The sequence below is a fragment of the Harpia harpyja genome, chromosome Z (genome assembly GCF_026419915.1).
Source record: "Harpia harpyja isolate bHarHar1 chromosome Z, bHarHar1 primary haplotype, whole genome shotgun sequence".
NCBI classification, from domain to species: Eukaryota; Metazoa; Chordata; class Aves; order Accipitriformes; family Accipitridae; genus Harpia; species Harpia harpyja.
In genome coordinates, this window is record NC_068969.1 from 26,772,688 (window position 1) to 27,051,298 (window position 278,611).

Sequence of the window (278,611 nt, forward strand, 5' to 3'; positions counted from 1 at the left end):
CTACCCAGTAACTCTCTGGATATGAAAATTCTAGTGGGATTTGTAATGATGGGCTAAATTGGGACTAAACTGGGCTTCTGGAAGAGAAAATGAAGATCAAAATCCTCCGCTGGTACCTTTGGCCGCTTGCTGCTCCAGGATTTTCTTTGTCCTCGGCGTGGTGCCCTTGGGCATGTTAATGATGTATTTCCCTTCCATTTCTGCCGTCACCCGGCGGCGTTTTACTGGGATCGTTGGATTTTCATCTGCCGCATCACATAAACCTGGTGGGACGAAAGAAGAGCGAATCAAGAGCCCTTGTTACAACAAGACTTAGGGGGTAGAAGGGTTTTATGAGTGCTTGGGCACAATCCCAGGCTCGAGTGAGCTCTGAAACTGGCTGCTTCAGCACTAACAGATCTCCTGCAGCACTGGGGCTCTGCGAACACGCTCCCCCACTGTGTCTAGCTACTCCCAACCACAAAATCACAGAATTGTTTGGGCTGGAAGGGACTTGAAAGACCATCCACCCCTTGCTGTGGGCAGGGACATCTCCCATTAGACCAAGATGCTTCCAGCTGGTCCCAGCTGGCCTTGAACACCCCCAGGGTGGGGGCATCCACAGCTTCTCTAGGCAGCCTGTTCCTGTGCCCCACCACCCCGACAGTCAAGAATTTCTAATGAAAATCTCCCCTCTTCCAGTTTAACACCATTCTCCCTTGTCCTGTCTCTACACCCTCTGATAAAGAGCCCCCCCGCTTTTCCTGTAGCCCCCTGCAAGCACTGCAAGGCTGCTTTAAGGTCTCCCTGGAGCCTTCTCCTCTCCAGGCTGAACCACCCTGACTCTCTCAGCCTGTCCTCGTATGGGAGGTGCTCCAGTCCCACCCCAATCACTGTTGTGGCCTCCTCTGGACTCGCTCATGTAGGACCTTGCACTTGGCCTTCACGAGGTTGGCATGTGCCCCCTCTCTCCAGTCTGTCATAGTTCCTCTGGATGGATCCCTTCCCTCTGGAGCATCAACCCCCTCCACTCAGCTTGGGGTCACCCCCAAACTGGCTGCAGGTGCATTCAATCCCACTGTTCGTGTCCCCAACAAAGATGCTAAATCATAATTGGTCCCAATACAGATCCCTGAGGGACCTTGCTCATCACCTGTCTTCACCCAGACGTCAAGCTGGAGTGAGACCATCTGTCCAATTCCTTACCCACTGAGGGGTTCCACCCCTCAAATCCACGTCTCTCCACTTCAGAGACAAGGATGTTATGTGATTAGCTCAAAAAACCCATAGCCGGATCCAAAGCAGCTGTTAAAATTTGGCTGGGGGGGTTTAACATGGAACAGAAAGGAAAAAGCAACTCGACATTGTTTCTGCTGGGATCTGTCGCCCTCCCTACCTGCCTTCGCAGAGGCCAGTTTGTTGGAGACGGTGACAGAGATTTTGGAGGTGTGGGGCCGTTGTCGAAGTGGGGTGGCGGGAGGTGAGTCTCTGCTCAGGCTGTTGGCAATCATCCGGCTGGCAGCTGGAAGGGGAGGACGGCACAGTGAGGGAGAGGTTTTAAACCCCGAGGGGCTTTGGTGAGTGTGACAAGCATCCGTCTTATCAGCTAAATTAGAGTGGTCCTTCCCCAGGATTGTGGGGAAGGCAGCCATTGTTTCAGCCCTTTATTTTCAAGACAATTAATGCACCTCATTAATCAGGTGAGGGTATTTAATCTCCCAGAAACCCCTTGCCTGCGCTCACCACTGCTGGCATTGCGGCGCAGCTCGGCTTGCATGTTGGGGGAGCTGGGGCAGAGCAATTCAGTGGCCGCCTTGCACATCTCCTGAAGGAAAAAAACACGGAGGATGGTTTTCCTTTGGGCTCTTCTGAGGCGAACAAGGATCCTTGAGGCAAAACTTTGCTGCTAAATGAGCTGGTGAGGCTTAACCTGTGCCAGCGAGGCTTTACCATACCTGCCTGTACACGATTTTGGCGTGTTTGAGAATGGCGATGATGTCTCCCACCACTGTGATGCCCAGCTCATTCATGATCTCCTTGTTCAGATCCATCAACATGTTCTTCTGGATCCTGCAGCAAGGGAAGACCTGGCTTAGTGAGGTCTCCCTTTGTCATAAGCTCTGATTAATTAAGCCTTGAGTAAGGTGCACCATGATATCCCCAACCTGGGTTCGGACACCACTGTCCTCATGGAAACAGCACTAATAATGAAAAAGAAGCTCAGCGCAGATGAATAACTAACATAACTAATTAAGGAGTGAGATAATCGGTTAATTCCTTCCTACCCCCTCACTGGGGGAACATTTCAGTGCTATTTTCCCCCTGTGATGTGATAAAAACGCACTGCCTCATTGGTGACCTCACCTGTTATCCACAAACATGACAGCGTAGTTGACGGCGGGGCCCGGGGGGATGCCAGCTTCCTTGAAAAATTGAATCCATTCAGATGTTGCTGAAAAAAAGCCGTGGAAAAGGAAAAACTAAGTGGATATGGAAAAGGAGGTGGGGTGGTTGCCTGGATGTCAGCAGGCGCCGGCCAAGAGGCTCATTCCAGGCATTCACAGCTGTTGTCATGCGATTAATGGGATCGGGAGGAAAACGACTCCTGGGATGGTAGTGGGGGTGAGCAGAGGAGACGGTCAGCCAAATGAAAATACACAATTTGCGGGGTTTTAGAGCAATTTAGGGTGATGTTGGATAGCGGAGGGGAGAGGGGGGCAGCGGGCACGCTCGCAGGGAGGGAAATGTCCCTTACCCATCGTGACGGACACCATGGTGGAGGAGCCGGAGAATGTGGGCGCGGGGCTAGGCAGCAGTGCCGGGAGCAGCCTGCCGGGTGAGACAGCATCTGTGTGGCCTCTCTGACGGCCAGCAGGCAGGCACCAGGCTGCTGCTGCCTCCCTGCCTGCCCCCCTGCCCCCTCCTCCTACCCCACACTGCCTACTCTTTCCTCCTGCCTCCTCCTCCTGCCCCACACCCCCTCCCTGCCCCCTCCTCCTGCCCCACACTGCCTACTCTTTCCTCCTGCCTCCTCCTCCTGCCCCACACCCCCTCCCTGCCCCCTCCTCCTGCCCCACACTGCCTACTCTTTCCTCCTGCCTCCTCCTCCTGCCCCACACCTCTTCCCTTTTCCTCCTGCCCCACACCTCCTCCCTGCTCCCCTTCTCCTGCCCCACACTGCCTCCTCTTTCCTCTTGTCTCTGCCTGCCCCCTCCTCTTGCCCCACTCTCCCTTCTGCCCCACACCTCCTCCTCTTCCCCCTGCCCCCTCCTCCTGCCCCACACCCCTGCCCTGCCCCTTCCTCCTGCCCCACACCTCCTCCTCTTCCCCCCTGCCCCTTCCTCCTGCCCCACACCTCCTCCTCTTCCCCCCTGCCCCTTCCTCCTGTCCCACACCTCCTCCTCTTCCCCCCTGCCCCTTCCTCCTGCCCCACACCTCCTCCTCTTCCCCCCTGCCCCTTCCTTCTGCCCCACACCTCCTCCTCTTCCCCCCTGCCCCCTCCTCCTGCCCCACACCCCTGCCCTGCCCCTCCCTCGTGCCCCACACCCCCTCCCTGTCCCCTCCTCCTGCCCCATACCCCCTTCTCTTCCCTTCCGCCCCCTCCCTCTCCGCCTCCCCTCACCTCACCTCTCCGCTCCCGTCGCGCCCCATCCTGCCGCCTCCGGCCGTCGGGCCGGGCCCTACCGGAAACACTGGTCACTGAGCGCCGGAAGTGACCTCGCCGGCCGGCCCAGCGCGTTACCCGTCGCGCACGCCGGGGCGGTGGCCGCTCTAGGCAGCCCCGGCGCGGCAAGGTTGGGGGGGGGGGGGAGGCGGAGAAGGAAGAGGCGACCATAGAGCGCTGGAGGACCGAGGGCGCCCCCCAGCGGGCGGCTCCGGGAACAGGCGCCCCCGCAGACGCCGGTGTCTTGGTACGGGGAGGGGGGGGCGGGGAGCACCGGGCACCCCCGGGACCCTCAGCCTTGAGCGGGACCCTGGCCCTAAACCCGGCCCTGAGCCCTTCCGTGGCCCTAAACCTGGCCCTAAATATGTCCCTGGCCAGTTAACTTGGCCCTAAATATGTGCCTGGCCCTAAAACCGGCACTAAGCTGGGCCTTGGCCTTAAACCGGTCCTAAATATGTCCCTGGCCCTAAACAACCCCTAAACATCACCCTGACCCTGACCGTAGCCCTAAACCCACCCCTAATCATCATCTTAACCCCAAAACACAGCCCTGCCCCCCCCCCAAATTCAGCTGAGCTGGAGGGTGACACCAGACTGAGCTTAACCTTCCCCCCAGACCCTAATCCCTCCCGAACCTAACCTCTCCCAACCCTAACCCCCTCCCCCAAAACAGGGCAGGGTTTGGGGGGGGGCTGATCCCTGGGGCCAAGCACCCCCTTTTTGTGGCGTCCCTGAGGCACAGGGGAGGGGTCCTGGGGAGTGGGTGGGGGGTCTGCACCCCAAAATTGGGGTGCCCCACCCTATGCCAAAGGGGGACCAGCCCCAATGGCGGGGCGGGGGAAGAACAGGCACTTCCCCTCCCCGCCCCAAATGGGTCAGGGCACGTGAGCTCCCTGATCCCGTGAGTCAGCCGGCAAAGCCTCTGCCCCGCCTGGGTTTTTGGGGGTCTTTGCCCTTATCTGTACCCTGAAAACCCCAGCTGTGCCGTACCCCGGGGGGGGTCTCACCTGTCTGGGCATGTCAGGAGAAATCCAGTTTGTTCTGTTCCAGCGTCCCGCTGTGATGAATCCCGACGGCACCTACAAGCAGGTATGGTGCTGGTGGCACCCCGAATCCCCAAACTGCGGGTCATGGAGCTCCCTGCCCTGTCCTGGCACCCTACAACCCCAAACTGGGGTGCCCCATAGCACCCTGCACAGCGCCCTACAACCCCAAACTGGGGTGCCCCATGACCCCCATTTCCACCCAGACCCTGAACCCCACGGGGACCCCTGGTAATGTGGGGGATGGAGGGGCACCTTTCCCTGGGGACCCCGGGCATTTTGAGGTGGATTTTACCCCCAAACCAGCCCCCACCCTGGTTTGGGGTCCTCCCTACCCCAATTCTTTTCCCCCATCACAGCTGGACGCACTGGAGGACCGTGGGGCTCAGCCCACCCGCCTCCTGCTGAAGGTAACTCCTGCGGTCTATGGGGGCTGGCTTCGGTGCTGTCTCGATCTGGTGCCATCCCTTGCCAGATCCCACTGGTATTGGGGGTGGCTTTAGACCCTGTAAATTAATTTATTCCTTAATTTCGGGGCACCGATACCCCCTCTCTATCCCAGTGCTCCCGCGGTGCGTTGCTCTCCACTGTCCTCCTCACCCTCTTCCTCCTCATCTTCCTCCTCTTCAACCTCTGGCTGAGCTCAGTCCTCCACAGTGATGCCAGAAGTGATGCTGGTGGTGATGCCAGATGCTGCGGTGACACATGCCGGTAAGACGAGCTTATGGGGGGTGACACTCCCCTGAGACCCTTGGCATCCTGGTGCTACAATCACCAGTGCCGGTGCTGCCGAATTTCCGCCATAGGATTGTCCTGGTGGAGAGCATCCCGGAGGGAATGACCTTCAGTGATGGTTCCGTGCCAAATCCGTCCACCTTCTCCACGTGGATGAACCTCTTGGGGACCGTCACACACAGCCTGGACATCGCCTCCTTCTACTGGACCATGACCAATGAGGACACACGGACACATGAACCCTCTGCCGCCCAGGTCTGCAGTGCTGGCATCTGGCACACATGGCACAGCTCTGATTTTGGTGCTTGAACCTGGTGCTGGCTGCCATTTTCTCTCCTTCCCATAATTTTTAATAATTTATGCTTTTTTTGGCCTCGAACCATGTGCTGATTCAGGGTGAACAAATCCTGGAAGAACTCCTCCAATTATCCAAGCGTGGCGTCACCGTCCGAATAGCTGTCAGCCGCCCGTCGGCAAGATCGCCCCTGAATGATCTCCAAGCACTGGAGCGAAGTGGTGAGTGGTGGAAAAAACCCCAAATGGTTTTTTTGGGGGGATTTTGAGTGGGAGATGACCAAGTTGTGGTTGCGCAGGTGCTGCGGTGCGCACTGTTGATATGCCACGGCTCACTGGCGGCGTGCTGCACACCAAGTTTTGGCTTGTTGATGGCACCCACCTCTACGTTGGGAGCGCCAACATGGACTGGAGGTCTTTGACCCAGGTGAGCAGCACAGCAGCACCATTATACCACCAGATGGTGCCGAACCTGTGCCGAACAGTACCAGGGCTATCCCAAAACTAACACCCCATCCCCATCAAGGGATGCTCAGTGCCATAAATTGGGACTTATGGCATTGGACAGGGATGATGGCACTGCCCGGTGATGTGACAGTGCCACCATGCTGCTCACTGCAGGTGAAGGAGCTTGGCGCTGCCGTCTACAACTGCAGCTGCTTGGCCAAAGATTTAGGCAAAATTTTTGAAGCTTATTGGGCTCTTGGTGTTCCCGGTGCTTTCATCCCGGTACCGTGGCCAGCAAATTATTCCACCACCTTCAACATGGAGACACCATTGGAACTGAAGCTCAATGACACCGATGCTGCCGTCTACTTCTCGGTACATCCCCAATTCACTGTGGCTGGTTTTCCTGGTGCTGAGGACTGGCTGTGTCGGTGCTTGATCCATCTCTGATGATTCCGGCAGAGCTCCCCGCCGGCTCTCTGCGCCACTGGTCGGACCCAGGATCTTGGTGCCCTCCTCAGTGTCATCGATGCCGCTGAGGACTTTGTGGACATCGCAGTGATGAGCTACCTACCCACCACCGAATTCTCCCACCCGCAAAGGTTCGTATGGTCCTATGCCAACCCTGGCTTGCCAGCACCAGTGATGCCTGACCACTTTCCCTCCCTAGATTTTGGCCAGCGATTGATAACCAGCTGCGGAAAGCCATCTTTGAACGCCACGTCAAGGTTCGGTTGTTGGCGGGTTGTTGGCGGCACAGCCAAGTGACCATGTTCCCCTTCCTCAAATCCCTTGCTGCCGTCGCTGATAATAGGACCCGCTACAGCGTGGAGGTGGTGGGTATCACAGCGCGACCGCAGCGTGCCAGTGGGTGATGTTTCAGTGGGTGACGGTCTCCTCACTCCCTGCAGCGGCTTTTCATGGTGCCGGCGAGTGCGGCGCAAGCCCAGATCCCCTACGCCCGGGTGAACCACAACAAGTACATGGTGACGGAGAAGGTGGCGTATATCGGTGAGTGCGGCGCAAGTGGCGGTGCCGCTGTGCGAGTCACTGCCAGCTGCTGGTGACGGTGGCTTGGGGGTGGTTTTTGGGGTCCCCCCCAAATCTTCTTGCAGGGACATCCAACTGGTCTGGTGACTACTTCGTGCGGACGGCGGGGTCGGCGCTGGTGGTGAACGAGACAGTGAGCCAAACCAGTGCTGGCACTGCTGCTGGCACCAGCACTATCCGGGAGCAGCTGCAGGCAGTTTTTGAGCGGGATTGGAGCTCCCAGTACAGTGCTGACATCAGCGATGCAGAGCAGTGGGAGACTGTCTGCGGCTCCCGTTAGGTGCCGGGGAACAGACCACCAGTGAACCACAGGTTCTGACTGTGCTGAATCTGGCTGCCCCGCTCCAATTTGGGGAAAAAAAACAGAAAAAAAAGAGTTTTTCTGGACTTTGCACTCCTGTTATTGAGGTGGGGGGTCCTCCACGCCGTGGTGGTGGAGCGCACTGGGCCTTTGCCAAATGCCGTGCCAGCACCGGGAAGGAAGCTGGGATGCCCCTCAAGTCTCGGCGGTACCAAACCTATTCTGGCAAAGAGTTAGATGAAATGCTGGGTTGTCAACAAACCATTTATTGGGGGATCATTGCAAAAACCAGAGCTGACAGCATCTGGCACAGCACATCCTGGTGCATCCCTGGCTACATTATCCTCTACCGGCATGGAGCTGGGTTCTACCAGTTGGGGTGACTGAAGATGAGGAAGAGGAAGGTCTCTGGTGAGCTCTTGGCTGCCAGGGTGTTTGCCAGGGTTGCTGCGGTGGCTCAGTGGTGCTGTGGGTGTTGCCAGTTCTGTGCTGGGAGGAGCATGCCGGGTACAGCAGGGGCATCCCAGGCCGGTCCCCAGAGCCCGTCCTCGGGGACAGGGATGGGATGTGGGGGCTTGGGTTCGTGCCGTGTCACTGGAGCTCTCTGTGGGGGGAAAGAAGCATGGGGAGGGGGTGAGTGGCACCCGTGGGTGGGGTCCCGACCCCTTTGTGGGAATCTGGGGCACCCAGGGACCCTAAGCACCCTTGACATGGGGCACCAGGGACCACAAGCACCCATGATGTGGGGTACTAGGGACCCCGAGCATCCAGGGACCCGAAGCACCTGGGGGACACAAAGCACCCCATGGGACCCCAAGCACCCAGTGTCCCAGAGCACCCATGCCCAGGAGCCCCTGGTCTCCGTGTGAGCCCCCCCACCCCGTGGCCATACCTTGGTGTGGAGCAAGGTGTACGGTCTTCTAGGCAGGTTCTGCTCCACAATGCCACCAAAGACCATGCTGCCATTGCAGTGGCTGTGCTGCTCCCGTCTGCCAGGGGACCCCAGCAAGATCAAGTTACTGGCAGTGGGCTCCGTCTTGGGACGCCGGTGATGCTGGTGGTGCCGGTTGCCGTAGCGGGTGGGGATGGGGGCTTGGCAGACATCCTGCTGGCTCTTGTCACTGGTGTCCCCAACCAGTTCAGCCAGGCTGAGCCCATCTATCTGGGCGATGACCTTCCGGATGCTGCACTGGTCGTCGGGGATGAAGGCACCTTCCTCCATGCCAGGGAAGATCTCAACCGTGCTGGCATCCTTGTGGCATGCCCTCAAGTCCTCTTGGCAGAGCTGGTAGTACCGGGTGGCCTTGAAGCTGGACTTCACCTGCTGCAAGGAGATGAAGGGATGCTTGAGGGCAGCGCTGGGCATGATCCTCTCATGTGAGTCCCAGGTGAGCATCCTCTTGACCAGCTCCACCATCCCACACAGGTCACAGCGCTCGGCCAGTGCCTCCTGGCCAGGATAAGACACGGGGCGGATGTTCACCACCGCCAGCTGATCCAGCGAGGAGAAGACATACTTCCTCCTCTCCATTGGCTTCGCCATCTCCTTGCCTGGTGGTTTGAGCTGCCAGGAACCAGTGGGATGTGGCACCCGTTGGAAGAAGGACCACGTCTTCCGGGCGGCACAGAGCAACTCACCCCGTGGTAGCCCCAAGGTGGAGCAGATGTATCGGACCTGGTCGTACTCGTTGACGCCGGGGTAGAGCGGCCAACCCAAGTGAAGCTCAGCCACCACGCAACCCAAAGACCAGATGTCCACCTTCTCACAGAAAGGCAACCCCAACAAGATCTCTGGTGCCCGGTAGAAGCGGGATTGGATGTAGGGTTCCTTGACATGGCAGACCTCAGTGACGATGCTCGCCGAGCCGAAGTCGATGAGCTTGACGCGGAAAGGATAGCGCGCATGGTCCACCAGCATGATGTTCTCTGGCTTGAGGTCGGCATGGATGATAGAGAGCTCCTTCAGCTTGACCAGTGCCGCCAACACCTGCGCTGTGATGGTACGGATGTGCCGGACAGGCAACGGCAAGAAGTTGTTCTGCTTTTGGAATTCAAAGAGGTTTTGCTCCAGCAGCTCAAACACCAGGTAGGTACAGGCACCATCTCCGAAGGACTCGAGGAAACGGACGACATGTGACTCTTCCGTGTTCACCTCCCGCAAGGCCTGCAGCAGCCTCAGCTCATTCTTCACCACCCTGCCATGGTGGCCTTCGTTATTCAGGATCTTGATGGCCACCATCTCCCCTGTGCTCCTCCGCCAGCCCTGGGTCACCTCCCCGAATGTTCCCTTCCCCACCGTGGCCACCAGATCATAGTACTCGGCACCAACCACCAGCGTCCCCATGGTGGGTCGGCTCCTTGTCAGGGGCTTAGGACTGTCCACTCAGCACCCAACAGGGGCTTGGGACACCCAACTGCTTCAACCTGGCCCCCAACAGCACTGCCCATTCCGGCATTGCCATGACAACACCTTCTGTTGCTGACATCGTCCCCGGCAGCAACCGCTCCCCTATGCAAGGGGCTGCAGCCTGGGTGGAGGAACCCCCTGAAACCCAGCCCTGGTCCCCCAAAACCCAGCCTTGGTCCCCCAAGACCTATCCCAGCCCCCCAAAACCCAGCCCTTGTCCCCCAAAATCCATCCCCAATCCCCCAAAACACATCCCTTGTCCCCCCAGGCCCCAGCCCCCCAAAACACATCCCTGATCCTCTGAAACCCATCCCCATCCCCTGAAACCCATCCCAACATAATCCATCCCAGCCCCCCAAAACCCATCTCAAGTCCCCTGAAACCCATTCCCTGGTCCACTAAAACCCATCCCAGCACCCCAAAACCCATCCCTGGTCCCCCAACCCCATCCCCATCCCCTGAAACCTATCCCTGGTCCCCCCAAACCAATCCCCAGACTCTGTAGACAAGCTCAGGGCTTTTTTGGGGGGTTAACATTTATTTATTCTGGCTGAGCTGAGAGCAAGGAGCTGCGGGTGAGTGATACTGCTGCCCATCCCCCCCACCCCCTGGTTAATATTAACACCTGGAAAATGGGCAAAAAAAAAGCTTCAAACACATTCCCCAAAAAAGCTGGATTAGGAATTTTTTTGGGGGGTAAAGGGGTTAAAGAGGGTCTGGGGGAACAAGTGATGCTCCACCACCCCATCACTTTTTCAGGGGTTCCCTGAAGACCCCCATGCTCGGGGACGGGGGGGTTCACTGCTCACCACAGGGTTGGGGGGTCAGTGCCAGCTTAGGTAGCTGAAATTTAGGGGTCCCCTCACCCCTGAAACCCCCCAAATTGAAGCATGGGGTGACTTCTGTCATCACTGGCCGCTGGCTGAATTCAGGGTCCCCAGGGGAGCGCTCCATGTTGGGTAACCGCATCTTCCCCACCTTGGGTTGGGTGATGGGGGGGTCTGGTGGGGAGCCCCCAGGGGAGAAACCCACCCTGGGCATCCACCGCCGTCGCCGGGCCTTGCCCTCCGCTTCCCCATTGACATGGGGGTGGGGGTCCACAACCCTGTTGTCTTCTCCTTTCTCCTTTGGCTTCACCAACACCAACACTGCCTTCTTCACACTGCCCATCCTCATCCTCCCCTCCCCTTCCAACCCGCTCCCAGCAAAACCTGCACTGAATTTTGGCAATTTGACCCTAGACTGGCGTCCCGGTGCTCCATCCTTCCCGGTGGTCTCCTCCACCCCATCCATCCCTGGCGGTGCCAACTCCAACATTGGCACCTTCAATGCCGGCACGCTTGTGGGTTTTGGTATCTTCCGGCTTACTGGCTCCTCTGGTTGTTTTACTGGCATGGTAAAACCCACAGCGGGGACGGAGAATCGGGGAGTCGATGGTTGCACCCCCCCATCAGCCATCGCCCCCCTGGTTTTCAGCTTCAACAGGATCGTGCCGGGAGACTCCGGCATCTTCCTTCCTGCCGTGCCAATACTCAAGCTCTCGGCACTTCCTCCTCGTCTCATCATTTTGGCGTCCCCCCCAATGCGGATGTCAGGGCTGGATCCCCCAAATTTAGGCAACTTCACCACCCCACCCAGCTCTGGCCCTGCAGGGAGTTTAGGCAATGACGGCACGCGCCGGCTGCCTGTTGCTGGCAGGGCGATGCCCACCCGTGGTACCCGAAGCCGGGGGGTCCCAGGGGACCCCAGTTCCGCTGACCTCCCGTCGTCCCCCCCGATTCCCAACTGTGGCAACTTCATCACTGCGCTGGCATCCTGGGGACCCTCCTCACCGCCAGCACCCTTGTCCCCATCCTTGACACCAAAAGGTGCTAGGGATAATTTGGGGACCTTCAGCTTGGCCCCGGCACCGGTGGCACCAGCTGTCCCCAAAGCCAGGTCTAAGGCCACCGTGGGACCGGCAACGGCGATGCTGGGCGGCGCTGGCACAGTTGTGCCGCGGGATGCCGGGGGATACCCGTTGCCATCGCTGCCCATTTTGAGCTTGGCAAGGGACAATCCGAACCGCGGCAGGGTGAATTTGGGGGGTTTGGGTTTGGCGCCGGTTGCTGGCATGTCCCCGGCGAGCTGTGCTGGGGTGGCGATTTCCACCGCCGGCAGTGGTGCTTTGGGCTCCAGCTCCAGGCTGAGCTTTTGGAGCCCTTTGGCAAACCTGGCTGCCATGTCCGGTATCACCGCAGCAACCCCCTCATCCGGCACCGCTGTGGTGTCAGCACCTGCTGGCAATGCCAAACCCACACCAACACGCGGCACAGCGATATCAATGGATGGCACCACCGCTGCCGGGAAAGCCAACCGAGCCGGTGCCTCTGGCGGCGACTCTGACCGCCGTGCTGGCAGCTTCACCTCCAACTGCGGTTGCTCAACAGAGATGGCTGGCTCTAGTTTGGGCATGCTGAGCTCAGGGACGAGCTCCACGGCGGCGCTGGGGATGGCGATGCCAATGGAGGGGACACGGATGCCGGTGAACCCCCCTCGCGTGCCGGCATCCCCCTCCTTATCCTCTACTCGGGCCATGCCGGAATCCGGCAGCTTGGTTTTCGGCACTGGGCTCCCCCCACCCTTATGGCTGCTTCTGGGGGTGTCTCCCTCCCCCAGCTTGATTTGGGGTTGAATTATGGTTGTGATGGGCTCCGGCATCACCGCCGGCAGCATCAGTGCTGGCACAGCCACCTCCAACTGCGGCAGCCGTAATGCCGGCTCCTTGGCTTGAAGGGTGGCCGGTGGTGCCGTGCCGGCGAGGCTCAGCCCCATGGAGACTTTGGGTGCTGCCACCTCCACAGCTGGTAACCGGGTGCCAGTACCCGCTGGCACCTCGGCGGCAATGCCAGGAAACTCTGGTTTCACCGGTTGCTCCTCCATCACTGGTGTTTTGCGGGCTGCCGCTTCCTTCACTGTTAACCGGGATGGCGTCGCACGTGGCTGCTTGGGCTCCGCTGCTGGCAGCGCTGCAGTGGATGTGGCAGTTGGTGCTGGTTCAGTTGTGCTCTGGCTCTTCACCAGCTTGGGGAGCTTGGGAAGGGCAAACTCCACGGCCACAGTGCCGGCAGCTGCTGTGCTCACTGTGCTGGGTGCCTGTGGCGGCTTCTTGGAGGGCGTCAGGATCGGGATGCTCTGGGTGAGGTGGGGGGAGATGGGACCTGGCACCCACCATGCTCAGGTGTGCGCCCATAGGGACCCCTGAGCATCTGGCATCCCCGGTGCTGCATCCATAGGGACCTCCCCAAGCATCCCACATTCATTGCCCTGCATCCATAGGGACCCCCTCGAGCACCCTACATCCCCAGTCCTGCATCCATAGGAACCCCCCCTGAGCTTCCGACCTCTGATGCTGTATCCATAGGGACCCAACCCCCAAGCATCCCACATCCCTGTTCTGCATCCATAGGGACCTCCCCAAGCATCCCACATTCATTGCCCTGCATCCATAGGGACCCCCTTGAGCACCCTACATCCCCAATCCTGCATCCATAGGGACCCTCTGAGTACCCTACAGCCCCAGTCCTCCATCCATAGGGACGCCTCAAGCATCCCGCATCCCAGTCCTGCATCCATAGGAACCCCCCCCGAGCATCCCACCTCTGATGCTGTATCCATGGGGACCCGACCCCCGAGCATCCTGCATCCCTGTTCTGCATCCATAGAGACCTCCCCAAGCATCCCACATTCATGATCCTGCATCCATAGGGACCCCCCCAAGCATCCTACATCCCCGGTGCCACATCCATATGGCACCCCTGCCCTGAGGATCCTGCATCCCAGTCCTGCATCCATAGGGACCCCCCAAGCATCCCGTATCCATGGTGCTGTGTCCATAGGGACGCCCCGAACATCCCGCATCCCAGTCCTGCATCCATAGGAACCCCCCCCCGAGCATCCCACCTCTGATGCTGTATCCATAGGGACCCGACCCCCGAGCATCCCCCATCCCTGTTCTGCATCCATAGGGACCTCCCCAAGCATCCCACATTCATGATCCTGCATCCATAGGGACCCCCCCCAAGCATCCTACATCCCTGGTGCCACATCCATATGGCACCCTTGCCCTGAGCATCCCGCATCCCCATCCTGCATCCATAGGGACCCCCCAAGCATCCCATTTCCATGGTGCTGTGTCCATAGGGACGCCCCGAACATCCCGCATCCCAGTCCTGCATCCATGGGAAATCCCCCTGAGCATCCCACCTCTGATGCTGTATCCATAGGGACCTGACCCCCAAGCATCCCGCATCCCTGTTCTGCATCCATAGGGACCCCCCAAGCATCCCGTATCCATGGTGCTGTGTCCATAGGGACACCCCCCCCCAGCATCCCACATCCCAGTCCTTCATCCATAGGGACCTACCAGCCTGGCCACCTTCCCCTGATGTCCCTCGCTGCCGGTGCTGGTGCTGCCAAGGGGGATGCGGGTGCTGGGTGTCCGATGTCGGAGGCAGAGTGAGACCTTGCAGGACGTGGCACTCTCCAGAACCCGTGCGACGTCCTCAGGGGGGGCCCCCTCGAAGAAAACCCTGGCGCTGAGGAGCTGGTCACCTATAGGGACCACAGGGGCTGTCACCCAGAGTGCCACCCCTCCCCTTAAATCCAGGTGGGTTTCGGGACACCCCCCCCCCCACCTTGGTGGACACGCAGGGATTTGGGCGCCTTGGCGATGTAGAGGCCGTGGCGGTCACGGGCCACGGTGACGCCTGTCACCCCGGCCTCTGGTGCCGTCTCCAGCTCCACCAGCTCCGCGTCCTCCTATGGGGCAGAGGAGGGGTGGGGGTGGGATCTGGCCCTTCCCCCCGCCCCACGCAGTGCCCCACCGCCCACCGCAGCCCTCACCTCCATGGGGGGATGGGGGGGGGGTCCCCTCCTCCAGGGGGTGTCAGTGGGGTCCCGCGAGAGACACAGGCGGTGGCAGGGGCTGGCGGTGCTCCGGCGGTGCTCAGGCTTCTGCAAATGGGGTGCACGCACCCCCAACCTCCTGTTGCAAACCCCCAACCCGCCCCATTGCAAACCCCGACATTTCCATTGCAGCCCCCTCACCAATCCCGCTGCAGCCCCCCACCACCCCAATGCCCCCTGCCCCACACCTGCAGGCAGATTGCAGGCAGCCCTAGAACAGAGGGGGCCCCCTTTTCCACCCTGCACCCCCAAACCTCTCTGCTGGGATCTGCTGAGACCCCCCCTTACCTCCCAGCTCCTTCCCACTCCAGTGCTCCGCTAGGAAGTAGTTGTGTCCCCCCCACATCCCCCAACCAGGATGGGGGGACCCAGGCGTCCGGGCCCCCCTAAAAGAGAACCCAGGCGTCCGGGCTCTCCATCCCACGCCTGCTCAGCAAAGGTCACTGGCTCCACGCCAGAGACCCCCCCTCCCTTGCCATCACACCCCTAATTTCCCACTGGCACCCACCCACACACCTGCAGGACAAGGGGGTCCCTTGTCCTGGGTCCCCCCCACTGCCACCTCAGGGGAATTCCGGGAATTCGGGAGGCTCAGCACAAAATCCCGTGGGACGGAGGATGGCATGAAGCTGGATTTGGCTGGCCAGGCCTGTGGCCGCAGTGATGGACTCCTGGCTCAGCAGCTGGGAATGAGCCAAGTGGGAGAGAAGCTGCAGGGAACGGGGACACATCCTGCAAACTGTGATCCCCCCTGCTCAGGTCTGCCCTTGCTCTGGGTGTCAGTGCCTGCATATGCAATCCACAGGGTGCATGGGTGCACGGGTGCACAGGTGCACAGAAGCATGGCGCATGGGTGCAGGAGTGCATGGATGCATGGGTGCACAGCTGCATGAGTGCACAGACGCAGAGGTGCATGGGTGCCAGGGTGCAGGAGTGCATGGGTGCAAAGGTACATGGGTACTGGGCTAGTGGGCTGCAGGATTTGGGGGCACCCCTGGGCTGTGGGGGGATAACACCTCTGGGACCCTCCCAAAATGCCCCTGGGATCCCCCTCATGGGAGCCTTAAAGCACCCCTGGGACCTCCACAGCACTCTTAGGAGCCCCATAGCACCTCTGGGACCACCATAGCACTCCCAGCACGCCTGTAGTACCTCTGGGACCCTCCATGAGACCCCTAAAGCACCCTGGGGACTCCCAAAGCACCCCCAAGACACCAAAGCACCCCTGGGACCCCCCCATAACACCCTTGGGACACCCATCACATCCCCAGGATCCCCATAGCAACCTTAGGACCCCCAAAGCACCTCTTAGACACCCATAGCGACCCTGAGACCCCCATAACACTCCTAGGACACCCATAACACCCCTGGGACCCCCATAGCACCCCGAGGACTCCCACAGCATGCCCAGGGGAGCCCAGACGCCTGGGTCCCCCCCGAGCAGCCGAGCAATGTGCTGACTCAGCAATCCCATCCAGCAGCACCCATGGGCGCGGGTGGACACATGAATGGAACGATTGATGGCAGGGTGGTGTGGGGGCCCCGGGGAATTCAGCAGCACCCGTTGCACCCACCCCAAGCCTTGGTGAGGTGGATGCTGGCACTCTGAGCTCTTTCTGGCACCCAGGGGTGCTGCAGGCCCCCTCAGCACCCAAGGGTGCTGCATAGCCCCCCCCCAACACTCAGGGGTGCTGCAAAGTCCCCTCAGCACCCAGGAATGCTGCAAGACCCTCCAGCAGGGGTGATCACCCAGGGGTCCTCATGCCCGCCCCAGCACCCATGGGTGCCCCACTGACACCCCTCCCCATTTAAACACCTGGTGCTGGTTGTTGCAGGATGGGGGCCGGATTCAGCAGCCAGGGATGGCATGTGTGTATTATCCAGGTTTCCAAGCACTGAAAGGCCTTGGGGAACCCCAAAACTTTCCTGGGGGCCCTGGACCACCCCAAACTCCCTTAGAGGTCCCAGAGTCCCCAAACCCCTTGTGGGATCCCCCAAAATTCCCTTAGGGGGCCCAGCTGAGCTCAGGAGCTCCAATGAACCCCCAAACTAATGCAGTGCAAGGCAAGAGCCCCAGTGCACTCTGGAAGGCAGCGGGGGCCCCTTGAGGATTTCGGCAAAGCCCGGCAAAAGCCTTGGGACCAAACCGTGTAGCGAAGCACGGTACAGAGCAAAGATGGAACCTCCGGCTGGGGTTAAACCATGACACTGCTAAACATAGCTGCCCCTCTCCCATAAAGCAGGTCTCAGTCTCTTCGCTACTGCTTTCAGGATGTCACCTGTGTCGCTTTATTGTTTTAAAATCTCTTGCCAGCAAGTGTTGCTGTCACTCCCACAACCCTGATGCCACTTGCAGACCAATACAGCAATCCCTGGGGCTTGCTCCTGGGGAAAAATCCTGTTCCACAGGTTGCCTGTGCTGCTTCTCCTCACTAGGTAATGGGTTGTGGGGCAGGGACAGAAGCAACCACCTGGAATTGCCTGTTCTTTGCATCTGACTGCTGTAAACGCTCCAGCCACTTGGATGTTTTTTGGTACGGAGGCAATGAAGATCACGGCCCGGGCTGCGGGTGGGAAAAGAGCAGGGAAATGTAAGCCCTGTACCCCCAGTAAGTAGTTACTGCCTTTGGCTGGTCTAAACTGGGCTGAGATGTCCGTCATCCCTCATCCAGCTGATGCTCAAAGACGATCGTTACGGGGACGCTGCTGCCCATGGGGAGCTGCGCATGCGCGGCGGGCGCGTTTTGCAGCGCCCTCGCTGCTGCCGCCAATTGACCAAAATTCGGTACTGCAGCCTTGAGACGGCGCATGCGCAGTGGCGCTTTTGGGCCAGCGCTCGCTGCTGCCACCTATCGACCAAGATTTGGCACTGCAGCTGGGGAGCCGCGCATGCGCAGTGGCGCGTTTCACACCGCTCTCGCTGCTGCCAGCTATTGACCGAGATTGGGCACTGAGCTCTTGAGATCGCGCATGCGCAGTGGCGCGTTTTGAAGCACGCTCGCTGCTGCCTCCTCTTGACTGAAATGCGGCACTGCAGACTGGAAACCGCGCATGCGCAGTGGCGAGCTTTGCAGCTCCCTCGCTGCTGCCACCTATTGACCAAGACTGCGTACTGCAGCCCAGAAACTGCGCATACGCACTGTCGCATTTACAGCGCGCTCGCTGTTGCCACCCGTTGACCAAAGTTAGGTACTGCAGTCTTGAAACTGCGCATGCGCAACGGCGAGGTTTGCAGCGCAGTCGCTCCTGCCACCTAGTGACCAAAGTTCGGTACTGCATCGCGGTGGCCGCGCATGCGCAGCGGCGCGTTCTGCCCAGCGCTCGCTGCTGTCTCTTATCGACCAAAATGAGGTACTGCAGGTCTGGGCCCACGCATGCGCAGTGGTGCGTTTTGCAGTGGGCTCGCTGTTGCCTCCTATTGACCAAAGTTCGGCACTGCAGCCTTAAAATCGCGCATGCGCGTTGGTGCACGTTGCAGCACGCTCGCTGCTTCCCCCTATTGACCAAAATACGGTACTGCAGCCCCGAAACCGCACATGCGCACTGGCGCCTTTGCAGCGCTCTCGCTGCTGCCACCTATTGTCAAAGATTGGTACTGCAGCTCGGATGCCGCGCATGCGCAGTGGCGCCGTCCTACAGCGGTCGCTGCTACCTATTGACCAAGATTCCGCACTGCAGCTCGGCGGCCGCGCATGCGCACTCCGCGGAAGCAGTATGGCGGCGCCCAGGGCGCGGGGTCGCGGCGGCAGCGGGTGGGCGCCGGTGGCGCGCGGATTAAACTTTACAACTCGGAGAGTGATTTATAAAGCAGGTGTGTTTATTTCGGCGCCGGGTGCAAGGGGATTTCTCCTCAAAGCTTGCACACCGTTTCAGCAGGCAGCCAGATATTTATTACACCAAAGCATACATATTCATAGGGTTACACAATACAAAATATACATATGTATAAGTTGGGGCGAGGTTAGTTCAAAAGCTTGTGTCAGCAGTTCTAAAATGTTTGTGTCATCTTGTGCAGGCTCAGATCTGTCTCTGGTGGTCCTTTGCTTCTTCAGGGGTCTTTTCTTCTTCTGTTCTCTAGATGAACTTTAGTCATTTGTTCATATTTCTCATTATCGTACTCTGATTTTGATTGACAATAAATTAATTTCCCTAAGTCGAGTCTGTTTTGCCTGTGACAGTAATTGGTGAGTGATCTCTTTGTCCTCATCTTGACCCACAAGCTTTTCTGTTGTATTTTCTACACTCCTGTCTTGTTGAGGAGGGGGAATGATAAAGTGGCTTGGTGGGCACCTGTCGGCCAGCCAAGGTCAACCCACCACAGTTTCCTTCTGTCAGGCTCCCTGTCCCTATTTTTTAAATCTTGCCTATGTTTCTTGTATGCCATTGCTTTTGAAACTTTCTTTCTACCTCTCCATCCCTATTTAAATTCTTGCATGTTTCTTAAACGCAGTTGCTTTTTAAATTTTCTTGCCACCTTTCCCTCTGTCTCCTTGACCTTATTTTAATTTCTTGCCTGTGTTTCTTGTACCCTGATGCTTTTCAAATTTCCTTCTTATGTCTCCCTCTATGCAGCTCCGTGTACCTACTTTTTGATTCTTGTATCCTGTTGCTTTAAAAATTTTCTGTCTCCCTCTATCCATCTCCCTGTCTCTAGTTCTTAACTCTTCCCTATCTGTCCTGTACCCTGTCACTTCTTACATTTTCTTTCTATATCTCCCTCTTTCTATCTCCCTGTGCCTGTTTGTTAGTTCTTGGCTATGTTTCTTGTATGCTGTTGCTTTTCGAAATTTTTCTATGTCTACCTGGCTCCCTGTTTCTATTTTCTAGTTCTTGCCGTTTCTTCTTTCCTATCACTTTAGAATTTTTCCCTGTCCCTTGTCCTGTCTCTCTCTTGTTGTCCTGCCAGTCCCTTCCCCTTCTCTCCTCTGCTTCCTGTTATTTATTCCTCCATCTCCCCATCCCTGTTGTTTTGCTCAGTCTCTCTGCTCTTCTCTCTCTACACCCTTTTCCTGCTCCTCATCCCTCTCTTGTTCCCAGCATCCCATTTTCTGGCTCCCTGTCTCGCACCTCTATGTCCCTCTGTCCTTCCTCCTGTTTTTCTCTTCCCTTTTATGCCCCCCGTCCTGCTGCCTCTGGGCACTGAGCCTTGTAGCCAACTCAGTGCCAGGATTTCTTATGTGCGTTAATGAATAAATTTTTCCTGCCTCCTCTGTGTCCCTGGATGTGGGTAGGTGCAGGGGTGGGGGTGATGTGCTGTGGGGCTTTGGCAATGGCCCCTGTTCCCGATGGGCTCCAGCTGGGGCTGGAGCTACGACAGCCCCAGCTGTGGCCAGTGAGGCTGAGGATGGGGCTGGTCCTGCTGTGTGACGGCTCCAGCTGTAAAGGGGGCTGCCTGGGCAAGCCTGCCTGAGGGAGCTGATGGAGGGGAACTGGCTGAGGAGGGAATCCAAGGGGGTCCTGCTGGCAGGTGCCTCCAGCAAGTAATGGCCAGTCACTGTGGCAAGGAAGGATCCCTCTGAGCTGTCCCCAGCCTCTCTGTTGCCCAGTACACTATTGCCTTTTAAATTTTTAGTATGTCTCTCTCTAACCAGCTGCTTCTCCCTGTTTTTCATTTTTTTCCGCACCACCTTGTACCCTGTTACTTTTTAAATTTAATTTCTATGTCTTCCCCTAACTCAGGGGGAAGTTGAGGAGGATTCAGAAATGCTGGTAGCACCTGGACTGAGAGCCCCAAGGTGGGAATTTGAGCTTTATAAGAAGGAATCTGAGGATGAGAGTGATGAAAGTACTGGTGAAGCTTCTGGTCACACTCTGGTAGCTGAACGGACTCGGAGTAGGCAGGCTGTTGGGAATGATGGACCGCTTGTGGTAAAAGTTCCATTTTCAATTTCAGATTTGAATAATTGGAAAGCTGCTGCAGGAAATTATCGGGTTGATCCAGAAAAGGTTGCAAATGCCTTTGAAATGATGGTTAAAACGCAAAATCCAGATTGGCAGGATGTTGAAGCTATTTTACAGGTGGTGTTTGATGGTACAGAAGAAGACATGGTTCATAGGGCTACGAGAACTCAGATTCAGGCACAGTTAGCCTCAGGGACGTTGCAAGGACAAGTAGAGAATCATTTCCCTTCCGCCGATCCTGGGTGGGATCCTAATGATCCTAGGGATAGATGGATGTTAGCACAACATCAGAAGTGGGTGTTGTTTGGAATACAAAATGCAATGCTGAAAGCTATAAATTGGTCTAAATTGTATGAGATTAAGCAGGATAGGAAAGAGTCACCGACTGATTTTTTTGAATAAACTAAAGGAGGCGGCTTGGAAATGTACTACTCTAGATATTGAATCAGAAAAAAGAAAAAGTCAGTTGGCAACTTTGTTGGGCAATCATCTGATGATACTCGGAAGAAGTTACAAAAGTTGTAAGGAGCAGAGGCTAGAGATATCAGAAAGATGTTGGACATTGCTTGGATAGTGTATAGGAATAGGGATCAACAGAAGGAAAGAGGGAATGCGAGATTAATGGATGCTCAAGAGTATGCAAGTGTCTCGGAGGGGAGTAAGGGGAGGATCAAGAGGTGGTTTTAGAGGAAGAGGCAGAGGATGAGGAGTACCAAACCTGACTGTGGGACAGAATCAGTGTGCATATTGTAAGAGGGAGGGTCATTAGAAAAATGAACGTCCTTCCTTGCTGGAATCAAAAGGAGTGGGGGCACCTGTGCTAGCAAAAGAGGATGAGGATTGAAGGGGACCGGAGGACTCTTCCCCAGCAGAGCCTCTGGTTATAATTAAGCTGGGGAATGAGGAGGTGGAGTGTTTGATAGATGCAGGGGCAATATATTCAGTTTTAAATACAATGCAACATGAATTAGGGACTGACTCAGTAAGAATTATTGGTGCGACAGGAATCTCAGAGCGGAGGCCATTTTTTAAACCTTTGAAGTTCAAAATTGGAAAACAATGGGTTACACACCAATTTCTTTATTTACCAGGTGCACCTAAACCATTGATAGGCCGAGATTTGTTAGAAAAACTTGAAGCAGAAATAAAATTTAAGGAGGGGGAAGTAGAAGTATTGATACCAGAATCAAAATATATCCAAGCATCAGTATTTTTGTTACAGGAAGATAAACCAGTGAGTGGAGAAATACCTACAGAAGTGGAAGAGGCAGTAATTCCCTTTGTCTGGGCTGGAGAAGTACCTGGAAGGTCGAAAAGAGCTGATCCTGTAAGAATAGATTTAAAGCCAGAATCGGCACTGGTAAGGTTGAAACAGTACCCTATGAAAATTGAAGCTAAATTGGGATTATTACCATTGATACAAAAGTTTTTAAAATATGGATTGTTAAAGGAGTGTGAGTCTAAGTATAACACCGCAATTCTGCCAGTGAAAAAGGTAGATGGAAAAACGTACAGATTAGTTCAAGATTTAAGGTCTATCAATCAAATAGTACAGGATATATATCCTGTGGTTGCAAATCCATACACCTTACTGACAACCCTGACAGAAAAGCAGGGTTGCTTTGCAGTATTGGATTTAAAAGATGCCTTTTTTCTGCATCCCGCTTGCCTTTGAAAGTCAGGAGATGTTTGATGTTTGGTTTTGAGTGGGAAAATCCAGAGATGGGAAGGCAAACTCAATATACCTGGACTGTACTGCCACAGGGGTTTAAAAATAGCCGCACTATTTTTGGAAATCAGCTTGCTAAAGAACTCAAAATTTGTCAAACTGAAAACAGAGAGGGTGTTATGTTACAATATGTAGATGATATTCTATTGGCAGGAGAAACTCCTGAAGAATGTTTGAAATTAACTATAAGTCTTTTGAACTTTCTCGGAATGAGTGGTTATCAAGTGTCAAAGGAGAAGGCCCAGATAGCTCAAGAAACCGTGATGTACCTGGGCTTTGAAGTCCTTAAAAGTCACCGACAACTATCTGCGGAAAGGAAAGAAGCTATTTGTCGACTTCCAGAGCCAAGCACGCTTCGAGAGCTGCAAACCTTCTTAGGAATGACAGGATGGTGTTGTCTGTGGATTGATGAGTATGGGCTATTGGTGAAACCATTATATGAGATACTGAAAACCTCCTCAAATAATTGTTTAAAATGGACTGAGGAAGGAAGAGCTGCTTTCAAAAATCTTAAACAAGCATTACTGAAAGCACCTGCGCTTGCTTTACCCAATTTGGTGAAACTTTTTATTTGTCCATGAACAAAGAGGAATAGCATTGGGAGTACTGACCCAACTTCTTGGACCTTTGCGTCGAGCAGTAGCATATTTCTCTAAGCAATTAGATATTGTAAGTCAAGGATGGCCTGGCTGCCTAAAAGCTGTTGCAGCTACTGTGATATTAATACAGGAAGCTCGGAAGTTTACCCTGGGTCAGGAGATTACTGTATATGTACCACATATGGTAATCACAGTATTAGAACAAAAAGGGGGACATTGGTTAGCTCCAAGCCAAATGATAAAATACAAGTGATTCTGCTAGAGCAAGATGATACACAGCTTAAGACAACAATGGTTGTGAATCCTGCTACTTTCCTAGCGACAGAACAGGTGGAAGAGAATCTGGAACATGACTGCTTACAAACCATAGAGGAAGTGTATGCCAGCAGGTCAGACTTAAAAGACACTCCCCTTGAAAATCCAGACTTAGAATTATATACTGATGGGAGAAGTTTTGTTCAAAATGGAAAGCAAGTGTCTGGATGTGCAGTAACAACAATATCTTAAGTAATGGAAGCACGAGGCCTATCATCAAAAGTATCCGCACAAAAAGCTGAAGTAATTGCTCTCACTAGAGCTTTGGACTTGGGTAAAGGGAAACGTGTAAATATATGGACAGACTCAAAATATGTATTTGGAGTGATACATGCCCATGGGGCCATATGGAAGGAGAGAGGCCTATTGACTACACAAGGAACAACAATAAAGCATGAAGAAGAGATCTTCAAACTTTTAGAAAGTATCCAAGCTCCTGCTGAAGTAGCTGTAACGTATTGCAAAGCCCACCAGTCTGCATCAACCACTCAAAATCAGGGAAATAAACTAGCCGATTGGGCTGCAAAAAGGGCTGCAGAAAAAGGCATACAAGTGGAAACTTTTGTCATAACTCCGGAATGGAAAATAGTGTTGCCAGATAAACCCCTATATGATAAACAAGACTTGAAATTAATTGAGACCTTAAAAGCAGAAAAACAAGCAGATGGATGGGCGGTCACACCATTGGGCCTAGTGGTAGTTCCCTACTCCCTCATGAATGAATCGATGAGAAAAGAACATTACTCTGTTCATTGGGGAACTGAGAATTTGTAAAAACATTTACAGAAATCGATTATTAGTAAGAACATGGTAGAAAGCGTATGAGCTGTAACTGAAAGATATGAAGTGTGCTGTAAAAATAATCCCAAAACACAGAATAGAATTCATTTCGCGAAAATAACTGAGGGAAGAGCACCTGGTGAATACTGGCAAATTGACTTTACTGAATTACCCAGGACAAGAGGATTGAAATATTTATTAGTCTTTGTAGACACATATACTGGGTAGCCTGAAGCCTTTCCATGTCGCACCAATAAAGCTCGAGAAGTTTTAAAAATTTTATTAAAAGAAATAATTCCTAGATTCAGAATACCTTTTGGGATGTCGTCAGATAGGGGTCCTCATTTCAGAGCAAAAATAATTATGGAATTGGCTAAAATGTTAAATATTGCTTGGGACCCACATACACCTTATAGACCTCAAGCTAGTGGGAAAGTTGAGAGAATGAATTATACTCTCAAAACGCAAAGGAGTAAACTGTGTCAGGGAACTTCAATGGATTGGGCACAAGTTTTACCCTTAGCTTTGTTAAGAATTAGAATACAACCTAGGGCAGACAACGTTTGAGCCCCTATGAATTGTTATATGGAAGGCCATATCAGACTCCTGGACTACCAGCAGAGATGAGAATACAAGGAGAAAGTGATGTAGCCAATTATTTAATTGCTTTGGGAAAAACTCTGCAAGAATTAAACATGTATGTGGAGTTGAATAAATCTCTGAATCTTGATTCACCAGTTCGTCCGTTTCAATCTGGAGATTGGGTTTATCTCAAGCCCCCAAGAAATAAAAATTAAAAAAGAAAAAAAACCCAAGAAGTCAAAACCAACCCTAAATTAAAAAAACAAACAAAAAAAGAAATCAAAATAACACCCCCCAAGAACTAAAACATATGCCAAAAAAAAAAGTCTTCCCAAGAAAAAAACACCCCAGGAAGAAAAAAGAAAAAAAGCAACCCCAAGAGATCAAAATAATCCAAGAACTTAAAAAAAAAAGGAAAAAAGAAAAAAGAAAAAAATTAATAAACACCCCAAGAAATCAAAACAACTCCCTGTCATGAATGGGCAATTTAGATCGCTTAATGAACCATTGTCAAAGGTATTAGCAAAAGTGGTTTTATTGAAATATGATGTTGTAAAACTGTGACTTAACAAAGTTCAATGGCAAGGTTTGCTGTATTACGGTACTGCACAATCATTTGAACAGTGATTCAAAACTACCAAGGCAGAGTCAAAGTTACCAAGAAAAAAATCAAAGTTAACAAGACAAAAATCAAAGTTAACACGACATAAATCATAGTTACCATAATACAAAGTTATGCACGATATCGGCCACTTACCAAAGATCTGCCGTTGGTGAAAGGTCTCTCTGCCTCAAGGAGCAACCCTGACAAGGCGTCCCACCTCAAGGGGAGATCACTACCATGCAGCCAGGCTGCTTCGCTGGGAGAGCTCAGAGAAGGCTCAGTTTAGGCTGTCATCTTTATGGAATAAAGTGTTTGGCTTGTAGTCAAATTACATGCAATGGGAAAGGTATGCATGAGATTCCTTGTACTCACAACTTTTGTTCTTTGGTAAATGAGTCTTGGAAAAGCCACCTCCTGTTCATGTGTTCATCGCATGATCGGCGTTCCATGCTCACTGCATCGCTCTGCTCCTTTGTTGGTTTTCAGAGAACAGAGTGGAACTAGGGAAGTTCTTTGCCCATTTATGGCTCAGGCCTTTACCTCCTTTGGAACCTGTAACAAACTACCACTAGTTTGGTTAAGGAATTGAGAGCATCTGTCACACTCCCCAAGAAATAAATTAAAAAACCAAAACCAAAACAAAAAACAAAACACCCCCAAGAAATCAAAATAAGCCTGATCCCGAAAAGCCGGCTGAAGAAACTCTCTAAGACTCGTTTTGGAGTTTTAGAAAGCAGGCATTCTTTATTGCAGCGCTGGATGCACGGGGGATAGATAATTACACCTAGCGTGCATGCCACAGCTTCAGCACAAAGAGGTTACATGGAGTAACAATTGCATATTAATCAGATTAGTATACATATACATAAAAATTATTGTAACTGATTATCATAGTACTGCCTACATCCGATCATGCGCAATGAAGAACCCATCTGAGTCGAAGGGCTGCTTTTATGACCACCGACCCATTTGAAGTTCTTGCTGGCTGTCCTTGAAGTCTTTATTCTTGTCCTTGTTCTTTGATCTTGAAGCTTAACGCAGTTTCAATCAATCACACGTGGTCAGTTTCAACATTGTTCTCATCTAGCATACAGGAACATCTAGTCATAAGCGCAAAGAACTGCAAAACTTATGCATAACTACCTCTAGTAGTTAATTGCTTGGCTATACTTTTGCCTATTGTTTCAATCATAGTGTTAGTATAAGATTTCTAGTAATTATTTACCAAATCTCACTTTTACAGTCACCTAGCAGCAAACCAGTTTCCATAGAAGGTACATAATATTAAAACCATCAAAATATTTAGACATACCATAGAGAATGTATGGAAATATGCTATCAAGCCCTGCAAGAAGCTAAAAAAAAAAAAACCAAAACCCAACACCAAGGGAGAACCAAAAACCACCCTGAAGCAGTCAAAAAAACACAGACCAAAGAAATAAATAATAAAAAAAAATCAAAATCACCCCCCCAAAAGATTTAAGAGTAAACCAAAGAGAAAATCAACCCCAAGAACTTATGAGGAAAGAAAACCCCCAAACCACCACAGGGATGCTGGGGGGGGGGGAGAAAAACCGGCTCCCGGCGGAACCCGCGTCCCTCCACCATAGTTCCGGGGTGGGAAACGTACCGAGGGGGCTGTGGGGGGTTGCTGCGAGGAAGGAGGCCGCTATGGGATTGCCGTGGGGCTTCTGTGGGGTTCCCTATGGGGCCGCTATGGGGTAGGCCGTTGCTATGGCGTTGCTATGGGGCAGGGAGCCCTGCGTGGGGCCCCAGGAGCACGGGCCCTCCTCACGTGACCGCCCCCTCACGTGACCGCCCCCTCACGTGACTGCCCTCCTTTTCCGCCTTCGGGCGCTCGCAAGATGGCGGCGGCGGCGGCGGCGGTGCGGGGACGGCGCTTCAAGTGGTCGCTGGAGTTGGCGGCGGCGCCGGGGGGGCGGTGAGGCCCTGGGGGGTGTGTGTGTTTTTGTGTGTGTGTGTGAGGGGATTTGGGGGGTCCAGGTGTCTCCCCAGCCTCACCCCCTCCCCTTTCTGTCTCCCCCAGGCCCCGCGGAGCCGCCGAGGGCCGCGGGCCGCTGGGGTTCGCCGAGCGACAGCTGGGGGAGGGCGGCGTCCACGAAAGCGACAAAATCCTCATGGAGAAGGTGGGCTGGGGGGAAGGGGGGGGAAGGAGGGACACCCCCCCCTCCCCGGACGCCTGGGTCCACCATGGGAGGGATGGTCGGTGTCCCAGATGCCTGGGTCCCGTACGAGGGTGGTGTCCGTCCGTCCGTCCCCCTTACATCCCGGAATCCTGGGTTCCCTCTTTCCGTGCAGCGCTGCTGGGACGTGGCCCTGGCACCACTGAAGCAGATCCCGATGAACCTGTTCATCATGTATATGGCCGGCAACACCATCTCCATCTTCCCTGCCATGATGGTCTGCATGATGGGCTGGCGCCCGCTGCAGGCCCTCATGTCCCTCTCTGCCAGTGAGTACAACCCCATGCTACAGCCCCCCATGGGTGACAGCTCTCTGGGTGTCCCCCCACGGCCATCCCGTGCTGTGCGACAGTTGCCCTCCATACCTGTGGTGGTCCCCAGCCCTGCATCTCCCCCTGCAACAGTTGTCCCCACGTGTCCCCCAACAGTCATCCCTACAACAGCCCCCGCCATGCATGTCCCCCTGCAACAGTTGCCCTCACGCATCCCCCAGCAGTTGTCCCTACAATGGTCACCCCCACATCAATTTCCCCACATGTCCCTGAACAGTTTCCCTCCATGTCAGTTGTTCCTGTGCGTCTGCCAGCAGACCCACGCGTCGCTCACCCCCATGCATACCCCTACCGTTGCCCCTGTGACAGTCGCCCCATGTCAGTCACTCCTGCATGTCCCCCAACAGCCACCCCCATGCCATCCACCCTGCGCTTCCCCCACCACTCTTTCCCATGATGCTCCCCTGCCACTCCCCACCCATCACTACCCCACAGTGCCAGGTGTGCAGCGTGTGGGTGACAGTGACAAGTCCCACCCTGTCCCCACCACAGCACTGAAGGCACTGGAGAGCTCGAGCCGGCGGGCACTGCAGGGGCTGGTGTTCCTGGTGGGCAATGGGCTGGGGCTGGCGCTGGCCCTCTACAAGTGCCAGGCCATGGGGCTGCTGCCCACCCGCCCCTCTGACTGGCTGGCCTTCGTCGCCCCCCCACAGGTGCGCCCTGAAGCCGGGGTTCCCCGTGCCCTGCCCCATCCCCGCTGCCCTGGACGCCAGGGTTCCCCCTGGCCTGGACACCAGGGTCCCCTCACTCACCGCCTTTCTCTCTTTTCCCTTGGCAGCGCATGGAGTTCACTGGGGGGGGCCTGATCCTGTGACCAGTGTGTCCACCCACCAATAAAGGCAATGGCAGGCTGGTGATGTTATTTTTGCAGGGAGTTCCGAGAGTTTGGGGGGGTCAGCCCAAGGAGGCACCGGGATGGGTCAGAGAGAAAACTGTTTATTGGTGGCTTATGCTGGGAGCACTGGGGCCCGTACTGGGAGTGCACTGGAGGAGCACTGAAGCGAGTACTGGGAGTGCCCTCGGAGCCTTGGGGGCCACTCATGGAGCACACTGGAGCTGCGCTCGGAGCCTTGGGGCCCATACTGGGAGCCTTAGGGCCTGTACTGGGAGCACTGGGAGTGTACTGGGAGCCTTGGGGCCTGTAGTGGGTGTGCACTGGAGCTGCATGCGGAGCCTCAGAGCCCATACTGGGAGCCTTAGGGCTTGTACTGGAAGACTTGGGGGCCACACTGGGAGTGCACTGGAGCTGCGCTCGGAGACTCAGGGCCCATACTGGGAGCCTTAGGGTGCGAACACTGGGAGTCCACTGGGAGCCTTGGGGCCCATACTGGGCTGGCACTCAGAGAGCTGCAGGCCAGGCTGGCACTGTACTGGGAACACTGGGTCCATACTGGGACCATACTGGGATCTTGGTTTAACTGTAGCTCAGGCAGGCATCATACTGAGAGCACTGGGCCCACACTGGGAGTGTTGGGGCCATACTGGGATCCTACTTGAAAAGCTGCGACCCAGACTGGCATTGTACTGATAACATTGGTGCTATACTGGAAGCACTGGGTCCATACCAGGAGTGTGGCAGCCCATTCTGGGATCATGCCTGAAGACCTGTGGCTTAGGCTGGCATCATACTGGGAGCACTGGTGCTATACTGGGATCATACTCAGAGCTGTGGCCCAGACTGGCATTGTACTGGGAGCACTGGGGCTGGTACTAGAAAGCTGGGCCCATACAGGGGTGGTGGTGGGTTAGCCAGGGCAGTGCGTGTGTGGTACTGGGATGTACTTGGCCATACTGGTGCGCTCAGGGGCCGGGGGGGTCCCTACCGCCTACGCCCCCAGCCCCTTCCCTCAGCACCCCCAGGAACTCCAGGTCTGACCCATGGCTGACCCCTAAGTACCCCCACTGCCCTGTAACTGCCCCCAGTTTCCCCCAGCTGCCCCACACCTGCCCCATAACTGCCCCCCAATTCTCCCATCTCCCAACTGTCCCAAAACTGCCCCACACCTGTCCAAATGCCCCCAAACTACCCCCGATTTCCCCCAAGTGCCCCATAAGCGTTCCCCCATTTGCCCCCCAGCTGCTCCATAGCTGCCCTCCCTGCCCCATAACCACCCCCAGATTCCACCCACTGCCTCATTTTTGCTTTTTTTGCCCCATTTTGCCTCAGTTTTCCCTGGGTTTGCCCCATTTTTGCCCTGTTTGCCCCAGTTTTGCTCTTCTGCCCCGTTTTGCCCATTTTCGCCCCTTTTCCTCCTATTTCTTTTTGGTGTTGGCCCACTTTTTCCTTGTTTTCCCCCATTTTTCCCTGCTTTTGTCCCATTTGCCCTGTTTTGGACTATTCCCCTCATTCTTGCCCCAACCCCCATACCTCGCTGGTTTTGCCCGTCACCTTATTTTTGCCTTTTTTTCCCTGGCTTTGACCCGTTTTGCCTCCTTTGTGCCCTGTGTCCTCCCTCCTGTTCCCTTATTTTTCCCCAGTTTTTCCCATTTCTTCTCTGTTTCCATGATTTCGCTTTTTCTCCCTCTTCCATTTTTTCCTCGTTTTGCTCCATTTCTACCATTTCTCCCCCTTCTCCCCATTCCCGACCCACTTCCCCACATTTTCCCCCATTTTCCTACAATTTCCCCTCAAGGTTTCTCCTCTCCTGTTTTCCCCTGGGTTTTGCCTGTTTCTGCCCCATATCCCTATTTTACCCTGTTTTTTCCCCCATTTCCCTGGTTTTCTCCCAACTTTTTGCTAATTTGTGCCCCGTTTTTCCCCATTTCATTTTTTCCCCATTTTTCCCTTTTCCTTTGTTTTTTTCCCCGTTTTCACTCATTTTTGCCCCCCCCCCCTCCCCCCCCGGGCTCCAGCCTGTGTCTCCCAGTGACTCCCAGTACAGCCTAGATCCCTCCCTTCCAATTTGGACCAGTGCCTCCTAGTGAGTCCCAGTACAGCCCAGTGCCCTCCCCAGGGCTCCCAGTATGATCCAGGGCCCCACAGTGATTCCCAGTATGGCCCAGACCCCCATCCCAGTATATCCCACTGCCCTTCCAGTGCTTCCCAGTACACCCCAATGCCTCCCAGTGCCCTCCCAGGGCACCCCAGTCCCCCCAGTGGCACTCACAGGCTGGGGCCCTGGTGGGGGGGTGCCCCCCCCCCCATGAAGGGGGCCTGTGATGGGGCAGGGCCTCCCTTTGACATCATCAGCGGGGTCACATATGATGTCATACCAGGGAAGTTCCTACTGACTGGAAAAGGGGAAACATAATCCATGCATAACCTGTATAAATTTCAGAGATCTAGACGGACTGTGGCCATTGCCCAGAGTAGTTGTGGATGCCCCATCATTGGAAGTGTTCAAGGTCAGGTTGCAAGGGTCTTTGAGCAACTTGACCTAGTGAAAGATGTCCCTGCCCATGGCAGGAGGGTTGGACTGGATGATCTTTAAAGGTCCCTTCCAACCCAAACCGTTCTGTGATTCTCTCTGTATATGTGTATGTCAAGTTACTACAAAACTACTACCAAGAAGCAAGTGTATAGATATTTCAAGTTATTACAAAAATTATCACTACTAAAGAAAGCAAGTGTATGTATATTTCATTATTAGCAGCACTACTAAAGTAGCAAGGATACATATTTCAATATTAGCAGCAAGTATACTTATGAGTAATTACTTACATGTGTGCCTCTAAATATATTCAAAGTAATTCCAGTACGGTGTTCATCAAACCGGTCCCAGGGGAGACGCCAGTCAACAACAAAGTTTCACTTCAGATGTCATCAGCCTCTCAGAGTCTGCAGTAAGCCAGGCATCCCTGGCCAGGGTCCAGTCTGTGGAGATCTTGTAGGAAAAGTTTGCACAGGGAGAGTGCCTGGGGAGAGGCTCCATTCTGGTTAGAAAGCAAGTAATTTTTATATCCCGGAGACGTAAGAGGGTATAGGACACCACCACCTGCAGCAGCCAATAGATGTTGCTAACTTCTGTTTTTCACATGGGACTGCCAATAGACAATGTTCTTTTTTATTGTCTCAGATGAGTTTCGACTTTTTGCAGACTGTTTTTCTGTTCTTCCATCTGAAACAGCCAACAGTTGTCACCAATTCCTCCTTTCCCAGACTGTTTTCCACCTTTTTGACTGTTTTTCACCTGTCTAGATGATAAGTAGTTTCTGGGTTTTGCCCTTATTGATGGGATGATAATGACATCTCAGGATGTCTCCAGTTTTGAGGTACCCAGCTGCACTTCAGAGATGTCAGCTGTGCTTCTCAGGGATGCTCCGGGTTCCCAGGCTGGCTGGCATTTTCTCTGTCAGTGTTTTAACAGATATCTTCTGTCAGTATTTTTCTTCATTACAACCAGGTCGCCTTTATGGCTGCTCCCATCACTACAGCCCTTGGCCTACGGCCGCTGACGGGTCACTGTGAGTGAGACTACACCATACCTGGTGCATCTCTCCTGCTTTCTAATGTGTGAGGTGGAGTAGACATCTATCTGCGTTAGGGACAGCAGTAGTGGTGTGACTTATGAGAGGGTTTGTCAGTTGAGATGCGAGGATACAGTACCAGTTTAGATAAAAATAATACACACAAGTGATTTGATGCAAGATACAACACAGAAGAGCACAAATCCAACAGCTGGGATGAGAGTAATGCCATTAAAATGTGCCATGACACATGCTCCAGGGTCTGGCAGCCAAGACCAGAGCGAAGACCAGTCTATCGGCAGAACTCTGAGCAGGGATTGTTCTTGGGCCACTTAGTGAAAGGTACAGACATGTTGCTGAATGATCTTGTTGAGGAATTTTTATGGCACCCCTTGAAGCGAATTAAACACGCTTCTGCTTAATTATGTATAAAAAAATGAAGAATGCATTAGGCAGAGTCCTACCACTGTAAGCTGTTCTACAAGGAATCTGGAAAGATGTGCCACAAGCCCATTCCCTATATCCACTTGGACCAGCACCAGTCCTGTGAGCGGCTGCATGGGGCACCTCAGCCCAGCCTCGGGTCCATTCTCCGGCCCAGCTCTGCTGCCCAAAGGTGGCCCCTGAGTGTTCCCATTCCAGGATGGCTACAAGACGATGCTGAGGCTGTTTCTTATCTCTTTCACCAAGGGAAACTTCACTCCTTTGCAGGAAGTTAATTCTATCCCTGGCATCCCTGCTGCAGGTAGGCTGCCTTGCCCTCCATGCCAGATCATTCCTCACGCAAAAATTAACCACTGCTGAGCAGTTACAATTTGAATTTCCCCTTCATTATTCACATCACATTCAATTTCTTTAGATTTGTTAGCATAAAAACAACAGGGAGTATTTATTAACAGAGAACCACCTCCCTAAGAGTCCATAAGGTAGTCTAAGGCCCAATGATTTGGATGGCCAATTGTGAGAGGAAATGAATCTCAGTCTGTAGATTCTTTAAAGGACCTGCGGTAGCTTTTTGGGTAATTTCAAGCGTAGTGGAAATATTAACGGTTGTTCTAACACAGCAAACCCCAAGTTTGGAAACAGTGCATGTACAAAGTTATGAAATTTAGTTTGTCCTGTCACTAAGGGTTTGAACACTCCATGGTTACTATGTACACGGTAATGGGTGCGTTGAAAGTTAAATGTTAAATATTTAGACCAAAATGCATAGGCATTAAGAAGTGCTATGGTACAAGTGCCTGCCTGCTGTGGTGGTAGACTTATAGGCATCAGTGCTGCAAAGACAGAACCACCCAGATGATAAAATACCCAGAGTCATTGTGATGTTGCAGAATGAAAACCATGGATTAGAGAAACACTGAATTTCATTAAGCACTCTTGGCTTAAACAGATTGTCCAAATGGGTTTACAGTCCCTACAGCCAGATATGTTTTCTGGGCCACCTGTGTCCCAATTATTGTTAGTACTCAGCCAACCATTAGTCAGCAGATTGCAGCCTGTAGAATTAGGTACAGTGAAATTACCATATCTTTGACAGTATTAACATTCTGTGTGAGATTCCAGAGTTCCAGACCATTAAAAACACCTTTGTTTGTAATTGCTGATTCATTATTACAGGTCCATGAGGTTTTTTGGTCAGAATCAATACAAGCTTGTTTCACTTCATGCCAAATTGTCAGTCAGTATGATGAACAAGATATAAGCAAAATCCAGGGAAGATAATCTGAGTTTCCAGTTGCTGATGTTGCAGTTAGGGTAACTTGAAAGAAAACACAAATCCACTTTATTCCTTTTGGAGAATAGATAGTTTGGATATCCATTGCTCAGAAGTGAGATATTTGTCACTCTGATGGTCGAGCACTTTCCACATGATGCTTCAGAGGGGTGTTTGTAATACACAACGAAAGCTTCCTTTTTGCAGATGATTAACTCGGACAGTTTGTCCAATAGATAGTTGATAATTATAATTTTCACCTTAATTTAAAGTTACACTGCAGCTTTCCAGATCAGACTACTGGTCATGGTCTGTTGGTTGTTTAAAGCAGTGACTGGGTCATTAAGATGACCGGTGACCAGGTGGAGTGCATGGAGCTCCACCTGGGGATGGATGAGGAGCTGACCAAGAGCTTATGGGTCAGGATTAAAGGGAGGGCAGGGACAGATGACATTATAGTGGGGGTCTGCTATGGGCCACTCAACCAGGAAAGCTGAGTGCATGAGAGGCCCTTTATAGACAGACAGGAGCAGCCTCACATACGCAGGCCCTGGTCCTCATGGGGGACTTCAACCACCCCAATAGCAGTTGGAGCGACAACACGGCATGGCTTTATTGCAGCACCGGGTGCACAGGGGATTGCTCCACCTATTGTGCACACCAATTCTTTCAGCAGTTGTGATTATATACAAAATGGATATACATATTCATTATTTTTTCCTGGAAGTAATTAACATATTCATCTGAATTCTGGGAACTCATTGATATATGTAAATGTCCTTGGCGCAGGCGCACTCGAGATCTTTGGTGGTCTTCAAGGTCCTCTGGTGGTCTTCGATAGTCTTCCTCACTTGTCTGGTAGTTCACCCTCTTCTAGTGATTCTGCACAGTGGGACACTTTACATGCTTGATACAACTTATCCTAAAGAACGTTCGTTAGTAACTCTACTATCTATCTTTTCTTGATTTACATTCTTTTGTCACAAACCATACTGACACACTAAGCTATCTGAAAAGGGCCTAAGGTTCTCATCTTCCCAGGGAACTGCAAGGTCGACCAAAAGCAATTTCGTCTGGTATCTTATACATTTTGCAACATACAGGTTTTCTTATCCACCACTAGTCAGCATAACAAGGCCACTCCATTATTCTCGCAACACAAGATGTAAAGCGTCTTCTATCAGGTGTGCTTTGTTCCAGTGACTGCACGGAGGCGTGGGGAGTGTGGGGCTCTGCTGTTCCCCATTCTACCCACGCATCACCCCTTAGTGCCTTGTGTCAGGTTTGGCATGGCCTCAAGCTTAGGCAGGTCTGGGCTTGGATGCCTGTGACTAGGTATGAAGCAGCTCTTCCACCCTTGTGTTCTCCATCCTGCTTCCTACTGGGCCTCCTGCAGAAGGGAGGCTGCTCGTCTGTGACAAAACATGCCCACTGCAGCTCTTCCAGCCGAGATTTGACAAAGGATCTGGTGGAAGTCTGGGGGAGCTGCCTTTTCAGCAGACTCAGAGCCTCCCTGATCATTTTCTTTGCCAAGTTTGTGCATCCCATATATTACAGTAGACCTGCACAGAAGGGAAACAGCCCAATGGGGACTGGTTGCCCAAGACTGTCATCCTACAGAGACTTGCGGAAATCTGCCAGCAGCTGGATATGCCAGGGACATCCCCCACCACCAGGGAAGGCAAAAAGAGCCAGCTCCATCCCCCAGGAGATCCCTCCACACCTCCCCATCTCTTTATCTGCCCTTTGAGGCTGAAGAAGGTGGCCTCTTCAAAGCAGGCTATCACATTTGCTTTCTTCTCCATGGAGTTCCTCAGGACCTCCACGTCGTTCAGTTTCAGAAGGGCCTTTGAGGAAGCATACAGAGAACAGATGAGCATGGGTGCAGAGCCCATGCCCAGCCCCATCCTTTCCCATTGCCTCCAGCATCCATCTTAGGAAGGGCTGTTTCTCCCCCCAGTAATGTCTGCCCTAACACAGTCACACTGGCTGTGAGCACAGGCAGCAGTGGTCCTTCAGGCCATCTCCCTGCTAGTGCCCCTTGGTCTAAGGGCCGTCTTCAGTGCCCCGTGTCTTTTGCTTTGGAAGAGGCAAACTGGGGGAAAAAGTCAGGGTTTGACCCCAGCATTTCCCTTCCACGGCCATGTGTAGGCAAAGCCCTGTTGTCGCGGGGAAGTTGTCCTGCCCAGAGCCGGGCGACTGAGAGGAGTCCATGTGCAGTGGGTGCTGGCAAGCAGGGTGACTCACTACATCGCTGTTGGAGACACGCAGGTAGGCAGCCGCAGACTCCAGAAGGCAGTAAAAGGCTGTCGTGGTTTAACCCCAGCCAGCAACTAAGCACCACGCAGCCGCTCACTCACCCCCCCCCCCCCAAGTGGGATGGGGGAGAAAATTGGGAAAAGAAGTAAAACTCGTGGGTTGAGATAAGAAGGGTTTAATAGAACAGAAAAGAAGAAACTAATAATGATAATGATAACACTAATAAAATGACAACAGTAATAATAAAAGGATTGGAATGTACAATGATGCACAGTGCAATTGCTCACCACCCGCCGACTGACACCCAGTTAGTCCCCGAGTGGCGATTCCCCCATCCCCACTCCCCCCAGTTTATATACTGGGCATGGCATCACATCGTCTGGAATACCCCGTTGGCCAGTTTGGATGAGCTGCCCTGGCTGTGTCCTGTGCCAACTTCTTCTGCCCCTTCAGCTTTCTCACTGGCTGGGCATGAGAAGCTGAAAAATCCCTGACTTTAGACTAAACACTACTGAGCAATAACTGAAAACATCAGCGTTATCGACATTCTTTGCATACTGAACTCAAAACATAGCACTGTACCAGCTACTAGGAAGACAATTAACTCTATCCCAGCTGAAACCAGGACAAAGGCTCAGGCAGCATCGCCCATTGCCATGTAGTGGCAAGCAAAGGCACAAGCACCGATTCCACAATGGCTTTGCATTCACTTGAACATGTGCCATCACACTTTCCATTGGTCTCACAGGGCAACTTTGCTGTCCATTCCCTCTTTGCCAGAAACTGTGCCACTGCTCCCATTAGAGGCCAGAACCCAGGAAAAAAGAGAGCAAAGAACACAGAAGCATTAATGTCACAACCTAAAGAGTTATCCAGCTGTGAGTATGTAAAGATCACAGCGGCCGGGTAATCCTTTAAGTCATGACAGTAATTGGTGTCAGAAGTGGGACTCTGTAAAATGCACAGGCCATGGATGCTTAGGATGAGGCCATGGAAGAACAGCAAAAATGGCAAGAGGATAAGGGATGGATAACACGTGGGTGGGACAGGAACTGGGTGGCTGAAAATTGTTTTGATTGGGAAACAGTGTGAGCAGAATTTCAGGAGTGCAGGAAATCCGTGTATATAAAGCAAAGGAAAGGAATGGACCCTTCACTGGGCTTTTTGCAGGGTATCGGCAGCTGCAGGCACTTTACTGAAGAATTCCAGGCAGGAAGCTCGAGATGCGTTACAAGATGCTTTGCAGCCAGCTGAGAATGCAGAAGCATGAGCAGCTGCCTTTGAATCTCATAGCCACGTTAACAGCCAATTACTGTGGCAGTTAGAAACAAACCTTAGACCTTGGCTTTAGGACAGCTAGAGCAAGAGCATACACACCCAGTCTCAGAGAGTGAGCTTGTTGAAAAGGTATGTACACTGAAAACTGATAATAAGGAGGATGATTTTGATTTTGGCAATGGGCCTTCTGCCCCCACCTTATTACCCGAGACTAATCCAGATAAGACAGACTCCTTGTACCCTACCATTAAAACTTAAAACTTAGACAACTTGCAACTCATAGGCAGGAGGATTTCCAACGCAAAAAAAAATTGTACATCTGAGAAGCAGCTGTACTACAATCTGTTTGACTCAGAGTTGCAAGGTAAAATGAAGATGACATATGGGGGAGACAACAGTGCAGAAGTTTAAAATGGGTAAGAGAGATTTAGTACCTGGCAGGGATAGCTGCTAACTACAAGGGCTATTGGGACACGGTACTTGACACAGAGATTGGAAATAGTGGAAAGGAGCAGAGAAGGGGAGAAAACACTCACACCTGCACATAATCCAGTAGGTGTGGGAGTGGGAGAAGGGCCTGTACATCACTGGAAGGATGTATGGCAGAACACAGATACTTTCCTCAGAAAAAAGGTGCAAGATACTTTTCTAAGAAAAAAGGTGCAAGAGGTGAAAAGAATGGATGGATAGCTGTGCAAGAATGCAGGTAACAATACTCGAGAGAGACAACAGGTGAATATAGAAGAATAAGAACAGGATAGAAAATAAGAACCAGCAAAATGCATTGAGCAAGCGAAGAGGTGGCAGCGGCAGGGCTTCAATCGCTTACAGAGCTATCACTTGTTTTGAAAATGAGCTATCACCAGCCATTGCTGCAAACAAGTGCCTATCACAACAGGTGTAGAAGCACTGACTTCTGTCACACTTTTCTGTTACTTACAAACCATTACCGAAACACACGTGTCAGCTGTCAAAATTGATTCCATTATGACCTTATTTGGTGTCATTTGCATTGAACCAGCCTAATGACCCTGACAGGGGGTCACAGGTCAGGCCTGGGGTCAAGCCAGGGTCATGCCTGGTGGTACAAGGGAGGGGTCAGGGGTGATGGGGGGGGCTGTCAGGGGTCACAGGGGAATCAGAGGTCACATCCCCCCCCTCCAGACTGTGCTGACCATCGTGTCCCTGAGCACCATCGCCACCAACAGCCTTGACCATGCTGAGTGCAGGGGGACCCCAGCAGTCAAGGGGATCCCCTGCCCCAACCCCTGCTGGGTGGGCATGGCAGGAGGCTGCCCCCCCACCCCGAGCTGCTGTCAGGGGCACTGGTCCCTGAGGCAGGAGGGTCCTGGGGGCTCTACACCGTCCTCAGTGCTACCTCTGCCACTGCCCCTTCCTTGGGGGCTGCTGAGATCCTGCTGATGGGTGCGGGCCCTTTAAGGGGTTGGGCTTGGCAGGGGCAGGGCCTCCCTGGGAGGGGGCAGGACTGAGCCCGGGGGGGCGGGGCTGTGGGAGCCTGCGGGGAGGCTGGGGAAGAGGCGTGGCCACAGGGGAGGGGGTGTGGCTACGGAGGGATGTAGCTAAGTGGTGGGTGTGGCTAAGAGGGGGTCACGGTTAAGCGGGCGGGGCCTTGGGAGGGAGCGTGTGGGGAGTGAGACCCCGAGGGGAGGGGCTGCTTGGGGCCTTGCAGTGCATGGGGAGTGGGCGGGGCCTACTGAGGGGGTGGGCGGGGCCTGGTGGGAGGGGGCGGGGCTTGCCGCAGCCACGGCAGCTGGGCAGGGATAGATGGTGTATGGGGAGGCGTGGCCGTCCTGAAGGGGCGGGGTTTGTGGTTGGGGGCGGGGCTTCCTCACTGAGGGCCATGGGGGATGGGGGCGGGACTTCCTCTGGGGACGGTGGGGAGGAGGGGGAGGCCGCCATCTTGGGGGTAGGTGCGGACGGGCGGGCAGAGGCAGGCAGGGAGGGGCAAGGCCTGGGGCTCTCACACCTCTCCTCACAGGTGTAGGTGGCTCCAGGCGGCTGTCCTGCTGGGGCCCGGCCCAGGCGATGGCTGAACAATGGGGCTGTTGGGCAGGGCCGGTGGAGGCTATCGCCTGCCAGAAAGTCTGCCCACCCAGGCCCAGGTCGTCGCGCTGGTCAGTGCACCCCCCACCGGGGGGTCCCCTCCCACAGCACGGCAGCGATGTCTCCGACGTACACCTACAAGCGTAAGCTGGTGATGGAGCAGGGCTCACAGATGCTACGCCAGATGCAGCTTGTGCCGGCAGCATCACGTTGACATCATCGCATGGTATCAGATGACGTCACATGGCATCACGTGACATCACACCTGGGAGAGGCAGGGACCCAGGGCTGCCGCGTGGCCCCGGGTCCAGGGACACACACACAGATGCATACAACGTGCAGTGACACGCGATGACATGCCATGGCAGGGGTGATGTCATGAGGCTTTACATCACATCACATGATACTTGGGGAGGGGGTAGGGACCTGGGGCTGCTGTGTGCCCCCACCTCAGGTGGGCAGGTGGGACACGTCCCGTGTACCATGGGGATGGTACTGACACACCATGACGTGCCACAGCAAGGGTGATGCAATCATAGAATGGTTTGGGTTGGAAGGGACCTTAAAGACCAACATTGTGGAGCTGTAATAATGAATCAGCAATTACAAACAAAGGTATTCTTAATGGTTTGGAACGTCACATGGAATGTTAATACTTCAGATGTATTACAGAGGGGATATATCATGTAATAATACAGATGTCATCTCAGATATGTACGTATCAGACGTATTACAGAGGGGATAGATGTATTATAGAGGGAATCTTTCACTAGATCAGGTTGCTCAAAGACCCTTGCAACCTGACGTTGAACACTTCCAATGATGGGGCATCCACCACTTCTCTGGACAACTGTCACGGTCCACTTGGATCTGTCAAACTTGCAGGACAACAAACTCTGCAAATTAAACTTTATTTTATGAGCTCATTAAGAAATACAACAAACAAACGTGACAAACAAGGGCTCAATTCCCTTTGCCCAGACTAGTCTATTATGTGAATTCACTCATTCACCACCCAAGTCATAAGGTTTCACAACTTACAACCTGTAACTCTTAATTTGTGCACCTATGAGCAAAAATTAGTTTTCTGGCTAACAGTGAGAGTGCGCATCCTTCCTCCTCCATCACAGTGCGGGCATTCTCTGAATCTCACTAGGAAGCATGAAATCCTCAGCAGTCCAGCTGCTGTTGGATCTGCTTCAAATGGTTTTTGGGTAAGCTGATGTCTTATACTTTCCATCTTGCATGTTTTGTCTATACCACTTCCGTACATTAGTAGACCACTTCCGTACATTAGCAGATTCTGACAAAACTGCCAGACAATCGATACGCGAAGATGATGGCTGCAGGAGACAGCCAGCTGTAGATGATAATGCATAATGGTCCTTTAGCTCTTTCTGGCCACCTGTCCTGTGTACATGATGCTCTCATTTTGACCTAATGGTGCTGCTCCCAGCATACATCAGGCCTTAGCCTGAGCCATGTTAGCCAAAATCTGAGCAGGAGTTGAGTGTACAAAGCAACCTGTTCCAGTGTCTCCCCACCCTCATTGTAAAACATTCTTCCTTATGTCCAATCTAAAGCTACCCTATTTCAGTTAAAAACAGTTGTCCTCTGTCCTGTCACCACAGACCCTGGTAAAAAGTCTTGCTCTGTCTTTCTTACAAGCCCCCCTTTACATTTTGAAAGGCTGCGATAAGGTCTTGCCAGAGCTTTCTCTTCTGCAGGCTGAACAACCCCGACTCTCTCAGCTTTTCCTCACAGGAGACGTGTTCCAGCCCTTGCATCATTTACGTGGCCTTCTCTGGACCTGCTCTAACAGGTCCACATCTTTCATTTGCTGGGGACCCTACAGCTGGATGCAGTACTCCAGGTGAAGCCTCACAAGAGCAGAGAGGGACAGGCACCTCCCTTGACTTGCTCTCCATGCTTCTTTTTATGCAGCCCAGGATATGGTTGGCTTTCTGGTGTGCAACCATGCATTGCTGGCTCATCCCCCAGTATCCCCAAGTCCTTCTCTGCAGGGCTGCTCTCAATCCATTCATCCCCCAGTCTGTATTGATACTGGGGATTGCTCCAACGCAGGTGCAGGACTTTGCACTTGGCCTTGTTGAACTTCATGAGATTCGCATGGGCCCACTGCTCAAGCCTGTCAATGATATAAGCCCAAATATGATACAAGATACAATACAGAGTAGAGTCCAAAAAATACTTAGAGCCTTCCTACAGTCTAGTCGAACATCCAGCTATAGTAAGTTATGGTTTCACAAAGCCCATTTGCAATGAGCAGTTAAAATACAGATGTGATATAAAGCCTCCCATTCTCTTTGCCCAATGTGTTTACCACACTGATAGGAACTTCTGTTCCATGGCCTCATGTTGCGCCAGGGGGGGTTTAGATTGGATATTAGGAAAAATTTCTTCACCAAAAGGGTTAACAAGCAATGGAACAGGCTGCCCAGGGAAGTGGTTGAGTCACCATCCTTGGAGGTATTTAAAAGATGTGTAGACATAGTGCTTAGGGACATGGCTTAGTGGTGGAGTTGGCAGTGTTAGGTTTACAGTTGGACTTGATGATCTTAAGGGTCTTTTCCAACTTAAATGACGCTATGATTCTATGATAATTACAATGAAAAAGAATAGAAGGAACATGACAGCATTGAAGGAAAAAGGCCACATCTCATCAGCCTTTAAGAAACAGATTTGGAGAGCTACAATAATAGCATTTGAAATCCACAGTGACTTGCAGAAAGAAAACAAGTAACATTAGCTCTTCCAGTGCAAAATCCCTGGAGCATCAAATGCAAGTAGTAGCTGGCATACTCCAAGCAAAGAAAAGACCACATTTCTTTTACAGGATTTTTTTTTTTAATATACTTACAGAATAGCCTACGGAACTTCTTGTTGCAGGACTGCTGTTGATGATGAAAATGCCCATAACGTCAAAACAACTACACAAAGTCATGGGGAAAAAAAAAAAAAATCCCTTGACGCCTACTTAATACAGATACAAGTCTGAGAAAATATAAGAGGAGTGTTGAAAATATTTGCTCTGCTCTTCCAGTCTTCCTTAGGCAATTTCTGTTTGCCACCACTATAGAAAAGATACTGGGCTTGATGGACATTTATTCTAAAGCAGTCAGAGCCATTCTTAGGCTCTTCAAAAAGTCAAAGCACTTCTTTAAAAATGAAAACACTTGGAAACATGCAACATACAGCTCTCTTCTTATCACTTTGGCACCTCATGAGAGCAGGTGTATACTCACGCAAAACCAGAACAATATGTTCCCAGTTTTAGGCTACATCTTGCATGTTCATGGTATACACAATAATTGGAAGTTTATGTAGATAACCTGGTGATTTTTTAGATGAGTACCTAGAGTATGTAAAATATATTCACTTTAGATATATGTATATACACACACACACTCTCACACATATATAAAAATTACTATTGAGACAGTATGTAAATGCTTGTCCTATCCCACTTGGTGGGCTCACGGGAGGTGATCTTTTCAATTGTCCATTGCCACACACCAGAGTCATGAGAATGACTCAGGAGGGACAGGGAAAATTTCAACACCTTGTTTCGCTCGGCGAATCCTAGGGCAGAAGTCACGACAATGGCTCCTAAATACTCAAAATATGTTTTATTTAATGTTAACTTATAACACAAGTGTGGCTAAATTTGGTGTAGCAGATATTTCAAATAAAAAACTTGACAGCTAACAGCTGTAGCAAAATATTCCTAACAAGGTAGGAAAAAGAGAAGGGATAAGAGAAAGAGAGAGAAGAAAGAGAAAAAAGGAGAGGTAAGTATCACCACCCTTGGATCCAGTGAAGAAAGAGCCTCGGTAGTAACTGTCTGGATTCCTCAGGGGGGGTTGGTCTCCCCATCCCCTCCTTTATACCCTCGTCCAAGAGCCCTTTGCGCATGCATTGTGGGTTAAGACCTGTATGTGGATGTAAATTAATCTGCAACTTATAATGCATATTCACTTTATATCCTAATTACACCTTGAAGAATTACATAAGGATTTGTATGCAAAAAAGGCTGGCATACTGAAGTATTCAGCGCATAACTGGCAAAAGAGCGCTTAGCAATGAACACAGTCAATATCGTGACTAGACAGGAGTCATCTTGCTTCATTCTGATGCCAGTATTGTGTAGGGAGGTATCATGTAGCAATGCTTATTGATTATGAAATTAATATAGTTTAAATATTAATTGATAATGAATATTAATTATTGCTTATGACATTGTCACAGTGGGGAAGCTTTTCTTTTTTGTGCAAGCAGCACATATTACATGCCATAAGAAAAAATTTCATCACATGTCAAAGATGTTGACTCTAAAGGCGAAATTCAGAATAACCAAGAGCGAGTAAATATGAAATGTCCTTAGAAATCTGTGACACAGCAACTGATATAATTTTGTCTTCCTGACATGTGAAGTGCAAGCAGAAGCAATGCGATGCTGTAGCCTCAGCTTCTCAGCAAACACCTTCCATTTGGAATGTCACGAATGACAAGAGCTGGGCTCTGCTAATGTTTCTTGTGTCCCAGGAAGTCTTGTTTTGCTTTATTGGGCTAATGGTATCTGCAGAGTGCTAGAAAAAGTCATGCCAGGCTTCGGGAGTGGAGGGGGACAGCCAAGTTATATATTACTAGGACTTGTTGAATGGTCTTTGTCCTGATGCATTCAGTCTCGGTTTAGGAGGGCTTTGTTTTCTGCCAGGAGGGATGCTGTTGGAAGCCCAAAGTGTGAAGTCGATGCCTGCCAGCTGGATGTGTGTGGAGGGGAGGCAATACTGACATAAGGATGTGTCAGCGAGGAGGAGAGAAGGGGTGGGCTGATGCACGCGAGACACGAGAGAGGACATGGCTCCACCACGTGTGGAGGAGAGTCTGCGTGAACCTGATAACAGCCAGAGCAGAAATGCTGTTTGCAGCCAAGCAAGCGTATGGGGGCAAGGTTGCAGAGAGTGCATGGGCGCGCAGGGGCAGGCGGTGACCCGGTGATGGCGTGTGCTTTGGGGGGTGATTGGCAGCGGTCATGGTGTGTGCCTCGGGGACTGGGCAGCCATGCCGAGGAGCAAGGTGTCCTCGGAGGAAGCCCACGGGTGTACGGGCATCGGGAAGGACTGGTGCCGGTGTGTCAGGGACAAACCTGTCTGGAGCGCGTGCGCAGGCAGAGGATTTCGTGCGGCCATGGCACGCCGGCAAGAAGGGTGCGCTGCAGGGAAGGTGCGTGCCGGCGGAGGGTGTGCGCACAAAGATTTATATTTGTTTGTGTGTGCGTGCCGGTGCGTGTGTCTGTGGGCGTGTGAGGGGTGCACGGATCCGGGGGGGGGAAGGCGCGTGGGTCCTTTCGTGTCTGTGTGCTGCGCGCTGCCAGCCTTGCGCGGATCCCTCGGGCACGTTGGGGTGGGCATGGGGTGCGGCGGGGTATGAACGATCAAAAGTGGAGGTGCCTGTGGCTGTCCACCCGCCGTCCCGCACTGCCCTGCCTGGTCCCCAGCCCGCACCATGCTGGCATCCACGGGGCCCCTGCTGCTGCCGGCACTGCCGCCGCTGGCCCCAGCCCCCTGACCCGGTTGTTGGCTGAGGCGGTGGTTGGGTATGGGCCCTGCGATGTGGTGCGGTGCCCGCCGGTGGCCTGCCCGGCACCTGAGAATCATAGAATCATTTAGGTTGGAAAAGACCTTCGAGATCATTGAGTCCAACCATCAACTGATGCAGGATGTTTTTCTGAGTACAATGGCCTTGCTGTTTCTTTGCCTGATTGTTTGCCGATCAGTGGTGGATGGGAGTTCTGTATGTTTCAAAATCCGTGAGAAATTGCTTTTGGATGGCCTTGCAGTTTCTGAAGAAGATAAGGACTTTAGCCCTCTTAGGTAACTTAGCTTAGAAGTATCCATATGAATTACGTCAAAATGTAAGCATAGATAATAGAAGCACTAACGAGCATTCTTTAGGATAAGATGTATCACACATGCAGAAGATCACGCTGCGCAGAATCATCGGAGAAGAGTCAAGTAGCGGACAAGTGGGGAAGACTATGGAAGACCACCAGAGGACTCCTGAAGATCACCAGAGACCTTCAATGTGCCTGCGTAAAGGACATTTGCATATGCTAATAGTTTCCCAGAAAATGAATGAATATGTATAACATTTCTTGGAAATCTAGTGAATATGTATGTAGAACATGTACTTAACCTGCACATTTAGGCCTGATGGTGTGCACGATAGGTGGAGCGATCCCCCGTGCACCCAGTGCTGCAATAAAGAATGCCTGCTTTCTAAAACTCCAAAATCGAGTCTCAGAGAGTTTCTTCGACCAGCTTTTTTGGTATCACAGCCATGCCCTCTAAACCATGTTCTGAAACGCCTTGTCTATGTGCTTTTTTCAGTACCTCCAAGGATGGTGACTCAACCACTTCCCTGGGCAGCCTGTTCCATTGCTTGTTAACCCTTTTGGTGAAGAAATTTTTCCTAATATCCAATCTAAACCTCCCCTGGTGCAATTTGAGGCTGTTTCCTCTTGTCCTGTCACTTGTTACTTGGGAGAAGAGACTGACCCCCACCTCACTACAACCCCCCTTCAGGTAGTTGTAGAGAGCGATAAGGTCTCCCCTCAGCCTCCCTTTCTTCAGGCTGAACAACCCCAGTTCCTTCACCTGCTCCTCATCAGACTTGTGCTCCAGACCCTTCACCAACTTGGTTGCCCTTCTCTGGACCCGCTCCAGCACCTCCATGTCTTTCCTGCAGTGAGGGGCCCAAAACTGAACACAGGACTCGAGGTGCGGCCTCACCAGTGCTGAGTACAGGGGGACTATCACCTCCCCGCTCCTGCTGGCCACACTATTTCTGATACAGGCCAGGATGCCATTGGCGTCCTTGGCCACCTGGGCACACTGCTGGCTCATATTCAGCCAACTGTCAGCCAGCACCCCCAGGTCCTTTTCCGCCGGGCAGCTTTCCAGCCACTCTTCCCCAAGCCTGTAGCGCTGCATGGGGTTGCTGTGACCCAAGTGCAGGACCCGGCACTCAGTGTTGTTGAACCTCATACAATTGGCCTCGGCGCATCGATCCAGCCTGTCCAGACCCCTCTGTAGAGGCTCCCTACCCTCGAGCAGATCAACCCTCCCTCCCAACTTGGTGTCATTGGCAAACTTGCTGAGGGTGAGCTGTGGGAGCGGGATGCCTTCACTCTGCCGGGGGTCCGAGGGCGAGACCTGCTAGCCGGCAATCGACGGCTCCCACGTGGGGCTCAGGGATCTGTGTCTGCAGGGAGGCTGGTGCGGTCTGCGGCTCCGATGGGTGCTCGTAGAGCAGTCCTTGCACCCTCCACCTTTGCCACTGGGCCTCCCTGCATGGTGACGGCCACCGCTTCCACAAGGCACATGGCGGCGAGTGGGCTGGGGCCGTCGGGGATCACTGGCTGTGGGAACGGGGCCGGCGGTGGGAGGTATCCAGACGGATTGTTACTATGGGCTCTTCTTTTTGAGAAGCGGCATTGCCAGACTGGCCGTCTCCTCCGAAATGATGCACCAGGTGCAGAGCGGGACACATTAAAAAAGTGTGTATTTCCCAGTGCTTCCCCAGTCACTCCCTGGATGGTACCATCTCCTCCATGGCTGCCTGTACTTTAGCATGCCCGGGTCCTTTGGAGGGCACGTACTACCTCAAGACCCAAAAGCATTACAGTTCCAAGTTAGACATACTTCTGTCCAGTTTTGGGAATGTGCAACGCTGCCAGTCTGATACCTTGTACTGTTTAAAGTGGTTAGTATTTTAAATAAATGCTGGTCCCAGAGATGGCACCCTACTAATTAATTAAATTGCAAAATAGAACCAAGCACCAAGATTCTTCTGAGCCCTAAAACAAAATCATCATCATTAGAAAAAAAAAAAAAAAAGACTGCAGTTTTCCATTCCCAAGTTGCACTGTTTACTTGTATCCTGCAGTTCTGTACACTTTTGTGCATATCCGAATAACCAGAAACTTTATTTCTGTAAGGAAATTCACTTAAAAAGCTTTAAACTCCTGTGGTATTTCAAGAAGTAGTTTGTATTGCCAGGAACTTCAGTTCTTAAACCCTAGCATACACCATCTTTTCCTAGCAGATTTTTAACGTACAGTTAGATAACCCATCTGCTCAACATGTTAAACATCTCATGGAATTAACTGGCTGCAATAATCCTGCCCTCAGTGGCACACTTACTCAGCCAAATCCGGCATGCTGTACAAAGCCCAGTGTCCAGAGGAAGTCTTCTGTTACCTTCTGGGTATTTAGTCATCAGCTATAGCCCGTTTTGCACCCAAAAGGTAGCGAGGGATACAGCTATGCTGCATGAAGGTGCATTTTTCGGGTGAGGACTTCAACAATGGAAGGAGCCCCAGGTGGGCACTGCAGGCTGCCGACATGGTCCCTATCGCACGGTAAAAGTAATCCATCGTAGTGTCATGTGCTCTCCACTAGCTCTCCTGGTACGGAGGAGTAGGGCTCAGCTCTGTCAGTCTGTGTGTGCGTGTGTCCCTTTTTGCAGGCTTTTCACTCACATCCTAGCTGCTAAGGCCAGGTTATGTTTTCCTGCATCTTTGTTCCAGTCATGGTACGAATGCACCCAAAGATGGGGGCATTTGTGAGTAAATACCTCATTACATCATAACCCAGAGGCAGTAATTTATTCAGCTGTAATCACGGGGGCAGGTTTTAGCAGTCCCCCCAGGACACTGCTGGAAGCTGGATAACAGCTGCTTCCTTTGCTATTTGTGATCATCCTTTCTGGCATGTTTATTTTTTAATGAGCTTCCCTGAGGCCCTTGATGGGAGTTGAGGGGAGATATTACCGAATGGTCGGTTTCTTATTGTCTAGCCTTCTTGTCACAGTTCTGATGCACTCATGAGAAGCTGTACACTGAGATTGGTTTAAATATTGGAGAAAAGTACCCTTTGCAATGGATTTCCAGTCCTGTGGCTCTTAGTAAGGGGCTGAAACCCTAGGCATGGACAAACACTGCTTGTTCAGCTCTGGTGCCAGCCTTTCCAACCAAATGCCTCTAAAAAGTCTTCATGGTATTTTCCAGATAAGCCAGCTGCTTCTGTGTTTCTGCATGTCTGTGCTTCTGAAGTGAGGCAGACTTCCACGTGATGGGGCATTTGAATAGCTCACAGGCTGCTTTGAGAAGCTGACACCAAGAGTGATTTTTACAATACCCTAAATGTATCAGAGAGTCAATATATGATCTCCTTTCACCTCCACAGAGTTTTTCTCACTCTCCCAAATCCTCTCACTGACTCAAACAGCAAAAAGATTAGGCAGAAGCTTTGCTAAATTAAGTGCCAATGGATGTACAATTCAACATTTATAAACTAGGCTTCTTTTGGTAAGTATCCATAGGCTAGTGCTTTCTAGTGCTCTGAAATTCTTTCTCATCTGTTTTATTGCTTGCATGTGCTATTAACAGTTGTTGAATGCACTCTGGGGAAAGGGATGTATCATTTTCTACCCACTCTGTTTCAAATACTGGTTACTTTACAGAGTAGAAGTCCTTTTTTGGGCAAATTTTTTGGATGCCAGCGTGAAAGTTAGTATTATCCGCAGGCTTGGTTCAGTAAAGTTTCAGAGAATACCTCTGTTGGCATCTGGATTACACACTGCAAAGCAGGGAAATTTTGCAAGAAATTTTGAAGAAGAGTGGTTATTTTCATCTCCCAAAAGCACAGCATAAAAGATGACAAGGAAGTTTGGGTTTTTCAACCTTCAGATGTATAGAATTACATGTTGCCACTTATATGAGGTTTCTTTCTTTACCTGGACCCTCTGCAGATTTGGTCAAATCTTAATACTTGGCTTGCTGTATCACTATAACAATCATAATCTAGACTCAAAACCACGTAAAAGAATAAAAGTCACTCACTCAGTCCTTGGAGGAAGCGGACGATGGTGGAGATGTCCCTGACCAGCGGGGGATCATGGGTTTTGCCATCTAGCAGCAGTTCCAGTCCAAGCCTGACTTAGGACTTGTAGCTACTAAGTTTTGTAGGCAAAAATTTGCTCTGTGTGCTGCTGTGCTTCCCTGTTCTGTGATGGGGTCATCACCACCTGGCTGGCAGGGTGCCTGGGACCTTCAAGGCGAGTAAAGAGGGAGGAATTCAGCCTGGCCCCCAGGAACCTTGAGGCCGATAGGGAGGGGGAGAAGAAGTCTGCCTGGTGCACAGGACCTTCAGGGCCTGATGAAGAGGGGGAAGGGGACTGATTCGTGACCAGCTTGGTCACAGGGAATGGCCATTTGACTTATCAAATGGCCTTAGCTATGCTAACCATATTACCAAGGATCAGGAGCAGGGGCTACTGGTCACACTCTTCTTTCTGTAGCAGCAGAGCAAGTATCTTGAGGAGTGGGCTGTGATATGTGCAAGCATTACATTTAGAAGACACTAGGAAAGTAGATCAGTCTACAGGGCTGGACACTTCTGTGCTATCCACCTGTAGCACAGACCAGCAGAGACCCAGATGTATGCAAACCACAGCAGCTAGAGTAAGAAAGAAAGTGCACAGAAAGATACAGAACAGAGTGGATGTACGCAAGCACTGATGTCAGGAGATAGTGGCTGCTGCTTGGAGCTCGGCCATAGTCAAGCTACAGTCCAAAGAGAATGGTCTGGGGGAGTGGGGCTAAACCCTGAGCTCTACAATGCGTTTAGTGTGCTGCTGGCTACCACCGTGCCCTCCTTACCTCTGTTAGGAAATCCACGCTGGAATCAAAGCTGCTCCATGCCTTGTATCTCACTTGGAAACAGGGAAAAGTGGAGGAGGCTCATTTGTACAGCTGAAATTCAAACAAGAGGGAGCCTTACTGTGGGTGAACAACCCAAGTTACAGAAGAAGCAGACTTCCCCAATTTGTCCTCTTGAATAGCATGAGAGTATTGTGACAGGGAAGAGCTGTCTCATGCATCCTCTCCTCTGTGAGGCCCTGCGTAGCTCCCACTGCCTGCAAAAGGGGAGTACTTTTGGGTGGCAGGCTTAGCAAGCTGGTAAACTTTCATGCAGGGTTCAGTCCAGGCTCTGTAATGAAACACATTTCCCAGTGCAAATCTTCCCTGTGCAAAAGGAGGACTGGGGCCTTCGGTTTCACTGGGAACTATCAGGGTGCATTGCTTCTGAAAATAAATCAAAATCCACCACCCCTCACTTCCTTCCATCCTCCCACTTCTCCAGAGGGTTTGAGGTGAAATGGACATGCTAGCACCCATGTTTGCGCAAATATGAAAGAAATAATGTCTCTCCTGAGTGTGTGATCATTGGCTTGTTGCACACTGGGAAATTAATCTGCTTTTTGGACAACAGTTTTGGAAACCCAGATGGGACAGCTGTGAAGCCTTGCTTGGATCAACTTGCCGGTTACTGATGGGGAGAAGCTGCTCTTTGGACTCCAGCACGCACCGACCTTTTGTTTCAGGGACTCCGCGAGTACTCTCCCTGTCCAGGGTGGGTAAGCAACACAAAAGTGCATCGCGCATATTAGAGACGTTGCAAGGGAGGTACTGCATATGGTAAAAGGATATAGAGGTATTTTATATAATTCATGCATGCTTGACAGTGACAACTGGAGTGCATGAAAGTGTGGATAAGAACGTTCTTTTGGGGTAACAGTATGGACGGGGCAGGACAGTCTGAACCTCCCCTCTGCTCTCCATTAGGATGCATCTGAAATACTGGAATAAGTTTGGTGGAGATCCCCTAACAAAGAAAAAATTAAAAGAATACTGCAGTCAGTGGCGGCTAATGTATAAACTGGATGATGGGGAAAAATGGCCAGGGATGGGGACTTTGAATAATAATACTATTTTGCAACTTATATCATTTTGTAGAAGACAGGATAAATGGGATGAGATCCCATATATGGATTTGTTTTTTTCTTTAAGAAATGATTGAGAAATAAGAAAAAAGTGTGAATTGTTGATATCTGATTCAAATGTTTTGATGATGATGGAAGATAGAAAAATTGCCTCGATGTTGTTCTGCTTGTAGTATTGGGAAAAGGTGTTTGAAAGTGGACAATCATAGAATCATAGAATCATTTAGGTTGGAAAAGACCTTCAAGATCATCGAGTCCAACCATTAACCATGCCCACTAAACCATGTCCTGAAGTGCCTTGTCTACGTGCTTTTTCAGTACCTCCAGGGATGGTGACTCAACCACTTCCCTGGGCAGCCTGTTCCAATGCCTGACAACCCTTTCAGTAAAGAAATTTTTCCTAATATCCAACCTAAACCTCCCCTGCCACAACTTGAGGCCATTTCCTCTCATCCTAATGAAGAAAAGGATGTGCAATTGATGGTTTGCCCTGGAAGAGACCAGGACAGTGTAATTGATAATAGGGAGAGAAGCAGTGAAGGAAGTGAAGGATTTAGTCCTATTGCAGGTAGAACTCAGGCACAGCAGAATCTGGTGATTTAGGCTCCATTATGCCAGGTGGTGGGGCCGGATAGAATGCCTGTGTATGTGAAAGTCCCTTTTTCAACCTCAGATTTAATGAATTGGAAGGAGTCTGCTGGGTCATATCGAGAAAATCCAGAAAAAGTGTATTGGGCATTTCAAATGATAATTGAGAATCGCAACCCAGATTGGAAGGATATACAGGTGTTACTTAATACTTTACTTCCCCCTGAGGAAAAGAGAATGGTGTTGGAAAAAGCCCAGGAAGAAAACATGAAATTGAATAAGAGAGACAGTCCAGAATGTTTAATGCCGACAGAAGAACCTGATTGGTATCCTAATTCGGGAGTGTGACAGTTAATGATTAAGTAGTATCAACAGTTGATTCTATATCAAGTGAAACATGGAGCCTCCCAGACCCAAAAATCTTGCAAAGCTGTATTGGGTAGTGCAGGGTAAAGATGAGGACCCATCTGCTTTTTATGAAAGATTGTGTGAAACGGCTTGGAAATGGACTGATTTAGATCCAGAGGATGAGGCTAACAAAGTAACATTTACCACCTTGCTCGTGGGGCAGTTGGCAGCAGACTTAAAAAGGAAGCTGCAAAAGGTAGATGGTATGTCAGGAATGACAATATCTCAGTTGATTGAGATTGCTTATAAGGTGTATAATAAGAGAGAAGAGCTAGAAAAAAAAGAAAAACGAAAGGAGAAGCTAAAAGATCAGAAGAAAAATGCTGCAATTTTGGCAGCCGCATTCACCCAAGCATAAACCTCCTTTCAGGGAAGAGGTTTTCCGAGAGGATGAGGGCATGACAGAGGACAGAGAGCAGGAAGCAATATAGGGAGTAGAATCCCTTTGCGGAAAGATCAGTGTGCAATTTGTAAGGAAAACGGTGTCACAACCTGGGCTGGACAGACCAGGGAGGGGTCGTGGTGAATTTGGAATTCCCTCAGGCTAAATTAAGGGGAAACAACACCAAACAAGCAGTTAAACATTTTATTCATGGCAGAAGCAAACTGAACTTGGAAGACGTTAACAATAGATGTCGGGGTTTCTCTCAACAAAAAAGGAAAAGAAAAGAGAAGGATTTCACCGGTCCTGGGTCCAGTGTTGGTTTGGTCAGCCGAGGGGTCCAGTTTGGGTGGGCATGTACACGTGGGGCTTCAATTCCCGACCTTTTATCATCTCCTTGCCCATCCTTCAGGTGGGCACTTGAACTCATTAGGCTAATTAGGTGTCATGCATGGTTTGTGCTTTCAGAACCTTTGGGAAATGGGTCGGTGGGCTTGGGGGTCATTTGGGGAGTAACATCCCTTTCCCTGCAGACATGACCATTGTTTGATCTTTGGCCATGCACGGTGAGCTGCCCTGCTCAGCGGATCAGAACATGGAGCTGCGCACCCACCGGCATGCCCTTCTGGAACAGCCAAATCAGTGGAACCGGTAAAAGTGGAATTGAAACTGGGAGCAAAGCCAGTAAGACAAAAGCAATATCCCTTGAAATTGGAAGCTCAGGTTGGACTAGAGCCTATAATTAATAATTTTTTAAAATACAGACTGTTGTGAGAGTGTCAGTCTGAATATAATACCCCAACCTTGCCTGTTAAAAATCCACATTCACAGGAGTATCAGTTAGTACAAGATCTGAGAACTATTAATCAAATAGTGATTGATGTACATCCAGTGTTGCCTAATCCTTACACTCTGTTGACAACGATAGTTGAATCAAATGTTTATTTTACAGTGTTGGACTTAAAAGATGCCTTCTTTTGCATTCCATTGGATGAACAAACTCGGAAGCTGTTTGCCTTTGAATGGGAGAGTCCTGTAACAGGATGCAAAATGCAGTTATGCTGGCCAGTGCTTCCGCAGGGATTCAAAAATAGTCCTACAATTTTTGGTAATGTATTGGCAAAAGAACTGGAACAATGGCAAGGTAAGAAGTCTACCACTACCTTGCTACAATATGTAGATGATATCTTGTTGGGGGCAGACACGGCTGAAGAATGTAAAGAGATAACTATTGACCTATTGAACTGTGTAGGGTTGGCAGGATACAGAATGTCACAAAAGAAAGCACAAATTATGCAGAAAAATGTAATTTATCTTGGATTTGAAGTATCTCAAGAAGAAAGGAAACTGGGAGTTGAGTGGAATTAAAATGAGTTAATGTGTATACTGGTTCAAAATATGCCTTTGGCGTAATACTTGCTCATGGTGCAATTTGGAAAAAAAGAGGATTGTTATCTTCACAAGGAAACACTGTAAAATACAGCAAAGAAATTATGAATCTTCTTGAAGCGGTTAATAAACCGAGAGAAATAGCAGTAATACGCTGCAAAGCACATCAATCCGGACAAACTGATGTAATTAAAGGAAATCAAAAAGCAGAGAAGGCTGTGAAAAGAATTGCTCTATCAGCAACAATGGCAACCTTAGTTCCAAAAAGAATCTTAAAAATTGACACTCCTAAATATACAGAAAAGGAAAACAAGCTGCCTGAATTGTTAAAGTGCATAAAGACTGCCGAAGGATGGCAGGTAACACCAATTGAACAACATGTTGTGACTCCACAGATAATGAAGGAACTAATGGAACGAACACATAAGGGTACACATATGGGAACTGAGGCTCTAATTGAAACAGTGAAGAGATACGCTGTAGGGATTAATATGGTGCTGATTGCTAGAAGTGTTACACAACCATGTGAGATTTGTGCTAACAACAACCCTAAGATCCAAAGGAGACCCCCTCCTGGAGAGGTAAAAAGAGGTTTTACACCTGGGGAATATTGGCAAATTGATTTTTCTGAATTACCTAATTGTAAAGGATGTAAGTATTTGCTGGTAATTGTTGATACTTTATCAGGATGGCCTGAAGCTTTCCCATGTCGCACCAATAAGGCAAGAGAAAGTGGTAAAAATCAAAGGAAATTATACCAAGATTTGGGGTACCAGCAGGGTTTTCTTCAGATCAAGGACCTCACTTTGTTGCAGAAATAGTTCCAAGAGGTGTCAAGATTTTTACAAATCAAGTGGGATTTACATACTCCATGGAGACCACAGTCCAGTGGAAAAGTAGAAAGGATGAATCAGACAATAGAGACAGATTGGAAAATTATGTCAGGAAACTCAGATGAAATGGATAGAAATTTTACCTCTAGCATTATTAAGAATTAGAATAAGTCCTAGAGTTAGAGAAGGTATTACTCCTTTTGAAATTTTGATGGGAAACATTACACTACAAATTTAACAGGAAAAGAAACCTAGATGCACCTTAAGAGTGATCAAATTTTTATTATCTCTTGCCTATGCCTCGCTTGTCTCCATAGGTATGTCCAACTGAGAGCACCTGTGCCTTTGGATTCACCTGTATATCCATTTAAGCTAGGAGATCAGGTGTGTCGATGGAACTGGAAAGAGGAGCTGTTGACAAAAAAGTGGAGGGGACCTTACCCAGTGCTACTGACTACAAACACTGCTGTGAAACTTCAAGGAGTTGATTCCTGGATTCATTACACCCGAATAAAGGTGGCCCCTCCAAAGATATGGAGAGTTGAACAAGTACAAGCTTTGAAGTTAAAAATACTCAGAGAAAAATGAACTGCACTTGGATTGATATTAGATCAGTTTTACATTCAGGGTGTATAGAAGGAGAAATTTTCTTAGGTTGTCTTTTAGGAGTAACAGTAATACTGTCCTTATGGTTTTTATACAGGTGCACTACTTTTTTAAAGCCTGGCAATGAAAGAAATATGGTGATCATTTTTAATCATCTTACTGAATCAGACAACTAAAGGGAACCAGGAGGGATGCTCTGAGTCTTGGAATCATAATCTTTGCTTGAAAATGATTGAAAAAGCTATGAGAGTAGCTAATCAAACAAGTTGCTGGGTGTGTACCCATTTTCCGGAACAAAGTGATAAGGGAGTACCCTTAGTGGGAATACCAATTCCTTTTAATACATCCTGCAATAATTTGTGGATAAAACCAAAAGTCATGAGAAAGAATGAAACTGACCTTCAAACTTGGGATGTATGGGATTCCAATCTTTCAGATGTTAAATGTGTGAAGATGAGTAAGACTAGGTCGTCTGGTAATGTTTCAGTAGGACATTACCCATACTGTGATTGGTCAATACAATTACAAAGAAAGAAACAGCAGGATGGATATTGGAATGTTCCAAAAAGTAGTGGGTGGTATTGGTTATGTGGGAATAAAGCACGAAAGGTCCTACCTCTCAATTGGTCAGGAACTTGCACTTTGGGTGCAATTGTTCCTAATGTAACAGTAATAAATGAGATCAAAGCAGGATTATGGGTACGAACATATCTGAGAAGATATCAAAGAAGCCACAACCCGTTAATCGATCATCCTTCCAGCTTCCATTCATTTGCAAGACAGTTCCTCCCTTGGTTAGGAGTTAATGAACTTGAGAAGGCAATACTGAACGTTTCTGCCCTTACTGAGAAAATAGGGAATGAGACTTCTGATTCCATTAAGACTCAGGGAGAAGAGATGTCCAAGGCTGCTAATACAGCCATTCAGAAGAGGATGGCATTGGATATGTTATTAGCTTCTCAAGGAGGTGTATGTACGGTAATTAACATCAGCTGCTGAATATATGTAGATCAGAGTGGAAGAATTGCTACTGATTTGAATGAAATTTGGCAACAAACTAAGATCTTACACGATATTCAAAAGGATGATATATCTTTAGGATTCAAAGAGACTTGGAGATGGTTAATTTCTTGATTGCCTGATTTGATTTGCCTGCTCATTGCACACCAGGAAACGAATCCACTTTTCAGGCAACAGTTTTTGGTGACCCAGATGGGACAACTGTGAAGCCTTGCCTGGATCAACTTGCCGGCTACCGAAGGGGAGAAGCTGCTCTTCAGACGCCAGCGTGCACCGACCTTTTGTTTTGGGGACTCCGCGAGTACTCTCCCCGTCCAGAGAGGGTAAGCAACACAAAGGTGTATCGTGCATTTTAGAGACATTGCAAGGAGGGTACTGTGTATGATAAAGGTATATAGAGGTATTTTATAAAGTCTGAGCACGCTTGACAGTGACAACTGGAGTGCATGAAAGTGTGGATAAGAACGTTCTTTTCGGGTAACAGTACGGACAGGGGCAGGACAGTCTGCAGAGCCTCCCCTTTGCTCTCCATTAGGATGCATCCTAAAACACTGGAACAAGTTTGGTGGGGATCCCCTAACAAGGAAGAAATTAAGAGAGTACTGTACTCAATGGTGGCTGGTGTATAAATTAGATGGTGAAGAAAAATGGCCTGAAATGGGAACTTTGAATTATAACACCATTTTACAGCTAATGTTTTGTAGAAGACAAAATAAGTGGAATGAAATTCCATATGTGGATATGTTCTTTGCTTTAAGAAATGATTATGAAACAAGAAAGAAATGCAAATTGTCAGTATCTGATTCAAATGTGTTAATGATACTGCAAAAGGCAGATGGTATGTCAGGAATGACAGTATCTTGATTGAGATTGCTTATAAGGTGTACAATAACAGAGACGTGTTAGGAAAAAAAAAAAAGAAAAACAAAAGGAGAAACTAAAAGATCAGAAGCAAATGGCTGCTATTTTATCAGCAGCATTCACTCAAGTGCAAACATCCTCCAGGGGAAGGGGTTTCCCAAGAGGATGGGGGCTTGGCAGGTAGCGGGGAGGAGGGGGAAACATTGAGAATAGAATCCCTTTGCAGTTTGACCAATGTGCCATTTCTAAAGAAAGGGGACATTGGAAAAATGAATGTCCAAAGAAAAGACCAACTTGGTCTCACCCTTCTGCCCCTGTCCCTGAGGCCGATTTACTAATGATTGGTACTGAGGATTCTGACTGACAGGGACCAGGGGCTGAGAAGTTTAATTCCCCAGCTAAGCCCCTGCTTCCAGTCAAGCTGGGGAATAAAATTGTTAGATTTTTGGTAGATACAGGGGCAACTTATTCTGTGTCAAATAGCTGCAAGGGACCTGTGAGTAAGTTCTCTATGTCAGTGGTTGGTGTCACGGGAGAGCAAGAGGTTAGGCCCTTTCTCCAACCTGTGATGTGTGAAATAATTGGAAATAAAACATTGACACATGAATTTTTGTATATGCCAAATGTCCATTACCTCTAATGGGACAGGACTTACTAAATAAATTGAGAGCACAGATAACTTTTGAAAATAAAAACCCCAAAACAAAATTCAAGTGCATATTCCTCAGAGTAATGCCTGGGGAGCACAAGTTTATATGTTACAGGACTCAGTGGGAATCAAGGACCTGAAGAATGAACAAGTTGTAATCCCCTCTGAAATTCTGGATGCAGTGGTCCCCTTTGTGTGGGCAACAGAGAGGCCTGGAAGAGCTAAATCAGCTGAAACAGTGAAAGTGCAATTAAAACAGGGAGTGAAGCCAGTAAGACATAAAGAGTATCCCATGAAATTAGAAGCTCGCGTGAGACTGGAACCTACAATAAATAACTTTTTGAAGCATGGTCTGCTATGAGAGTGACCCCTGTTCTTCCTGTTAAAAGCTGCATTCTCAGGAATATCACCTAGTACAAGATCTAGGGGCTATTAATCAAATAGTGACTGATGTCCGTCCAGTGGTACCAAACCCATACACTCTGCTGAATATGATAGTTGATTCTAATGTTTATTTTACAGTTCTGGACCTAATAGAAGCCTTTTTCTGTACTGGAAGAAAAGAGTAAAAAACTTTTTGCCTTTGAGTAGGAGCATCCTACAACGGGACACATGATGCAGCTATGCTGGACAGTACTTCCCCAAGGATTTAAGAATAGCCCCACCATCTTTGGTAATGTACTAGTGAAGGAATTCGAACAATGGCAAGATAAGAACTCATTAATTGCCTTGCTACAATTTGTGGATGACATCCTGTTGGGGGCAAATACCATTGAGGAGTGTAAAGAAGCAACTATTAGTTTATTGAACTTTTTAGGGTTGGCTGGATATTGAGTGCCTCAGAAAAAGGCACAGATTGCACAGAAAAGCGTGGCCTGTCTTGGTTTTGAAATTTCTCAAGGAGAAAGAAAACTGGGGATTGAGAGGAGGGAAGCAATTTGTCAGATTGCCCCAACCAAATCAAAAAGAGTTAAGAGGATTTCTTGGAATGGCCAGGTGGTGTCGCCTTTGGATACCTATCTTTGGATCGATGGCTAAACCTTTGTATGAGGCTATTAAGGGACTAGGAGAAATGTTGGAATGGACTCCGGAACGTCGAAAAGGGTTTGACGATATAAAGGTTGCTCTTATGAGGGTGCCTGCACTAGCCCTCCCCAATTTGGCAAAGCCTTTTGAGCTTTATGTGCATGAACGAGGACATTAAGCGATGGGAGTGCTTGTGCAAACTTTAGGGGACTGGAAAAGACCAGTAGCTTACTTTTCGAAATGACTGGATAGTGTAAATTCTGGTGGCTGGGATGCTTGAGGGTGGTAGCTGCAGCAGGGATATTAATACAGGAGGCACGGAAGTTAACAATGGGACAGAGAATCACTGTTTATGTGCCACATGCAGTTATAGCTGTTTTGGAACAAAAAAGTCATTGCTGGCTGTCTCCAAGCAGGATGGTACAGTACCAAGCAATATTGCTTGAACAAGAGGAATTGGTAATGAAAATATCTAACACTTTAAATCCAGAACACACGATTGTTTACAGACCATCGAGCAAGTATATTCTAGCCGTCCAGATCTAAAGGACTCCCCTTTACAACATCCTGATTGGGAGCTATTCACCGATGGAAGTAGATTTGTAAATAAAGGGGAACGGAAGGCCGGGTATGCTGTTGTGACTTTGGAGAAGGAAATAGAAATGGAACCATTGCCTGTAAATATGTCTGCCCAGAAAGCTGAACTTATTGCTCTAACTTGAGCCTTGGAATTATCAGAAGGAAAACGAGTTAATGTGTATACTGATTCAGAACATGCCTTTGGTGTGATACATGCTCATGGAGCAATTTGGAAAGAAAGAGGATTGTTATCCTCACAAGGGAATCCCATAAAATATGACAAAGAAATTATGGAACTGCTTGATGCAGTTAACAAGACTAAAGAAATAGCAGTTATACATTGCGAAGCCCATCAATCTGGATGTACTGATGTGATTAAAGGAAATAAAAAGGCCAGTGAGGCTGCAAAGAGGGCAGCTTTATCAATAAATGTGGCAGCATTAATCCTAGAAAGAGTTGTGAAAACGGAAGTACCTGTATACACTCAAAATAGACTTGCAGAATTACTGAAATGTAAGACTCTGGAAGGATGGTGGGTAATCTTGATGGATCAGTGTATAGTAACTTTGGCTATAGTGAAGGAGCTAATGGAAAGGACACATGAAAGTACACACATGGGAGTTGAAGTCTTGCTTGAGGCAACCAGACGATATGCTGTGGGAATTAATATGTTGTTAATAGCTAAAAGGGTTGTACAGAAATGTGAAATTTGTTTAGAGAATAATCCTAAAATTCAGAAAAGGCCCCCCATAGGAGAGGTAAGAAAAGGTTCTACACCTGGAGATTACTGGCAAATTGATTTTTCTGAGCTACCTAGTGGTAAGGGATATAAACATCTACTGGTGATTGTGGATACTTTTTCAGGATGGCCCGAAGCTTTCACATGTCACACCAACAAGGCAAGAGAAGTAGCAAAGGTTTTATTGAAAGCAATCATTCCAAGATTCAGAGTACCGGAAGGATTCTCCTCAGATTGAGGACCGCACTTTGTAGCAGAAATAGTCCAAGGGGTATCCAAATTTTTACAGATCAAATGGGACTTGCATACCCCATGGAGACCACAACTCAGCATGAAAGTAGAAAGGATGAATCAAACAATGAAGAGACAAATTAGTAAATTGTGTGAGGAAACACACATGAAATCGATTGAAGTTTTACCATTAGCATTATTAAGAATTAGAGTTACTCCAAGGGTCAGAAAAGGGGTTAGCCCTTTTGAGATCTTGTATGGAAAATCTTATATAACAAATTTAACTGGAAAAGGCAACCAAATGTGCCCAAAAGGTGACCAGATACTTAGTGATTACCTCTTGTCCTTGGCAAGAGTTCTTTCTTCCCTCCACACGTATATCTAAATAAGAACCCCTGTACCTTTGGATTTGCCTGTGCATTCATTTAAACCAGGAGATCAGGTTGTTGAAAATATTTTGATAAAGAAATTAAAATCCAATTATATAAGAGTTTGGTTTGATTAAGAAGTAGAAAATTGTGAAGCATAATGTATAGCAGTGTTAAGTTTGAAATGTAGTCATAGAAACTTTAGGAACTGTGTTATGTGTGACTATAGGAACCTTAGTATTGTTAAGTTTGAAATAAGCAAACCATGGAAACCTCACCAGGAAGATACTGGTCTTTCTATGTTTTGTTTCAAAAACTAAGGAAACCGTCATGGACACCAGTTTGCTGCTTGGAAACCCCCTTACCCTTCCCATCTCGATTTGAGGATTCTAATCAGTAGAGTTAAGTGAAATTGACCAATGATTGTTTTAACATAAGAATATTAATAAGGTGGTATGATTAAAAGACCAATCATTGAAAAGGAATTAACATTTTGCTTGGAAATCTAGTGAATATGTATAACAAGTGTGTATTTAACTGTATTGTTAGACAAGACAGGTGCACACGATAGGTGGAGCGATCCCCCGTGTGCCCAGCGCTGCAATAAAGGAGTGCCTGCTTCTTAACTTCTCATTGCTGTTAAGGAGTTTTATTCCGGATTTCGGCAACAGTTTTGGTGACCCAGATGGGACCTTGTGAGTGAGACTGGACGAGATCGAGTGGTGATCGAACTCCAGCCGGCACCGAGGGATTCTCGGGGGGAACCATCGCTCTCAACTCACAAAGCTCCTCGCAACGTTCCCTGGAGAAAGGGTAAGGCACTTCTTCTTTGGAATTTGTTTGGATAGCCTGCCCATAAGGCGCGGCGAAAGCTTCGCAGGGTTGGGGCTCAGAGGGTACCCGTTTGTGTAGAAGCCTAGGCGTCTGCCCGTAAGTCATAAGCGAAAGCTATTGCTGGGTTGGACATTTGTGTATTTGGGACAATTGTCATTTGCATTTGTTTGGTATTTGGTATTTGATACTCGATATTTGATATTTGGCATTTGATATTTGGTTATTAATATTTGGAACTTTGATATTTGATATTTGGTGCATTTGGTATTTGATATATAAGTATAATGGCATTAGCCAAATTATTTAAGAGTAAGAGTATGGGAAATATAACCACTGATGAAAAGATACCGAAAACATCACCATTGGGATGTTTATTGGCACATTGGAGTGAATTACATGATGATTTACGTAAAAGTCAAATGATTGAATATTATAATCATTGGTGGCCTTTGTATGTTTTGGAAGATCAGGAAAAGTGGCCAACAAATGGAACTTTAAGTTATAATACTATATTACAGTTAATGTTATTTTGTAGGAGAGAGGGTAAATGGAGTGAAGTGCCATATGTGGATCTGTTCTTTTATTTGAGGCAGAGAATGGATTGGCAAAAAGAATGCAAGTTAATTAGTCAAGACAATTTGGTGATGACATTAACTTCAGAAAATAAGAAAGCTGAGTTGTTGTTCGGCTTGTGGTATTGGAAGGAGGTGCATTAGATGTACAGTACCAAAAGAAGATGAAATGGAACTAGAATTAGAAATAGCCCCACCAAGGGAGGAGCAGGATCTCTCTCCCTCACATTCATGGGAAAGGAGTATTGAGTCAGGGAGAATAATTTATTGGATAGTACTGAAAAACAGATGGTATTAAAAACTGGAAAAGCACAAGCAGAGGCAGCACTTATGAATGAAATGCTCTCTGGAACTTTGGAACAGAGTTTTCCTTCGGGAGATCCCCAGTGGGATCCAAATGACCCTGTACACAGGAGAAGGTTAACTCGATATCAAAAATGGGTATTGTATGGAGTAAAGCATGCAATGCCGAAAGCTTTGAATTGGTCTAAATTATATGAGATAAAGCAAGATAAAAATGAATCTCCTTCTGTGTTTTTGGAAAAATTGAAAGAAACTGCTAGAAAATATACTGATTTGAAATTGGAAACAGAGGCAGAACAACAACAATTGGCTTCGATTTTTATGGGGCAGTCAGCGCCTGATATAAGGCGAAAACTCCAAAAATTGGAGGGAGAGGATTCAAGAAATTTAAATAAAATGTTAGAAACAGCATGGAAAGTCTATAATAATCGAGAGAAGGAAGAAAAGCAAAGAAAAGGAAAAAAAAAGATCAGAGACAGTAGATTAATAGCTGTCTTAACAGGGAATGCAGCAAGAGGAAGAGGACGAGCTCGGGGAAGAGGAGGTTTTAGAAACTTTGGTAACCGGGAACCTAATGCACCTCTAGGAATGAATCAGTGTGCATATTGTAAGGAGGATGGACATTGGAAAAAGGATTGCCCTAAATTGCAAACAAGTCAGCAAGAGGCTGCAAAAATGATGACTTTAAATGAATGAAGGGGACCGGAGGGGAACCCAGCTGAACCTCTGGTTACAATTAAGCTGGGAAATGATAAAGTTGAATTTTTAGTTGATATGGGAGCAGTATATTCTGTTTTGAATACTTATAAAGGGAAATTGGGAAATAAAACAGCTAACATAATTGGAGCGACTGGGAAACAGGAAAATAGACCATTCTTTCAACCCCTTGATTTAAAATTTGGAAATAAGGCAATTACACATGAATTTTTGTATGTGCCAGAATGTCTGATACCCTTTTTGGGTCGAGATTTGTTATCCAAATTAAATGCACAGATAGCTTTTGAGGGAGGGAAATTCTTTTAAAAATACCAGAATCAAAGACAGGAGAAATATTGATGATACAGGAGAAGGTTAAGATTCAGGAGATGCCGCAAGAAGTTGATGATGCTGTGATCCCTACAGTTTGGAACACAGAGATACCTGGAGAACTGAAAGAAAATGTGAAGCCAGTGAGATTAAAGCAGTATCCAGTTAAACCTGAGGCTAGATTGGGAAACAAGAAATTAATTGATGAATTTTTGGAATATGGAATTTGAGAGGAGTGTGAATCTGAATATAATACTCCAATTTTACCAGTGAAAAAGCCATCAGGAGAATATAGATTAGTACAGGATCTGAGGGCGATAAATCAGATAGTGAAAGATATACATCCTGTAGTGGCCAATCCATATACACTTTTAACAGCTCTAGGGGAGAATCACCAGTGGTTTACAGTGCTTGATTTGAAGGATGCTTTCTTTTGTATACCCCTGGAAGAAGGAAGTCGAAAATTATTTGCTTTCGAGTGGGAAAATCCAAAAACAGGACGAAAAACACAATTGACATGGACAAGATTGCCGCAGGGATTCAAGAACAGTCCAACAATTTTTGGGAGCCAATTAGCAAAAGAACTTGAGATGTGGAAACGAGATGGTCCCAAACCTGGACATTTGCTCCTACAGTATGTAGATGACATATTGATAGCGACAGAAGAGAGACCAGCGTGTATAAAGGTAACAATTGATCTTTTAAACTTTTTGGGGCTAAGCGGATACAAAGTCTCTACAACTAAGACCCAGACAGCAAAACAGACTGTGATATATCTGGGTTTTGAAATCTCACAAGGGCAAAGACAGTTGGGAACAGACCGCAAAGAAGCAATTTGCAGTATCCCGGAGCCGAGAAATACCCACCAATTGAGAACCTTTTTGGGAATGACTGGGTGGTGTCGGCTATGGATAATGAAGTATGGTCTGTTGGCTAAACCATTATATGAAGCTCTTAAAGGTCCACCATTTGAATGGGGTCCAGATCAGCAGAGAGCTTTCAAGAATCTAAAACAGGCCCTGATGACAGCACCAGCCCTGGGACTTCTGGATCTGACTAAAGACTTCCAGTTATTTGTACATGAGAAACAACACATTGCATTGGGAGTGCTGACTCAGAAGATGGGAAGTTGGAAGCGACCGGTTGGATATTTTTCCAAACAATTGGACTTTGTAAGTAAGGGCTGGCCTGCTTGTTTGAGAGCAGTAGCAGCCACTGTAATGATAATACAGGAGGCCCGAAAATTGACTTTGAGAAGAATGATGGTGGTATATGTGCCACATATGGTGATATCAGTGCTGGAGCAAAAGGGGGGCCATTGGCTCTGCCCAAGCAGAATGATGAAATATCAGGTAATTTTGGTGGAGCAAGATGATGTAATTTTGAAAACCACTAATTTAACTAATCCTGCAGTCTTTTTGAGTTCTATACAGGAAGAAGGACAACTGGAACATGATTGTCTGGCTACCATTGAGTATGTATATTCCAGTCGAGAGGATCTGAAGGATGTACCTATGGACAATCCGGACTGGGAATTGTATACAGATGGTAGCAGTTTCATTGAAAATGGAATCCGCTATGCAGGATATGCGGTAACCACTGAAAAATCAGTTATAGAAGCCAATGCTTTGCCAAGCACAACTTCATCTCAGAAGGCGGAATTAGTGGCTTTGATAAGGGCTTTAGAATTGAGTGAAGAAAAGAAAGTGAATATCTGGACTGATTCGAAATATGCATTTGGTGTGGTCCATGTCCATGGGATTTTATGGAAGGAGAGAGGATTATTATCCTCACAGGGGTCTAACATTAAATATAAAGAGGAGATTTTGCATTTATTACAAGCAGTTCGGAAACCAACTGCAGTAGCAATCATGCACTGTAAAGCACATCAATCAGGGAATACAAAAGAGATTGTAGGGAACAGATTAGCAGATAAATCAGCTAGGGAAGCAGCCAAAAGGAATGCCCTACAAATGGCATTAATTCCTACAAAAACTATTGCATTACCAAAGGAAAAACCTAAATATTCAGAGGAGGATGAGAAATTGGGGAGACTATTAAATGCAAGGAAAAATTTGGAAGGATGGTGGGTGACATCAAAAGGACAAGTAGTAATTCCACCATTTGTAATGAGGGAAATAGTACAGACAAAACATAAGGAATGTCATTGGGGAGCAGAAGCATTAGTAAGTCTTTTGAAAAGGCAAGTAGTATCAGTAAAAATGCTAGAAATAGCTAAAATGACAACTGCGAAATGTGAGATATGTTTAAGAAATAATCCAGTTGTAAAGAAGAAGGTTCAAATGGGAATATTGAAATCAGGAATGGAACCAGGGGATTATTGGCAAATAGATTTTTCGGAGTTACCTCGACAGAATGGGTATCGATACATTCTGGTGGGGGTTGATACGTTTACAGGATGGCCAGAAGCCTTTCCCTGTCGGACCAATCAAGCAAAGGAGGTCATTAAATGGTTATTACAAGAAATTATCCCGAGATTTGGAGTACCAATTGGAATCTCTTCTGATAGAGGTTCCCATTTTGTTGCAGAAGTGGTCCAGGGTGTTAGTAGAATTTTGGGAATTACATGGGACTTACACACACTTTGGAGACCACAATCTAGTGGGAAGGTGGAAAGAATGAATCAAACATTGAAAAGACAAATTAGTAAAATATGTCAGGAAACTAATTTGAAATGGCCTCAGGCACTCCCGCTTGCCCTTTTACGAATTTAGGTTCAGCCAAAGAGTGGGACATTAATCAGTCCCTATGAGCTACTATATGGTAAACCTCATGAATCTCCTGAACCAAATGTGAGCATACATTTAAAAGGAAAACAAGATGTATATAACTATCTGCTTTCTTTAGGAAAAACTTTAACTGCACTTTGGAGTGCGGTTGTTTGGAACAGACCTCTATCTTTGGAAAATCCAGTACCTGATTTCCAACCAGGTGATTATGTCTATATGAAGACATGGACTTCTGAACCTCTTCAGGAACGCTGGAAAGGACCCTTTCAAATATTGTTGACTACTTTCACCGCTGTCAAGATTGCTGAATCAGATGCATGGATCCATTATACTCGGGTGAAGAAAGCTCCATCATCTTGGAAAGTTGTATATAGAGACCCTAGAACCTTAAAACTGACTTTGAAGCATGTCTAATCTTCCATATCATTTTGGAATCTGGGAGAAATGGATTTTGATTTGGAAAATAATATTGGTGGGAGTCTGGTCTGAGATTGTGGCTAAACAACAAGTAACAGTGAACTATGGAGGTACTTTGGGATTGGGATGTAATTTTACTCAGAATCCAGAATTTAATCCTGACAAATTAGAAATTAGTTAGATGAGAGATAAGGGAAAAGGTGAGTATCTAACAGGACAAATTGAACTGAAGAAAAAGGCAAAAAATAAGAGACAAGCTGAACAATTAATTTACCTCCCAAAGAATACTCAGGAAGAAAATTTGATGGTAGGATTGATTAAGGGATTTGCTAATTTCCAGAATGTAACACAAATTACTGCCTGTTTACCAATACCAAGGGCAGTTGGTGAATCCGTTCCATGGGGAATTTTGACAATGAATTTGACTAATTTAGAACATAGAAATGTGACTACCCACTGTGAACAAAGGCCAGTAGTTGGATGGCAAGAACAAGTGACAATTATCAAGAAGCAATGGAAGTCTCCAGGGAGCAGGGCAGATTGTGAAAAATTATTAAATTCTGTTTTTATTAAAGTTGGGAGATTTCATAACGTAGGATATTGTACTTACTATGAACAAGTTAAGAAAAATACAACTCGAATGATCATGGAATGGAAATGTGACAAGGCTAATCAGACAATATTAGAAAGGACAATTAGTTGGGATTCAGTGTGGTCTATGACTATACTGTCTCAATTCCAATATATGGCTAAAGCTCCTTGGTGTTTTACTTGGGATGGAACCATTTTTACAACTTGGCCATCAGTAAATGACAAAGGGAGTATATTACGAGAAAAGGAAAATTCAGTACCTTGGTGGAAATGTGAGAAAATATACAATTGCAGTATTAAAGACATGGCAATTCAAAGAATTCCACCTTTAGCAGCAGCCGTGAAGTATGGCTGCTTGTGTAGAGGACTTAAAAATGATCTTCAATTGACTGAAACCTTTAAACCTAAAAGAGGAACAATATTTAGTTGCAGAAAAACTACTATTCAGAGTCCAGGACACTTAGTTTGGGCAATGAGTGATGGAACCTGGACAACCCACCTGCCTCTTGATGGGAAGGTAAAACAAATCACTTTGGGAATGCCAACATTATGCCTAATTTGGAAAAAGTCTCCTTTTAAAGGATTGTTAGAAAATTTGAAATTGGAACAGATGAAAAGGTCAGAAATAGATGATTAATAGAATGAACCCTCCACCGGAGTTAGAATTAGTTGGGCCCTAGAATCTCTACTAACCCCTTTGGCAATATATAGGAATCGAGACTGGCTGTACCAACTAACAGGACAGGTAGAGAAACTGGCCAATGTGACCAGAAAAGGATTTAGAGATCTAAATATACAATTACAGACCACTTCCAAAATGACTCTACAAAATAGAATGGCTTCAGATATGTTTTTACTCAAAGAACACGGAGTATGTGGATATTTAAAAGACAGAATGGACCATTGTTGTATACACATTCCAAATGTAACTCAGAATGTAGAACATGATTTGGAATTATTGGGAAAAATTGAGAAAGACACTCAAGAGTTGCAACAAGATATGCAAGAGAGTTGGATAGACAAGATTTTTAAGGGATTAGGTTGGAATCTGAGTTCTTGGATCAAATCATTGATTAGTACAATATTAACCTTGTTGATAATTTTTGTAATGATCATTTTGATTTATTATTTTTTGAAAAGGCAAATTACTCATAAAACTTCTTTTAATCGCATGATCATCCAAGCTGTTGCAAGACAGCAAGATGGACAAACAATCCCAGAGTTTCCTCCACCATATAGTGAGTGATTAGTAAAATGATAGTGAAAGTATTGAAATGATTTTCAAAACTTTCAAAGGGGGGAATGTTGAAAATATTTTGATAAAGAAATTAAAATCCAATTATATAAGAGTTTGGTTTGATTAAGAAGTAGAAAATTGTGAAGCATAATGTATAGCAGTGTTAAGTTTGAAATGTAGTCATAGAAACTTTAGGAACTGTGTTATGTGTGACTATAGGAACCTTAGTATTGTTAAGTTTGAAATAAGCAAACCATAGAAACCTCACCAGGAAGATACTGGTCTTTCTATGTTTTGTTTCAAAAACTAAGGAAACCGTCATGGACACCAGTTTGCTGCTTGGAAACCCCCTTACCCTTCCCATCTCGATTTGAGGATTCTAATCAGTAGAGTTAAGTGAAATTGACCAATGATTGTTTTAACATAAGAATATTAATAAGGTGGTATGATTAAAAGACCAATCATTGAAAAGGAATTAACATTTTGCTTGGAAATCTAGTGAATATGTATAACAAGTGTGTATTTAACTGTATTGTTAGACAAGACAGGTGCACACGATAGGTGGAGCGATCCCCCGTGTGCCCAGCGCTGCAATAAAGGAGTGCCTGCTTCTTAACTTCTCATTGCTGTTAAGGAGTTTTATTCCGGATTTCGGCAACAAGGTATATTTGTGAACTTGGAAAGAAGTGCCACTAGTAGAAAAATGGAAGGGACCTTATTTGGTATTGCTGAAAACTAATACTGCCGTGAAGCTGCAGGGAACTGACTCATGGATTCACTATACCCGAGTGAAAGCAGCGCCTCCTAAAATGTGGAGAGTTGAGGAAACTGGCTGAAAATACACAGAGGTACATGAATGGTACTTGGATTAATATAAAATGCATCCTGCATTTACAGTGTACACAAGGGGAAGTGTTTTTATATTGTTTTATGGGAATTATTTTAATATTATTTTTGTTTTATTTGTACTGACGTGCGGAAAACAGACTCCACAATCAGTGAGATTGTAAAGTAGGTATGTTCATTCAGCGCTGGGCAGCACGGGGGGTAGTCCCACCAAAGTCGTGTGCGCCTGATTTTGGCAGTTCACTTTAAATTTATACAGTCAAGTGTTACATATACATAGAGTTTCGCAATACGCCTATACATAGGCATTACCTATCCCCGCTTCATATTATAATTAGCTCTAGGAAGTCATTTCCATAGTTTCCTTTCAACTGCGCTTGCGCAGTGCCTCCTCATGGTGGTCGTCTGGTGGTCGTGAAGATGAAGGCTGTATGTCTTCTTCACAGTGAACTCTTAACCTTCTGTCCCTGCGCAGACTCAGTTGTCCCTTGGCATTTGTCCAAATCACAAGGTCGGTCTTGGCTGGTTCTTGGAGTCACTGCTGATTCTTATCAGGGACTATCTCCTGTCTCAGTCAGCCTCAACAATGGAAACGTTAAACCACTTCTCATCCCCTTGGGCCATGTCTACCTCTATTGAAACTTCTTTAATTTCATTATAAGCTAGATAATTATTAAACAATTCCTATCTACATTCATATATCTACTATATCTACTAAGGTTCCTTTGGTTCCCCGTCTCAGTCCCCCCTTTTCTAGAAAATAGTAAATTCTTTTACTATATCCAACTCTAGTATTTTAATGCATTATTTCCTTATTTAGCATTTTCTCAAAATATTTGTTGGACTCAAGTTTTCGTCGCAACTGATTCTTTTTTCATTCACTGTAAGAGTCCCCTGTATTCTTAGAGCACCAAACGCCACATTGAACCATTATGTAAAGGACTACAGATAAAAGAATGATGATTATTACAGTGACAAACAATTGTTTCAACCATGTGAAATTTGGTAACCAGGAGGCTAATTTTTCCCATATCTCAGTGAATCTCCATGAAGTGTCATCTTGTGACATTAAATGTAAAAGTTGGGTTTTTTTCCAAATTTGAGAGAGATCTGTTTCTATTCATTTCTTTTGGTTAACATAGGTGTAGCAGCGTTCATTAATTACAGTGCACAGGCTTCCTTGCTGAGCAAAGAGCATGTCTAGACCTAGTCAATTCTGGAGCACCATTTTTCCTAGGGAGGTGGTTTCTTCCTGGAGGGCCTTTATAGCATCGATTGTGACATTATTAATAATTTCCATAGTGGCAGAAAGATTTACCAGAGCTTTTTCTAATTCACTAACTCCCAATGATGGAATGAGCCATCATACAAAACTATGAAAGCTAGTTGGTCTTTCTACTAGAGGATTGCTGGTGTGTTTTTGCCTTACTACTGGTTTCATATAAGTTCGTAAAAAGTTTTGGGAATCGTGATCCGTTAAATTTTTAATCGTAATGGTATTAGGAGCTATGGTTCCTACGGCACATTGGTCAGTCCAACCTAGAGGTAGTACTTTATATCTTGTCTGTCCACAAATCTAATACCATCCTAATCCTACTGGGGTGGGCCATCCCCTGGGTGTAATAGAATTATGTCCCCGGGTTCTTGCAACCCGGGTTTGATTGGAGTTCCACATGTTTGCGCCACCATACTTAATATATTCAGTACAATTAGGGTAACTTCCAACAAATAACTTAACTGATCCACATTTAGGGTCTGTGTTATTACCTCCAGAAATCTTAGTTGTGTTTTTCAGATGGCACCTTTGAACACATGGAACCTTTTGGGTTTCATTCCACAATTCGCTCAAATCTGTTTGCCATTGAAGGTTCTCAGGGGGTATTTCAGTGTACCTTGTGAGGGACATGTTATTAAAAGCTGCTACTATCACAGAGATGTTAGAAAAGACTGTAGCAATTACAGGGTAGTTCCGTCCGAGACCCTTAGGAAAACGTGAACATATCCAGTAATCAGTTTGATTTACTATTTTTGCAATACTCTCGTGGAGTTGAACAAACGTGTTCCCATCCCATGTTACGCTCCTTGTTACCAAGGTTGCCCATGTTACCGCGTAAAAACTAAGTGTCCATCGGGTTTTGTGGTGACTTTCCATGGAGTTTTGGGTGACTTTTTCACTCTGGTGTGATGAATCCAAGCGTTCTGTTCCTTGATTCTGATTGCAGTAAAGGAGGTGAGTAGTACTTGGAATGGCCCTTCCCACTGTGGTTCCAGGGTTTTTTCTGTAAGAGACTTTACATATACGTAATCTCCAGGTTGTATATTATGTACAGGTCCATCTAAACCTCTCCCTCGGGTCCCAGCTACATGTTTCCTGATTTTATTGAGCTGTTTACTTAATGCTATCATGTAAGAGGTCACAATTTCATCCCCAGCTTGTACAGACACCCCTTTTTGTATTTCATAGGGTCTCCCATATAACATTTCAAAGGGACTCAGTCCTTCCCTTGTCCTTGGTCTTGTTCGTATACGCAAAAGGGCTAAAGGGAGAGACTGAGGCCATGTAAGATTTGCTTCTTGTCCCAATTTTACAATTTGTTGTTTGATTAAGTGGTTCATTTTTTCTACTTGACCACTTGACTGGGGGTGATATGGAGTATGAAGTTGCTAATCTATACCCAAATGGCGGCTAACTTGTTGTACTATTCTTGAGACAAAATGTGGTCCTCTGTCAGAGGACATGGTTGTTGGAACCCCGAAACGTGGTATTATTTCTTGCACTAATATTTTAGTTACCTCACGGGCTTTAGCCGTTCTTGTTGGGAATGCTTCTGGCCAACCTGAAAAGGTATCAGTTAATACTAGTAAATATCGATACCCCCCTTTTCTTGGAAGTTCTGTGAAGTCAATTTGCCATTGCTGTCCAGGTCCATTGCCTTTCCCAATATGACCCATTTCTAGTTTGGGGGTATTCTTAGGATTAGTCTGAAGGTAAAGTTCGCATTGTTGAGTCACTTGTCTCACTGTGGTATATAAATTTCTAGCCACAATTTCTCTTATTAAATGTTTATACAGAGCCTCTGTCCCCCAATGTCTTTTTCTATGCTCCTCCCGTATCAAATGCCACAGTAAGCAAGAGGGAATGATTAGTTTTCCCTGTGGGGTATGAGCCCACCCTTCTTCATTATATGACCCTTCTAAATCTGTAATAAGTTTCTGATCTTCCTTGGTATATTCTGGCTTACCTTTTAGGGAGATTTGTCTATCAGGAATTAAAGCCCCTTCTATTTTTACCTTTGTTCTGGCCACTTGTTTTGCCTCTCTGTCCGCCAGTTCATTTCCTTTTTCCAAATCTGAGCTCACTTTCTGGTGTGTCTTAATATGCATAATCGTTACTTTCTTAGGGAGCTGGACAGCTTCCAGTAACTTTAGAATTTCTTCTGCGTGTTTGATATTTTTCCCCTGGGAATTCAATAGTCCTCTCTCCTTCCAAATTGTTCCATGTGTGTGTACAACTCCAAAGGCATATTTTGAGTCTGTATAAATGTTCACAACTTTGCCCTGGGCCAATTCCAGGGCGCGGGTCAGAGCAATTATTTCTGCCTTCTGTGTAGAGGTGTTCATGGGTAAAGCCCCTGATTCTATTACCTCTTGACTGGTGGTGATGGCATATCCCGCATGTCGATTACCATTTAGGACATAACTGTTTCCGTCTGTGAACCAGGTTTCTCCGTTTTCCATGGGGCTGTCTTTCAGGTCTGGGTGACTTGCATATGTTGCTTCGATGGTTTCCAAACAGTCGTGATGTACTGGTTCTCCTGTGTTCCCGCTGAGAAAAGAAGCTGGGTTGACAATGTTAGTGACTACAATCTCCACGTCATCCTGTTCTACCAATATAGCTTGATACCTCAGGAATCTTTGGGGAGAGAGCTAGTGTCCACCTTTTGTTTCCAGTACTGTTGATACTGTATGAGACACTAAAACAGTCATTTTCTGGCTCAGAGTAAACTTTCGGGCTTCCTGTATGTTTAGTATCACAGCCGCAACTGCCCGCAGGCATCCAGGTCAACCTTTTGCAGTCGTGTCTAACTGCTTAGAGAGGTAGGCAACAGCCCGTCGATACGGACCCAGGTTTTGTGCTAATATTCCCAGGGCAATGCCCTGCTTCTCGTGTGAGTAAAGAAGAAACGGCTTACTTACATCTGGGAGTCCCAAGGCCGGGGCCGACATTAAAGCCTTTTTCAGTAGCTCAAAGGTTCGTTCGGTCTCCTTGTTCCACTCAAGGTGTTTCTGCTCAGTGGTTGTTAGCGCATACAGTGGTTTAACAAGCAATCCATAATTATAGATCCACAATCGGCACCACCCTGTCATTCCCAGAAAAGTTCGTAACTCTTTCACTGTCTGAGGTCTCTGAGTTTGGCATATTGCCTCTTTACGGGCTTGTCCCAAAGTCCTTTGTCCTGCACTAATTTCATAGCCCAAATAATTCACTTTGCGTTGTATTACCTGTGCCTTCTTCTTGGATACCCGGTACCCTTGAAGTCCCAGGAAATTCAACAGACTCACCGTCCACGTCATACAATCTCTCTCTGTCTTGGTGGCGATCAGGATATCATCCACATACTGTAACAGCTTTCCCTCTTCAGACGGGGTTTCCCAGGATTCTAAGTCTTTTGCAAGCTGATTGCCAAAAATGGTAGGACTATTCTTAAATCCTTGTGGCAACACCGTCTAAGTGAGTTGGGTCTTTCGACCACTCTTGGGGTTTTCCCATTCAAATGCAAATAATTTTTGGCTGGCTTCATGGAGAGGGAGGCAAAAGAAAGCATCCTTTAAATCTAAAACAGTAAACCAAGTTAATTCAGGTGTTAATACAGTTAACAGGGTATATGGGTTCGCCACTACCAGGTAAAGATCTTCAGTTATCTTATTCACTGCCCGTAAGTCCTGGACTACCCGATATGACCCATCGGGCTTCTGAACCGGTAGTATAGGGGTATTGAATTCAGACTCACACTCTTTTAGTAATCCCAACTGCAACAATTTTTCTATCACTGGTCGAATTCCTTCTCTGTCTTCCTTCTTTAGGGGATATTGTTTAATCCTTACCGGTTTTTGGCCTTCCTTGATCCTAACTTCAACAGGGGGAGCACTTTTCGCTCTTCCAGGTGCATCAGTAGCCCATACCCCCGCGTACACTTGGTTTAAGATGTCCTCGTTAATGTTTCCTTCTAGGGGGAGACTGGTTAAGGTTAGGCTCAGTATTTGAATATATTCTTGATCTTTTATCTCCAGAGTAATTTCCCCTTTTTCGAATACAATTTTTGTTTCCAATTCTTCCAACAAGTCCCTTCCCAAAAGTGCCTTTGGGGAGTTGGGCATATATAAAAATTTATGAATGCCCCACTGTTTTCCTAATTTATATTCTAAAGGTTTACAAAAATATGCCTTTTCACTTTGACCAGTTGCTCCTTTCACCATGACATAATCATTTCCCAGGGGCATCAAAGCTTGGTTCAGAACCGAGTATGTTGCCCCTGTATCTACCAAGAATTCTATTTCTTGTTGTGTTTTCCCTAGCTTAATTATAACCAGTGGATCCGCTAGGGTAGATTCCCCAGGTTCCCGTCAATTTCCCTTCACATGGGCTACTGTTCTTCCCGTTTGAGCCTCCTGATCCTCCTTCTTGTTCTTTGGGCATTCCTTTTTCCAATGACCAAATTTCTTACATAAAGTACATTGATTTTTGCCCAGTCGGGGCAAGCCTCGCCTAGGCCCTCTTCCTCTTTCTTCCTGGATAACAGCCATTAATTTTCTTTGTCCCTGCCTCTATCCTTCTTCTCTGTTACTAAATACTCTCCATGCCTCATCCAATAATATTTCTAAATTCCTACCCTCTGTAGGGCGCAATTTTTGAAGTTTGCGCCTTATATCCCCTGTAGATTGACCCAAAAATAGGGAGACCAATTGTTGTATTCCTACCTCTGACCCAGGATCCAGCGGTGTGTTGCGGCGCATTGCATCCCTCAATCGATCCAGGAATTCAGATGGAGACTCGGAAGGATTCTGTTTGACTGCATATAAAGCTGACCAATTTATAATTTTGGGGATTGCCCTCTCCATTCCTTTTGTAATCCAATCCTGATACCCCTGCAATCTTTCCATATGTGTAGATCTATTAACATCCCACTTTGGGTCATGGAGAGGGAAATATTCTTTAACGTCCCCTCCTGTGATCTTATAATGATCTTCAGCTAGGTTCCCTGCTGTTTTTAAAATTAGCTGTTTCTCTGTTTCGGTCATATATTCTAATAATAGCTGTATATCCTTCCAATCAGGGTTATGTTGTTTTACAATAAATTGGAAATGTTTAGTTACACTTACCGGATCACTCCTATAATCTTTAGCAACCTTTTTCCCCTAGGTCAGCAGTAGAAAACGGTACTTTGATTAACATCGTCTCACCATCCGGCCTCACCGCCTCTCGGAGAGGTGCTTGTAAAGCTGTTGAGGTAGTTTTCTTCCTAGTACGGGAAGATACAGGGCTGTCCGGGGGGGTTGGAGTTCTATCTGAGTCTGCATCCTGTTCCTGTGGTCGAGGGGGAGGCTTAAACAAATCAGTTAGATCTTGTTCTGGTACCAGATGAATTTTATTTGTCTTTGTACGTCTTTGTCCAATACTACATGCCGAACAACACCGTCTCAGTTTACCTCTAAGCTCCTTGTTGTTTTCTCGCTCAACTGCGAGCACCATGGGGTCCTGTGGGGGTACTATTCCACAGTCCCTTTGCCACTCCGGGTGGTTTCGGAGGGTGAAAAACATGTCTGCATATGAAACTTCATCCCATTTTCTTTCTCTCCTTAAAAACAGCATTAGTTGTAATAGAGTATTATAATCTGTTGACCCATTAAGTGGTCACTTAGCATCACTTTCTAACTTATATAACGGCCACCATTGATTGCAATACTTAATAAGGTTCTTTTTATTTTCTGTACTTCCGGCCCCAACAATATCTTTCCAGTGGGTAATAACACAACCCAGAGGACTCTTCCTCAATATTCCCCCTTGATTGTTTCCCATTTCATTACTTCTCCCCTTAATATGATTCCATGCAAATTGTTTCTTACACCTCTTTATAGAATTCTCCTGGTTTTTCTCTCACATGTCCTGAATTCCGAGATTAAATTTTCCTTTTCACACACCAATTTCACTATTTTGGTTATCTTTCCAACTACAAACAATCCCAACTGTGTATGTAGTTCGTTCCCTCTTATCCCAAGGAGTCCAAACCTCACACTCAGGGCATTCAATATCCCCGCCACAATCTATTTGCAACCTCTGTTTACACCACACACATTCCAGGACATATGAGGGCATACACTCATTTCCTGGATGTAAAAGACACCATTCTAACACCCACATTTATGCGATGCACCATACAGGGACTTTCTTATACCGACACCACAAAATGATTAAGATAATCAAACTCAAACTTACAATTACAACTTTAACATATAAATTCAAGTTTCAAATCATCAGTGAGTCACACTTCGTTTGTCTCCGGCCGTACCCCTTGTGAAGTTACGAAACTGTGGAGCAGAACTCCACACACGCTCTGCAGCTGAGCTGTGTCTCTTTTACTTAAACATTCAATCCACAGTTTTAGATATTTACACATTAACAAACATATATACACATATGAATCTCAACATAACATTTTCACATTCTCACACAAAATCTTTAACATTAAATTTCCAAACATTTATACCATACAATCATCGCTCCAGGTGATAACTTTTCAGCAGCTGCAAAAATGTATCAAGCGCAATTGCGAGGGGGTCCACTTACCCCATAAACCAAGCCCAATTGCGAGGGGGTGCGCCTACCCTTCTCCTGCCTCTTATATACCAGTCATCGACAGGTCCGTCCTGGTTCCCGATACTGGGATACAGCAGTCACCCCGGATTTGCTCGATCTACCCTCAAGATCGCTAGCGGCCGCTCTATCGGTCAGCAAATCCCCCTTTGTTACCGTCCAGGGTACCCTCCTCCCATACGGGGACTACGCTGCACGCCAGACGTCTCTGCGCGATTTACCAGCTGCCCCGGCCTGTACTTTTACAGGCTCCCCTTGTAGAACATACCGTTTGGACCGCGGCTTCAGGAGGTTGTTGTCTGCTCCCGCGGTGAGCGGCTGGCAGCGGAGGCTCCTCCGAGGAAAGTGCTCGGGGCGCGCCGCGGGGCGTCCGCTCCGCAGTCGGTCCCGCAGTCGAGCAGAGAGTCTCCTGGCTGGCTCGCCAAACTGACGTGCGGAAAACAGACTCCACAATCAGTGAGATTGTAAAGTAGGTATGTTCATTCAGCGCTGGGCAGCACGGGGGGTAGTCCCACCAAAGTCGTGTGCGCCTGATTTTGGCAGTTCACTTTAAATTTATACAGTCAAGTGTTACATATACATAGAGTTTCGCAATACGCCTATACATAGGCATTACCTATCCCCGCTTCATATTATAATTAGCTCTAGGAAGTCATTTCCATAGTTTCCTTTCAACTGCGCTTGCGCAGTGCCTCCTCATGGTGGTCGTCTGGTGGTCGTGAAGATGAAGGCTGTATGTCTTCTTCACAGTGAACTCTTAACCTTCTGTCCCTGCGCAGACTCAGTTGTCCCTTGGCATTTGTCCAAATCACAAGGTCGGTCTTGGCTGGTTCTTGGAGTCACTGCTGATTCTTATCAGGGACTATCTCCTGTCTCAGTCAGCCTCAACAATGGAAACGTTAAACATCACTTCTCATCCCCTTGGGCCATGTCTACCTCTATTGAAACTTCTTTAATTTCATTATAAGCTAGATAATTATTAAACAATTCCTATCTACATTCATATATCTACTATATCTACTAAGGTTCCTTTGGTTCCCCGTCTCAGTACAAGTTTACTACCTTTTTACAACCCAGTAATGAGAAGAATGTTGTGGGTAGTTTTTCTCACTTTCATGAATCAGGTGAGTCAAGGGAACCAGGAGGGAAATGATCGTCCCTGGGGCCACTGGAGTGGAAGAAGTATTTAGACGGTTGACTTCCTGGCTCCCTGAGTTAAGTGTATGGGTTAAGAAATTGATAATAATCTTAATAGTTGTAGCAGTGATATTTGTCTGTATCTATGTAATCATACAATGAATTTTTAAATATAGTTCTAAATTGCTACATTTAGAATGAGACTTATATGAAGAATATTCATACAAGTCTCAAAGGGGGGGACATGTATTCACTTGTTTGAGTTACAGCCTAACTGTGGTGATACTGCTCAATTTAGGGTTAAACACAATGCATTGTCCTTTAAGGAGGACCATCACTCAATAGTTTCACTCTATAGGCCTGCTTACTTTGTATAAACAATGCATGCTTTGCTAAGGACTATACTCTTGAAGAAGGAGCTAAAGACTGGTAAGAAGGAAACATCCTGCTCCAGAAGGTGCCAAAAGCCAGATGATTGCCAAAGAACCATGAACTGGGGGAAGGGTAAAGGTGGCACAGGGAGATCACAACTTCCAACTCAATTCCAGGCTGGAAGAACTTGCCCAAACACACCTGCAAGGAGCATGCATGCTCATCTACATAGCAAGTGAGGCTAATTTAAATATAACGGGCCAATAGTAGATGAGATGGTGACTACTACCCAATGAATGTAAATTTAGGTGGGTTTTTACTAATCATGTAACAGAATAAATACATTGTTTTTCTTTGGCGTGGCGTGCTTCCTTTATGGAATTACCACCTAGCACCATCTTTGTACAAATATGAAAAAAAACCCGTCTCTCCTGAGTGCGTGATTATTGGCTCATTGCACACTGGGTAACAAATCCACTTTTTGGACAACATCTGGAAAACAGTCTTAGTCATATGGTTTAGTTTTAGGTAGTCCTGTGATTCAAAGAAACTAACACAATAGTTTGATTAACTATTAAGTAGGTATTCTTTATTGGCAGCGCTGGATGCACGGGGGATTACTCCACCTATCATGCACACCGTTGGGTTTAATTGTGCAGGTTAAGTACATGTTCTACATACATATTCACTAGATTTCTGAGAAATGTTACACATATTCATTAGTTTTCCGGGAAACTATTAGCATATGTAACTGTCCTTTACGCAGGCGCATTGAAGGTCTCTAGTGGTCTTCAGGAGTCCTCTGGTGGTCTTCCATAGTCTTCCTCACTTGTCCACTATTTGACCCTCCTCAGGTGATTCTGCACAGTATGGTCCTTTACATGTTTTGATACATCAGTGCTTGTTAGTGTTCTTATTATCTAAGTTTTCATTAGTAGTATAGAACCATATGGTTAGTTTAAGCTAAATTATCTACAAGGATGAGAACAAAGGCAGGAGTTGTTATCTTTTCCGGCCCTATCTATTCAGGCAAGGCCTCTACTTGTGCCTTCTTAACGAGATCGTAAATTCATCAAACCTTTAATTAAGTTTTGTGATCGCTCATGGTTCCTTCTTGCTCATCACTCCCAAGTACCAGTCTCTGACAGGCTTAATCCTTGACAAACACCAGTCCTTGGTATGTAAAGTTACAGAGAGACAATCATTAAGCAATAAGCAGTTCGTTCTCTATATCACCTGCAAGGAACAGGGAGTTGGACTTGATGATCCTTATGGGTCCCTTCCAACTTGAGATATTCTGTGATTCTGTGATTCTTGGATTGGGTCCACAACACTGGCCATGGTGGAGAAGCCTGAGGTAGGGTTTGGTTAGTAAAAGGTAGGAATGCTGACAAGGATAGATGCTGGGACTCTGGGGCAAAGAGATCAAAGAGAAAGTGATGTGCAGAAACAGACTCCACAATTAGTGAGATTGTAAAGTAGGTATGTTCATTCAGCGCTGGGCAGCACAGGGGGTAGTCCCACCAAAGTCGTGCGCACCTGACTCAGCAGCTCGCTTTAAATTTATATAATCAAGTGTTACATATACATAGAGTTTCACAATACGCCTATACATAGGCATGACCTATCCCCGCTTCATATTAAAATTAGTTCCAAGAAGTCATTTCCCTAAGTTCTTCCCAGCCGTGCCTGCGCAGTGCCTCCTTGTGGTGGTCGTCGGGGGTCGTGAAGATGAAGGCTGTATGTCTTCTTTGCGGTGAACTCTTAACCTTCTGTCCCTGCGCAGACTCAGTCGCTCCATGGCATTTATCGAAATCACAAGGCCGTTCTTGGCTGGTTCTTGGGGTCGACTTCTTCTTCTTATCAGGGACTGTCTCTTGCCCCAGCCAGCCTCAACAATGCAAACGTTAAACATCACCTCTCATCCCCTTGGGCCATGTCTACCTCTACTGAAATTCCTTTAACTTCATTACAAGCTAGATAATTATTAAACAGTTCCTATCTACATCCATATATCTACTATATCTACTAAGGTTCCTTTGGCTCCCTGTCTCAAAAGTATTTAATTCTTCGTGATTCCAAATTTGGTAGAGGCTTTTGTACATCTGTGCAAGAGTTTTTTCAGCTTTGTTTTACGTGGCAGCCTTTTTAAGGCAGTAATAGTGTGGGCAATGGGAGACACACACCTTTTAAGAGGTTTAACACAGGGGTTCATGTCCTATGCAAGTACTCACAATTCCCACTAGCCCTCTGAAGCGACATATGAAGTGACCACTGAGTGGATCTGCAGGTGGGTCAGACTGCTGGGGTCCCCAGGCTGCCTGAGCAGGCAGGGAGTTCCAAGCACACGGCGTTGGCAGGAATTTAGGAGCAGAGAGTGTGAGTTTTGGAGACAGAATTGGGGTCTCTGAAGGGATGCTGGAAAGACTTAGCCATGGGAGTGGACAAGCAGCTGAACATGATTGTTCTGCAGAGGCAGAGCAAGAGGGAATGTAATTGCTAGCTGAATAAACAGATACATCCAAGGCACTAATTTGCATGACAGAGAGACAGGCATTGGAATAATAGTTCTGCTTTCCATATTATAATAGGTCTGTTGTTTTATTGGGGAGGATTTCAAATGCATAGAGTTTGGAAAAAATACTGTACAGCAGGACTTAGGACTTAATTTATTTAGCTGACCAAAGAAAAAAGATTATGTAGTACAGTTACTTCTGTAACAAAAAAACAGGAGTTAGTAACAGGTCTTAAATGCAGGAGAAGAGAAGAGTTAATTGGCTGGAAGATGAAGTAATTGCTTTCACAGTAGGGGATAACTGCAAATACCATTGTATATTGCATTGAGTGTATGTTACAATGATTAATGACTCTTGCTTTTAAACAGCACTTGGTTTCCACTGCAAGCAGTTCATGCTGCATACTATTACAACCATGTCAATCTTAGTATGATGTCAAGCCTGTGAACAAAAAGGCTGCATTGTATATAACACTGATCTAGACAAAAGTTGTACTGCTTTTCAGTGCTTACACTTCACAAGTTTTGCAGGTGCACTTTTATACACTTTCCAGTCCAGTATTTTTATCTAAAATTAGCTGCATGCTAAACACTCTTCTGTGCTAATTCTTAGTGCTAAGTGCTCTGGTTTCAGCTGGGAGAGAGTTAATTTTATTTCTAGTAGCTGGTATAGTGCTGTGGTTTGGGTTTAGGATGAGAAGAATGTTGATAACACATTGATGTTTTCAGTTGTTGCTAAGTAATGTTTAGTCTAAAGTCAGGGATTTTTCAGCTTCTCATGCCCAGCCAGCAAGAAGGCTGGAGGGGCACAAGAAGTTGGGGGGGGCCACAGCCAGGACCCAAACTGGCCAAAGGGGTCTTCCATACCGTGTGATGTCATGCCCAGTATATAGACTGGGGGCAGTTGGCGGGGGGGGCAGATCGCTGCTCGGGAACTGACTGGGCATCGGTTGGCAAGTGGTGAGCAATTGCATTGTGCATCACTTGTTTTGTATATTCCAATTCTTTTATTATTAATATAATTTTATTATTATCATTATTATTTTCTTCCTTTCTGTTCTATTAAACTGTTCTTATCTCAACCCACGAGTTTTATTTTTTTTCCCAATTCCCTCTCCCATCCCACTGGGTGGGGGGGAAGTGAGTGAGCGGCTGCTTGGTGCTTAGTTGCTGGCTGGGGTTAAACCACAAGAGTCCTTTTGGCACCCAACATGGGGCTCGAAGGGTTGAGATAATGACAGATCTGACCAGAGCATGTTAAAACGAATTTGTTACAAGCATTCATTATATTAGTTTAAGAGTTGCTGGTCACAATGTTGACTTATTGGCTCTTAGATTTGTGGCACCCATTTTTGGAGTTCTGTTATGTACCACCTCACTTGCTGTATATAGTCCCTGTGCTGCTGCTTATCGTCTGTGGGAGGTGGATTAAAGTTTTCAGTTTGATGCACTGTGCAAAACTGGCTTATGGTATGATAAAATTATCAGTTGTGGGACTAATCCAGTATTTGTACTCAGCATGGTCATCACCTCTATACTTCAGGAGCCATCTGTGGGAAACTATTAATAATTATACCCTTTACCTTTTCTCCTCAGAAAGCCAATCTATGGGCTAGACGCCTTTCTTCCCCTTCCCCTTCTCCTCCAGGCTAATTACAACAGCATTTGAGAATTTTGAAAATTTTGAATATCCTTGGAATGTTGAAACCAGCATGGTCCTATTGCTAGGAACTAGCGTGTTCCTGAATGTGGTTCACGTCTTGTTTAGGGTTAAACAACTATTTAAGAATATCACCAAGAAATCTGCCCCGAGGCTGGAAAATTATGAGTGGCAGAGTGTGTGGGGTAGTATGGGCAAATGCCTAAGACAGGGAGCACCTCCAGTGTTTTGGAACTTCACCCTTGAACAAGAGCAGAATCCTGAAAAACTAGTAGAACATTTGGAAAAAGTATGCTCTCACCCTGACAATTCCAGGGAGACACAAATCACTGCAATGTGCTGGGTCCTGGCCCATGCCTATCGAGCCCTATTCAACACTATTCAGTACGTTCAAGGGGAGGAGAAGGTTTCTGGATCTGACAACAAAATGACAGGCACTGTGACCACTCCAACCCCAGTGACAGGCCCTGCAGCTGAACCAGAGAACCAACCTGTGCCAGTATCAGTTGCCCCCACACAGAAGAAGAAATATACAAAAAAAATCAGTTCGCTTAGTGAGGGATGAAGATGAACAAGGATCATCACGAGAACAGGAGGAAGAGGCAGAACCAGAGGTAATCACCCGATCCCTATCCCTGAGTGAGCTGCGGGATATGTGAAAAGATTTCAGCTGTTGTCCAGGTGAGCACATCATCACCTGGCTGCTCTGATGTTGAGACAATGGGGCTAGTAGCCTGGAATTAGAGGGTAGGGAAGCCAAGCAGCTGGGATTGCTTTCTAGGGAAGGTGGCATTAACAAGGCAATTGGAAAAGGGACACAAGCCATCAGCCTCTGGAGGCGACTCCCGTCAAGCATGAAGGAAAGGTACCCCTTCAAGCAAGATATTGTATGTCAACCGGGCAAGTGGACCACCACAGAGAGAGGTATCCAGTACCTGAGGGAATTAGCCATGCTAGAGATGATTTATTATGACCCAGACAACACACAAGTACCCAGAGATCCAGATGAAGTTTAATGCACATGACCCATGTGGTGGAAGTTTGTATGGAGCGCGCCATCATCATATGCCAACCCATTGGCAGTGCTGACCTGGAAAGACGAAGAGGCACTGATGGTGGATGAAATGGCTCACCAACTCCGGCAATATGAAGAAAATCTCTCTTCCTCCCTACGAGCCTGCATCTCGGCTGTGGAAAAACTGTCTGAACAATTGATGGAACTGACGGAAAAGTCGTAATCCCCACCTGTATGGGCCAGTATCTCAGCTACTAGGAGTGAGCGTTCCTCTGCTGTCACGACCCACTCAGAAGAGGAGGGTGAGTGACTGAGATTTGCAGATCCCCAGTGGTATGGACTAAGGTGAGACAATTCTCAAGGTCCGTATACAAACATTTATTAGATTCCCACAGTTATTAATATATGTCTTAAACTAGGTTTCTCTAACAATTTATTAGGTATATAACAAATTATGGCAAGCGATAAGGTACATCTTGCATTACTTAACAACTCTAAGAGAAAAGAGAAAGTGGGGGGGAGAGAGAAGGGTGGAGGGAGAGATAGAAAGAGATCACCGGTCCTGGTTCCAGCATTGGTCCAGCCAGCAGGGGGTTTCTGGTTCGTAAGAGTGCTCTTCTGTGGAATTCCACACACGGTGGCACCTATTTTCCCCCTTTATGTTCACCGTATCAGTATGACCTGCCCTCCTGCTACAGTGGCAGTTTCAGGTTCTCCCCCTTCCCCAGGTGATGTGTAGCATGATTTAGGTTGAGAGACGACTGTTGTAGTCACATATGTTTAGCATGATCTCCATTATCATAACGAGCTTCACAAGTTGAACCAGAGCAGAACCATCTTGTCTCCATAGGGCTTCCTCCTCCAGCCACATCCTTCGCTATTCCTCCCGCATGGGTAGCCTTATCAGTCCATTGAGCACAAGGCTTGCATTATTCAGTTCAGGGTATTTGCGAGTGTTTGAGACATTTTCTGTTTGAGACATTTCTCAGGGAGGCTCAGAGGGCCTCTGCGCCACTCCCCCCTTATCTTTACCAGGTTTCGTCTCTTGCCGTTGTTCATGCTTCCCTCAGTCAGCTCCTCTCAATCTTTGTTTTGGGGAGTTACAAGTCATCTCCTATACCACCCCGTGGCTCAACCACTCCAAGTTCTTCTTAGACTGCTGTGATCCGTACATAGCAAAGAGGTACAGAGGAAAGAGAAAACAGAAGGTGGGAGATCATACATCTAACTGCTCCAAGGCCTAGCATTAAAAACAAGAATCCACACAATACCGTAAGACTGATATTTACAAGCCATCTTCCCCACCCCGTGAGTCCAAGAGACTTCAATATCAATGCAATCCATGATCTGGGGCTAAGCCCATCAAACCAATCTACTGGCTGCATTGCCTGAAATAGTTCTCCAGTCTTGTTGGTGACCTCCTTCATCTTTGCATGTGCTTCCTCTATAGTGGTGGAGGCATTGTAGATGGTGATACAGTATTCCCCTTTTGTCAAATTTCCTAAAATGTGTCTCCAAGACCAGGCCCAATTATGATAGCTGCAGTTTCAAGCACTTATATTGTCTTCTTAATTTGGGATTTGAATACACAGATTCACATCGCAACACACATTGTAGTAAAATTCAAAATGTTCACTTTCACTGAGTGAACCCTACCATGGTACAAAGATACCAGGTGTTCGAGTTATATTCAGTGTTAAAGTTCAATTTTTAGTGGTTTCATAGTCAAGGTATGCCAAATTGTGTCCTATTTCTGGGCTTGTTACACAAGTTGAATTTACCAAATTTTCCCAAGTAGAATTAGATGGGAGTTTATAAAGTTCCCCTGAATCGCTTTCCCAGGTATCATTGTTCTGTTTTGCTAGATCTAATTTTTGATTTAATGCTTTCACTAGATTTAGGCCAATCATAAAAAACTTAAATCCTTCTGTTGCTGAGCTAGGAAGAGCAACACATATCCCTTGGTCCATCTGATTCCAGATGTGTATAAACCTGTCCTGGTTATGTCCCCTCCCAAGATCTTGCCCTGCCCCAGCCTGCCATTGAGGGGGGGACAAAAATGTTGGAGAGACAGCCTTGATGCTGTGCCAGCACTGCTCAGCAGTAGCCAAAACACTGGTGTGTTATCAACACCTTTCTAGCTACTGATGCAGAGCACAGCGCTATGAGGGCTGCTATGGGGAGTATTAACTCCATGTCAGCCAAACCCAATACAAAACCCTTGTATCAATTCCCAGGCTAAATTGGGGGGGTTCATCCTGTGACTTAATTATCCCAATGGTGATAGCAACAGTGATGACCGAAAAAAAGATTTTCCAATCCTTCTTTAGTACAACATAAAAATATTCCTAATGAAAGCAGACAAACAACACAAATAATAATTGTCAACAATTGAAAACATAAGTCCCATGACGGTTGTTTACAATCTGTAAAACATACATAAACCAGAAAATAATTAAAGAGACAGGATGGTCCATCTAGTGTGGATTTGATGATGCCTTCCGCGGGCATCAGTAGCTGTCCATGCAAACACATTGACGGGGGCCTTCAAAGTCAGTGGCGCTGGTCCCACAGTGGGTAAATCCACCAGGACTGGCTGCCCTGGGTAGTGGAGGGGATTCACAGGGTCCCTGGTTTTCTTCTCCCCGGGACATATAGACATAGCCTTGGGACAGAAGGCTGTGAGCCGTGGGCAACCATTGATTCCCCACTGGCTGTTTACTCTTGTTACTGCGTCTGGCACCGGTTGTGGCCATCCCGGTTTGTGGGGTTTTAGGGCTCACTTTAGAAGCCTGTTGGTACACTCCGCAATCCCATTCGCTTGGGGGTAGTATGGGGTATGGAAAACCCGCTGCATTCCTTTGTCCCAAGCCCACTCCTGAGCCACCCCGGCAGTATAGTGGCTTCCATTGTCTGATTGGATTGATCTGGGTTTAGGCAAGCAGCTAAACCATCATTTTAACCCCTTCACCGTACTTTCCCCTGTTGCCTGAGATACAACTTCTGCTTGGGTTAGGCCCAATACTATTTCAACCCCCACCAATACATTGCATTTTCCCTCGGAAACCCAGAAAGGACCAATATAATCCACCTGCCATGCATCCCATAGTCCCTTATTGTCCCTTGGGTGTAAGGCTTGGTGCTTGAGAGGGTTGTGTTCTTCTAGCTGAGTACAGCACAGACCACACACTGAAATAATGGTATTGCACAATTTCCTGGTTCTGGACCATCCTCTACTTACTGCCTCTTTAAACAAATCTTTGCTTCCTGAGTGGCCTTGTTTTACATGCAACCATTCCAATAAGTGTTCCCATATTTCCTCTTCACCCTCTATAGTCAACCTTGCGAAGCAAATCCACCCGATTATTCAAAAGGTGAGCTGGATGGTCTCCTGTCTGGTGTGCAGCAACCCATCCTACTAAAAAGGATTTCTGTTTGGCGATGTTCAAGATTTCCTCCCATTTTTCTCGTTGCCACACACCGGTACCCAATCGCCCTTCCATTGATTTTGTTCCCAAAATGGGAGCCATTCGGTATATCCCTTAAACACAGTGTATGAATCTGTGTAAATAAACACTGGTTCTTTAGCTTCAGCCTCTTTAGTAATTACGCTCCATACAGCGTCCAATTCTCCTACCCGAGTGCTTCCCTCAACTGTCATAATTCGGTTCCCTGAATCAACATGCAGCAGGGCTATTGCTTGGCATTTCCATACCTGTCCCTCTCTTCTAGAGGATGCGTCAGTAAACCGTACGTTCTTCAGGTGGGGTTCAAACGGAGGAGCAGGTTTTATGCATGACCGAGGAGGTTCTGTGTCTGGGTGGTCAGAGGGCGGCTCTTCTATTTAGAGCGCTCTGGGTGTTCCCTCCTCTATCTGTCGTGTGTGGCAATAGCGATCGAATTGCGCGTACCACTTTCTCACTGTTTTTTTGCTGCGCAACTCCCACAGGTGGGGTGTTCCAGCCAGTACCGGTTTCAAGACCTTAAAAGGTCCTCATAGAATGATTGATTGTTGCTGTACTATTCTTTCAGCTTTCTGTAGAGCTAGGCTAACCACAAAGAGACCCTTCTCCCAAACTGAGTAACATTTTTCTGCATCTTTGAAACTGCACGAATAAAAACCCTATGGGGTAGGTCTGACCCTCCAGTTCGTGTTGCCACGTATGTATGGATAGTCTGTGAATTGCAAAACCCCACTCGATATGGAATGGATCTGTCAGGTGTATTGGCCCTAAGGCCTGATATACCCCAGCCTCAAAAATTAACAATTTTAAGGCTTCTTCGTGGATGGGAGTCCAGTCCCAAGTAGCCCTTTTGTGTGTCAAATCATAGAGGGGGCAGGCTATGATAGAAAAATTGGGAATGTGTTTCCTCCAAAACAGCAAGCCTAGGGCATGTTGCAGTTCCTTCTTATTTTCAGGCATTTTTACCTGTTTGAGAGTAGTTACAGTTCCAGGGGGAATGCACACCATTCCTCCCCTCCACCAGATACCCAGGAACTTCACCTCGGAAGATGGGAGTTAGTTATACTTTTCTGGCTGGAATTTGGAGCCCTAAATTTCCTATGTGGGTGATTATCTCTGCGTCTGTCCCACCATGGCAGCGGCAGGGCCACCAACCAGTACATTGTCGATATATTGATATACTTTCACCCCCTCTCTGTGAGTAATTTGGGCCAGTTCTTGTGCCAGCACGTAGTGAGCAATGGTTGGCGAGTGGCGATATCCCTGGGGGAGACATGTAAAAGTGAATTGCATGCCTTTCCATGTAAAGGCAAAATTATCTCTGTTTGCTTCCTGCAAGGGGACCATAAAAACCATATCTTTCACATGAACAGTTGCCAAAATTTGGTGGACTTGCTCCTGTATGGTCACAATCAATTCAGCTGTGTTAGGCACTGCAGCTGTCTAGGGGCCCGTGTTGGCATTTAGATGCCGGTAGTCAATTGTCAATCGCCACTTCCCTTTGGGTTTCTGGACTGGCTACACTGGGGAATTAAAAGGTGAGTGTGTGGGGACAATTATCCCTTGCTCTCATAGTTCAGCTATCACCGAGGTGATCCCTTCCCTTGTTCCCAGGGGCATGGTGCAGGGTTTTACACTAACAACTTTGGAGGGGGGAAGTGCAAGTGCTTGCTATAAAAGTCTCATAGAGGCAGTAGGGAGCCCAAATTTCCATTCCCTTCCTTTCAAATCCACCCAGGCTCATCCCTTTAACAGATGGAGTCCCAAGATATTCATGGGGAAGGTTCCCAAAATCATGCTAGCCTTTACTGCAGTTTTTTTTCCAGCTAACCAGCATTTAACCCAAGCCATTGGCTGTGGCTTAGTGTTTCCAAAAACATCTGTAACCCGAATCTGGTTTTTATCAGCGATTATGCCATTATGATCAGCAACATCTGCTGAGACCTGAGTGCCAGTGTCCACTGAAAATGTAACTGGGCTTTTAAAAGGGCCAAGGGGAAAGGTAATTAACAAGTCTCCCTTACTATTTTCAATAAGCCTTCTTAGGTGGACCCACTGGCCATCCCCCAGCTCACTTATTGGGGACAGCAGGTCCAGTTTCCCCACCCAAGATCAATCAAGTCCTTTTCAGGGGCAGTAGGTGCTTGAGGGACAGTTATCGCCATCTCGTTAGATTTCGATTCCGCCCCACCTTTCCCTTGGGAGGTGTCCTGGTTTCAGCTGGGATAGAGTTAACTGTCTTCCTAGTAGCTGGTACAGTGCTGTTTTGAGTTCAGAGCGAAGAATGTTGATAACACTGATGTTTTCAGTTGTTGCTCAGTAGTGTTTAGACTAATGTCAAGGATTTTTCAGCTTCTCATGCCCAGCCAGTGAGAAAGCTGGAGGGGCACAAGAAGTTGGCACAGGACACAGCCAGGGCACCTGACCCAAACTGGCCAACGGTGTATTCCATACCATGTGACGTCCCATCCAGTATAGGAACGGGGAAGTGGGGGGCAGGGATTGGCCGCTCGGGGACTGGCTGGGTGTCGGTCGGCGGGTGGTGAGCAATTGCACTGCGCATCATTTGTACATTCCAATCCTTTCATTATTGCTGTTGTCATTTTATTAGTGTTATCATTATCATTATTAGTTTCTTCTTTTCTGTTCTATTAAACCGTTCTTATCTCAACCCACGGGTTTTGCTTCTTTTCCTGATTTTCTCCCCCATCCCACTGGGTGGGGGGGGAGTGAGTGAGCAGCTGCGTGGTGTTTAGTTGCTGGCTGGGGTTAAACCACGACAGGAGGGTTGCTCTGTCCTGAGGAGTAATGTCCTCTGTTTTTTCCATGCTTGAATAAGCTTCTCTAGGGCTGAGGTGGGTAAGCCATCCATTACGCCCCGGGGAACCCCCTTCTCAAATACTTCAGCCCACAACAGATTTCTTTTTGCCCCTAGATTTCATGGCGGGGGGCGGTCCTCCCATTGTTCTATTCTATGCACAGCGGGTTTAGATTTAACTGTTCCCTCTGTGAGGCCCATCCTTCTGCCATAGTTAATCAACTCTTCTGCCAACTCTTGTGCCACTTCCCCCAGGTCATAGCTCCCCCCTGCTAGTTCAATCTTCCTCCCCTGGAGGCTAATGCATCCCACAAACGATCCTGGAGTTGGACGGCATATGGTTTTAAAGTCAGGCAAGCTTCAGATCAAGGGAGTCATCCCGTCGGGGTTGCCATTTAATAGCTTCGGGGATGGTTGCTGAGGTACTAAACGCCTATCATGCATCAACTGGAGACAAGCAGTCTTTTGCAGACTTTCGATTAAGTGGTTTATAGCTGGGGTCTCAGTACACACTGGGTCCCCTCGTTCCATAGGATCCAACCCCCCTGCCCAATATGGAACTTGCTGGGTTAAGGCCCAAGGTTCTCTCAGACTGTTGGTGGTCAAAATTACCCCAGGCCCCCAGTACCCCTGTGCCTTATCATCTGACAATAAAACCCGGTCTCCACCGGTCATTGAACCCTCCATACATATTTAGTCTTGGTTTCTTGAGCTAGACTAGTCTATTTTTCCTGGATTTTGATTGTTCAGTCACCGATTATGGTACCGTTCGATGGTAACTTGCAGGGCTCCTCCCATCTGACCATTACCAGTTGTCTCGGTCTTAACCAGAGGTCTCAATGTTGCTTCCTCATTTTTGGGGTAAAAAATTTCTCTACTCATCTCCAACTCCTTTGTCAGATACAAGGGTCTATCAGGCAATTTTGCCAATTTGTAAATCCTGGTTCACTATCTAGGGTAGAGTTAAGATCTGGTTGTTCACATATTTCTTGTTTATTCTCCTCTAGTTCTCCTTGGAGGAGAAATATGCAATTGCCTGGCCTATCAGAGACTGCAGAAAACCACAGTCACAAGAAAAAACCCAGCCATTTATTTTCTCCTATTTTAATAGGGAGATGGCTTCATCTCTCAATGTGCCTGCAAGCAACTTCCTAGAAGAGTCTTTAACAGTGCCCAACAGCCAGTTCGAACCCACTCTTGAGCAAGTACATTTCTTCAGGATCAGAGGTACGCAAAACTGTTGAAAGGTCAGCTGTGTTACACCTTAAAACGTGTTTACAAGTGGACAAAAATGGGTGCCATATATGTGATTTTAAGGATACAGTAAAGTGAAATTGGCTTGCTAGAAACCTTCACATCCCTATACTTCCTGAGGACTTGACCGCTCTACCTCTGACCCTGCACAAAGGCCCAAGACCGAAAGGGATACCAGTGTCCCATTCTCCATAGCTGGGCAGAGGATAGGTTGGCTGAGGATTCTGGCTGGCACAGGCAGAGCCAAACTCTTTAATGTATCTCATTACTCCCACCATCAACATTATAACTTCACTGCAGTTACCCGCTGCATTAATTTGTCAACTGGGTAGTATAATCCCACAATTTATTCAATTGCACTTGTTCCATTTTACAAAGGCAGCAGAGTAAATGAGTTCAGGAATATCCTTGCTTTCATTTCCCAGTAAAATCCAGAGAACTAAATAGGACTGGGTTATTTCATTTGACTGCAGTGGGCATCCAAGGCTCCAGGGTCACATGTCAGCTCTGGTAAGAAGTCTCCAAATTACTCAGTTATGCTTCCAAATTAATACCCAGTTTCCAAGCCTGCCATTCATGAACTGCACTTTCAAATCCTGCCTGTCTTGGGGATGGGTACTCAGGAGGCCTTTTTACAATAAATCAGGCCTGAAGCTAAGAGGCAATATATAGGCCTCAGTGTTTGTCCCCACTCCTCCTCTATCTGTCCCTCTTCCAGCTTCAAACCTACATATGCTTCAAGAACAGCTTTCTGCAGGCGAAGTCAAGCTCTGGCCAAAATGGAAGGGTGGAAATTTCCAAGGCTAAGTCTCTCCATTGTTTGTAATTCCTCTTTGCTGATGTGAGCCAGCAATAAAGTCTGCCCCTTCTGTCTGAACTGACATAACAATCTCTTCCCCCTTGCTTTTCATAGAAGACTTTGCGATCACAAGATTTGGCCAAGTACAACAAATATTCTACCGTGCTTCATACAGGTACTGTGCTTTCGGCCAAGGGCACAGTAAACTGGAGGAACAGATTGTTCATTCAGCTGAGCAAGCCAGCAATTGAAAAGAGCAAGCAGTGTCTTTGCTGCAAGTGGCTCTGCAGGCACTCCTGTAACACCACGTGAAAATTACTTCACGGAGTTAAGTACAAGTCTGAGAAACAAATATTTAAGTCTCTGGAGATCTGGTGTGCAGCTCATCTAAGGATATCAAGTCAAATCCTAAATCTATCTTTTAAGACTTAGGCAAACAGACAAGTAACCCATAATGGCTGAAAATCCAACTCCTGCTTTTGCAACTCAGTTCAGGGTCATCTGAAACTGATGCGTACTAGTAAGCATCAGCCCCAGAGCTTAAGAAATCCCTTTCAGAGAGGACAATCACAATCCTTTTCACAAAGCAAGCTGCTTCTCTAAGAAAATACCTCTATTTTGACATCAGTGTAAGCAGTACAAGGTAAGAATATCGTGGGCGGCCTCCGAGTAAAGCAACACTCCTGAACTACTAGAATACAGCAATTTGTCATGGTAAAAAGAGCTGTGCTGTGACCAAAATTCAGTTACTAGCTCAGAGAAGAAATACGGCATTGTTCCTGCTTTACTTTGCGTAAATTCAAGATCCAGGAGGTTCCAATTGAAGGGGAAAGTGGCACAGGCCTGCTGGATAAAGCTGAGCTGCCCTTCCCCCCTTCACTTCTCTGAGTCTTGACTACATGTTCATGTTTCACAGCTGACTTGCTATACATTTAGCAACCTGAAAAACACATCATTGCCTTGTCTTTTTCACTCTCCTTTGCTTTTCCTCAATACAAGATGACTTTAAAGGTGGAGGAGAGAGCAAGCTTAAGACAAGAGCCAGGAAAATACCAGATGACCTCTAGTTTAAGCGATGATTATTAAAAAATCACTACCAGAATTGATACAACTGCTCTTCCATTTATTTGAAATCAAACTGCTTGTGAACTGGATTCCTTAAAGATTTCATTTTTCATACAGACAGGTTCAGTAAGGTTGACAGCCATAGCGCGTGGCGGTTTAGAGGTAGCTGCATAACAAAGCAACTTGCTAGCACTTAACACTTCATACAAAATGGAGATGGACTTTTTTTTAAACAGTACAAGAAATATTCCACCACAAGTCATTGCTTGATGATACTAGAGAGTATTCTGTGACCAGAATTCACCCGCAGGAACAACAGACATCTTCCCCATAATCACAACTAGGCTATCATTCTCAGGTCAGATACGCTTAAGTGAAACATTTTAGAACCATTTAGTATTGGATGTCTGCCTCTGGCACAACGTTTACTTAACAAACAGAAGAAAGCAGCTACAGTCCATTTTATGTTTTCATATACTGAGCCTTCTTGAGTGTTCATATACTGTCCAACTTCTTCAGGATGAAAGGAGCTGAAAAGAAAATGAAGCAGCATGAACGTGACTGAAGACAACAAGAAGTCTGCAGTGAGTCTGTGATGAAACTGCAGCACATTTATGTGGCATCTAAAACATTCAGACTCTGGGTGAGATATCACCCTTCGCCTCCCACACGCTCCCTTCTCTCCCTGCATGTTTGCTTTAACAGGTGAGACAGCACGATTCAAGGGGGGAATCAGGTACGCCTGCTTGTGCTGCAGGTCAGAGGCTTGGGTGCGTTCTCGATACCACCGGGTGGTGGTGGTGGTGAGGGGGAAGAATCACCCAACAGAAGGGCATCCTGAAAGGAAAGCTGCAAGCCTCTGATGCAATGCACTAAAGCGCTGCCTAAGAGACAGACGGCACGGCCCTTTTTCTTTCATGCGCTAGAAAAGTACAGAAGCACTGTTGTTGCAAATATTCTGGTAAAGAAATCAGAATTTAATCACATAGAAGAGTTAGGTTTGATTAAGAAGTAAGATTGTGAAGCATAATGTATAGGATTGTTAAGTTTGAAATGTAGCCACAGAAACTTTAGGAACTGTGTTATGTGTGACTATAGGAACCTTAACATTGTTAAAGTTTGAAATAGCTAACCATAGAAACCTCACCAGGAAGTTACTGGTTTTTCTATGTTTTGTTTCAAGAAACTAAGGAAACCGTCATGGACACCAGTTTGCTGCTTGGAAACCCCCTTACCCTTCCCATCTCAATTTGAGTATCAAAGATTCCAATCAGTAGAGCTAAGTGTAACTGACCAATGATTGTTTTTTAAATAAGAATATTGATAAGGTTATATAATCAAAGGACCAATCATTATAAAGGTTAAGTTTAAGAGCGAGCATAGTATGCATTTTTATGTAAAGAGCTTATGTAACAATGACCTGACAGAAAAAATCTGTAAAAACTGATGGATTTTGATACTAAGTTGCACACGCTTTTGGACGAGCGATCCCCCGTGTCCCCAGCGCTGCAATAAACGAACTGCCTGCTTCTTAACTTCTCATTGCTGTTAAGCAGTTTTATTCCGGATTTCGGTAACACTGTTGCTCGCCAGAACCCAGCACTTCAGCCGCCTCAGGCCCCCGCCGGCGCTCTGGAAGCTCCGCTGGGATGCCGAACCTCACCCGCTCCCCCCGGGGACGCGTTCAGCCACCGGGGACTCGAAGCCCAGCGCCGATCAGACGAGACTCTCCCCCACAGCCCCACGGGCAGTCACCAGGCTGCCCGAGGCAAAGACATCCCTACGAAACGCCAACAGGCGACCCCCGGCCGGGCCTTCCCGGTGGGCGCAGGCCCCGGGCCAGCACCGGACGCCGCTTCGCTCCGCGCAGGCGGCCCGCTCCGCTCCGAACACTTACTGATCCGCAGCAGCGCGACGTAGATGAGGAAGTTGCGGACAGAGGTGAGGACGTCGCGGCGCATCTTCCGCTTCAGTTCCTCTGGGTCCATCTTCGGCCCTAGGCCCTCGATGCGGAACATGCCGCCGGCCCCCCGCGGAAAGGCCGCACCGGCGCTACTACGGCTACCGAGGAGGGACACACGTGGCGGCGGCAGGGGAGGCCGCGTCACGTGACGGGGGAGGCGGGCGGGGTCTACGGCGGCCGCGCATGAACAAGGCGGGGCGGCGAAGCCGCGGCCTTCAGTGGGGAGCTGGGGTCCGCCCCGGTCCCGGTCTGGAATGAGTTGGGGGGGCTGGAACTTGCTCCCGCCCCCGAGGGTGGGCTGGTCGAGGGGTCCTGGGAAGGGGAGTGCTCCATCGGCCTAGCAGGCGCAGGGAGGGTCGCTGCGGTGGGGCCTGCGGCGCCGGTGGGGCCTGCGGCGCCGGTGGGGCCTGCGGCGCCGGTGGGGCCTGCGGCGCCGGTGGGGCCTGCGGCGCCGGTGGGGCCTGCGGCGCCGGTGGGGCCTGCGGCGCCGGTGGGGCGAGGCAGCCTCTCAGAAACGTGGCCCGCGATTTGAACTGCGGTTTGCCCCGAGCCGCCTTCCCTCCGCCCGGAGGGGACGTGGCGGCGGCTTTACCCGCCGGCAGCAGGGCCGGCCTGGCCCCGGAGAGGGCAGAGCTGTGGCAAGGGGGCCTGGGGTTTGCAGCCTGCCTTTTCTGAGGGTTGCTGGCCGTGGTTGCACCGGCTTGTGCCAGGCGGAAAGCACGGACGGGTCTGACCGGGGAGTGGGGAGCTCAGGGCGGGGTCCCCGCAGACAGAGTTTCTCTGTGATACCGAAAAGCCAGTCAAAGAAACTCTCTAAGACTCGTTTTGGAGTTTTAGAAAGCAGGGATTCTTTACTGCAGCGCTGGGTGCACGGGGGATAATTCCACCTAGCGTGCATACCACAGCTTTAGCACTAACAGGTTATATAGAATAACTAATTGCATATTAATCAGATCAGTATACATAAAAATGATTGCAACTGATTATCATAGTACTGCCTACATCCAATCGTGCACAATAAAGGATCCATTTGAGTCAAAGGGCTGCTTTTGCGACCACCAACCCATTTGAAGTTCTTGCTGGCTGTCCTTGAAGTCTTTATTCTTGTCCTTGTTCTTTGATCTTGAAGCTTAACGCAGTTTCAATCACACGTGGTCAGTTTCAACATTTTTCTCATCTAGCGTACAGGAACATCTAGTCATAAGCGCAAAGAACTGCAAAACTTACGAATAATTACTAGTTAATCACTTGACTAGACTTTGTAATTATCTCCCTGGTTACCCTTTGTCTGTTGTTTCAACCGTAATGTTAATATATGATCATTTATCAAATCTCACTTTTACAGTCACCTAGCAGCAAACCAGTTTTCATAGAAGGTACAAAATATTAAAACATAAAAGTTTGAACAAACCACACGAAATGTATGGACATATGCTATCATCTGGTCCTGGCAACAGCAGTGTGTGCCTGTTTTGCTCCTGCCGGGTTGCAGACAGTAGTGTGCTGTTTCTCGTGGTGAAGAGGGCAGAGATGGGTCTGTGATGGGGAGCTGCGCCACCTGAGTCGCCACTGCTCCAGGGCTGGAAGGCAGCTCTCTTCACTCTGGGGTTAAGACTACAGCAAAGCAGCCTAGAAGCTGCCTGCTCCAGTTGCCCCGTGGGTCAGGGAGCCTTTTTGCAGGCAGCACACGGGCATCAGTGCATGGAACAGGAGTTCTGGTTAAGCATAGCTGTCGTGGAGGAGACTCATGCAGACTACCAGGAACCTCTCCTCAGCCCAGTGCCTTCCTTTAGAAGGTAGATAGTAGGGAGCAGATGTAGAACAGCCCTGCATAGTAAGGCACAGAGAAATGGTACAATGCCTGTCAACTTTGTTGCAAGTAATAGTGCTTGGAAGGTGTTACTGACAAGGTCTGTGACTAATGATGGTCCCGAGGAGCTGGAGTTACGTCTGAGCAATGGGTACTACATGCGCGTCTTGGGGATGGCAACACATCATATGGCTCTGTCTAGGGGAGGTGGACACAGATGAAGCAGAGCCTGCTTTTGCGGATTATGCCTCATGACACTTCAAAGCATGTAAGAGCACAACAGCCTCAAACTCAGCAGCTCTGGCCGTGCCGTCACATCCTCTGCTGCAAACCCTGCTGGCTTCCCAGTCTGTGTGGTACTACTGTGTGAGGTGTGCATGAGAATGTAGTCCTGAAGAGCAAGCTAGTCTCAGTGTGCTTGATCACTGGGGAGAGAGGGTTATAGCCGCACCGGACAGGAGCAGAGGTTGCCTTGCTGGACCCTCTGGACTCTTCCGAGTGCCTTCATTCTGGATAACCTATTCACAATGGGACTTAATAGATGCCTGTTTTTCTCTAATTGCAGTAAAGAATTGATGTGACTGTGAATCAATGTGCATCTGGCTCTGCTAGCTTTCCCGAATCATGCACTGTCTCCTAAACTACGCACCATTGCCTTTGGTACCACTGCTGATCTGCAGTTTGTTACTGACTTGTCTGTGCTGCTTTGTTTAGTACACAGGAGCCTTCACCCCAGCGCAGAACCCATTATGCAGGGCCTTGTACAAAGGCAACTTGTACTTGACTTGTTCCCAAACAAGTCCAGGGAGACCGTCAGAGGCCAGTAATATGTAACAGGTTCAAAGAGACTGAGAGGGCCAGTGATCCTGGCTTTGGAGAGGCCCCTTGCCAACCACAAAGCCCCCTCTTCAGGAGCTGGAGGTCACGGGCAGCTGAGCGGTGGATGAGTTTCAGTCAGGATAATGGATGACTATGAATGCTGACTTGAATTTTCCCCTTTTTTAGGGAGAGGAGCTGGTTCAGGCCTGAGACCAGGCTTACCCAGAGAACTGTGTACGCAGCCCTCAGTCCTCACCCTTGAGCTCCGTCTGCACCATACAGGCTTCAGCCAGCCAAGCCCTACGTTTCCTGCCCGTGGCAGGCAGCCAGCAGTGCTTTCAGACGTGCTCCTGAAATGCCAGGAATACTGGCAGAGATGGACACAGGTGCTAGTGATGCCTGGAGAGGACCAAGCAAGCAGGCAGTGTCTTGTGGCTCTCCCCACCACCCCCACAAGACATCTGGGTTCCGCAGCCCACCCTGCTCTGCCTATGCTCCTTGGGATCAGGCAATGCACAGTAGGCAGATAATTTAAAAAAACGGATTTCTCTCAGCTAAGCTGCCTATGACCTGAGGCAAAGCCAATTACAGAGCAGCTGCTTTCATCATGCCAGAGATTAATGGGGCTAATTGCATCTCCCACTGGCTGGAGGAGGTTTTCTTCTTTTCTGTGCTACCTCAAAGGCCCTCCCTAACTTTAGAAAGGATGGCCAAGGAGGAGTATTCCCAAACCACCCTGCTCCCAGCACATTTGCAGGACATTCGATCCCAATCCCCAGTGCAAATGCAGGGGCAACCTCTTCTGGTCACAGAAGTTGTAAGACTGCCTTCCTGACAGCAAGGACCTGCAGAAAAATACAATAGAGCTGCCCAGATCTGCAGCTGATATAAACTAGCTTTGTTCTGCTGGCTTCCACGAAATCTCATTGATTTAGTCGAGGTTTCATTCTGAATGGTGGGTTCCTCTGGTCTTTGGTAGCAGAAACAGACTGGCAGGTCCCAATCCCATCTTGGCAGAAAAGCAAGGAGTCTCATCCTGCATTTCAAGACTGTTGGTCTTCCCAGTCTTGGTTTGTATTTGAAAAGCAGAAGTGATGCTGTTTTCCCAAGTGTTGCTCTGGAGAAGATAAAGGAACTTGGGCAAAGCTGAATCAAACATGACACAACATTGAAAAGAGACTGGAGCAAGGAGAAGGCAAAAAAAATGCTGTTAAGGAGCAACGTGAGTGAGGACTCTGCCAGGACATTAACTGGCAAGTTGTTGCCACAAGTTGTTTCACTGGAGCCACCCCATTCTCCTTGTCATTTTGTGAGAGTGGGGATAAGAAACATTTCCTTTGGGAGACATCCACATTGGATAGGCAGGAGAGTTCAGGTGTGGAGTGACTGGCAAGGAACAGAAGGCATTGGCTTTGGGTTTTGATGGCAGCATCAACAACTTCCTGAGCTGTCCTTGAAATGTTTCTGGCAATTTTCCAAAATTCCCTCAAACCTCCAAATTGCGCAGTTTTTACAGCTCATACCATGTTCTTGGTTTTACTCAGTCCTGTAATTACATGAGAATTTTACTTTTCATTTCCTGGAGCTACAGGCAGAGATTACTAGCCATTGACTGGGCACTCGCTTGAGGTTAAGGTCTCTGAACAGAACGTGGACAACTGCACGACATGGTATGTGAAAGGGCTGCATATGGCAGGTAATGGTGTGAAAAGCTGACAAAAGTTGCAGGTAATGCCACAGGGGACAGCTGGATCTCCCAAGTGGTTATGGAGCAGTCATGTGAGGAAAGGCCAGACTTCAGAGATATCTGGAGAGAAGCACCGGGGTCCTTCTGGGGCAAGACCAGCAGTTCCTCAGTAACTGTGTCAGTAACAGCACATAATGCCAAGATTACCTAGGTAACAGCATCAGAAATACCAAACTGGACACAGATGTTAAACCCCCCCCCACTATACCAATGGGTAGAAAATAGTGGGCAGCCACTTGTTGCTTGGGAGGACACTGGGACAAACAAAAGAAGTACAAGGATTGCGAAAAGGAAGGTCAAGAAACAGGAAAAGGGAGTACCAAGGTGCACAAATGTTGTGACCAGTGCTGCATGGAGAGAGTAGGCAAGCAGCCCCATGTGTGATCACCTTTACTAGCACAGAATCTTAAACCAAACCTGTTGTTTTGGCCCATAGGATGCATATCAAACCTACTGTCCTGGTCAGGAGGATGAAGGGGAAGGCACGTTGTTCACCCTAACAGACTAGAGAACACCCAGGTGAATGGATTGAACTTCCTGGTATTACCACGTAGATGCATCTTCTAGGTGTGTTGGCTTTGGCAGCTACCTATCACTTCCCAATGTTGTTTAAAACCAGGTTCAGCTTTTTCTAGCCTTGCTGAGAAAAGATTGACAAGGTGACACAGAATATTAATTTGCCTTGGTTTACATACCAATCTGGCAAGGAAACCAGTTCACTCCACATGTCAACCAGCTAAGGTCCACGTAAGCCAAGGTGCATTTCATATAGCAGGGATAGCCATTGTCTGGCTGCCTCTTTACCCCAATGGCAAAATCACCAAGGAGCAGATCCAGGTCCAGGCATCCCCCTGCATGCACAATAAATAAGCAACATACCCTTGTGCCTGGGATTTGGATGACTTGTTTGTGCCTCAGAGAGGAGTTTTGGTTCTGGCTTCTTCTTGCCATTGCTGTGGGTGGGTGGGTGGAAGCTGTCAAGAAAACTGCAGGATCTGAGTGCACACAAGCTCTACAGGCCAAGGAACGGAGACTCCAGGTGAAAGTAGCAGGGCTGCATGCTGGGTGGGAATGCAGAGAAGATGGGCTGGCTGGGCAGGACTGCCTGGGGACCTGAGCTAGGACACGCTAGTGAAAACTCAGACTTCTTGCCCCAGGGATTCTCCCTCTCCTGTGAAGTGCTGGCACTGGCACTGGGGTAGGACACAGCTATTGCAGAGGGCAGGCAAGAAATAGTGCTCAGAAATTAAGTCTGCCCTGATTGCCCTTTTTGAGACCTCAGGCAGGTTTGTGGGGGAAAGGAACTCACCAAGATGGCTTGGTCCTCCTCGATGAACATGTTTTGTGAAGTGGCCCTCCATACACCGTTTTGGGGTGTTTCTCCAGGGCTGCTAACACATCATGGAGATGGCTTATCCATCTGATGATGATCTGGCCAGCTGAAAGCACAGCATGCCTTTCCTTTAGGCAAGGCAGCATTAGCCTGCCCTGGCCCCTTGAGCATCTACCAGTAAGATTCAGAGAAGTGCCAGAAACCTTCTCTTCTGGAACTGGATCAGGACGTTTATCACTGATGCATATCAAAGGCATTTTAGAGGCCCAGGGGAAGCCTTGCAGAAGCACTAGGGGGAGGCAACATAGACAGTGCTGGAGCCTTCGTGCTACCTACCACATTGACCCTTTCACCCCCTCAAAAGAATCAATATTGATATATACACTAATGGCAGCATTTGCCTTTGTGCAAAAAAAAGACTTTGTCTTTGTCTGGCCAGTAAATTTCAGCTTGCCATTCTGTAGTCTCTTTCTATGGGCTCCACACAGTTGGTCAGACTGTACAAAGATACATTTTCTGCGCTTCATCAAACCAGCCTGAAAAGAAAATTAAAGTGACTGCCAATTCAAGCTGAAGGGAGAGTTCCCACCCACCCCACTGATGCCTTCCAGCTTCTCAGGCATGGTGTAGAGGGTGATGCCATCTCTCCTAGTGCATGGGTGCACAAACAGTGTGCGTGGCCCTTGCTGCTGGAGTCTGATGCTCAGTGCATTGGTCCCCCAGTGCCTTGCAGCTGGAGCATTCATACTCACTGCTTTCAGTTCAGCTGGTCTAAAACCAGATGTGGCTAAAGACCAGAAGTATGTTGAGTCTAGGACTCACACATCTACTGCAGGCAGTGCTGCACAGGCACATGAGAAGATACAGGTATCTAACCCAGGCTTAACTGGGGCAAAGAGTGTCTGAGTTAGCCTGGCTTAGACTGGTTCATTTAATGAAAGGCAGGTCTCCCTCATAAAGGAGAATGCTCTGGCAGACCATCCCAAACAGGACTGCCCTGGCAGTATTGCTTGTGGAGCATGGTCTGCCATTTCAGTCCACAGGCTGTTTTCTTTTGGGACATTCACTAGTGAACAGCTTTCCTCTTTATTTCCTGTGTTTTCCAGCCTGAATCTGCAGCCTCTGGTGTGAAGGTCAGAAAAGAAGACAAGGGCTGTTATATAGGATTCTGCAGGTTTCCAGCAAGTTTGTCTACTCAGATGGTGCACAGCTAAATGCAGCTATTGTACATGGTGTCTGGGGCAGCTGTACAGCAAGATGAGTGCCCATTGCTCACTCATTAGTCATACTGTTCAGGGCTATGGTAACAGACACCCAGAGATGGTGTGGTCTTCTGTCCATTCATCCCCTCTCTTCAGTTCTGAGGCAGGTAATATCATCCCCATCTCACTGGAGAGAAAAAGTCTGCGAGATAGGCACCTGACTATAGAGTTAGAGCTCTGCCTCTGACTTCAGCAGGTCTGAAGTCTTTTCCTTTCAACTAATTCCAGACAGAAGCTCTGGCATGGATTGCAGCTAATGGCAGCTACTTAGGCCAGGAAAGTCAATAGTGCCAATCACACCTTTCCAGCAGGGCTCTTGGTGATTGTACAAGGGGGAAGACTCTCTGGCACAGATAACTTCATTGAATGACAGACTCCAAAATGGAAACGGCATCTACTCCTTCTAACACTGCTGTAGCAGAGCTGTCGGCTGGATGGCTAATCAAAAGGGGAAGCAAAGGGGCAAAACCACAGCAGAGCAGACACTCCAACCATGTAAAGCCACATAGCGCTGCTAAAACACAGCAGAACAACTCCAGGGCAGGAAGACTCATGCCCTTACATCACCTCTGCGTTGCTGTGGGCAGAGTGAAAAGGCACAGCGAAAAGGCACAGCGGGGCCCAGAGAGACGGACTGTGAAGAGTCAGTGCCAACCATACGAATGGCTGAGTTCTTAGAGCACTTTGGACTCAAAGTCTCCCACTTCATGGCAGTGTCGTGCTTCTACCCAGCTCCCTGATCCCCTTTGCTCTGGGTCATATCTCCCAGGAGCCTCACCAGCTACATCTTGCTTGGTGGGGACCTGGGACAGGAGGACGGTCCCTGATGTGTAGCAGGAAAAGAAGGAGCAGCAGGACAGTGCTTACTCAGGTCTGGCCTCTGCCCTGGGACCCATGCATGCTCACCACATGTCTGGACACCCGGGGCTCAGCCCCTCAGGGGCCAGACTGTGACACAGAAAAGCAGCCCTGTGGTTTTCTGTGATAGGATTTCCTCTACTGTCAGAGGTCACCATCCCACCATGCATTCCCAGGCCAGCAGCCTGCCAGCCCTGTCCAGGTGATGGCATCTCAGTGTACGACGATGTGGCTTTAGTCCATCCCTTTCCTCACTGCCTGCGTTGGCAGACAGTTTAGCGCTCAGGCAGCAGAGCTCAGTTTGCTCCTCCCAGAGGTAGCGCACCTGCGGCAAGGGGTTCTTCTGCTTCCTCTGTCACCTCCGTATGCAATATTCAGGCTCCCTCTGGCTCTTCTCTGAAAGCCTGAAGCTGTACCAGTGGTGGTTGCTCCCCAGGGCTGGAAGGAGACCGGCACAGCAGCCTCAAGCTGCAGCATGGAGGGGGCTAGTGGCAATGCTCCAGCCTCCCCTGTCTGCTTCTGCCAGACTGCTGGAACTGGCTCACCAGTGAAGAAATCATCTTTGCTCCCTGTCAGGGGAGGCTGGATCCAGTAGCCCAAGAGAGGTGAGGCTGCTGCACGCAGGAGCGAGGCTGAGCAGGTATTACCAGAAAGCGCATGCACACACATGCACACCCTTACAGTACACAGGTACACATATATACATGGCTGACCACATACGTCAACACAGACGGACACCCTAAGCACTCACTCAAATGCAGACAGAACAAGCAGCCTCAACCTGCTCCCCTTTCTGGCCTGAGACCACCATGAAAACACATTGTCATGCTTTAACCCCAGCCAGCAACTAAGCAGCCAGCAGCCGCTTGCTCACTCCACCCACCCGCCGCCCAGTGGGGTGGGGGAGAGAATCGGGAAAAAAAAGTAAAACTCGTGGGTTGAGATAAAGACAGTTTACTAGGACAAAAAAGGAAGGGAAAATAATACTACTAATAAGAAGAGAATATACAAAACAAGTGATGCACAATACAATTGCTCACCACATGCTGACCGGCGCCCAGCCAATCCCGGAGCCACGGTGCCCCCAGGCCAACTCCCTCCAGTTTATATACTGGGCATGATGTAATATGGTTTGGAATACCCCTTTGGCTTGTTTGGGTCAGCTGTCCTTGCTGTGTCCCCTCCCAGTTTCTTGTGCACTCCCAGCCTCTGCTGGCAGGGTAGTATGAAAAGCTGAAAAGTCCTTGACTCTAGTATAAACACTGCTTAGCAACAACTGAAAACATCAGCGTGTTATTAATATTATTCTCATTCTAAATCAAAACCACAGCATTATACCAGCTACTAAGAAGAAAATTAACTTTATTCCAGCCAAAACCAGGACACGCATGCACACTGTAGAGAGTACCTCAGAAAAACCACTAGAAGTGGAGTTGAGTAAGGTGGCAGGACAGACTGCACTGACCCAGCAGGGCACGGCCAGACAAACATCCTGATCGGAAAACCATTTATATGCTGCCAGCCCTTTTCATCCCCTTATCCCTCTGTTTTCCCATGTTTGTTCTCCCCAAACCATGGCAATGCCTGCATTTCCCCACATTTGGTTCCTCCCCTGGGCATCCTGTAATAAGCCACCCTGGAATGCTTAAATGCAATCCCGGAATGCTCTTCCCCTGCACCCTGTAGTATCTCCTGTACCCCTGGGTCTGTGAGGTGCTCGGGAGAGGGTGGGTGTCCACCAGCCCATGGGGCTGAGCTCCCCTGGCACTGGGAGGAACTGGGCAGGGGCTCATGGCTCTGAGGGTGTCACTGGGGATCTCCTGTGGCTCAGGGCTCTTCTTGTGTCTGCAGATGAGATTTTCATCACCAAAGTTACCATTCCCGAGCTGTGATCTTTCTTCTCTGAGAGAGACAATACTGAAAGCAGTGTTATTTGACCAGTCATACTGGAATCTGCCTCCGTCAGCTCATGTGAGGCCAGATAGTTTAAAATCACTCACCAGTTCTCAATTCAGGCATCCCAGGGATGTCCCCAACACTCCAGGTCTGTTTTATCACCTTTCAGCCAGTCCTGTTGTTCTGCTGTGGTCTGGGACTACAGCCCAAAGGGCTCAGGGTACCCTGGCACTCCTGGCGCTCCAGGGGAAAATTTCTTTTCCTGCTGTTTCCCCTTAACCTTGGGAGGAGCAGAATGTGGCCCTGCCAACAAATGGCCCTGCCACTCATGGAGCTGCACAAGCTGCTGCCTGAGCCCCTGTGCTGCTTTGTACACTCAGGTGGTGAAACCAGCCCTGAAAGCGAATTCAGAAGCAAAAAAAAAAATGGTAAAAAGCAACAGCAGAGGCAAATATTTCAGACTTGCCATCCACTTACTTGTGATCTGGGATAGGGAGAGACGGAGCTAACAGGAAATGTGATTCCCCCCAAAACTGTGACACATAACCACAGTGTGTTCTGCCCATGCACCAGGTGGTTGAACATGCGTTCTGATGTCTTCAAAAGGTTTAATGCACTGACCTTTATGATGAAGAGAACCAGAAAGGAGACATCATTTCTATAATTTGTCTGTATCACTTTAAGAAGCAATTGCTACTCTAAGTAGAATTAGAGCATGTAGCAGATTATTATGCTACCTGTCTGCACTATTTGAGTGAATTTGAACTGTCAGGAGAAACATTTTCTGGTCACTTACATAATTAACAGAAGTATTTCTCTTATCACACTGTCTCCTTTTTGCCTTCTAGCACAGACAAAAAAATCGTGGGTTCCTTTTTGAGGTCTTTGTTGTTGAAACAAAGATGTAAGAAGGAAAGACAGAAGTTTCAAGGGCTGTGTAGTTTGCCTCTCATGTATATGAGCTTTTCTGCTTCATGGGTTCATTTGTCTATTCCTTGCTAAGGGATCTGAAAGTGTTTCCTTAGGAACAGCTTGGTGAGTGGTGCCTGCGCAGCAGGCTTTAGAGCTTCTCAGCACTGTCTCTTGGCCTGGTTTGCTGTCCACACTTAAGAAGCCGGCTATTAGCAAGAGCATCAGGGTGAGTAGTAAACAGGCAGGACATGCGCTTCTTAAGCACACAGAGGCAGGCACTCTACATGAGAGATTTAGAGAGATGCCCTGCCTCAACCTACAGCCTGGCCTGCCAGACAGGTCTTCCCACTGGGGAAAGAAAGCTGGTGCACACGGGAAGGCTTGGACAGACACATGCCTTCCTCATGTGTGCCATTTCTCTGGATAGACTCCAGTACAACCACCTCTGCAACACATCTTTCTCACCTCTTTTGTCTTTCGAGCTGCTCTGTCTTCCTCTGGTCACACAAGCCATGTTGTGTTTTAAGAGAGTATCCTGGGCAGCAGAAAAAGAAGCGTGGCCAGCAGGTCGAGGGAGGTGATTCTGCCCCTCTACTCCACTCTGGTGAGACCCCACCTGCAGTACTGTGTCCAGCTCTGGGGTCCCCAGTACAGGAAAGGCATGGACCTGTTGGAGTGGGTCCAGAGGAGAGACACCAAAATGATCAGAGGGATGGAACACCTCTCCTGTGAGGAAAGCTGAGAGAGTTGTGGTTGTTCAGCCTGGAGAAGAGAAGGCTCCAGTGAGACCTTACTGCAGCATTTCAGAACTTAAAGGGGGCTGTCGTGGTTTAAGCCTAGCTAGCAACAAAGCACCATGAAACTGCTCACTCATTCCTCCCACCCCAGCCCCAGTGGGATGATGATGAGAAAATATAAGGAAATGCTCGTGGGTCACGACAAGGACAGGGAGGGATCACTCACCACTTACGGTCACGGCCAAAAGACAGACTCAACCTGGGGAAAAAACAAAATCAATTTAATTTGCTGCCAATAAAATCAAACCAAGGATAATAAGAAGTAAACCCAAATCTTAAAACACCTTCCCCCTACTCCTCCCTCCTTCCCCGCTCAACCCCACTCCCGATTTCTCCACCTCCACCCCCTCAGCAGCACAGGGGGACGGGGAATGGAGGTTGGGGTCAGTTCATCACATGTTGTCTCTGCCGCTCCTTCCTCCTCAGGGGGAGGACTCCTCACTCTTCCCCTGCTCCAGCGTGGGGTCTCTCCCATGGGAGGCAGTCCTTCACAGACTTCTCCGGCATGGGTCCTCCCCACGGGCTGCAGTCCTTCAGGAACAGACTGCTCCAGCGCAGGCTTTCCCATGGAGTCCCGGCCATCTTGGGGGGCATCCCCCTGCTCCGGCGTGGGGTCCTCCCTGGGCTGCAGATGGGCATCTGCTTCCCCGCTCCCCTCCATGGGCTGGGGGGCGGACAGCCTGCCGCCTCACCATGGGCTGCAGGGGCATCCCCTCCTCCAGTGGTCCTCCTCCCCCTCCTTCTTCACTGCCCTCGGTGTCTGCAGAGGGGTTCCTCTCACATCCCAATCTCCTCCTCCGCTGCAGGTTCCCCTTCTTAAATATGTTATCCCAGAAGCACTACCACTGTTGCTGATTGGGTTGCACTTGACCAGAGGTGGATCCAACTTGGAACCAGGGAAGCTTCTAGCAGCTTCTCACAGGAGCCACCCCTGCAACCCCCTCCCCCGCTACCAAAACCCCACCACACAAACCCAAAACAGGGTCTTATAAGAAAGATGGGGACAGACCTTTTAATAGGGCCTGTAGTGATAGGACAAGGGGTAACGGTTTTAAACTAAAGGAGAGTAGATTCAGACTAGAAATTTTTTACAATGAGGTGGTGAGGCACTGGAGCAGGTTGCCCAGAGAGGTTGTGGATGCCCCATCCCTGGAAACATTCAAGGCCAAGTTGGACAGGGCTCTGAGCAAACTGGTCTAGTGGAAGGTGTCCCTGCTCATTGCAGGAGTGTTGGACTAGATGACCTTTAAAGGTCCCTTCCAACCCAAACCATTCTATGATTCTATGATTCTAAGGTAGTTTGGGTCACTCACATAATGCTCAATGACCTTTGATGGGTGAAACATCGTCAGACAACTGGGCTGGGTGGCAGCAGCATAATGGCATGGCCAACCACACAGAGAGGGCTGATGGATAAAGGTGTGCCTTGTCTGTAGCTATATCCTGCAGAAGGGCAGGCAGAATGTCAGGAAACTCAGGCTGTTACTGCACAGCTCATGGAACCCAAAACTTGCAGCACACAGGTACTCAGACAGGGCTGGGAAGCCCTGCCACATCCGGACTAAGGAACTCTGAGAGCAGGGCTGACTAATCTGCTAAGTGCAATTTTTTCAGATATGTGAAATGGGCAGGTTTTTGCTCCTTCACGAAATCTTAGCCATTCTTCTTCAGCAGGCGCAGCTTTCTGGATCCTTAAGCTCAGCAATTCCTGAGCAATTATCTGGATCGTGGGGCATGGAGATGGGTTCACAGGTTCAGCTTATGGCTAGGATGAGCTCCCAGAAGTTTGATATTCTTCCATTCTTCATAGAAACAGCTTGGCAGGCAAGCAGCAACTTGTTTCCAAATAGTTTTGAAATGTTTCCCCAGACAAGAGGCTTTTATAGGTCAGCTGTGACATGATCAAAACATGAGCAGTGAAGAACGCTGTTTAGAAACAGAATGTCTTAGAACTTTCTGTAGAAATGTTCCCCAGGCTTCTGAAGCTTAGAATAATCAGAGAGAAGAAAAACACATCCTCAGTTCCACCATACACAGGTACAAATCTAATATATTTGGTAGCTTGGCATGAAGCTCTGATTTCTCTTGTTAGTGGATACCGCTTTTCATCTCCAGAAGAGAGAACTATGGCTTAATTTCTTTTTTAATTAAGCTTCTGCTTCCTGTGTGGATAGCTTTGAAAAGACCATCCGGGGCACTGGTAGGAAGGGAAATGTGATGTAGATTGTCCGGGAAAGCTGCATGAATCAGCAGTTGATGCAAAAGCTTTTCCTGGGCACTGTTTAATGTTATATTAATTACAGATGTCAGGCCCCAACCTCATTTTTGGTTAAGTTCAGTGACCACAGAGTAGTACTGATCATGAAAGGTGCCAGACAAACTCAGCTTTTACATCTGCAGAAAAGAAAATTAACCATAGTTTCTGTGGGTGATTTGATTTGGGAGAAGGGCAGTCCCTGAAAAAGGAGCAGAAAGAGCAGCAAAGGTAAAGGCAGAAGGACCCGCAGTGCAGAAATACTCTGGCTAATTGGGGAGTATGAAAGAGCAAAACCAGAAGGGCACAAAACAGAAAAAATCAATACCTTTCAGTAGGTGAGTCTTCATTTCCTGACCAGCCTTGTGCTAAATAAAGAGCTGCAGACAGTCGCAGAGGAGTTTAAACACAGAGCAGGGCATTTTTACAGCAAAGGCTGATGTCAGAGAAGGAAAGGAAGAGCTGACACAGTGGATGTGGGTTCCTGTGTCCCCATTTGCGCAGTGCCTAATGAAAGTCACACAGTGTCAGGCAATCTCCAAGCAGCCTTGCACGCACTTTCTTTGTCCTTAGCACCACCAAGACCTTTATGCCCAGACTACCTGGAGCGAAAGCATTGCACACTGTGTTTATGTGGTAAAAGTGGCTCTGCACACACACAGAGGAGCACAGAGAGGCAACAGCAGGGTGGGAAACCCAAATAATACCCTGCCCTGTCTACTCCCTGGCCCATACAGGAGTCATCAGCTCATCGGAAGCCCACCTCCACAAGCCCAGAGGAGCAAAGGGGCACAAAGGCAGTTGGGAACACAAATTAGGGACTCAGAGGAAGGCAAATTCTGTCCAGGGCCCTCCCAGGGCTGTCCCAGGAAAGGCTCAGCCCCACAGTCCAGGCACGAAACCTATCAAAAGGAATCAACATCTGAGCACACTTGGGACCAAGGGAGGTCCCTGCCATCAACATGGGATGCTTTATGGGGTGCAGGGGAAGAGCATTCTGGGATTGCACAAGGCTTATTACAGGATGCCCAGGGGAGGAACCAAATGTGGGGAAACCCAGATATTGACATGGCTTGGGGAGAACAAACGTGGGAAAACAGAGGGATAAGGGAATAAAAAGGGCTGGCAGGATATCAATGGTTTTCTGATCAGGATGCTTGTCTGGCTGTGCCCTGCTGGGTCAGCACAGTCTGTCCTGCCGCCTTATTCAACTCCACATTTAGTATTTTTTCTGAGTGAGGGACTCTCCATCTGGTGTGCATGTGTGTGTCAGAGCAGCCCATGTGTCAGTGGTGCAGCACCTGGAGCGGTGTGGGTGTGCAACCAAGTGTGCAAGTGCTGGTGACGTTCTAGCCAAACAAGCAGCGAGGAGGCGATATGGCCAGGGAGTCAGGGGTGTGGGTGTCTAGGGGCAAGACCACCAGAGGGGCTGGCTATTGGGGGGACCAGAGCAATCCTTGGCAGCTCTGTATGTCTGCGTGTCTGTGCTGGTGTGTGCAAGAGGGTCTGATCCAGCAGCTGGAGTGGGGCCATGGCCTCAGAGACTTGTATGTGCTTGTATGTGCCAGCACCTGGGGAGACTGGGGCCCAGGGGCAGCTACCAGGCTGACAGTATCTGTGCCTGGCTGCTGGAGGGACCCGTATTGTACACACACACATACACGTATATATATACATATTTCCCACTAAGGGAACTTCATGGTGGTCAACCAGTAGGAGAACACGTTGAGGGTGCTGGTGCTGTTTCTGTTCATGTGGTCACTGCGTGCATGTCAGTGTTGCTCTGTGTGGACGACCATGTGGGTGTGTGTTTTTATACGTGCCTTTGGAGAATACATTCTGAGTCTTGCTGCTGGTTGGACCTGGGGGCAAGGAGGTGCAGCAACTCCACCTCTTACCAGGCTGCTGGATTTGGCCTCTCCGAAACATCACAGAGGCTGGGAAAACCTGGGACTTCCTTGGAAATGTGAAGTCAGGAAAAGCTGCTCAAAGCCAGTGCAGGTGCAGCAGGTGGTGTCAGGTCGCCTGCGGGAAACCTGCGGTGCAAGAGACGGGCAGGCCGGCTGCAGCTGTAGGCATGGGCGGCATCGCTCGACTGCCCAATTTTCTGTTGAAACGGGACTGCCTTAATTGTCTTTATCGGCAGGATTTTGGTGGGTCCAAACGCGGGTTCTCTTTGGGGACATGCCGCTGGGGTTGTGGTGGGTCCAAACTCGTTGGGGACACGCCGCTGGGATTGTGGTGGGTCCAAACTCTTTGGGCACATGCCGCTGGGACTGTGGTGGGTCCAAACTCTTTGGGGACATGCCGCCAGGATTGTGGTGGATCCAAATGCGGGTTCTCTTTGGGGACATGCCACTGGGATTGTGGTGGGTCCAAATGTGAGCTGTCTTTGGGGACATGCCGCTGGGATTGTGGTGGGTCCAAATGTGAGCTGTCTTTGGGGACATGCCGCTGGGATTGTGGTGGGTCCAAACTCGTTGGGGACATGCCGCTGGGACTGTGGTGGGTCCAAACTCTTTGGGGACACGCCGCCGGGATTGTGGCGGGTCCAAACTCGTTGGGGACACGCCGCCGGGATTGTGGCGGGTCCAAACTCGTTGGGGACACGCCGCCGGGATTGTGGCGGGTCCAAACTCGTTGGGGACACGCCGCCGGGATTGTGGCGGGTCCAAACTCTTTGGGGACACGCCGCCGGGATTGTGGCGGGTCCAAACTCGTTGGGGACACGCCGCCGGGATTGTGGCGGGTCCAAACTCGTTGGGGACATGCCGCCGGGATTGTGGCGGGTCCAAAGTCGTTGGGGACATGCCGCCCGAAGCGACGGAGCCTCGAAACAGTGGCGCGCAGGAATGCAGACGTGAAAGCGGGCCGGAGGGGGGGTTCGCCCGGCTGGCGGGCGTGGCGTGGCTGGGCGGGGGCGTGGCCCGGGGGGAGGCGTGGCGCCACGCCCCACTGCCCCGGTCCCGCCTTCCCGGGCAGAGGCCGCACCTGCCGTAGCGTAGCCGGTTCAGCGCTCCGTTCTCGGCAGCAGGTAACAGGGGACTCTTTCTCCGCAGCGGCGGCGGGGTCGGGCGTGGATCCCTTCCCGTCCCAGGAATATCGGAGCTGCGGGACCCCCCCCCGGTCCGGGGTGAAGGCGGCCGAGGCAGCCCACGGAGGGGCCACGGGATGGGTGGAGGCGGCCGTGGAGCTTGCTGCGGGAACGGACGGGCTCGGTCCGGTCCTCGGTCCGCGGTGCTGCGATCCCTGAGCCTTGTCCGGTGCCGCCGCCGCTCTCCGTGCAGTCGTACCCCTGGGGAGGCGGCCGTGGACGGGGCTGGGCTGGGTCCCGCTGCCGGTGGTACCGGAGGAGATGCGGAGCAGCGCTTGTTAGCCGAGACGGTCAAAACTGGCGGTTTTGGCTGAAAAGTGGTGTTGCAGTAAGTAGTACTGCTGGATTCGCTCGGCATCGACTGTTTCTCAAAAGCCGGGTGGAAAATTGCTTTGCCGCTGGAGTTTATAGCCAGCTCCAGGGATGTCTGCCCCAAACCTGGCTGTCGTCAAAGAAGTGTTGGTGGACCAGCTTAGCTGGCGGTGGCCAGGCTGATACAGTGGGAGAGATTGTGCCATACTAACCCAGGGGTCTTATAGAAAGCTGGTGGCTCTGAGGTTTGGTCTAATGTCCTGCTGTTATCTTTTACCGAGAAATACCTGCCTCACTGGGTGGCAGCTGTTTCTGCTATGTCTGTGTGAATGTAATGTTCATGACCTTGAATTTTGTGTGCCTCTCTTTTCATTTAGGTGACTTGTTTAGTGGTTTCTGGCCTAATCTTGCACCAAACGCTGTAAGCTAATTTTCTTTTTCATGGGAGGAAGATATACGTGTGGCCCCACCCCCCAAACAACAAAACAAGCAAACAAAAAAACCCCAACACCTCTCTGTTGTGGAATTCACAGCCAATGATTTTGGATTTTTAACCACAGTGGAAAAATATTGAGAGAAATTTCACCTGAGCTGGAGGGGGCAGAAGTCAGAGTGGCTTTAACATGCAAGCATCAGGTGCAGCGCTCTGGAGAGCTGCTTCATCACCAAAGGCAGTGGTCTTGCTGGGCAAAGGCAGGATCTAGGATCTCTGCAGGGCAGCTGGAGCACAGAGATCAGAACTCTGTGAAGGACAGCAGATAAGGTCAGGGCGGCAGCGTGTGTTCATCTGGTAGGTGTTACAGATTCGTGTTGTTGGTCAAAGTGACTGGATTTTCTCCATTTGTATGTGCTCACGACGGCTATCTAACCACTGAAAACACACCTTCCAGCTTCCGCCTGGGTAACCTGTTCCGGATGTGCATGCTGATCTCTGCCTCTTGAGCATCGTACGTTTTTGCTAACACTCTGCAACAGCTTGTCTGTGGCTCCCTTGCTGAAGACATGTTTACTACAGTAGTGGGAAGCTATCTGAAGTTTGTACTTCCTGGCAGGTTTGGCTGAGACTTAACCCACCGGTGAGATGTGGCTGAATGGTCTAAAGGGGTTATAAGACAAGAAACGTTAGAAAGCCCATTAGTCATGGGGGTCTTGTCCTGGAGGAGCAGTCCTCCTGGCCTAGAAGAACCTGCAGAATTGGAGATGGAAATTATAGTCATGTTAGTTAGGAAGCCTTCAGTGAACCATTTCCTCCGCTTTATGTCTTTCTGTGGTGCTGTTCCCACTCCCATATGGGGTTCTCTGAAGCAAGGCAGAAAGAAATGTTCAGAGGGCTATCTGTTGTGGTTTAACCCCAGCCAGCAACTAAGCACCATGCAGCTGCTCTCTCACTCCTCCCTGCTCCCAGTGGGATGGGGAGGAGAATCAGGAAAAAAAAAAGTGAAATTCGTGGGTTGAGATAAGAACAGTTTAATAACTAAAATAAAATATAATAATAATAACAACAATAATAATAAAGTATAACAATAATAATAATTGTAATGAAAAGGAATATAACAAAGAGAGAAATTAGACCCAAGAAAAGACAAGTGATGCACAATGCAATTGCTCACCACCTGATCACTGATGCCCGGGCAGTGACCCACCCCTTTCGGCCAACTCCCCCCAGTTTATATACTGAGCGTGACGTTCTATGGTATGGAATATCCATCTGGTTAGTTCAGGTCATCTGTCCTGGGTATGCTCCCTCCCAGCTTCTTGTACAGCTGCTCGCTGGCAGGGCATGGGAAGTTCAAAAATCTCTACCTTAGGATACGCAGGACTTAGCAACAGCTAAAACATCAGTGTGTTATCAACTTTGTTTCCACAGTAAATCCAAAACACACTGTACCATCTACTAGGAAGAAAACTTAACTCTATCCCAGCTGAAGCCAGGGCACTATCATACAACCTGATAAAAGTCCAAGCTGGAGAAGAAAAAAAATTCTGGAAGTCTGCAAGGCAACATTTCATTCTCCCTGCATAAATTCCAGCTGATGTCAGCTAGAGAGGCATCTAACCCTTGCTCCATCCCTCTCTTTGTGAATCAGCGTGTGCAGCTCTGGCAAGACTGATGAGTAAGCTCTGGGACCAAACTGGGTGGGAAGGCCAAAAGCGAGGGTGCACTGGAATGATTGCAAGGACACAGCACAACTCAAAGGAAGAGGCTGGCCCTCTGTCCAGCCCCATGATACTAAAGAGGTAATAGAGACAGTGATGTGGAGACAGGTCTCGCTCAGACAACAGTAGAGGGGTAGGAGGGCTCTGGATGGGCAGGGGGCTTGAAAGAAGCCAGGGAAGCCTTCCTGGAAATGGCAGGTGAAGTTCTTTTCCACCAAAGCTTCTTGGTCATGTCCTGTACCAACTGCAACTGTCGTAGGAAAGAGTGGCTCAGCAGCAGAAATGGCAGTGTTTGAGTGCAGCTGGGCTTGCGGCCAAGTGTGGAACCTGCTGTGGTGGAGACTCCTTTGCTTCTCTAATTTAGCTCTTGGTAGCAGGCATATGGCACACATTTCCCAGTGTAGTGCTATCTAATTTATCCTGGGTTTCACTCCTCTATAAGTTTTAGTAAATTACCCTTTAAATTCTTGCTAAGCAAGCTGCTAGCAAATAGAGCAGTGAGTTTAATGCTATTTAGTTATCTGGGCTGTAATGCTTGCAAAGAGCCTGGCATTTTTAAAGCTGAAGAGAAGCTCTTAGGCTTTTGTGAAATGGCTCTGTGTGCAGCATGAAATTCCCAAATCAGTCTTTTTCAAGTGCATATATTTTCCCTTTCTTTATTCTTCCTTTCTTGGCATTTGCCAAAAGGCTATGCAGAAGTTGTTTCCCAGCATATAGTCTTAATGTTCAGTGAAATCTGAGGCACATGTAAAGATCATCTTTATCAACAGGTATGGAGGAACCTGTTGCATTGCCTGCCCTGAACTTGTGTATGCTGTGGTGAGTTTTCTTCTGCATGAACAATCCCAGGAAGACATGGGAAATACTCCAGAGTGCTGAACTTTACAGGCATGTTTGTTCAAGGTCTGCACCAGGACATGGAGATCAGTGCCAATATGTGGAGTTCTGCGCAGAATCTTCTTTTTTTTTTTCCCTGTTGTGCAAATTGCAGGTGGCATGAAAGTGTTGCTAATGGGGCGAGCTGCTTGATTTCACGGTATTGTGCATACAGGTGCTGGGGAAGAGGATCCAACTATACACTTAGAGGCAGTTCTTTTCATCACTGTGAAAAGAAGTTACTTTTGGAAAGCTAAGTTAGGAAATTAGAGGGGAACATTTCTTCTGTGCTGGCAGTTCTTGTCCAGAGAGATACAGCTGAAGGGATGAAAATCTTCGCACACTTCCAACAAGTCTGTTTTTGGAAGTGAGAGCTATTCAGGAGTGGAAGTATTGATTTTTCTCCTTTCCACCTTGAACATTCTGTTTATCATTTTGTTCAGTTTATGTGTAATGGACCATACGCAAAGCTATTCTTACTTGTCCCCTTCTGCTCTAAATATATGAGCCAGGCAAGGATGTAGGGCCTTTGCTAAAATGATTTTTATTTGGCGCCTGAAGTCTTTGCATGCTATATCCAGAACCTCATATTTTAAAACTAATTCAGATATGAAGCCTGTTATGTCTGCAGGAAGCCAGAGCACAGTGAGGGTGTAATGGTGCAGGCCAGACTTGCAAATGACTTCAGAAAGCAAGCTAACAGCTGGCACTGCCTTGCAGATTGGCTGGGGAGAGCAGCAGTGAATGGCTAACTTGTGCTCATGGTCACTAATGGCTTCTGGCCACCAGTAGTATGTCTGGTCAAGCTAAAAGAGACAAAGGGACCATCTTCATGAGTATCTGGCAGCAGTAAGCATAATCTGGCAACACCAGTCACCCTGCTGCTCTGCTGGTTTTATCTGTTCTCAGGCAAACTACAAGATGTGCTCCTGGCTCCCTGGGTCTGGCTAGGTGTTACTTGGCTTTTGCTTAAAAATGCCACATGACAGATTCCTCTGGGCTTCTTGGAAGATGGCTGTACTAGGTGATTGCTGTGCAGATGGTAGCTCATTTGGGGCTTCAGGTTCATCCTTCAGCTGGCGAGCAGCCACGGGTCTCTTCCTCTGTTGTTCTGCTGCAGCTGTCACCCCATCAGAAAGTAACACCCGAAATACACAAAGTATGTTTAGAGAGGAGACATTGCTTTATTCTGCTCAGGGCGCAAGGTCTAAGATTTCCACAAATCGAGCACGCCTGCTGAGGTTTTCAGTCCATACTTATACACTACAGTTGAAACACCATGCCTATCTAATACACATGTTCCACCTAACTATTGCATATTCATTATATTCATTATGTTGAGCAAGCATGACATGTTGTTCTCTTGAGCAATCATCCCAGAGTCTTCTATGCCTGCACGTCTCTGGTGGTCTTTGGTGGTCGTTTGGGGAAGAATACCCCTACTCCTTTTGTCCTTTTATGGTCACATGTCATCTGAGGACACCAGGGTCTTTGTTTCTCTTGCCAACCCGAAGGAGGATGTATGTCCTTAATTAGCAGATCTGTGACTCTTTAAGCACCCTCTGTTGTGAGTAGAATCTTAAACTAGGTAAGCTTTACTTTGAGTACACATAATCTAAACAGTCCTTGAATAGCAAACATACCACACTTCTCATGTTTTAGGTTTTTTTTTTCTTTAACCTATCACTGCCTTCTTATTTGTTAATCGGTCTTTTGAAACCTTGAGGCAACACAACAAGGCCCTGGCACAGGGCTGGACGTGGAGCCACCTTGCCAGCAGTGCTGAGTCTGTGCCCTCACCAGTAAACTGTGTGTCCGGAGGTGGCACGGGGTCTCATGGCATTCCTCTCCTCCATGGGCACCTCGACCTCAGACCGTGCCAGTGCAGGGAAACAACTGCTGTGTGGCAGGTTCCCCTGTGAAAAGCACCAGAAAGCTGTGGCTGGGGCTCTGAGAAGCTTTGTCCCAAGTGACGTACACCTGTGAAGATACTGTGGTCTTTCACAGCCAGAGTGCGTCTGTGTAAAACCTGACCAGTGCTGTGGGAAAGAGGAAGGTCAGAGGACTCGGGTAGTCGGAATGTGCAAGTACAGGCAGCACAGGCTGTATCTCTGGGGGTGTCCCTGCTGTTCCTGGGAAGCATCATCTGTGTGCAGAAATTGCATCAGGCAGAGTTCAGCAGCACCACAGCCTGAAGCAGAATCTCTCCAGTCTTCCCTGGGTTGCCAAGTGCTCAAAATTCTCCTGCTGACTGTTTTTGACTTACAGCAGGTGGAAAGTTTCAATTTTTTTTCTTTTTTCTTTTTTTTTTTTTTTTGTTTCCTGGCAGCAACTGTTTGTCAGTGAAGACCTGGGTTTCCAATAACATTAAAAAGCAACAGTGCTTTTTTTTTTATTTTTTCTGGGGGAAGCTGGTAGTGGTGGTAATTCTTTTCCTGACATTACAAAGAAGTGCTGAGTATCAAAGGTTTTTCCATTTTGGATGAGAAGGAAATAATGCTATGACCTGGCAGCACTTTGTGGGAACTGCTGCTTGGGCATATGATGTTTCTGACATGGATTGCACCTCCTGAAATGCTTCATGGCTTTCTTACCACATGATGTGCTATTTTCCTCCTTTAAGACTGGAGGATATAGTGCATCGTGGGAGGAGTCCAGTCAAGGACTGTGACTTCTTAAGTAGCTGCAGGGGACATCAGAAATGACAGTCCCTCAGACTGCTGCAGTCTGTCTGGTTACACAGCGTGGGTCCATTTTCCTGGGGTCAGAAGCTGCCCTGGCTCTGAGGGTGGGCTGATGAGTGGGCATAGTGGGGGCTGTCACTTTGTTGTTCAAGCTGTGATGAGCCACTCAAGTGCAAAGTACTTTCATTCTGTAGAAACAAAAGCCTAAAACCCAAGATGCACTGATGGCTCGATGAAAAACTAATTAAGTCAGATTGGTGCGCTTGCCTAAGGTAGTTGGTGACAACATCTGATAAGCCAGAACTTGCTCACCTGCTCACTGAAATCATGGCAATCCGAAGTGGTGACTGCTTGCTTGGAGGGCTGGAGAAGGCTTGTGCACAGTGGTGCTGTAATCAGATGGTGCTGGACTTGCCTGGTCTTGCTTAGCACCCAAGGTCGTATGTTTCTATTACAGCACAGGTTCTCTTTCTGGCTGCCAATGGCAGTAGATGAATCAGAGAATGTAAACAAGAGTCTTGGGTTGTGGTGGTGTGCTGACCAGCCCGGAGGGTACGTGGCCCATACTTCTGCACAGCGCTAGGTCATAAGCTTGCTGACCCACTGGCTTGTGCTGTAGGGTTCCTTCCCCTTTTAATCAAGTCAAAGCTGCTCATTTTCTGGGTCCTAGCTCAGCTTCCTCAACATGGAGACGCCAAGCTGAAGAGCTCAGGACCTTCACCTGGTCAGAGGGACATCAGCTCAGCTGTGAAGTCCTTGTTAAGAAAGCAGGCCATCCTGTGGTACCAAAGCAATTATAAGCAGAGGTGATCATTCAAGCAGCTGACATAAGAATTTGGAGGATAACAGACCTCAATCCTATTAGTGACAGCTGGCAATATTGAGTGGTGTCATGAGGGTGTTTTCCTTGTGAGGAGAAGCAGTGCTGCTGTAATGGGTGAGGACACTGGCATCATGACACATGAGGATGTTTGTAGCCATGGGGAGGATCCTGCTCTGGACCCTCCTCCTTGGGCAGCAGGATGAGGCCTAGATGGGTCCATGACTCTCACATGGCAGAAACTTTTGTGTGGACAATTTGGGCTGGCCTTTGATCTGGGCAAGCCCCATGGGAATGCAGCTTGTCTCCGCAAAAGCTAGGGAAACATCACAGATTTGCTCATTTACTTATATTCTGTTGACTTATGAGACAGGATGACCATCGTGATTTTTTTCTTTTTCTTTTTTTTTTTCCCCTTTTTTTTTCCCCTCTTTTTGCAAGGGTTGTGTAATTTAATTGTGTGATTGTGGAAAGTGTAACAGCAGCAGCTCAAACACAGCCAAATAATGACAGCAGCATGGCCCACCCCAGCCCACGTATTCATGTTCCTTTTTCCTTAACTGTTCACCTGCCTTGCTGCAGGGGCTGGAGATGGGAGCTGTGACATTCCTGTAACAATCCTCAATTTCTGTAAAAAAATCCTTGGTCGTTGGAAGAGAAAGGAGGCCTGCCCTGACAGCATCTGCTGTGTTTGAATGGACATGAGCCTGGGCAGAGTCCTGAGGGATGTTGAAGCTGGGAGGTAGTGGGTGAATGCTGGCTGCTGGGCTGTACTTGTGGATGTGGGCTCTGCCTCCATGACCGCATGCCATCCAGCTGCTCCTGCTTCTGAGCAGAACTCAAATCATGAGTACTGGGCAGTCTCAGTGGCATTTCAGGGTTGGTGTCTTGGGTAAAATGTCTCCTAAGAAGAGGGGTGCCCTTGTGGGCCAGGTGCTACACAGGCAGAAACATTCTTGGAGGGCTTTTTGGTATCGTCTTCCCAGTTGGGGTTTGCTTGCATTCTGGTGGGAGTCCAGGTTGCCATGGAAGCTTGAATTCTGTTCCTCTGGCCCAGCTGTTTCCCCTGACCATATCTCAGAGAACATCTTTAGAAGCTACTATGTGGAAAATCTGTAAATTACTGTTCTGTCCCAGTGTCTTGCCAGGGCTGGCTGACCTTCAAAAGCTTTTGTGCAGACATGCCCAGTCCTGCCAAAAGTGTCTTCTGATGCAGCCCAGGCTCACAATGAGCTATGTTCATCAAAAATGAGCTCAGTTTTCTGCTGCCTGCCTAGGAAGCAAAGCAGGCAGGGAAACTTGCTTACTTACTTACTTACTGCTTACTCACTTACTTACTGCTTACTCTGTGGTGGTACTTGGACAAGAGCAGCAGCTGGAGGAGCAGACATCGCCAGTTGTATCAATAGCTTCCTACCCTGTAGTTGACCCATTACACGACCCAGATCCCCTGGCTGGTCACCAGAGATGAGCGTTTGGCTGTGTGAGAACCTGCCTGTTCTCCTGAACCTGCATCTGCCTGATCCAAGCAGCTTCACACCCAATTCTGCTGTTGAGGGTGAAGACTCCTTCCTTGGTTGAGGGACCACAGACTGTGTCTCTCGTCCCACAGGAGCCCAGGGTTTCTCCAGAGTCAGGGATGTTCATTGGCTGGGGAGGACTTCAACAAGAACCTGGGCTGAAGCTTTCTTTTGCTGTCCCTGTGATCTCTGGAAGCAGGTGGAAAAAAAAAATGTGGCTTTCTGACAGCAGAGAGGCTGAGCATGAGCTGAAGGGCTTCTTTGTGCTGTTCGCCAAACCAAGGAGACAGGCCATGTGGCAAAATAGAACACCTTGCTGCTGCAGTTTCTGCTTTTCAGAGTTTGTGAGGGCAACATATGGTAGATAACTGGTCTCCAGGGAAGACCATGCCTGATGAGTTGGGGTAGCCCAAGCAGGGACCAGCCCCGCTTTGTCTCTGAACTGCACAGGGTAAGGACGTGTCACCAGCTACACAGGAGGTAAAATCATAGAATCATAGAAGGGTTTGGGTTGGAAGGGACCTTAAAGACCATCTAGTTCAAACCCCCCTGCCACGGGCAGGGACACCTTCCACTACACCAGTTTGCTCAAAGCCCCATCCAACCTGGCCTTGAACTCTTCCAGGGATGGGGCATCCACAACCTCTCTGGGCAACCTGTTCCAGTGTTTCACCATCCCCATTGTAAAAAAATGTCTTCCTTATATCTAGTCTGAATCTACTCTTTTCTAGTTTAAAACCATTACCCCTTGTCCTATCGCTACAGGCCCTACTAAAAAGTCTGTCCCCATCTTCCTTATAAGCCCCCTTTAAATTCTGAAAAGCTGCAATAAGGTCTCACTGGAGCCTTCTCTTCTCCAGGCTGAACAACCACAACTCTCTCAGCTTTCCTTACAGGAGAGGTGTTCCATCCCTTTGATCATTTTGGTGGCCCTCCTCTGGACCCGCTCCAACAGGTCCATGTCTTTCTTGTACTGAGGACTCCAGAGCTGGATGCAGTACTGCAGGTGGGGTCTCACCAGAGTGGAGTAGAGGGGCAGAATCACCTCCCTCGACCCGCATGTCACACTTCTTTTGATGCAGCCAAGGATGCAATTGGCTTTCTTGGCTGCGAGCACGCATTGCTGGCTCATGTCCAGCTTTTCATGCAGCAGTACCCCCAAGTCCTTCTCCACAGGGCTGCTCTCAATCCCTTCATCCCCAAGCCTGTATTGATACAGGGGGTTGCCCCGACCGTTGTGCAGGACCTTGCACTTGGCCTTGTTGAACCTCACGAGGTTCATATGGGTGCACTTCTCAAGCTTGTCCAGGTCCCTCTGAATGGCATCCCATCCCTCAGGCATGTCAACCGCACCACTCAGCTTGGTCTTGTCTGCAAACCTGATGAGGATACACTCAATCCCCCTGTCTATGTTATTGATGAAGATATTAAATGATACTTGTCCCAGTATAGACCCTGAGGGACACCACTCATCACTGATCTCCATCTGGACACACAACCATCCAGCCAATTCCTTACCCATTGAGTAGTCCACCTATCAAATCCATCTCTCTCCAATTTAGAAAGAAGGATGTTGTGGCAGACCGTGTGAATGGTCTTACAGAAATCCAGATAGATGACATCAGTAGCTCTTCCTTCGTCCACTGATGTAGTTGCTCCATCGTAGAAGGCCACTAGGTTGGTCAGGCAAGAATTGCCCTTGGTGAAGCCAGGCTGGCTGTCTTGAATCACCTCCCTGTCCTCCACGTGCCTTAACATAGCATCTAGGAGGATCTATTCCATGGTCTTCTCAGGCACAGAGGTGAGGCTGACAGGTTTGTTATTCCCAGGGTCCTTCTTTCCAGCCTTTTTAAAAATGGGTGTAATGTTTCCCTTTTTCCAGTCACTGGGGACTTCACCTGACTACCATGACTTCAGATATCATGGACAGTGGCTTGGTAACTACATCAGCCAATTTCCTCAGGACTCTGGGATGCATCTCATCAGGTCCCATAGACTTACGTATGTTCAGGTTCCTCAGGTGGTTTTGAACCTGCTTACAGTGCTCCCCCAGTCCCTGCCTTGAGGTCCATCCGCTTGAGAGGTGAGGGAGGAGAGATTGCCAGTGAAAACTGAGGCAAAAAATTTGAGTACCTGAGCCTTCTCCTCGTCCGTTGTTATCAGTTTGCCAGTCATGTTCATCGGGGTGGTATGCTTTCTTTGACCTTCCTTTTCTGGCTGACATACCTATAGAAGCCCTTATTATTCTTTGCATCCCTTGCCAAGTTCAGCTCCAGCTGCAACTTGGCCTTCCCTACCCAATCAGGCAACACCCCTGTGCTCTTTCCAGTATACCTGTCCCTGTTTCCACTGCCTGTGCATTTCCTTCTTGCCCTTTAGTTTGACCAGGAGGTGTAGATGCACCATCGTCCATGTTATCAGTTGACTGACCTTCCAAATCCAGACCCTCATACCTGTTGTATAAAGGCACCTGGGAAGGCAAGGTAGGCAAGGAGGGGGTTCGCCTGCCACCCGGAGCATAGACTTGCCTCCGTTCACTCCTTTCCTTTTACTGCCTTCTGCCTAGTGGTGGGAGGATACAGGACGGCTTTCATCTTGTGTTTCTTCTGGTGGATGTTTCTGTCTCAGGGAGCAGAGCATGGTTCCACCAGCACCTTCAGCCTTTTCGGCAAGAATAGCTACAGTCTGGATACTGGCAGGACTGTGGACTTGTTTATATTCCTCTACTCTGCTATGAAAAGGCAAAGGGGAAGGAAGACATGACAAAATGCACAGCCCGGTCGTGTATTTTTCACAGCTTGTTCTGGAAGGTGGCTTTCACAGCTGTAGTGTGCAGCATCCTCATAGCACTGCATGGATGGCACAGACACCTCTGCTTTTTTTCCAGGGGAACTGCTGAAGTTCAACATCACTGTGATTACTTTGAAGCCCAAGAGCTCTGGTCTGGAACTAGCCATCTGACAAAGGACAAGAGGAAAGATAAGACACTGAGGCTGCATTAACAGCAATGAATGATGTTAGGACCAGCAGTCTTGCTGCTTTTGGGAGGCTCATCAGCCCCAGGAGGAGGCTCCTTCCAAAGGAGCATTTGGAAGAGGACAAGAGGCCATTTTTGGAGATGGGAGCCCCTCCTGAGGAGCAGCAGACTGCTTTTTAAAGATCTAACAGACTGCACAGGTTTTGACCATGTGTTGAAAGAGAGGTTTGGTTTCGATGAAAAGCAGAGGGGACTAGCACAAAGCACTGTATTTACACTTCGGGCCATGGCACTCACTGCCATTGAATCTTACTGCCTGTATTTTCAACACCGTGGATTTTGACTGAGCCCTAAGGCTTTTGTAGTTAAGGGAAACAGATGTTTAGAACTTGTAGACACATCTGCAAAAGGAATGGTCTCCCCCACAGCTGCTGCGGAGGTTGCTGCTAGTGTTGAGATCCCTGGCATGTTAGGGTGGCCAGAGGAAGGGCTTGTGATCAGACAACCTTGTTGCACGTGGTGAGGCTTCCTCTGAGGGCTGCGTAGGATTAGCTGGAGCTTAGAGGCTGGACCTGGCAGCTCTCCTGATTATTTCTGCTGTAAGCATTATTGCAGAGTGGCTGGAAGGCTTACTTGAAGATGGGAGGTGGAAGAAGCCTTAAAGGCCCTTTACTCCCTTAGTAACTTCACATGTGAGGTTGGAGTACTTCATTAATCTTTGTGTAGCTGCACAGGCTCCTGATACGTGATCCCTAAAGCCCACAGAGAGCAAGTTACAGTAATTGGGTACCTGCTGCCAAGGCTGGCTTCATCTTCCACTGGCATCATCAGCAGCGCTGGCAGCAACAGTGGTAAGGCAAAATGTTGATCATTTGCTTTTCAGGTAGAAAACTGTATTTTGTAAAGAAGAAAATGTAGTTGTTCTGCATCTGCTATAAATACATGTATTCTCACAGTAATATTTGTGTCATAGCTGCTGATTCCCAGTATTTAGAACAAATCAGGCCCCAAACTTCAGGAAATTTAAAACAAACGAAAAACTTGAATTACTCTCCATTTGCCTTGTGGGGATGTACCTGGGATCATGTATCAAGGGTGATCAAGGGTGTTTTTGTTGTCAGATACTTCACTCTCATGGTAAAAATCAAACCGAATCTGAAACTTGCAGCCAGCAGTATGACTCTAGAGTAGGGGCTCTGGGAACATCAGTATGAGGGTGGCTGGGCTGTAACGAGTTGTCAGTGCTGACGTGAAGATGGAGTGCTGCAGAAAGATCTTGTACGTGCACCCTCTGTGTTGCCAGCAGCTGGATGTGCTGTGCTGCCCTGCCAAGTCCAGCGAGTCACTAATGTCCACAGAAGGTTTTGGGAGCTTTGCAGGGAGGTGCAGGTGCAAGGGAGCCCTTAAAAGCAGAAGAAAGGAATTTTCCTCGGCTGGCTTTACCACCTCTGACAATGCCTATGGGAGAAGGCAGAAGATGGGTCATCTTTTTCACTGTGTCCCAGCTCTCAGAGCTCAGCACAGACAGCTGGAGTCAGACCTGCCCATGATCTCCTCCCATCTGCTTCCCCGCAGGCTGCCTGTTGTTCTGGTTGCTGTGAGGTGGCCTGCCTGATGTCTCTAGCAGAATCAAAAAGCTGTATAAGAAAAGCCACCATGCTGAATATCCTGAAGAGAGCCAGAGGTCATTTAACCTAGGTTATCCTTGTTCTCTCTGCTGGTTATTCTGAGGAAGTCTGGATTTTGGACTGGTGCTGTCTCAGCAATGTGTGCTGGTGCAAGGTGCTGATGGGGAAAGAATTGCAGCAGCAGAGCAAAGACTGTGTCCTCACAAACCATTATACTCTTCTTAGCCTTACAGGGCTACTTGCCATGTACACAGCGGTCCGTGTGTCGAAGACTTGCTGTGTGGGCAATGAGCAAGTGAATCACAAGCAGCAGACCTCTGTTCACCTAGAGGAGCACTGATGTGCCACAGCTCTTTGTCTTTACCCATTATTGTACTGTGCTTTGGGGCGTGGAGGGGGACAGGGCACATTGTACACTATTTGGATTTTATTATTGCCTTTCTTGAGATTGCACTCTACTGACGGGCATCCATTACAAGAAATACTTGGAAAGATGCTCCCAAAAGCACAGATGAGTGAAGATATGGGTGGGCCATATCCAGAGCTGTTTTATGGCAGCTTATTGCAACTATATCTCTTCATGTGGTCCTCTGCCATCAGTGAGTGGAGGACACCTGCTGATTCTGACTGCTGCTCCTGATGCTACATTTTGAAGGTAGTGAACACTTTAAAACAAAGATGTAATTTCAAAAACACCAGTAAAACTTTTGTCCATCAGAAAATTTCAGTTTGATGAACTAATACTTTCCATGTAATGACATGAGAAAAATTGAAGTATTCTCCTTGAAAGTTGGTTTGGTTTTTTTTTTTCTTGACAGTCAAATCTGGGCTAGCTGGCTGAATACTCCTCCATCTGGTGCTGCCTGCCTGATTGCGCATTCAGCACCCATTTCTTCACAGCTTCCTCACCTTGTACGGCAGTCTGCCACCAACTTTCTGCCCCACTTTGGAGCAGACAAGAACTGAGTGATGTGAGATCAGATCTATGTTGTCCTTGTTTGCAGCAGGGGTGGAATATATGAACCTGATGTGCCACTGCAGTGGCTGAAAGGGAGGCTGTAGAAAAAAAGGCTAGTGGGGAAGCAGTATTCTCGTTGCTGTGGCAGAGGTGCATGACATACAGTGAAGGCTGGCAGTTCTCCTTGTGTCCTCTGTTCCTCCATGCAGATGACAATGCACTTCCCAACACTGCTGTCTGCTGTACCGCCCTGTGGCTGGATGCTCTGAGGTTTGCTAAGGCATCTTCAAGTCGGTGTTGTTCCCTGAAGACCCAGAATCACCCACCCAGGTTTCCTCTGAGACACCAGGCAATGGCTGTCTGGATGGGTCAGTTAGCCATGCAAATACCTGGCAAGTCTTAATTTCCTCTGACAGAGTTTAAGGATCTTTGTGTATTAGGATCCTAGCCCACTCAAGCTGCTTAGTGACGTGCTCAAGGGCTTGGCTCAAAAATAGTTGCAGAAGGGCAGGTGGAAGAAGGACTCAGGTCAGAGCTTTCGTAGGACATCTTTCAAGTAAGGAGGAGGTGCCAACTGCACACGCACGATGGGTCTGTGCAAAAGGCTGGGTAATCCTGTCCCACTCAGCACATGTGCAGGTGCCTGTGTACCCTGGGGACACCACGAGAAAGCAGGCTGCTACCTTGTGTTTTGCACTATTGTTCTCACCAACAAGGAGGGGCCGGTGGGGAATGTGAAGCTCAAGGGCAGCCTTGGCTGCAGCGACCATGAAATGGTGGAGTTCAAGATCCTTAGGGCAGCAAGGAGGACGCATGGCAAGCTCGCTACCCTGGACTTCAGGAGAACAGACTTTAGCCTCTTTGGGGATCTGGTTGGTAGAGGACCATGGGATAAAGCCCTGGAGGAAAGAGAGGCACAAGAGAGCTGGTTAATATTCAAGGATCACCTCTTCCAAGCTCAGGAGTGATGCATCCCAAGGAATAGGAAGTCAGGCAAAAACTCCAGGAGGCCTGCGTGGATGAACAAGGAGCTCCTGGACAAACTCAAACACAAAAAGGAAGCCTACAGAAGGTGGAGGCAAGGACAAGTAGCCTGGGAGAAATCCAGAGAAATTGTCTGAGCAGCCAGGGATCAGATTAGGAAAGCTAAAGTGCTGATAGAATTAAATCTGGCTAGGGATGTCAAGGGCAACAAGAAAAAGCTTCTGTAGGTACATCGGTGATAAAAGGAAGACTAGGGAAAATGTGGGCCCTCTCTGGAAGGAAACAGGAGACCTGGTTACCTGGGACACGGAGAAGGCTGAGGCTCAATGACTTTTTTGCCTCAGTCTTCACCGGCAAGTGCTCCAGCCCTACCAACCAAGTTGTAGAAAGCTAAGGCAGGGACTGGGAGAATGAAGAAGCACCCGCAGTAGGAGAAGATCAGGTTCGAGACCATCTAAGGAACCTGAAGGTGCACAAGTCCATGGGACCTGATGAGATGCATCCGCAGGTCCTGAGGGAACTGGCGGATGAAGTGGCTGAGCCACTACCCATCATATTTGGAAGTCGTGTCAGTCCAGTGAAAGTTCCACTGACTGGAAAAGGAGAAATGTAAACCTTATTTTTAAAAAGGGAAAAAAGGAAGACCTGGGGAACTACAGGCCAGTCAGTCTCACCTCTGTGCCTGGCAAGATCATGGAGCAAATCCTGCTGGAAACTATGCTAAGGCACATGGAAAACAAGGAGGTGATTAGTGACAGCCAACATGGCTTCACTAAGAGCAAATTGTGCTTGACAAATTTGGTGGCCTTCTACAATGGGGTTCCAGCGTTGGTGGATAAGGGAAGAACAATGGACGTCATCTACCTGGACTTGTGCAAAGCATTTGACACTGTCCACATGACATCCTTGTCTCTAAATTGGAGAGACATGGATTTGACAGATGGACCACTCAGTGGATGAGGGATTGGCTGGATGGTTGCACTCAAAGAGTTGAGGTCAACAGCTCAATGTCCAAATGTAGACCAGTGACAAGTGGCATTCCTCAGGGGTCACTATTGGGACCGGTGCTGTTTAACATCTTTGTCGGTGACATGGACAGTGGGACTGAGTGCACCCTCACCCAGTTTGCCAACAACACCAAGCCATGCAGTGCAGTCGACATACTAGAGGGAAGGGATGCCATCCAGAGAGACCCTGACAGGCTTGAGAGGTGGGCCTGTGCAAACCTCATGAAGTTCAACAAGGCCAAGTGCAAGGTCCTGCACATGGGTTGGGGCAATCCCAAGCACAAATACAGGCTGGGCGATGAGTGGATTGAGAGCAGCCCTGCGGAGAAGGACTTGGGGGGTATTAGTGGATGAAAAACTGAGTATGACATGGCAACGTGTGCTCGCAGCCAAGAAAGCCAATTGCATCCTTGGCTGCATCAAAAGAAGTGTGACATGCGGGTCGAGGGAGGTGATTCTGCCCCTCTACTCCACTCTGGTGAGACCCCACCTGCAGTACTGCATCCAGCTCTGGAGTCCTCAGTACAAGAAAGACATGGACCTGTTGGAGCGGGTCCAGAGGAGGGCCACCAAAATGATCAAAGGGATGGAACACCTCTCCTGTGAGGAAAGCTGAGAGAGTTGTGGTTGTTCAGCCTGGAGAAGAGAAGGCTCCAGTGAGACCTTATTGCAGCTTTTCAGAATTTAAAGGGGGCTTATAAGGAAGATGGGGACAGACTTTTTAGTAGGGCCTGTAGCGATAGGACAAGGGGTAATGGTTTTAAACTAGAAAAGAGTAGATTCAGACTAGATATAAGGAAGACATTTTTTTACAATGAGGATGGTGAAACACTGGAACAGGTTGCCCAGAGAGGTTGTGGATGCCCCATCCCTGGAAGAGTTCAAGGCCAGGTTGGATGGGGCTTTGAGCAACCTGATCTAGTGGATGGTGTTGGAAGGGGGGTTGGAACTAGATGGTCTTTAGAGGTCCCTTCCAACCCTAAACCCTTCTATGATGCTATGATTTTATGGAAATATCTGCCAGACCTGCCTTCTCTAAGACACCTATTGTTTGGCTCAAACACTCTGGTTTACTGAAAAGACAGTGTGGGGGGTGTTTCTCTTTTAGTATTCCACATGTTTTTTTTAAGCATTTATGTTTGTTTTTCAAGCTTCTCCTCCTTGTCCTGCAGGTTAAGAGACTTTCTCCAGAAATTCTGTTCTGTGAAGCACAGCAGAAGTACAGGAAGGAAAGGCTGTCCTTTCTGCAAAGTAAAAGATGTGGGGCAGGGGTAGAGGGTGGAGCTGCACATGGAGGTAATGAGAAATCACCAGAGAACAATTGATCTCAGTGCAGCAGTAGCTGAAGCAGGTGGCTTCTAGGCATCCAAACAGAGCCTCTTGGGAGGAAGGAGCAGCTGCAAGCAGGACTTTCCCTGTGGCTCAGAGGGGAATGCTAGAACAATTGGAGGGATGTAGGAAAGCTAAAGCACTTTATACTACTGAGAAGAGAGATAAGGTCAAAGTCAGAAGATGGTTGCATCCACACTGTTGCATGAGTGTTACAGTGTCTATGGAGCTGACTGTCAGAAGCAGTGAAATACTGAGGCTGAAAAAGAACATATTAAGCATAGACAATGACTGCTCAGGCTTTGGTTTGACGTGTCCTGTGTGTGTCTTTCACGCTGCAGAACTGCTATGCTTCTATTTGTTCTGTGGGTACTTCCCAGTCACCCCCTGGAAAGGTAGCGGGTTTCTCATCCCACAAGCTCTAGTTTCCTTCAGAAAACACCACTTGATTGCAAGGGTACTCATTTTCTGTTCAGAGGTGCTGCTCAGAGGCAGACACAGAAGCAGTGTGGCTGAAGAAGCAGTTCTGAATTGTGTTGCGCAAGAAAGAGCAGCCAAGAGGATGCTCAGTGAAAGAATTCCTGAAGGGTTGAGTTTTATGGCCCTCTTGTTCGTCCATTGCTACACAGGCAGTTAGTGAAATAGGCCAGAATGGCTTCCTGGGAGGGAAAGACACATCAGCAAATGTTGGTCCTGTCCTCTCATCCTTGTTAGAAAAGATGAGTCTGGGGGAGTGTTGTGAGTTCAGAGGGTGCTGAGGGGAAGAGGTCCAGTTTGTGTTGAGACAAAATGCTTTGTGCCTCATTTCTGTCAGCTTCCAACCTTCTCTTTTATATCTTGTTATTCTGAAGTTAACTCACTAATATTTCTGCTACAGCAGAGCTCCTACTATGGACCAGCAGCCCGCTGTCCTGTGCACTGTCCCAGCATAACAGACAATGTCCCTGAGGTGCAGAACTTACTGTCTGAGCAGAGGACACAAGAGAGGAGCTCGGGACATACAAATCTTGCAAGCTGACCAGAAGACACAGTGTGAAAGGTGGATATAATAATTCTGTTTCCTTGCTGAAATACAACTGAAAAACAAAGAGTTGATATTCTTCATGACTTCTTGTAGATGCAGACATATTTTCTGTTTCATTTTGTGTTTGGTTCACTTGCACCCCACCATTCTTTCCAGTGTTTCAATGAGTAATGAAAATGGTATGTGGCTACAGGCTTTCTGTATCTTGGAAGGTACAATGTTAAAGTGGCAAATTATCTGGTTTGATAGAGGAATTGTGAACTAGCAGGTTCAGTTTGGGGTCTGGAAGCTGACCTAGACTTTGCATCTTCAAAAGAAGGAACGTTTTTAGGTGCAATTAAAGTCACAATGAATTAACTAGGTCTGAGCCAAACCCTTCTAATGCTGCAGTTCTTCAGTTCTGTAGGACTAAAAACATCCTATCAACAGGAGAGGGTAAACACAGAAGGAGCAGGTTGGGTGAGTGACCATTTTCGTATTGTTGAACTAGAGCTTTTAAATGGAAGATCCAGGATGAGCCACTCACTTTACTGATTTCTGGAACCACATATGTTTGCAGAGCTCCAGGACTAGTAGACATCAGTACACTGGAACAGTTTTATCAGAGACAAATTTGAGCTTATGACCTTGGTTTAGAGACTGCTTCTGCTAGTGCAAACAACAGTGTGCTGCAACTTGCACTGGCCACAAGTTTCTTCCTTCATTACTGCTCTCTGTAGAATTAATGTGGCTGCATTAATCCGAGAGGAAATCTGTCACAGGGAGGGAATACACCAGCTCTCTGCCTGAGGCTGAAGTTTGTGTACTTGTCCCTGAAATGATGGTCAATGGAAGAATCGTGTCTAGTTTGGATCAATGTACGGGCAGGTGTTACCAAATTTACCATTCAGAGATCCCAGAATAAAATAGAGAAGGGCTTTGCTATGACTAGGTACGGCAACTTTCTTTTGTTGAGAAAAGAGATCACTGGATCCAGAAACCATGAAAAAGGAATTCAGAGGTTACTGGGTTATTCTCTGTCATGAGAAGTTAATGCAGTATGACCACCAACATGGACTAACCAAAAGCACCAGGCAGGGGAGACTGGATGGGCAGGAAGAATCATAGTAAGCATTACAGATGTTAACATCCTCTGTTAAAGCACATAGCCTTCCCAAGGTGCCAGTGAATCTCTTCATTACAAAAGAGTTGTGAATTGGTGTTGGTAACTCTGAACAGTGTCTAGGTTTCCTCAATCTTTTATCATTCTGTTTTCCTGTGATTTCTGTCACTTTCAGGTAAATGGAAGATTTGGAGACTAACTTAATCCAAACACGCAAAGCATGTAGAATAGAGCAAATGGTAGCAAAATGGCTTCATCGCTCTCGGGATGGTGCATCCAGGTAAACACGTTTTTTGTGAAAGGAATATCTGTTCATTACCTTTGATTAGAGACAGCACAAGCTTGTTTGCAACAGAGGCAGTCACAGGTTGCAGATCTTACTTATTGTTTCAGTTGTTCCTAGGAAATTTGCATACAGTGGTCCCTAGAAAAAAGCAGGTGTTTTTAAGTGTTTTTAAGCACCCCCCTTTGTTTCCAGGGACCAATGTTCCTCCTTTCACCCATTCTGGTTTTGTGAGCCACATATGCAGAAATACAATACCGCTCAATGTGAAATGTGCTTTTCTTGAAGATGGGGTTGTACTTCTCTTTGTGTCTTGCTATTTGCCCATCTTTTTAGTGCAAGACTGGGTTGCATTTACAAGGGATCCTGGCCCACAGCTGTTTTACTTTCCTAAGGTCTGTGAATCAAAATTAAGCTGGATTGGATCCTGGCTGAAGCAGAGGGCTGTAAATTCTCTCACAGCCTTGCTTGATAAAGGTGTTGCTGTGACCTGTGGAGGTCAGGGCTTGCTGTGGGGCACACCTGGAGTTCTCTCCCCGTGTGACTGCTGGGCTGGGGTGGCTGAAAGAGTTGTGGTTACAACCAGCTGGTGCCACTGGTCTGATGTCTTCAGCTTTCTGTGCAGCCTGGTGGATCACCACTGCCTGCACAGTGGTACCCAGAGAAGTGCTGGCCTCTCTGTGTACTGGTGCAGCCCACTGAATGTGGGGGTGTATGTATGTGCGTGATTCTATGCCCCTTCGATAAAGTATCTTCCGACTATATCTTAATCACCAGCTTCTTGTCTCACAGGGGCAGAGTGTCTGCGACAGACAGTGCCAGTGATGGCAGTGGCCAGCCTGCCAGCCGTGTCAAACTTACTGTCACAGTATACAAAGATTTGGTCCTCCATCACTACGGCTTTGAGATTTGTCCAAACCTTCCTCTTACGATTGCATCTGTCACTGCAGGTAAGCACTTTCCTTCTCCCTACAATCACAGGTGTGAGAAGCCTGAACTGTCCCAGATGGCTTTAGTGGTAAACTCCTGCCAGGTATTTATGAGTTTCTCAGGTACCTCTGGTTGGCACATGATCCTTGAATACAGAGGGCAAAAGCCTGTGTGCCTGTGGCGTGCAGAGTGCTTGAACTTCCACCTGATTCTGATGGCATGGAAGAAATCTAAGCCAATGGCAGCTTCACTGCTAATCCTTTGCCTGCACTCGGACACAGCTGACCTTCAGGGATGCAAAGAGCTGCTTCAAAGCAAACTTCTTTCTGGTGTTTTATCTGAAATGCAAAGGAAGAATTTCATCTAATCTTAGAGTTCTTATTCTGCAGTGGCCCTGGTTATCTGTTGTTGAAAATGCTCTCTGGGCTTACAGCCCTGTAATGCAGAGAGGATCACTGCTAGTGGCTACATGCAGCCCAGGTGAAATTCTGCTTCAGTCAAGCAGATCAACTCTTCCAGTTATAAAAGGGGGGGATATAACTCTGTTTTTAAGGTGGCTTGGGGTTTTTGAATAAAAAACTGTGCATCTGTTTTTATTTACCTTTTATTTTTTTAATGGGTACACAAACATGCCTGCTTTTTACCTGTTGGTGTGAGTGTGACAGCCAGAGAAAGACTATGCCCAAGCCGGGCAAGTAGGTATTGTGGGGAGGGTGCCTGGAGGGCTGGCCTGGGCTCTGCCTCTGGCCACCCATTTGGGCTGTGGCATCCCCCATCTGCCTGAGGCAACGGCCCGTCCAAGTGCTCTTGCTTGCAGGATGTTTGGCATAAAGGCACTGCAGTATGGTCTCTGTCCTTTTACAGTGCTTTTGAGTGAAATTTTCTCTATGCCCCTTCCCATGTGAAACGTCGCTAAATTAGCTGAGTCTTGGGGTCTAAGAAGTGGGGAAGGAGGTTTTCTGTTACCTAGCTTTTCTTTTTTCCTAATCAGAGAGAATCAACATTTTATTAAAACTGAGGCACAAAGAAACCTGTCCCCTTAATTCCTGTCCTTTGCTGTGGGAGCCCATGGCTTAAAGCCCCGTGTTTAATTTCAAATGATTGTCTTCTTTTTTGCCTTTCCTGTATGCTACCTGACACCAGGGTCTCCCTTGAGGGACAGGCGGCCGGTGCTAGGTGGGTGCATGGGCAAACCTGTCTGGCACAGAAATTCAATAGTGTGCCTCGGCCAGCAGGCTGGCTGTGGTGGAGCTGGGGGCTGCATGCACGCTCCTCCTTCTCAGACCAGAGGTCCACCTGCTTCTTAGCCCCTTGGATCCTGCGGCTGCTACTCTCCTGGAAAGCAAAGCTCAGATACCATCTTCTTCCCTTGTGGTGGGTCCTCCCAGCAGACGGCGTGGTTGCGGAGACCTTCTCCGTGCTCCCCAGGGTTGCAGAGGGGACTCACCATGCTGGGAATCCACGCCACGTCTCCCAAGGACAGCTGCAGCACCTTGGTCTGCATGGCAGCGTGCCGGGAGTGCCAAGCCCTGGCTTGTGCGCTGTATATCCTCAACTGCTGGGATGTAACCCGCTGGGTGCAGACCCCTCAGAGAGGGAATGCTGTGCCTTAGCAGCTAACCGGAGGCCTCTGCGGGCTTGCAGGGCAGGTGAAGGGCAAGCCTAGCCCGCAGTCCTCCGGTGGTTTTGCGAGACCCTGTGAGCCCTCCTGCTGCACCCCAGGAAGGCGGTTGTCCGAGGACCGTGTGTTGGGCTGTGACGAGGGAGAAGACACGCACAGGAGTGATTTTTCCGTGGTGCGGGAGCAGCTTGTGGGGCCAGAGGATGGCCCCGGGCGAGGCGGCACGGACACAGGCAGTGGTAGCCCAGCTGGCATCGGCACCCCGCATCCTTCGGCCCCTTTTTATTTTGCCATCCAGAGGCAGCTGCTGAGACAAAGGGGGTGCCGGGTGGGAAGAGCAGCTCGCAGTGAGCGTCCCTGGTGGGAGGAGGTCTGCCGGCACGGTGCTGTCGTGACTAACAACGTGCCGGTTGCCCGCAGGGAGCACCGCTGAAGGGAAGCTGCAGCCGGGCGACCAGCTCCTCCTGATAAACTCTACGGCAGTGGACGACATGTCTGTCAAACGAGCAGCTGATATCATCAGGTGTGGTCCCGCATGGCCTGCGGGGATGAGGTGGCAGAGGGCTGCGAGGAGAGGCGCGGGGTCAAACCAAGGGTCCCAAAGGTGCATGGCTGCGTGGGGCTGGCCCCCACGGAGGAGGACGACCTTGCTGCGCTCGGTGGGGGCCTGCCCCGCGGGGACGAGTCCGCCCCGCGGCTGAAGGGCACAGCAGCCCAGGAGAGCGGGGTTTGCCCCGCTTTCTTCTGCCGTGTCGGCGCTGGGCGGGCTGTGCCCTGCCTGGCTGAGACCCCTTCCCTCACAGGGGGAGGTGGAGGGGCCGAAGGCCGTCGCTGGTGCCGCCTGCTGCGACGCTGGGGAGGAATGGCGCGGGCGGCTGCTGACCCTGGCTGACTGCGTGTCTCTGTTACAGGGAGGCCGGCGACGAGCTCGTCCTAACCATCCTGCGCTGCACGTCGGTAAATGGCCTTTCTTCAGCACTCTCGGCACTCCCAGCACCACTGCCCCAGATGGCCGTGGCCGGCAGGGTGGCCCGCAGGGGCGGTGGGGCGGCTGGGCTGGCACGCAGGACGCGAGGGCCTGGCTGAAGCCGTGAGGGGGAGCTGCAAGGGTCCTCTGCTTTCACGCACGCCCTTTTGAGGAGATTTTTGGGGAGAATCGGTGGTAACTCCTCACAGCTCTCCTCTGGGTTCAGAGCCTGCCACACGGAGAGGCTCGCTGGGTGGTTTGAGCCCATGGTCCCTGGAGCTGGAGGCTCCATCAGGAGCTGTGAGGGTCCATCAGGAGCTGTGAGGGTCCATCAGGCTCCACAGGGGCCAGGAGGCCACGATGACTGGAATGCAGGCAGGTCTCCTCAGCAAGCTGCGGCCAGCCCACCAAGAACAGCCTGGAGTGCTCCCCACGTGCTGGGGCTGTTGGGGCCATGGGGACCCCCCCTGGACATGGTGCCAAGGCTGCAGGCCCAGCATCTGCCCTAGGTGCTCCTTGGAAGCTCTTAAGGTTTTCCTTTCTGAGTGCTGGAAAAACGTATCCCTTTTTCTCCAGGCTCCGTCTGGTTAAGGGCTGGGACCTGGGTGTGGATCACGCTTTGGGAACAGAAGCAAAGTTTTAGTACGAAACTTTGGTGCTGATTGCCCATTCCTGTAGCATAAAATTCCCCAGAAGGCATGTACTGCCAGCATGATGTGTTTATCCACTTGGATTTCAGTGTGTATAAAAGCTGAGCTGCAAAGCAAGGACAAAATTGGGTTTGTGTGCTTTTTGGCTTCTTGTGATGTATGAAAGTGGCCTGAGGGGGATTTCCCCACAGCCCCCCACCCTGGAAAGCACTTTGGGAGTGTTTTTCGTTTGTTGGGAAGTTTTTTTTATTTTGATTTATTCTTAGAAACAAGAATGATGATTCCTTCAGAAGAGTTACTGGAGTTCTCAGGCTTAAGGTCATGAGGTTTCTTGGCCATTCAGTAACGGTACATTAAAGAGAAAATCTCTTAAATATATTTTTCCTGCCCAAAGTTTCCCAGGTGTTGGCATTCAACGTATGTGCACAAAGCCAAAGTAACCAGAAAGACTTTAAGCAAAGCCACTGAACAGTAGCTTCCTTCTTGTTAATCTGATCTCCCTTGCCTAGTACATTGGCTGTCAATCTTGCCAGTGCTTGATTGGGCTCTGGAGATCAAGGAAAAAATGAGAGTTAGTTATGCAAGACCTGAATGCCTGCCAAAAGGGGAAAAATGCAATGGCTTTTCAGAGAGAAAAGGATTTGGAAAACCCTTCACGGGATTTGGAACATCCTTCACAGGCCTTCATGCATCGTTGAGAAGCAAATGGGGCACGAACCCATTTTTGTTTTTTCCTTTGCAGGTCACTTTAAGGACACCTCCAAATACAGCCAAGGCTGATCTTGGGTTTGGGGTTGGCTCTTGCCCCACTCTGAAGGCAGCTGTGCTTAGAGCTGAGAGGTAACGCCTCCCATCAACAGATACCAGACCCTCTGCCGGGGCTGCTCTGGCCACACTAAAAGGGATGTGGGAGGCCTTGGCCCTCCTCAGGACAGTTGCGGGGCGTGATGCTCCATACAGCCCGGCAGACTCTGGGAGGGCTTGCTGCCTGGGCACAGACTCCAGCCTGCCCCCTGTCCTCCATCCTTGCCAAATGTCCTCGGGGCAAGATGGGATGTGGCAGGTTGGGAGGCACCTGCGCCTCTGGCAAGAGTGTAGGACTTGCTCTACCTCGAAGTTGTGTAGGGAGGATAGAGGGATACTGCTCTGTTCTTCTTAGGGAATATCATGCTCTACAAGAGCAGGACATTTGGGCACGAGAACTCAGTGGTTCCTAGGCTCATGTGGTGTCTTGTGAGCTTGGTAGGACCCTGTCACGGTGAAGGCATGGTTATGCAATGAAGTCAAGTTGGCAGTTTTGTGAAACGTTTGCAATAGGAGAGTATGCTCTAGAAACCCCAGCTGAGCTGGGAAGTGCTGCGTACACAGCTGTGTTCTTGTGATACACTGACAGGGGGGTTTGTCCATCACTGCAAGGCACTCTGCATGTGTTGGTTTATGGTACTGTGTAGCCCCACTACAAGCCAGCTGGTGGTAGATTAACAGTTGTTCTGCAGGATCCTGGCTTCATTGCAGGAGTTGGGGACATGCCTAAACAGAGTAACTGGTTAAAGTGCAGTGAAATTAGGAGTGTGTACAGCATGTGTTGGATGTGTGTCCACTTGTTGGACAGCTGGGTTTGGGTTGAGAAGGCAGCAACAGCCCAGGTAGGTCAAAAAGGCCTGTAGCAAACCTGGAGGCTGAGAGAGTCCCAACAGCACCTGTTCCTGTAAGTGCGGGCAGCGTGGTGTGAGCAGCTTCAGCACGGGCTGTTATTGCACCCCTGCCTGTACTGTGGGCCTCTGCCTCTTGTATGCAACTGCAACAGGCTGAGCTGCCAACCGAGTCCTGTTATCTTTTCAGGGCGGGCCTAAGTCATCGTTTCTTACTGCAGAGAAGAGGGCAAGGCTAAAAACAAATCCCGTGAAAGTACGGTTTGCGGAGGAAGTGCTGGTGAATGGACACACACAGGTCAGTGGGGCATGGCTGCAGCCGGGCGCTGTGGGCACTGCATGCTGGGAAGAAATGACTCTCTCCTGTGGACAGATGCTGGGCTGGGTTAGCATGGCTAGGACCTACAGAGTGGCTGCATCCTCACTGTCCTAGTCTGCCCTGGATATGCATCCAGGCATCTGGTCCCAACTTGTTTCCTAGGCTCACTGGTGATCGGGGGGAAGCGCTGGCATCTCCAGAGGGTTTTATCTTTGATTTACTGACTTAGACTAATGGAAAATACCTGCATGTACTACTTTTGTCCTTTTACCATCAGGTAAACTTTAAACCAGCATTACACAGCTGTGGGATGTAGTAGTCATCTCCTGAGGTGCTAATCTCTCCATAGTAAACCTAGACTTAAGTTTGGGCATGACACTAACCTAGCCCTAAAGATGATGGGTGAATCCTACTGTCCATGCCAGGGTTATTTGCTGCCAAAGCAGCTTGGGTATCTCTTCCTGGCCTTCAGCAGTGTTCAGGTAGCATTGTGTTCAGAGAGTTTGGTACTGGTGACTTAGCTGTTAAATTTGACGCAAGTTCTCTAGCTGATAGGGTGACAGCTGGTTGTGTTTCATATCCTTGCAGAGGGTTTCCACAGAGCATTCACAGCTGCCTCCATAATAGACAGTCTGTAAGCTGAGCCAAGCTGTTCTTACGTGAAACAAGATCACAGTTTAATGGAGGAATGCTGTGAATTTATCACAGGGTTTCTAGCACTGATGACAAATGAGCTGGGTAGATATGGGTCTGCCAGAAAAGGACAAGCAGTGAGAACACTTGTAGCTTCCCTGAAGTGCGAACAGCTCTTAAATGTTTCCTTTTTCTTCCTGCATAATTTACTAAGCTCAGTGTGGTTGGGATGGACTGGGGTCAGTTGGGAGTCTTTTACTCTGTCGAGTTTTCCTTTTTCCCTTTGGAATGAAAAATTTCAGTGGTCAAAATCCCCCCGACCTGTCCTCTACTCATTAGTGCTGTTCAGTTGTTGATGTCTGACCAAATCTTGCTTCTTTGCACTTTGCAGTGATGATAAACCAGCCACTAGGCCCTTTTCTTCTTCTCTTCTAGGCTGTCTCTTGTTTCCCATCTCTGGTGGTAGGGAGCTTTCCTGACCCAGCTCAGGCAGAGCTTTCCCTGTGGCAGGCATCTCCTCTTTCCTTCTGCACCAGGGCAGAGGTGCAGCCAGAGGTGCCATGGATGTCACCAGCCTATTAGACAAGCACAGTGCAAATGCTTTGGCACCTGTGCCTGACTCCAGGCTTATCAGTATTCCTTCTTCTTCTCTGGCCTGCTCTCCAGAGAAAGAGAGGGTCAGGTGTCACTGCTGACATGTTTGCCAGTAAGTCTCTCTAGACTCAGGGATCCTTTCCTTCCTGCCGAGTTGTTGCCAGATGTGCTGGAGCTGCTAAAAGGCTCATCTCTGCTCTACCAAGGGCTGTGTTCACATCCCTCAGATCTTAATGACAGGTCTGCATGGGATCCTGCCTGAGCATTACGGCAGCTGGGCCACCCTTCCTGACACAGAAGCCAGGTACTGGACACCTCATGTGGTTGGGAGACGTGACACACAGGCCACAGAGCTCACAAGGCAGGGAATAGGGAAGAGGAGGATATGCTCTGGAAGTGGTCCCAGGCAGAGGTGACTGAGAGGCCTTGGGCAAGGCTGGTTGTGTGATACAGCCAGACTTGAAAATGCCAGCAGTCTCTGCTTTTTCTTATAGCTGGAGGTTCACACTAGTATCTCCTTGGGAGCTTCCATGGAGCTGTTTCAGCCAGAGGCTGGGCACTGGTGTTGCAGTGCATGGAGGTCTCATATCTGTGCCATTCACTTACTGATTGCAAGGTAGGTTTTGAGAGGTCCAAAGGCGGACTTCTGGAGGGGATGCTGTACTCTGCACTTAGTACAAAGCCTCTATCAATATTCTGCCAAACTACGTTAATCATACCTTTGCGAGTGCAGAGAAGGGACACAATTAATATATAGTTTGCCATTCATTTAATGAGAACATAAAGGTAAGAGAAATTCATTCGGGTGTTGAGGTCCCACTGGTGTTAGCTTCCCTTATCACCAGTTGCATACAGACCCTGTTTTGAGCAGTAAAATATTAGCACAAAGGAAGAGCAAATAAATTTGTTGCATATTTATGACTTCTTTCTGGAAAAGCACTATTCACCATAGAAAGCAGCTGCTCTGCTTGAGTGTTTTAGAGCTGCTCTTCTTTCATCGGATTGATGTATTAAGACAGCCAAAATGGGCATTACGCCCTGGAAAACTGCAAAGCCTCCTGTTTCAGTAAATGTACTACTCTTGTCATCTTAATGGAGCATTGCTAAATGATCTTTGTGGCAACTGTAAGGAACCCAGAGGCTGCCTTCTGCAGTTGAAACCTGAAATTCCAGTTTGGGAACATAAATTGTTAATAAGCCTCAATGCTATCCAGCCTCCATTTTCTGTTGTGAACTTCTTATGGGTTTCCATATAACTGAATGATATGCAAAAGACAGGTCCCTCAGGATCCTCAGGCCAGCATCAGTCTGTGTATTATTAGAAGCCGTGGGCCTAGCTGTAACATGGAGTAAATCAACCTTGCACCAGACAAAACAGGAGGGGTACAACTACTTAAGCCACAGCAGAAGCTTTCAGAATTAATTCACAGTGGTCTGTTAGAGCCTGCATAAAAGGAGAGAAATCTCATCTGGGTGTTCTGGCCAGCTCATTGCATCTGACTAGGAGAGTGGTGATACTTAACTTGTATATGACTTTCTATATATAGATTTCAAGTTCTGCTGTGTGCAGGCTGTACAAGGCCCCATTCATATGATAACCTGCGCCTGCAGGAGCTACCAGAGAAAATGTGCAGTTGGTGTAAACCAACATTGCTTTTCTGAAATTGATGGAGGACCCAAAGCCTGTCAAAGATGTGATGTGTTTGTGCTACTTAGCACAAAGGAGTTAGAGCCTGGGCTCAGGAATAGTGGCAATGTTCACTCTTTTTTCTCAGTGATGACTGTAGGCAGCTTGAACCCCACAAAGCAGGGAGTGGAGAAACAAGGAACAAGATTCAGAAGTGTTTGTTATGGTAGTACTTCCAGGGTATATGGGCTCTCTATTAAGAGGGACCAAGGTTCTGAGATTTATAAGGTGTTGCACAGCAAATGAAACAGGGGAGATCATCTTAGAAATGCCGTTCTCAACCTTAAGACTGTCATGACAAGTAGATAAACTCTAAGATTGGAGAAACACGCTGGCCCAAGAACGTAAGAAAAAAAATGCTGAATGGGAAGTCGAATGGTGGAGGAGTAAACCTCAGCACTGAACAACAAGAAGAATAAGGCTGAAAAGAAGGAAGGTGCAAATGAGCTCTACTAAAGGAGTAAGGTGGAAGGCTGAAAGGTGTAGCTCGAGACAGCCCCAGAGGACAGAGGCCAAGTTCCCAAACCCTTCTCAGAGCACCCAATGGAGGTGCTTTTGCTATGGGAGTCATTGCCTTGTCTAATGCATTTGAGACGTATCTCAGCAAACTCTGGTGACATCACCTCCTGTTTGGGAAGCCCCAGAGTCACATATTTTAGGGGAATGCTCAATAAAAGTACCACTGCATGTTTAGCTGAATCCTACAGCCTTCCCATGGTGTGCAAGATCTATTCATGGTAGCATGGAGGGTTTGAGTAGCTCTTGAAATCATGGCTGCTGCATGTGGGAAAGTGTCGGTGTGGGGGTTAGTGCTGCCTGGTGCTCGGTAATGGGAAGATGTCTTTTCCAGCAGACACACTTCACTGCTTTTCTGGTAATGAGCAGGGAGGATGGCTCTCAGCTTTCAGTACCTGCCAGATCTTCTGTGCCATGTGGGAACTGAACAGTGGGCATAACTGGGCCACATGCCAGTCTTCCACTGGCTGGAGTTTATGGTAAAGGCATTTGTTATGCTCTCTTTCCCTTCTGTGACAGAAGCATAATCAGGGAATAAAGCTTGGTGCCGCAGAAGAGGATTGCAGAAGCAGAGAAAGATTTTCATTTATACCAGGATGTGCTGTGTCAGGCAGAGCAGCCTAGTGCCCAGAGGCTTAATGTCCAACGATTAGTGCTGTTGCTTTTGTTCTGCAGGGAAATTCTCTTCTTTGTATGCCCAACGTTCTCAAGGTGTACTTGGAAAATGGACAGACGAAGGCTTTCAGGTTTGAGATGAGCACTACTGTGAAGGTAACGATGCTTGTTTGTCTGTCTTCATTCCCACCACCTGAATTCAATCCAGTAGCAAACGTGCATGCAGTGGAACTTGCAACCTCTTGGTTGTTTTGGCCAGCTAGTGGGAACTGGATTGCCAACTGATGTTGAGCATGTGGATTTTCCATGTCCTTCCTACAGAGGAGGTGTTGCTTTGGTTCATCTCTGTTTTCTTCTCAGCAGCCGGTTTTCACAGAACTTGTGGAAACTTGGTGATGAGATCACTACAGCTTCGTGAAGTGTGATTGAAGTAGGGCAAGAGGGCAGGTTGGTGGGGGACTGGCAGATCAGCATCTGTCTGCACAAACGTTGCTTTCCTTGGAAACCACATGGCAGAATACAGAGGAGGTTGTTTAATGTAGCAGTGACAACGTGCATCACTGAGAGGGAGAACAAGACTTCCTGGCTTGGGACCTGGACAGCGGAGTCCAGGTTTGGATATCATGTGAACTCAGCAAGTGCAACTGTGCCAGTTGTTACTTAAAGTGCCTGTCCATGTTCCAGCCTCATTTCTGCACTGGTGAAAATGTTTCCCTGTGGAGGCATGAAAACTGATTAACCCCTTGAGATGGAAAAGCAGTAGCACCTCCCTAGGATCACTTGTGCTTGGAGGCATTATAGACAAGTTACCATCATTCTCATCATACAAGGTGCTGCTCTCCAGAGCCATTAATCTAGCACTTCCCATAATTGCCATGTTTAGATGTAGGCTTACAAACTTTTCAGTTTTTCTAGCCTGATCTTTAGAGCTGCTCAGTATTTATGTTGGAGTTAATAAGATTTGCCTGTGCACAGTGATTGGAGGCCATAATTTCTTTAAAGGATATATGAAGTCCTGCAGCAGTGCAGTTACTGTGGAAAAGATGCATGACAGACAGACATTCTGGAGTTATCAGGCTGAAAAAATATTAAGGGGAAAAGCAAGGAGATTTTATTTATAATGCACTGAAAGTGTTCCTCAAAAAGGAGTTTATTGTCTAGTTCATCCAAACTTCACAAAACTGTTGTGGTCTCTCATGCAAGTAAGTCTCTGCAAGTCTTGTGACTTGCAGATCAGGGAAAAAGAAAATGATGAAATAAAGCAAGGAGGTAGTAAGGAAAGGGGAGATGAGTTGTAAAGAGAGATTTGAATACCCACCTGCAAGGGATTAACTTCTAAAAGATGGATTAGCTAGCTCTTCATGTTTGACTTGAGTTGCTCACCTCTGACCTGGAACAAATTTTTCCCTGCTGGAGTTGAGTGCAACCCTTAACCAGCATCCTCACAGAAACACTCAAATGGGTAAAAAGCCTCCTAAGTTAGCTGTTTTCAAAAGTTCCTGTTGTTTGAGAGATCCTTGCTTAAAAGTGAGATGAGTCAAACATTTATGCTTACTTCAAGAGGGTTGAGTGAGTCAAAGGAGTTGTCTTTCCATTTGTACTGTCAAGGCTTTTTTTTTTTTCTGTTTGCCAAAAATAAACCTAGCTATTTCCATGACACTTAGTATTCCAACAGAATTCTCCATACAACTGAAACATCAGTTTCTGTCAAATTTGGTAAGATTTTCACAGTTATGCTCTCAAATTCTTGTTTATTGGTGGGGAGAAGTGTTTTTCACCAGTTCTTTCTAGTTTCTTCAAAAAGTGTCATAGAGTTCTAGAAAGCTAGAATGGGTAACAGCAAACATTTGGATCAAGGGTGACAGAAAGTGTTCCAACACCACCAAACTAAAAACTGTAAGGCCAAAACTTTCAGCATGAAGCAGCCCAGGACATGCAACTCTAGGAAATGGATTTGATGCCCATTAAACCTTGAAGTTTGCATCTTCCTGCACTCTTACCACAGCAAGCTGCAGTTTCCCTACCATTTCCTGATCTACTGAAATGTGTTGTCCCCCCTTTATCTGTGCTTCCCCTGCAGTTCCCTTGGCTCCCTTCTGTACCAGCTGGCTGGCATCAGTGGACATGGGTGGCTCTGACCACTGTCCTGCCGACTGCCTGGCTGGCATATTCTTTTATTGCTCAGATGTCCAGCTGGGATAGCACAGCAGCTAACTGCCAAGCTTGTGCTTGGTGTCCCGAAGAGGTTGCCATCTCCTGTACCTCCACTTCTGATGAACTTGCAGGTTTTCTCTAACCTTGAGACCTCTGTGGTCTGTCTAGGTCAATGTGTTCAGAAGCTGTCACTGAAGAGGGAAAGGCAGTACATCATATAGGCACTGGTTTCCTGTGAAACAGCACTAAAAAGTTCATTCTGTGTTGCAGCACCAAGCATGTTCTTGGCTGCAGAGAATTTTGTGTCTGGCCACCGCCCTTTCAGTGCTGTCCCACACGGCTGCCAGCGGCAGGCTAGAATCATCCACATTCATGCGGTGTGCTAGCAGTGCTCAGCAACTGTGTCTAAATTCTGTTTGACCATCTATGTGCCTTCCCTTCCCAGGACATTGTTCTCACCTTGAAGGAGAAGCTCTCCATCCGGAGCATCGCACACTTTGCCCTCGCTCTAGAGGAGCAGTACAACATGGCAAAGATCCACTTGCTGCATGAGGAGGAGCTCATTGAGCAGGTGAGAAGAGCCCCTCACATGCCCCTGCAGACATGCTGGGGTGGGGCACCAGCACCAATGAATTGTGGCCAGGGAGGTGCAGGGAGAGCTTAGCTCTGCAGGTGTCACAACAGGGAGTGAGCTGGGCCCCATCTTCAGAGATGCTGTCCTCTTCTCTCTGCCTGTCGCATGTGTTACCACTGCATTAATCAGAGCCCCTGGAGAAGTGGTGCTTTCAGAAGTGTCTTGCTCCATTTAGAGAGCCCACAGAGCAATACCCATGGGCTGTTATTGCTTGAACCGTGTAGAGCAATCGCACATGAGCATGCTTTTTGCCACCTGATATCTACAGATGACTATTTGAGACCATCTTAAAATAGCTGCATACCCAGCTATTTACAGTTCCCTAGGTAGTTAAAGAGTTAACCCAGCCAGGTGCCACTTTGATTAAATTCTAAATCAAAAGTTGTGTCCTGCAAACATGAGGTTAGCTCTGTTAGTAATTCTGTTGCTCTGCTAGTAATTCTCGATTAATCTAATTTGTGAGAATGTGCCTACCTGGGAGTCTTATCTCCATGCTGTTGACTTGTTGGTGATCCACTGTGATGCAGAGAGCTTCAATAGCTAACACCATCCAACCACTGACCACATGTGCCTGAGAATTTCTGCTTTGTTTCACTTGGTGAGCTTGTATGGGATTCACCCAGAATAAAATATGCTAATGTACAACCCAGGGGTCTTAACATTGTACTGACATTATGATGATGATCCAAGTGTCTGTTTAGGGCTGCTGTATCTTATGACTGAACTTAAAAGCAGAGAAGTTTGCCCCTTCCTCTGCCTTGAAGCCTCTGTCCTGGTAATACTGCAAGTATATGAGATCAACGGATATTTATCAAAGTTTTGCTGTCAAAGGACTTCCAAGCTACCACAGGGAGAAGGAAAAACCAGAAGAAGAATCAAAGATAAAATTACAAACACTAGCAATGTCTCCTTGTATTTGCTAAGGACAATGGTTAATCTGCAGCCATCCCACTTGGCAGTAGCTTTAGATGATTTCTGTGAGTTCGTACAAGCCAGAGGCCTACTATGCATTCATGAAGGGGGGGGACTACAGCAGTAGTTGTGGCATGATGCTGTTTGTCTGTTGCAGGTGGTCCAAAAAAGAGAATCTCACGACTACCGGTGCCTCTTCAGAGTTTGCTTTGTCCCAAAGGATCCCTTAGACCTCCTGCAGGAAGACCCAATAGCCTTCGAATATCTCTACCTGCAGGTGAAATCGAGGCATTCCATGCTTCAGGATCTCTTCTCACCCAATTCTCATTCCTGCTTTAAACCAAAGCATACTTCAGGCCAGTTCAATTACATGAACGCGAAATGCAGAGCACTTAAGAACAGAGCATTTGGATTCATTTTGCCTTAAATTCTTAAATCAGCTTATATGCTTGGCTTTTTACCAGAATGAGATTGAAATGAGCTGGGTGACTCCCTTTATTTGACACACAGTAGTCATATCAGAGGTCTTATCCTGATGACTTCTTGACCTCCCATCATCATGCTAACTCAGCTCTGTTTGTTCCAGAGCTGCAGTGATGTGCTTCAGGAAAGATTTGCCGTGGAAATGAAATGCAGTGTGGCATTACGCCTGGCTGCTCTGCACATACAGGAGAGGATCTATGCTTGTGCTCAGCCACAGAAAGTATCCTTGAAATACATTGAGTAAGTTCACAGATTTCTGTGTTATGTTGTGACTAAGCCTGGCAAAATAAGGAGCCAACTAAAAGTGGCATCAGCTCTATGTTTGCCCAGTCTTTAGGTCTGGATAGAAGGCTGTCTCTGACCCAAAGAGCCTGCAGTCTCCTAGTTGTGCCAGTCATTGTAGGGCAAGGTGGCTTCACAAGCCTCCCTGTCTTTAACTTGCTGAGCTGCCTGAATGATATGGACAGTATAACATCTGGGCACATCCCTAAGCAGAGGGAGGTTCTGATCTGTAGCTAGAGCAGGGACATGAAATTGCAAATCTCTCACATAGTTATGGTTACTGAGGCTGCTCCTGCCAGTATACTAAGATTTGCATGCAGTAGTTGAGTACTCTGCACAGCCAGCACTTTACATCTCTTAATCCACCACAACTATATCAGAAATATCTAATTTCAGTATAAGTGATAGGTCCTGTGAAGTAATGGGATATGCAAAAAAAATCCTGAAAAATGCTTTTGCAAGCAGCAGGTGTGTTGTGCTGTATGTCAGTGCACCTCCCCTAAAGAACAACCCTGCTTTAAGAACTTGTGATGAGCCAATCATTAAATAACAGATATTTGTGTGGTAACTGCACCACTCAGGCTCTGCCAGCCCATGCAAGCACCACTGGTTCCTTGTGTACAGCCAGACATACCCAACCATGTGCAGTTAGTGGAGAGTGAGAGGCAACTACAGGCAACTGCAGCATTCTTAATTCCTGGATATTTAATGCTTGGGCTGAATAAACTCTTCAGCAGAACAGAAGGCCCACATTTTTGGGCCTAGGGAACTGGAGATGTTAAAAAGTAGTAATCCTGTAACCAAAGTAAAGTGAATGTAAAGACAGAATCTTCATCCTCTGGATGGCAAGGACAGATTTGGACCATTATGCTGACTAAGCTTGTAGATTGTCTCCTGTATAACTATGTAAAAACATGTATTCTGCATGGAAGTGTGTGTTCGTCCAACCCTATCTCCTGACCCAGTAGCAGATGCAAACAGAAGTGAATTTGAGTGAGGCAGTCATGTTGCATGAGCCATCTGGACATGTTACAGCACCCTGTAACACCAGCACCTGGACTGGCACGGTGCCTTTGCCCTTCTCTGCCTCTGGCCAGCTGCCCTTCTGTGCATTCCTGTGTTGCTGGCGGACAGCACAGCTGGGACCCCCTTTGCTCCCTTCCCATCTTTCTGGCAGGAAGGACTGGGGAATCGAAAACTTCATCTCACCAACTTTGCTTCGAAACATGAGAGGGAAGGATATCAAGAAAGCTATCAGCTACCACATGAAGCGGAACCAGGTGCTACTGGACCCTCGGCAGAAGGTAGTATGCGTCCCCTGGGTTCAAGGTGCCCCCCAGGATGGCAGCAGCATCTCTCAGGGCCAAAGAGGCAATGTCTTTCCTCCATGAGTCTCCTCTGTATGGGACCACTTGGGGCTTTTCTCCTATCTTTTCCTCTTGTAACTTCCTGTGCTGTGCATGCACCCCAATTTCCCTGCATAGTGTGTTCTGTTGCAGTTTGCTTGTGGGGTTGCCAGATGGCAAATGTGGTAGCGTGGCATGGTCCTGTACAGATCTATTGCCTATCCAGAGCAAGCTAGATGTGTTGGTCAAATACTAAGTCCTGTGTGAAAAGAACATCTTCTGGCCTACAGGCTACCTAGCAAACCTTATTCATGTCATGTTTCTAAACAGTATTTCTTCTCTTGCAAAACGAAGCATATGCTCGCAGCAGTCCAAGTGCGCCTGAGCTACTTGCAAATACTGGGAGACCTGAAGATGTACAATGGGAAAATCTTTAATGCCACCCTGATGGTACGAGTGCTGTTTACTTATGTAATTTGGTTTTGACATACTGTCTTATTGCCTTGCTTTGTGCATCTCTTATGGCAGTGTACTTGGACAATAACTGCAAAGATAGGGCACAAGAAGCTTTTTTAACCCTTTTTCTTTACCAGTGGGTAGATCATGTCTTAAGCAAAGCAAACCTTACCTAAAGCAGAAATGTTTAAATATTTTTCTGAACTGACTGTTGATGTAAGACTAGCAACCTCTTACTGAGTCTCCTTCCCTGTCTTTGCTTTGATGCTCGTAGAAAATGTAGCATTAGCTCTGGTGATGCTGTTTCAGCCAGCTCCGGTCACACCACTTTTCCCTGTTCTGGGACATCATGATAAATATGGGTAAGGCACTCTGCTGGGGTAACTCAGCATAGTTCCATTGAAGTGAATAACATACCAGCCTACACAATAATTATGCATATTTTTTCCAATTGAAACTTGTGGCTCTTGCTCTTCAGACAAGCTCTGTCTACATTTTGTATGTCCTAAAGTACTTAAGAGATCTGGGGAGGTTTCAAAAACTCTTGAAAAGATACTGGCCATGCTTAAACCTTACTGTAAAAGAGAACACTGCTCTTTTCACAAGAGGTTTCTTGGGTTTTTTTTTTTTCTCTGTTCCCACTTGGATCTGTACTGAACTGTGGACCACAAGCTGTTTTGTGCAGAGAGCTGAGCAGTGCAGGTAAGTCTGTACCAGAGGAGGACCTTACTGATGGGTTGCAGTAATGCCTAGGTTTATACTTGTGTGCAAATTGAAGTATTTCTGCCAAATTATGTGGGCATTAATTAATTTTTTTAAGTGTCTGATCCTAACAAAGTGTTGACATTTCTTCCAAAACCAAAAATGCCTTCCTGAAGTTTCTAGCCAGCTCCAGTAGGTCTCACTAGGTCCATCTGGTGCAGCCTGCCAGGTGACACTTCTGATAGCAACCTGCTGCTGACCACCTCTTTGGATCTGCTACATGGCTGGTGCATCTCTGGGGCCACCTGCCTTGAGGGCACAGGGGAACTGGCGGTCCCCAAGCCAGAGAAGAGAATGGCCAGGAGCAGGTGACCTGACAACCTGTAAGTAACGAGGGGCTCCCTTTGCAGCTGGTTGCAGCCCAGCTGTAAAGAGAGTCCAGTGTTAAAAGATACCACACAAAATCGGGTGGCTGAAGAGTCTCTGCCCAGCACAGGTAAATGGGTTCCTGCTCAGATTTTGGCTACAGATTTAACCTCTCCCCCTACAGCTACAGGACAGAGAATCGTACGTTGCCTTGCTGGTGGGTGCCAAGTACGGGGTGAGCCAGATTATCAATAATAAGCTCAACATCATAACAAGTCTGGCAGAGTTTGCAAACATCAGCAGGGTGGAGCTTACGGAGGAGTCTGAAAAAGTGGGCATGGTGAAAATCTACCTGCAGGATCTGAAGGTAAGCAATGCTTTCTTGATGGCCAGCGTGTGGCTGTGTCAGGGCCAGAGAACAAGGGGGGGAGTCATTCACACCACCTATTCTTCTCAAAATCTGACATTTAGCTGGTGGTGTCATCAGTGCAAAAGGCTTAGAACAGAGTGAGAAGGGAAAGCTTGTAGGAAGAATACAAAATGACTGAAGAAAAGTGATTCTTCCTGCGGTCCTCCATCAGTGAGACATATCAAAGAAACAAAAAGCGAGAAAAACAATTTCTCTTCTTTCTCTGTGCCTCATGCAAAAACAGAGTGCTCTGCAATGATGGCAGTATGGGAGAGAGGGAGTGTCTTTTCCATGTGCAGCATGTTCCTGCAGATTGTGGTACAAGCAAAATTTGTTTATTCTAACATTTTTTACTGTTTTCTCCCCCCTGCCCCCTGCCCCCCCCCAAAAAAAAAGCTACTGACTCTCCTGCTGGAATCAAACAGTGCAAAAGATCTTGTCTGCCTCATCATTGGCTATTACAGACTGTTCGTGGATGCAAATGTCTCCATATTTACCTGGGGAGAGAAAAAACAGCAACTGCACCGTGTCTCAGCTGAAGAAGGTTTAAAAAAACCCAGCCATTTTTTTGCCAAGGGGTGGGGAGAAAGTGGGTGGATCCTCCAGCATTAGAGGTGTTATTCCCTCCTGGGAATAGCATCACACTAGAACAGTAGCCCAGGGGTGTGCAGTGGCCAGTTATTAAAACTGTTGGCCTTGGCGCAGGCAGTGCCAGGTTTCCATCAACCCCAGGCATGTCGGGCAGGGGAAGAGCAGCAGTAATTGTCAGCTTTTCCCAAGAAGTGAAGGCTGAGGGCCTGTCGGCGAAATGGCAAACCTGTCACTGAGCACTTGTGCTCTTTTACCACCTTCCTGAACAACTTCCCCTCTGCTGGCATCCGTCAGCGAGGAGAGAGAGGATCTGTTTGCCATGCTGTCCTTTCCCTTGTCAGGATAACTCCAGCCTCATAGGGGTTGCAGACTGAGGCTTTCGGCAACGAGTTAGCGGGCTGCTGTTCTGCAGCTCCCTTGGGTACTGCCCTGCAGTAAAACTAGGCAAAGCAGGCAGGAGGGACCAAGACTCTGCTGACAGGTTATGGCCCTGCAGGTCAGATTGCATCTTCACCTTGTTTGCTGATGAGCAAGTGAGGGCAGAGCTTTCTGGGATTTTTGAGTCCCTGCTGTGCAGACAAGTTCACAACTCTTGTCTGGCTGTTCTTCCTTGCCACCGCAAAGGACAGGCTGATGGATGTGTTTAAATCCCAGGGTACGAATCTCGAACCTGCAGTGACTCTGAAGACTCCTGGGAGCTGGATTCCTCCTCAGAGCATTGCTTGGACACTCCTATAGCATACAGCAGTGCCCATCCTGTGTGCAACAAGGAGGAGCTCGGAGAGCTCCACAGCCTGGAGAAGGATAGAACAAAGCCCCAAGCTGGAGGGAGTGACCAATGTGATGGGGGTGGCAATGCAACAGACAGCACATCTGAGGCTTCAGATTCAGCCAACACCGAGAGTCGAGGATTTAAGACAAGTGACTCCAGTGACTCTATGGATGCACTAGAGGAAGATGAGTTGGAAGCTTGCTCTTCCTCCAGGCCAGAGTTCTTCCACTTCTACACACCAACAGTGCAGGAGATGAGAAGCTCAGACAAGAGCTTCTTCCCCATTAGTGCTGCAGGAGGCTCCAGCAGGGCAGAAAACAGAGACTACTTCTGTTTCTTGCAGGTACCACATGTAGAAGAGCCTGGGTGTGAAGACGGCCCCTCTGAGCAGAGAGGGGAGGATGTTGGTGTGCCCATGCTGGAGACCAAGCTGTCTGAAAGAAACACCATGGGCTATTACAGCCTGTGCTACAGCACATCCCCCGCAGGCAGCGTGGAGAGGAGCAACATCAGTCACAGCCCTCCAAGAAGTCCTTGGAAAGATGGGTCTGCCCAGGAAAAGGCACCATGTGGAACAGAGCAGACAGCAGAGGGGAGCGACCTCATTTTGGAGCCACCCCCGGGCTTTGGTGACACCAGCTCTGAGGAGGAGTTCTATGATGCTGCAGACAGGCTCAGCCCTCCGGATGCCCTGGCAGGTAAAGCCTCACCCACTCACTGCAGGTCACCTTCCCTCCACCCTCTGGGCTAGGGTGTTGCTTGTTTCCTGTGTCAGTCTTCCTGGAGGGATCATCTTTCACCTCTTCATAGTTTTCCTAAGATTTTTGAAGGACCTTTGAACACCCATTCTTCATAAGCCACTCTTCAGCAGAAATACAGTGGATGTGTACACGTGGGTCAGAGCTGCAACTCTGCAGGGAGATTTGTCATCACATCCAAGCACTGGATCCCAGAAAAAGTCAGTCTTCAAATGAGTTTGGCATTCTGGAAAGTTCCCAGGTTTCTGCGGGAATTCCAGAATACTACTGTATGGCTCTGCCTGATCCTGAAGCCAACATGCTGCATGAGGAAGTTCTGTGCATCCTTCTGTGTACGCTGAATCTTCAGTGATGAAAAAAGTGATGAGTCCCAGAAACAGAATACAGGAAAGATGTGTGTCCTTGCACTGACAGGGAGTTTTACGGCAAATATTCCCACTCTCAGGCAGTACTTCACTCTGCTATCTTCCCTCAAGCTGAGGAGAGCTCAACGCTCTAAAACATTATTGTTCCATGCACCCTAAGATGAAAAGTAATTTTTGGGTCAGGGGCATGTCACATAACTGAGTCGAGGAGTCCTGTGGCTGAGCAGCTCCCTGGTAGTTGTGTTTTCTCAGAAAGGAGAGGATTCTTGTTTCTGAAATGATCAGCTCTTTCAACATTAACTGAACTTCTTAAGAATTTGTTTTGTGTAGTTAGAACAATTTTGGCTTTTGCATTCATGCACAGTAACAACACTATGTTCAGGCACAAAATTGTACTCTCTGGAAATTTTTATCATCTAAATATCCAGGCTGGGGATCTCTGATAATGTTTCTATTTAACATTAATAAATTTACAGCTGTAGGCAGCGCTCTCTGTAGCTGCTGCTAATTCCACCAAATTTAACTTGAGAATTATAGCTGCAGTGCCTGCAGTCAGATCAACTGACTCAAGTAAACAAGGTGAGAGACTATCCAGTGCCCTTCATCACTAATCGTGGACTTCAGTCTTTTTAGCCACAGGCCCAGACTCTTTATTTTTCTTGACATAGCTGATTCCAAGTAGTTGCTTGATCATAACATAAGAGACAGTTTCCTTTGGTACTTGGGAGCCAGGCTTTGCTGCCAAACATTTATGTCTGCAGTTGTAGGACCTGTGTTAAGAGCTTTTTGGCCCACTGTGTAGATGCGTGGATATTCTGCTGTCTGGCGCTATTTCTTGACTTGCATGTTTTTTTCTTGCCAGCAGGCTACAGTATGACGTCCTGGGAGGGTACAGACAACTCCTCCTGCATCCTAAAGAAACCAAGGTGTTACAGCTTGGGGGAAAACCCAATGACAAGGCAGACAGCAAGGGAGAAACACAGAAAGGAGAAGGAGCTGACATATGCCAAGAGCCTGAGGAAGAGGAGATCTTTCCTGAAAACCGATTATACCTCACAGGTCACTTTCCCCTTGGCTCTGCCAGGCTCTCTGCAGAGTTGCTGCTCGTGGCCACCACCGGCCCCACTCCTTGCTCAGCCCCCCACTCCACCCTCCTCAGAGGACATCAAGAAGGATGCAGAGCTGGGATTTCCTGCTACCGCCCAGGCCCAGAGAGACACTGCTAGCACAAACCCACCCTCAGACCTCATGGAAATGGAGCCTGACACCATGGAAACAAAATCAGTGATTGACTCAGTGGTTTCTTCCATTTCAGCTGTTCGCCTGCAGGGTGACCAGCACAGGGAGGAAAGTGCAGGCATTGACATACATGTGGACGGTGGCCTCCAACCTGCACATGCTGTACATCCACCTTTCCTATTCCTGGAGGAAGCAGTGCCCCTTCCTGGGGGACAAAGCAGAGCTGCCCAGGAAAGTTCCTCCATGAAGACAAATACTGGGTGGCTGAGTGAGGAGAGCTGTGTGGCCACTGAAGGCTGGCTGGCCCGAGTGGCACTGGAGGAGGTGGGTGAGGTGATGGCAGCCCAGCACAAGGCTGGTGATGTATCCCCATTCCTGGGCCAAGAGGTGACCTGCCCTGCTAACGAACACACACTGCCGCCATCAGAACATGGCCCCAGTATGGCTTCTCCCCATGAGGTGGCCCAGGACCAGGAACTCCTCCCCACGGCTGGGAGGCAAGCACTGTGTGAGGAACCTGTGCCAGCTCCCTGTGAAGAAAGAAAAGCTAATCGTGACAACTGTGCTGAAAACAGCAGTGACAATGCCTTGTCACAAGCAAAAAGCAGACCAGTGATAAACAAGGAGGCCTTACAGAAAGTGCACAATAAAAATCACATGGGTTTTCCAGATGCAACTCAGCTCTTGACAGACTGCAGCAGCACTTCAGGGGTTGTAACCCGCCTCTCCTGGCTCTCATTCGGAGTGAGGACAGGCCTCAGATCACCCAGCCCATCTCAGGAAAGGGCAGATATCCCACTAGAGCTTTTGGCCTCTCAGAAGACCAGTGGGTGCCTGGGGGCTGATGCTCTCAGAAGGGAGATGCAAACATCCCCAGCTGGACCACCCTTTGAGAAAGAGTTGGTAAGCAGCCAGTGGCTGGATGAAGGAAAGGCCAGAAAAGATACAGGAAATGTGGCTCTCAAACAGCCACAGCCTGTTCAGACTCCTCTTCCCAGAGAGCAGGCTACTGACTTGGGGAAAGACTCTCCTCTGACTCTGGGGCTTTCTGTCTCCTCATGCCCAATTCCCTTGGGCTCGTTGGGGAAAACTGCAGGAGACCATGGGGCTTCAAAACACTCCTTCCTCTGCTTTAACCACAAGAAGGATGGGCAGACCCCTTCTGACCCCATCATGACCAGGTCCTCGGGTTTTTCCACAATGAAGAAGACATCTCCACCACAGCTTAGGACAGACAAGTGCAACTGTCAGCTGTCCTATATCAGCTGCTTCCACAGGCCTGATGACAAGGGGGAACGTGAAACCACCATCCCCATTTGCAACACATTTCTGGGGCCCCTCACCACCCCACCATCCAGCAGCTGCAGTCTTGCTGGGACCCCTGTGAGCAGTTACCCAGTCTCCATTGCTAGGGATGTGGCATGGTGGGACCCTCATGTCCAAGCCCTCAGCCAGCTGAAGGACCAAGCACGGATGAGCCCTGCAGATTTTTCCTGCTTCCTAGCCTACACCACAGAGCTTCAGGAGGTTGTGGGGAAGCTCTCTGGGAACGAAGCAACCCACCTGCAAGATCAATGTGCAGAGCAGGGTGCTGAGAGCAAGGGTGCCCTTGGCTTAGCCTCCCGGGACCTGCTCTCCAGTTGCCAGGAGCTCCTGAGAACAGAACAGCCCCTCAAAGAGCTGCAGGCTGCGCTGAGGGTGACATTTGACCACCTCGTTCAGCTGGCAGTGGCCTGCTTCCAGGTGACACACTGCCAGCTCTGCAGGCAGAGGCAGCAGGAGCTCGGAGCTGCACTCATGGACGTGGTGGGCACCTACCACCAGCTTGTGCAGGCTGTACACCAGCAGCTTCGCAGGCAAGGCTGCCCAGATCTGGGTGCCAAGCTCCTCGCCCGCCAACACACAGCCCTTACAGCTGCCATGTTTTGTCTCCTGCAGCAGGTCAGGGTACCCCCATTGGTGTGATGGGGCTGTTGATGGCACACGAGTGCACTGGGTGGGGAAGAGCCCAGCTATGTTCCCTGTGTCCACTACCAGGCTCTCCCCCACAGGATGTTTAGCCCCGGAGCTCTAGAATGGTCACGGAAGGATGTGGCCATGTCGGTCGGCTTAGTTCCACCAAGAGCTGCCCTGTCCGGGGGATGGTCATGAGGCAGGGCATACCGCCCTCCAGCCTAGCTTTGTGTAATTCTGCATACACAATCTGTATGTAATATGCAAACTCGTAGAGTACTTAAATGGCTTATGTACCTTGCCTAGGGCTTGTCCCTCACCTCCCAAAGGCCCTGCAGGTGGCCAGTCCCAAGGTGTTGTCTTAGCCTTCTTCTGTGGAGAAAGATGGGAGCCTTTTGGCCTTCCTTTCCTCTCACTCCTTACTCTACAGGCAGACTCTGAAGTAGTCACGTCAAATCCCACCCTGGCCCGACACAAAGGAATCCAGGCTGCTTTGTCCGCCTTCTGTGGCTGAGGATGTTTCTGGAGTTATAATGGAAACCTCTCTGGGAACAAAGCTATGCTGTATTTAACTGCTTTTCCTTGCAAGGACAGAAGAGAAGGTTGTCCCAGGCGAGGGAGGCAACACCATATGCTGCTCTTCTGATATGGTCTCTTTGTGTCAGCCAGCTCTTCTGTTTGCTGATGCTTAAGTCCCTGATTAACCCCTCCCTGCTACTTATGGATCCACAGCTTCCAGAAGGAACACGTAAGCCCAGAGACTGAAATGTCACCTTCACAGCTGTGGAGATGACCAATTATGCTGGCCTCCCTAGGAAAGGGCAAGCCCCTTCTCCCAGTCTCATCGGTAGCTCGTCTTCCATCATGTGCAGTATATCCCTAGCTAGGCGTGAGCTGTTTGTCGTTAAAGGTCGTCTAGCTGTGCATCCCTGGTGAGTCAGCACTCCAGCGCTGGAGGCATGACCTTGGCACCCTCTGATGAAGAGGGCAGAGGTCCCTGATTGCTGGTGTCTAAATTAGGGGCTTGTTTGGGAGCAGCTGGCTTTCTCTGAGGGGTGTCTGCAGCAGGCGTGCTGCCTGACAACCTCTCTGCCTCCGAGTGTACTCAGGATGGAGGGGTCTGCACAAGGCAGCAGAGGACCACGTGCAGGCCACAAGAGGTGGCCAGCTCTGCCCGTGCACACCACGTCTTCAAGCACCAGGGCAGCGTGGGGACAGGATTGTCCTGTGGCTCTGTAACAGGGAGGCCACTTCCACTTTTGCTCATTCTTTAATGCTTCTGGAGGGAGTAAAGGGCAAGTCCTTGCAGCGGAACTCTGATGTGGAAGAAGGTGGCAGCTGGGGCAGAAAGGAGTGCTGCAGCACTGCTAGGAGACCTCCCTAACCAGGCAGCCTCTAACAGCCACAGAAATTCGGCAACCTTTAGCAGCCCTATGCCAAATACCCTACAGCCGCTACTCTCACAGTGTGCCTGCAGGCAGCAAGCTAGCTAACCAAGGGCAGTCTGCTTTCCTGGCAGCACAGGGACAGGGTGGCCAAAGTACCTTCAGCCACTGGGGAGGGCACCGCTGCCAGGTGGTTTGGGTTAGCGTACGCTGCTGCCTAGCAAACTCAGGGGCTCAGTTAGAAAGTTAAAAGTCTCTTACGCAGAAGCCCAAGTGCAGACCTCTAACAACACACCAACGGCTGGTGAGCAGGGGGACACGAAAAGTAGGAACTGGAAGAGTGCACGGGCACAGCAAAGCAAGAGGCACTGGCAAGCACAAATTCAGCCTACGTGGGGAGCAACACCCTGTATCCACCAACAGCTGCTCTGGCAGGCCCTACTAATGCTGTCTCATGGGCACGGAATTCCAGATGTTGGAAAAGGCTCTGATGTGAAGGAGAAATGAAAACACGTAAGCACGTGAGATGATAGTAATTTACCTCAGAAGACTAACCTGGTGGTTAGACATAGTACTCATTGACGGTGAGGTTTTGTTGGGGGGGGGGGGGGGGGCGGTTTAGCAACAATGGCTGAGGTAACATACTGACTCAGATGCATCAAAAATGCATTCTGCTGTGGCTGTAAAATATGTCACTGCTCTATGTGCAGGGCACAGTCAAATCCCAGATACCTTTCCAGAACAAACATCAGGGTTAGTGAACTTCACACGTCAGTGTGTGACGACGTACTGTGCATCAGTAACTGTAAGGATGCAATGGGAGTTTAAGAGTAAACATTTTATTTTAGATTAGATGCACAGGATTAGCTATAGGCTTCAACAACACAACAAGTCTTCCAACTGGTTTAAAGTTGTTAGGACGTGGTACACCTGGGAACTGTTTCTCCATTGGGGAATCACTTCCCATCTTGTGTTCCCCAACTGGAACAGCACTGTCCTTTTCCGTGGGAAGGAATTTTCCTCGCCAGTGAGCTTTGCAATTCTAACTTCACCTTAATTGTTGTTTAATCAAGATGAAAGAAATACCTTAAAGCTCTCCTCCCTGTTCCAGAACAAGTGTAGATGCAAGAGTCAGGAACACTCTAGCAAGCACCCACAGAGAAACAAAACTGAATTCCTGTCCATTTTTTACTTGATCCCAGGACTCCATCAGCTTTTGTTTTCTGTTCCAAGGGGAAAAGCCATTTCCAGCATTGTACAGCTGAGGTAGAATGTGTCACGCTCAACAAGGTCCTTAAACAAGATTTATGCAGAGCTGTTTTCTCCACGCACATGCTGGTGCCTCTGCTTGAAATTTGGAGTTTGCCTCTGTCTGCACGGCTCCATAACATCACAAAATAAAGAGTTTTCTTGTGCATTGTCATGCTGAGGTATTTCCACTTATTTCACTGCATCTGGTAGCGCATAGCCTTTTCCAGAAGAAACTCCAGCTTTCAAGGCTGCTGGCCAACTTCGGGTTTCATAGTAAGTTGATAAGACATCAAAGACTGTCAGGAATAGAGACATACCATGCTATGATACCAGTATCACTAGGAAGCTCTGTAATACACACCCAATGGCTGCAAAACATCAGGAAATTATAACAGCTGATGCCAGAGGTTAGCACAGGATTTGCATTCCCTCTCATTTAAAATCTGATGGGCAAGTGTTTGAGGCAGCTCATCCAGGAGCAGACAACTATTTTTAAGATGACTTTGGGAAGCTCTGGCTAGGAAAAGCAGAGCCTGTGTCAACTAAAGCAAGGTGCTGCTGGTCGCCATTTTGACTAACCTAACCTGTAGTGCCCCGTCTGTGCTGCTGACAGTACACCCATGGTGGGTCATACCTACTGTGCTTCCACCATCGCTTCTCAGATGCTGTGTCTCCAGATCAAGGCTCCCATGGGACACACAGTGGTCTCTAGCAGCTATGCTTTGTGGTCTGCAGAGCCCTCCAACACCTCCTCTGCCTCGTGCAGACTGAGATGGCAACAACAACCTCATGCCAGAGGTAAGAACTTACTAGAGCTGGCCTAGGACACGAGCCCCTCTGTAGTCCTTAGAGGTGTTCACATTACAAAGCCACAGACTGCCAGCAGAGGTGTCCACTGATATGACGAGGTGGCCTAGATCATGGTCATGACATGGAGCCATCACAGTGGTATAGCACACGAACACCCCACCCTGGTATTGTAAGCCTTGCCTTGACTGAGCCTGACACAGGCCTGACAAATTCTGTCCTCCCTTGCCTGGGACCTTGTGTGACTTGTAGCAACAGCATCTTCCTCACATATCCCCACACTAACTGTTCGCTGCTTTGTGCGAAGCAGGAGTGATGCAAGTCCTGCTCCCCTGAGAATGGGCTGATGCAGAGAAGCACGCAAGACCTTCAACATGGGGGCAGCACAGATAAAACCTACTAAGAGAAACCTCTGCTCCCTGTGTTCCCCCATTACTCAGCACTGGGCCTCCATTTTGAAAACACTGCTGCTTCAGCACTTGATAGCCTCTCCCCTCCTCCAGCCCAGGCCAATGACAGGACATGGCTCAGCCTCTCACCTTGATTAATTGCCAGTGTCTCCGAGTGGTAGTTCTTGGTGTTAACGGTTTTCACCATGTACTCACGAATGGGGAGGCGGGCTGTTTGCAAGGACTGCTCTTGTGCCCTTTGCAGAGTCAGCTTCTGCAAGGGAAACAAGAACAAGATGCACAAACCTGCACATGCATAGCATGCACATCATTTTGGGCACAAGCAGCTACAAAGCTGAAAACTGTCGTGTTTCACCCAGACTGCTGCAGTCTCTCTCAGTCTGGTGCTGGATCCAGGCAGAACCTTGAGGAAAAACAGATGGTGGCACAACAGTGATGTCTCAAATCAAGGCAGCAGCAGCGCTGGGTGCTACCAATGGGATGTCTCTGCTCTCATGAGAGAATGGGGCAGACAGCACCTTCTGGTTCCGACAGGCTACTACCCACCTTGTGAATACTTTCATCCACCAGGCCTCCGAGGACATACACTTTATTTGGGTCAATATCTTCAAGGACTAGAAACAAGATAAGCACTTGCTCACCACCATACAACAGTAAAATCCTGCACTACACCATTTTCCAAGCAAGACCCCACTTCCATGAGAAAGCTGTGGCCAAAGTCACCCTTTACCCTGGAGCCTCAGACCATGCAGGAGGCTGAGGCTTCAGAGACAGAAGTGTCTGCCTGAACCCACATGCACACTGAAAGGGGTAGATCAGATGCAGGCTGAAAGCACAGAGTGCCAGAGACACCCTACGTTTCTGCTCCCTTTAACTGTTGTCTGTTCTGAGATCTGGCTGATCTGGTCAGTCTGATCCCAACCTGCTCCGCAGACACCTCCCCACTGTCAAGGTCACCTACTAAAACTTTCCCCCACCCTTATCAGGTTCTTTATCAGAGTAAGGCACTTGCATGAAACAAGAAAGGGATCTACGTGCCCAGAAACATGTGGCCGCTTAGAAATGGAGGAAAAGGAGAAAAATATATGCAGCAGCAAATTAAGCAATGTAGCTGCTGCATTATTTCAGAGAAAGATGTAATTTAGACTGTATCCAAAACTGCCACAGCATGTCTACTTCGCTGCTTTGTAGTACTGCAAACTGCAGGGGGTCTAGACCCAGGTTTTAAGTGAAGTCTGCTGCAGATCACACACAGCCCTGAGTTAAAACCTTACCCCCCATCAAAACAGATTGAGATAGGAACAGATTTAGCATCAGAACTAAGTACACAGTACATCTCATCCAATTTGAGACAGTGAATGCTTGGAATTTCATCACCTTAAGTATGAAATAGTCTCAAAAAGAAAAGCTTAAAAAAAATCAACGTTTTGCCCTAGTTCCCCTGTGCCTAAAGCATGTACAATATTTACCATTGTCAGAGTCAGGAGTGAGATAAACAATTGCATCTAAAGGAAACAGGTCCAGGTAACTTTCTTCAGTTGTATCCATCTGAAAAACGCAAGACAAGGGGAGAAGCAGCCCATTATCCCAAAGTCCATCTGCCAGAGCAAAACCCACTCCCAGACACAGAAATAAACTGGAACTGACGCTAATGCCTCAGGTGTTTAAACTCCTACAGATAGAGTGCTTTTTTTTTTAATTGGAAGATGTTTCTGTATGAGCACTGAACAATACGTATCTCAAAATCCATTAAATTCTCTTCTCATCAAAATCCACAGACGTGGTTTGAGGAAGGGAGATCAGCAATAATTACCTAATTTTAAATGATATTCTAATTCTTTAGAGATTCAGGAATCTCCACTTCAGGTGGTTTTCTCTCCTCACCGTTACCAGGTGCCGCCCCACATGCGCTGTAGAACACATGGCTCAATGTCACTGCCATAACCTGTATGTGTGGGTCTCGTGCTCGAGTCAGACCGAGCTCGGTCCAAAAACTCAGGACAGGAATGCGTGACGTGCCCAAAGCCTGACCAAGCTTATACGTCTGGCTGTCCCCAGTATTACAGGTCTCTCTGCAGAAGTAGCATCCGGAGAAGGAATTCTCTTCCTGCAGGTAGGAGGGACACAAGCTCTAACCTGAAGGCCTTGCACATCACCCCATTACGTGTCAGTTCTCGTCTCCTGCCAAAGGGCAAGAAGATCTGAGCTTAACCACTGTCACTGAACAGCATTCCCACACCACTCACAGCGCTCATCCCAGCCCACCTCAGCCTGTCCTTGGGTCAACACTGAGGGCCAGCACTGTGGCTGCAGGGTGCTACGAGCCTTGAAAGCACTGTGGTCAGAGACCCTTACCAAATAATTGGAGAAACCATCGTTCATGCGAAAACACTCTTCGTAGATCAACGAGCCCACCACAAACTCCGTCAGACAGAGCCAAAACGGCTTCTCGGCCCGTCTGTTTGCCCCGTAGAGTCTCCTGATCTGGGAGGCGAGGCGGCTTGTTTCCTTCCAACAGATAACAAGCACAGTGACCCACAAGTCCAGGGGCAGGGGGTAACACGGCTCCATTCAGGGCCTGCAGACTTCCATGACGCCCGTGTCACTGGCTGGTTGCTGAGGCTCTGGAAAGGCTGTTCCTGGGGAGCACAGCTCAACTGCCTCTGGCTCTCAAGGAAACCCAGAGAGCTGGGTGTGCAGCCAGCCAGTGCCGGAGACCAGGCACCCATGGGCAAGCCGGGGGGGTGAAGGGACAGGCAGAGACAGGAGGGGCCAGCATGCCGCCAGAGGCTGAGCCCAGGAGAGCTGCTGCGTGCACCCTCACACATCCCAGCTCTAACTGAGCTGGAGGGTTTCTTAGTTTCCCAGCACAGCTACAACAAACCAGTGACCTGCCCCAGCCACCTCTCCCTCTGACACTTTCCAGAGCAGAAGCAGAGAGGGACAGACAGGTTAAGAAGAGCAGCTGCCAGGCCGTGTCGAGCCTATGTCGGGGCACATCCCCAGGTTCTCCAATTAGTTTTCGGACCCTGGAGGAGGACCATGCCGGCAGGCAGTGATAGCATATTTCCATACGTTCTGTATGGTATGTCTAAGTGTTTTGATGGTTTTAATATTTTGTACCTTCTATGGAAACTGGTTTGCTGCTAGGTGACTGTAAAAGTGAGATTTGGTAAATAATTATTAGAAATCTTATACTAACACTATGATTGAAACAACAGGCAAAAGTATAGCCAAGCAATTAACTACTAGAGGTAGTTACTCATAAGTTTTGCAGTTCTTTGCGCTTATGACTAGATGTTCCTGTACGCTAGATGAGAACAATGTTGAAACTGACCACGTGTGATTGAAACTGCGTTAAGCTTCAAGATCAAAGAACAAGGACAAGAATAAAGACTTCAAGGACAGCCAGCAGAACTTCAAATGGGTCGGCAGTCGCAAAAGCAGCCCTTCGACTCAGATGGATCCTTTACGGCGCATGAGCGGATGTAGGCAGTACTAGGATAATCAGTTGCAATTATTTTTATGTATATGTATACTGATCTGATTAATACGCAATTAGTTATTCTATATAACCCATTTGTGCTAAAGCTGTGGCACACGTGCGAGGTGGAATTATCCCCCGTGCGTCCAGCGCTGCAACGAAGAACGCCTGCCTTCTAAAACTCCAAAACGAGTCTTGGAGAGTTTCCTCGACCGGCTTTTCGGTATCAGCAGCCCCGGCGCAGAAGGGCACAGCAAGCAGGGCCCCCCCCCCGTACCTTCTGCGTCATGCAGTCGGCCATGCCGAGGTCCACGCACAGCCGGGGCCCTGACGCCTTGGCCTCCAGCAGACGTTCCTTCGTGAGGGCGGCCGAGGCCCTCCCGCCATCCCGGCTGGCAGCCCCTGGCAGGCAAAGCAGAGAGATGGCAGACCAAGCCCCGGCGGGCCCCCCCGCCCCGGCGCCGGAACCCCCTCAACCGGGCCGCTCCGCGATGCTCCGTGCCCTCACCCGGTCCCTCGGCCCGCCGGGCCCTGCTCTTCTCCCGTTCCTGCCGCCGCTTCCACCTCTTCGCCGCCAACACCCGCTCCCAGCGCCTCCGCTTCCGCAGCACGTTCCTCTGTGGGAGCACCGGGGCTTCAGGTCGGCGGCCCTCCAGCCCGCCGAACCCGCCCCACCGGCGACGGTGAGGAACCGGAGCGGAGCTGAGGTGAGCCCGTCCCGTCCCGTTGCAACCTACCGAGCACTGCGCCGCGCCGCCCTCCCGCTCCGCACCGGGGCCGACGGCCGAGGGTTCGATCCGCAGCAGCCGCAGGGCCTCGCAGGCTACCGCCGCCTCCGCCGACAGACAACCGCCCTCAGCGGCCCCGCCGCCCGCCATCACCGCCGCTTATCCCTTCCAGGGCGGAGCGGTGCGGGGGCGGAGATGTGAGGCGGGCGTCCCCCGGTAGCTACAGCGCGGCCGCGGAGGAGGACGTACCGGGAGAAGGCGGGACGGATCCTACCCCGCCTGCACCCGCCGCACCGACCCTGCTTGGCGGCCGGCGAGGGGGGGGGGCGAGCCATGAGCGGCTCCCTGCTGCGCGGCCTGCGGCTGCTGCCGCCCGTGAGTAGGGGGCCTCGGCCCGGGGTCGGGGCGGGGAGCGGGGTCGGGGGGGGACGACGACAAGCCGCCCAGCGGGACCGGGGGACGGTCAGCGGCGGGCGGCAGGGCCGACCCGGCGCGGTGAGGGTGGCTCCGGGCCGAACGCGGCGGGTGGAGGCCGGTGATCGCCCGACCGGAGGCCCCCGGGAACTGTCGGCTGCCGCCGCGTCCCCCCTGGACCGTGTGTGTGGGGGGGTTGTTGGTCTCGGTACCGGCTGATGGAGGAGCGAGGTCCGGCCGGGACCCCCCGCAGGAGGAGCGGGGTAAGGGAAAGAGGTCACTGGCCACCCTGGCTAATGGCCTCCACGGGTGACATGGAGGCCAGCGGCTCCCACCCCTGGAGGGTTTCTCCTTTTCACTCGGGGCGTTACACGCCCTCAGTCTGTCATGCACTTGCGCAACATCCCTCCGTCAAGCTGCTGAACCCGCTGCGTCCGCGTCCGCCGGTCCCTGATGCTTTTTGTTCCAGCGATAGGGAGGAAAACCCACTGGACCGTTGTACAGATGTATACAGGTTCGCTCTGGTTTTGAACTGGGTGCACGGCTGACCTTTATGTGATGGGAATCCTTGCTTTCAATGGCCTTAAAAGCTACCTGTTGCACCGCGGTGTATTTCTGCACTTATCCTCAGAAGTTTAATTTCTGAGATGGCCTTCCTGTTTGTAATTGCTTTAGTGTTTTTCTCATCGTTTTCCTAGGTGGTGCCTGGATACGTTCTGGTACAGCACGTACAGCTGTTCCACCGTCTTCCTTCCTCATAGCAGCAAGCCGAGGTGTCTCTGCCCCAGTTATCGTTGTTACTCATTTACGCTGCAGTAGCCTGTTGGCGTTCGGGGCCAGAACTCAAGTATATGCCAAGCAAAACCACTTGGAGAAAGTGTGATCCAACAGGTTTAGTTTTCACCCCAAAGTTGTGGGGGACGCCATGTGGTGGTGGGATCACTGGGGATCGTGCAATGTTCTTGGGAACATTCAGAACTGCTGTGGTACGTGTTGGAGAGCTGGGAAGACACTCGAGGAGCCCTCTGAGCAGGGTGCCGGGACACCCCAGGCTCTGCTCGCACGCCTGCACCGATGCCCAACACTGAGTCACTCCGCTCTCCGGCCCAGCCCGCCCATCTGTAAGATGCAACTGCTTTTGTAAAGCCCTTTACTACACAGCTGAAGAGCTAACAAGGCCTGTAGCCTTGACACTGCAAGACCACCACTTCTTCCAGTAATGGAGCATTACGAAGGGTGATACAGTCTTGTCAGTACCAAACCCTTTCCAGTGGTTCCGGTGTAACAATGCTGTTTACTTCAGGCCTCCAGAAGGCCCGGTTCTGGTGCCACTGATTGTTCTGCAGGAGGGAAGGTGGCTTTGCCTGGAGGGAAGCTGATGGGCAGAAAAAAAAAGGCCTTGAATTGATTCTTCATGCTCCTTTGTTGAAGGAGATCTGTTAGGGTCACTGCTGGACGTCCATGTGATGTTGCTGTGTGGAGATTGGTGGGAAACACCTTTTAAGCTTGGGAGATGCCGCAGGTTCAGCATCGGTGCAGACGGGCTGATCCGTGGCTGGCGAGGACTGCAAGGAGCAGCAGCCGTGCCCTGCAGCTGAGATGGTGCATAGGAGGGCGGCAAGGGGAGGTGATCCTTGTCGGATGCCCACACAGCAGCGTAGGGCTACAGCCAGGAGTGGGGCTTGGGTTTCCCTTCCCAGACCATTGACTGCCCCGCTAGTGGAGCAGCGAGTGGCTTACAGTGACAGAGGTGCCCCTAAGTCGTGTCAGAAGAGCAGGAGTAGCTGCGGAAAAGCTCTCCCTCCCCAGGCTGCCGAGGTGATACGTGTCCTTCTGAATAACAAACTTTCCTCCTTCCTTTCTCCCCAGCTTCTGCCTCTCCTAGCCTCAGGGGGACTCCGGAGGCGGCCCCAGGTGGCATACAGCACCAAGGAGGAGAGCGCTGCAAGGCCTGTTGGGCGGTACCCGGTACCCAATAAGAAGGACATGCCGTATGACATCGTGGAGCTCATGGAGGAAGTAGAAATGAAGGTAAAGGAGTCTGCTGCAAGAGTCTGTCAGTGGAAAGGGTCCAAAGTCAGAGTAGGTCATACACCCTAAGAGACCAGTTCTGGTCCAGTTAGGTCTAACACAAACCTGATAGGAGACTGAGGTGAGCAGCACTTCTTTGCAAAGTTCCTTCCCGTCTACAGGATGGGAATTTTACTGGAAATCCTGCAGTGTGTTGACAGGTTTGTAAGTCTGCCTGGTTCTGTGAGACTAGTGGGTTGTTTTGTTACCGAAAAACCTGGTCAAAGAAACTCTCTAAGACTCGTTTTGGAGTTTTAGAAAGCAGGCATTCTTCATTGCAGCGGTGGGTGCGCGGGGGATCGCTCCACCTATCGTGCATACCGTTACCTACAACAAGCAGAAATTTATATTATTACAGTCATATGTATTCATATTATCATTTACATAGTGTCCCCCCTTTGGTCACGTGCAGGGTGGGTCATCTCTTTCTCCTAGTTAACTGGCCTTGGCAAGTTTTAATTACAGAAACTCAGCAGAACTCAAAGCTTATCACCTGGGCCCAAGGCACATCAGGCCCAAGGCCTCCTGTCTGTTGGCGCCTTTAGTGCGTACCATTGACAAAGCTGAAGGTTTTTCTTATCTAATTAGTACATACCAAAATTTTGAAGTTTTCAAGCAAGCAAACGTTCATTAGTACAGCGATACAGTAAAATTTTCCTCCTTCTGTCTTTGTTCAAGGCATCAGCTTCAGATGGCGTCTCATGCATGGGGTTAGCTGGAACACTGACATGTATTTGTTTTTCTGGGAGAGCATCTGTGTTTACTTGAGACACTATTACGAGTATATTTAACACTTCTAATGGAGAAAAAACAAGGGAGGATCTGTTTTGATGACAGTATTAAAAGGCTTAGGGGGTATTTCTGCTTTTGTGCTTTGATGTTTTTCCTCCAAAGCCAAATGGGCTGCGCAGTGGCAGAACAGTAAGCCTAATGCATAACTGTGTATAAGGGGAAAAAAAGAGGGAATTGGACAACATTTTCCTTCCCTACTGTTGCGAAGAAGCCATGTCACACAGTCCTTCCTGATGGCTAAAATACTTCACCAGCCACAGCTCCGTTGGAGACTTCTCTCTTCCCAGAGCTTCATCTCAGGGGAGTGCCAGTCCATCCCTCCCTATCCTTCCTGCCAGCCTGTTGAATCTGTGCTCTGCTACCATTGCAGTGGCCCTGGTGAAGTTTGCCTAATAATGAAAGGAGACATCAGACCTGAGGCTAAATACTACGTTCAGAGGAAGAGTCAGCTCAAATTTCACATGCTGTGATGCAGACCCCTGTTTGTCAGTGCACTGAAAGGGTCAGCAAAGACCTAGGTGTAGGATCCAACCAACGTAGCAGACTTGGATATCCAAATGGTGCTGCCAACCTCTGTTGCCAGAGGTTCCTAGGTAAACCAATGGGTCGTGGACGAAAAGGGAAGAGCCTCCCCTTGGTTAACTAACAGTAAACGACGGGTGAGACAGGAGGGTGGCACAGGCAATTGTGTGGCAGTGGAGGGAGGTTGCCAGAGGGGTCTGTGACACCTGGGCTACTCTCCTTTTCCATAAACTCCCTGAAGAACAGCAGCCGGTAAGCTGGTGGAGCCCACGGGCAGTTACCACAATCACGGCGAACCCAGCCTGTTTCGAACTGCAGTGGGCAGCCAGGCACTGAGGCTGAACCCCTGCTGATAAATGCTGACTGCTGGGACCCAGGCATGGGTGGGTGCTGCATCGGCTGATCCTGCACGTGAGAGGCAGCAAGTGATTCTCTGGGAAAGGCAGCCTCGCACACCATCACAGAGGTGGACCGGGCACTGGCAGTTATCGGGAGCAGAACAGGGAGAGAAGTACGAGCAGCACTGTTGTGCCAGCATATGCATCCACGTTGTGCCAACACCTCAGACGGCACGCTGTTTGGATTGCGCCAGCCCTGTCTTGCGTCCTGTAAGCTTGGAGGGAAGAGGAGAGTTACAGAAGGTTTAGGGTGGTCAGATGGGCGTAGCAGCATCTGTGCAGGGAGACCAAGTGGAGACAGCCTCTCTGGAAAGGAGCTCGCCGATGTGCCTGTGGTCATTACTGCTGTGGCTGAAGTGAGCAGGGCAATCAGATGTGCTATCAAGCTGCAGCAACACCTAATTAAGAACCACATCATTATATGTTCAGTCATATGTATAAATGGGCTGAAAGGGCAAGAGAATGGGTTTGCAGAGATTACCCAGCACTCCTGTGCTAACAAATTGTTCTCTAAGCCTACTGCATTAATGTTGCCCTCTGTGCTCCGTGTTGTTACAGTTCTTGACTTGTTTTTCTTTTTTCTTGAACAGACTGGATTTCTGCCCAATGTGTTCAAAGCCATGTCTCACCGACCTGCTGAATTCAGAGCTTTTTTTGCTTATTACAATGCCATTATGAACAAAGACACAGGTAAACCATACAACCACCTCAAAACTTCCCTTCCTGGCACAGATGCGAAAAGCTGCTAGAAGCGACATTTCTGACATCCTCAGATGTATTGCCTCACCGTGCCTTCTCCCAGCCCATAATAACAGCTGGCAGAGGCTGGCACTGTGCAGCTGCTTCTGGCTTCCCTCATATTGCATACAGCTTCATACTCTTTAGCTTGTGGCTGAAAAGCAGCTCTCAAGCCAAGCTCTGCTGCCTTGCCGCACCACGCTCTGTGTCACGACAAAGAAAGGATGGGCTGCTGCCTAAGGGAAGATGAGCTGGGAGCCGAGTGTGCTGGAAGGGCACAGGCAGAGGCACTGGTTTCACGGGCAAGGCTGCAGCCCAACGCTACCAGAGTGAGACGAGCAGGGCAGGTCTGGCAGTGGTGACCAGGGCCAGCCAGGAGTCCAGATTTCTGAGACAAGTCCATGGGGACGAGGCGGACCCAAGATTGATCCAGAAAGGCGGCCTGGGGGTCAGTCGGGTTCCAGACCAGCAGGGTTATGCAGCCAGGCACCACAGCTGCCGTGTGGCTCAGATGGGGTCACAGCCAAGGGCCCAGCATAAAATAGTTCCCAAGGGAAGGGCAGCTCCTTGTTGAGCCTGCCTGCAGCTCTTCCTTCACAACAGTTCTTGGCTATGCGCTGCCTGCGAGCAGTGCCCAAAATTTGTGTGAGGGAGGCTGTGCCCTCTGGCACCTGACATGCTGCGCTGGAGACTTTGAACCTGGAGGTGTCCATACCCTGCAGCAACTGGGAGAGGAATCAGGTGCTTGCCATGTGCTGGAACGCCTGTGCCGCAGGCGGCTTGTGCCCCAGCATGGAGATGAGGGAGGGCTCGCTGCAGCAGTGCTGCTGGGCAAGGCTGTGGTGAATTCTGCACGGCTGTCCACCCTTTGAGGAAATGCAGTTTGAGGACTGCCTGTTCCTCCCTCATACTTCCCATGGTACAGAGCACCAAGGGGCCTGTTCTCATTGCTTTTGCTCTGAAGGTACATTAGTAAAACCCAGAGACTTTGTAAAATAAGCTGGTGTGTGTAGACTGCTCCTCCTGTTTATGGGAGATCAGGGCTCAGGAGGAGCATCTCGCTAAGTTCTGGGAGCAGCGCGGAGTGCAGCCTTATGCCTCTCCCAGATGGTACCTGCAGCCTCTGTGTTAAGTTTTCTGCTCTGCTTGTGCTGCTGGAGTGAAGCCATGCCCCTCGCTGTACAAGGGTCCGTTTTTCCCTTTCATTCCCATGCTTCCTTTCTGTTTGGCTTGAAGAGTAGGACTACTTTGGATCCCACCCTTCGTCAGCATCTCTCCTGTAGTATCACAGTGTTGCCACCTCCTGGCACTGAACAAGAGCAAGAAGGTCTTTTCTGACTCCTCTCTGCCCAGGAGGTTTTAGTAGTGTCTTTCATGCTCTTCGAAGACACTGGTTTTATGGAAATATTTTCAAAGTCCAGTAAAGCAGTAGCTTTTGTGGGGAGGAGGAGGGACCCTGACCTTCCCTGTGAAGTGTAGTTTTGAAAAAACCCTGCTGCTAATTAATTATCTTTAAAAAGGCAAAGAGCATGAGTGCTGATACGCAGCTGGGTTAGTTCCTCAGATCCTGTGCACAGTTGTGTGGTGAAGCTCTTTGTGAAAATGATTAGGATTGGTTCCGAGTATAACAAAGCACAGCCTTCTTTTCCACAGCCTCTTTAGAGCAGTCTCAGGGCTAGACGCTCTGTAGAAGTTGTGGTTTGTCTGTCTGGTGGTCACTAGATGTCCTCAAAGCCCCAGTCCTAGGGTACCTCATTGTTCCTTTTGTTTTCTACTTTCTGCCTTCAAAAGCTGCCAGTAATGTTTACTTGCTGAAACCTGCTTAGTGGGTTTTAGAACACTGTACTTTTCTGTAAAAGCAGCAATAAAGCATCAGAGGGAGAACAGACAACACCCTCCCTAGCCATTTGCCTCTGAGACATACACTGAGAAGTGCCAGCTGAGCTTCCTACTCGGTGAGCAAGTAGTTGTGCTCCTCCGAGTTTTCCTGTTACGTGGGATTGTTGTTTCTCTGTTGACCAAATCCCATGTCCCTCATCCTAATTAGGTGCCTCACGAGCAACCATCCAGGTAGATTGGTCGCATGGATGATCACAGAATCACAGAATGGTTTGGGTTGGAAGGGACCTTCAAAGATCATCTAGTCCAACACCCACCCTACCATGGGCAGGGACATCTCTTACTAGATCAGGGTGCTCAAAGCCCCGTCCAACGTGACCTGGCACACTTCAGGGCTGGGACACCCACAACTTCTCTGGACAACCTGTGCCAGTGTCTCGCCACCCTCATCGTAAAACATTTTCTCCTTATGTCCAATGAAAACCTACCGTCTTTCAGTTTAAAACCCTTGCTCCTTGTCCTGTTGTCTAGGAGCTTTGGTTGCAGCGTCTCCCTGCATACTCTGGAGCTCTGTCTCCTGGGCTGTACTGCAGGCAGCTTGTACCCGGAGCCCTCCCCTCCCTGTTTCCCCAGTGATAGTTGCTGTGGTGGACATTTTTAGTAGCAAAGCATGCCAAATCTTTTGCTGTCCCTGTAGGGCGACTCAGCAAAGCAGATAAAGAGCTCATAATTGTGGCTACGAGTGCTGTGAATAGATGTCCCTACTGTGTGGTTGCACATGGAGCACTTCATCGGATATATTCCAAGCAGCCGGCGCTGGCTGACCAGGTCAGTGGGATTACAACAGCGTGCACCCCACCTCCTTTGCATGGTGTTTTGGGAGGTGGGAATGGCCTTGTTGTGTCTGCTTTTTTGCCTGAAGTTTTGATCCTTAAGTCTACGTGGTTCCCAGCAATCTTGACACGTCTGGGGGCCTAACTTAGTACCAGGCTTAGTAGGTTTATTGGTGAGCAGTCACACCAGTCGCCACTGGGGGTGGGACCTCAAGGTGGGGGTCTGTGTATCCTCATCTACCTTCCAAGCAAGATGGGGGGAGGGATGGTTCACCTGCAGAGCGTTCATTCTGCTGCCTGCCGCCTTTGCTGTTTTAATCTCGTCTGTGGAGGAACTTGCTACCAATGGGAAGCTGCAGCATCCTGGCGGCGTTGTGTCCCGTTTCAAGAACTCCTCCGTCCATAGCCTGCTCAGCAAAACTGCCGCAGTCCCCGAGATGAGAAGGGCAGTTAAACAAAAGTCTTTTGTCTGATCGTAGCCAGGACGTCTGGTTCAGGTGCTGAGTAAGAGCCTGTGTACTGCCATCTCTTTGGTTCGCGGAGCGAAGGTGGTGGTCGGCCAGTTAAGACTCTTTGCTGGGTTCACCTGCGCGACCTCTGGTTTCTGCTTTCTCACAGGTCATTGTGAACTGGAAACTGGCTGACCTGAGCGACCGGGACCTGGCAATGCTGGAGTTTGCTCTTGCAGTCTGTCGAGCTGACAACATCACTGAAGAGCATTTCCAGAAGCTGGAGAGGCATGGTTTTGACCGTGAAGACGCCTGGGACATAGGCATGATTTCTGCTTTTTTCGCCATGTCTAATCGCATCGCTCATTATATTGACCTGCGCCCAAACAAGGAATTCTACACGATGGGCAGGACGCCTGGTGGAGAGAAGGAGGAGGAAGCTTGAGTGTGCCCGACACGCCTCTCTGACGCCTAGGCGTCTGAAAAATTCATCAAGCTCTTAACTCTCAAGCTAGCGTGGCTTATTTCTGAGCGTGTCAAAGGGTTTAAAAGTTAGCGCTGGGTCGTAGCCGAGAGTGACGGTGGGCTTCCCTTTTCGGAAGTCCGGTGGGACTTCTCAAGGACACACTTGACTCCAGTGGCACAGTGCGGAGATCGGAGTTTTGGTCTCGGCGCCGGCCTTGCAGGCCAACAAGCGCACTGGGTGGCGATGGGACTTCAAACCGTTCCTCGACGTTTTACCGGCTCCGCTGCTCTGAGATCTAATACACGTCGTTATGGGCAGGTGTCCCCTACGGACCCTTCAACGGTTGGCGATTTACCGGGGCTTTGCCGTTCCTCTGGGACACCGGAGGGCGAAGGGAACGGCTCTACCCGGCCTCCCCCATACACACACACACAATCCCTTGCCTCTCGGTACCGGGGGCCGCGGCGGCGGCGAGCCCGAGGACCGGCGGCGGTCACGTGGGCCGGCCCGCCGTGACGCGCGCGGGCGGTGACTGCGCAGGCGCGGTGTCGCCGGCGGAGGGGCATACGGAGGGGCGGCCCGGCGATGGCAGCGGTACTCGGGCGATGAGCGGGGAGGTTTCTCAGGCGGAGGGGATAGGCTCCGGCGGCCCGGGGATAGGTTTACCCGCCGGTATGGAGCCGGAGTTGGAGCTACTGTCCGCATCTCCGCGGTCGGTACCGGGGGGAGGCCTCTTCGGGTGGCTGCGCGGGCGCAGCCTGGGCCGCAGCGCCGCCGTGGACCCGGCGCGGGATACCTTCCGCGCCATGACCGGGTTATACGGTTCCATCCAGCCCGCCGACTCCGTGTACCTCAGTACCCGCACGCACGGCGCCGTCTTCAACCTCGAGTACTCACCCGACGGGTAGGGCCTCAACCGCGGATCCCCGGTTACCCCCCCGCCGCCACCACCCCCGCCCCCACCCCGCTCTCCCTGCGGGCCGGCTACCGGCCGCGCCCGCCGATGCCGCCTCACCGCACCGGCGGGGAGAGGGGAGCCCGCTGTGCCTGCGCCGGGAGGGCTCCCAACCCCCCCTTATCCCCCCCCGCCAGGTCCCCCGGTTGCTGCCCGCTGCGGGAGCGCCTGGCTCGGCCGCGCTGGGGCGAGGGGTGCCCCGGTCTGCAGGAGCCGGCGGGCGCTCCCGGGGGCTTGGGTGAGGGTGGTAAGCCCCCCCCCCCCCCCCCCCAGCTCTTTGCGTGGGGTTGGGGGCCACGACACGACGCTTTTCTGATGACCTGGTGTGCCCATGGCGGGGGGCACCCCGTGAGGTCTGGGGCAGCTCAGCCGGAGGAGGGTCGGGACTCAGCCCGGGGGGAGACAGGGCTCGGATGCTCCTCAGCCAGACTGCACCGTTCCCTCCGAGGTTCCTGCCTGCTACCGGCTGTACCGCGCCGTGAAACCGTCTGCTTGGGCTTTCGTTCCAGGCTAGCAGCTGCGTTGCAGGCGGGAGGCACGGAAGAGCACGGGTGGAGAGGGAGAGCGGTGGCAGAGAGGGCTTCCCTGGATGGGGTGCGCTTCCCGCTGCCTGGAGGTGCTCCCGGCTCCTTTTGCAGCCTTTCCTGCAGGAGAAGGGGAGGCGATGAAGTGAGGCACAAGGTTGAGAAGAGGGTGGTGGAGCCGTTTCTTTAACTAGCACAAGCATCCGTGTCAGAGTCTTTGGAGAGCTAAGTTTCTGTTTTAAATGCTATGCTTTTACTTATTCATTTAGGGTTCCATGAATTTTGTGGGTCTGCACTGACAAATGAGTTTAGAGGTGTCCTGCGGTACACTTGTATAACAGTGTAGACAAAAGCAAGTGGCAGTTGGACTCGTTTAGCATAAAAGAAGTCCTGGCACACCAGCTTAAAGAGGAGTAAATTTATTTCAGAGATATCTGCGTATTTGCATATTACAGTATGCTTGTAGGTGAAGTTTTCTTGGCAGAAAGACCTTGTGACCTAGGGTTTCAGTTTGCAACAGTGTTTTCAGTTTGGATAGTCAGGATTGAAATCTTTGTTACCCTTGATAGCTAGTCAGCTTTTCTGTTTTCAGTGAGTTTTCATCAGAACAGAGCTCTGGTTTCCATGAACACCTGAACTCATGATGATTTTGCCATGGTTGTGCTGTAGAGCTAAGTTTCAGCTCCTTATTTGTTCCTCCCATTTTTTGAAGAGGACAAAGTTAAGTGCCACAAACTATCAAAATCATTCTCAGGTGACTGTTGCTGGAAAGTAATTTCTTTTGTAGATCTCCAGCCAGGTGTGTTTAAGGTTCCTGAGGCACAGGGTCCTCTTTGCTGTTCTGGTTTTGGCAAGTGAAATAGGTGATACAGTAAGATATTAAATCTTGCTCCAGACTTTTCTGTGTTGTCAGAGTGTTACTGAAAAACCTGGTCAAAGAAACTCTCTAAGACTTGATTTCGGAGTTTTAGAAAGCAGGCATTCTTCATTGCAGCGCTGGGTGCACGGGGGATTGCTCCACCTATCGTGCACACCGTTACCTACAACAAGCAGAAATTTATATTATTCCAGTCATACGTATTCATATTATCATTTACATAGTGTCCCCCCTTTGGTCATGCGCAGGGCGGGTTATCTCTTTCTCCTAGTTAACTGGCCTTGGCAAGTTTTAATTACAAAAACTCAGCAGAACTCAAAGCTTATCATCTGGGCCCAAGGCCCATCAGGCCCAAGGCCTCCTGTCTGTTGGCGCCTTTAGTGCGTACCATTGACAAAGCTGAAGGTTTTTCTTATCTAATTAGTACATACCAAAATTTTGAAGTTTTCAAGCAAACAAAAGTTCGTTAGTACAGCAATACACTAAAATTTTCCTTCTCCTGCCTTTGTTCAAGGCATCAAGAGTTGTAATGGTAGCCTGGTTTAGTGTCTGTTATGAAATTAATCTCAAAAAACATGGATAACAATTAGCCATGTTACCAGCCTAAGTCTCTGCTAATGCCCAATTTAGCGTGGTGCCAGTGCCTTGCTGTTGCTGCCTTTGACCATCACTTCCATAACAACACTACTGCATTTAGAAAACAATACCTTTTGTCAGAGAACTCTTTTTCTTTGTAGTTAATAGCGTGTGATGTCCGATACCAATCCCCTGACTCCTTGCTCTTTTAAAAAGTAAAACTTTTAAATTGAAACTTTATATTGTAAGGCTTTAGTGAAAAAATGACTCAGTTGCAGAAAGACTGTGTATTGTAAATAAACCTTTGAATCAGTCTTATTTCTGCCTTTAGCATTTACTGGCTGCACGCTATTCTGATGTAGAAAAATGCAGGCAGTCAGCAGAGCTGCTTGAGTAGTTGGATTATTGGGGAAGGGTGCTATCCTTTAGAATTTGGTTTAAAAATTCTGCTACCGAATATGCTGTCTGAATGTCATCTTTATGCTGCTTTTGAGTTGGTGCCAAAATAAATAGCCATTGAAGTCAGTGTTATGGAAGGAGATGAGGAAACAGTATGTCTTTACTCTGAAGAAGTTGGTGGTTGCACTTCAGCACTGGCTGCCTGTTATGAAGTGGTGGTGTAGCTGGGGTAACATCTGTAAAGGTCTTAAGGGAATATTGTCGTTGATAAGGAAGGGAGATTGGGGCAGGTTGTTACCATATGTTGTCCTCATTAAAGAGGGTTAATGCAGTGACAGAGTGTAGGTTATCTAAAGGTAGCTTGTGGCTGGCTGGTTCACACATGTGAGCAGGCTGCCAGCACGCAGTGCAGGCTGCGATTCCGTTCTCAGTACAGCCTCTGTCAGACCCTTGCATTTTACAGAGCTCTTCAGCTGGTCTTCTCACACCCTGAAAAGCAAGCTACAGTGTCTCAGAACCCCTCAAGAAGTGTTGCCAGTGAATGGACAGAGGGATATCATGACATGGGCACAGTCATATGGGAAATCTGCAGTAAAATTTCAGAGTAGATGCCTTTGCACTTACGCTTGGGTACTGTTGTCTTTTTTTTTTTTTTTTCCCTCTCTCCTGCAACGTTAAGCAAATAATCCTGACATGAACAAAGCAGCAGGTTTCATGCCAGAGCTTGATTCTTCTTTTTTCCCAGCTAGGAACCACTGAGTTCATGCACTGCACTGCAGTGATGGGACAAATCACCCTCAAGTAACTTCTAAAAAAGACCCACTGATGTAAATACACTTAACTGGGTGATTTAAATAATGCCATCATTGAATCTATGAGGTGCATAGCTGTTATAAAACAACCACCTTGCATGTTAAAAAAAAAAAAAGTGAATTAAAAGATCATGTGGTTTGTCCAGCAAATACACCAGCTGTGCATTAATTATGCCAGCAGCCAGGCAGGAGAAGAGTCATGGTCTCTCAAAAAGAAGTTAGAGAAGTTAACTTCTCCAGAATAAAACAACATGCTATTTTCTTCAACGTGTTTTGTGTATTAGTGCTTGAGAATAGGCATCTGCTAGAAGGCAATAAAAAAATATAAACACTGCTGCAGATTCTGTGCAGTGTAAACAGAAAGCCAAGCTAAGTAATGGTGAAGCTGTGTTTCTTGTGAGGATAGGGAATGGAGGTTAGCTGGATATGCACAGGTATTTCTTTTACCGAATACAAATGTTTCTGCTTTGCTCTACTCCCCTGCAGGTCAGTGTTGACTGTTGCTTGTGAACAGACCGAAGTACTGCTTTTTGACCCGATATCTTCAAAGCACATCAAAACTCTCTCTGAAGCTCATGAAGACTGTGTAAATAATATCAGGTAGGTCAGAAGGAATATTTTGTCTTACCATAGATGCTTTTCTTATGACAGCATGATAAGATTGTGTTATGCACTTTCTTGGAGAGAGTGGGTTTTGTGAAGCCATTTAGGCTGCTCTTTGCTTTGTGCCATTTAGGCTGCTCTTTGCTTTGTGCCATTTTCCTTCTCTTTGGTACTGGGAGGTGGGGAAAGGCAGGAAAGGGGAAGAGGAGGAATCTGAAAGTGGTGGTGGTATATAATGCTGGCAGGTGGTTTTGTTGATGGAGGAGCTGCAGTTTATGGGAGGGGAAGAGTGTTAAGGTATTATCACCTGTTTTAACTGGCCTTTGGAATGCCCTGAATGAACGCGATAAATCAGAGTGTAACAAGTAGTGTGTGATGTATGTTTGAAGTGCAAGGCCAAGACTGTAGCAAGCTCAAATGTTTTTATGGATATGGCTGGTATTTTGAATTTGTAAGAGTAATTGCCATAGTTGCTGTGGTGAGTTGACCCTGGCTGGATGCCAGGTGCACACCAAAGCTGCTCTATCACTCCCTTCCTCAGCTGGACGGGGGAGAGAAAATATAGCAAAGGACTTGTGGGTCGAGATAAGGACAGGGAGAGATCATTCAGCCAATTACCGTCACCGGCAAAACAGACTCGACTTGGGGAAAATTAACTTAATTTATTGCCAGTCAACCAGAGTAGGGTAATGAGAAATAAAACCAAATCTCAAAACACCTTCCCTCCACCCCTCCCTTCTTCACCAGGCACAACTTCACTCCCAGATTCTTTACCTACCCCCCACAGGGGCATGGGGAATAGGGCTTACGATCAGTTCATCACACGTTGTCTCTGCTGCTCCTTCCTCCTCAGGGGCAGGACTCATCACACCCTTCCCCTGCTCCAGTGTGGGGTCCCTCCCACGGGAGACAGTCCTCCACGAACTTCTCCAATGTGGGTCCTTCCCATGGGCTGCAGTTCTTCACGACCTGCTCCAGTGTGGGTCCCTTCCATGGCATGCAGTCCTTCAGGCACAGACTGCTCCAGTGTGGGTCCCCTGCGGGGTCACAAGTCCTGCCAGAAAACCTGCTCCAGCATGGGCTCCTCTCTCCACAGATCTGCAGGTCCTGCCAGGAGCCTGCTCCAGCATGGGCTTCCCACGGGGTCACAGCCTCCTTTGGGCATCCCCCTGCTCTGGCGTGGGGTCCTCCCCGGGCTGCGGGTGGAGATCTGCTCCACTGTGGACCTCCCTGGGCTGCAGGGGGACAACCTGCCTCACCATGGTCTTCCCCACGGGCTACAGGGGAATCTCTGCTCCGGCACCTGGAGCATCTCCTCCCCCTCCTTCTTCACTGACCTGGGGGTCTGCGGGGCTGTTTCTCTTACATGTTCTCACTTGTCTCTCCAGCTGCAGTTTCTGTGCCCCAGCAACTTTTTTTTCCCTTCTTAAATATGTTATCAGAGAGGCGCTACCCCCATCGCTGATGGGCTCGGCCTTGGCCAGCAGTGGGTCTGTCTTAGAGCCAGTTGCATCGGCTCTGTTGGACACAGAGGAAGCTTCTAGCAGCTTCTCACAGAAGCCACCCCTGTAACTCAACCCTCCGCCCCCCCGCTAGCAAAACCTTGCCAGACAAACCCAATACAGTTGCATAGAAATTTCCAAACAAAGTTTGGCTCCTTTAAATACAGGTATGATATAGAAGAGCTAGGAAAGTGAAATGGCTTGTGCAATTCACATTAAACTCAGTCTTTATGGTTTAAATCCTTTGCCTGTTTCTCAGGATGCTTTCCCTTTTAAATTACATTATTTTTAGCTGGTTTGGGTCTAAGGATAGACTGACACGTGAACTCAAGACCCTTCTTAGTCCTGTGGACAATATTGCAGCCTCCCTTCACTCAGATTCTCAAAGCAGGAAAAAAAAAACCAAACCCAAAACTAAACCCAAACCAGAAACACCCAAGAAAACTGTAGAAGCAATTTGAGCATTGCCCCTCAAAAGAGCTAAATAAAATGTGGGGTGCCAATGTCTTTACACGTTCATCAGATAAATGGATGTTTTTCACAAGCTGCCTGTCCTTTTTAGACTGAAGTTCTACATCAGTTGGGTCTTTCAGAAAAGCCACAGTAAAAGCTGGGGCTAACTGACACAAATAGAAGAGGAGATGTTGAGATACTTCCTTTTCTGTAAGGAAATACAGCTTTTCACGTCTCACATGCTCGTGGTTGTCCTTTAAACATGCTTAGTTTTTAGATAAAGCTAGGTGAGAAGTAAAGCCGTGTTATTAAGATCTCATAAGGCAAAAGCAAACTGGATTTATTTTGATTTTTACACATCCCTAATTCAGTATCTGATCCTTACATTCAAGCTGCTCTTGCTAGGGTTTCAGGTGAATTAGTGTGGGTCACATTTTACAAAGAGCGTTCTGTTGCAGGCTCATTGACTGGTTGGCTGTCTCTGTTGCGGTCAGCTGTGCTGGTCTTGAAAATTTATCTCATTCCTTGTTTGAGAACAGCCTTGAAACTTCCTGCCACTCTCTTCTCTTATTCAAAGGATCTCCTTTCTTTAGACTTTGGCTGTCTGTGAGGCTTTGTAAGTCTGTTCCTGGTCCTTAAATGTCTTTTCTCTGTGTGGTTTGATCTACATAAAAATACCAGTACTGTCTCCAAGCAGGTAACTCTCAGGTCTGCTGTTAATCACCAGACTAAGGTCCTTCCTAGCAATGTGTAGTAAATTTTCTGCTTTCCTTTGAAATGCTTCTTAAAGCTTTATTTTGTCTTTGTAGGATATTGGCATCTTCTACTGTGTTTTCCTGCATGTCCCCATTTGTTTGTTGTTACAGACTTAGTTACAAGGAACTTAAGTATGTTCTGTAACACATGGTTAGTACAGCACTACCTGGTGTATTGTTTCTGCTTAATAAGCAGGACTCCAGGCACCATAGTACTACAGAAATTCCTTGTAATAAGCACCAAAACCAAATACCACTACTGCTGTGCCCTATAGCAGATGCCTCAAAGGTGTGTATGAACAGGGAAGCACCAGGTCCTCTTCCAGTAGTCTCCCAGTTGCTGGGGATTTGTGTGGAATCATCTGAAGCAGACATTTTTTTCCACCTGAATTTGGTCAGGTTTTGAGCTTACTTAAAACTCTCCCATGGCAGAGCTCCATGGCACAAATGTGTTTCAAGGAGTGTTTAATAGTGTTTTTAAAACTTGCTTAGTTTGAGGCCCTCTAGTTTTTTTTGTTTTCTTAAATAAGAAGACAAGGAACAATTAATTTCTATTTACTTTCTCCATGTCAGTCAGTTTTATATGCCTGAGTCATACACACCTTCAGTTAGTGTTTTTTCAAGTGAATCCTAGTCTACTTGGTCGTTCCCTATATGAAAGCTGTTGAATACCAATTGTAGCTCACTGTCTATTTCTTCTGAAACCTGTTTGTAGTGGGTGAAGCAGGGTCACCTGTAGCATCTAAGATAAAGGCAGATGATGGATTTATACAGGCAAGAGGTACACTCTGTTTTAGTTTTGCCCTGAAAATCTGAAATGTTGGATTCCTCCCATTGTAATTGGTTATTTTTCATTGGACTTGTTGCTGTTTTTACATGATATAGCCTGGTTCTAAGTCTATAAGATAAAATGCTGTTTGTAGGTGTAACTTAACATACATCTCTGTGTAGATTGTTCTCGCCTTAGTATTCACGTGCAACTGCTTCTGGGTTTTTTTGGGTAGATTTTGTTTTTCCTTTTATGTCAGGTAGGGCTTTTTTTTCCAAATACCTTCATCAGGCATGAATTCCAAAGATAAAACAGTATGCTTTGCCCTTCTAAAAGTAAGGGCATGCATAAATTGCAGACTCAATTTATTCAATTTATTACCTAGCTATGCCTTTTTAGTGCTGATTCTAGCCCTTCTATCCCCTTCTGTCTGATGGAGTGTTTTTACATCAGATATTCTTTCCTTCTGTAATCACTTGAAGGTGGTCAAGCTGCCTCCTGCTACCTCAGGCAGGAGTGATATAGACATTGAATTTTGGCTGAAGACCAGAGATTATCATGGTAAAGAATTACTACCTGAACAGGCTAAGTACTTAACCTGATCAGTGTAGTAATCCAACTAGTATGACCCCTATTCTTTTCCACTTTCTCATCTTCTCCCAATATGACATTAGTGATGAGCCTGTCATCTGTTAAGAAAGCGAGAACTCAAGACCTGCTAAGTGCAGAACATACGCAGTGCGTATGGAGTGCTATGCATGTGATATAAATTCACTGCTGCGTAGAAGTGTGCTGTAGAACTGCAAGTCTGTAAATACCTTGTGAAATACAGAGCAGTAGGCTTGCTCTTCTTGCAGTAGTTTGAGTTAAACAGAATTTCATGTTATGTTGTGATTCAAACTCAAACGACTCAAATCTCAGATGCACACCTGTATGGAAGGAGTCCATAAATTTGGGTAGCCTGTGCCACTTCTGCAGCTGCTACTTCCAAAGATGAAATTCTCATCCTGAATGGTGCGCTGCACTTGTACTTTGATAACGTATACCTGCTTTTGTACATTTGAAAAGCCCAACTTCATGTGCCTGCTTCAGACACCTGAACTGTACTGTGGGGAAAGGAGAGGCAGAAACGTGGGAGCAAAAGCTCCCTGCTTTTTGATGGAGACTGTGGAGATTGTCCAGGTGGAACAAACCCTTCCTGGATGCAAGAGGTCTGCATGGCTCCTCCTGGCTCTGCAGCTGCAGTCAGCAGTGCTCCTGGGCCATTGTGGAGCTAGACACATTCTGAAGCAAAAGATAAGCAAAGGTGGAAAGAAATTAAGGGTCTAGGGAAATGTGCAAACAGTGGCGGTCTTCAGATTTAAATCTAGTACATGTTTCCAAGATAGCAATACTGTGTGTAGTGTAAGCCATGTGGTTAGTAAAGCAAGCCATATATCAGACAGTTAATCCACTAGGTTAAATCTCTCAGAAAAGCACCGTTGTATGTCCCATGTAAAACCACGGGGCCAGCTTTTCAGTGTGCTCAGGGCAGATGTGGTGTGCATCAGGCATCGTGCAGAACTGTGGCCATATCACGGCGTGGCAGGAGGTCTGGTTGTGGAAAGGCCCTCAGGACATCCATAATCTGTAACAGCCTTCTGGTAAGAGCAGGGCTTCGGCTTGCCTCACCAGCACCCTGATAAACCTGGCGCTGGGTTTCCAGCAGGGGTGGTTCTACCACTGTCCTAGGCAGGACATTTCTAAAAGCAGGTCCCCGTTGATGGACTCCTATTGCAGGTTTTGCAACGAGCGCCGTGTTCTGCCTGTGCCAGCGGGGTCAAGATCTGGTGAGAGCTTTCGGTCTACATTGGATGCTGAGCAACCACATGTGGTACAGAGCAGCGTCGGGCCTTGCAATGGAGGAGGTGTTCAGGTGTTGGATAAAGGAGGCTTGGACACTGTGTGTTTCGGCTAAACTAGCAGGATATGCGCTGTACAGAGCAGCAAGGTTTAAAAGCAGTAGGGGCCTTCCAGTAGGAATAACAAAAGGTGACCTTATTTTAAAAACCTCCTTTGAATGCAAGGAGCTTATGTCTGTGGTGGGGAAGAAAGGAAGATTTACAGAATAGTAGGGGAAGAACGAGGGTGGATATGTGGGTAGAAATGAAGAAAGTAAAGAAGAGCATGGGTTTAATTAATTACAAGGTGATAGGATCTTTTGTAGTCTGAAATGAATATAGAATTGCTGTGTCTTCTGGTGCTGCCTATCTGTAGTAGTGAAAGGATCTGGCAAAATGGGGAAGATGAAAGGCATAAATTACAAACAATCTAGGCTAGCAGACTTCTGTTGCAGGGTCTGCCAAACCAGTCAATGGGAATATCTTGCCAGGGGTGTAAAAGCTGACCAGTCCTGAGATGTTTGTCTCTTATAAAGACTTGGTAAGTTTAAAGCTGCCTATTGTCCAGATGGGTAACTGATTTAGTTACCACATGGATTCTGTGTGAGCATTTGTTCCACTGGTGGTTTGGTGGTTGTGTGACCTTCACATGATTAATTTAAAAAAAAACAAAACAAAGAAAAAACCCCACCCACAGAAAAACTTCTGCTATGCTTCTGCAGGTTTACTAGTTTGCTACTACAGATGTACTACTGGTTCATGTCCCAACAGTACTGTTTTTAATGGAACTGTTTTATTGGCAAATATTCTGCTGTATGTTATTTTTTTTGTGTGGCCACTCTATTTATTTCTGTGTTAGATTAAATTCCTGTGTAAGAATATTTAAATTAAAGAAGGCATTAAAGAGCCACAGTATTTCTCTCCCATTTTCAGGTTCCTAGATAATCGACTGTTTGCGACTTGTTCTGATGACACTACAATAGCACTTTGGGATTTGAGAAAGCTGAACACGAAAGTGTGCACTTTACATGGTCACACCAGCTGGGTTAAGAACATCGAGTATGATACCAATACGAGATTACTAGTAACATCAGGGTTTGATGGAAATGTGATCATCTGGGACACAAACAGGTACGTGGCTGTGTTCGTGCTGTTGTTTCTAGAACACACAAAGATAGGGTTCTTCTGTAAAGGAAAACCTGCTTCCTTGTATGGTGCTATAATGCATTCTTAAATACTGTGATTAGTTTGTAGCCCCTATCAAGAACTTGCATCACCTTTATATGGTAATAGTCCAGTAGCTAAAAAAAGAACTTTTCTTGTTGATATGCCAAAATGTAGTTCTTACTTTTTGAAAAAGTTTGGTCTTTGTTGTTGTGGTAGGATGAAAATGTGACTTCTGCCATTTCATTAAAATCTAATTTAAGTAGGATAAAGACAGTGCTCAAAAAAAAGTTTTAGTATGAACAAGGATGCTTAGCACATCATGGACCCTTCTGGACATTATTAGGGGCTTGAGTTGAAGCTAATTGCAGCCATTTCTTCTGCTTTTTTTGCTGTCCAGGTGCACAGAAGAGGGATGTCCTCACAAGAAGTTTTTTCATACCCGTTTTCTTATGCGAATGAGGCTGACACCAGACTGTTCCAAAATGTTGATCTCGACCTCCTCTGGATATCTTCTGATTTTGCATGACCTTGACCTAAACAAATCTTTAGAGGTTGGCAGCTACCCAATTTTAAGAGCTAGGAGGACTACATCAAGTTCAGGTGAATGCTTGTGGAAAAGTCTGTGGTAGCCTCTGTGTTAGAGGTGTTTCATGGGATAGTCTTAGCTACCAAAAGAAGGCAGAGGTGGAGTAGGAAGGATTCTGCAGAGGAACTCCTCAGCACGGTAGCTGCTCTGTTGTTCAGGGATCCCACACCTCTGTACTGTTGAGTGGTATGTTCTGGCTCAGGTAAAGTGTGTAGGGTGATTTTTGGCATCAAGACTTTAGCACTACAGGATATAGATGGAGCCTGTGGAATTTTGGCACCTTGAGCTGGCAGTCTCTAGCTTTATTTATCTACTGTCCTTGGTCCTGTAATAAAAGAAACTTAACCCCTGTTAAGTGGGCCAACTGTGTGTGAGCTCCAGCAACTACTAATGACTGATGTGTAGTGGTGTGGTCGCTCTCAACAGCAGACCTGGAAGAATTGCATGCTCTGAAATTTCACTGCTTGCTTCCTCCTGCTTTGTGGCAGTAACAGACCAGAATACTGACAAACTCTGCCATTTGGGGTGTCAGCATACAAAGGTAGTGACCTGGGGAAAAATTCATACCCTAACTTCTAGTAGTGACAGGTGCATAAGAAGGAAGAAATGCAGCTTGCCTCTTGTTCCCAGTCGAGTTTGTTGTGCTGGCAGTTTACTTGTATGAGGCACAAAGAGAATGGTACTTTTAGACTATAAACTGAGCTTTGAAAAGTGTTTTCTTAACAAGATGCGTTACCCTTTACTTAACATTTCTAAGGAGGGTTGTGAGGGACATGCGTTTTAAGTGGGCTGTGCTTAGCTGTTACATTCACATGGCTGATGCCGTTTGCAGACATAACGTCATCAGGTTCGTCTGGTCCTCGAGCTGTCGGTTCACCGTGTCACCAGAATGATTCAGGCCCACTGTCTGAGAAACATATGTCACGGTCCTCCCAGCGAGAAGGTAGGAAAAGATTTTAAAAAATAAAAAATCATGGACTTTGACTCATTGTATCCAGAAGAGGCTAGAGTATAATAGTGAAAAACTGTGGTTTTGTCTTTGTGACTTTTAAAAGAATAGTGTTGCTATGACTTCCATTAAACCAATAAAATATCATTGCGCACAGCAAAGTCTGGGGATCTAATCAGTTTTTCTCCAAGAAATCTGATAACAGCAACAAGATCTTTATTTTATATTAGTACATTATTGTTGTTATGTAGAGGTGCCCCCTTGTGCTTTTTCCTTGAATGAAGATGGTGTGAATGACCTTTAGGGGAAAAAAGAAAAAGCCAGAGCAGAACATAGCTACGTTTTGCTTTTGTTTTTCTTAATGATGGGTATATGTATCTGCAGTTTCTCCATGAAGAGTCAATAGCATGGAAAAAGAGTATGCCAACAGGTCTTAAATGTGGACAGAGTGTTTTGTGAAGTTCTGATTACAAACCAAGTCCTGCCTAACTACCGAGCTGTGAAAACTGATGATGCTGTGATTAGCAGGCTTCCTCTGAATCTAGGATACACATTCAGAGAGTCAGCGTGATTTTGGCAAATTGGTAAATACTTTGTGAATCATATGCAATTATGTTAAGTTTTAACTACTCATGGTTGTGAGAATCTCAAACATACTTATGAAAGGAGGAGGCTTATCTGGATTCCAGGGCATGATTTACCAGTGAAAAGCTTTCTAGGGGTGAGGGGGAGAAGGGAGGCAAGCTGCATACAGCTGAGCAGACTTTGGAAAGAATTTGGAAAGCACATCACACAGGTTTGAGAACCAGTAGTCCTTACAAAAAAACCCCCACTCTTTAGATTTTGTTTTAATGATAATGAAGAGTGTATGTGTGGAAAGTTAACTCTGCCTTAGTTCACAATATGAGGTGATTTAATAGAGGTGTTGGAAGGCAAATTTCAAAAAAGAAGCTATTTGAAATCAGGACCGAGCCCATTGGTATTAGCTTCAGTTGTTTGTGTAACCTCTCTTTTGATTTATCCTATCATAAAGGTGTGGTCTTTTCTAGCAGTCAAATGCAAGTGTCACATGTTTGACCTAGTTTCAGCAGTAGACTGATGAGAGAGGTGAAGATCAATGTACAGACTTCGAGACTTACAGTTGACTTCCCCTTCTAGGTGGTTCACCTAGAAATAGTTTGGAGGTCTTAACACCAGAGGTTCCTGGAGAAAGAGATCGAGGCAATTGCATTACATCACTACAGCTACATCCAAAAGGGTGGGCTACGCTTCTTCGGTGCTCAAGTAATACAGATGACCAGGAGGTAAAACAAATACATCTTTTAAAGAATATGTTGAGTAAGATATATCGATCATACAACTATACTGAAATTTCCTTGGTTTGGGGTAAATTTGTGTTTGAATATATTATTCATTTCTGCTTACAAATGCATTGATTTTACACCAAGATAATGAAATTATTTTTTCTTTTTTGTTTTCTAATGACCTCATATGACTTTGTCCCTCATTCATTACTCCTGTTGCTTGGCTCTTTCATAGAATATGTTTTACAGTTCACGGCTCTGTTAAAAGTTTTCAAACAGTAGTTGTGCTGCCAAATGTAAGACTTAAAAATATGTACCTGCAAGAATATAGGAGGTGTGAACTCAGAAAAGACAGAGGATTAGAGTTGTGTACTGGTGAACGTGGTTTAAGTTGAGCAGAGAAGCTCCTCTGAATTTCTCAAGTGCCTTCGGAATGTTTGCTACCTCCGTTGGTGCTTCAAGGATGAAGTGTTCCCGCTGTGCTGATGAATGCTTTCCAGAGGCTGCTCCTACACCGCTGTGAAAAAACCTCATGGCATATTTTTGCATCTACTTAAAACTGCTACACCATAGGTCTGAATATGATGAACTCCAGTGATGTTTAAGTAACGTTCAAGTGCCTTGGTCTCAACTCTCATCCTAAAACTCTGCAACTTAAATATAAAGGGGGTATCAGTGATCTTCCTGGCAGAATCCATTTCAAGCTTTTACTTAAAGTACAAAGTTATAAGAACAGCTATGGCTCATCTGCAGCTTGCAGATTTCACTCCCCTAAATACTGCTTTAAAGAAGTAATGGCAGGCTTTAAGGTCAGTGTTGCATTGTTTACCCAGATTCTGTTTGTGAAGTGTCACATAACAGCTGCTATATTGCACTGGGACCCTGTTTTAAGACAAACAAGCAGTCTGTAATGCACTCAGAAAAAATGAAAAAACTTCTTCATGGACTGTATAGAAAAAGCAAGAGCCTGCAGGTTGTGTTTGGGAGCACCTGCTTTTGAAGTAACTTCCAGGTTAATTCAAGTTCATCTGTAACTTAAAGCCCAGCCAGAGCCTTCAGAACACCTGGATTCCACCAGATGGTCTTCTTGCAAACACCGTTTTTTCCTAAGATTATTTCAAAATTAGTGCTGTGACAGTTGTGCAGACCACTCAGTTTTGAAGACACAGATGTTTTATATTTGTTTTCCAAACCCACAAAGAATTCTTTGAATACTTGACCACTAATAAACAGTTTAGTTTGATAGTTGATGTAAATTGGCGTTGGTTTGGTTTTGGGGTTTTTTTGGTGTTTGCGGCTTTTTGATTTTTATTTATTTGGTTGTTTGTGGGTTGTTTTTTTTTTTTTAAGAAAACTACACTTTGTAATGGTAGCCTCTTACAGATGTGTAGAGGACTGAATGGAAGCTTAGCAGATCTGTTATAAATTTTAATGGTCGTTCTGTAAACTTAAAATGAAACCGCTATACAACACAGAATTTTTTGAAAATGCAAGTATTATATTGGGTTAGTTGATACTGATGATTGACCTAGTTATAATTTCCCATAGTCCTAGTGTCTGCCTTACTCTCTTCTATTAATATTCATTATTATTGTTCCCTTTGTGTTTATTTCAGTAGAATACATGGAACAGAACTAAGAACACTTCTTTTGCCTTGTGGCTGAAACTGAATCTTTCAACATGATACAAACTTTTTCATAGAGCTGTTTTGGTTTGAGATTAGATAATTAGATTACACATAAAATCCCTGGCTGTCTCACAAGAAACAAGCTGGCTATACAGCTGTTCATAACATTCCTTCAAAAATCCATTTCCCTCTTGTTTGAAGATTTCTTTCCTTTTGAAGTTAAGGGCACAAAATGCCAATGGTCAATTGTAAATTATAGTAGGCTGAGTTCTGCTTTATTGTAGATTTCATTAAAATGGTTACTAAATTAGAGCAGATGTCTGGCCAAAGGATTAGCCTTTGCTCTTTCCAGATAAAAACTAGATTTAAAAGATTATATCTAGCATTCATTTAATTAAAAAAGCGGCTTTGATAATAGACAGCTGTTCTGCTTAGATAGTTCAAAGCGGAGGAGATGCCAAGGAACCGGCCTGTTTTCAGTTTTGTAGTACGTGCTTATCAAAGAGTAGACAAGCAATAGCATTTGTCTTTGCAGTGCTTTACTTTTCTTTCAATGTTCCTTTCTCTGCCTCTCCCTTTAGTGGACTTGTGTCTATGAATTCCAGGAAGGAGCCCCTGTGCGCCCTGTCTCGCCTCGTTGTTCCCTGAGATTGACTCATTGCATTGAAGAAGCTAATGTGGGCCGGGGTTACATCAAAGAACTTTGTTTCAGTCCTGATGGCCGGATGATTTCATCCCCGCATGGCTTTGGGATCCGCTTGTTGGGGTTTGATGCACACTGCAGCGAACTTGTTGACTGTTTGCCCAAAGAAGCCAGTCCCCTGAAAGAAATCCGTTCCCTCTACTCTCACAATGATGTGGTACTGACAACCAAATTTTCTCCAACACACTGTCAGATTGCCTCGGGGTGCCTTAGTGGACGTGTTTCTCTGTATCAGCCAAAGTTCTAGGCACATATTGCATCAACAGGACCTTCAGATGTTTGTGGTTTTTACTTCAGTTTAGTTGAAGTGTGTTCTTTCTGAAATATCTAAATCCAGATAAGATCATAGTTACTATGATCTCTGAACACAACAGTGGAACAAGTTCCCAGCCCAGCACTGTATGCATTCTCATACTGCATCCACAAGTCCGCTTCCATGTGCTGTGTTTTCAGACCTCTGCTCCTGCTGATCCTGTGCCATTGAGTCATTGTTCTGGTTTGTTTGTACCATGCTACTTGTTGATAATTTCCTTCAATGCAACTTGAAGTGGGCTCTTTGAAACAAATATAGAGGGGGCAAGGGTAGCAGTCCAGCCAAAACTCTCCCAAGCTCTCCAGGTATGACACCTTGTTCCAAAGGAGCTAGACTTCCTCATGTATGCTTCTTTGGCAGTTTCTGTTGCTGAAACTACTAGACGGTGATTATTAGATGATGAGCTGCTTTGCTGTGTAACTAACAGAATTAGTTACTGTCACAAAAAGAAAAGAAAGTTTTGGTTTTGTTTATATATTAATTTGGTTGCTTGTGATTGGCTAGAAAAATGAGTTGATGTTCTGTAACGTTTTGCTGCAGTTAAAACATTTTCTTTTCTGTGATTGCATATATTGTGTTTATTGCCAGAAGGAAGAGGTTCTGGATGGAGATGTAGCTGCATTTTTTCCTCAGAGAATTTACTAGGAAAAGACTGGGGCAGGGAAGCAGGAGTTGAATGGCTAAAGACTCTGCCCTGTAACCACTGCAGACGAACAGTTTGGATGTTTTGTACAATGGGGATGTGTCAGCCTTTCTTGGGCAACTTTGACTCCTCAGCCACCAGGGTTTCTGTTGTAGGGAGCTTTCTGCATTAGTAACACAAACCTTCATCCCACGTTTGAAACAAAATGGCAGAATTTTCTGCTGATGTTAAGGCTATTTCCCACCTGACTGTTCTTCCACACCTCGCCTGCACCATTGCCGTGAGAGGAATTCACCTAGGATGTGTCCGTACTATCACCAGATAAGCCTTTCTTCACATGTACTGTCAGTTTGGGAATGGATTAAAAGCATGCCTGTGTACAGTAAGATCTATTTGGATTTAACTGGGCTGATTGTAAGATGTAAAAAAAGTTAATGTTCACCATTAAATCACATATTAAGCGTGAATGCTAAGTTTTGCACCTCAAGTTAATATAGCTAACCTCGTAAATGCAGTTATTTCAGTCTCATATGTCCATATCAGTTTATAATATTCTCATCACTTACATGTTCCAAGATTTTTTTTTTTTGGTATTTCACTAAGGTTTTGCTGACCAATCACACTCAATTCAGCAGGAGGCTTTACCTAAAAAGGAGTGTCACATTTTGGTGTTCAGATTCACTATCTCCAGCTCAACAGAGCATGCTTTTTAAAAGCTGACTCTTACAAAGCCTTTTGCAAAGTGTGTGGGGAAAAAGAAGACATCTGTGAAGATGAGATAGCCAGAAGTACTAAGCCTGATGATCCTCTTGTAGTTTTGAATTTGTGTGGGTAGCATACTCTGGGAGTTGGTGAAGTCATTGAAACTTAAGGCTCTTATGCATTATGAGAAAAAAATCTTAAATTTCCTCTTTTGGAGAATTTCTTTAGTAATACAAACCTTCAATATTGGGTTATTTGGTACTCTGAGGACTAGTTATTTACTCCTGCATTGGGTTTTCATCATGTCTAGCAACTGACTGCTAAAGGACTACATTTAAGTAGTTTAAGTATGCGCAGCTGACAGGCTTCCTACTGTTTGGTAAAAGTCCTAAACTTTGTGTTCTCATGGGTTTTTTAATGGAATTATTTGGTGATAGTGTCTCAGTAGAATATCGTCCCAGCTAGAGGAAGAATAGTAATTTAAGTAAATATACTCAGTTAACTTAAAAAGCAAATAAACACCCATAGTCTTCTCAAATAGCAACTCATGGGTTGAAATGTTCCATAGCATATCTTGTGAGCAATTCTATTGTTGCTGAAACTATTGTCTTGAACTCAAAGGTAGACTGATGTAATCATAAATGAAGAAAGATGCCCTGTTTTCTAAAACACTGACTCTTAAGTTCAAACACTTGTACCTTTTGAATGCTTTTGGAACTATGTGCAAGGAACAAGATTCATAGAGATGTATTTTTTCACTTTAAGTTAATTGGCCAAGCCATGAAAAATGGGGCCTAGTGACTGAATGAATAAAACATGCAAATGTATCTGAGACTAGTTGGAAATACATCACTTGCCTTGGCACCCAGCTCCTTTTGCGTGCATATAACAGCCTGTGAACCTGAACCTACATCTGGGGCAGCTTGGATCTGTTGGTTTGTTAGAAAGAGTTCGGGGGACTTCCCTCAGCTGTGACTTAAAGCAATAGAAATGAAGTGTGCAGAAAGCTTGAGGACAATTGTGGAATACAAGGTTTTTATGCAAAAGAAGAGCTGAGCTTCAAGTTTTTAATTGGCCAAGCTGTTTGGGGAGTTGGGGTGGGAAATGAACAAAAAAACCCAGTAGCAGCATGTGGCAAAACTTCTGGATACTGTGTTCTTGACATTAGTCTAATGGAAGTGCTAAGTTTCCTGTTCCTCAAGTATTTTGAAACAGAATGCAGTGTGACTGTATGAACACTTGCATTTCTCTGCACTCCCCTCCATAAAAATTGTGGCCTTTTAGTAATAAAGAAACAGGTTCTCCCCTGTCCCTGTACTGGATCATAATGGCTTTTTCCCTAAGCTCTCACTCTCCCTGCTTCTAGGCTGCTGTTTTCTCATCTTAATGTTTTACTAAATGTCATTAAAGGGACTACAGGTAACATCTTAGAAGAAATCTTACTGTTCTCATAGGCTTGAACTGTGTTGGTTTTGGCGGCGAAGAACCACCCATGAAATCAAAGCAGTTCTGTTTGTTTTCATGGCTGGTTTTGTTTTTTCCCGTCAGAAATTCCTTGAACTGGTAGATTGCTTATGACTTTAATTCTATGCCTGTTAATGTGCACTGAGTGTTACTTTTTTAATTCTACCTCATGATACGCTGTTTTTTACAAGAGTATTGTTCTGAAGCATTGGACACTAACTTTCCTGTATAAAAAAACTGTTACTCCAAAGTGACATGTCATCCCATCTAGATACTACCTGCAATGCACAGCACCAAGAGCAGTGGGTTGACCAGCCCTGCCCAGCCCTGGAGACCAGGGCCACTGAGCAGGAGTGTAGGACTGATGCTAAAAGTTGACCTGGTTAAGCGGTTTGATGACAACATTGATGTTTTTGTAGCAAGTCTGGCAGATGTGTATTAAGATGGATTCTGTCCATATATGCTGTAGAAATGTTACTTAGTTCTTCTGATTACATTTGTAATAATTTTGAATTAGAATAAGTAGGTAATCCTAGATTTTGATCATTTGATTACTCCTTTTCAGCAATACTTGGAAATTTTCAATGAAAGTTAATCTATTTTACCTATGAAGTTCACGTAACGCTTACTGAAACACTATTCAATAGTTTGTAACTGATACGCCTTGCAGTTGCATCTTGGTGGAAAGAGTGATTTTCGGTTGTCTTTCTGAATGGTATTACCTTGCCTTATTGAACTATGAAGTAATTTGTTGGTGAGCTTTGGATTATTTCTAGATATTAAAAAAAAAAAAAGGTTTATCTTACTGTTACATTTCAAAAGATTAATTCTTAACCTTCCATAACTATATAAAACTGTCTGAACAAATACAAGAAAATGTTTAAAATGGTAGATGAAAGACTGCACTAACAGCAAAGTATGGTAGTGGCTTATACCAGAGGTTTCTTTAAATTGGTTTACTTTTGACCACTCAAGTGTTACATCACTTGGTAAATTTTACAGTATTTCTACTGAAAATAGAGCTCTCCATTTTATTGTAAAGCATGCAATATGTTTTTTAAATGCATGGTTTCATATCCATTAACTTCTGTAATAAAAGAATTCCTCCATTCACAGCATGGCTGACCAGCAGAAGCAGATAAACTGCATAATTAAGATCTCTATAGGAATGTAAATGTATAGCAGTGTCTACAGGAACCAAACTGGTGTTTGAAGCTAGTAATCCTTTTGTAATAGTCCAGTGGCTGTGTATTGTGGGAGTAAATGCATTTTCTGAGTATTCCATTAGAGGTCAGTCTTTAAATCACTGCAGCACTGTTAGACATTTGTGGGGAGGGGGTCTATTAGTGGAATTATACAATGACATTCACATATATGTACTTTCTCTGTATGAGGAGTGTGTGTGTGTATTTCAGTATATATACAGCCATGGGGCATCAGTCCACTTGTCAAACATGGGTAGTTCAGGGAAAAATGTAATGTCCAAACAGAACTATTGGGGATAGGAAGAAAAGCACAGTGATACAGACAGACACACATGTTTGTTTGCACTCTTGGAGTCTTGGTAAGGACAGTTTGCCTACTACCAGAATTAGAATGTAAACATCAGGTTTTTCTGGGGTTGGGAGGGGAGGGAGGGGGGGGGTTGGTTGATTTTGGCGGGGGGGGGGTGGTGGTGGTGGTGGTGTTTGGTGGTGGGTTTTTTTCTTTTTTTTTTTTTTAATTTGAGTAACACTGATGTGGAGGAGGTCCCGATACTGTAAAACATGGGTCTGTTGCTCTACAAAATGTGAACTCAGAAAAAAGAAAAAAGAAATATACTTGCCAAATGAAAGCTTTTAAAAAAATCTAGTTTACACAATTCTAAAAGTTGGAGTAAAAAGTCAACAGCCCATAATATTTTTGTCCTGCAGGAAGAAGAAACTTCTCATTCATGATCTTAGTCAAAGGTGCATTTTCTTAAGCACTAAGTATCTTCAGTTAAGTATAAGGTTTTTAATACAAGAACAAATTCTGCATGTAGAGTATTTTGAAATACCTAAGATTTCATAGTAAAAATTGTAGCCTTTTAATACAGTATTGAAAGTATCGGAACTGCTCTGAAAATATTGTACTTACAGCCGTACAGTAACTTACTATTTGTGGACAGTTTCTCTTGCTTGCATAATAAATTAAACATTTAATAATTCAGTGAATTAAAATCTATTTTAATGTATTTATCTTACACTGAGCTCTGTTCTGTAATGCTCACTGGTTCTTGCCTACTCCCTACAACTAAGAGGGAAAAAACCCCAGTGCTTAGAGGTAAACAACCTCTCTACAAAAGTCTCCTTCCCTTCATAGGTTTCTTTGCTACTGTCCTTACCATCAAGCATGCTTGTGAGAAGCAGCAGCTCACTCATGAAGCCTAGAAAGCAGGACATACGTTGGATGTAGTATGATAATTACAAACACAGTGGAATTAACCATTCCATTGCCTGAGACAGTACCTCTGGGGTAGAGAGCTCCTTCTGGTCACACAGCAAACCTTTGAAGGCAGGATTGCTGTTCCTGTAAAATTTTGCTGAAGGAGTCTTGCAGTGGTGAGCAGGCAACTATCTGCCCCTGGGGAACAGCCTGAAACTGAAAACTATCCTGCCTGCTCTGCCATGGATAGCTGTGTTGGTGGTAGAGGGTTGTGGGTTGCCTATACCAAGAGTGACATTCTGCCCTGTTACACTTCCACTTGCAAAGGTCTGGGCTCTTAGTGAAGCCAGTTACTATTAGGCACACTGAAAACAGCACCTGCACAAAGCCAAATTCTGTTTCAGCATTACCTGAGGTACAGATGAATGTCACAGTATCATGCAGGACCAACGGGGGACATGGGGCACTGCATACTTGGGGCACATTGTGCATGTCGGTTATCTGCTGTTGTGTTTCCTGTAAATGAGGCCTCAACATATGCAGGAGCAGCATGACATCTGGGTTTAAATCAGAAGGTGGATTTGAGTTGGGGTAAAGGAATACAAGCTAAGCAGCTGAGGAAATGAGCACACTTTATTGCCCTGGCTTTGCTATCAAGGGGGTAACACTCAGCTGCTGCAGTTCTCAAGCTTGTGCATCAGACTCAGCTTTTCCATCAAGTTTTTCCAGAAAATGAGCTAAGATTCAAAATTTGAGTCTGAACCTCTTATCCATACAACAGCCCTGTTTGATGCAGACTGCCTGAGCAGTCAGTGGTAAACAGTCTGTACCCTGTCTAAAATAATATGCTATATACAGTTTACCTGTCCTGATGCTGCAAAAATGCTATTTAGGCTTGTCAGTACTTGTGGCTTTCTCTCACACCCTCACTACACAGTGCATAATAAATGAGGGGAAAGCTGTCTCTCTAGTTGTTAGAAATTTGATGGCATTAGTTTCTATGAGGAGAAAAAAACCTAACAACTGGACTATCACAGCCTGACTGATGTGATGTTTATTTCTCAGAGCTGTTCCTGGAGCCTCCTGCCTTTTCCAGCTGTCAGTTCGGAACTACCAAGAGCTGTTGCCTTCATATTAGTTTACTTTCCTATGCAAAAACCTGTGTTCTTCCCCACCCCCCCACTGCAAACAGCTAAGAACTGGCCAAACTTGATCACCTGAGGTACTACAAGGTCTTTGGAATAGAAATATGCCTCAAACCCACAAAGCAGTATTTTGCAATATTGCTATCCTTTGCTCAAAGTAATTACCCAAAGTCTAGCTCTATTAGTCTTTCAGCAGTATTCCCGTTAACATTGTTAGAGACATTCCCATTCCCTTTAGCTGGAAATGATTGTTGTAGTCCACCAAGAAAATCAACTGAGACACCAGCAGTCATTTTTAAAATTCTGCTGTAGAGGTTGGTCAAACCTGACTAAGAGTCCCAGCTGCATGTTTTCAGAGAAGGCAGCAACTGAAGCGTGGCAACGTCCTGGTTTAGTAGCAACACAGTGTTGAGACAAGGCAACAAAAGGCTGAGGATCCCACTTCTGAGCTGTCCCATGGAAAAGGGTGCTAACCAGCCAGGGAAGATAAGCCACGGTCACTTCTCTCATAGACTTTATCCTTCGTGCGACCCATAGTAACCCTGCCCTGCACACAAGACAACACATAGAAACACTGCTACCTAGCGCTTGGTTTGAAGATCTACTCTTTCCTGATCCTTGCCCAGTACCATTTGTGTTCTTAAATTGCAACTGCATTAAGTAAGTATGGAGTTGGGGCAGTCTGCTTATAGTCAAATTTTTTAAGCCTGGAAACAATCTTGAAACTTGCCTGAACAGAGGTGTTTTCATGTTAGTTGAAGCATCACAACTCCTGTGCCCTCTTCCCAGACTGGCAACACATCCTGTTTAGCAAACTACCTATTCCATCTCACAGTAACTTGTGTGCCAATACACACTTCTCTTCACTGATTATGAGTATCTGTCCTCTTTCTTGCACATAAAACATCTGTAATTTGTTAAGCATACAATTCTTTAGATTGTGTTGTAAAACTGTCAGTGGTTATAAAGCAAAGCAAAGATTATACTTGAGCATAGTTCTGTCATGACAGACCTGCAGTGCACTCCATCTAACCATGCCACATAAGCAGAGACAGCAACAGACCAGGACTCCACTTTTCCCTTTTTGCTACAGTAATGCCAATCACCAGTTAGTGGCAGGCTTATGTTAAACTCTTACCCTCAGTGCTTCAGATTTCCCAACATTAGAGAAATATATAATATCTTCCACAGAGAAACAGGATACAAATTTTTTTTATTCCATCAAGGAGTGATTACAAAAAACAGTACACTGGTGAAAATCAGATTCTGCCAGTAACAGACAGTCAGTAAACATTTTATTTAAATGCAGATAATCACAACATTCAGATACAAGAACACCCACTTGTGCCTGGCCATTTTTGACTGTGAAGCTAGGGACTATATTATGTTTATAACACACTGATTGGGACCAATATTTGAGGACAGTTTAGCTAGTGAAAAACTCAAATGTAAAGTAATAGCCACTCCAAAACTTAGGAAAAGACCAATTCATACCGTTTCTGAAAGCTTTCCTGCCCCCCATCATCCAAAATATTTTGTTTTATATATATAGTTGCATAAAATAAAGTCCCCCAGAAGAATCAAATGCTTTGTGTTAAGACCCTCACCTGGTTTATGGTCATGCTTGCTCTTCTGTCCCTTTCTCTAAGGCCTGAAGTCTTGTATCTCTCAACTCCCAAGTCTGTAAGACACACAATACTTCGTATTTCTGCAAGTCTTTTTCAATACTCACCTACAGAATTCCTTAAACATGTCTCCAAATGCTGTATCTTTCCTACCTAGCTGCTTCTAAGATCATCTTTGGTTGTCATCTCTGCCACACTTACAGACCTCCACCGAAGTGGGTAATACCCAGAAACCTCCTCTTGTTGGTGTTGCTGTACAATTCTGCCACACAGCACTATTAAGAGTACACATCAAGTAGGCAGAAGTCCAAGTTTCAGGTAAAAATATCTCGTTGTGATCCATTATTCCACAGCCCAAATGAAACAGAAGTAATTTGCAAAAGACAAGATACCTCAGTACAAGAGAGCTGTGTTTGTGAACTACTTTTGTGAACTACTTTCACAGCTGCAGGAAGCTGAACTATTTCATGAGCATTACAGAAAGGGCCATGTTCTTTCTGGCCCCATAGGTGTAAGCAACAGAAAGAGCAGCAATGCAAAAAAGCAAAAAAAAAAAAAAAGGCAGAACAAACCCCCATGTTTACAAGCGTTTTTTTAACAAGGAAGGACACTTTAAAGCTTTAGTAAATTTGCTCTTTCATTCCTTCCACTTTTCCCTTTTCACATGAAGGCACATATGTACATATACACAGAGATCCCACTTTGAACTGGAGTCAGCTTCGACTGAAGTTAAACATTCAGTAACCCCTCTTACACTGCTGAATGAAATGTTCATCTTAAAGCCAAGCATCAAAATGGCTGGCAGAATAGTCTGCGTAGGCTTAGTTTAAGCTTGAAATTCTGAACTTCAGTCATCCTCATCTGGATCTGTCCTTTTAGCTTTAAACAATAAGGAGTACTTAGGACCCTAAAACATTTGAAAATGCAGTTCTTAAATACAGATTTTGAAGTTTATCAGGCAAGGGAATCAATTTTCATCAGCCCCTCCTTGATTTTCATGTTCTACAATGTGGACAGTGGAGCACATTCCATCGCGGAGCGTTAAGAAATTTTGGGAGTGATACAGAATAAGCCGCTGGACTAATGTAAGTGTTCAGGTTTTTTTTTTTTTTTTTGGTTTTGTGGTTTTTTTTTTTTTTAAACCTTGTGTTTGTCTAGTAGCTCCATTATGGGTAAACTCACTTCCCAGCAAAAATACTTCAAAAAGGTCATCTTAATTGCACAAAGGTTTAGATGCATCACCATTCACCCCATAAATATTGAAGGCCAAGACTAATTACCTTTCACATTACGCAGGCACTGTTCCCTGGGATTAAGTGACATCATACATGCCAATACTCAAATGAACAGACGAGCCGAAGGAAGGTAGTGGTTTTCATAACAGCTTTAGCAAGAATTCGTAGGTTGCATTGATTATGCCCCAGGACAGGACAGAACGATGGTAATTCAGATGGGCTCCTCTGAAAAGGTGGATCAGTTTTCTATCACGTTCCAGCCAGATCTTCACGAAAACTTTTGAGAAGGATTGAAATTCACCACCAATTTGAGCTTGCATGCGAGTTTTTACAACATTCACTGGGAAAAACAAGAATCCTAGCATGGCACCCAACAGCCCTCCACAGATAAAGTCATTGACCAAATGAGTGCTGTAAGAAGTTGCTTCAGGCAGACACTGTTTGATAGGTCCCCGTAGGCCAAAGAAGAGTGCATTGCTGGGTCCATTTCGGAGCAGAATAGGCACCAATCCCCGGTAATATTCTCTCATCCCATAGACTTTGAGTACCTTGAAAGCCTGGTAAGTGTTTGTAAATTTATCGTGGTGTTTGTAGTCCTGAAGCAAAGTCTGAACTCGCTCAAAAGGTGTAAGAATAGCTTCTGTGGTCCCTGCAAGCACTGCTGCCATGCTGCGAGTGAGGAGTTCAGGAGCACTTGTGTGGCTATGGAGCAGGGAGGAGAAATCTTCATACAAGCCAAACATTAGAGCCAACGTTGTCGTTTTCTGCATTAATGGGGGAAGAATGCCACGATAGAGATTTCGAATTCCGTCCTTCTGCAGCTGATGTACTGCATCTTTTGTTTTCAAACCGTACAACTGCTGTCGAAAGAGGACCTTCTGGATGGGAAAAGTGACTGCTATATTTGTGAAGGCCGCACAGTAGCCACAAAGATAATGTTTACCAGAGGTAGCCGTTATGTCATTGCTCAGATATTCCTTTGAATTCGTTGGGGCGGAACCTTCTGAATCCATCATACTGTTTTTCTTACTGCAGTATATCTCAGTTCTCCTTCCCTACATCAAAAAAGGAAAGAACAAACATGAGCAGAGCTGCAAGTGACCCTGCAGCTTTTTTCACACTAGCGGATCATTCAAACAGCACCTGGTATCTTACACCTGAGAAATGCTCATATAATTCGAAGGAGAAAAGCAACAAATGCCAGATCTGATGGATGTTGCACTCTTTTCTACTCAAGTCTCAGAGACCTGAAAAAGTGGCAGTTTTTCCTTTCTGTACAGTTTTAAATTAAAATAGAAATAAATTGGGAAGGGAATTGAGATACGAACTCCTCAAGTGCTACATTACAGCTGACAAGAGGAAGCTTACACATTAGATTTCCCCATTCACTGTGCCAAGGAATTCAAACAGTGACAGGTCTTCTCTCGCACTAGTAAAATACACATCACCGGGACAGTGGTGGTGGGGACAGAAGAGAGTCTAAGAAAAAAAGAAATAAAAATTAAATAAAATACATGCAGTAGCATTAGAAATTCTGATCATTCCACTCCACCCTTCCCTGTGGCAGAACACAACAGATAATTTAAATAATAATTTGTCATGGTTTAACCCGTCCAGCAACTAAGCACCACACTGCCACTCTCTCACTCTCCCCCTTGCGCCAGTGGGGTGGCGAGGAGAATTGGAAGGGTAAAAGTGAGAAAGAAACTTGTGGGTTGAGATAAAAAACAGTTTAATAATTAAAAAGAAACTTAAAAAAAAAATTTATAAGGGTAAAAACACAACAGAGAGAGAGGGGAAAAAAACCCCAAGAAAAACAAGCAATGCAAATGAAAACAATTGCTCACCACCAACCGACTGATGCCCAGGCAGTCCCTGAACAGCAGCCCCTCTGTCAACCTCCACCCCCTGCCACCCCCAGTTTTATTGCTAAGCATGACGTCATATGGTCTGGAAAATCCCTTGGGTCAGTTTGGGTCAGCTGTCCCAGCTGCGTCCCCTCCCAACTCTTTATGCACCCCCAGACTGTTCACTGGCCAAGCACGGTGAGGAGCAGAACAGCCCGTGGCACTGTGCAAGCACTGCGTAGGAAGAGCTAAGACATCCCTGTGTTACCAACACGGTTTTCATCACAAATCCAAAACACAGACCCATACAAGCTACTATGAAGAAAATTAACTCTATCCCAGCCAAAACTAGTATGCAATTGTAATCACAGGCTTAAATTCATCTACAAGAACACTTCTAACAGTTAATTAACCTGCAGCCTCATCTGCAGAGAAAGCAAGCATCTTGAACCCACGCTTGATTTTCATATTCTATCAAGAAGTTCAGACCTTGAGCTAGGCTAGATCTGAGGTCCTGAAGGACACATAAACAGAGACAGTTCCACCAAATAAAGCAGGGAAGTACTGAAGTAATCATTACCAGGCAAAACTTGTTCATCATTTAAAATGGGGTTGCTTATTCAAAAAGTGTAAAAAGCTGGTTTTGCAGGTGGTCTGAATCCTAACTTCCATTACAACACAGCTTGAGTTAAGTCAGTACCAACCAAGCGAGGCTGGTGGTGGTTTGTGAACTTCAGATATTCCCTGCCAGCAACATGCATGAGATTTCCATGATTTCAAAATTGTATTTGGGGCTAATACCCCTGCTTGGCATGAGGAGCATGTTTCTCAAGGTGCAGCCACTACAGGCTGTTATGTGAAGGACACGTGGCAGAGGCTGTACAGAAACAAGCTGGATTGCTCAAAGCAACCCGACAGATTATTTTGACCAAGTATACAATTTATTTTTAAAACAAAACACATATATACCTGGATTGGCTTTCCCCCTATTTAATCCTTTAAGGTCTGGCAAGTGAAAATGTCATCTAAATAATTTACAAAGATGAAGTGTTTCTGTCAATATGAGAATTAACAGCAGAGACAGGGATTCATATTAGATGGCTTATACACCACTTCATATATGCAGCAGTTTGGTTTATTATTCAGATTATTGTAGTTCTACTTGCATATACTAAAAAAGCCACATCTGTAGATATGCCACTCTTAGACAGGGCACAGTGGGTCATGCTAATTCAACTAACACAGTGTGGAAGAGTCTCACCAGAGACAACACTGTTAAGAAGATGATTCATATATATGGTGTCATTCATATGGGTGACAGCTGCCTGCGGCCAAACCGTATTTTTCCCTCAAAAGAAACTCATAAGAAATACAATAAAATCAATTAAAAAAAAAAAAAAGACACCTTTAGTTCAGTTTCAGAAGCTACATGCTCCTTTTGCCATAACTGTTGTATCTGTCCAGTCGGGAAGCGTTGAAGGCTACAACGATCCTCATGTAAGGAAGACATCACGCTTCTGAGTTGGGAAACTTGCAAGAGCCAGGCACAGCAAGTCCTCCCAGAAGTGTTTACGACAGAACCCTTGCTTTCAGACACAATCTGTAAGGCCTGTGCCACCTACAAGTACTAAAGCACAGAAGCCCCTTTGTTTGAATTTAACATAAAAGAAGCAGTTCTCAAAAAAGAGTAGAAGTGTTGGATCAACAGCACTGCCTATACATACCAGCCCTTGAAGCTGCTGCAACATCCCATTTATACACAGAAGTTCCCTTCAATCCAGGAGCCAATTTCGGAGCACTCTGGGCAAGGGAGCACACGTGATCCTTTTTGACATAGCATTCCCTGATCCAAGTGCCAGCCTGATACCAAGTCAGGTGCCTGCCACCACCACCATCTTGTGGTATGTGCATCTAGTGCATCTAAAGAAGGATTTCAACCCGTTTACACCTGTCTAAATGACCACGGCCTTCAAAATGCTGGCATGTGACCCAGTAGGTCTGAGAAATGCAAGGGAAAGAATAAAGAAAGGACATTTGCTATCTGATATTGCATTATATTTCTGTATTGGTAATACTGGTAAAAGATAGCGGTGCTTCCCATCATCCTGATGGCTGTGGAATGAGCGTGCTAACTACGAAGTCCTCCTGGCCCAATCACAGTTTAAGATTACTTTGGGAACTGAACGCTCATTCAATCAGTAAATCAGAGTAACACTACAAACTCACACTCTTTCACCATCAACTACATGAAATATTCACCCTAAATGATCAGCCAGATCCTGAAGACACGCAGCTGTGTCAGGTAATACGGAAGGTTTACGGATTCATTCGTCTCCCCAGCCGATCACCTACCGCTGTAACAAACACCAGATTCCCAACTCGGGGCTCACCAGCCCGTGGCTCCTCACCACCGCCAACCCACTGGAAGCACCGGAGCACTTCCCGAAGGACGAGCAGCACGTTCGAGACTCGTGCAGCCGCCCGGGCAAACCCACCGGCCTGGAGACGCCGAGGAAGACCTCAGTGTTCCCCGTGAAGCTGGCAGGGCCGCCCGGCCATGGTGCCGGACTGCCGGAGACCCTCGGGAGCGATCGCAGCCCCGCCGGGGCACGGCACCAGGCGACCTGAAAGCAAACAACCAAACACGAGTCAGCGAGGCGCCATCGGGGAGGCCGTGGCCGGGAACCGGCTGGGGAAAACACCCGCCCCCGCCGCGGCGGGGCGGCCGGGCAGCCCGGCGCCCTCCCGGGCCTGGACCGGGAGCGCTGCTCCGCTCCCCGGCGGCTCTCGGCCCCAGCGGGCGGGCCGGGCCGGGCTCGCACTCAAGGTCAGGCCGGTGGGGCGACGGTTGCGGCCCGCTGCCGGCGGAACCGCGCTCGCTGGGCCGCCGGGCCGGGCCCCGCCGAGCCAACCGGAGAGGAGCCTGGGACGCGGGCGGCGTGTCCCACCTCAGGACGCACCTGCCACCGTTGCCATGGCGGCGGCGGGATGAAATAGGAACCTCCGCCGGCGGCGCGGCGCGGCGCGGCCCGGCCTGGCCCGGCCCGGCCTCAGCGGCCTGACCGCCGTACGCGCGCCGGCGCCTGACGCAGCCACGCCGCCTGACGCAAGACGCTGACGCTAAGTAGCGGAGGAGGGGCGGGGGGGGGGGGAAGAGAAGGGAAGCGTTGCTCTACCCCTTCACGTGACCCAGGGGGAGGGCGGTGGCTCTGGCCCCACCCCGCCCCAATGCATCAGGCAGCGGCGCGGGGGCACAGGCGCGAGCGGGGAGGGGGCGGGGCAGCCGCCCTGAGCCACGCCCCCCTCCCCCGGCGTATCGCGCGGGTCCCGCCGGCGCGGCGGAGCGGAGCGGAGCGGGGGTGAGCGGCGGACTCGGCCGGGCGGCTGGACCGGCGGAGAAGATCTGCGGGGATCGCCCCCCCCCCCCCACCCGCCCGTGGGCTACGGCCTCTGCCGCGGGGCCGGAGCGCCGCCTGCTGCCCGGTGCTGTCCGATACCTCGGCGGCATCGGTTGGATCCGCGACCCGAGCGGCGGCGGAGTACCGGGAGAGCGCCGGGCCGCAGCCCAGTCCCGGTACCCACGCGAGTCGTGAGCGCCGCCAGGTCCGGCAAGGGCAGGGGACGGTGGGATCGTGCTCTGCCCGGCGGGAGCGGCTCTGCTGCCCCGGGCAGAGCAACCCCCCCCCCCCCCGCCTCCCGCCGCTGCGGGAACCGCGGGAGCTCTCGGTGAACGAGGCAGGGAAAAGCCGCCGATCGCGGCGGAGGGAGGCTCGGCAGAACTTGTAGCCCGGTTTCTTCTTTCTCCAGCTTCTCCGCTGCCAGTGCTGCCCCGGGTTTGTGCCGACCCCCGCGGACCCGTTTGTAGGGAGGCGAGAAGCTGCTTTTAGGATCAGATGCTGCGTCCCGGCGGGGTGGTCCTGAGTGGAGGACCGCGGGTGTTTTTCCACGGCGGAGCGTCGTCAGGAGAGAACAACCCGTCTGATCCCAGGCTGCCTGCGGGCTCTGTGCTGGGGCGGCTCGGAGGGGCTCGGGGACTTGGGTGCTTGGTCCCCGACGGCCGTGAGGCTGGCGTGAAGCAGTCATCGAGGCCTCCTCCGTGTCCTTTGAGAAAGGCGGCATCCTCGGTTCTTGGCTGGGCTCGACGTCGGTATCGCCTCTCGCTGGGGAGGTGCTGGAGGATACAAAGCACCGACAGAGCCTGTGGTTTTATTGTTTCTTTGTTGTGGGCTTTGATCAGTTTTAGTCGTCCGGTAGTAAATAACAGTGGCTCATTTTTATTTTAGTGTTTGTACTGCTACCACAAAGTTTAATGGTGAGGCTTGTTGCAAATTAACCCGTAGTGATAAGCCTGCAAAAGGGAGAGGAACAGCAAAGACAAAGTGCTGAGCTTTTTGCCTGCTTGAAAGGGTGTGAGACTAAGTCGTGCCCCCTGCAAGTTCTGCTCAAAACTCTCGCTCTTCCAGTGTCGGTGTCTGGTTTCTGTGGCACCGCAAAGCCCAAGCTGGGGATGTTGTGCTGGGGGAGAGGCTCAGCAGAGCTGCCGAGCCCGCAGACCATAGCCGTGAGGGACGTGGCACCGCTGTCACGAGACCTTCCTTCCCAGCAGACTGCGTGGAGTGCTGCTGTGGGAGTGTGGCAGCAAATCTACCTTTCTTCTAGTAAAGTGGGGGATTCCCCACTGGGTACCCAGGTGTTGTGTAGGACCCTAGCACTAACTTGAAATTTAGTTTCAAGGCAAGTCTGTGCTTTCTTGAGCACCTTGTGATAGTTGCAGGATAGCTGGAAGTCAAGTGCTCTGCGAGAAGTAAAATTTGGTCAGTATCATTCAAAGCACTAAGCGCTTGCCTGCCTTGCCAATGTGCATCCGTGAGAGAAGAAGGGAGCCTGGTTCCTGGTTGCTTTTAACAGCATCATATGAGAGATGGACTCTGGCATTAGAGGGTAACCACAGTCCTTGCTGGAGTGCGTTTCTTGGCAAGTGGGCATGAGCTGGCAGTGGTGGGGTGGGCAGGGACAAAGCCAGAACCGCCTGGTGTGGGGTCAGAGCTGCTCCTGCCAGCAACGGCTCTCCCAGCCGCTCAGCTGACCTGAAGCCAGTCCATGGACGTACATGCTTTTTTGTGTTATCTGTAGGGCTCCGACCACACCAGGGCACTGATCTCTGGCTGCTGCGCGCTGGACAACATGGACAAAGCGGGCTGCTTCAGGGAGAGTGCTGATGGATGGTGCAGCTCCCCATTTTGCATTACTGTTTTTTCTGGACACTGATAATAACACCGCTACTCTAAAATACCAAATTTTGTGAGGTATCTCCCTGTTCAGTTAAGCTGCTCGTCTAGTGCTTTGTGGAGAGCGGTCAGAGGTCGCTGAGCATATGGGGCATCAGGAGGCTGGTCCACCACTGCATGTGCTGGGTGGGGGGCCAGCGTGGGAAGTGGGGGCTGAGGTCCTGTCATCAGGAGGGGCATCGTGCCACTGGCAGCCGCTGTTTCGCAGGGCAGGACAAGGCAGCGAACGACGCTAGGCAGGTGGTGGCACAAGCTGGAGCAGAGGGACATGGTCTTCCATGCCATCGGCAGCAGCAGCCTCATGCCGGGGTGGGATCGGGTGTCTGGGGTCCATTACGAGCCGTGACTGCTTTGCTGGTGGTGCATTGCCAGCAGTTACGAGTGCTTTCTTCTTCTCAATCCCTCTTCTGCTCAGAGGGTCCCGCTGGTGTCCCCGGGTGCTGGGCCGCAGGATGAACTCAGCCTCTGGAGAAAGCTTCACACCTTTCTTAATGAGCCCTGCGTCCCAGACAGGACCATCAGGCCGGGGTTGGGGACTCGCAGCCCTCTCCCGCTTGCAGCGCAGCCCTGCGAGCCCCCCTATTCCTGGTAGCAGCCATGCAGGACCCGCAGGCTATGCCACCGCCGCCTCGCAGCGCGACCCAAGCCAAACTCGTGGCAGCCCTGCATCGTGCAGCGCACGCTTCCAGCCATGCCTTTCACTCCCCAGAGGGGCTTCTGACCCTGCACCCACCCCACCTCGGCGGCTCCTCGCTCCTGGCGCCTCGCTCCGTGCCGCTGGGCGAGAGCTGGCAGATGGCTCTCCCAGGGACCCTCTGCCAGCCGCCCCCCCCTCAAAAAAAGGCCCGCGTGCTGCTGAGCGGTTGCCCTCGGCTCTGCCGAAAGTTGTGGCTCTCCCGGCAAGCTTTGGCCTCAGCTTCGCCCTTCTAGGCTGCCGGCCATGACTTGTCCAGAGCAGCGTTGCAGCCGGCCGCCCGGGCAGCACGGTTTCCATCCATTGCTGTGCGCAGCCACCTGCTCCTTCTGCCTTTCTGAGTGCTGGGGAGTCCTGCTGGGGCTGGAGGGGGGGGCTTCCCCCCCCCCAAAACCGCTGCCTTGCCTGGCAGTCCGGTGCAGGGAAGCGTCGTGGCTGCTGGGGCGGCCGGCTGCTGAGGTCTGACAGAGCGTGGCAGGGAGAAGCCAGGCAGGGGACGCGGCAATGCAGCGGCCTGCTTGGGGCGGATGGATGTGCTTGTTCCCGCGCAGTCTTTGAGCCCCAAGGTTAAGGAACAAGGTTTTAACTGCCCCGAAAGAGCAGAGACCGTAGAACGGCTTGTTTGGGGATTGCTGGCCCAAGACGGAGGGAGGGAGGGTGACGGTGGAGGGAGCACGCCGTAGGGTGTGCTGAACGCTGCTTGGTCAGATCCCATGGTCTCCGCCTGAGGTGTGCCGGCCTGCTGCTCTGTACGGCTCTGTCCCTGGAGAGACGTGTCCGTCAGGGACTTGCGTGTCCCCGTCGGCACGGCGTCCCTTCCCTGGCTGAGCCTCGCCGTCCCCTCTGTGCCCCAGAAGCTCTTCAGGCGCGCCGCTGACTCGTGCGTCCTGTCCTTCGCAGGTGCCGATGGAGGTCGGCGGCCTGCCAGCGGAGCTGTGGCAGCTCATCTTATCCTACCTGCGCCTCCCCGACCTGGGCCGCTGCAGCTCGGTCTGCAGGACCTGGTATGAGCTCGTCCTCAGCCTGGACAAAACGCGCTGGCGGCAGCTCTGCCTGGGCTGCCTGGAGCACAGACACCCCAACTGGCCTAACCAGCCCTGCGTGGAGCCGCGGTCGTGGAGAGAAGCCTTCAAACAGCACTACCTGTCCTCCAAAACCTGGACCAAAAACACGCAGGACCCGGAGTCCTCCAACTGCCTCTCCCTTTTCCGGAGGAGGAAGGGCCGGCGCCGGCTCTGCGTCGGCGCTGGGGGTGAGTTTAGCAGCCTCCGGGCTGCCCTGGCTGCTGCCAGCCCTTACGACTGCCTCGTGCTGCTGCCCGGCGTGCACGAGGAGCAGAGTGAGGTGCTGCTGAAGGTGCCTGTGGAAGTCGTGGGGCAAGGCAAGCTGGGGGACGTGGCGCTGCTGGTGAGCATTGACCAGCACTGCCCCACCGCCCGCCTCTGCAACGTGGTCTTCATGCCGGCCCGCTTCACCTCAGTGGTGTACAAGGTGAGGCTTGGCGGAGCTGGGGGGGGCGGTGGGGATGGCGAGGCCAACGAGCTGTCGCAACCGAGGGGCTTCCCTCGGTCTGCAGGTATCCGCAGAGTGCGACCGGGGGGGTTCGCGGGACTCCCTAATGCGTGGGGGCTCAGGGGCTTTGTCGTCTGACTGTCTCTACTTCGTTACAGATCGCCAGAAATGCCACACAAACCACCACTAGCAAGAATGCCTTTGGTTAATAAAGCAAATATGTATATATCAGGCTATTACAGATTACTATCAGCAATCAATAACACAATATCAATCAATAGTACGGCAGCAATCAGTAACAGAAACAATCAATCGTATAGCAACAACCCATAACAGCAGCGAACAAGTAGGTAAATACTATGGCAGGTTACTGCAAACTTACCACCAATACAACAGCAGATATGCTTATGGTAGGTAACTTACATGGTTCTATAATACAGGTGTCAAGAGAATTAGACAGATTTCAGAAGGTGCCAAACCATCTGTCGCAGGAGAATTATTAAGAGAGGTCATCATGGTGGGGTAAACTAGAAGGGTTTTATGAATGGTTAAATGATGATCAAATGATGATTAATTGATGATTGAATAATAATGAAATGGTAATCAAATGGTGATTTAGCATCATCATAGCAGATTTAGCAGTTAGCAGTGTTTAGGCAGTGAAACACTGATTTGACAATGATTTAAATAATAATTTAGATGGCGGTCAAACACTACTACTTACTACACTTCCAATAATTAAGATACAGCTGGATATATAAACGTCACTAGCGTACAATATACTTTTAGGCCTAATGTAAAATGTCGCTTGCCTTGCTGTAGGTATCAGATGCTGGGTAAGGGGTCTCTCAGCCTCAAGGAGTAACCTTGCATCCCTGCTGAAGGCAGATCACCACCATGCAGCCTGCTGCCATACAGGAGAGCTAAATGGGCTCGAGGGCTGGCTGCAGATACTTATAGTGTAAAGTGATGAACTCTTGTGCAGGTGCACATGATACCGAAAAGCCGGTCGAAGAAACTCTCTAAGACTTGTTTTGGAGTTTTAGAAAGCAGGCATTCTTTATTGCAGCGCTGGATGCATGGGGGATAGTTCCACCTAGCGTGCATACCACAGCTTTAGGACTAACAGGTTATATAGAATAACTAATTGCATATTAATCAGATCAGTATACATATATATAAAAATAATTGCAACTGATTATCTTAGTACTGCCTACATCCAATCATGCACAATGAAGGATCCATTTGAGTCAAAGGGCTGCTTTTGCAACCGCTGACCCATTTGAAGTTCTTGCTGGCTGTCCTTGAAGTCTTTATTCTTGTCCTTGTTCTTTGATCTTGAAGCTTAACGCAGTTTCAATCAATCACACGTGGTCAGTTTCAACATTGTTCTCATCTAGCGTACAGGAACATCTAGTCATAAGCGCAAAGAACTGCAAAACTTATGAGTAACTACCTCTAGTAGTTAATTGCTTGGCTATACTTTTGCCTATTGTTTCAATCATAGTGTTAGTATAAGATTTCTAATAATTATTTACCAAATCTCACTTTTACAGTCACCTAGCAGCAAACCAGTTTCCACGGCTGGTACAAAATATTAAAACCATCAAAATACTTAGACGTACCATACAGAATGTATGGAAATATGCTATCACGCAGCTGTAATTTTGTCTAGTTTTGTTTAGTCCCAGCGCGGGGTGGTACTGTTAGCTCCTGATAAGGCATGGCCTAGACTCCTTAGTCCCTGAGAAGATCTGGCCTGGCACTGTTCTCACAGTTTGCACGGCAGGGCTGACTTCAGTCAGGGCTACTTGTCGGTGATGCCTCCACAAAAGCACTGTTCACTTGGTGAGAGTGGGCGCATCTCTTACACCATCCCAGAGGGGCACCCAGCCATCCCAGAGATGGGAGGGCAAACCGAATCAACTCCAAAAGCGGGGCCAAAGGGGACCAGCGAAGTAACAGAGTCTCACATCAAAGATGCCCTCTGTCACAGTCTGGCGTTGGGCAGGCATCCCCAGCCAGGGTCCGAGATCTTCTAGCAGGTTCATGTGGAGAGTTCAGCCAGTTTAGGAAAGGAGAAGTACATGCAGGATGGGATGTTCTCAGAGAGAGAGGCTCCATTTTGGATAAAAGTTAAGTCTGTTTTAAAAGGGTGTAGCACACCACCACTTTGAGCAACAAGTAGTTGCTGTTAATTTCCGTTTTTCACCTGGAACAGCCAGTAGATGATGATGTTTTTGTTCTTTCAGAGCAATTTTATTTTTCTAGACTGTTTCCACTTTTCCAGATGATAACTTGCCATTACAGCCCCTCGTTTTCTCAGTGGTGCTATCTCAGGATGTCTCTGGTTTCTTAGTACCCAGCTGCACCTCAGAGGTGCAGCTGCACTCCTCATGGATGTTTCTGGCTCCCAGCTCCCAGGCTGGCAGGCATTTTCCTTTGTTCAGTGATTTCCCCCTTCTCACCAGCCGCCTTTCCGAATGCCCACATGGCGAGGCGTGAGCGACTTGAGAGGCTGGGCATGCAAGAGGCACCCCCGGGAGCTGGCACTCCCCGCGGTGCCCTCCACACCAGCCCCGCTGCCCCTAAAACCGGTTGCCGCTGATGTGCACTCTGCCCTCAGCCTGGGCTGGGAGCCCTCAACCGGGATGCCCAGGGTCTTCTCCGGACCTGTGCCAGGACAAGGGATCACAGCTCCAGCCCTGCTGCTGTGGTCCACCCTGACGGTGCTTTGGTCCCCATGGACAGTTGCTGACTGGTCCAGAGTGGGACGTGCCCCAGTGTGTGTGCTGCACCCGTGGAGCTCCCGTGGAGCTGTACCTCTGAAAATGAGACCTTCCTCATGATGACTCAGACCATCATTAGTTATAATTTACAGTTTCATTTCCTTTTCACCATTTTATTATGTGACATATTTAACTGAAGCAGTCTGAAAGTCCCCAGGAGAAACATAATGCACCGGCGTGCGGTGGGAGAGCTGGGTCACAAATCCGCTGAGAAAGTCTCTGTTTGTCCATGGCCACATGCTGGGTTGCTGAAGCGGACGTGTGGTGTCTTGCTCAGAGATGTCTCCTCCATTTGGCTGGTCAGTGTGGCCGCATTTCGCCTTTCTGGCTGTCACGCTGGTCTCTGCATGGGTGATGGTACAGCCCTTCAGCTGCTGTCAGTGGAATGAGAGCATTTCCTCCCAAATCTTTCAATGAAAAACAAAAAAGCAAACTTAGACCAATCCTACTGGCAGTCATTAAAACCCTGCGAGTTGCAATTTCAGAAAGGCTTTCACAAGCAGCCTCTCAGAAGCTGATTTGATTGTGTCCCTTTTAATTAGCTTTTTTTAATTAAAAAAAGGGAAGGTACGATTCAGTCTGGAGCAGGCTGAAGGGATTTCTGTGTGGTTGTCTTTGGGTACAAAGAAATGCATTTCAAAACCTGTTCAGGGTACGACCACTTCTGAGAGTACTCAAGACTGAAAACAAATGTTAGGACAGTGTGTTGGCTGCAAACTCTGGAAATCTCTGTAAAATTGCCCTAGCTCACCTGTCACAAGCTATTGATCTGTCTGCTTTTAATGTGGTGCACTAGGCAATTGAGGGATAACTTGGGAAGAGAAAATAACAACTTAGGAGATTCCTAGTCAAATTAGGAGCACAGAAATTCCAAGCATACTGCTCAGTTTTTCTGACCTGGCTCCTCAGTACCTTGTTACATTTCTGTTGGCCTTTTCCGTAGATAAGCAGATACTTGCCCTGCCTGTGCAGGAGAGAGATATTTGGCCATGCACAATCATCCTGGTGGTTTGCCAAGCGCCCATAAATTGCTGTGTGCATTGCCTAGCAAAGCAGGAAGGCCGTGGTAGGGATGGCGCACAGTTCTGCAAGTACCAGCAAGTCAGATGGGAAACTGCAGCCAGGGAACAAGGAATTGATGGTGTCTCTCCTACTGCAGTGTCAGAACATAATGCCTGTGCAGCAATATGGCACAGATTTTTAACCTGTTTTGCTTTGCACTTGAAGCATCGTGGGTGCAGCATCCTTCCACCAAATATACACTAATGGCTCCAGGGAGAACTGTAGCTTTCCAGGCCAACCAGGTGATATCATCTTACCTGCTGCTTCACCCTGGAAAACCCTGAGTCCCTTAACCATGCCAGCTGGCAAATACACATCTCTGAGGGTTGCAAACTTTTCTGTGTAGGGAACGTTGCTAAGGTTTAGTGATCTTGGTACATCTCGGCCCTGTCTGCTCCTGTGTGTGACTGCTGGCCCTTGCTGAGATGCAAAGCTGTGTCTTGGCAGGGAAGTTAGGGAAGTGTTGCCAGCAGGGAAGAAAGTCAGTAGGTGTCACTTGTTGCAAGATTCTTTCTAACTCAGATTCCAGCACTGCATCTGTGCCTGGGTGAGCTTCTTGTATTTCTGACACCTGAACGCATATTGTGTTTGTGGGCATGAGCTTGTTTGCTGTGGAAGGACTTCATGATACATACAGGGCTCTTTTTTCTTGCTTTGTGCAATGATGTCACCTTGTGCTTACTCTCCAGACAACCTCAGGCTATGTCCAGTTCGACAATTGCAATTTTGAAAGTGGGCAGCTGCAGATCCATGCACCAGGGACGTGCCAGGTGAAGTTCTGCACCTTCAGCCAGTCCAGCATCTACCTCCGCAGTGTGGCCCTCTGCATCCTGGAGAACTGTGAGTTCACCGGCAGCGAGAACGCCTCTGTAACTGTGGAGGGCTGCCCGAGCTCGGACCGTAACTGGGCCTGCAAGCACCTAGCCGTGCTGGCCAAGTCCTGCGCAGCATCCATGCGGGAGCCCGACCCAGCCGACTGCCCCATGGCCAAGCTGGATGGCTTGGGGGAATTGCTGCTGGGGCCAGTGAGAACATGTGAGATTGTCGTAGGGGAAGAACAAAGCAGCTTACTCTCTGCTGCGGGTGCTCAAGACCTGCTTGGCTCAGCCCAGGAGGACTCTGAATTCGGAGAGAACCTGCAGGCAGCAAAGGAGGAGGAGTACTCGGTCCTCGACTCAAACTCCAGTGACAGTGATTTACACAGTGACGATGAAGAGGATGCTCAGGCTATGTACAAACTGCCCTATCAAGACCACAGCCTGAGTCACACGCTTGCTGACATTATGGACAGCAGACTCCAAAGCAACAGACTGCATGCCCTTCAGAAGGACCTTAAGCTCAAGTCTCTGCAGCAGGAGCTGCAGCAGGACAAGGAGGCCCAGTCTTTGGCCAACTCTCTGCAAGGCTGCATCATCCGACAGTGCCTTTTCAGGGACGGGAAGGGAGGAATATTCATTTATTCACGAGGGCAAGCAAAACTGGAAGAAAGCATCTTCAGGGATCTGACCTACGCAGTGCGCTGCATACAAAACAGTAAGGTGCTGTGAAGACTGCTGTGAGCCCTCTTCCCTCTCCCTCCTGCTCCACCAGCTCCTTTCCTGTGCATGGCTTGGGTTAACGAGCTCAAACAAAAGGCGGGTCACTTGCAGCCACCTGCTTTCTGCATGCAGTAATGTTGTAATTGCAATTGGAGGCATTAACTCGGTGGCATGCTGGGGTCATGTAGTCAGGCCTGCGCTACCTGTAAATTAAACTCTCACCCTGTAAAAGTGCTGCTGGTTGTCATCAACTTGGCTGGTCCCAGCACAGCCCATACCACAAATGCAGGGACGTGGGGACTGCGGTGTCAATCCGTCGTCTTGCCCCTCTCCATGGCCAGTCCTGGCTGCTTCAGGAGAGCCTGCAGGGGTGGGTGCCTGCCGCAGGCAGAGATGGGTTATAAGGAGGGATTTTGGCCAGGGACATGTGCTGGAGGCTGAACCGAGGTTTTTCCCTCAGCACAGCATCATCTAACCGTGTGCTGGCCTGGAGCTCTCCATCTCTGTGCCTGTGTTCCTCTTCAGACAGGATGGTGGTGGCGGCGAGGACTGGAGGGAGAATCACGCTGCCAAAATCCCCAGTGGCGGCAGCGTCGGGGGAGCTTGGGAGGCTCCTCTCCAGCCACCTGCCCAGAGCAAGAGCATCCCCACCGCTCGGTTGGGGGAGCCCAGGATTTGGACCCATTTTTCAGTGTATCGCTTTAAAAGACTGCAAATGGAAGTTTTGTGCAGGGGGAGGAAGGGGCATGTTTTTCCACCCGGTTCTGGGAAAGGACTTTGCTGTGATGATGCTAGCTCCCCATCTGTAGTCCCCACAGGACTGCAGAGCACTGTTACCTGTGCAGGAATGCTTTGCTTCTTGGCAGTGGAGAACGGCTCCTTTCTTTCCAAGGGATACCCGTAGCAGAGGTGCCCTCCCAAGGGCCGACCCGTAGACGCAGAATGGTGGCAGGAGGGAGCAGAGGCACCTCACGCAGCTCTGCCGTGCTGCTCAGATGCTCAGAGCTGCTCGGGGGCTGTTTTCGTGGGAGTTAGGCTGGCGGACAAATGCAGGTCCAGCACTTTGGACCACGTTCTGTTTTTATTCCCTTTGGTTTGCTTCCAGTTCGCTCAGCAGCCTGGTTTTAACTGGTAGCAAACGGGAGGGAGATGAGGCCAGCCCATCTGCTGCTCCCAGTGACATTTTGCTCAGCTAGGAATTAGGGCAGAGGCTCTTGTCGAGAGGTGGGTGTCAGAGCATCAGGCAGTGGGAGACAGTGAAATGCTTGCCTGTGAGATGAGGGCAAGGTGCAACGCAAAGCGGGAGCACGGCAGAGCTGGTAAGGGCTCCGTGTCCTCACACAGCCAGGACCCTCTGGCACAGGGCAAGCCTGGGCCAGGGTCTGGTGTGTGGGACCCAACCGGAGTGGGTGCCTGTGTTTCTCGCCTCCTGTAGCTCCCTCCCCGGGCAGCCGAGCGTGACTGATGAAGACAGGCGGCTGTCAAGCCCTGCTGAGCTCCACGTTTAGTCAAGAGATTGAATGAAGCACCTTTCTGGAATGAGCAAATAAAAGGAAGTATAATTTAATTACCTTCTGATCTGTGTTGCTCATTGAAGTGGGATGTGCAAAGGCAATTTGTAGATTATTTCTTGGCACTCGTAAGACACGGATTTAAGACATGAATTTGTTTGGCTGGAAAATATTAAAAGATTGCTGCTGCCTAAATATTTAACTACTTACTTGCTTAGAGGAAACGAGGTTGTTAAGAGTGGTGTCAGTGACTTCAGTCTGCTGGCTGGGCCATTTCTGCCCCCGAATGGCAGGATCTTTGTTCTGAAGGCGCCAGGTGAATGGGCAGGTCGTGTGCTGAGCGTGTGTGCTGTAGTGCACTGGCCCGCTCAGCTTCATGGGAGACTCGTGGGAGTCTCTGCAGTATTTGACATGTCACCTCCGAGCAGCTCTGTGCAGCAGAGTCAGGAGGGAGCCTGTTGCCGACTGCGTACGGAGAGGATGCCGATGCAAACGGGGACTGCCTGAGCAGGGATGGGGCAGGTCTCTTGTACCACGAGTGGTGTGGAGACGGGACGGGGAATGGCCACTCACTGTTGCTGATGGCGTGCAATCGCAATGCAGCGAACGAAGCCATTGGGCACACCTGAACGTCGGCTTTGTCAAGCGGAGGGATGTGTCATGCCAAGAGGATATCTTTGCTCCAGCTGTGCAGCACCAAGCACTGGGGGTCCCCATCCCCAAGCAGACCCATGCCAGTGCGTAATGCCCAACAGGCTTAACTGTAGCGCTTGTCCACACACACTGATCTTCCTTTCAGCTGGCCTGTGTGCCTGGCACACCCCAGGTTGTGGGAGAGGCAGAGAGGTCGTAGATGCACAGAGGTTGCAGAAGGGAGAACTATACCCTTTTTTCATGTCCTCGACCTTCTAACTACAACTGCAGGTGCTTCTCCTCTTCCCTGCAGGTCATCATGCTGAGGAATGACATCCACCATTGCAAAGCATCAGGGATATTCCTGCGCCTGTCAGCAGGAGGCCTGATTGCAGACAACAACATCCATTCGAACTCTGAGGCTGGAGTGGACATTCGTAAGGGCGCCAACCCCCTTGTTCTGGTACGTACCCCTCCAAGCTGTGCTGGAGGGCAGCGTGCTCTTTCTCTCACATGCTGTTTCTTTCCAAGGGGCAGCAGGGATCCATCTCCCAGTATAGAAACCACTGACCTTTCCATTAGCTTTGACCTTCAGCCTGTTTCTTAGGGTTTTGTTGATGAATTAGACTACAGCTAACCCCAAGGTACAGCAAAGTGCTGCCTGATGGTACATGCATGGTCTCCCGCTCTATCTGATGGTATGTATCTTAAAATTGCTGTGCATAGAGGGCAGGGTAGGGGGATGTTCCCCTATCAGATAAATACCCCTGTGTAATGAGTGAACTCGTGCAAGCAATGCAGTAAATGAGAAGGTGGTAAATTGGCACTGTACTGTAAATTGTTTCTCCCATACTGGGAATCATGTTGTCTACCCTAGGAGTTGGTGGAGGGTCTCAGCGCTCTGCCTAGCCTCGGCCAGGAGGGGAGCAGCAGCCTGCTCTCCGGTGGCAAGGCTTTTCTTCCAAATGAGTAGTGTCTCCAGCTGTGCAGTGGGTGACCTTGTCCCTGTTTATTGAACACTGTATCTGTAGTCATCCTTGAAGGAACCGGGGCCTCACTGTGCAGGGGGAGACAGAGAGGGAGATACGAATTACCACCCAAGTGACCCTCTGGCTGCATCAAACTCTCCATGTGAGCTCTGCACAGGAGATGGGGCAGGCAGAGCTGCAGGCCCGTGGAGGAGGAGGTGGCAGCTCACCCACGGAGCCGCAGGGCACGTCTGGCCTCGGTTGCAGCTTTGAGCTGCTGCTTGTCGCTTTGCCTGGTTTGGCGATTCCTACCCCACCACTCCACGAGATACTGGACTGGGACTGCTGTCCTGCGCAGAGGGTCCCCGTGTACCCCTGTCCTCACGGGAGATGTTGGCCCCTGTGGAGAGAAGCAGCCCTGTGGCTGTTGACAGTGGTCATTCAGGCTGTGCAAAGCGCCGTCTAACAGCTTGAGAAAAGACACCATGCTGTAACGCCAAGCCCCCTGCTTGGACTCCTGCCTCCAGCTCCTGTGAGGTGCCACTGAGGGTCTTTTCCTCTTGGTGGCCATGGGGAGGTGTTGGACTTGCAGCTCCACCAGCCCTGCCCGGTGTCAGACGGGCTGTGGAGAACAAAGCATCACCAGGTCCGGGGCAGCCCTTGGAGATGTCAGCAGGAGCTGCTGGAGGAAGAAAAGGCTGCAGGTATGATGGGAAGGGAAATTAGGCATTGTGTACTAGAACCCCAAAGAAAGGTAAAAGTTAAGTGTGCCTTGACCATTTGAGAGTGATTTCTTGGCAGCTGGATTAATTACCCTTCTGCCCTTTTCCCCAGCAGGGTTGGGAGCTGTTGCTTTTCTCTGTGGTTGCTGTCTCCTCTTGCTCACTTTTATGAGTGACCTTCCTTCCTTTTGCTTTTATTCTCTCTACATGTGCAAAAATAAAACCATAGTGCAATAAGATACACAGTGGCCTTCGCTCGGGCATTGTCGTCGTTGGCAACGGAAAAGGCATCATCCGTAGCAATCAGATCTATGGGAATAAAGAAGCTGGCATTTATATTCTGTATAATGGAAACCCTGCTGTGAGGTATGTTAGCTAGCACTGATTTCTCTCTCTCCTCCTTCATCTGTTAAGAATTATTCCTCCCACTGTGCACACTTTTCTTCTCTTTTTTTGTATCCCCACCATAGAGCAGGATTAGGCCCATGGTGCACTAGTGCCTTTCTGTGACTTCCCTCTATCTGCTTGCTGCACCCAGGTCTTTGCCAAGTGCCAGTCCTGGGTTTTCCCCCTGGATCTGAGGAGGACACAGGTTGTGTTCAAGATGAACAACTCACACATGTCATGGTGCTTTTTGCAGGGAAGGGGGAAATGGACCTCAGAACTCCAATCATTGTTACTCCAATTCAGCTTTCTGCTTTAAACACCTGGAGCTACTGAGTCGTGTCTGTTTAATACCATTTGGTTTAGATGTTAGTGTTGGTGTCCGGCAGGCTTTCTTCAGGTTGACGCCAACTGGTAGCAATGAACCCAGAAATGAGATGGCAGCTGGAGCATGGTATTGGTTACAGATGTGAGGGGCATCTCATCTGTACTGCCACCCCTTCCTGCCTCTCACTGTGCCTGTGGGTGATAAGAAACAGGCGTGTGACAACTCACCAAGGTGCTATAGAGTGGAGTGTGTCACTGTCGTGGTTTAACCCCAGCCAGCAACTAAGCACCACGCAGCCGCTCATTCACTTCCCCCCCCGCCCCCCAGTGGGATGGGAGAGAAAATTGGGAAAATAAGTAAAACTCGTGGGTTGAGATAAGAACGGTTTAATAGAACAGAAAAGAAGAAACTAATAATGATAACGATAACACTAATAAAATGACAACAGTAATAATAAAAGGACTGGAATATACAAATGATGTGCAGTGCAATTGCTCACCACCCGCCAATCGATGCCGGTTAGTCCCCGAGCGGCGATCCCCCCGCCCCCACTCCCCCCAGTTTATATACTAGATGTGACATCCCATGGTATGGAATAGCCCTTTGGCCAGTTTGGGTCAGCTGCCCTGGCTGTGTCCCCTCCCAACTTCTTGTGCCCCTCCAGCCTTCTTGCTGGCTGGGCATCAGAAGCTGAAAAATCCCTGACTTTAGACTAAACATTACTTAGCAACAACTGAAAACGTCAGTGTGTTATCAACATTCTTCTCATACCTAGCTCAAAAACATAGCACTATACCAGCTACTAGGAAGACAATTAACTCTACGCCAGCTGAAACCAGGACAGTCACAAAGGGAAGAAAATGGTTGCCCTGGATCAACCCCTAGCTAGGATGTGAGTATACATGCTGGAAGTGTTGATAATTAACAGTGCTTCACCCTCAAGACCTGCAGACCTAATGAAAGCAACTTCTTGCAGGTTCATGATCTGTGTGCAGAGCTGGTGAGTTTTAGACAGACTGCCTGTACAGACTCTTAAGAACAGGTTACTGAGGCACTTAGTCAAGGTTGGGACCTGGAGAGGAGAAGTCTGCACCAGATGTACCAGCCCTGAAAACACAGGGGTCAGGGCCAGGCGTTCTAACAAGGGATGATGAAAGTGCTCTCCGAGAGATGTATTGATTTCTGTGAAAAGTGGTATTGTAATGGCAGGGCCCAGCAGTGCAGAGGAGACACGCTGCGGGATGGAGAGATTCACGACATCTCCTTCCCTCCATACTTTCTCGCAACTTCATTGGCAACCCCAGCCTGCACATGACTGATGTATGACCGTCCGTGCTTGTTGGCACGTAGGAGATGATGGGGAGGAGGCAGGGAGGAAGCTCGGTGGGAAGACACTTTTTTTCACCTGACCAGCCGCTCACTTTGGAGGAGCCCCCCGTGCTCCGCTTGTGCGTGCTGCTCTGTGCTGCCTTTCATCTGTGTTGTCTTGAGGCAGGCTCCGGCACTGGTTTAGGCTGCGTGCACCGGTGTTATCCTGGTGGTGCCACGTGGAGCTGTGTTGAGCATGGAGCTCCACGGGAGCTGTTGGCATGGCTGGGACTCACGGACAGGATGACGTGTACAGCTGCAGGCAGGCAGGGCTGGCAGAAGGGGGGTGTTTATGGTAGGAGTAATGTCCTTTGCTGGGTGCCTTTTCCACAGCTGGAAACAGAATAATGTTTTGCCCATTCCTGAGAGCTGCAAGCCCAGCTCCGTCCTGTGTCGCTGCCTGCAGCTGCCTGGCTAGGGGACAGGTTTCAGTGGGGTATTTTGAGGGGCTCTGTGCAAAAAGCAGGGAGGCATCCTTCTGAGAAGTCTGCCAGCAATGTGGGTGCTGAGTACCATTTTGAAGCATGATACAGGCCCTTGGGCTGGTACATCTTGCAGTCAGAGGTACCCTCTGCAGCAGCTAAAAAGTTGTTTGGGTAAGACCATGTCCCCTGCTGTGCCGACGCCAAGGCTGGGAGGTACGGAGTGTGATGGTGCCAGGTGGTGGAAGGCTACTGTCCGCTCCCCTAAGCTGGTGAGAGCAGCACTGGAGGGCACTGCTCTGCAGCGGTGGGACTTGGGCAGCTGAGACACCCCCCCCACCTTGTGTTCCTGGGGGATTGCCTCTGGGATAGTTTCATGGCTTCTTTTCCTCCTTACCCTCGCAGCTGCTGGTGCAAGCACGGATTTCAAGTACAGGCACCTTGTGCGCTCTTCTCACCTGGTCCCTCTTTCTAGAGGCAGGTGGACGTGTCGCTGCAGCCCACAAGCAGCTTTCTATTCTCTGGGCACCGCTGATAGCCTGCGTTGCTCTGGCAAGGCAGTGGGGGCTTCCCTCAGCTGCCAGACCAAGCGGTCCTGCCTGAGCAGGCAGCTGTGAGCGGAGGGGCAGCCGTGCCGGGGCAGCTGAGGACAGGAGAGGCATTAGCTGTCCGGCGAGGTGGAGCGGACCTCGCCTGCACTTGTCCCTGGGAGCAGCGTGAAGTGCTGCGACCACCCCTGCACCCACTGCCAGCGCTGGTGATGGCGCATCACTGGTGATCGCATGTCACGGGCGCAGCTTTCCCACCCCGGCTCGCTGCCGTAGAAGCTCCTCTGCTCTGGGGAGCGGAGCCGCATCCAGTCGGCGCTCCTGGGTGGACGCTGGGACAGAGTCTGTGCCAGGCACTGCGCTCAGTAGGTCAACATGAGCTCGAGATCACCCTAATTGCTCTCCTGCTCTGAACCTCATCAGCAAGCCAGAGACTCGGGGTCACGTGGAGGAGGAGCTGGTGGTGGGCTTGGGGTTCCTGGGCTTTGTTCCTCCTGATGGGTGGTAGGTGGGAGCCCAGGGGACAGTGGGTGACTCCTCTACTTGGGCACAACAGGGCCCACATGTGCTCTCCAGACCGTTGCACCCAGCGCGGGAGTTGCTCCTGCCACCGTGTTTAATGTTTCGTGCCATCGACTGCAATCGCTGTCTGCCTGCTGGCCTCAGGGCTCCTCTCGGAGCAGCAGTCCCATGGCTGATAAAGTCTCTCATCTCCTTCCTGGGATGGGGAGGATGGGAGAAACGGGCTAAAGCCCCCGCAGACTCCTCTGCGGCATCCACCTAGCTGGGCTCTGGCCACTGCACGGTGTGCCTCCCATGCTTTTCCGTGGGGGCACAGGGGTCTGCAGCTTGGACCCCCTGCTCCGTGCTGCCCACAGGGGTAGTGAGGCTGCGGTGGCCAGCAGCGGGTGGCCTGCCTCCCCGTGGGGTGTCCTGCATGGTGCTGGGAGAGCTGAGCGTGCAGAGTGGTTTGCAGAGGAGGGAGTTTAATCCTGAGGAGAAGGAAAGTCCGTCTCAGGGGTGGGGGTAACTGTGGGTGCAGGTAGCCAGCGGGGCAGAGAGGTTGGGCTGCGGGAGGCAGCACTTGGTTCTCCCTGTCCGTATGTTCCCTGTGGCTGCGGTCCTGGAGACAGGACCCTGGCAGAATAGATAACTGGTCAGACGCGGTGGCCGTTTGGATGCTCATGCGCACCTCCCACTCTTCGAATGCTCTTACTGACATGTGTTTCTCCGTGCCTCTTTTGTACTTTCCTCTCCTTGAAAGTGGTTCGCCTGTGAGTAGCTCCACTCTGCTTTGCATGTACCTTCCCCACTGCGCTTCCCTCTCACTGCACTTCGCTGTGTGGCTGTCCCATGCCCAGCTTTCGCTGCTGGACACAGGCAACAGGCTGTGACAAGCAGCCAGCCAGGGAGACTGGTGCCTCTGCAGGGACCTGCTGCGCTTGCATTGGTGCAAACCATGAGCAGGCAACGCTGCTGCTGGTAACTTTCTTTTCTTCTCCTACCTCAGTGGGAACCATATTTTCCAGGGACTGGCTGCTGGAATAGCAGTGAATGAGAACGGGAGAGGCCAAATCACAGGTATGGGAATGAAAATGGCATTGTTATGCCCAGTTTGTTTCTGCCTTTAAGCCTCTGTCTGTTTGTTTGATTGCAAAATTTATCTTGTTTTGGTTCTTGGGTGACTTTAGGTGCAATAATCCCCTGGTTTGCATTTTCTAGTTGGCATTTCTGCCACTGACAGAGGGAGCATGTCTTCCCACAGTGTGCCCTCCAAATTATTGTTCCCTTTGTCTCTGGCCCAGCTGGCATGTGGAACTGAGCTCCAGAGCAATCTGCCATATGGACTGCTTTTTTTTCTCCTCCCGTGCCATTCAGTTTATAAGCTAAAGCTGTCAGTGACGTTTTCCTACTGTCGTGGAACCTCCGAGTGGTTTTCCACTCTGCCGTACACCTCAAAGGACAGGGATGTAGCAGTTACTAGAACTGCTAATGACCAGTGTCCTGTGTGGGAGAGCACTGCCAGGGGAATGGGGGAACGGGGAAGCTCCTGAGGCTTGGGCTCTGCCGCAGGGGATGGGAGCTTCTCGGTGGGGCCAGGTCTCAACTTGCCAGGTCTCCTTGCTCTTCCGTGGGCTGGAGGCCTGTGTGGCCACCTCATCTTCCCTGCTTGGCCCTAGGGAATGTCATCTGCGAGAACCAGTGGGGCGGTGCGGACATCCGCCATGGGGGTGACCCCATCCTCAGGAACAACCTCATCTCCTACGGCTACTCGGATGGCGTGGTGGTGGGCGAGCGCGGGAAGGGCCTCATTGAAGGAAATGCCATTTACGGTAAGGAAGCAAGCTCAGGGAAGAACGATTCTTGTCTTCTCCGCTGTCCTCTTGGGCTTGCCGTGCTGCCTTCTGCCTCCGGTGCGCTCTGGAGCTGCGGTGGGTGCCCGGGAGGGGGCTGGTGGGGCATGCCCAGGGGTGTTGTCTCAAAGGCAGCGTTCGGTACCTGGTGTGCAATAAGCCAATCTTACACATAGAGCTGGGATATTTATTTAATTCATGTCTGTGCAGAGATGAGTGCTAGGTGATAGTTCCACAAAGCTAGCACACCACACCAGAGAACTACAACGTATTTATCCTGTTACGTGATTAGTAAAAACCCGCCTAAACTTACATTCAGTCATTAGTAGTCACCATCTCATCTACTGTTGGTTAGTTATATTTAAATTAGCCTCGCTTGCTATGTAAAGTAGCAACCATGCTCCTTGCAGGTGTGGGTGGGCAAGTCTTTTTGGTCCTGAATTGAGTCGGTGGTTGCGATCTCCTCCTGCTGCCTTTACTTTTCCTCCAGTTCATGCTTCTTTGGCAATCATCCGGCTTTTGGCACCTTCTGGAGCAGGATGTTTCCTTCTTACCAGTCTTCAGTTCCTCTTCGAGGGTATAGTCCTTAGCAAAGCATGGCCTACACAATGAAGCTATCGATTAATGGTCATCCTAAATCAAGCAGTGTCACTATGACCTAGACATTAACAAATATATGGCTTTACTTAGTCTACGTTTTAGCTAAAATCAGATTGCAAAATCGTATTTTACAACTATGCAGACAACTGTTCAGCAGCATTTCCACATAAAATACTTTTAATGCTAAACTATATAAATTACCCAGCCTACAGGATGGAGCTGTGGTGTGTGCCCAGGATGCTTGGCTGGGAACAGCACCAGGACCAGCCCAGCACAAGCACTCCAGAGGTCGTGCCACCAGTGCTGCTGGCCTGCAGCTCATGAGGGGGCCTCTCCCCGCTGAGAAGACCACCCCTTTGTCTCCAGTGGAGGGCAGGATCTTCCCTTTTGAGCCCCGAGAGGGAAACTGGCTTTGCCCCATCGCCCTCGTGCAGGACAGGGTTGCAGGAGAGGACGCATGGTCCCCACGGGGCAAGGGGAGCTGCGTCTGCTCCTGTCCTGCACCCAGCTAACCCAGGGCAGGAGGAGTCTGGCAGGGTCTGTAATCTAACAACTGGGCTAATGTCTAACAGGGCGTAAATTCCCCGTGTGATTTTCTCAGGAAACTGGAAACAGCTTTTTTAAAGGGGTTTTAAAGCGGCTGCAGAGAGACAAGTGCTGCAGAGAGCCCACCGCTAGCGGGGCAGGGGTCTGAGTCCTGGAGGGGCTGTGCCCTTCCCTGGTCCCGTTTAGGACCGAGATGGGATGCAGCCAGTCCCGTAGCATGGCTTTGTGTGCATCTGTCTGTCCGTCTGTCCCGCTAGTAATGCTGGAGGCAGTGGTGGCCAGTAGTGCTGGTGGCCAGTGTCAGCCCCTTGCAGCGAGGGTAAGGTACACAGATAGGGAGTTCCCGGAGGTTTTTGGAACAGCAGTGGACCGGGCACGAGGAGGGTGGTCGTAGGGCTCAGCCACCCTGGGGGTGGTGAAGCTGCAGCTCAGCCCGTGTATTAGACACTGGAGAACACATCTGAGCTCCCGAGGCCAAGCCTTGGGGAAACCCAGCTCAGTGCTCCTGGACCTGCTCGCTCCCCGGCTCCGGAGTGTCCCAGTCCTGGAGGAGGAGAGACCAGGGCACATGGACTTCCAGCACTGTGGCTGCCCATCTGTGGCAAAGCCACTTGTGCATGGAGCCGGTGGACAGGGCTGTGCCCGACCATCATAGAATCATTTAGGTTGGAAAAGACCTTCAAGATCATCGAGTCCAACCATCAACCATGCCCACTAAACCATGTCCTGAAGTACCCCATCTACTCGCTTTTTGAATACCTCCAGGGATGGTAACTCCACCACTTCCCTGGGCATCCCGCAGAGCCCCAGGGCAGTGGGGGTTTGCCTCCTGGTTGCGTAAGTTAAACGAGCGACTTGAGCTGGGTTCAGAGCATGGGACAGTGCCAGGAGGGGGTGGAGGTGGGGAAATGAAGGCACTGAGCTCGTGGACTTGAGTTGGCCCAGTGGGACCAAGTCAGGGCCAAAGGATCTCTGTAAGCCCCTGACATATAGGGTTAGCCCTTCATGTGTGCTCAAAGAAGAGGATCGCCTCCATCCCACCTGCACCGCACACAGATTACCAGCTGCTTTGGGGCAGGGCTGAGGGTCTCCAAGCACTGCTAAGTTGGTGGGCTATGCCACCCCACACTGCAGGCAACAAGGGCTGCGGTGTGTGGATGACGTCCTCCAGCCTCCCGCACCTCATCAACAACCAGATCAGCCACAACAGCATCTACGGAGTGGCGGTGTTCTGCCACAAGGACGACGCTGGTGACTACCCCCCCGGTCAGGGGGGCAGCGAGAACTTCCAGGAGGATAGGGAAGGTGCTGGCGGGGAGAACGACCCCAACCGTGAGGAGGAGCACCCGGCTGCCCGGCGTCCCATCAGCGTGGCACTGGTGGAGTTGAACAGCATCAACCACAACGGAGGTGAGCTTGGGGTCCGGGGGTCTTCCTGGGCTCCAGGAGAAGGGGTGGCATGCCGAACGGTGTGTTGTCTTGGCCCACCAGTGCTGGCATCTGCCTCAGCTGCCACTAGGCCAGGAGCACCCTGGAGAAATGGTGGGCTGAGACCTGAGCATGGGTGGGTTTTGGTCCTTAAGCTCTGTGTCAGAAAGTGGTATCATGGCAGAAGAAACCGGGTAGCTGTCAGAAATAGGAAGATGTTTGTGGTTGTCACGACTGAGGCTCCAGGCTCTTAACTGGTAGCTCTTCTTTTTGGTTGGCAGCTGCTGGGTTGCACGTCAAGAGCAGTGAGGCGCTCAACGTCATCGCCAACGTAATTCATGCCAACCGTGACGGCGGGGTGGTGGTGCTGCAGAGCAGCCAGCTGACGCGTGTTGCGAACAACAGCATCTCCTGCAACAGCCGGGGAGGCGTGCTTGTCGAGGCCGAGTGCCGCGTGGAGCTGCGTGGCAACGGCATCTATGAGAACAGCAGCCACGGTATCGTCTCCAAGGGAGAGGGCATCATCATGGAGAACGACATCATCGGCAACCACAGGTGTGGCCTTCAGCTGCTCCAAGCAGCGGACATGAAGGTGCGTCCTGCGGAGAGCTGAGGGGGGGGCACCGACTTGTGCCTCCCTAAGGCCAGGGGCAGAGGCGAGACAGAGCCTGCTGCTGCTGCCCTCCCACCTTGGGTGAGGGGGAAGACAGTTAGCAAGCCCCCAGTTAGCCAGCAGGACAGGAGGGACTGCCCTGGCATTGCCAGCAGGAGGAGCAGACAATCAGGATTCCATCCTGTGATTAGAGGGGGGGTGTGATTTCCAGGCTACGCTAGAATTGTGTCCAGCTGATCGAGGAAAGTTGTCCCCCATCTCCTTTGGCGTTGGGAGGTGCACCTGGAATGTTGTGTCCAGTTTGGGACCTCGAGGTCACGAGGGAGGTGGAGTAAAGGGAGAGGGTCCATGGTAGAGCAGGGTGGGCAAGTGCTGGGACACGACTGATGAGATGAGGCAGAGGGAGCTGGGCTTGGTTAGTCTGGCAAAGAGGAGGCCAAGGGGGACCTAAAAGCAGCCCACAGCTACCTGAAGGGCCATCAGAGCCAAGCCTTCTCAGCAGTGCCAGACAGTACAACAAGGGTCAACAGCACAACTCGCGGTAGTCCCTGGGCACCAGGAGGTCCAGGTGGGAGACTGCGGGACCCTTCTTGCCTTGGAGGGTGGTGCAGACCTGGGACAGGTCACAGAGTGTTGTGGGGTCACTGTCCTTGGGGGTTTCCAAGGCTTGGCAGAAAAAAGCCAGGGCTGCTCTGATCTAGTGCTGTAGACAGTCCTACTCCAGAGCTCCCTTCCACCAGCACTCCTTAACTCCAGGTTTTTTCGTGGGCAGCCACTGGGAATGGGCTGGAGGAAAGTCAGCAGAAATTGTTTGAGGGGAGACATAGGTGGGAGTTAAGTAAGCCTTTGTTTTTAATAGGGCCAGCAGTGCAAAACTGGAATGCATTGCTCAGAAGAAAGTGACGTTTCCATCCCTAGTGGGTTTGAAGTGTGTCACATCCTAACATCCATCAAGAGAGGTTTAGAAGTGCTCTGTAGGGCCCAGAGGGAGGAGGTGAGATCTCCCTAACCTCAGCATTGTTGGGTCCACGCTTATTATTGCTCACATGCAGCAGGAAAGCACACATGTACCACCAGAGCTGGCCGTGCTGCCCCAGAGCACTCGGTGCCCACAGTGACGGGAGTGTGAAAGGACGTCTATTAGCAGCAGCTGCTTTTCAGATGGGCAAGCACATGGGGGAAGGGCTTCTGCGAGCTCACGCCATTGCTCAGTGACAAAGAGTAAATTTTGGAAGTCCTATCTCAAGGCTGTATCCTGTTTGACAGTGATCCACAGGTGGCTCGTCACATCTGTCTGATGTTTAAACCTTGGTAAAGGACAGCTCAGTCATCATTTCCCACATGCGGATTCGCAGATAGCTTGTAGATGAGACCTCTCTTCTCTCAGAGCAGCAAAGGGAATCCTGTGCATTTTGGTGCAATGACGTTCGACAAAGTCCATCTTCTCCCAGGCTTGTCCCCTGTGTTTAACTGAGTGGCACAGTCAAGTGGGTGATCCTGTAGGCCTCTCTTGGAGATTTGCAGGCTGTGTGAGCTGTGCTGAAGAACTGGATTTATTGGAACTAGATTTTTTGGAAGTTAGATGCAGTGTTCCAGCATCTAGCCAGTTCCCAAGGTTAATACCTGGCTCAAGGTTGCCTCCGTTCTGTTCTTTATTGAGGTGAAGCCATCGGGCATCAAAATGATAGATAAATGCAATTTAACTCATCGTCAGGGACCCCTAAAATGAGTATACAGAAAGCCCCGCCAAGACAAATGCTCTGCATGAGTCCTGCAGGGGCTGCAGACTCCTTTTGAAAACCATGCCTGTAGAAAAACATTGTCCTCTGGACCAGAAGGTAAAAACCACTGAATTTTCTGTGGTGCCAGCTGTCCAGGAGCACGCAGGCAGGATACATATTGCAGGGTTCATTTGGGGAGCAGAGCAGGGGGCATAGGTCCTTGTTGAAGTACTGGCGATGTCGTGGTGCTGTTGTTTCTTGTCTGCCCACTGGCAGAGCCCGAGAAATGCCTGAGAGCAGGTGAGATGGTGTGCGGTACTGGGTGGGGAGAAGTGCTGGGCAAGGAGCGTTGCAGCATCTGTTGCTGTGGATCCAAGGAGGAGAAAGGACCAAACTGATCTTCCAGATGGTGGCAAAGCAAGAGCTGTGGCCTTGTCTTTCTTGGGAAGAGGAGACTCCTAAGTGCTCTTTTTTCATATACGAAGAAGTGACAGCCTGTAAGTCCAGCCGTTTGAAACCTGAAGGGCAAGGAGCAGTAGCAGGTTCGTGTTTAGCAGCATCTGTGCTTGTGTTTCACCACGGGGTTCAGTACCAGCTTCAGGGAAGCCTGTAGCATCTAGCACTGACAGCAACTGAGCTGCCAGCTGGGGCCACCAGTAATGTGTGGAAGGTCTTGGGAAAGCTTGTGTGCGCATGGCTATGGCGCATCCAGTCTGAACCCTTGGTATGCTGCGAAACTGCCAGGGAGTGCTAGTGAGCCTGCAGAAGAGATTTGGTGTTTGGTTTTGTGCTGACTAAAGAGCCCTTTGAACGGTGTCCTGCTTGGGCCATCCCATCTAAAGCTTATTTTGCAGGTGACGAAGAACAGGATCCAGTCCTTTCAGGACTATGGGATTGCTCTCTTTGATGAAGCCAAAGGCCTGGTGCAGGAAAACCTCATTTTCCAAGGGAGATCCAAGAAATCCATTTTGCGGCCGGTGTCAAATGCAGAGGATTGCGTCATCCAAAACAACATGCTTCTCACCTTCAAGAAAAGGTGAGGCCCCTGGCACCATGGGGTGCAGTTGTGAGCTTGGAGCCACTGCTGTGCTCCTGTGTTAAGGAGGGCTCTGGTTTTGTAGCTTCCCACACCCGCTGACCCGTGGCATCAGCCCCACTTGTGTGGTGAACCACTGCGGGTGAGGACTGCAGATCAAGCAGAGCCAAGATGCCTCTCACTGGATACCTCGAAAACCAACTGAGGGGCTTGGATTATTCCTTGACAAGCCAGTGTGGGTCTTCACGATGTCTCTGAGCATAGGGACATCTGCCCGAGCTCATTTTCCTGCCCAGTGCTGCCTTTGAAGCCTGGCTGCTGAGTTTGTGTACTGCACTGCTGTCCCTGCAGTACGGACAGCCCTGGGGTGTTTGTGGTCTGGGCCATCAGAGTCAGAGGTAGGAAGAAAAGCCAGAGCCACCCCCCGCCTGCACTGTGCTTTTATGCTGGCGGGGAGGAGGTTGGCTTCAGGCACCAGATTCCACCTCCAGGCTTTTGCTACCAGAGCAATGTGAATAATGAATGGGAAAATGGATCCTGAAGTGCTTGTTTTTCCCTGACGTGATTTAGCTACCCTGGTCTTTGTGCCAGTAGAGAGAGAATGTGTCTTCTGGTGGTCTTCAGAGGTGCCGCTGTAGCTGCGGACCTTTAATGGGTATTGCAAAGCTTTCCTTAGCTGCTGGCTGTCACCCAGATCTCAGTGACTCTCATCGTTATAGGCCTTGTTCAAAACAGGTCACTCTAGACCAGGACTCTGTAGCAGATGCCTGAGGAGGGAAAGCCAGAGCCCTGTCACCCATACAAGGGGTGGGTAATGAGGGTATTGTTCTTTTTAGCTAGAAATTTGACCTTGACTCTTCTCTCTGGGTCACAAATCTTGGTCCAGGGTGTGGGAGAGGACACAGTGAAATTGGAAGACTTGCATTACTGGAGGGAGGTTAGGACATGTGGTCCCCCAGGCTGATGATGCTCTCACCTGGTCCTCTAGACTCCCATAGCATGAAAGTCAAGTGCACCAGAGAGGACTCTCAGCACCTCCTCCAGTGCCCTTAGCACTACGATTCCTCCATTAGGTTTTCAAATCTGGCCCCCTTTAGGCAATTCTTGGGAGGTCCCAGCATTGACTCTCGTCTGCAGGCTCTTGCCCCATCTCGCAGAACTTGCAGTCACTTAGAGGTGTTGGCTGTGAAATCACAGAAAGTAGTTTTTGCAGTAGAGCAAGATGTTCTGTCTCAATTCTCCAACCATTTCTGTCCCACTTGTGTTTTGGAACAGATGTCCTATGGTGAGCATTGTGCACCTCCCAGCACTGCTCTGCCCCTTTCCTCCTTGAAGGGTGAACCTCAAGGGAGTGTTTCTAAGGCTGCTCTGGAAGCACCGTTTCACCCCACTCATGGCCACGCATGGGGTGTCTCTCCTTTTCCCAGGTTTGATATGGAGTGCATGCTGATCAACCCCCCAGCACGGCCTCACATTGAAGGAGGTGCCCTGGGGTCCTGCGCGGCGGCTGGTGGTCAGAGGGTTTCCAGCATAACCACCAGGGTGGATGGGGGCTGCCACAACCACGGGAGCATCTTCTGCACCGTTCTTTGACTTGGGAGGGAGGTTTCTTCACCAGTCTCTCCACCTGTCTTTTCTCTAGAGCTGCCGCTGGGAAGCTCTCACAGCTCAGGAACAGGGACCCCCAATGGACTGTACTGCTTTTTCATGAAGGATTTTGCAACTTCAGTGGCACCTCACTAAATAAAAAAAATAGCTGGGAAAACGGCCATTAATGTCTTCCTCTTTGCCCACTGAGATCGCTGATGGGTTAATTTATAAGTGAGCAGTTCCTTAGATGAATTTGCCAGGCCTCCCCAGCCTGAGGTCCAGACAAACCTCTTTTCCTGTGGGGCCTGCAGCGTTATTTATTTGGGAATCACTTGCTTTGAAGCTTCTTTGTCAGTGACCATCTGCATTTGTGCTGGAAGACTGAGAGACTGACAACGTGTCCTGTGTGGTCTCGCTCAGTTTCTGTTTGTGCTGATTGTGACCAAGAAGGGGCACGCAGATGAACGCAGACAGACGTACGCACAGACAGACATACATGCGGTGTGGGTCCCTCCAGCAACCGGGGTCAGATGCTGTCTGCCCAGTCCCTGCCCCTGTGTCCCAGTCTCCCCATTTTCTGGCTCCGGGACATATAAGCCTCCAGAGGCTGCAGGCTCGCCCCAACAGACAGACAGACACGCAGAGACAGGTAGACAGAGTGCCCGGGCTCCCAAACCACTTCACCTCCTCATTGGCAGCAGCCCCACGCAGATGCAGATCCCACCACGCCACCGATGCTGGCACCCACACCGCAGGGAGAGCCCTCACCCCAGGAAGGGTTAGAAACGGCGCTTGATGAGCGAACAGGACAGACCAGCATCTGTCCTTGGCCACCAGCCACCTGTTTACACACAACGGGCCACTTTTTATCCCCTTATCCCTCTGTTTTCCCATCTCTGTTCTTCCAAAACCATGTCGATGCCTGTGTTTCCCTACATTTGGTTCCTCCCCTGGGCATCCTGTAATAAGCCATGTGCAATCTAGGAATGCTCTTCCCATGTAATGTGTCCTCTACCCCTGGCAGTGACTCCTGGGTCTGTGAGGTGCTCAGGAGAGGGTGGGTGTCCCCCAGCCCATGGGGCTGAGCTCCCCTGGCACTGGGAGGAACTGGGCAGGGGCTCATGGCTCTGAGGGTGTCACTGGGGATCCCCCACTGGCCCCTGGGGCTTGGGAGTCTTGCTTGCAGGGAGACGGAGGCTTGCATGCCGTAACCTCCCATGACCAGCTAGCAGTTTCTGCCTCGTCATCCCCCTGCCTGAAACTGGCTGTCGGTTCCCAGCTGGATTTTCTTTGTCTCGTTCACATAACAAGCTGTCCACACAGGTTTCTCCTCTGATACAAGCTGGCATAACTCTGTTTTGCACAGACTGATGTCATCTGCTGCCTCTCTGCAGGCTGATGCTATAAGAAGATCTGGTCCTTTTTTTTTTTTTTTAAAGGACAACTACTATTTTCTATAATTTCAGGAAAACTGTCTGCCACAAATAAAATGCTATATTTTAGAAGTTGTCTACATTTTAGTAACTGAGTTGCTTTCCAAACTGAGTGAAGTTTTCCAGAGTGGCTTTTGGGGTGACCCTTCCAGAAGGGGCTTGTTGCACTGCAAGGCCATGGGATGCAGCCCTGCCCACGAGACGGGCACTTGGCAAGCACGCAGCCTGTGTTGAAGCCTGGAGGGTTTCATATGCACGGGAGCAGGTTTAAAACCAGAGGTGAGTGACAGCGTTATAAGTTGGTAAATCTCTGCCTCTAGCTATATATACATTACTTCTGGGTGTACAGTCCAGAGTCATCTTGAACCACTACCAAAGGAAACCTTTTACCATTAGAAGACTGCCTGGTTTTTTTTTATTTTGATACTATATGGTCACTGAGTTGGTCAAAGGCCTGGTTTGCCTCAGGATAAAGGCAAAGCTGACCTAGCACAAGCCTTCAGAGGCCAGCACATCCGAAGCACAAACTGCCGGTCGCTGTTCCCTGGGCAGAGTGGGAGGAGATGCACACAGTGCAAGGAGAGCCGAGGATGGGTGTCTCTTGAGATGACCGTGGCGGAGCTGAAGTAGACTTAGGGAAATAGGAAGATTAGACCCACTGGGGCATTGCAGGGCGGTCCTTGCTGTGGTGCTGCCACTCGGGAGGAGACGAACTTCAGGGAAGGAAGGCTTCTAGCTCCTAGCTGAGACCCACCCTCCAGCTGATAACAGGGTTGGTTTGCTTGATGGATGGTCCTGGAGCAGGATCCAGCAGTAGAAGTAGCTGGCAGTGATCGTGGGAGAGATGCCAATATGCAACCTACCTGTATGTTACTGGCTAATTGGCAGGAGAGGAATGAACGCACAGGTTGGTAGCAGGAATGGGTGTGTGGGAAGGATGCGAGAACCCAGTTTTGGGCTGCAGGGCCTCTTGCAGTCCCAGAGTCCATGTAGCTCTCTCTGCAGTACTGCCTGTCTTATGTACAAAGGCACGGATCTGATACCGAAAAGCCAGTCGAAGAAACTCTCTAAGACTCGTTTTGGAGTTTTAGAAAGCAGGCATTCTTTATTGCAGCGCTGGATGCACGGGGGATAGTTCCACCTAGCATGCATACCACAGCTTTAGCACTAGCAGGTTATATAGAATAACTAATTGCATATTAATCAGATCAGTATACATATATATAAAAATAATTGCAACTGATTATCTTAGTACTGCCTACATCCAATCATGCACAATGAAGGATCCATTTGAGTCAAAGGGCTGCTTTTGCAACCACCGACCCATCTGAAGTTCTTGCTGCCTGTCCTTGAAGTCTTTATTCTTGTCCTTGTTCTTTGATCTTGAAGCTTAACGCAGTTTCAATCAATCACACGTGGTCAGTTTCAACATTGTTCTCATCTAGCGTACAGGAACATCTAGTCATAAGCGCAAAGAACTGCAAAACTTATGAGTAACTACCTCTAGTAGTTAATTGCTTGGCTATACTTTTGCCTATTGTTTCAATCATAGTGTTAGTATAAGATTTCTAATAATTATTTACCAAACCTCACTTTTACAGTCACCTAGCAGCAAACCAGTTTCCACGGCTGGTACAAAATATTAAAACCATCAAAATATTTAGACATACCATACAGAATGTATGGAAATATGCTATCAGATCCACAGTCTTGACGTGCGGGGGGAGCATGACCTTGGGGAACCTTTAGAGATGGGAGAACTGGGAGAGGAAGGGTGGGCTGTACATGAGTCAGGACAGAGCCAGGCTGCTGGCACAGACAGAAAGGTCATGGTGGTGTGTTTAAACTGGAAGTTGCCAGAAGGTTGGCATGCCTGCAGAAGCACCTGGAAATGTTCAGTGCTACTCTGAAAATGCCTGTAGGAAAATAAATAGCACAAGCCCAATAGGTGTGGAGGCTCAGAATGTTCACATCGGTGGTTACTGCCACACAGAAGCTGTAGCAGCTGAACTTGCACATACTTCTAAGCCAATGCGGAGAACCTCAAAACATGGGGAACCTGCAATCCCTGGGGCTGCCTGCAGTGGCCTGAACCCTGGGGTTTAGGAGAACATCTTTCTGTTCAGGCACTTCCCAGAGGCTTCTGAATCCCATCAGCCAGACCCCAAAAACCCCAAACAAACAAACAAACAAACAAAACCCAGTGAGATTTGGGATCTTTACAATAGCTTTCATATCCTCTTCATTCTGTGCTTTTTGGAGCAGCAAAATGCCCCATGGAGGATCCACATGCTGTCAAGCAGGCATACAGAAAATTGTTCCTAAAATACATGTCGTTCAACTTACTTCACATTGCAGAATATGAGCAAGCAGTTAATTTCAATATATGGAGTAAGACCTGGTCACGTGATCAAGCATCTTCAAACTTTTGACAGGTTGAGCTGGAGGTACAGAGTTCAAATATTGTCTTCAAATATTAATATTTATACTATCAATCACTACGGAAAAATCCAAATGTTCATACTGACTTCATCATCACAAAGAAAGCAAAAATAAAATTTGCTTTCCCAATTAATCTTTCAATTTTTATGTTACATATACTTAAGACCCTAACTGCTCATACAGTTAGGACTTTCAGACACAAAGTCAGAAAACAGTATTCTCTTCTTGTGTGGAGAGAATTCAGTGGGTGCTCATTAATCAATTTTCACTGGTGTTAATTAATTATAAAATGTTTCATGTTCTTGTGTTACAGTGGATAGTTTATAGAGCATAATGGAAGCAGCACGGGGTGCTGCTGTACTTGTGCAAACCCCTAGTTCAAGTGCTCGTTGTGACACAGTGGGTAACAGCCCCCCACCACCCTGAGCTGGCAGGTTGCTGAAGGCACAGTCTGGAGCTCTGCTGGCTTTCTCACCACCTGAACATTGTGCAAAGCTAGCGCACACACATGACCTGCACGGCCACTTCTTGGCACAGCACAGACCTTGCGTTTTGCTTTGGTCAAAGAGCGCATTTGTCTGCTTGTGAGTTAATTAGAGCTCATTTCCAGAAAGGCAGCACTGGCGAAAGCTGAGTGCCTCCCTGCTGCGGTGCCTGTTCTCCTGCTGTCTGTGCAGGTACCACTTGTGAGAGAATATGCCAACATTGCTGAGAGAAGCTGACTCCCACCCAACACCGTCCTACAGAGCACCGTGCTCTTAGGTGTGAGAAAGAGCCTGCGCTCAGCCCAGTTCACGCACGGAACCTTTTATCTGGTGGCCAGACACCTTATCAAGAGGACTGCAATGTTGTCTGTATGCTAGCGAAGTACTGGAGTGATCTTGCGGCAGAGGAGCAGCAGTGAGAGCTCATCACCTTCAAACCGGGCAGCTGTAGGAGCCAACCTGCTCCTATGGGAACATGCTCCCACTCGGACAAGGATGACAACGCAACCCGTCGCAGGTCCTGGCTCATCTCCTTCTGTGCTGGCTCAGGTGTGCCCATGCTGCGCGTTTGCGAAGGTGTCAGCTGTGGGCAGGCGTGGTGTTTTTTTCAGCGTGGGCTCAGAGCTGTTTAGTGGCAGTCCAAGGAAAGCCGCAGCCATGGCCCTCCTGCTCCTGGCCAGCCTGTCTGTGTGGCACCGTGCTCTGCTGAAGGTTAGCGTTCCCTAACCGGCGGCTGCCCTGCCTGTCAGTCTCCCACAGGGCAACCTGCACGCATGCCTCTGGAGAAAAGTGCACAGCCTCTCTCCCAGCCTGTCCTGCGCTCTCAATGGCCAGGATGTGCTCTCAAGTAAGATGACCCCAGAAAGTTGAGTGTTAGTAAACCTCTCCTCATTTTGAGCAAAGCATCTTTCCCCACTGCCACTGGATTTCTCTGTTCAACCTTCCCTGTTGTCTCCCAGGGACCCACACACCTACTCACACCCCCCTCTCCGTGATGGGGATAAGGATGAGAGTACTTGACTGGGGGCTCCGAGTCCCTTTAGACTACCTACATCTTGCTTTGGTTCACACCCGGTGAGAGTCCCCTGCACGGGACCTGCCTCCAGCCCTGTCCTGCCTGCTTCAGTGGGGGCTGCCCAGTGCTGGGGGACATCTTTCTGGCCTCAAGACAGGATCTCTGGTCCCCTTCCCCCACTGCCACATCCCTGCCTCGGCACTTCTTTCTGTATAGTGAAGAACTCCACTTGTGTTATCGGGAAGGCAAACAGCTGCTCTCCAAAGTGCAGCGGCTAATACTGAGACACATTGCAGATGAGTCATTCTCCCATTTGCACTAAATTTGCACTCATTTTCCCCGAATCAGGGGTGCTGCTCTCAGATACAGTCAGAACGGGCTCTGCTGCACACAGCAGTGATGTCAAAAGGCCATTAACATCCTCATCTCTGCTGCAACTGACTATAAATAATGCAAAAGAGCATCACATCTTGCTCGGTTGGTTGGGCAACCACCTCTGCTTTCTACTTCTCTGCTCACCTTGGCACACCGAAGCAGCTTTGCAACAGCAGTTAAATTTTTCATCTAAAAAACCCATGGCACTGTCAGGGTGACCCACATCTCACCTCCTCACGCCCCATACCAACCGTCTGAAACACAGCAGCAATGAGCTAAAATTAGATAAAGAGGATAAACTAATTATGGATCTCAGAGTAGTGCTTCATAGCAGTTTAAGTCACAGCTGCTGGCTCTGATATGCAGAAGACCAGATCCTAATGAGAATTAAAAAAAAACAAACCCCACCACAAAAAGTGGTTTCAGCCAGATCACCTCCCTGAGCAAATTCACTCTACTTGAAGACTTGAGAACAAGGCCTGGGTAAGTCAGAGGCTTCCAAAGTTCCACACGGGGAAGTGCAGAGTCCTGCACCTGGGGAGGAGAAACCCCATGCACCAGGACATGCTGGGGGCTGCCCAGCCAGAAAACAGCTTGGCAGAAAGGGACCTGGAGGTCCTGGTAGACACAAAGTTGAATATGAGCCAGAAACGTGCCCTTGCAGCAGAAGCTAACGGTGTCCTGGGTGGCATTAGGAGGAGCATCTCCAGCAGGTCAAGGGAGGTGATCCTTTCCCTCTGCTCAGCACTGGTGAGGCCACACCTGGAGTGCTGTGTCCTGTTCTGGGCTCCCCAGTACAACACAGACATGGACATACGGGAGACAGTCCAATGAAGGGCAACTAAGATGCTGAAGGGACTGAAGCATCATTCCCATGAGGAATGGCTGAGAGAGCTGGGACTGTTCAGAGCCTGGAGCAGAGAAGGGTCAGGGGATCTCATCCGTAAATACCTGAAGGGAAGATGCCAAGAGGATGGAGCCAGGGTCTCTCAGTGGTGTCCAGTGCCAGGACCAGAGGGCACACGCACTCACTGAAACACCGGAGGCTCCCTCTGAATATCAGGAAACACTTTTTTACTGTGAGGGTGGCCACGCACTGGTACAGGTTGCCCAGGGAGGCTGTGGAACTTCATCAGTGGAGATACTCAAAAATCAGCTGGACACGGTCCTGGGCACCTGGCTGTGGGTGGCCCTGCTTGAGCAGGGGGACTGGACAAGGTAACCTCCAGAGGTCCCTTCCAACCTCAACCATTCTGTGATAAAAACATTCCTACTGATTATCTGCAGCCTGTAATTCCCATGGCATTAATTATCCTCTACCCAGAAAACTGGATGTTTGTGTCACTTCTAATGAGAGCTGAGAATAGCGGGTCATTAAGGTGTGGAAGGAGTTACCCTTAAATCCCAAAATGATGTACTAAACACAAATTACTATCTGAAGCAGACACCTCAAAGAGAAGACTGCTTTTGACATCCCATGCTCCTATTTCACATAAGCTTTTTCTCTTGGAGGCGATCCTCTGCTTTTCACAAGCCCCAGACTCCTACAACCTTGCATAATGAACACCTGCAATGAGGCTTACAGCCCAGAAGCCCAGGACTAGAGTGAAAATGCAGAGGAACTAGCCCCAAAGTCTCTCTCCCAAGGACTGGGAATCCACAGTTGTGGATTCAAATTAATCACCCTTTCCAAAGATGAACCAGCTCTGAGTCAGCAGAATTCTCCCTCCTCCAGGCAAGAAGCCAGGATAGGAAAAGTGGCAGAAATATTTTGTGTTGCATCTTTATACTTTTTGAACACAGAATTACACTGGAACTCTAGAGAAACAAACACACCCGGAGCCAAGAAGTTGTGTGTAAGTAATGGTTTGCTTAGTCTCTCTCTTTCTATGCTTTCTACCCTGCATGTGTGAAAAAGGGGTAAAATGGGCCGCAAGCCAACAGGTCATTGCCAGAACCAACCAGACAGTAGTCAGTGGAGGACCTGCAGTTTCCAACCGTGTTCTCTTGCTCCAGCACAACCTACATCTTTCTCCCCTCATACAGACAGGAAAAAAGACAAAAGGTTTTATCACAGCTTTTTCTACATAAATAGAAAAAAGAAGCAGTTTAATGAGCTGAACATCTGTTCCAACCCAGCCTTGAGACAGGGTTTCAGCAAGGTCATGTGCTGATGCTGGACAGCCAAATCCAACAGACAAAAGCATCCCCATGATGCTCTATGTGCAGAACGCCAGTTGAGAACAGAACTGTTTTGCCCCTGCTCAGACCTCCCAGACATTTCAGTTCATTTTCTTGCGCTTCCGTTGGTTCCCTGATGACTTCTGCACAGGCAAGGGGAGAGAGAGACTGCCCAGCTTGTGGTTCTGATCATTCTCAAGTCCCAGCAGCCCCTTTGCCTTGGAGACCTTCAACCGCATGGCCCTTGCAATGTCCATCATCCTGGAAAATAGAGAAACGCTGTCTCAGTGGGGCACAAAAGCCTTCTGTACCATGACACTGCACAAAATATGAACAGCCTTTTGTCTCAGGGGAGAAGCCAGGAGGCACCAGCGAGCAGGATGTGTTCTCTGCATCTCAAGGATACCATGGAGACAGAAGCTGGAAGGTACTCAAAGACTACAAGGTACAGCCTTCCTGAGGAGGCTAGAATGCTACCAAGCTGTGAACCGCCAACTTGGACAGCAGCCCAAACCCATGTTGCCTTATTCAATGGCCAGCTGACTTGAGAAAAAATTGCTGCTGCTCTCCACCTCCCTATGAAGAGAACAGGCATTATTCCAGCTGCTGCTTCCCAGTGTACTCATCTCCCACGTGTGGTATGATGAATGGAACCTAGTACAGCAAGAACATCTCCTCTTAGCCACTAGAATTCAGCATCCTTAGCTCTAAGAAGAGGCGCTTGGCTGAGATGTGTAGGGTGAAGAGCTTGAGCAACAAGATGCAAGCCAGAACACACTGGGAGGCTTGTCAAACAGAGAGAATAAAGTGCATCTGAAGGGAAGCTAGCGGGGAAGGGGGTGTCCTGGCCTCAGCTGGTGTCCTGAGAACACACAAGTCCCAGAATCCTCCCAGATGACTTTATTATCTTTGAAATACAAACAGATTCAGTTGGGACGGGTTCTTCAGTGGCTCAGGGCTATGTGTCTCTCCAATTTTTCCAACAGGTCCCAGCTGCCTCCACCCTTTTCTCAACAGCATCCTATGCCCTGTGTTCCCAGCTCCAGTACAGCAGCTAAGAACAAAAACTGGGCATCAGCTGTGAAAACCAGCATGGATTCCTTAAAAAGCTTAAAAAGAAAGAAAAAATGGATGGAAACCAACAGCAAACACTGCTGTTAAACCCACTACTATCCATCAAAGAATAAAGAGCATAATTGGAGGCAAAATCAGAAGTAATTGCATCAAGGCTGACTAGGGAGCTTGCAAAACCAAGAGGTGACTACAGGCTGTGATAACTTCCTGTTATCACCAGACCTTAACATTACATCCCTCAGCCAGAAACCCTAGGACAGTCCACAACATTTTTCAGTTGCAGTGAAGGGTTTGTGTGCCTCCATAGTTTCTACCCAGCCACAGGACCACTAAGCAATCCTGTTAAGAAAGACCAACGTGACTGAGTTAGGAAGCACATGTCCTTGGCACCACTATCGCCCACAAAACAGGACAGGGCGGGAGAGAGATACTAATGAGCATGGCTGAACAGTCACTAATGGGCCACATGACCCCTTCCCAGACAGTGTTAACAAGCTGCCCGCTGAGCTGCTGTCTGCTTGCTGGTAAGTCTCCCAGCAAGCACAGTGGACTGGTTGAGCAGTTCCGATCAATTCCTGATTTATTCTGCAGAGGCCGGAGACACAGTACACCACAAACTGCAGTGGAAGAACTCCCAGAGCCAGAGGAGCTGGCAGCAGGCTCCGGCTGACACCTGCTGGGAAAAGCAGGTCTTGCAGCTAACAGCAGATGCAAGACATGACTTCTTCCATGGAAAATTAGTCTAGGGAGCAAGTGCCGCCAAAAGCTAACACAGCAGGGTTATTTGCCCTGAAGCTTATTCTGCAAGCTGTTTTCTACCCATTCACCTTATTTCAAATACTATGGCCAGCAGTTCTGCCTACAACCTCTCCCCATCGTGCTTTGCTGAAAAGTCTACAAGTTCGTCAGTATTTCAGAAACAAGGGGCACAGAGGACAGGAAGGTGAAGATGTGATTTGTCAGGCAAGAAACAGAGCTGGGTGGCAGTGGATAGGTCTTGGCTGGCCATTTCAGTGCTGCCTGCCTCTGTTTCCTTCCCTGCAGAATAGCTGAAGAGCCTCTTGATGCACCTGATGCAACTGTTTGTGGCAAGTGCCCTTTCAAAGCTTGAGATGTATAACCACCCTCCTTTATGAGCACCAGGGCTTCAAAATAAAGGCTGAACACACTCATAAAAGACAGAGCCCAATTACAACAAAAGGGACTCGCTAGCAGGTATTACGGCACTACCCAGGTGCCAGAGAGGTTCCAGAGCTCTTTCCTCAGGGGCTTTTCGTAGGAGGATCACAGCATCACTCAGCAAGTGTGAACAAACACAGTGACTCACCTGCTTTCTTGGAGCTTCATGTCATTCTGCAGCACAGTGAGGTCTGTTTGGAAGTTGTTAATGTGCAGAGCCAATGCAATGACGTATGCTATGATTTTAGCCTTCATTGATGCAGAGATTAAATTCTGGACACTGGCAAGAGGGAGAACACAAGATGTGCAGTGTCAGTGAACCCCAAACACAATCCCCATGAGGTGCAGACAGAACTGGAGCTCCTGTTAGACATGACTGCCTTTTCCTAGACACCAAAGAAGAGCTCAAAGCAAGACAGACCTCTGATCACAGGGGCCTAACAGGCTTCTTTGCCCTCCTCACATGCCCCCGTTTCTGTTCAGAAGTGCAGGCCCCTGAGGCCGTTTATTATTATGCAGCCTTGACAAAACCACCAGCTAATGACACTTCAGTCTCTTTGGCACACTGGTCCCTTGCCGGAGGAAAGCACAGGGAAGCTGTTTTGAGGGCATTCAATGTAACTACTAACAGCACCTCAAAAACACAATCCCCACAAAGCAGATCCCTGGCTGGCAATCCTCTGGGAACATTTGACTGCTTGTCACTGGTTTGAGCCTTCAGACAAAAGCTGGCCCATTTGGACTCAAATTCTCTGCTCCCGTCAGATTAACAGCAGCAGTGCAGCTGTGTAATAGCTGAGCATCAGCATTACGTCCCTTCTAGGCAGAAAGGCTGTTAGCTCCCCGAGTGTGGGGAAGGCACTGTGGCAAAAAGTGAGGATACTATTAACTTTTGCCTGTATTTTGGTGCTTCCACTCAACAGGATTACTGAAAACGTTTATCCAGATTTATAACTGCTTAGTTGTAAGTGGCATCTGTCTGAAGGCTGGAGCCAAGGGCCACCTGGTCAAAGGCAGCCTCCAACAGCTGCCGAAGGCTCTCCCTGCAGCGAGACTGCACTCAGCACCACACAAGTGGCTCTGACACTGCTGGAAAGGAGGACCTTGCAGGAGCTTCCCAGCCTCTCCTCCCATCATGGGGTGCTGGCTTCTCCTGGCTGACCTCCATGACAGGACCAGACCCTACCTTACTATACCAAACTTTGTCACTGCTGGCGGGGTAACGCCTGGGCAAAGCTTAGGGAGAACTCTTTGGCTTGTATCCATATGGGTGCAATGGTGTGGGTCTCAGCCCAGGGCAAGTTAACCAGTGCAAATCTTTACACAGTTTTATCTGTGCAGGTTTCAATGGAGAATCCAAAGAAGTCAAGTAATGCTTAGGTTCATGTAAAAGCACCCCTGTTATGCTAATTAAACTATGTGAATGTAAAAAAGCACCCTTATTTAGCCACCGCATTACCTGTCCTGACCAACCCTGGGACGGTGGAAGAGCTGACGCATCCATCTGTCAGCTGCCTTGGTTCACAGTGAAAACGTACGTGTGGATAGCTGCCTGTTTAGCCGCACAGTTGAGAATCAGCTGCAAAGCAAGCACCCATTCTGCCATCCTGCACCCCGAAATGGTCAGGCAGATGGTTGGGCACCCCATTTGGTCACGCTAGCTAAATCCACAGGTGCAGGGTCGCTTTCGCACACATGACCCTTCTTTTCCCAGTCACATTTCAGACCTGCACTGCCGAAAATGGACTATCACCAGCCATGACCCAATGTTCTACAGGGCTGAGGTGTGAAGCAAGAGAAGCTACTGCTGTCTTCCATTCTGGTAGGAGGTTTCCTGATCATGTGCCCATGGCCCTTCAAGCTGAACTCTGCTGTACCTCTGCCTCAAGAACATCAAAGCAAACATAGTTCCTTACCTGCCATTGTTGTACGTCAGTGAAGTGAAATTCTTCATGAGTTTCCTGGAAATAATGTGTGGGCATTCAGGACCCATTGGATCTAGGACATAAAGGGGTTTTGCAGTGGAATAAGAAACACATACTCTTTCTCGTACTGCCCACCTCCAGCCATCATAATAGCACATTTATTACCATGACTTACCACCTCTTCCCAGGAACATAAGAGAACCTAAAAGGAACTTAGGCGTTTCATTTCTAGGTCTCATCATTTTTCAGGTCTAAGAGAGGCTCCTAACACCTTTTCTTTACAAATGGGATCTCCCACTTCAATACTGCACCATCCAAAATGTGTGCATGTGTGCCTACACATATATTTCTTTTAATAGATTCCTGCCTTTTAATAGATGGTCCTGTCACAAAATATTAGAACTGAAACCACACTAACAAATTCCTACTAGCACCAAGACCAGTCATTTCTACATCCTTCTTGACTAAGTCCTATGGGGCAACTCCTGCATCTCCAGCAATGCAGGAGGATATTTACAGCCAGGCTTGCCATTTGCTCCTCCATCACCCCACTGCCATTGAAAATGCTAACAATGACATTTTCAGCACTGACAAGGAGACTCAGATACACAAGGCCTATGGAAGATGGCAAGTCTTGAAAACCTCAGCCAAAATATTCTGTGCAGTGCTTTTGAGAACAGCAGTTCCTGTCAGTTTAAAAGCAAGATCCTGAATACAACGGAATTATGATCACTGTGATTCACACATTGAGCTAATAAGTAAAGGATGATGAAGACATTCTCAAAAGCACAAAAAGAGACATAAAGGATGTGTTGTGTACTGTATGCCTCTTGCACCTGGAATATGGAGGCTGGATGAGGGAGAGAGCCAATAGTTCCAGCTTCTTGGCTTAGGACTAAGGTGTGAAAATGTAAAACATGTTTATAAGTACAGAACTACCGATAAACTAGAAAGAATCTCAAGATTTCCAATCCAAGCTACCCCGTCTCCTACCAAGAGGATCTCATGGTACCATCCTGATGCACCGCAGTTACAAAGAGACCAAAATGTATTAGACATACATCTCCCAGCTGACACAGATCTAATGACCCTCAACAACATGGAGATCCTCAACCTCACCATGAAACAGGCTGAAAGCAACTGCTGCAGCTAGCTGTTTGATCACATAGCTCATTCTGGGCAGCTGTACCGTTTTCTACTGCAGTAATTACAAACCAAGACCCAGCAGGTAGCTTAAAAGCGGAGGAGCTGAAAACTCTTACGCTTCTTCTTGATCACTTTCAGTTGGCTGAACTTAATAAGGGTGTCCAGGAACCAGAGGCATCGGGCTTTGTGATCCCTCCTCTTCTCATCAGCAGGCAGGAACTTCAGCTCCTCTAAAACAAAGGAGCAATGGCTGAAGGAGAGAGAGGGGGAGGATGAGCCTCAAAGAACCAGGAACCAGTTTACATCATCAGGAGGACAGGACACACCTCTAACTTCAATGCTCAGCTATTTGAGAAGAGTTCCCTGGACACCTATAAAGCATAGCCCAGGAGGCTGCTTTGTGAGCACACTTTCCTGTCAATGCCTACCATGTTCAGCCAGCCCCCTTCAGCGTGCAGCTACTAAGAAGGTCCCCGCACTGCAGAAACTGCAGGCTCTCAATGTGGCACACAGACACACTTCTACTTTGGCAAAGGCAGACAGGAAGCACAGGGAGTGAGGTGCGGTTTGTGCTTTTCCTGCTCACTTCAGCCCCTCAGCACAACGGCTTAACAGCTCTAAGCGTATGTCCATGTCAGCTTGCCAAGCCACAGCAACCTCCACAGCAAGGCAGTACTTGGCTGGGACAGTTCCCAGCCATGGGCATATCATGCTTAGCGCAGTTCTGTGGTCCATCTTCTAGGCACTTGCCTTCAGACCCCACTTCGGATTTCTCCACTCTTTTCCTCTGCAATCAGTTCCCCAAAGGGCAGCCATGCTGCTGTGCACGTGACTCCCTGACCTGTATATAACTATACCCCACATTCCCTAAGGTAGGTGTTGCTCAGCCATACTTGGTTCAAATGTCCTCCCTCTGCACTGAAAAGATCAGCCTAGGTACAGTGGAGCTGGCAGCAGTAGTCACCCTGCCCCGCAGAAAAACTACAGTTTCACAGAGCCCACCTCAACTATTACAAGGGCGTTTGTAGCAGCATTACCTTTTATCTTCCATTTTCTTGGTGATTTCTTCTGGAGTGATGTTAACAAAGACTGCTGCTGGAACCTGCAATGCTTCATACTCTGCTGGGGACAGAACTAGAAGGATTTTAAAGAAAAGAACAAGCGTGCCTTTGTTCTCTCTCCTGGTCTGAACAGCCTGCAGTGCGATAAGTTCTACCCACCCTTGCTTTAGGAGGTGTGGGGGAGGGAAGGAGGGAAGGAAGTTATAAATGGGCAGGACATAACGACAAGACTTGGAAGCTGGCCAATAACAAAGGTCTCTAAAAGGACTGTGACTTGTGACAAGTCACTTCTCCTGCACGGTTGACCTAATTACCATTCCGAGGCAAAGTGCTGCCAACAGGGAGACACAGCATCCTGCTCTCTGTAGGAAAGAGGCAGAATATGGGACTTGCAGGTCCAAAAATCTCAACACAGCATGTCCCTGCTCTCAGCTTTTGGCTCATGAGGGGTGAAGGCTAGGCTCATTCACACGCCTGGCAGCACTCACTCTCACATGCCAGACCACTGACATCGAGGCTTACAGGTGTGGGAGACCACTCTGCCACAGAAAAAGATACTGTCCTCAAACTTGTAAACATCTTCTGCTTTGTCAGCATCTTCATTACATGGTGGGAGGAAGATGGAGATGTTCTGTACATCATCTTGGGCCACATCCTGAGTCAAAGCTTTGGAGGGAAGCAAGAAAGAAGAGAGTATTTGGACCATGCAACAAAAACACAGAGAACATGACCACAACCCAAATCCTTCCTTTAAACACAAGTCTACTCAATGGTGCTTCTTGGGTAAACACCAGTTTAATCACAGCTGGAGTTTTAAAGATTTAACTCCAGTTCAGTTTATCTCACTTGGGACAGTAGTAAGGAAAAGGCTCCAGCTCTTGCCTATTTTGTTTGGTTACTGCCACATGTAGGTGCTGACTGTACAGAAAGCGTTCCAGTAGGCACAGAAAGGCCAAGAGCTTCTGATACGCCTGCTATGTATTCAGCATGCTGGGTTTTAGATTGGTGTCATCACTTCTACCAAGACCTTTCTGCTTCCTGAAATTTAGAAAAGCCACTCCAGACTAGAGAAAAATCCAGGAAAGAAGTGCACCAAGACAAAGTGGTTGCTGCTCCTGCACCTCTTGCCTGCAGGGTGGGCAGAATATGGGTTTGGCACCCTGGGTTCCACTGGACATGCACTTGGGCCAAAGCAGCTCTGAGAGCACAGTCAACATCTAACCTGGAACAGAAGGGATGAAAGCTGACGGGATCTACAGTCAACAGGCATCTCTCCCATTCATAGCCAATGAAACTCAGAATCCCAAAAGTGCTGGTGGAAAGGAGCTCTGGAGGTCTCCTGTCCAACATCCTGCTTGGAATAGGACTGTCTACAACACTGGATCAGAGCAGCCCCGGCTTTGTCGTGCCAAAGCTTGGAAACCCCCAAGGACAGCGACCCCACAACGCTCTGTGACCTGTCCCAGGTCTGCACCACCCTCCAAGGCAAGAAGGGTCCCCCAGTCTCCCACCTGGACCTCCCGGTGCCCAGGGACCACCGCGAGTTGTGCTGTTGACTCTTGCTGGCACTGCTGAGAAGGCTTGGCTCTGACGGCCCTTCAGGTAGCTGTGGGCTACTGTTAGATCCTCCTTGGCCTCCTCTTTGCCAGACTAACCAAGCCCAGCTCCCTCTTCCTCTCCTTGTCAGCTGTGTGCTCCAGGCCCCTGCCTGTTCTTGTTGCCCTGCCATGACTCATCTCTCATTTCTCCACCTCCTTCCTGATCAGGGCAGGGGCGCAGGGGGGTGGCACAGGCTGGACAACATAATACAGATGCAGCCTCACCAGCACTCAGTAGTGGGGTTATCAACTCTCCTTGAAACATCACCTCAGTGTGATGCTTTGGAGTGAACATTCCCTGCAGTAGTGACAGTAAGTAAGGCCATGGCAGACTCCTCTTTGCTGCAGGCCCCTCCATAGCAGAAGCCTAAGTCCATCAGCCTGGCTCACAACAGCACTGGGGATGGCACTTGATGGGGCTGTGACCTGGTTTAGGGCACAGACCATTTTCCATAGACATGACACTGCAAAGCCAAGGTACAGTTCACCTCAACGAACGTTCAGCTTCTCAGTTCAGACCAGGTGAATGTACTGCCTTTATCCCAGTAAACTGATATCCAGGGACTCCCAGAGGAGTTCCCAGTAATGGGCAGGGACACACACTGATGCCACAGGGACCTACCCTCATTCAGGCAACTCCCACACTAAGTCTAGCAGGATAAAAAGGAAGCAGTTCCTTTTCCACCAGAAAGATCTGCGAGTTCCTCCACACGTGCCCTTCTCAGCTGTCAGACCAGCTGCTTTCCTGGTCACTCAAAGAAAACCCCTTTCTTCTTCCTACCGTACTTGGCAAGGAACAGACAGAAAAAGGCACTTCTGATTGCCTTCATTAAACCCTGAGACAGTATTCTTACCTGTTACTCCCTTTGCATTTATAATGTTTGTTGCTGCTTTTGTCACAGCTGTATTCAGAATATCATTGCCCACCGCATTCATTCGCCGAGAGTTCAGAGCTCGCTTCTGCTTGCTGGTACCAAAGGCCTCAATGCACAAATCCATCTGTGCAAGAGAGATGCAAATGAAAACACACTGCTGAAGTGAAGACACTTTGCACCTAATAGGAAAACTCAGCTAACCACCACTTGTTCCACACTCACATTCTCTAAGAAAACTTCAAACATTTCACTGGGCACAACCCAACCATGCAACAAGCACTGATCTGCAAGGGGGCAGGAAGTAACTGGGATTGTAATCAAGCCTAACATAATTATGAAAATACTGCCAAGTTAGGCACTAATAATGCACTGCCTCATAGACCTCCAAGGCACAGAGAGAGTGCTGAACCTGCAGAGGTTTACCCTGTAGTAAACCAAACATCAGTCTCAGACAAGTATCATCTGCCAGTGTTAGCTGGATAATCCCAGTAGAATATGATAGGCGGTTTCAACTTTACCTTCTCCCTGTAGGATTTAGTCTGATAATCCTTCGTGTCATCAGGTATTAAGTTATCTATAAAAGAATGAAAGTTAGTGTGCTTGGCTTGCAGCAGCCGGGACAGGACAGGTATTCAGTACCCCTTTAGCTCTAATCCATTACTGAAAGGCTTGGCACATCACTTCAAGATCTCCTCCATAGGACTTTGTCAATTAAAGAACACACTGAATACAAGAGTATGTACCTCAAACAAAAAATGAAAGGCAGGCCTATTTTTGCTATAAAGCCTACAAGTGTAACACATGGATTGCAGCAATACCCAGGCCCTGCTGCGCAGGGAAAAAATAAGCTCCCAAAAGACAAAATTGTTTGCATTATCCTCCTGGGTTCATTAACAAAAAGCAGTTCTGCTGAAGAAAAGCTGTTCTGTTTTTTAGTGATCTAGCCCCTTGACCTGACAATTTCTAGGCTTCCCTCAGCAGAGCAAACCTAGACAAGGCTGCACTTATTCTGAACAGTGACAACTTTCTTACTGACTCCAGCACTTCCACTCTCCCACTCGCTACACTCTCTGCTTAACCTCAACCCTAAATTTCACCTTGCTTCCTTCTCCCTCCGTTTTTCACATCACGCAGTGTCTTAAAAGGAGAGTGTAATGTATCCTCCTTCCTCCATGTTGAGGGAGTAAGGCAGAAATGAGGATGAAAGAGCAGCCAGGGAGACAACAGAGAGCACTGCTGTCAGCAACCAGGCAGTCAATAGCTGAATGCATACACAGGTCTAGCATGCTGTGACTCTGGTGCTGGGGTTAAAGACAGTATCCTCCTACCTGACAGCAAGGGCTGCATGTTGAATATTTCAGCATTATAGACTTCCATTTGCCCAGAGTCCTTGTCTAACACACCAACAAAATACCTGGGGAGAACAGGGGCAAGTGATTAGTGAGAGACAGTCCAGTGGAAGAGATGTTTTAAAATACATGGTGCAGAGCCATGTGTAGTCCCCATCCCCTGCCAATTCTTCTGCCTTGCAAATGCAAGTTTTCCAAGCACATTCAGAATATCACAATAAAACAAGTTACCTCCAAGGCATGCACATATATACACACAAACACACACACACACACACGTGTGTGTGTATATATATATAAATATATAGATAAAAATACGAAGACTTGTTGCTCCAAGTAAATGTAGAAGTCTTAAGACAACTAAATAGCTCCAAAATGCACAGATGAAGTCTAGGTGCTGGAGTCCTAGCTGCTATTCTCTTTTGTCTTTTTTGATGTGTCAGGGCCCTTGGTTTCTCAGTGCTTCTATGCAGTTTCCTGTGTTTTTAAACCATGGGTTCCCTGTGGCCAGTTCTCTGCTTAGTACAAGTCACTTTAAATTCTCACAGCTTCTCAAAAACCTGACTTTGCTGTCTCTAAAATAGGATAATTTCTCTCAGGTAAATTCCTTTTCATCCCACATTTCAGAGGGGCGAGCCCAAATGGTTTGCGCTGCTCCTCACCATGTCTCATGACCCACCAGGAACAGGCAGTTCACCCTTGGCTGAAGTTGATCAGGGTATCAACTGCACCAGTTTCTTATGCACCCAAAAGAGTTCATTCCATGTGATCCCTTCTGACTGGTGCCTGAACTTGGCTCTGCTGCAAAACACGTCTTCCTAAAACTCAGGACACACCTTCCGAAGACAAAACCCACTTGCACAACAGGCTGCCTGTTGCAGTAGGAGCAATACTATGCAGCTGCTCTCAGAGGAGCTGCCCGAGTACAGTGGGAATCACAGCACCTCACTGGCCAGAAAGGATCTCTGGGCAGTTCCTGCTGTGCCAGAAAGCCCAGAGGTCTGGCGGACTCATTGACTTTCCACTCAGAATAAACTGGGCTGTTTGCTCAGAGGTGTTTTCTGCTCCCTGTTATACCCACATTAGCAGTTGTGAGTGCAGTTCTAGGCTGACAGCTGCCGAGAGCTACAGGAATGTATCCACTGGAGGAAATCCTCATGCATGCAGCTGAAGCAGATGTGGGAGGAAAGGGACAGAAGGATGGGGTGGGAAAGCTTGAAAGAAAAGCAAAAAATGACTTAATTGATACTTGCCTGCATCTCTGGAGATCCTGAGCCATGTGTACACCTAATGTAAAACTAATACTTGAAGCTGAACATGTACCAGCAGTTATCTTGCCTTGTTAGTTTCCATAGCTCAGGATCTCCAGAGGTGCAGGCAAGAACCACTTAAGCCACTAAAACCATCTCTTAATCAGTGTTCAGAGATAAGAGTGCTAAATCTGCCTAGAAATAATACTGCATTGATACCTGTATCATACATATTCATTAAACTAATTTTACCTCTCCAAACTCAAGAAGAAAAAGCCCTTAGTGCCTTTTTTCAGCTACAGCATCTTAAACTGAAGACTGTCATATATGAAGGTCCAGCTCTCCTGGTTTCACTTCTCAGAGAGAAGAACAAAGATTAGTATTAGCACGTTTTGGTGGACTATACACAGAGGTGAAACCAGTTCCTTTTACAGAATTACAGAGCTAGGCGTTTCAGTTGGAAGGGACCTACAGCAATCATCTAGTCCAACTGCCTGACCAATTCAGGGCTGACCCAAAGTTAAAGCATATTATTAAGGGCATTGTCCAAATGCCTCTTAAACACTGACGAGCATGGGGCAACGACCACCTCTCTAGGAAGCCCGTTCTAGTGTTTGACCACCTTCTCCATAAAGAAATGCTTCCTAATGTCAAGTCTTTTTCAGATCACCAGGGCACTAACATCTGAAGGCACCTCCTCTTCCTAACAGTTTTACACAACTCTGCTTTTTACTCCCTCACCCTACCTGTACTTTAACTAGTCAGACACCATCAGGTCAGTGCAGTCCAACTACAGAAAGGATGAGCTATGTGAGCAAACTGCACGGGGCAACTGGAGTGGATCTATGGAGCAGAGCACTTGGTACCAAGAGCCTGACACGCACATTACATGCATTTCAGTGTTGCATAGGCTAGTAGGGGCAGCAATACGCACCAAAGGAGAAAAGAAACACCTCCGGGTATAACAAGGCAAGATTATTTCACATTGGCTCTCCACCCATTTGGCAGTTCTTCTATCAGAGAACGAGAAAGATCTCACATACAGAATACTTCTTAGGAGGCCAGTGGGATCTGCCCCAATGACACAAATGTCACATTCTTAACCAGGACATGTAAAGGCTGGTGATTTCACCAACACTTCCTTCTACAGTGTGTGGCACAGACAGCTTATTAGTTCACACAGCAGCATCGTGCTGTGGCCCTGAAGTTAAATTTTGATTAATGACCGAGGGGTTTCTGGGGCAGCAGCAGATGACCTTAGTGATTTTGTAATCTTTATTTCTTATTTTCTTAATAACAAAGCTGTTATTCCTAGGTTTCAGCTACATGAAATCATCTCCTCATGCTTTCCTTCACAAGACCTTTTCAAATACACTCTATTTGTATGTAATGTCACAACTTCCAAAGGGACATAATGTGCACAAACAATGCAGCTGCAGGTGCTAGAGTCTCCTGTCAAAATCCTCTTGATTCAAATCATGGCCTCCATAGGAACTTCTGAGCCAGCTTTAAGAAAGGCTACCAGGAACTTTGTGTCTGAGCAAGTCCTCTGCTTCCACCTCCATGTCCCTGCCCCCATTTTGCCAGCAAGCCATACCTGCATAGAGAGTTACATTTCATAACTCCGTTGCTGAAGTTACTCCCCACATATGAGAGCCTTTCAGTTTCCGAGACCTGAAAAACAAAGAAAAATTACTTGAATACAGGGCTGTGAATAACCTTCTCTGCATCCACTTTATTTTCCTTAGTGCCACAAAGCTCTACATTCCCAGGCATTGGACACTAGTCACGTGTAGGCAAACTTCACTTTGCCCATTTTGGGTACATTTTGCATAAGGTCAAAATTTTTAGAAGACAGACTACATTTCTTGAACCTGAAACTACCCATGATATGTAATTCTACCTCAGCCTTCACTGGGCCGGAAGGTGAGGAACCATTGCAAAGAAATCATGGGACTCATAAGTTAAATTTAGAGTTTATCAGTGTAGCAGACTTGGGTGTCACCACAGTTACAATGCCTCGCTAAGTTGACCACTGTACTTTAATCCAGAAGCAACAGTTTGTGAAAGAAACTGGGTTTACTCACGAAGTCACTAGTGAAGAGAGACCAGGCCCCTGCCAGCCAATTTAGGATACTATTTCCAATGCTTTCAGGTCCTTAACACAGTTGCTCAAAGTTTCTCTAAGCTTCCAGCCAGGACAAACCTTACAGATTTCAGCCTGGGCCAAAGGCACACACTGGGCAGAGCCACCACTGCAACTAAGGGGAACTCAGTTTAAAATGTAATTTTCAATGATAATTTCAAAGCTCTAGTACTGCCAAATGACTGCAATTCACTGACTAAAAAAAAGAGCTAGCACTATCAGGAATGGCTGTACTGGGTTTACGTGGCAAGGTTTTGGTAGCGGGGCGGGGGGGGGCTACAGGGAGAGAAGCTGCTAGAAGCTTCCCCCATGTCCAACAGAGCCAATGCCAGCTGGCTCCAAGATATACCTGCTGCTGGCCAAGGCCAAGCCCATCAGCGATGGGGGTAGCGTCTCTCTGATAACATATTTAAGAAGGGAAAAAAAAGTTGCTGGGGCACAGAAACTGCAGCCAGAGAGAGGAGTGAGAACATGTAAGAGAAACAGCCCCGCAGACCCCCAGGTCAGTGAAGAAGGAGGGGGAGGAGGTGCTCCAGGCGCCAAAGCAGAGATTCCCCTGCAGCCGGTGGGGAAGACCATGGTGAGGCAGGTTGTCCCCCTGCAGCCCAGGGACGTCCACGGTGGAGCAGATCTCCACCCGCAGCCCGGGGAGGACCCCACGCCAGAGCAGGGGGATGCCCAAAGGAGGCTGTGACCCCGTGGGAAGCCTGCACTGGAGCAGGCTCCTGGCAGGACCTGCAGATCTGTGGAGAGAGGAGCCCACACTGGAGCAGGTTTGCTGGCAGGACTTGTGACCCCGTGGGGAACCCATGCTGATGCATTGTGCTCCTGAAGGACTGCACCCCGTGGAAAGGACCCACGCTGGAGCAGTTCGTGAAGAACTGCAGCCCATGGGAAGGACCCACATTGGAGAATTTTGTGGAGGACTGTCTCCCGTGGGAGGGACCCCATGCTGGAGCAGGGGAAGAGTGAGGAGTCCTCCCCCTGATGAGGAAGGAGCAGCAGAGACAACGTGTGATGAACTGACCGCAACCCCATTCCCCATCCCCCTGCACTGCTGGGGGGGTAGGAGGTAGAGAATTCAGGAGTAAAGCTGTGCCTGGGAAGAAGGGAGGCGTGGGGGGAAAGTATTTTAAGATTTGATTTTACTTCTCATTACTCTACTCTGGTTTGATTGGCAATAAATTAATTTTCCCCAAGTTAAGTCTCTTTTGTCCGTGATGGTAATTACTGAGTGACTTCTCCCTGTCCTTATCTTGACCCACAAGCCTTTCATTATATTTTCTCTCCCCTGTCCAGCTGAGGAGGAGGAGTGATAGACCAGCTTTGCTGGACACCTGGCACCCAGCCAGGGTCAACTCACCACAATGGCTCAACCACCTAAACGTATTTTGAAATGTTTGTGTTTCTACTATACTGCAGCATATTTCCCCTGAGGATTTTGGCTGAAAAGTCATTTATTCCTTGAGTGAATCATGCATGTAAGCAGCTGTAAAACTTAACAATAGCAGCAGAAAGCACCTTCAGACTTTAATCTTGGTTATCTCTTCACTGAAAGAAACAGAGATCTCCTTATAATGTAATTTAACAACAACAATAAAAAAAACTTTGGTAAAGAATTCACTGTGTTCACTGCATAAACATAACACAACAGATTTTGTGATCAAATGGACCTGACTAGTTGTTAAGTAACAGCTTTTAACTTTAAAACATTATTTCCCTTTAGGTTATTAAAATAAATCACGAACACATGTACACACACAGACACACACACACACACACAGAGCTTCAGTAAATCAACCTTTGCCTGAGAATACACAATCATGTATCAATCACAATTTTTCAAATAAGCATGTATTCAGTTCTGATGGAAAAGTTACTCTCACACGTCACTCTCAATATCATTATCAAAATGTCCCATATTGCACTACTCTGGTTCCTTTCTGTTCCAACAGTCAACCCACAATGCCAAGCCTGACAGGGCATGGTCTGATCCTGACATGCTCCACAGAAAACACCGTGCCCAGACACCCGGTGGGGCTGCAGGACCTGCATCCACTTCTCCAGGCTCCGGACACGGGGTGGGTCTCCACAGAAGCGCGGGCAGCCTCGGTGGGGAGCCTGGCCTGCCAGCAACACAGGCTTTACAGGGTAAAGGAACGGCTCTCCCCTGCCCCTCCCCTGCGCAGGGCTTCCCTGAACGATATAAGGGGTTCCCTGAATGATAAGGGCTTCCCCATTCTCCCAACCCCCATCACGCCCACCTCTGTTGTGGCAGCAGCCCACCTAAGAACCAGACCTTCCTCTGAAATCCCAAAGGTTTTGTGAAATTTGGAAAATGATTCCTCTCTCTCACACAGACTGGGGCTAAACTCTGATTATTTTTTAAAACATTTGCTACAAAGCTCCATGCAGATTTTCTGAGCCTTGCTCACTACACAGTAACGAGAGCAGCTGGAGCTGGGCAGCAGGCTGGAATATGGAGGGGAACAGCGGTCTCCCTGAAACGGGACCAGACGGGCTGTGTGTCTGACCGAAGTTTCTAGTTCCTACTTGCAGGAACTGCCATGACCGCAGCCTTAAGAGCAAAAAACGGCAAAAACCCTTCGCCACCCGCTGAGGTGCGAATTACACGCGTGTCCTCGGCAGGGCCTGGCCGCAGCTCTCGCCTCATCGCCGACGGGCCTTGGGGCCCCGTTCTGGGCGGCTGCCCGGGCTGCAGCTCAGCGATCCCCGTTAAGTGGCGATCCACGGGGCAGACGACGGTGGGTGGACGGTGTCAGCGCCTCACCCACCGCCACGGCCCCTTTCTGAGCGGGCGAAGCTGCGGACTCCCATGGCCCCTTTCCGCACCGGAGCCGCCAAGGCTCCCAAACCCACGAGGACGGACTGCAGGCGACCACGGGAGAGCGACCCCGGGCGAACCCTTACCAGGATCCTCCGGCGCTTCTTCCGGGGATGGGCCGTATCCTTGCTTCGGTAGACGGTAAACCGCATGGAGTCGGACCGCCGCAGCCTACCGTTGGAGAACTGCACTGCAAGGCGGCGGAGAAAAGGCCGTGAGACCGAGCTGTGAGACCGGGCCGTGACTCTCGCTCCCGGCCTCCACGCCCCAGCCCAGCCCGGCCCGGCCCAGCCCCGCCCCGTCCCCCACCTCACCCAGCACCGCCGGCTGCTCGGCCTCGGGGTTCCCGCGGTAGCACCAAGCGGCGGCGGCGGCCATGGCGCAGGACAGCGAGGGACGGAGACGGTGGGACGTCCCTCCCGGGGCGGGCCGGGAAACCCTGCACCCTCCGCCCGCCTCACCGACGGGTTCTAAACGAGGCGCCGGCTCTCGGAGAGCGGTTCACTGCCGCCACCGGGCCCGCTCCGCTGCAGCCGCCATACCCGGACGCGCGGCCTGGCCTAGCCGGCGGAGGGCGCCTCTCCGTCCCCCCCCGGGGAAAGCGGGACCCACCCAATCACGGCTGTGCTTATTGCCGAGTGGTGGGGTTGGGAAGGCGGGAGGGGAGAGAGGATAGGGCCGTGCCGCTGTGTCTCAGTAACGTAGGCCGCCGATTGGTTGGTGGGCGCAGTGGGCGGGCCTCCTTCTAGCTAGTGGGTCACTGCGCCATGGCATCACTTCCGGCGCCTGCCGCCGCCGCAGCGCAGGGCCCGTAGGGGCGGAGCGGAGGACGGGGCCGCAGGGCCGAGGACGACGGCCGCGACCGGCCATTCCCTTCCCTTCCCTTCCCGCCGCGGCCCTTCCCGCACGGAGAGCGGTGGTGGGCGGCGCACCGTAGGTGAGCGGCGGCGGCGATGGCGGCGGGCCCGGCGGGCGGCGGCCGGGAGTGTGTGGGGGGGAACGGGAACGGGAGCGCGCAGGCGGGGGCGCGCGGGGCGGCGGTGGGTGACGTGTGCGGGCGGGGGGCGGGGCGGAGAGCTCCGGGTCGTCCGCCCCTTCCCCGGTCTCCGTCGCGGGTGACCCCTCCGGGTTATTTGGAAGCCCCACGGGAGACGGAGGAGCGGGCGTGGAAGGTGGTGAGGGGCGGGTGGGGAGCCGGTCGCGGTCCCGGTGCCTGCGGGGAGAGTGCGGTCGTCGGAGTTCTGCCGGTGGGGAGCGGATGGAGATCGGTACCGGCGGCGTGGAGGACTGCGGCTGGCCGGGGAACGCGGTTCTGTTGCGCTCGAGAAGAAGCCGTAGGGCGGAACGCGGTCCCCGTCCTCGGTGGGGGTTTCCATCCACTGGGAAACTCGACGTTTCCGTGGGCCTGCGGGGACGCGGAGCACCTGCGGCGGTTCTTCCTGCTTGGGTCCGGTGGAACGAAGCTGGCTCTTGGCCTCTGCCCCGGGACTGCTGGAAAAGTGTTTGGTTCTGACCTGGGTAAGACGGACGAACCTGCGTTGCCGAGTGCGAGAGGCTGCTTGTGACCTGGAGGGCCTTTTCGTTGGGCGTGCGGCGACGTCTCCGTAAGACGCAAAACTAAAACACGTGGATGCGTTTTTAACTGCTGATGATGGAAGGACGAGGCGTAGATGCTATGTTGAGTTTTGAGGGGGACGTAAAACTTGGATGTTTCAGGCAATGTAAAAAAGAAAAAAAAGGCATGACTCCATTTTTCAGGACAGTGCCTTTCAGTGCATTCAGGAATGAGCACGGGAACAACAGCCTTTCCTATCTATCAGTTACTTTAACGTTCTGGAATTTTCAGAGAAACATACCTTCAGGTGGCAAGTTATAAATTAGGTTTTACTTTCTCGTACTTGGTGTAACTATTGAGTCATAGTTCATCTTGTGGAGAACAGCATACAGGTGGAGAGGTGTTACATGTACTGTTGGTATACAAAAGTTACATGCACACCAGCTGCTTCTGTGGAATGTATGTGGTACCTCTGTGGTATTGACCTCACTAGCTGCCGGGTTTTCTTATGGTCGTGCTAACGAAGGCAAACTGCTGTAAACCCATGTTATAAAGAAAAGGTAGACCTGGAGCGATGTCTGTGTAAAAACAGAGAAGGAAGTTACCATCTTTGAACTGAAAAAAGCTGATTAATTTCTTCCTCCACCTTTCAAAAATTACTCAGAAGGACTTCAGTTAATTCAGCATAATACATTCAAATAATGTAAATTGTTACCTTCTAGTGTGACTTCTAAACAGTAATTAAGGCAACGTGTTCTTTTTCATTCTTCATTAGTACATGCTTCTATTGAGTTTTGTGGCAAGGCTTTGGTAGCAGGGGGACTGCAGGGGTGGCTTCTGTGAGAAGATATCAGAAGCTGCCCCATATCAGATGGAGCCCGTTCCAGCCAGCTCCAAGACGGACCCACCGTTGGCCAAGGCCGAGCCAGTAGGCAATGGTGATAGCACCTCTCTGATAACGTATTTAAGAAAGGGTAGAAAACACTGCACAACAGCAGCTGGGAGAGAGGAGTGAGAAAATGTGAGAAACAACTCTGCAGATGCCCAGGTCAGTGAAGAAGGGGGGGGGGGGGGAGGTGCTGCAGGCACCAGAGCAGAGATTCCCCTGCAGCCCATGGGGAAGACCACGGCGAGGCAGGCTGTCTCCCTGCAGCCCATGGAGGTCCACGCTGGAGCAGGTGGATGTGCCCTGGAGGAAGCTGCAACCCGTGGAGAGCCCATGCTGGAGCAGGCTGCTGGCAGGACCTGCAGCCCCGTGGAGAGAAGAGCCCACACTGGAGCAGGTTTGCTGGCAGGACTTGTGACCCCATGGGGATTCCATGCTGGAGCATTGTGCTCCTGAAGGACTGTACCCCGTGGAAAGGACCCACGCTGGAGCAGTTTGTGAAGAACTGCAGCCCATGGGAAGGACCCATGTTGGAGAGGTTCGTGAAGGACTGTCTCCCATGGGAGGGACCCCATGCTGGAGCAGGGGAAGGGTGTGAGGAGGAAGGAGCAGCAGAGATGAAGTGTTATGAACTGACCGCTACCTCCGTTGTCTATCCCCCTGTGCTGCTTGGGGAGAGGAGGTAGAAGAGTTGGGAGTGAAGTTGAGCCTGGGGAGAAGGGGGGGGGGGGGGGGGGGGGGAAGGTGTTTTTAGTTTTATTCTTCTTTCTTTCTATCCTACTCTGTTATTTATTGGCAGTAAATTAAATTAATCTGCTCCAAGTCGAGTGTTTCGGATGGTGGTTGGTGAATGATCTCCCTGTCCTTACTTCAGCCCGCAAGCTTTTCATCTTACTTTCTCCCCCATCTTGCTGAGGAGGATGAGAGAGTGGCTGGGTGGGTGTCTGATCAAGCCACCACAATGCCAAAGTAGACAGAACTGTGCAGTACGTCCATGTAGATTTTTTTCCCTTCTGAGGGTAAAATAATGTTAGAAGATGAGTTTTTGAAATGAGTTTTGGAAGATCAGAAGCAGACAATTCAGCAGTTCTCATTTGAAATACAGTAGTAATCTGCTGAATCAGTTATGTGGACATAGTTATTTGCTTAGGCTGAAGATGTGTAATACTAATAATCCATTGTGGTGGTGTTGGTGTTGCTTCAATCTAAACCATTTCCTGGCAAACGTAGATTTATTCATTATGCAGTTAACCCTAGTTTCATTGGGGTTAAAAGCTTAGGCAAAGGAATCACCAAGGAAGGTGGTTGGATGGCATTGTTTAAAATTTTTGAATCTCTGGTAAACAGTGAAGTTGAGCTAGATTTAGAAATTATTGCCATATTGAGCAAGACGACATCATGCTGGCACTGAGCTGTCTGTGCCTACCCTTTCCTGTGGGATCCTTGCCTGTAGACCTTTGGTTCTGAGTGGTGTTTGTGGTTTGATTCATGAACTGGGGGTGGTGGTAGGCAGGAGAAGCTGGCAACTGAGTTTCCTTTGCAGCATTGGGCATTCTTGTGGAAGGACGATGGCAGTGACAGATACTGCCGTGGTACCATGAACCTCAGGAGAGCTTTTCTGAACTGGTAACGTAACTATGAGTTCAGATCAATCCTCTTTGATGGCAGTTTGTTTTCCCATGCCCTTAAATGGCTTTACTGCCAGTTCTGTATAGCAGCATTCTCTGCTTTTCCCTTTGTAAATAAATCAGATAGTGATACTGCCCAAACAGCTTTCCTCAGGTGTTTCACTGTGCAATGCCTAAAAAACTGTTGTGCTCATGGGAACAGCCGTTTTCTCCTATCTAGATACAGTTTTATAGCTTCCTAAGATCAAGAATAGAATCCATGATCTTCTTTTCCTGTTTCCTATTGATACCAAGAAAACACTACGCTTTTGTAAGTTGACCAGAAAAGCATAGTCAGCTCTTCTGAGAGAGACTGACGCCTGTGAAAGCTATGGTACTGACCTTCAGGCCCAAACAGTGAAGGGGTTAGCCAGGAATTACAAGGCAACAGTGTTCAGTCTGTTCAGAATATGCAGCAGTACAGGTGTGTTAAACAGTAGAATCACAACAAAGAACCCCCCTGGTGACAAGCTGAGATGGCACATCAAAATGCAGGAGTGTCACATTTCCGTCTCCTCCTGCGTGTCCTCCTCTGAAGTATTACACTGTGCTGCAGGATCCACCTGAGAGACCCAGAGATGAATCGCAGGGCTGGGAGGAGGTGAGGTGGAAACATCAGGAAGCAGGAGGATGGCCATGTCACAGGTAGTATCTGTTTCTTCAGATAACTAAGAGTGTCTAAGAAAAACCTAGCCTTTTTTTTTAGGAAGCTTTTTGTTGCTCCTTTCAAAGATGCTCTTTGCAGTTGGCAGGCTGTGCCGTTACTGTTTGTTAACGAGTTGGTGTTGCCGTGGGTTGGACTGTCTATTATGCGGTACCTTTTAGATGATCAGAAAATACTAAGCCATATCCTAATCTCTTACTCTTCTCTGGAAGGCTGATGCAACCAGCAGCAGTGTTTGCAGTGCAGTTTATCCTTTCTGATTCTTAGGCAAGTTGTAATTCATCTTTGCTGACAACAGGAAGATTAACTGTGTGAGTTGAACTGTATATAAAACCTGGCTAAGGAAACACCTCAAATCAGATGTTGTGAGCTCAACTGTCAGTCATGAAAGTCACGCACGTGCGCGCACACACACGCACACACCACGCTCACGCACACACACACAAAAATGCCTTTCATGGCTGGCACTCATTGTATTGTTGCATACCCGAAAGTGATATAACACTGGAGTCTACTTCAGTTGTATGGGGCAAATCCAGAAATCATTTCAACTACTGTTAACTAAAATTCCACCATATGCTAAGTTTGAAAACACTCTCAGAGCAGAGAACACACACCCTCCATGTTTCAAAGTGTCAAAACTTGCTGAAGATGTCAAAGAAAGTGAAGACTTCCATTTCGTCCTGCCTCTACCCTCCCACCGTCCTGCTGACTTGCTAAAAAACCAACAAAACTGGTAGTACAAAGTGTTTTCTAAAATAACACTTGTATCACTGACTCCTATCTAGATTTATGTTTGTATTTCAGGCTTCAGGGGAGCTTTTTATGAGATATATTATTTCAAGCACAATGGTTAAGCACAGTACAAGTGTATTACAATCTTTTGTAAAATGTAGTTTAAGCTAAAAGGCAAACAGTTATTAATCTTATATTGGCACACTTTCAAGTTTTGGCTATATGCCAGGGATTCCTGCAGGCGTGGTACCTAGAATATAAAATGCATTTAAATACAGATTGTTGGGAATGGGGTTTGAGGTGCAAGTAATAAATTGTCTTTCATTTATCTGATAAGGAAAAAAGCAAGTACCTACTCTAAAGTTTTCAGTAGTACATTGGTATGTGAGATTTATTCTGATACTGTTCTGCTGAATGATATAGTTGAGGCAGCTTTTGTTGTTGGTTTTAGTAACAAAATCAATTGCATTGCAAAATTTTTAAAAGCTTCTTTAGGGTGCTTTTTTTTTTTTTTTGACTGTGTATGTTTGCTTGGCAGTGGCTCAGGATTGCAGTGTAATCTAAACTGTTTCCTTTATTATTGGACATAGTAATAAAGTTTTACATAGATCATTATTCAGGTTCCTTATTTTTCACACTATTTTATAGTGAGTTAACTTTAACTTTTTTTCAGAGAAGCAAGAGAAAAGTTTTTGATTCTGCAGTAGTTTCAGTGCCAGTGTACTTGCTTTGTCCCATCTTGCGGCCGCTTAAGTATTAGAGCAGAGGGATTTGATGGAAAAAGGGGCTGTGAGTCTACGTAGTATTATCAATGGTAATCATTCAAGAAATAGAAAGAAACCGTATGAAGAAATTATTAGCATCACGAGTAGTAGAAATATGTGCTAATAAAACCTGAATTCTTATGGAAAAATCCATAGTGTCCCTTCTCCTGCTACATGATTGTTACCAGCTGTCCCTTGTGTTTCCTACCTGCCTGGCTGGGTAGATGGCTGCGTGAATGCCTCATTCGTAGCTGTGTGTGCAGACTGGCCAGCTGGCTTGTTTTGGTTTTGGGTGTTTTGTGTTGCTTAAGAGAATAAGGGAATTAATTATGAATCTGTGAGAAGTAGTCCGTATAAATTTGGCTTCTTCTGTAACCAGACATGAACTTCAACAAAAAATGTGGGAATTCAGTATCTCATCTCCTTTTTGTTAAATTTGGTTGGAGTTGACAGAGACTCTGAGGTTAATAGCCAATGGGAAATTAATAAACTGGCTGTGTCATTGTAAATTGTAGGTCTTTCTTCCTAGAATTCCAAAACACTTGCACATCAACCTCCCGATTAGGTATTTTTAATCCTGATGCTTTCTTAATATGAAAGGCTTAGTTTAAGAAATTGAAGCCTTATCTTCATCCACGTGTATAGGAATATTTTACTATGTGCCACCGTGAATGTTCGGTTACGTGATCAAGCTCCTCTGCACAGCCCCAAGGGAGCCTGGAGAGGCAATGGCAGGAGGGGGAGCCCAAACAGTACCCTGCGAGGCTGCTCCCAAGCCTTTCCCTGGAGCCAGCCCATCACAGGCCCATCTCCGCAGCCCCAGAGGAGCACAGGGGCACAGGTGGGAACCCAAACCAAGGACCCCGGGAAAGGAGCACCCTCTCCAGGGCAGTCCCAGCAAAGCCTTTGCCCAGTGTCCCGTCATACTAAGGGTGTTGCTGCCCACTGCTGGGACACGTGGGCTGCAGGGGAAAACCAGTTTGGGATCCCACAGGACTTACTATGCGATGTTTAGGGGAGGAACCAAAAGTGGGGCAAAGGAGGAGTTTAGGGGATTTGGGGAGGAACAAGTGTTGAAATATAGAGGGGTAAGGGGATGAAAAGGGCTGGCTGCATGTAGGCAGTTGGCTGGTCACTGCGCTTGCCTGGCCATGCCCTGCACTTGATCAGCGCCTTGTGTCCTGCTCCTTATTAAATTCCATTTTGGCTCTGTCCTGGGTGAGGGCTCTCTGGTTGGTGTGAGTGCAGCCACAGGGCACATTGGAGCAAGCATGGGTGAGCAAAGATCAACTGCATGAGCTGGTGAAGTGACCTGGGAGCAAGGGGGTCTGTGGGTCCCTAAGGGCAGCTCTGGTGTGAGAGTGTCTGTGTCTATAGGGGCAAGAACATGGCGGGGTCAGATGTGGGACCAGGGGAGTCCCAGTTGGCTCTGTGTACCTGTGACAGTCTGTACTGGCAACTGGAGCCAGCCTGTGGCCTCAGGGACTCGTATGTCTGCAGGCTGGGGATGGGGAGACTGGGACCCAGGGGACAGCTACTGGGAGAGCCAGCTACTGGGAGAGCCAGCTGCTGGAGGGGTCCGCCTTGTACGCCTGTATGCCTGTTCTTGCTGGTGGACTTCCATCTTGCCCAGCCAGAGAGGGGAGCAGGACAAGGCCTCTGGTGCTACCTGTGTTTGTGTGAGTGCCGAGTGTCTCTTGTTGCATATACGTGTGCTCTGTGCACTGGTGCCTGCTGCAAATGCATCTTCTCCTACTCTCCTGCTGGGACGTGGGGATGTTTAGCAGGAGCAGCCTTGCCTCTCTTGGGCTGTTAGATCTGCTGTGGTATGTTTTCCTCTAGCAGTGAAGAGGCAAGTTAAGTATTTAAATATCTACTGAGCACACTTTCTATTCAAAGGTTAATTATCTTTTTAAGCGTGTAATCAAAATGCTAGGGAGAAAATGCTTCCTTATTAATTTCTACTAAATCAATCTTACATTAAAAAAATCCATAGTTCTCCTAAAAGTCTTCTGAAAATACCAAAGAAAGCTGTAAAATTGAAAGTCAGAGAGGTAAGTGCATATAAAAGTACACCTCCAGTGACCTGTGGTTTAGTGCCTTCCCCAGGTAGAGGTGGCATCTGAATATTTAATAGCTCTCAATTGTTGTGGTTTTTTGATGAATCTATGTAATGGCTGTTGAATTCATGTGTACTTGCCCACGGCAGGGAGTTCTATAGCTTTACTGCGTTATGTGAAGGAGTATTTCTTTGATTCTGACCCTGCTGGTTTCATTTCATAGGCCTTAGTCTAGGGACATGCAGAACAGTTGTTTTCCAGTCAGGATTTCGTAGATGGTTTTTCATTGCTTGCCCTTAGAATTTTCATGGCTCTGACTATTTGTATTTATAGTAAAACTACTTGTAGCTAAACAATTTGGTATAGTTTCTTTTCACTTGTGGTCATTTGTTTGATTATAAAACTAAGCTGTTATCTTTCCTGCTGCTCTCCAAAAGGCTGCTGGACTCAATGTCTGCTGTTTGTACCACTGATGCCCCCCCTGAGTCCCACTGACTGGTTCTGATTCAGCTGAAGATTTCATCTAACATTCCCTGGGTCCCCAGGATGTGAACTGGAGCTGGCTGTGAGCCTCCTGAAGGCTGCAGAGACTGGCTACTGAAACCACTCACTATTCAGTTGGGAGCATCACTGTCCATCATCCGAATAGGCATTTACACACCATGTAATGGGATGCCGCCCACCAGATGCTGGAGACGTTGGGTCATTTGATAGGGGAATGATGGGGATGTGCAGCCCACGGGTGGTTCAGGGGAGTCCTTATGGCCAGCTGTTGCTGAAAGGCCAGGTATCACTGAAGCAGGAGGGGAAGACAAGACTGAATGTGCGTATCCAGAAATACGCCACTCATATATTTTGGTATCGACTTAGATGCATTGCATGTATTTAGTAACCTGAAGTAGCTGATATGTCACTGGATGTGGTATGTGGGTAGTGTGCAGTATATACAACTGAAAGCGAGTTTTATAATTTTCAGCTGATCTTGTATGAGATCTCAGCTTCACTGTGGGGTCTGTGTTTGTTCATTCTGGTTCAAGGACTTTAGCCCTTACGGTGTAGTAAAAGTTAAATACCAAGCCAAATTAATGTTACTTGAAGCAAAACTGGGGTTTGTCTCGTTCGAGGTGCACGAAGGATGCAATCACTTTTGGTGACTGTAAGCAAGGACTCTCTCTGAATTCTGAAATCCCAAATCATTGCTCAAAACAATGACTCTCGCCTGTTTTCTGTGGTTCAAATACATATTGCTGCCTGGGCAGAAATACCTTGGACCATCGCTGTAACCCATCTTCCTTTCTGGAGTCCAGCTCAATCTTTTTACTGACATGAGACCCTGTCCTCATGTCGTTTGGTGTTTTCCACCTCCAGTCTTCTCTGGGCATTGGTTCGAATGCGTTATTACATACCCTGCTGAAGCACACCGCCTGCTGGGATTGGCTTGATAAAGGCAATGCATGAGCTCTCAAGTATTTTTTATCTTCTACAGTGTGTTTCCTAAAATGACCTAAAGCAGTGCACAGACTGGGAACTGTTGGGGTGCTTGTGAACAGCTTGCTTCTGACAACCCTTGAAGCTGGAGCAGTCTCTGCTGGGGCCTGTGCTTTCTGCAAAAAAGGTACAAGTGGAACGATTTCGTTCTTGGTTGCAGGTGGGGCACAACAAAGTGCTCGCATCTTAGCTGCCTTTGTAGGTGGTGGTACTAACGGTTCAGCACTGCTGCATTTTGGAAAGTCACTGTAGTTAATATCACGGTGTCGTCTAGTTCTGATCCTCAGGGAAAGGAGATCCCTTGCCTCTCCTGGTGTGGTAGGTGCCTGACGTTTTCCAGGGTGACTGCTAGTGGGCTGTATTGTTTTACACTGTGCAGATTAGCCCTGCATATAGCCGTAGAACTGTGAAATGGTTCCTTGGAGCTGTCACTCTTGACTGGGGAGTAAAGTGAAAAGAAAGTCGACAAACATCTAGGCCCCCTAAGAGCACACTGATGCTATAGTGATGCTACTCTAAATGGAGCGAGAGTTTCTTTGTTGCTCTGGCAACTGTTGCCCCCCTGCCCCCATCTCCTCCCCCTCTCTCCAAATGCCCCCTAGATCCTGTGTTTTAGTCCTGTGAAGCTAAGGATAGAGCATTAGCTCTGGCGTAACACTTGGCCCATCTCAGAGGTGAGCAAAAGAAGATAAATGAAGAATTGTTTGGCAATCCCCTCTCAACTTTCCAGAGATGCCTGGCTGGAGGGGAACTTTACTTACAGAGGAGATTGTCCCTGCATGGTGCTTTCTGGGACAAAGCAGGGCATGAGTTTAACCAGGTGTGCCTGAGCAGAAAAGGCAAGGCAGCGATGTAGCAGCACTGCTCACAAAGCAGCCTTGGCCTCTGCCACATTCCAGACACTTCTTGCTGGGACTTGTGGCTCTTGTCACAGGCTCCCCATCTTCCTTTTGTCTTGCTGCCTGAGGTCAGTGAGTTTCAGGGTCAGCTCCTTTGTTCCTCCCTCCTCCTACAACCACCAGGAAGCATCTCCTCACTTCTTGTGTTGCACTTCTCTTGGAGAAAACGTGCAGAAATAAAAACCGTGCAATTCCAAAGTTTGTCTTGTTTAACCTTTTTTTTTTTGAAAATGTCATCTTATTTTTACTGTCAAATACACATTCTTAGTGAAAGATAAATAAAATCACCTATGGTCTGTATTCCTATTTCTTACTTAAAAAAGGGGCAAAATCAAATTCTTCTGTTTTATTACATAACTTCATTTATAGAGATAAGGAGGACTGTGACACAGTACTCAATTAAATCTCATTACGGTGCTTATTTCAGGCATTCAGGAATCGTAGCCTTAGTGCTGCCAAATTAGGAGATTTTTGAATGCTGCCAATAAGCCTGGACCCTCACCATTGCTGGAAGGCATGAAGTGTAATTTATTTATTTCTTCTTTTTAAAATACACAGGAACCAATTATGGTTGGAGGCAACAGATTTTTGCCAGCAGAATTTTTGGCTTTTCAGCGTTTAGGTAAAACTGTGGTTCTTTGCCAGCCTGTATCCTTTGGAGAGGGGCAAGGTTCTTTGTCCACGGACTAGGTGGTAAAATCTTTCTCCAGCAAAGACCTGCAAAGTGTATGTCATGTGCCTTAGAGAAGGAGGAGGTGGGTGAATGCCAGCTGCCTCTCGGCTGGAGAACAGCAGCTGCTCTTAGATTAGCTCCAGCCTGGCAGCTGAGGCAGGCAGGGGCTGTTTACTGAGATTTTTTGTGACCTAATGGTTTTAGTCTTTGTGCTTTTATGTTAGTTTGCCACCTCTTCTGGCATGAATTCAGATCTCTTTGCCTACTGTACTACCAATTCCTTTTCTTTTATGTCGCCCCATGTTAGTCCAAGTGCAGCAAAAGCCGCAGATTTGAGCAGGTCCATTTGTTTGTCCAGGTTGCCCCTAAGGGATTTCGTAAGCCTGGGAATCAGAAAACGGTAGCTGTTCATCACACAGTAGTGTCCATAGTAGCCTCAAGACAGGCTAAAAACTGAGAGCATCTGCATCTAGGGCCTCCCTACCCTGTAGCTGTCTGTAGTCTCCCTGACAATGCAGAACTTTGTTATTTAATGACAAGAAGTGTTATAGAACACAATTACTCTGCCCATCCCTTCCGTAACTATTGGAGACACTGGCAAGTTTGACTGATGAGACTACTATTTTAAGTCCAACATGGTTTATAGCTGTAGGCCTAATAGAAAAGGCAGGTGTAGGTTTGTACCCTCGCTGGATGGAGAACCCACCATGTGTTCAGCTCGTGCTTGTTCTGCTCTGCCAGTGGATGGTATGACTGGGAAACCTCGCTCAGCCCCAGACCCAGCCTGAGCTTCCTCTGGGATCTGGGGGGATTTGGTCTGATGCAGTGTGGAGTGGGAGCAAGCAGGGTTATTGCGCAGGGAGTGAGGGCACACAGAGCATGTGTTAACTTCGTTTCCTAATGAGAAACCTAATCTCATGATGCTTGCAGAATGGCTCCTGAACTAATTCAAAAGAAGTGTATTCTTTATAAAAGAGAATCAAGAACCTTCCACTTTCCCTTGACATGTTAATGGTGATAATCCAAGGCTGGGGAACATTGCAGATGTACTTTCCTAGTTTAAGCTGAGCTGCTGCCGGAAGCCCACAGATCTTTATAATTCTACAGCTGCCTGCATACGTATGTGTAAGTGTGTAAATCCATCAGTGATCTTCTGTGTATTGTTTGGCTTTTTGACCTTTACCAACATGGTTTTGCAGCACTGTGTGTCTTGAAGACGGTAGTCCCCAGTCTGCCCTGCCTCCCTTACTGCCTTCTGCCTTGCAGCAAAGGAGAGCACAGAGGTTTGAGCTGCTGCAGGCTGAGGGGGCTTTTGTGGCCACATGCCACTGTTCCTCCATGCCTGCGATCTCAGGAGTTGCTCTTTGCATATGTGAGGTTTTGCTTTTTCTGCTGATCCTTCCAAGTAAATAGTTAATCTCTGTCCATCCAGGTGAACAACATTCCAAAGCAATTAACAATCTACATCAACAGCTGTACCCATTTTCCTCTGAATGAATGGGTGTTCTTGGCAGCTGCTGTGTCTGGCCTGAGCATACCTTCTGAGCAAAGTCATTGCATAAAGTGAGACACCTGCGAAGAGTTTGAAATACAAACATTATTTCTGAACAAACTTTACTGGTCAAACGTGACTATGGGAAGCTTTGTGTGCAACTTACTCATGAAGCTTGTGACCGTACACATATGCAAATGGAGCATATGGTTTGTTCACAACGTGTGTGCATTTGAGGACAGAATTTCTAAATCGGCAGACTCATATTTGATCCCTCTTCAAAAGTATAATTCTTTCTGTGTGACCTTTTATTTTAGCTGCTTTACAGTCTTCATGCGTCACACGATACTGTGGTACTGCTATTGAAAAATAAACGTGAACACAAAAATGTGTGTGTGTATGTCCTATACATGCAACCTTTCTGTTCCCCAAATCTCATACTTTTTGATTTGTCATGAGAAAAAATAGATATATCACCAAAAGTCACCTATTTAGCCTTTAGGTGAGTCTACTAAGATTTTACTTACATTATGTTAATGGAAATTTAAGAAGAAAACACCCCTGAGTGTGTCTAGTTGTCTTGTTGAGTAGTGCACCATTTTGTCAAAAGCTTCCTATAACTTCCTTATGGACCAAGAAGGTTTATAAGGAATAGCAAGCAGAGAGATGGCTCTTATAGTTGGCAAACTTTTCTATCTTACTACCATTTTATTTATTTTGTGCAAAAACCAGAAGACATTCAGTACATCCCAGCTGATAAACTATAGTGAATAAGAAAACTGTAGTGCAATTCTGATAGCTAAAGGTGGCAGCTTGAGATAAGAGCTGACCACTTGTTCCAGTGCAGAAGTGTCTCCCTTCTTTTCCATTAACTCTTTTCTGTGTTTCTATGTTGAAAGCAGATACTCGAATGACAGTTCTGCACAGTAGCTGAGAAACTGTGCAGAGAGTCATTTGCAGAAGGCGAAGCTGGATTAAATGAGATGAGAGTTAAAGTTCAGACTTTTCAGTGGGAGGTTATCTAATAACGTGAGCAATTTATCAAAGGTTGCAGTAGATTATTCACAGTTAGATTTTTTTAAAAACCAGGATTAAATGTTCTACTAAAGAGTGTGTTTGAGTTTGGACAGGAGCTAACAGAGGTGAAATGACCTGCGTTATTCAGTTTGCAGCAGAGCTGCCTGTGACACGTCTGATGCTGAGGTGGCTGTTACACTAGGTCAGCTCCATGGCAGAACCTGTATTTTCTTCCACATCCTGCTCTGCAAGATTGCCAGCTTTGATACAGTACCAATGTGGCAGTGGTAAATTAAGATCAGTTATTGTTCATCTGTCTTTCAGCTGTCATCTTTCATTTTTAAACCTGGTTTCGCTTTGGTCTGACCAGGACTTCAGCCATTTTTAATATTATAGTTTCTTCTGTTTTGTTTTATAGGATCATGGATTTTCCAGGACACTTTGAGCAAATCTTTCAGCAGCTCAACTACCAGAGGCTTCACGGCCAGCTTTGTGACTGTGTCATTGTGGTGGGAAACAGGCATTTCAAAGCCCATCGCTCTGTTTTGGCAGCATGTAGCACACATTTCCGAGCTCTGTTTACTGTAGCGGAAGGAGATCAGACTATGAATATGATTCAGCTGGACAGTGAAGTGGTGACAGCAGAAGCTTTTGCTGCTCTGATAGACATGATGTATACTTCCACACTAATGCTTGGGGAGAGCAATGTTATGGATGTCTTGCTGGCTGCTTCTCACTTGCATTTGAACTCTGTTGTTAAAGCCTGCAAACACTACCTTACTACCAGGACGCTGCCGATGTCTCCACCGAGTGATAGAGTTCAAGAGCAAAATGCACGCATGCAGAGGTCTTTCATGCTCCAGCAGCTTGGACTGAGCATTGTGAGCTCTGCCTTAAATTCCACTCAGAACACAGAGGAACAACCAAATACTATGAGCTCCTCGATGAGAAGTAACATCGAGCAGCGCACTACTTTTCCTATCCGTCGTCTCCACAAACGTAAACAGTCTTCTGAAGATCGGGCCAGACAGCGCATCAGGCCTACCATGGATGAGTCTGTTTCTGATGTGGCTGCAGAGAGCGGGCAGTCAGTAGTTCATTCACGGGAAGATTTCTTCTCGCCAGATTCACTGAAGATTGTGGACAACTCTAAGGCCGATGCTGTTGCTGATAACCAGGAGGATAATACTATTATGTTTGATCAGTCTTTCAGTGCTCAGGAAGATGCTCAAGTGCCCAGCCAATCTGACAACAGTGGAGGAAACATTTCACAAATGTCCATGGCATCACAGGCAACGCAGGTGGAAACCAGCTTTGACCAGGATGCTGCTTCTGAGAAGAGCAACTTCCCATGTGAGAATCCAGAGGTCAGTCTGAATGAAAAAGAGCACATGAGGGTGGTGGTGAAGTCTGAACCCTTGAGTTCTCCAGAGCCTCAAGACGAGGTGAGCGATGTCACTTCCCAAGCGGAGGGCAGTGAGTCTGTTGAAGTGGAAGGAGGAGTAGTGAGCGCAGAGAAGATAGAACTGAGTCCCGAGAGCAGTGATCGTAGCTTTTCTGACCCACAGTCCAGTACTGATAGGGTGGGAGACATCCATATTATGGAGGTGTCAAATAACCTGGAACACAAATCTACTTTCAGTATCTCAAATTTTCTAAATAAAAGCAGAGGTGGTGGTTTCGGTGCTAGTCAAAACAGTGATGACAACATTCCAAATACCACCAGTGACTGCAGGATGGACAGTGATGCTTCTTATCTCATGAGTCCGGAGTCGGGGCCTGCTGGTGGCCATTCATCTGCCACTGTCTCTCATGTTGACAATCCATTTAGTGAGCCTGCAGATTCTCATTTTGTTAGACCAATGCAGGACGTGATGGGTCTCCCCTGCGTACAGACTTCTGGGTACCGGGCAGCGGAACAGTTCGGCATGGATTTTCCACGGTCGGGCTTGGGCTTGCACTCCCTGTCAAGGGCAATGATGAGCTCAGTAAGAGGTGGAGCTAGCAGCTTTCCCGGCTACCGCCGCATAGCCCCCAAAATGCCTGTGGTGACCTCTGTCAGGAGCTCCCAGCTGCAAGATAACTCATCCAGTTCCCAGCTGATCATGAATGGGACCACTTCTTTTGAAAACGGGCATCCACCACAACCTGGTCCGCCACAGCTGACAAGGGCATCTGCAGATGTCCTTTCAAAATGCAAGAAGGCCTTATCTGAGCACAACGTCTTGGTTGTAGAAGGCGCACGCAAGTATGCGTGCAAGATCTGCTGCAAGACATTTTTGACCTTGACAGACTGCAAGAAACACATCCGTGTCCACACAGGAGAAAAGCCTTACGCCTGCCTGAAGTGTGGCAAGCGGTTCAGCCAGTCCAGCCACCTGTATAAACACTCCAAGACAACCTGCCTGAGGTGGCAGAGCAGCAATCTGCCTAGCACTTTGCTTTAACCTTCTCCACCTGGGGCCTGAAGGAGAATGCCAGTGCAGATGTCTAGCTCCCTGAAGCACCACAGGAACATGAACACTATTTTCTTCAAGGCTGCAGGCTCAGAGGCTGCTCTTGTTGGTCAGTGAACACTTATGTGTGATGGTGCCACACACACAAAAGTCTTGGTTCTGTCAATTGGGGATATTACTGTACCTACCTCACAGGGGTGTTGTGAGGCTTAAACAGCTGTAAGCGAAGAAGTTGGAGATCCTCAGAAGTCACACTGTAGATGTGTGAAGTGTTACTATGATGTACGTTCAAGCCTTGGGCTGACGGGGATACAATCCCTAAAACTAAGCAGTTCCTTTGCAGGGCAGAGGGGTGAGAGCATAGTTATCTCATGAAGTAGCATGTTTCAAAAATGAGAAACTGAAGTGCAAATTTCCTCTTTTTTTTTTTTCTAAAGTATTTTGTAAAAGTGAAAGCATTTAAATAAATGACCTGTAAAACAAGTTGCTGCATTATGTATGGACAGTAATGCAAGAGCTGTTTACTGTAACTAACGCAGAGTGCGTATCTTTAAAAGAGAAAAACAACTTTGGGTGCACCTGTCTGACATAATCGTTTAAAATATGCTAATTATAAAAATAGTTTTAGGGTTATGAATGTATGTTTGGCTGTTTTGTAGTAAAGGACACTGTGTGATGAAGGTGCTTAAATTAAATCCGAGACAAGTAACTTTTGGACTGCCAGATGTATATATACTTTGAATACAGCAAGATCTGGATGTTTGACTGATTTTTTTTTCTGTAGAAACTTGTATTAAGTGATAAGTGAAGTACTGTTTCTTGTTCGTGCTATTCTTAGCAGTATTTTAACCAATTTGTATCTCCTACATTGAAATTCTATGTACACAGAAGTCTGAAAAGAGCTTGTCTTTGTCTGCTTTGGTTTTTTGAAAGAGAGGGAGAATTTGTGATGGCTTTTTTTACTGCGTAAGGTAGTCTCTTGCTGTTTCCAGATGCTGATAGTCAATCTGATCCCCATTGTTGCATAAGCATATTGTCCTTTTCTGACACTCTTATCTTCAGGCTTTAATTTCCTCCTCTGTACACTTACTTACTTTCCTTCACAACTATGGATTGTTCCTCAGATCAAACCAGTCAGGAATGATCCTCATTTGCCATATTTATTTATGTCTCTCTATAAAATGTAGTTGTCAAATCCAGTCCTTCCACTTAAAGTAGTGTCATAAATGTACTTTTCCACATAAATTTAAAAAAATCTAGCATAAATTTAATTTTTAAAAATAGCACTGTACACTTTGTATAGCAGAAATTCGGTGATTGTTATTCTTCAAGTGAATCATGTAAATCTTGTTTTAATTTCCTTTTCTTTGATACCATTGTAACTAATACTGTCTGCAGTCTCTTTTTCTTTGTTAAAGATGCACATGAACTAACTACTGGTGTTCAGCATATTAGGTTTCTAAATAAAATTTTGGAGCACTTCTGCTGATGAATGTTGCTCTGCCATGTAGGAGCTGGGTCAGGGCTGCAGCATGTCCATTCTGCTCGGGAGAGACAGAGGATTTGCGTTTCCTGCTATCTAAGTCACAGAGCAACAGCTTTCCGTTAATATAAAAAAAAATTGCAAACCTTCCCCTTTTATTTTATTCTGTATAGCAAATGTATCCTGTGTGATGATATTCAGAAGTTTTTACGGAGTTTGTGCTACCGAATAGTTAGCCTTCTTAAACATCTTGGACTTATATTCTGATAAACTGAAAATTAAAATACTAATCCACAGACCTGTAGGTCATTTAGCAGGATGAACTATCAAAACTGTTGCAGCACAGAAACCAAACAGTCATTGTCAGACCAAAGGAAACATGGAAATCTTTCTGTACTTGGCTTTATGTGAAACAGTAGTCCGCTAATGAAGAAACATGTCTTCATCTCTAATTACACTGCTTCACATTGGAAAAAAAAAAAAAAAAAAAAGCCAAATGTCTGTCAACGTGTCATTTGCACGTTGAGTATCCAAGGTAAACAGGAACGTGGAAACATGGTGAATGATTGGATTAATTCCTTTAAAATGTTAAGATTTTGTTATAGGATTTATTTAATGATCATATTTCCAGCTCTTGATTTTATAAGCATTAAGGAAATATGCTGCATTTTTTAAAGCAGTAGGATATGCCATTTTTGTTTGATAATAATTTTGATATCAGGGGACTAACAGCATTGAGCTATATACTAAACAATCTCACTGAAACATCAATAAAATGCAGTATTTTGTACTTTAATATTTTCTTGTGTTGCCTTATTAGTAATGTCCTGGTTGTTTCATCTTCCTTGCATTTCTAGTGTTTTTAAAATAGGGGGTTTTTTACATTTTCCATCTGTTTCCTATAGCACATCTGAATTCCTTGAATTCTTATGATGCATAGAAATAAAGCATCTATGTGAGTAAGGAGGTCAGAGTAATTAAGAACTAATATGAGCAGATAAATATATTTAACTGTACTTTTGATCTGTTTTTATAAAAATTTTAATGTCATTGTGACATATCAATCCTTGTGCAGGAGGACTTCTGTCTTCTTTCTTTAAGAAAAAAATCAACTTGGAGCATTTTTGGAAGTAGCAAATTTAAATTTAATTATCATTGGCATCTGGTGCACCTGGAGGAGCACACTGCAAACACAGGAGCATGTGGTCAGCTTGTTGCTTTCCTAGTCTTCCAGTATGAAGCAATATCTCAGAATGGTATATCCACTTAGCTATCCCCTACTGTAAAATGAGAGTATCTCATCTCAAAGCCTGGTAACGTTGTCAAAAAACTTGTCACCCTGACTTCTGTTCAAAGTTTAACTTCACAAATGCTACAGTGAGATCTCATGTGAAGATGTCAGTGTGTTAGTATTATGAAACATCTGAAAATAAACCCTACATTTTTGTGCTGCTGTGTCTGACTTGATTTACTTGTTTATGTTATCCTGGTGTCTTTGCCAAGAGCATATAATGGATTGACTAAACAAGTAATGCTTGTGTGTTAGCCGACTGGGCTCTTTGTGTTACTACATCATTTGGCAGTGCAAAATAATCCTTTTGAAATGTAGGCACACCCGTTTTTGTCAAATGGGGCCAAGCATGTAGTGCTGCCCATGGCCAGCCTCCTGCTTCATGCTGAGGCTTTGCCAATTTTGAGAAGGCATGTAGTATCTAATCAACAAGAAGTGGGTCCGTGTTTTAGCCAGTGTAAAGTCTTGAAGGTCTGCATTGTCCCATCAGCGCTTCGTGAGCTAGTTTGAACCAGCAGAGTGCAGCTGGACTTCACCGTAGTGGCTTTGATCAGGCTCAGGGTGGTTTAGTGTCTCGTGGAGCTACTGCCTCAGTGTGGTGGGCTGTCTTCTGGCTAGCTCTCTGCTCTGGAGGTGACGTTAAAGATGTTTTGTGCAGATCATTTGAGATGCCCTGCGGGTGGCTGACCTACTTGCAGGGATTCTTGCTCCTACCGCAGCCTTGATGGGAAGGGGTGCGTTGCCTGCATCTCCCTCAGATGAATGCTTGGGATTCTGGGAGCATCCCCACTTGTGCATGGAAATTATTGACATTCTTTTCAGCTGTATCAGTTCCCCGATGAGTTCACTTTGTGACTGCGCAGGTGCTTGTGCTGGCAAGGGAGCAAGGATAAGTGGCTGGGTAATGGCGCGATTATTTTTCTAACGTCATCTGAATGCCCATCAGTGTCCTTCCAGGTCTGCAGCACAAGGCAACTAACAAAGGCTGGTTTGGTGACTTGCTTGATAAAATGTATTAGTGCTGACAAGACTAAATCGCATGACATGATAGCATAAGTCATGTCTTGAACAGACATCAGAGTCATTAAATAGATTTTGAAAAGGCATAAAAGCAGCAGTCTGTAATATTATATTGCGCTCTCTTAATTTTTCTTAATAATATATGAAAATCAGTTCAGTCTGGAGCTTCCTGTCAAAAGGATTGACTCTGAACTAATGCAAGATGTCAGTTGGTAGAAGTCATACATCAATACTACATCTGTGAAACTGTATGTTTGTAGGAGCACATGCTTAGCTGAAGCCTTATGTTCACTTATGCCATGGAACCACTTTTGAAGGCTTGCTGTTCTGTCAGAGAAAATAGTCTTGGAAAGCCTGTGGCAAAGTTTCCTGTTGGAAAACTTGCACAGAGGCTAGGCTGTGTGCTCTGTCCTCTGTCCGTTGTCTCTGCAGATAGCCATTGCTGGTCACTTGCATCGGTGTCTTCCAGCAGGGTACTGTAATCTCACTAGGTCAGTCCACGAGCATCTCTTGCTCATGATTCAACCTTGTAAAACACGACCATACCACCACAACAATACCTCTGTTCAGGAAGTCCAAGGCAGGGGTCTGTCCCTGGCAATGGTTCTTTAAACATCAGTAGGTACTTTGGAGTGCTGAACTGCTGCAGCGACTACTCTCACTTCTGTAGCAGTTACACCAGCTTTACTGCTTACGTGTTTACGTGATGGGGGCTGACCCTTGCAAGCAGCTGAAAAGAACAAGCGTGACACTTGGCTCCACAGCCACCAGCTGCCTGTCCAGAGGGACTGCGCTCCTGCACCTCTTACTGGCTGTGCTCTGGGCTCTTCTTCCTGGTGAGAACACGTGGTGAATGAAGAAATTGCTCTGCTGGTGTGAAATGCTGCTTCCCCCACAGCAGGGCAAGGAGGAGTGTCCTTGTTTGCATCAGCACCATCAGCCACATAACCAAAACAGGCCACTTGAAAGGCACCTGTAAAGTGATTATTACTCTCTATGCCAGCCTGTAAAGAAATACTTGTTCTTAGCAAAAACTAAATTGTAAAAGCCTGTACCTGACTCAGTAACAATTTTGTTCCTGGTAGAATATACTCTTTGTAAGAGATTATTATTATGGTTATTACTGGAATAATGTTGATATCTACACAATGTCTGTAAAACCCATAATCTATTGTCATTGTTGCTCTCTGAATTCTTGTGGGAAGACGTTGACGCAATGATCTGGAGGCCCAGCACAGCTACTCTGCCCTGGGAGCTGCTGTAGCTCACCGCACTCACTGGCTAGCTGTTTAGCTGTTGGTGGCACAAAGTTTTGACTAGTGATTGTTGGTATGGAGTATGTCCATAAATTACTGAGCAGGAAATCCTGTTAAGAGGTGTCTGCCCTTGGACAGAGGGCCAGCAAGGCTTACCTGTACTTTGGTGTCAGTAGGTTCAGCTCTGACCAGCCACACTCAGACTTGCCTAAAAAACTACAGGTTCCATTAAGCAGGGGCAGAGAGAGAAGGTTAATATTTTATCATTTAAGGGTTTTTACATATTTTTAGAAAGCAAAATCTTTTCAGTAAGGGCATACTGATGATTTCTGTGGCTGGCAGAGCAAAATGATTGACAGCTGCAGAAGATACTCTTCTCGAAGAAATTCCAAGATGCGGCACCTGAAATGTGCTTCGGTCACTCTGGCAGCCTTATTTACAAGCTCATGTCTATTTCTTAATATACTCGGGGATTCTAATAAAAGTGCTCAGACACCAGTTCGTTTACACTTAACTATTTCTCACATCATTAGGGGTCACAATAACCTCTCAAATATTTAATCAACATCCTTCAGCATTACAGAACTTCACCAATACCAGAATCTTCAGTGTCAAAACTCAAAAATCATACAGACCAGCAAACTAACCTGATGGACTTGCACCCATGTAATACAGCCAAGGTTTTCACATCAAAGTAAATCCTTCTGATTTCTGTTATGTCAGTTGGAAACTTTCCAGCCAGTTGAGATACTCGAGAGCCTGCTCCCTTCCTATCTACCACCACAGCTACAAACCTTTCCTTGGTCAGCAGAGGTCTCATTAGAAGCTTCCCAAACACTTTCTGCTTCTGATGGGCAGGCATACAGTAATCAGCAAGGCTTGTGAATCAAAACATATTGATAAACATGTCAGATACTCTCTGAGGCATGAAGCAAAGGTCTTCCTTTAACTAGCCAGCATCAATAACTAATTAGTGAACATCTTCCAATAGCTATTATTGCTATCAGAGTATGGTTCATTTAACATCAAAAGAAATTCAAGCAGAGAATTCAGCATGAAGAACGCTTGCCATGGGACAGAAAGAGAAGTACAGAGCGTACTAGATGAACTTTAATTCCCAAGCACAGGCTTTTCTCTGTGTGTTTCAGCTCCCTCCCTGCACCAGGCTTACGACGACGCCAACTGCTGCAGTCCCCTCTCATCTCTTAAGAAATGTTTTGGATTATTATGCAGCAACCTGCTCAGCTTTTATACAGGGTGAGAGTTGGAGAAAACAGTGCACTGCTGCTCTCGGAAGTGCAGACTCGTACACTTTCTTTTACCCTTGCCAGAAACCTTCCTGTGCTGTACAGTAACGAATGGTGAATTGAGCAGTTCAGGCACGTTATAGCTGGTTGTTGTCCTGGGCTTTCCTCCAGAGGCTGTTCTCTGTCCGTCCGTCCGTCCGGCTGCAGCACAGCGCTCACCGCCTCCAGGCTCAGCCACCTCTCGCAATGCGGCTGCCTGATGCACGCTGCTCCGCTTGTGCCCAGCTCGCTGGGAGGAGAGCGGTGAAGCTGTGCTGGTCACTGGTTGCCTTCCCAGATGGGTCTGGCCGGGCTGTGGCCTCCCTGCGGGAGGAGGCACGGAGAAAGCTCCTCCTGCCCCATGGACGCTGAGAGCCCCTACACGGAGCTTGGCAGAGGGGGGCTGTTGGCAGCACTGCTGGGAGCACCGCCAGCAAGCTCCTGAGCTGGGAATGAGACAATTTCCTCTTGCCTGTTGCAGCCCCCTCTCCCGCTCTGCTTACACCGTCGTTTCAGAAGGGCACTGGTTTCGCATCCATCCAGCGGCTGACGCTTTGTGTTATTTCTCTCTTTTTCAGCGTGATTTCTATGGGCACAAGCGGCTGTCACCGAGACCTGAAGCGTGGTGGAAGCCTTTTGGGCCACACGAGGAAGGCTTTTTCCTCCCTGGGTGCAGGGATGCTGGATGGGCAGGCGGTGTAGCCAGGCAGAGCCATAGCAGGGAGGTGCCAGGTGATGCAGGCGCAGAGTTTGTATCAGCTGAAGGTCCCAGGCCACCCGTAGCATCTGGCACCATCTTCAGTTGCTTTAAGAAGCAGGCAGCTGGCCAACGGGGAGGAGAGGGCTGCCTCTGGTGCTCAGACCTTGTCCCTGGTCCGTCCCTCTTGGCTGGATGCGGAGAGGTGTCTGGGTTGCTGAGGCCAACACTGCACCGTTAAGGGCATCTGCTCCTGAGAGCTGCCCTAGGACAGACACCGTGGGGACGGCTCAGGGTGAGGCAGGGCCAGGGTCCACCGGCTGAACTGCTGGGCAGGGAGAGCTTCGCCCCATCTTGCTGCCAAAGGCATTTGCCGAGACTGGGTAAACCTCAGCCCCAAGGTGGAAGCAGGTCCATCGTGCATTTTGCCCAGCTGCAGCATCACATTGGTTCTGGGGACAGGGGCATGCTAAGCCCACCCTTGCACAGACCCAGCCACCCCTGCTGCCAGGGCCAAGGCAAACGCCAACGGCGCGGAGGAAGCTGAGCTGATCTCGATGCAAAGGGACAGGGGCCCTTGTTGTACAAACTCACCTCTCAGCTGGGTGGATCAGCCGCTTGTGCCACTTTTCACCCTGGACATCACCAGAGGAGCTCAGGTGTCCTCCTGCGTGAGCCTGGCCACCACAGGGAGGTTCACCTGGCTCAGCCCAACGTAGAGTGCAAGCACTGAATGACAGCAAAAAAGGGCATTGAAGAGAGCAACAAGCTTGAGCTGGCTCCAGCCCACGTGCTCCCTCCCAGTGGCTGGGGACACCCAGCGTGGTGACAATGGAGCATCTGGAGGCTGGTGACGGGCATCACGTTTCTATTGCAATCCCACCATATATCGCAACTGCAGTACTGTGCTCGTACTGCAATTGCAGTACATTGCATCACTCTGCTAAATCGAAATCCAATGTAACATCAAATGCCTACAGAGAAGTAAATTTGGTATTAAGCACCAAATCCTGCTTGTGCAGAGTATCTAAAA

The 278,611-nt window shown here is 48.4% G+C and overlaps 14 protein-coding genes and 1 long non-coding RNA gene across 34 annotated transcripts in view; 8 read left to right on the forward strand and 7 right to left on the reverse strand.

Moving 5' to 3' along the window:
- Positions 1-3,728, reverse strand: part of CZH19orf47 (chromosome Z C19orf47 homolog) — a 6,316-nt gene extending 2,588 nt beyond the window's left edge. Inside the window, 7 exon segments of the mRNA XM_052778205.1 lie at positions 117-263; positions 1,376-1,501; positions 1,723-1,804; positions 1,935-2,049; positions 2,344-2,431; positions 2,735-2,808; positions 3,607-3,728. Coding sequence (XP_052634165.1) covers positions 117-263; positions 1,376-1,501; positions 1,723-1,804; positions 1,935-2,049; positions 2,344-2,431; positions 2,735-2,753 — 577 coding nt within the window. The 5' untranslated portion in view covers positions 2,754-2,808; positions 3,607-3,728.
- PLD3 (phospholipase D family member 3) lies at positions 3,698-7,599 on the forward strand. Its single transcript, XM_052778206.1, has 12 exons — positions 3,698-3,890; positions 4,694-4,732; positions 5,046-5,096; positions 5,249-5,397; positions 5,493-5,676; positions 5,817-5,937; positions 6,015-6,142; positions 6,337-6,537; positions 6,625-6,764; positions 6,833-6,998; positions 7,074-7,173; positions 7,278-7,599. The coding sequence occupies exons 2-12, from the start codon at positions 4,706-4,708 to the stop codon at positions 7,490-7,492; spliced, it is 1,482 nt and encodes a 493-aa protein (XP_052634166.1). The 5' UTR covers positions 3,698-3,890; positions 4,694-4,705; the 3' UTR covers positions 7,493-7,599.
- A 371-nt stretch (positions 7,600-7,970) lies between these two features.
- Positions 7,971-10,063, reverse strand: HIPK4 (homeodomain interacting protein kinase 4). Its single transcript, XM_052776558.1, has 2 exons — positions 8,406-10,063; positions 7,971-8,117 (listed from the first exon to the last, which is right to left on the reverse strand). Exons 1-2 carry the CDS (start codon positions 9,855-9,857, stop codon positions 7,971-7,973), a joined length of 1,599 nt encoding a protein of 532 aa, XP_052632518.1. The 5' UTR covers positions 9,858-10,063.
- A 446-nt stretch (positions 10,064-10,509) lies between these two features.
- Positions 10,510-15,294, reverse strand: PRX (periaxin). Of its 2 annotated transcripts, none has more exons than XM_052778975.1 (5): positions 15,156-15,294; positions 14,805-14,915; positions 14,597-14,720; positions 14,326-14,513; positions 10,510-13,094 (listed from the first exon to the last, which is right to left on the reverse strand). In XM_052778975.1, exons 2-5 carry the CDS (start codon positions 14,808-14,810, stop codon positions 10,719-10,721), a joined length of 2,694 nt encoding a protein of 897 aa, XP_052634935.1. In that variant the 5' UTR covers positions 14,811-14,915; positions 15,156-15,294; the 3' UTR covers positions 10,510-10,718. The 2 variants fall into 2 exon arrangements, with proteins under 2 accessions (XP_052634935.1, XP_052634936.1); XM_052778976.1 differs by having other exon boundaries at positions 14,805-14,946.
- Positions 15,295-20,412: 5,118 nt separating this feature from the next.
- LOC128137512 (uncharacterized) lies at positions 20,413-24,921 on the forward strand. The gene is made up of 2 exons (XR_008233714.1): positions 20,413-20,813; positions 21,991-24,921. It is a non-coding gene; the product is annotated as an uncharacterized LOC128137512 (long non-coding RNA).
- Positions 24,922-27,216: 2,295 nt separating this feature from the next.
- EMC4 (ER membrane protein complex subunit 4) lies at positions 27,217-28,775 on the forward strand. The gene is made up of 5 exons (XM_052777035.1): positions 27,217-27,319; positions 27,425-27,524; positions 27,697-27,850; positions 28,406-28,566; positions 28,692-28,775. Exons 1-5 carry the CDS (start codon positions 27,243-27,245, stop codon positions 28,725-28,727), a joined length of 528 nt encoding a protein of 175 aa, XP_052632995.1. The 5' UTR covers positions 27,217-27,242; the 3' UTR covers positions 28,728-28,775.
- Positions 28,776-93,773: 64,998 nt separating this feature from the next.
- Positions 93,774-95,849, reverse strand: TOMM5 (translocase of outer mitochondrial membrane 5). Its single transcript, XM_052777036.1, has 2 exons — positions 95,634-95,849; positions 93,774-94,266 (listed from the first exon to the last, which is right to left on the reverse strand). The coding sequence occupies exons 1-2, from the start codon at positions 95,752-95,754 to the stop codon at positions 94,232-94,234; spliced, it is 156 nt and encodes a 51-aa protein (XP_052632996.1). The 5' UTR covers positions 95,755-95,849; the 3' UTR covers positions 93,774-94,231.
- Positions 95,850-112,331: 16,482 nt separating this feature from the next.
- Positions 112,332-158,556, forward strand: FRMPD1 (FERM and PDZ domain containing 1). Of its 6 annotated transcripts, none has more exons than XM_052777015.1 (17): positions 112,332-112,421; positions 130,611-130,772; positions 132,035-132,139; positions 132,935-133,092; positions 135,114-135,216; positions 135,605-135,650; positions 138,153-138,260; positions 142,387-142,482; positions 144,926-145,051; positions 146,184-146,303; positions 146,613-146,749; positions 147,969-148,095; positions 148,468-148,587; positions 149,846-150,028; positions 150,467-150,614; positions 151,316-152,131; positions 153,419-158,556. In XM_052777015.1, the coding sequence occupies exons 3-17, from the start codon at positions 132,039-132,041 to the stop codon at positions 155,758-155,760; spliced, it is 4,731 nt and encodes a 1,576-aa protein (XP_052632975.1). In that variant the 5' UTR covers positions 112,332-112,421; positions 130,611-130,772; positions 132,035-132,038; the 3' UTR covers positions 155,761-158,556. The 6 variants fall into 6 exon arrangements, with proteins under 6 accessions (XP_052632975.1, XP_052632977.1, XP_052632976.1 ...); XM_052777016.1 differs by having other exon boundaries at positions 112,398-112,421; positions 130,614-130,772; XM_052777017.1 differs by lacking the exon at positions 130,611-130,772 and having other exon boundaries at positions 112,355-112,421.
- On the reverse strand, positions 157,957-164,007 carry TRMT10B (tRNA methyltransferase 10B). The gene is made up of 8 exons (XM_052777034.1): positions 163,823-164,007; positions 163,594-163,702; positions 163,363-163,487; positions 161,957-162,109; positions 161,071-161,149; positions 160,148-160,215; positions 159,731-159,854; positions 157,957-158,680 (listed from the first exon to the last, which is right to left on the reverse strand). Exons 1-8 carry the CDS (start codon positions 163,961-163,963, stop codon positions 158,574-158,576), a joined length of 906 nt encoding a protein of 301 aa, XP_052632994.1. The 5' UTR covers positions 163,964-164,007; the 3' UTR covers positions 157,957-158,573.
- A 688-nt stretch (positions 164,008-164,695) lies between these two features.
- On the forward strand, positions 164,696-172,378 carry LOC128136813 (uncharacterized). Its single transcript, XM_052777032.1, has 4 exons — positions 164,696-166,258; positions 168,600-168,699; positions 171,284-171,414; positions 172,038-172,378. The coding sequence occupies exons 1-4, from the start codon at positions 165,827-165,829 to the stop codon at positions 172,311-172,313; spliced, it is 939 nt and encodes a 312-aa protein (XP_052632992.1). The 5' UTR covers positions 164,696-165,826; the 3' UTR covers positions 172,314-172,378.
- A 521-nt stretch (positions 172,379-172,899) lies between these two features.
- Positions 172,900-193,176, forward strand: DCAF10 (DDB1 and CUL4 associated factor 10). The gene is made up of 7 exons (XM_052777025.1): positions 172,900-173,238; positions 176,964-177,077; positions 183,373-183,570; positions 184,004-184,206; positions 185,025-185,135; positions 186,300-186,445; positions 188,654-193,176. The coding sequence occupies exons 1-7, from the start codon at positions 172,940-172,942 to the stop codon at positions 189,020-189,022; spliced, it is 1,440 nt and encodes a 479-aa protein (XP_052632985.1). The 5' UTR covers positions 172,900-172,939; the 3' UTR covers positions 189,023-193,176.
- Positions 193,177-196,701: 3,525 nt separating this feature from the next.
- On the reverse strand, positions 196,702-203,230 carry SLC25A51 (solute carrier family 25 member 51). 6 transcript variants are annotated; one of them, XM_052777029.1, is made up of 3 exons: positions 203,116-203,230; positions 202,651-202,779; positions 196,702-199,363 (listed from the first exon to the last, which is right to left on the reverse strand). In XM_052777029.1, exon 3 carries the CDS (start codon positions 199,322-199,324, stop codon positions 198,449-198,451), a length of 876 nt encoding a protein of 291 aa, XP_052632989.1. In that variant the 5' UTR covers positions 199,325-199,363; positions 202,651-202,779; positions 203,116-203,230; the 3' UTR covers positions 196,702-198,448. The 6 variants fall into 6 exon arrangements, with proteins under 6 accessions (XP_052632989.1, XP_052632988.1, XP_052632990.1 ...); XM_052777028.1 differs by having other exon boundaries at positions 202,508-202,779; XM_052777030.1 differs by lacking the exon at positions 202,651-202,779 and having other exon boundaries at positions 203,116-203,214.
- A 368-nt stretch (positions 203,231-203,598) lies between these two features.
- On the forward strand, positions 203,599-229,989 carry FBXO10 (F-box protein 10). 3 transcript variants are annotated; one of them, XR_008233487.1, is made up of 11 exons: positions 203,599-203,758; positions 207,038-207,628; positions 212,190-213,038; positions 215,496-215,645; positions 217,102-217,238; positions 221,433-221,503; positions 222,103-222,255; positions 224,557-224,832; positions 225,132-225,442; positions 226,730-228,220; positions 229,648-229,668. XR_008233487.1 is itself a non-coding variant. In XM_052777022.1 (11 exons), exons 2-11 carry the CDS (start codon positions 207,044-207,046, stop codon positions 229,811-229,813), a joined length of 2,880 nt encoding a protein of 959 aa, XP_052632982.1. In that variant the 5' UTR covers positions 203,599-203,758; positions 207,038-207,043; the 3' UTR covers positions 229,814-229,989. The 3 variants fall into 3 exon arrangements, 2 of the variants coding, with proteins under 2 accessions (XP_052632982.1, XP_052632983.1); XM_052777022.1 differs by having other exon boundaries at positions 228,039-228,220; positions 229,648-229,989; XM_052777023.1 differs by lacking the exon at positions 229,648-229,668 and adding an exon at positions 229,496-229,641 and having other exon boundaries at positions 228,039-228,220.
- A 7,663-nt stretch (positions 229,990-237,652) lies between these two features.
- POLR1E (RNA polymerase I subunit E) lies at positions 237,653-254,683 on the reverse strand. 3 transcript variants are annotated; one of them, XM_052777180.1, is made up of 12 exons: positions 254,504-254,683; positions 254,276-254,379; positions 250,796-250,872; positions 247,928-248,013; positions 247,118-247,173; positions 246,579-246,723; positions 244,685-244,792; positions 244,103-244,199; positions 243,182-243,315; positions 241,911-241,992; positions 240,143-240,274; positions 237,653-238,002 (listed from the first exon to the last, which is right to left on the reverse strand). In XM_052777180.1, exons 1-12 carry the CDS (start codon positions 254,565-254,567, stop codon positions 237,843-237,845), a joined length of 1,245 nt encoding a protein of 414 aa, XP_052633140.1. In that variant the 5' UTR covers positions 254,568-254,683; the 3' UTR covers positions 237,653-237,842. The 3 variants fall into 3 exon arrangements, with proteins under 3 accessions (XP_052633140.1, XP_052633141.1, XP_052633142.1); XM_052777181.1 differs by having other exon boundaries at positions 254,499-254,592; XM_052777182.1 differs by lacking the exons at positions 254,276-254,379; positions 254,504-254,683 and adding an exon at positions 253,977-254,033.
- A 281-nt stretch (positions 254,684-254,964) lies between these two features.
- Positions 254,965-273,483, forward strand: ZBTB5 (zinc finger and BTB domain containing 5). 5 transcript variants are annotated; one of them, XM_052776839.1, is made up of 3 exons: positions 255,317-258,942; positions 262,958-264,135; positions 268,508-273,483. In XM_052776839.1, the coding sequence occupies exon 3, from the start codon at positions 268,512-268,514 to the stop codon at positions 270,534-270,536; it is 2,025 nt and encodes a 674-aa protein (XP_052632799.1). In that variant the 5' UTR covers positions 255,317-258,942; positions 262,958-264,135; positions 268,508-268,511; the 3' UTR covers positions 270,537-273,483. The 5 variants fall into 5 exon arrangements, with proteins under 5 accessions (XP_052632800.1, XP_052632801.1, XP_052632799.1 ...); XM_052776840.1 differs by lacking the exons at positions 255,317-258,942; positions 262,958-264,135 and adding an exon at positions 254,965-255,126; XM_052776841.1 differs by lacking the exon at positions 262,958-264,135 and having other exon boundaries at positions 255,316-258,942.
- Positions 273,484-278,611: the final 5,128 nt, after the last annotated feature.

What these genes read in the sequence shown, in the direction of transcription:
- PLD3 (XM_052778206.1), top strand. Translation starts at nt 4,706, where the DNA reads ATGAATCCCGACGGCACCTACAAGCAG. An exon ending in TGCTGCGGTGACACATGCCG is followed by an intron (nt 5,398 to 5,492) that starts GTAAGACGAGCT and finishes TTTCCGCCATAG; the next exon opens with GATTGTCCTGGTGGAGAGCA. An exon ending in CCAAGCACTGGAGCGAAGTG is followed by an intron (nt 5,938 to 6,014) that starts GTGAGTGGTGGA and finishes GTGGTTGCGCAG; the next exon opens with GTGCTGCGGTGCGCACTGTT.
- HIPK4 (XM_052776558.1), bottom strand. Translation starts at nt 9,857, where the DNA reads ATGGGGACGCTGGTGGTTGGTGCCGAGTACTATGATCTGGTGGCCACG. An exon ending in ACACCTTGCTCCACACCAAG is followed by an intron (nt 8,118 to 8,405) that starts GTATGGCCACGG and finishes TTCCCCCCACAG; the next exon opens with AGAGCTCCAGTGACACGGCA.
- PRX (XM_052778975.1), bottom strand. An exon ending in ATCCCTGCGTGTCCACCAAG is followed by an intron (nt 14,514 to 14,596) that starts GTGGGGGGGGGG and finishes TGGTCCCTATAG; the next exon opens with GTGACCAGCTCCTCAGCGCC. An exon ending in AGGGGAAGGTGGCCAGGCTG is followed by an intron (nt 13,095 to 14,325) that starts GTAGGTCCCTAT and finishes CACCTCACCCAG; the next exon opens with AGCATCCCGATCCTGACGCC.
- EMC4 (XM_052777035.1), top strand. Translation starts at nt 27,243, where the DNA reads ATGGCGGCGGCGGCGGCGGCGGTGCGGGGACGGCGCTTCAAGTGGTCG. An exon ending in GCGGCGGCGCCGGGGGGGCG is followed by an intron (nt 27,320 to 27,424) that starts GTGAGGCCCTGG and finishes TGTCTCCCCCAG; the next exon opens with GCCCCGCGGAGCCGCCGAGG. An exon ending in CCTCATGTCCCTCTCTGCCA is followed by an intron (nt 27,851 to 28,405) that starts GTGAGTACAACC and finishes TCCCCACCACAG; the next exon opens with CACTGAAGGCACTGGAGAGC.
- TOMM5 (XM_052777036.1), bottom strand. Translation starts at nt 95,754, where the DNA reads ATGTTCCGCATCGAGGGCCTAGGGCCGAAGATGGACCCAGAGGAACTG. An exon ending in CGTCGCGCTGCTGCGGATCA is followed by an intron (nt 94,267 to 95,633) that starts GTAAGTGTTCGG and finishes TTTTCTTTTCAG; the next exon opens with CTCCTTTCATCCTGAAGAAG.
- FRMPD1 (XM_052777015.1), top strand. Translation starts at nt 132,039, where the DNA reads ATGGAAGATTTGGAGACTAACTTAATCCAAACACGCAAAGCATGTAGA. An exon ending in GTATCCTTGAAATACATTGA is followed by an intron (nt 146,750 to 147,968) that starts GTAAGTTCACAG and finishes TCTTTCTGGCAG; the next exon opens with GAAGGACTGGGGAATCGAAA. An exon ending in CCGTGTCTCAGCTGAAGAAG is followed by an intron (nt 150,615 to 151,315) that starts GTTTAAAAAAAC and finishes TTTAAATCCCAG; the next exon opens with GGTACGAATCTCGAACCTGC.
- TRMT10B (XM_052777034.1), bottom strand. Translation starts at nt 163,963, where the DNA reads ATGGCGGGCGGCGGGGCCGCTGAGGGCGGTTGTCTGTCGGCGGAGGCG. An exon ending in CCGGCGGGCCGAGGGACCGG is followed by an intron (nt 163,488 to 163,593) that starts GTGAGGGCACGG and finishes TTTGCCTGCCAG; the next exon opens with GGGCTGCCAGCCGGGATGGC. An exon ending in CACTCCTGACTCTGACAATG is followed by an intron (nt 160,216 to 161,070) that starts GTAAATATTGTA and finishes TCTTGTTTCTAG; the next exon opens with TCCTTGAAGATATTGACCCA.
- LOC128136813 (XM_052777032.1), top strand. Translation starts at nt 165,827, where the DNA reads ATGGTGCATAGGAGGGCGGCAAGGGGAGGTGATCCTTGTCGGATGCCC. An exon ending in TGGAGGAAGTAGAAATGAAG is followed by an intron (nt 166,259 to 168,599) that starts GTAAAGGAGTCT and finishes TTTCTTGAACAG; the next exon opens with ACTGGATTTCTGCCCAATGT. An exon ending in AGCCGGCGCTGGCTGACCAG is followed by an intron (nt 171,415 to 172,037) that starts GTCAGTGGGATT and finishes GCTTTCTCACAG; the next exon opens with GTCATTGTGAACTGGAAACT.
- DCAF10 (XM_052777025.1), top strand. Translation starts at nt 172,940, where the DNA reads ATGAGCGGGGAGGTTTCTCAGGCGGAGGGGATAGGCTCCGGCGGCCCG. An exon ending in ATCATCTGGGACACAAACAG is followed by an intron (nt 183,571 to 184,003) that starts GTACGTGGCTGT and finishes TTTGCTGTCCAG; the next exon opens with GTGCACAGAAGAGGGATGTC. An exon ending in GTAATACAGATGACCAGGAG is followed by an intron (nt 186,446 to 188,653) that starts GTAAAACAAATA and finishes CTCTCCCTTTAG; the next exon opens with TGGACTTGTGTCTATGAATT.
- SLC25A51 (XM_052777026.1), bottom strand. Translation starts at nt 201,665, where the DNA reads ATGTCTTCCTTACATGAGGATCGTTGTAGCCTTCAACGCTTCCCGACT. An exon ending in CTTCTGAAACTGAACTAAAG is followed by an intron (nt 199,364 to 201,560) that starts GTGTCTTTTTTT and finishes TTTTTGATGTAG; the next exon opens with GGAAGGAGAACTGAGATATA.
- FBXO10 (XM_052777022.1), top strand. Translation starts at nt 207,044, where the DNA reads ATGGAGGTCGGCGGCCTGCCAGCGGAGCTGTGGCAGCTCATCTTATCC. An exon ending in GCTGCATACAAAACAGTAAG is followed by an intron (nt 213,039 to 215,495) that starts GTGCTGTGAAGA and finishes TCTTCCCTGCAG; the next exon opens with GTCATCATGCTGAGGAATGA. An exon ending in CTTCTCACCTTCAAGAAAAG is followed by an intron (nt 228,221 to 229,647) that starts GTGAGGCCCCTG and finishes TCCTTTTCCCAG; the next exon opens with GTTTGATATGGAGTGCATGC.
- POLR1E (XM_052777180.1), bottom strand. Translation starts at nt 254,567, where the DNA reads ATGGCCGCCGCCGCCGCTTGGTGCTACCGCGGGAACCCCGAGGCCGAG. An exon ending in AGAAGCGCCGGAGGATCCTG is followed by an intron (nt 250,873 to 254,275) that starts GTAAGGGTTCGC and finishes TTTGTTTTTCAG; the next exon opens with GTCTCGGAAACTGAAAGGCT. An exon ending in CTGACGTACAACAATGGCAG is followed by an intron (nt 240,275 to 241,910) that starts GTAAGGAACTAT and finishes CCCTCTTGCCAG; the next exon opens with TGTCCAGAATTTAATCTCTG.
- ZBTB5 (XM_052776838.1), top strand. Translation starts at nt 256,927, where the DNA reads ATGTGCCCTGGAGGAAGCTGCAACCCGTGGAGAGCCCATGCTGGAGCA. An exon ending in GAAGGACCCATGTTGGAGAG is followed by an intron (nt 257,169 to 268,507) that starts GTTCGTGAAGGA and finishes TTTGTTTTATAG; the next exon opens with GATCATGGATTTTCCAGGAC.